We start from the raw sequence: 288,358 nt of genomic DNA on the forward strand, positions 1-288,358 counted from the left end.
ACGATTATTATTCCCTGAAGAAAGGTTCATATATTTGCCTATTCTACTATGCACACCACTTACACTACTACTATAGCAAGGTTCATGTACACTCCTGGAAATTGAAATAAGAACACCGTGAATTCATTGTCCCAGGAAGGGGAAACTTTATTGACACATTCCTGGGGTCAGATACATCACATGATCACACTGACAGAACCACAGGCACATAGACACAGGCAACAGAGCATGCACAATGTCGGCACTAGTACAGTGTATATCCACCTTTCGCAGCAATGCAGGCTGCTGTTCTCCCATGGAGACGATCGTAGAGATGCTGGATGTAGTCCTGTGGAACGGCTTGCCATGCCATTTCCACCTGGCGCCTCAGTTGGACCAGCGTTCGTGCTGGACGTGCAGACCGCGTGAGACGACGCTTCATCCAGTCCCAAACATGCTCAATGGGGGACAGATCCGGAGATCTTGCTGGCCACGGTAGTTGACTTACACCTTCTAGAGCACGTTGGGTGGCACGGGATACATGCGGACGTGCATTGTCCTGTTGGAACAGCAAGTTCCCTTGCCGGTCTAGGAATGGTAGAACGATGGGTTCGATGACGGTTTGGATGTACCGTGCACTATTCAGTGTCCCCTCGACGATCACCAGTGGTGTACGGCCAGTGTAGGAGATCGCTCCCCACACCATGATGCCTGGTGTTGGCCCTGTGTGCCTCGGTCGTATGCAGTCCTGATTGTGGCGCTCACCTGCACGGCGCCAAACACGCATACGACCATCATTGGCACCAAGGCAGAAGCGACTCTCATCGCTGAAGACGACACGTCTCCATTCGTCCCTCCATTCACGCCTGTCGCGACACCACTGGAGGCGGGCTGCACGATGTTGGGGCGTGAGCGGAAGACGGCCTAACGGTGTGCGGGACCGTAGCCCAGCTTCATGGAGACGGTTGCGAATGGTCCTCGCCGATACCCCAGGAGCAACAGTGTCCCTAATTTGATGGGAAGTGGCGGTGCGGTCCCCTACAGCACTGCGTAGGATCCTACGGTCTTGGCGTGCATCCGTGCGTCGCTGTGGTCCGGTCCCAGGTCGACGGGCACGTGCACCTTCCGCCGACCACTGGCGACAACATCGATGTACTGTGGAGACCTCACGCCCCACGTGTTGAGCAATTCGGCGGTACGTCCACCCGGCCTCCCGCATGCCCACTATACGCCCTCGCTCAAAGTCTGTCAACTGCACATACGGTTCACGTCCACGCTGTCGCGGCATGCTACCAGTGTTAAAGACTGCGATGGAGCTCCGTATGCCACGGCAAACTGGCTGACACTGACGGCGGCGGTGCACAAATGCTGCGCAGCTAGCGCCATTCGACGGCCAACACCGCGGTTCTTGGTGTGTCTGCTGTGCCGTGCGTGTGATCATTGCTTGTACAGCCCTCTCGCAGTGTCCGGAGCAAGTATGGTGGGTCTGACACACTGGTGTCAATGTGTTCTTTTATCCATTTCCAGGAGTGTATTTGCCCATTCTACTATGTACACCACTTACACTACTACTTATTCCATGAACTTCTTTGTATGAGAGATGTGGTGGAGTCCTATGGACTAGCGCCAATCCCTTGTCAGACTCCCCCTCCTCTGACGTGCATTAGGATTTGCAGGTCTAATTTCAATCTCCTGGTTCTCCCGTGGTCCTTGATTTCGCTCTTTCCAGTTACGGTCGCTTTGTCGTTCGTTATTCCTCCTGTCCCAGATTCCTTGTCTAGATTGATCCGGTTCCCTAACGTTCTCGTTTCCGTGTCTCTGGTTTCCATAATCTTGAATTGCGTAACCTTGATTTCCGTAACCCTGATTTCCTAACTGACGACCGCGATTATGCGATCTCTTGTCGTCTGCCCTTTCTGGCCCGTGGTATTTATTATTTTGCGCCTTCTTCCTGTCCTTTGCGTCTTGTTTATCGAAGACTACTTCGAGTTCGCGCAATAGACTCTTGAATGCTTCTATGTCAGATCCACACTTGCCGACAAGTGTCTGTTGATACCTAACAGGCAATTTGGAAAAACAAAATTTGATGATTTCTCCCTTGCTATATGGACTATCTAAAAATTGATTCTTCTTGAGTAAATCATCAAAAAATTTGGTTGCGCTCCTTTGCCCGGACACTTCCAGTTCAGGACAAAATATTATTTCCTCTTTAATCCTGTCTTGCGTTTCCTTTGACCAGTAGATCCCCAGGAACGCATCAACAAATTCCTGATAAGTCTGACACGTTGCTGCCACATCCCGCATCTTTTCCGCGGCTTGGCCTTCGATGTTTCCACACATGAATTCTAATTTTGCCAGGGTTGGCCATGATGACGGTAATGAGTTTGTAAACTGCATCACCCAGCTCTTGGGATGCATCGACCCTCCATTATCTCTGAACTTTTGGAATTTTAGTATCGACAGGAAGTGATTGTGATCAAAATCCTGTCCGATCCTCGCACGGGTGTTGTCACTCGTTTCCGATACTTGCACGTCTGCTGAGTGTCCTGATCTATCTTGCTGATAGCTGTGATGTGCTACCTCTGTATCATAGTGGCAGTGGCACTCAGAATTCACTCTCCTAAGTGGGCTACAATTATTGGAGCTATTACTAGGTGTTTCTGCGTGTGCATTGTTAGTTCCGCACTCTGTCACTGGGCTAGAGCACGGCGGGCTTTTCCTCGGAGACACAATTCTGTGTACTCCATCATTGGTATCCGAACGCGCAGTGCTCGTGTGCCCGTTTCGCTCTAGTTTCGCTATCCGACTCTCTACTTCTTTCATTAGTTTCGTGATGTTCGTAACCGCAATATTACCTTAGGTTTTTAAGAACGCTAGGGATTTTGAGTGGGCTTGTGTCGCACGTCGCAAGCGACCTACAATTTGAGAAGTTACTTTTGCGATTTTCATTGCCCCTGTTGCTGCCGTTTGGGCTAGGCCTGCTACTTTTTGTGCTACCATTGACAATTGTTTTGCTTCTCCACATTGTTTCTTTATTGTTAGTAATTCCCCACGAATTTCCCCTATATGCGAAATTATAGTCTGAGTGTCCTTCTTACGCTGTTTCTCATCTTCTTCTTTCATTGATCGTAGGAAGCTCAGTATTGGGTTAATGTCATCTTTTTGATCCTCGTCACACATGGGCGATGTAACTCTGGACACCTGGGCGCTAGAGCTCTGACGTGACCGAGCTGGCCCCTGTCTGCTCTCGTTCGTTTGCTTATAAGCTTCTGCTGCCGTCTCGACCTGTGTGCCTGTGTCAGTTTCATCCTCTACCTCGCTATCATAATCACGGTCGCGACGTTGCTCTAAGATCGCGTCCAAATCACCGTCCTCATCAATGACCCTGTCGTCCTGTCCTTCTAAAAATGTGCCCATCTCACCTCCGAACCTATCCCCGTCAGTAACGTGTCCCTTATCCATTATAGTATCCACTTTTGTTTTAGCTTCGCTCACTAATAGTCGTGAATTACTTCTAGTGATCATTCATGAGAAACAAAATTTATCTAAAATACACAGTAAAAATAATCTACTCCCCGTGTCTTTACACATAGACATAAAATTTCAACAACGCTGTTCCAACGCTGTAATTATAAACACAATTTGATGTGGTACAGAAACCGCACACAAATCCAACAAAGTGCGATGTGGTACGGACACCACATCAACGAAACACAAAAACAATGAACAAAAAAAATATATACACTGAAAACGAAAACTGTAATCCTGCGCCGCTACTTATTACTAATCACGGAACTACAAGAAAAACAAGTTGGGTATTAATCATTAAAAAAAAGTAGAGAAAAAAATTGAATGTTCCTACTAAGAATCCTGTTTGCTTATCAGAGATTCACAGGAAAGATCCGAGGCCAAGGGTCGCCATTTTATGCGAGGTGCCGGGGCTAGAAGCATATTTAACACTAAATTCTTCTAGAATCCACATATGTAAATGATGCTCTAAGCCCCCCCATCTCACCTCCGAACCTATCCCCGTCAGTAACGTGTCCCTTATCCATTATAGTATCCACTTCTGTTTTAGCTTCGCTCACTAATAGTCGTGAATTACTTCTCGTGATCATTCATGAGAAACAAAATTTATCTAAAATACACAGTAAAAATAATCTACTCTACCTCGCTATCATAATCACGGTCGCGACGTTGCTCTAAGATCGCATCCAAATCACCGTCCTCATCAATGACCCTGTTGACTATTCTAACTCCGACTTTTGCTGTTGCATAAGGATAAAAAAAATACGCGAACTGACTCTAATCAACCCTGCCAGTGGAGTAGAAGAGAGTTTGGCACCTGCAATAATTTAATTTGATAAATAAGTTAAATAAACGAAGGTTTCATTAACATAGTGAGGAATGAGAGGGTTGCTCTACCGATTAACAGAATGAAAGTTTTGTCCAAAATAACAATATGATTTATTAAGACTAAACACAAAATAATAAACAAAAACACTTGAAACCTTTACAATACATCAAATTGACTCAAATTGGATACTCAAACAAACGCTGTGAATGTGAAGTTGTCCCTAAACTAGATTGTGAGGATTATGACGAAGTGGTATGTGGAGCCAATTCCTTGCAAGTCAAATCTCAAGAGAAAACACACAGCCAACCCAACATTAATTGCTGCTACTCAAGACAGAACAAAGTTAGAAAAAGACGAACAGGCGCGCTCTGCTGAGCTCTGATTATCACCTAGGAAAATCCCTATCTGCCGGTGCTGCGGACATAAATTACCAAACTGTCTTCTTAACTGCAAGAACACGATCTGGCGTACCGCAGGCGATGACTGGTTGCTTCGACGTCCTCGACCGAAAGACGAGAGCCGACTACCCAGAGCACCCGTACAATGCCGAACACCGAACATTCCCGCCCCCACCACAGTGGCCGTGGTTAAAAGTTCCAATCAGCAACTCGAAAACCGGCGGAAAATTCCACTCCATTGCCGGAGCACTACCATTCCACCAATGGAGATTCTTGGCGCCAATTTCTGCGCTGATTTTGCTACGTCATGGAGCTATGCCGTGAGCAAGCCAATCACAGTTACTATTTTGCAGAAAGCGCGGGAATTTTCCCGCCACAACTGCCTGGGTACACAAGTCATTCCCACGCCTCGCTGGTAGCCCGCCAGAAAGTGTTTTCGCTAAGATTCTGCGAAGTAACGGAACCTCTAGCCCAGCCGCTACTTCAGACCCCTCCGGGCGTGTCTTTTGACAATGTCGGCGTCTGCAAAGCATTCACTCGACTTCCTCACACCTGTCGGCTTAGCAGAGCCCGCCTGTCACCGGACCACCCGGGTGACGAGAAACGCTGCGTGGGAAGTCCGCGTGTGAAGGAATAGCAACTTTTCACCGCATGCAATTAGAGAGGAGAATCGTAAGATAGAAATATGAGAGGGGGCTCATGCCACCTCTCAGTGTGACTGGATTCGTGATTTCCTCTCAGAGAGGTCACAGTTCGTAGTGATAGACAGTAAATCATCGAGTAGAACAGAAGTGATATCTGGCGTTCCGCAAGGTAGCGTCATAAGCCTTCTGCTGTTTCTGATTTACGTAAGTGATCTAAATGATAATCTGAACAGCCTCCTTAGATTGTTTGCAGATGACACTGTAATTTACCATCTAGTAAAATCATCAGACGATCAATTCCAGTTAAAAAATGATCTAGAGAGAATTTCTGTACGGTGTGAAAAGTGGCAATTGGCACTAAACAGAGAAAAGTGCGAGGTCATCCACGTGGTTACTAAAAGAAATCCGATAAATTTTGAGAATGCGATAAATCGCACAAATCTAAGGGCTGTCAAATCGACTAAATACCTTTGAATTACAATTGCGAGCAACTTAAATTGGAGAGACTACATAGATAATATTGTGGGGAAGGCGAAACAAAGACTGTACATTGTTGGCAGAACACTTAGAAGATGCGACAAACCCACTAAAGAGATAGCCTACATTACACTTGTCCATCCTCTGCTGGAATATTGCTGCGTGGTATGGGATCGTTACCAGGTAGGATTGACGAAGGACATCGAAAAAGCGCAAAGAAGGAAAGCTCGTTTCGTGTTGTCGCACAGTAGGGGTGAGAGTGTCGCTGATATGATACGCGAGTTGGGGTGGCCGTCACTGAAACAATGGCGGTTTTCTTGTGGCGAGATATGTTTACGAAATTTCAATCGCCAACTTTCTCTTCCGAATGCGAAAATATTTTGTTGACACCCACCTGCGTAGGGAGGAATGATCATCATAATAAAATAAGAGAAATCAGAGCTCGATCGGAAAGATTTAGGTGTTCTTTTTTCCCACACGCCATTCGAGAGTGGAATGGTAGAGAAGTAGTATGAAAACGGTTCGATGAAACCTCTGCCAGGAACTTAAGTGTGAATAGCGGAGTAACCATGTAGATGTAGATGTAGAGGATGATCGTAACCCGCTCACTATATTGTAAGTCGCAAGAGACGCACCCTGTTTCCCTGTCTCGTTGTTTGAAACACTATTTTTTTCTGCTCTAACACGCTTTGTACACTACCAAACATTTTGATTTTCTGTCATGAATTCGAGGTTGTATCCGGTTCTAAACTGACACTAAGACATTCTGATCTACTGCCTCTCGCAGACAACAAGGACATCACGACAAAGTACCATTATCCAAGACGTCGCACCGTGATGCGATGATGTCATTCAGCATAACTGCTGTGACGTCAGCTGATGACACGACCGACATCTTTCATTAAGACGTTCTGATCCATGGCTTCTCACAGACAACAAGGACATCACCCCAAAGTACAGTTTTGCAAGAGGTCGCCCTTGTTTCGAGTTCTCACGTAAGGGTCCTCACACATGGGATAAGTTTCTGGTTCTACATCTACATCTACATTTATACTCCGCAAGCCACCCAAAGGTGTGTGGCGGAGGGCATTTTACGTGCCACTGTCATTACCTCCCTTTCCTGTTCCAGTCGCGTATGGTTCGCGGGAAGAACGACTGTCTGAAAGCCTCCGTGCGCGCTCTAATCTCTCTAACTTTACATTCGTGATCTCCTCGGGAGGTATAAGTAGGGGGAAGCAATATATTCGATACCTCATCCAGAAACGCACCCTCACGAAACCTGGCGAGCAATCTACACCGCGATACAGAGCGCCTCTCTTGCAGAGTCTGCCACTTGAGTTTATTAAACATCTCCGTAACGCTATCACGGTTACCAAATAACCCTGTGACGAAACGCGCCGCTCTTCTTTGGATCTTCTCTATCTCCTCCGTCAAACCGATCTGGTACGGATCCCACACTGATGAGCAATACTGAAGTATAGGTCGACCGAGAGTTTTGTAAGCCACCTCCTTTGTTGATGGACTACATTTTCTAAGCACTCTCCCAATGAATCTCAACCTGGTACCCGCCTTACCAACAATTAATTTTATATGATCACTCCACTTCAAATCGTTCCGCACGCATACTCCCAGATATTTTACAGAAGTAACTGCTACCAGTGTTTGTTCCGCTATCATATAATCATACAATAAAGGATCCTTCTTTCTATGTATTCGCAATACATTACATTTGTCTATGTTAAGGGACAGTTGCCACTCCCTGCACCAAGTGCCTATCCGCTGCAGATCTTCCTGCATTTCGCTACAATTTTCTAATGCTGCAACTTCTCTGTATACTACAGCATCATCCGCGAAAAGCCGCATGGAACTTCCGACACTATCTACTAGGTCATTTATATATATTGTGAAAAGCAATGGTCCCATAACACTCCCCTGCGGCACGCCAGAGGTTACTTTAACGTCTGTAGAGGTCTCTCCATTGATAACAACATGCTGTGTTCTGTTTGCTAAAAACTCTTCAATTCAGCCACACAGCTGGTCTGATATTCCGTAGGCTCTTACTTTGTTTATCAGGCGACAGTGCGGAACTGTATCGAACGCCTTCCGGAAGTCAAGAAAAATAGCATCTACCTGGGAGCCTGTATCTAATATTTTCTGGGTCTCATGAACAAATAAAGTGAGTTGGGTCTCACACGATCGCTGTTTCCGGAATCCATGTTGATTCCTACATAGTAGATTCTGGGTTTCCAGAAACGACATGATACTCGAGCTAAAAACACGTTCTAAAATTCTACAACAGATCGACGTCAGAGATATAGGTCAATAGTTTTGCGCAACTGCTCGACGACCCTTCTTGAAGACTGGGACTACCTGTGCTCTTTTCCAATCATTTGGAAGCCTCCGTTCCTCTAGAGACTTGCGGTACACGGCTGTTAGAAGGGGGGCAAGTTCTTTCGCGTACTCTGTGTAGAATCGAATTGGTATCCCGTCAGATCCAGTGGACTTTCCTCTATTGAGTGATTCCAGTTGCTTTTCTATTCCTTGGACACTTATTTCGATGTCAGCCATTTTTTCGTTTGTGCGAGGATTTAGAGAAGGAATTGCAGTGCGGTTTTCCTCTGTGAAACAGCTTTGGAAAAAGGTGTTTAGTATTTCAGCTTTACGGATGTCATCCTCTGTTTCAATGCCATCATCATCCCGGAGTGTCTGGATATGCTGTTTCGAGCCACTTACTGATTTAACATAAGACCAGAACTTCTTAGGATTTTCTGTCAAGTCGGTACATAGAATTTTACTTTCGAATTCACTGAACGCTTCACGCATAGCCCTCCTTACGCTAACTTTGACATCGTTTAGCTTCTGTTTGTCTGAGAGGTTTTGGCTGCGTTTAAACTTGGAGTGAAGCTCTCTTTGCTTTCGCAGTAGTTTCCTAACTTTGTTGTTGTACCACAGTGGGTTTTTCCCGTCCCTCACAGTTTTACTCGGCACGTACCTGTCTAAAACGCATTTTACGATTGCCTTGAACTTTTTCCATAAACACTCAACATTGTCAGTGTCGGAACAGAAATTTTCGTTTTGATCTGTTAGGTAGTCTGAAATCTGCCTTCTATTACTCTTGCTAAACAGATAAACCTTCCTCTCTTTTTTTTATATTCCTATTAACTTCCATATTCAGGGATGCTGCAACGGCCTTATGATCACTGATTCCCTGTTCTGCACTTAAAGAGTCGAAAAATTCGGGTCTGTTTGTTATCAGTAGGTCCAAGATGTTATCTCCACGAGTCGGTTCTCTGTTTAATTGCTCGAGGTAATTTTCGGATAGTGCACTCAGTATAATGTCACTCCATGCTCTGTCCCTACCACCGATCCTAAACATCTGAGTGTCCCAGTCTATATCTGGTAAATTGAAATCTCCACCTAAGACTATAACATGCTGAGAAAATTTATGTGAAATGTATTCCAAATTTTCTCTCAGTTGTTCTGCCACTAATGCTGCTGAGTCGGGAGGTCGGTAAAAGGAGCCAATTATTAACCTATCTCGGTTGTTGAGTGTAGCCTCCACCCATAATAATTCACAGGAACTATCCACTTCTACTTCACTACAGGATAAACTACTACTAACAGCGACGAACACTCCACCACCGGTTGCATGCAATCTATCCTTTCTAAACACCGTCTGTACCTTTGTAAAAATTTCGGCAGAATTTATCTCTGGCTTAAGCCAGTTTTCTGTACCTATAACGATTTCAGCTTCGGTGCTTTCTATCAGCGCTTGAAGTTCTGGTACTTTACCAACGCAGCTTCGACAGTTGACAATTACAATTCCGATTGCTGCTTGGTCCCCGCATGTCCTGACTTTGCCCCGCACCCGTTGAGGTTGTTGCCGTTTCTGTACTTGCCCAAGGCCATCTAACCTAAAAAACCGCCCAGCCCACGCCACACAACCCCTGCTACCCGTGTAGCCGCTTGTTGCGTGTAGTGGACTCCTGACCTATCCAGTGGAACCCGAAACCCCACCACCCTATGGCGCAAGTCGAGGAATCTGCAGCCCACACGGTCGCAGAACCGTCTCAGCCTCTGATTCAGACCCTCCACTCGGCTCTGTACCAAAGGTCCGCAGTCAGTCCTGTCGACGATGCTGCAGATGGTGAGCTCTGCTTTCATCCCGCTAGCGAGACTGGCAGTCTTCACCAAATCAGATAGCCGCCGGAAGCCAGAGAGGATTTCCTCCGATCCATAGCGACACACATCATTGGTGCCGACATGAGCGACCACCTGCAGATGGGTGCACCCTGTACCCTTCATGGCATCCGGAAGGACCCTTTCCACATCTGGAATGACTCCCCCCCGGTATGCACAGGGAGTGCACATTGGTTTTCTTCCCCTCTCTTGCTGCCATTTCCCTAAGGGGCCCGATTACGCGCCTGACGTTGGAGCTCCCAACTAACAGTAAGCCCACCCTCTGCGACCGCCCAGATCTTGCAGACTGAGGGGCAACCTCTGGAACAGGACAAGCAGCCATGTCAGGCTGAAGATCAGTATCAGCCTGAGACAGAGCCTGAAACCGGTTCGTCAGACAAACTGGAGAGGCCTTCCGTTCAGCCCTCCGGAATGTCTTTCGCCCCCTGCCACACCTTGAGACGACCTCCCACTCTACCACAGGTGAGGGATCAGCCTCAATGCGGGCAGTATCCCGGGCAACCACAGTCGTAGTCCGATCGGGGGATGCGTGGGACGAGCTGGCCATCCCCGACAAACCCCCATCCGGACCCCCACAGTGATGCCCATTGGCAACAGTCTCAAGCTGTGTGACCGAAGCCAACACTGCCTGAAGCTGGGAGCGAAGGGATGCCAACTCAGCCTGCATCCGAACACAGCAGTTGCAGTCCCTATCCATTCTAAAAACTGTTTTGCAAAGAATGTCTGAACTAATCTACAGAGAGCGCAAACAAATCGACAAAATTTAAACGGTTATTAAAATACAAGATTGCCTAGTAAATGCAGCAATGCTGCTACTTGCGCACTACTGACACTGCTCGGCGGCGGAAGGAGACTACGCGAATTTACACTATTCAGGTACTAAAACGCGATGCTACAACTCTCAAATACTATAATACGCCCGAAATTTATGAATTAAACAATGCAAGTACCAAAAACACGCAAAGAAATTAAGAATTAAACTATGTAACAAATGAGTGAGCTAGGAGTATACGACTTGCTGCTGCAGCTGCTTATCCAACGGTGGCAGGGAGTACTCTATGGCTTATAGCACGCTCCACCTAGCTGGAGATTGGGGTTTGTAGAAGAATAATTTCCAGTCTATATCACATGAGTGGTACTGCTATGCAGGTGATATTGATATGTGTTTGATATCTACAAGTACCTCGAAAATGTTATGATATTCTAGCAAACCATGCGAAAATATATTTGTTCTTGTAATCCCATACTCTGGAGATGCGTGTAGAAAAAAGCAAGCAGGGAAGCAGGTCCGGACCAGAAACAGTAACGCGTTTGTGCCAAGGGGAAATGTTCCCGAATTTGTAGAACAGTTCTGAGAGTGACTTCAATCCACTGAGAGTGCTCTGGTCACCCATTGTGGATGGATGACTGCCGACCTCGCACGTAAATATCTAATGTTGCGAGGAATGTATACAGTGCTGTCTGTCTTCGCAGTGTATGTATGAATGATGTAAAAGGGGTGATTTTGTATGTTTATTACATCGAGACGGTACGTGGTGATATATTGCTCAGTTGGAGATTCGTTTCATGCTCCAATATTCAGATTCCTGTACTCAGAGGGAGTGCAGTGTAATTGAGTAATAGTCTTTTTGTATTTGAAGAAGATATGTAGTGCAGTTTGCAAGGTGAAATTGTCCTCAGAGGGAGCGCAGTGTAATTGAGTAATAGTCTTTTGGTATTTGAAGATATGTAGAGAAGTTTGCAAGGTGAAATTGTCGTTGCAACATGGCGATCTGTGTAAAATAGTTTTTTGCTGCTGAAAGTCTTGTCGGCAGAAAGAAGAATAAAGGCAGACGGTGCTTCCACACCAGCGGCATCAGTAATTCAGCGGGTAAATTCGATAAGAGCCAATTAAATGCTCGATTCATTCACAAGACATCCTTTGTGCCAGGATGTAGGAGTACCTAAAAACTGATTCGAACAAGATGGATGCAAGGTATGCACGGAATGTTCTGAGAAAGTGTTCAAAGACAAGTTGAGCCATACCATCCATCTCTGGCGGGGATGCCGTCACTTATCCGCCACTGTGGCATTATGTCATCTCTAGACCTGTAGCTGTAGGATACTGAAAATTCAGGACATTTTTTCTATTCTGTATGACAGTGATTCGAATTCTGTTTGCGTAATTGTTTTGAGTCACCCCGTCTGTGCTTAGACAGTGATCTATTTCCAAAGGAGAATGCTTTTATGATTATGGGTGTTTTCACAAGCCTGCACAGGCACAGCTGTGTGAACGTTTAACGTTTCTGAGAGTTATATTGACAGCAGAACGGACATTCCGCCATGAAGTGTGAGCCACGATGGGTAAGCAAGCATGGTTAGACACAGCTTGCATTTTCCATTAGGGACACAAGGAACAATGGACCCTGTGATATTTTGGAAACGATTCCTGCAGTGTCTGTGAGGGTGAGTTGCTAGGCAATTAGGTCTTTGCTGGACAGCAGGTAGAGAGAGGGTTCACACCAGCAATGGGGAACACAGGTGCGCATCGTCAGAGGATGATTTGGCGTTTATTTAGATAGACAGACATGTGGCATCAGAATAATACACGTTCCTACACTGGTTTGTGCTGGCTGGCCCTGATAGCTGCGGTTGATGATAGTTCGCAAGCGTTTTTTGCGTGCACTGAGTGTTTGTGCACTGGATTTTTTCCCCTGCTGTTTAAGCATTGTGAGCGTTAGACATAAAATATGGTTTGAGGATTTAGTAGTTGTTTTGTGTTTGTTGCAATATTTTGTGAACGGGTGTGTAGTGTAATATTTAGAAAGTTGATGATTGGCAAGTGTGTTTGGAGGGTCTTTTAGATGGAGTCAACACACGCTCGCCCTTGGAGCATCTGTGCTCTGCAAGTAAGTCCTCGCTCTCGTGAGGTCACATCAGCAGCAGTGCTGAGGAAATCACGTATTTCAAGAAGAATTTCTCAGGTGTCAGCTATGAAAGGGGTGTTGCCGCCTCATGCTTGTGGCACCTGTGCGTAATTTTGCAGAGGCTGCTGGTGCATCTCGACCTCTGGGAGCATATGCGGTCCAGTGGACAGGGGCGGCGGGTGGTGTTTGCATGTGTCTCTTGTATTGTTTTGCGAGCAGGTCTGTAGGCTGCACTATGCATCATTTGGACAGTTTAGGAGTACTGCGCGTGTCTATACATCTGTGTGCTGCATTATTTAGAAGCCGTTTGCAGGTCTGTGTGCTGTGTACTGAACTTTTCTGTAATTTATGAATTGTTTGTAGTGCATTATTTAGGAGTAGTTTACAGGTCTGTAGTGTGTGGCGTGACCCTAAGGATGTCAGAGCATGTGTTTTGTATCAGTGTGATAAATACACTATCTTTCAAAATCCCTCCCTAAATAAATTTGTCCAAAATAAATAGAGTACACTCCTTCCTCTTGCCAGCAGCCCAGTGCAGGATGAGTCATTTTCTGCTCCAGACAGTCACCTTGGCTTATGTCACGGAATGGATGACAGCATCCTCTGGTGAAAGTACTGTGTACTTGGTCCAGACCTTGTGGCGACCACACTGTTTCCCACCATTTTCCCCCACCGTCTTGCGTCCATCACGAAAGGGACAACAGTGCACTCTGGTGGCAGTACTGTGTTCTACCCTCGGACCTCGTGGCGAATACACTGCTTCCCGCTATATTGGATAACGGTACTTGCGTCATCAGCTGACATCATGGTAGCCATCATGGATGAGAGCACCATCTGGCGGTGGTACTGTGTACTAGGTCAGCTGGAGTCTGGACCCCTTGGGGGCCACACTGGATGGTGGAACTGCCTCTAATTGTTTAAATAAAGACTGGTGCATGCAAAAAAATAAAGACTTATGTCTAGCACAGGCCGAGTCATTTTCCTACCAGTCCCTAGGAAGAGGTGGCAGTCGGGTGACTTAGTTTAGTGGAGTTAGCCCAAGTGCCCTTTCTTTCCCGCCATTTTCTTAGGTTAGTAGAGATTGCCCAAGTGACCTTTCTTTACCGCGAAAATTCAAAAATCGCACCGATCCCTAGGAAGAGGCGGCGGTCAGATGACTTGGGTTAGTGGAGATAGCCCAATTGACCTATCTTCCCGCCAAAATTCAAACTTACCAAAAAAATCCGCCATATTGGACGACATCATGGCCGCCATCCAGGGTGATGTCATGCACTGTCTACACACTGCCATCTTGTATGTCGTCATCGCCGCCTTCTTGGATACACCTGGCAACAATGTAGAGTGACGCCAACTCCCTTTGCCCCACTACTTGTGGTGGCAAAAATGGCAAGGGTTGTCGCTCGGCCCTGTTCTGCAGACTCGCTAGATAACGCCTTTTGTTTAGAAACATGAAGTGCACAATTCCGAGAGGTCCTCTGGGCATTAAAACTGAGTCTTCAGTGGCACTCAGCCGGCCAAAGGGAAGCTGGAAAACTTTGCTAAATGACAATCATGATTCTTAGGAATGTGACGGCAGAGTAATTCAATACAGATAAAAATCTTATCTAGAGTCTTTGGATTTAAATGTTTGACTTTTGACTTGCACTCTTGTGGGAGAGGCACTCCAGGCCTAAGTGAGAAGCTGGAGCAGGGAGTTTGGGCATGTATCTGCTTCAAGCAGGAGTGCATTGGATTGGCTCTTCTGTGCTGGATACGCTGGTGCGAGTTAAATATTATTGTTAGTTCTTTTGATTGGGAGCTGTGTCTCGCGTCTGCCTCGCGACTGATCGTGGGGACGAGAAGGGCGCATTCTCCCAGCTCAGGTGGCGAGTTACAAGGTGAGGTATTTTCTTTCTGATTCCGATGGAGAACGAGTTCAATTGTGATTCCCTTATTCCATGGAGAGAAGTCTTGGACATTCTGATTCGGGGCTCCGATAAGTCTTTCATCCTGTAGCAGAAAGTGGAGTGAACTTTGACCATCAGCGCTGGCGCCTTGCGGAGGCCTACTGGGGTAGCAGCCTGCTACGCAGGAACAAAATGATGAGACGGTGTGACTTCCAGCAGCATCGCATCATCTGCATCCGTAATCACCGAACCAGCTGAGGTGACGACAGTGTGCAGTGCCAAGTTGTGTGTCAGCAACATTGGTTGCCTTACTCTTCCCACTTAGTGAAGACTAGAGCAATAGATCCTTGGTCACTTGCTCAGTTTCAGTCTACACAGGGCCTAAGATCGTTGTGGCCCAAAATTTGTATTATAATTTTATGATTTTTCCTTGCTATGCAAATGAAGTCAACTGCGAGGACTAGTTACGGTGTCTTGAGTAACGTTGATTATGATACTGAGCTGATGTTTCAAAATCTAAGGTGCATAGCATCAGTTATTGCTCAGTTACTTGCTGCGCTATTAGCATCAATTTATCGTAGGTCGCTGGAGCAACGAAAAGTACATAGCGCATAGAAAAAGTCGCGGGTCATTCCCGTTTTCAAGAAATGTCATTGGACAAATGCTCATAATTATAGACCTTTATCGATGACATCAATTTCTTGTAAAATTATGGGACATGTTTTAGTCTGACGTTTTATGACATTTTTGGAGAACGAAAATCTCCTCCATAAAAATCAACATGGATTCCGCAAACAGAGAGCTTGAGAAACTGAGCTGTCTCTGTTTCATCGAGAGATGCTCAGTGCTGTAGACATCAGCGCTCAGGTTCATGCTATGTTCTTTGACTTCAGGAAGGAATTTGACACCATTCCGCACTGCCATTTAGTGAAAAAAATCGAACTTAACCGAGTATTGGACCAGATTTGTGACTGGATTCAAGACAGCCTTGCAGAGAGAACTCAGCACGCCGCTCTTAATGGGACCAAATCGAGATGTAAAGGTAATTTAAGGAATACCTCAAGGAAATGTGGAAGGGCCGTTATTGTCTACAGTATATACATAAATGATGTAGTAGAAAATGTCGGAATCTCCATAAGGCTATTCACAGATGATGCATGCTGTTGTCTACAAGAAGACAGCAACGCCAGAAGACTGTAATGATTTGAAGAAGGATCTGCAGAGGATTGATGAATGGTGCAAGGAATGGCAGTTGCTTCCGAAAGTAAATAAATATAACATAGTACGCTTACATAGGAGAAGAAATCCACCACTGTAGAACTACACGATTGACGACAAATTTCTGGAAACAGTATCTATCTTTAAATGTGTAAGAGTGACCATTCGGAGCGATCTTAAGCGCAATGACCACATAAAACAAGCTGCAGGAAAAGCAGATGCCAGACTGAGATTCATAGGAAGAATCTTATGGAAACGTAACTCATCCAGAAACAAGTGATTTACAAAACACGTGATCGACCGATTCTTGAGTATTGCTCATCACTCTGTGACCTTACCGCGTAGGGCTAAAAGAAGAGACAGATAAAATGCAACCAATAGCAGTGCGTTTCGTCACAGGGTCGTTTGTACAGTCGGTGCGAAAAACTCTAGTAGCAGTCGCTCCTAGAGAGGTGCTATGAACCGCGGTGTGGTTTAGTATTCCGAAAATAATCGGGCAAGTATTACTTCCTCCCACATATGTCTCGCGAAATGACCACAACGAGAAAATCTGAGAAATTAGAGATGATACAGAGGTTTACCGACATTCATTGTTCCTACTGGCCATTCGCTATTGGAAGAGGGAGGGGTGGGGGGACCAGATAGTGGTAACAGAAATATTCTGTTCCTGGACTTTAACGTAGGACTCAAGTAGATACAGATGTACAAATATTGAAATAAAATTTTAATATACGTTACCTACCCATGTTACATGGAAGTAAAATACTATGAAGTTCCAAAATATTGTAGGAGCAGAGATGAGCAACTTGGATTGCTCATTCAGAATCCAGTAACTTCACTAAGACAAGTAGTGAAATTACTGGATCCTGAATAAACACTACTACATGTAAAAATACCAGTTATGGCTATTATATATGTGTGCACTGTTGGAAATATATGTTAACCTTTACAACGAAGGTATGGTTTGAGAATGGACAATATCGTCCGAAATTAACCACTGCAAATAAAAATGTATGGACGCAACTGAGACAGAAATCGAAAACAATTAAACTTAGTAAAATAATACGTTTCAAAAAATATGTAGGGACATGCTGCTTAGCAGGAGCCCCGCGTAATCTTAAACTGACGCCGGCGGGCGGAGAGACGGCCGCGGTTGCGGCCTTTGGACACGGACAGATGCTTGCCGTCGTTGGCACGGCGCCTCTAGCAGTGCACGCACACTCGCGCGCAGACCGGTTGCATAAACTTCCTCCTAGTTGCCAGCGCTGTTCTGCCTACCACAATAAAATTAGTTTCGTGTACACTAGCATCACCAATTGCCGCCTTCTCTTGAGCCACTAATTTGTATGCTGTAGATTTCAGGAGCCATTCTGCTGAAATAATGTGTGCGTAGCTGTGTTGATGCTGGACCGTCTAGTGGTTTACATCTGCATCACTATTCTGCAGTTCACATCCAAGTGCCTGGCAGAGGGATCACAGACACACTTTAAGACTATATCTCGATCATTCTATTCTCGAATGGCACGCGGGAAAAATGAACACCGAAATCTGTACGTGCGAGATCCGATTCCTCTCGTTTTACAGCGATGGTCATTTCTTCCCATGTAGATGGCAGTCAACAAAATTAGAGATTGATACTCAACGAAACGCTCTCGCCGCAACTAAAAACATCATTGTTTTAATAACTGCCACCCCTGCTCTCTTCTCTATTTCGCGATAATCTAAGCTGCCTTCAATAAGAAATGAGCCAGAGGCTGTAAAATGAAAACCGCCGAAAGGATCGTAATGCCATTGCCACGGAAAAAGGCGTGGTCCCTGTAAGAGCGTCGAGGCACCAAATTCGCCACTAGAGAGACGTGGGCGCGCATCCGCGTCCTGGCACAGCGAGTACGCGCACTCAGTTGTGATGAAAACAGTGAAATGAAGGTGTCAAAAGAAGAGCTAACGGATGTAGTGCGTTTCCTGACAGCGGCAGGAGTACAGGGAACAGAAATTCACCAGGAATGGCACAAGTGTGTTGTGGAAAAGCGACTGAAGAAATGACGGATTTCGTTGGCCAATGACAAATGCTCTGGAATGTAACACTACATTATCGATGCCATCGTTAGCAGTTGGATGTTCTCACTACTGAAGACCGACGAGTTACTACAACAGCCGGACTGCTATGGACATGCAATGCTCTCCGTACATTTGTGCCACTATTCGATGAATTTCCATTCACTGCACTCCTTCCACTGTAAAGGAGCGCGCTAAACCCATTTGTTCATCTTTTTATGTCCCATTTCTCGGGTTTAAGCACTTCTGAATGCAGTGGATGGTCGACGCCAGCACATGCTCACTCTATCGTCACCCGGGTATGCGCCCGTGTCCTTTTAGCGGTGAGTTGGAGCATCAGCGCTCTTATAGGGACCATTTCTTCTTCTATACCCAATGACTTTACCATCCTGTCAGCGGTTTTCATTGGACAGTCTCCAGGTCGTTTCTTTTTAAATGCATATAATGCAAAACGACATACACTTCTTACAAATTTTTCGATGTCCTGCCTCAATCCTATCTGTTGAGAATCACATACAGCACACAAATACTCTAGCAGATGGACAAGCTTAGTGCAGGCAGCCTCTTAAATAGATCTATTGCAGCTTCTAAGTGTTCTACCAATAAACTCCAATCTTTGGTTCGCTTTCTCCACATAGTTTTCTATGTGATGCTTCCAATTTGAGTGGGTTGTAATTGTAATCCCTAGGTATTCATTTGAAGTGACAACCTCAAAATTTGCGTTATTCATCATGTAACCGAAGATTAACGGATTCTTTTCAGTACTCATATCGAAGATCTCACGCTTTTAATTGTTCAGGGTCAGTTGGCACTTATTGCACCATTCGGATATCACAGGAAAGAACAGCTGGTTCTGGACAGATATTCGCTGATGTCAGCACATTTGGGTGTCAGTGTTCCAGTAACTGGTGATGTTAACACATTCCCGCTTCAGCGTTCTGTGCTGAGGCAGTTGGCCAGCCGTGGTGGTCTAGTGGTTCTAGGCGCGCAGTCCGGAACCGCGAGACTGCTACGGTCGCAGGTTCGAATCCTGCCTCGGGCATGGATGTGTGTGATGTCCTTAGGTTAGTTAGGTTTAAGTAGTTCTAAGTTGTAGGGGACTGATGACCACAGAAGTTAAGTCCCATAGTGCTCAGAGCCATTTTTTTTGCTGAGGCAGTTGTTATATTCAGGATTACTAACGTCCCTGCTCACCCCCGTTTTGCTCTTGTCCAACGTCGTCATGCTCTCAGCCAGCCACCTCTCTTCATCCTTCTGTGCACATTTACATTAAATATTCAGGTGCTGTGAATACATGTGATCTATATTGTAGCGGCACTACCATTTGGGATAGCAAAAGTTAGTTTTGGTGCAATATTTCTGAGCACCCAAGTTACAGCCAGGTGCGGGCCTGTTTACCTGTTTAGAGTGAGTTATGCTCATCAGCAGTTGCGAAGTAAAATAGAGGCCACAGAGCCGTAGAACTGCCAGGAAAAGTACACATAGTGATTTGCACGACGCAAGTCACTGACAGAAGGGGCCCACTGGCCAACCTAGGTATTATGAGTATGTGACGCAGAGCAGTGCGTTTAGCAAAACAGAGGCTCACAGCCACATATAAATAGGTGCCGATTCACTAACAAAGCCTTCAAGTGTGACAGCTCTGCTGGACGGCAGGGTGCATCACACCACAGGCTACACACAGCAGCAGATGGGGCACCAGCGTTCCAGTCCACGGTGGGTCGCTGGTTCGACCCTCTGAGGCCGACACGGGGTCCATAGCCAGCCAGTGGCGGGCCTCTCCACGGCCCGCTACTGTGGGCAGTCGTCTCGGCTCCAAACATGCACCGGAGACATCCAGGGCGAGGGCGGCAGATTCAGCTGCCAAATCGCGGGTGCTTGTTGTCGCCATGACCCAAGCCACGCCGGCGGGGACGTACGGCGCGGGTTGTCTTACAGCGGGCGGTGCTGAGGTGGCAGAACATAAGGCAGCTGAGTTGGCTGCTGGCGCATCCTGACACAGATGCAACTCTGTGGCCGTACAAGGCTGACACACAGCGAGGACAAATACAGGTCACTGAGGCAGCCATTCCGCGCCAAGCCGTTTTGCAGACAGCGAAGTGGTGTCCTCAGCATTGCAGGACCTGGTGACGCAGGCCAAGAGGAACAGGTAACTGTAGCTGTAAATAATAAATCACTTGGAAAGCTCTGACGAGTCTTAATATGGTACCTTCTACCTCCTCCCACAACATTTGGTGTTGCTATTACATTCAGTGTCAGAAGTTGCTACTACATTTGGTGTCAGAATAGTGGATGTCATCTGTACAGTACAACATCTGAGCCCACCACCTGCATTACAGTCACAAGATGTGGTGAGTTTTGACTAGTTTGCTTTTGAGTGCTGGACGTTTTCTTCGCTTTTTTTGTGTTTATGAGTATGGCTCATGGCAGGCCATTGTAAATGTTTTGCGTGGGCATAGTAGTTTTTGTAGTAGGAGTAAGTGTTACTGTCTTTGGGGCAGTAAGATTTTTTTTCGTGGCATGTAATTACTTTTATATTGGTTTGAGTATGATATTACTGAGTATGATTATACTGAGGTGTAGGGAGTCGGGTTATTTTTGTACTTAATTGTTTTGTTTCGGGATTAACAGGGAACAAAAGCAACACAATGGCAGAGTCAGGAACGTGAGGTGTGTCAGTACCAGAAGTCTTACGGATTTTGTTGGAAAAGGTAGCACAGTTGACAGCAGACAATACACAGTTAAGGAGTGAATTAACATCTAGATGTGAGCAGGAAACTGCATTGGATCATTCATTGTTGCCTAGGATGCTGCAGCATGAGGTTGATCCAGTTGCCACGATGTTGATTATTACATTTCCTGCAAGGCATCTGAGGATGTGCGTTCGTTTGTGGAGAACTTGGAAACTTCAGCTGTGATGAATGGACGGTCAGATGAACAGTTGTTACATGTAGCCAAGATTAGATTAATGGGTGAAGCAAAGATATATGTAAGGTGTCCTGAGACCTTAAGGAAGGCAGAACGGTTTAAACAGTTGAAGGAGGGGCTTTTTACAAAGGCACAAGAAACAGAATAGCGCTCAGTACATCAGGGAAAGGTTGATTACAATTTCGAAGAGACAGAGGGAGACAGTAGAGGAATTTGTGAGCAGAATAAGAGAAATTAACGAGTATACTTATGAGTTGGGTCAGAGCAATGAAGCGAACGGTGTTCTGTTGCAGGAGGTCGAGCAAAGGGCACTTGATGTATTTTTGAGGGGGTTACCGGCACATATGTCGCGGAAAGTGCATGAAGGACTCCGAAAGATTTGTATTCGGCCATTCAGTTGGCAATTCAACGTTAGGAAATAGACGTGGCAACGGGGGTATGTGATAGACAAGTAGTGTTTACAGTGGGTATAATATGTTATGAGTATGGTCGTTCGGGACATGTGCAGAGTCAGTGTACCCAGTCCTCGAGGAATAGAGGAAGGGGTGGAAATCAGCAGCGTGGGGGATGGAGAAGTGGAGTTAGTAGAGGTGGACAATCGTTAAACGGCAGAGGGGGACCAAGGGAAAGTCCAATTTTATGCATGCATAGAGGTAGTACCATGGGTAAGCGAGGGCTACGTCATGATCCTAGGATTTTATTTCTTGCATCAACATCATGCCAACATTGACCTTGGACAACGAACTGTGGAACTTGGTGGAATGTTATTTCAGCTAGGGGAAACTGTTGTCGATGCAGAGCTGTCACGAGGGGTGTTCAACATAATGAACAAACCAACTGAACCACGTAAATTAGCATTAAGGCTTAATTTGCACGAGTGCGTGTCTGGTGGCACTGGGAAGTCGCTTTGAGTAAGTGTGAAATCGACTTTACCCGTGGGTACAGTATTTGTTACGGAACCATTGGAGGATAACGAAGTTTTGGGTTGTTTTGTGAAACATAGTATTGTGCGCTTACAGGAGGGGAACGACGGGCGAGTAGTTCCCGCGAACGTGGATAATTTTAGCGCTGTAGACGCGAATTTGAGAAAAGGAGTTTTAGTAGCAAATTTGGATGTGTCAGATGACGAAGACTGGTGTTCGAGAGGTAGGCGAAGCGATCAACCACTAACGGCCGATATAACTGCATTGTGTGACAAAATTAAGCATTTGAAAGGAGGAGAAAGAGAGCATATGGAAGAATTATTGTGGGAATTTAAGGATTTGTTTTTCCCGCAAGGGCCGTTCCCATCAACTCCATTAGTTCAACACAGGATACCAACAGGGAATGAAGCACCCGTTTACCGTAAACCATACAGAATACCGAGGTATTTACAGCCGATTGTGGAGGATTTCATTGATCAACAGCTTGCGGACGGTATTATAGAGCATAGTAATAGTTGCTGGGGAGCGGGCATTGTCCTTGTGCCTAAAAATCTATGGATGGAACTAAGAAATACAGGTTCTGTTGTCACTACCGATACCTCGATAATAAGACATTAATGGGCCCCATTACAAACATATTGGAGACTCTGGATCACTTAGGACAGTGCCAGTACTTTTCTACGATGGATTTGACGAGTGGTTATCATCAGTTAGAGGTGGTTCCAGAGGATTGTCCAAAAACAGCGTTATCTACTCCTCGAGGCAATTACCACTACATCAGAATGCCATTCGGTTTGAAAAACGCTCCGGCAACGTTTCATAAGTTGTTAGACAGCGTGTTGAGGGGTTTGAAACCACGGCAGTGTCTTGTCTATTTCGATGACATTATAGTGTTTTCAAGTAGTATGGAGCACTCCTGGAAATGGAAAAAAGAACACATTGACACCGGTGTGTCAGACCCACCATACTTGCTCCGGACACTGCGAGAGGGCTGTACAAGCAATGATCACACGCACGGCACAGCGGACACACCAGGAACCGCGGTGTTGGCCGTCGAATGGCGCTAGCTGCGCAGCATTTGTGCACCGCCGCCGTCAGTGTCAGCCAGTTTGCCGTGGCATACGGAGCTCCATCGCAGTCTTTAACACTGGTAGCATGCCGCGACAGCGTGGACGTGAACCGTATGTGCAGTTGACGGACTTTGAGCGAGGGCGTATAGTGGGCATGCGGGAGGTCGGGTGGACGTACCGCCGAATTGCTCAACACGTGGGGCGTGAGGTCTCCACAGTACATCGATGTTGTCGCCAGTGGTCGGCGGAAGGTGCACGTGCTCGTCGACCTGGGACCGGACCGCAGCGACGCACGGATGCACGCCAAGACCGTAGGATCCTACGCAGTGCCGTAGGGGACCGCACCGCCACTTCCCAGCAAATTAGGGACACTGTTGCTCCTGGGGTATCGGCGAGGACCATTCGCAACCGTCTCCATGAAGCTGGGCTACGGTCCCGCACACCGTTAGGCCGTCTTCCGCTCACGCCCCAACATCGTGCAGCCCGCCTCCAGTGGTGTCGCGACAGGCGTGAATGGAGGGACGAATGGAGACGTGTCGTCTTCAGCGATGAGAGTCGCTTCTGCCTTGGTGCCAATGATGGTCGTATGCGTGTTTGGCGCCATGCAGGTGAGCGCCACAATCAGGACTGCATACGACCGAGGCACACAGGGCCAACACCCGGCATCATGGTGTGGGGAGCGATCTCCTACACTGGCCGTACACCACTAGTGATCGTCGAGGGGACACTGAATAGTGCACGGTACATCCAAACCGTCATCGAACCCATCGTTCTACCATTCCTAGACCGGCAAGGGAACTTGCTGTTCCAACAGGACAATGCACGTCCGCATGTATCCCGTGCCACCCAACGTGCTCTAGAAGGTGTAAGTCAACTACCCTGGCCAGCAAGATCTCCGGATCTGTCCCCCATTGAGCATGTTTGGGACTGGATGAAGCATCGTCTCACGCGGTCTGCACGTCCAGCACGAACGCTGGTCCAACTGAGGCGCCAGGTGGAAATGGCATGGCAAGCCGTTCCACAGGACTACATCCAGCATCTCTACGATCGTCTCCATGGGAGAATAGCAGCCTGCATTGCTGCGAAAGGTGGATATACACTGTACTAGTGCCGACATTGTGCATGCTCTGTTGCCTGTGTCTATGTGCCTGTGGGTCTGTCAGTGTGATCATATGATGTATCTGACCCCAGGAATGTGTCAATAAAGTTTCCCCTTCCTGGGACAATGAATTCACGGTGTTCTTATTTCAATTTCCAGGAGTGTATTAAAAGTAAGGGCGGAGTGCAAACAGATCCAAGGTTGGTACAGGCTGTACTGGCCAGAAGCTATTTTAGAGTTTTTGCCAAGGCAGAATATGACCTTGTTAAATCAAACTCTGGAGCCAGGTCTGTTGAGATGTGTAAACCAGTTCATTTTAAAGCAAGAGGGGAGCATGTCAGCAGAACAGCTTGTGCAACATGTCTCTCAGTATAGGGAAAGGCAACAGCAAATAACGATCATTTTGAGCACCTCTGTTTCAAGTATCTTCGCAGCCTTAACTTTGTTATGTGTTGTTTTCATTCTGATCAGGCACAGAGCCAATTCTAAGAGGGAACCAAGGATAGTCCAAGTCCCAGTGGATTGGATACTGAGAGTGTGAGGCGAGTAGGTAAGGGGTTGATCGAGCAGTGCTCATTTTGTTTCATGTCATCTGTTTTAAGGGGCACTAGACCACATTTCAGTTTTCTGAAAGTAAGGAAATATGTCATAGGTGCCGACCAAGACAAGTTAGGAGTTAGTTAAAGGTCGACGCGAGGACTGGGTCCTTCTGAAGGGGGCAATAATGTAGCGGCACTAACGTTTGGGATACGAAAAGTCAGTTTTGGTGCAATATTTCTGAGCACGCAAGTTACAGCCAGGTGCGGCATTGTTTACAATGAGTTACGCTCACCAGCTGTTGTGAAGTAAAATAGAGGCCACAGGGGCTGGTAAAAGTACACACAGCGATTTGCATGGCACAAGTCCCAGGCAGAAGGGGCCCACTGGCCAACCTAAGTGTTATGAGTATGTGACATGGAGCGGTGAGTTTAGCAAAACAGAGGCACACAGCCGCATATATATAGGTGCCTGTTCACTAACAAAGCATTCCAGTGTGACAGCTCTCCTGGAAAGTGGGGCGTGTCACACCACCGGCTACACACAGCAGCAGATGGGGCACCAGCGTTCCAGAGTTCGACCCTCTGAGGCCGACGCGGGGTCCATAGTCAACCAGTGGCGGGCCACTCCACGACTCGCTACCGGGGGCAGTCCTCTCGGCTGCCAACACACACCAGAGACAGTCAGGGCAAGGGTCGCAGATTCAACTGCCGGATCACTGGTGCTTGTTGTCTCCACGAACCAAGCCACACCGGCGGGGATACACGGCACGGGTCGCCTTGCAGCGGGCTGCGCTGAGGCGGCAGAGGCGAAGGCCGCTGAATCAGCTGCCAGCGCATCCTGACGTCGATGCAACTCCACGACCGTACAAGACCGACACACAGCGGGGCATAGCATGGGTCGCTGAGGCAGCCATTCCGCACCAAGCCGATTGCAAAGAGCAAAGTGGTGTCCTCAGCATTGCAGGACCCGGTGACGCAGACTGAGAGGAATAGGGGCACTGTTGCTGGAAGTAATAAATCACTTCGAAAGCTCAGGCGAGTCTTAATACAGTGCACATCTACCTCATCCCACTACATTTGGTGTTGTTACATTTGGTGTCAGAAGTTGCTACTACAATACTATGTGCTACCAATCATGACAATCGGACTGAACAATTGGCGTCTGTATGTTAAAGGTTCATGCTATGACTTAGTAGGAGTATTTGTATGGAGTACTGTCGATAAGGCAGCAGCATGTCTGAGCTTGCAGACCAAGCATTTTTGGAAGCTTCAGACAGTCCTGAGACAAGCACACATGGATTTCTGTTGAGTCACTGACATATGGCAGACTGTGAAGGTAGTGACTTACTAAGTAAGCACTGTCGCAAGTCCTAAATTTTTCGGAAATTTTGCAGATGGACTTTAAAATGAGAACCAGTCTACTGCCATGTATAAACCAGTAAATGTTGAGTGTGTCAATGCCATTACGCTAGCACACTGAATGCAACCAGTCAGCCAGCCAGAGCTTTCTGATAGAAAAAAAAGGATTAGGAAGAGATGTAGGTACAATTAACCTACCACAGTGTGATATTTAAATAAATAAACTCGTGCTACATACTAAATCTACACCAGCCGACATTGTTATTGTGTGTGTTGTTTGTTTGCGTGTGTGTGTGTGTGTGTGTGTGTGTGTGTGTGTGTGTGTATGTGTGTGTGTGTGTGTGTGTGTGTGAGTGCGCTACACAATATATTCTGCAAAACGGTGGTAAATTTGTCTAGTAAGGCGGAAGACTCCAATATTCGTTACAAAGCATGAGACTGTTTCTACATTTTGTGCTTGTGAGTTATTAGATGCTTTTACGTTGTAAATTCTACAAAATGGCTGATAATGTTCGTCCATCCACTCCTCTAGGGGAATTTTGTGTGCCTGTGGGCTATTCTATTTAAAAAATTGTACATCTTGCTTAGCCAATGGTCAATAGCATGTACAAATTTTAGAAAATGCATAACACTGTGCTGTCTGTAATGTTATTTTACTGGAATCAGTTCGGAATCATCATCAACGACAAGAAAATTATCACAGACGTATCACATGACATATATGCTTTGACATAAGTTGCCACAGAAAACCGTAATACCCAAGAAAAATTAAAAATTATGACAAGATTAAAACATGATGGCACATACAAGATTAAAACATTATTGCATATATGTGAAATTATTTTTAATCTTGTCACAGTTCCTGATATTTTTTGACTTTGTGTAATTAATTTAAAATCGTCATAAATGGATAGACTGCGACCTTTCCAACGCTGATCACTCCATCCCACACATTGCCCTATAAATGACAACTGCCATACTCTGGCGTAGCGTTACTCTACACATCAAAACAACTACACTACTGGCCATTAAAATTGCTACACCACGAAGATGACGAACTACAGACGCGAGATTTAACCGACAGGAAGAAGATGCTGTGATATCCAAATGATTAGCTTTTCAGAGCATTCTCACAAGGTTGGCGCCTCTGGCGACATCTACAACGTGCTGACATGAGGAAAGTTTCCAACCGATTTCTCATACACAAACAGCAGCTGACCGGTGTGCCTGGTGAAACGTTGTTTTGATGCCTTGTGTAAGGAGGAGAAATGCGTACCATCACGTTTCCGACTTTGATAAAGGTCGGAAAGTAGCTAATCGCGATTGCGGTTTATCGTATCGCGACATTGCTGCTCGCGTTGCTCGAGATCCAATGACTGTTAGCAGAATATGGAATCGGAGGGTTCAGGAGGGTAATACGGAACGCCGTGCTGGATCCCAATGGCCTCGTATAACCAGCAGTCGAGATGACAGGCGTCTTATCCGCATGGCTGTAACGGATCGTGCAGTCACGTCTCGATCCCTGAGTCAACAGATGGGGACGTTTGCAAGACAACAACCATCTGCACGAACAGTTTGACGACGTTTGCTGCAGCATGGACTATCAGCTCGGAGACCATGGCTGCGGTTACCCTTGACACTGCGCCACAGACAGGAGCGCCTGCGATGGTGTACTCAACGACGAACCTGGGTGCACGAATGGCAAAACGTCATTTTTTCGGATGAATCCAGGTTCTGTTTGCAGCATCATGATGGTCGCATCCGTGTTTGCCGACATCGCAGTGAACGCATATTGGAAGCTTGTACGTCATCGCCATACTGGCGTATCACTCGGCGTGATGGTGTGGGGTGCCGTTGGTTACACGTCTCGGTCACCTCTTGTTCGCATTGACGGCACTTTGAACAGTGGACGTTACATTTCAGATGTGTTACGACCCGTGGCTCTACCCTTCATTCGATCCCTGCGAAACCCTACATTTCAGCAGGATAATGCACGACCGCATGTTGCAGGTCCTGTACAGGCCTTTCTGGATACAGAAAATGTTCGACTGCTGCCCTGGCCAGCACATTCTTCAGATCTCTCACCAATTCAAAACGTCTGGTCAATGTTGGCCGAGCAACTGGCTCGTCACAATACGCCAGTCACTACTGTTTATGAGCTGTGGTATCGTGTTGAAGCTGCATGGGCAGCTGTACCTGTACACGTCATCCAAGCTCTGTTTGACTCAATGCCCAGGCGTAATAAGGCCGTAATTACAGCCAGAGATGGTCGTTCTGGGTACTGATTTCTCAAGACCTACGCACCCAAATTGCGTGAAAATGCAATCAAATGTCAGTTCTAGTATAATATATTTGTCCAATGAATACCAGTTTATCATATTGCATTTCTTCTTGGTGTAGCAATTTTAATGTCCAGTAGTGTACTTAGGAAGGAAACTTCAGTTATTACAGTTATTTACAGTAACTGGGGATATCTTGTATTCCCCCAACTGTATACAAATTTTTCCATATACGCTATTTAAAATAATTTTTAAGTCTTTTTGCAATTGTTTCACATTCATGTTAAAGTGTCTTATTGTTGCTTACAATAACATTACTGTCTCCCTGCAAAAATGGTTCTGAGAATTATGGGACTTAACTTCTCAGGTCATCAGTCCCCTAGAACTTAGAACTACTTAAACCTAACCAATTTAAGGACATCACACACATCCATGCTCGAGGCAGGATTCAAACCTGCGACCGTAGCGGCCACACGGTTCCAGACTGTAGCGCCCAGAACCGCTCGGCCACCCCGGCCGGCATCTCCCTGCACAAAAATGTTGTGGATCAATATTAAGTAATCACACATATCCATTTTGGTACTTGGTAATCTTATATTCTTATACATATTACAATTGCAAAAGTTTCTGAGTGTGTGTGTGTGTGTCATACACAGGGTGTTACAAAGAGGTACGGCCAAACTTTCAGGAAACAGTCCTCACACACAATTAAAGAAAAGATGTTAGGTGGACATGTGTCCGGAAACGCTTAATTTCCATGTTCGAGCTCATTTTAGTTTCGTCAGTATGTAATGTACTTCCTCGATTCACCGCCAGTTGGCCCAATTGAAGGAAGGTAATGTTGACCTCGGTGCTTATGTTGACATGCGACTCATTGCTCTACAGTACTAGCATCAAGCACATCAGTACGTAGCATCAACAGGTTAGTGTTCGTCACGAACGTGGTTTTGCAGTCAGTGCAATGTTTACAAATGCGGAATTGGCAGATGCCCATTTGGTGTATGGATTAGCACGGGGCAATAGCCGTGGCGCGGTACGTTTGTATCGAGACAAATTTCCAGAACGAAGGTGTCCCGACAGAAAGACGTTCGAAGCAATCGATCGGCGTCTTAGGGAGCACGGAACATTCCAGCCTATGACTCACGACTGGGGAAGACCTAGAACGACGAGGGCACCTGCAGTGGACGAGGCAATTCTTCGTGCAGTCGACGATAACCCTAATGTCAGCGTCAGAGAAGTTGCTGCTGTACAAGGTAACGTTGACCACGTCACTGTATGGAGAGTGCTATAGGAGAACCAGTTGTTTCTGTACCATGTACAGCGTGTGCAGGCACAATCACCAGCTGATTGGCCTCCATGGGTACACTTCTGCGAATGGTTCATCCAACAATGTGTCAATCCTCATTTCAGTGCAAATGTTCTCTTTACGGATGAGGCTTCATTCCAACGTGATCAAATTGTAAATTTTCACAATCAACATGTGTGGGCTGACGAGAATCCGCACGCAATTGTGCAATCACGTCATCAACACAGATTTTCTGTGAACGTTTGGGCAGGCATTGTTGGTGATGTATTGATTGGGCCCCATGTTCTTCCACCTACGCTCAATGGAGCACGTTATCGTGGTTTCGTATGGGATACTCTACCTGTGCTGCTAGAACGTGTGCCTGTACAAGTACGACACAACGTGTGGTTCATGCACGATGGAGCTCCTGCACATTTCAGTCGAAGTGTTCGTACGCTTCTCAACAACAGATTCGGTGACCGATGGATTGGTAGTGGTGGACCAATTCCATGGCCTGCACACTCTCCTGACCTCAACCCTCTTGACTTTCATTTATGGGTGCATTGAAAGCTCTTGTCTACGCAACCCCAGTACCAAAGTAGAGACTCTTCGTGCTCGTATTGTGGACAGCTGTGATACAATACGCCATAGTCCAGGGCTGCATCAGCTCATCAGGGATTCCATGCGATGGAGGTAGATGCATGTATCCTCGCTAACGGAGGACATTTTGAACATTTCGTGTAACAAAGTGTTTGGAGTCAAGCTGGTACGTTCTGTTGCTGTGTGTTTCCATTCCATGATTAATCTGATTTGAGGAGAAGTAATAAAATGAGCTCTAACATGGAAAGTAAGCGTTTCTGGACACATATCCACGTAACATATTTTCTTTCTTTGTGTATGAGGAATGTTTCCTGAAAGTTCGGCTGTACCTTTTTGTAACACCCTGTATATAGGCACACCTATCAAAAGGGTGCACGTGAAAAGTGAAAAAGAAGTGTCGTCAACGACATACGAATACCCATAAGAGCACTTAGTGACTTGCAACAAACTTCATGCATAATATCAAACCTTTATGAAGCTCTTTCTCGCTGACAATTCCCACAAAATTATGAAAGGAGAAAAATTTATCACTTACTACATTTTTGCTGTTAATGCAGTAAAACTGCCGCATGAAGCACGACGTTTTAATTTATTACTTCTTGACTGTTAACTGTATTCGTGAGATATTTTGCAAATAGTGTTCACATGTCCCACTGAATGTACAAGCAAAATTATATTGTGTGACATATGGTTCAGGAGGAATGAGGTCATAGACACCGAGATGCGTGGAAACTGCTGCATAATGTATGACGTTTAAATTTATTACTTCTTTGCTGCTAATTGCATTCATAACAATTTTCGTAGACATTATCCATATATGTCACTGGATGTACCTAGAAACATATTCCATTGTATGACATATAGATCACGATATATGAGATCGTAAACACTGAGATGCGTGAAAAACTGTCGCATCATGCGTGACGTTTTAATTTATTACTTCTTTACTACTAACTGTATCTGCAGAATGAAGTCACAGACTCCACTGGAGGTTCCTACAAAATTATATCGTTGTACTACATGTAGTTCAGAGATACAACGTCGTAAACACTGAGCTGCGTGAAAATGTAACTGTAGGGCGAAATTCACTAGAGCTACAGGTGAAATATATGTACAAATAAGTGCAAAATATGTTAAATATAAGTGAAATACTTCTGAGAGGTGTGTATGCGAGCAAAGCAACGGGTAAAGACCTCATCCTAAACCCCTGTAACGATTGCAACCAAATTTGGTATACATATCAGTTACGATCTCTAAAGAAATACATTGGCAGTAAGAAGCACCAGTCTCCTATAGGGGTTGGCACGATAGCGAGAAGAGAGGAAGGGGGAGAAAGAAATGGACGGACAGGGGCAGGAGGAGATGGACAGAGAGTGGAGGCTGGAGAAGGTGTACAGCGAGACGGGTAAGAAGGAGACAGACAGAGAAAGGGGGGAACTGGATGGAGAAAGGAGGGAGTAGGAGTAGAGCGAGAGAAGGGGGGGGGGGGGGTTGTTCAGGAGCTGAACAGATACAGGAGGTGGAAGAGATGGACAGAAAGGGGGGAAGAGGCAGATAGACAGAGAGGGGGCGAAGGCTGAGGTGGACTAATAGAAGTTTGGAATAAATACTCTACTGGCCGTTAAAATTGCTACACCACGAAGATGACGAACTATAGACGCGAAATTTAACCGACAGGAAGAAGATGCTGTGATATCCAAATGATTAGCTTTTCAGAGCATTCACACAAGGTTGGCGCCGGTGGCGACACCTACAACGTGCTGACATGAGGAAAGTTTCCAAGCGATTTCTCTTCCACAAACAGCAGCTGACTGGCGTTGCCTGGTGAAACGTTGTTATGATGCCTTGTGTAAGGAGGGGAAATGCGTACCATCACGTTTCCGACTTTGATAAAGGTCGGAAAGTAGCTAATCGCGATTGCGGTTTATCGTATCGCGACATTGCTGCTCGCGTTGCTCGAGATCCAATGACTGTTAGCAGAATATGGAATCGGAGGGTTCAGGAGGGTAATACGGAACGCCGTGCTGGATCCCAATGGCCTCGTATAACTAGCAATCAAGATGACAGGCGTCTTATCCGCATGGCTGTAACAGATCGTGCAGCCACGTCTCGATCCCTGAGTCAACAGATGGGGACGTTTGCAAGACAACAACCATCTGCACGAACAGTTCGACGAAGTTTGCAGCAGCATGGACTATCAGCTCGGAGACCACGGCTGCGGTTACCCTTGACACTGCATCACAGACAGGAGCGCCTGCGTTGGTGTACTCAACGACGAACCTGGGTGCACGAATGGCAAAACGTCATATTTTCGGATGAATCCAGGTTCTGTTTACAGCATCATGATCGTCGCATCAGTGTGTGGCAACATCGCGGTGAACGCACGTTGGAAGCGTGTATGGTATGGGGAGCCATTGTTTACACGTCTCGGTCACCTCTTGTTCGCATTGACGGCACTTTGAACAGTGGACGTTACATTTCAGATGTGTTACGACCCGTGGCTCTACCCTTCATTCGATCCCTGCGAAACCCTACATTTTGGCAGGATAATGCACGACCGCATGTTGCAGGTCCTGTACGGGCCTTTCTGGATACAGGAAATGTTCGACTGCTGCCCTGCCCAAGCCGGCCGCGGTGGCCGTGCGGTTCTAGGCACTTCAGTCCGGAACCGCGTGACTGCTACGGTCGCAGGTTCGAATCCTGCCTCGGGCATGGATGTGTGTGATGTCCTTAGGTTAGTTAGGTTTAAGTAGTTCTAAGTTCTAGGGGACTGATGACCTCAGATCTTGAGTCCCATAGTGCTCAGAGCCATTTGAACCATTTGCCCTGGCCAGCACATTCTCCAGGTCTCTCACCAATTCAAAACGTCTGGTCAATGGTGGGCGAGCAACTGGCTCGTCACAATACGCCAGTCACTACTCTTGATGAACTGTGGTATCGTGTTGAAGCTGCATCGGCAGCTGTACCTGACATGCCATCCAAGCTCTGTTTGACTCAATGTCCAGGCGTATCAAGGCCGTTATTACGGCCAGAGGTGGTTGTTCTGGGTACTGATTTCTCGGGATCTATGTACCCAAATTGCGTGAAAATGTAATCACATGTCAGTTCTAGTACAATATATTTGTCCAATGAATACCTGTTTATCATCTGCATTTCTTCTTGGTGTAGCAATTTTAATGGCCAGTAGTGTACATTCAGGGCAACGCCGGGTACTTAGCTGCCTACTACCTCCAACATTTTAGATACCTAGCGTCAGTAATATTCCATGGTCCCTTATACATGAAGTGAAATAACGAACTGCTGTTCTGCTTATTTCTTTGCCTCATTACTCCCGGAGAGAGCGAAAGTTGCATCTTCCTCTCAACTGCTTATTTTCTTGTCTGTGGTTTAGAATAAAGTGATGTACCAATACGATGCATGTGGAACTACTTTTGCTCTCACGGCAGTACCTTTTACGACCCCTGAATATTCTGGCGAAACTTTTTTGTTTTTTATCAATACTTTACTCAGTTCTCTTGCTTCATAATGCTCTTATCTTGCCGACCGCGGTGGTCTCGCGGTTCTAGGCGCGCAGTCCGGAACCGTGGGACTGTTACGGTCGCAGGTTCGAATCCTGCCTCGGGCATGGATGTGTGTGATGTCCTTAGGTTAGTTAGGCTTAAGTAGTTCTAAGTTCTAGGGGTCTGATGACCACAGCTGTTAAGTCCCATAGTGCTCAGAGCCATTTGAACCATTTTTGCTCTTATCTTGTGATATTAATTACAGTCCACTCTTTATAATTTGACACTCGGTAACTTGGAACTCTGAATAATTTGAAAAAATGTTCCCAGTCCCTTGAAAAATACTCGGTAGATTGAAAAAATCGATGTGTTTTGGTGCCCTCGGCATATTGAAGTTGCAGTGGTGACGGCATTTCCACAACACTATACAATTTAAAGTCAGGGCTTCCGCTCTCTCTATAATTTGAAGTCCCCTACTTCCGTGATTGCCATTGAAGTCCTATGTAATTAACAGTACAGGCTCAGACAACCTGTAGTCACCTTCAGTCTGCAATCTTCATTCCTACTGTGTTGCAGTCAGTCCGTGTTTCTCGAAATTGTGAAACGCTATGAGTGCTAGAACAAACAAGTGTCCTCCAGTTTACGGAAAAAACTTGCTATTGAAGCTATAGAGAGTGAAATTTCGAAAAAAATATGTGCGCTATTTTATCATCTACATCGCCAGTGATTAAAAAAAATAAAGATCAAGTCTGCAGAAGTGTCTCAGGCACAGGAAGAAAAAGGTCGCGCCAGGGCGAATTTCTCTGTCTCGAGGAGTGCTTGCCCACGTGGATAAATCAATGTAGAGGATAAGAGTTTAGCGTGAGTGGTTTCATTTTGAAGGAAATAGCCAGTCTTTTGCACAGTTTCCCGCGATTGAAGAATTCGCGGTAAAAGAGGGGTGGCTCTCAAATTTTGAAAAAATTAGATGCAGAAGCACCTAAAGTGCCGTCCACATTTACAAGTGTTTTGTATACGAGCAATCGTCGGCGACGACGATAACAACGTCTACGAACCATTGTAAGAAGCAGTGCCTCAGTGGCTATTCACTCACACAAGAGTGAATGCGCTAGACAGGACAGTGTGCTCCTTATATAGCATCAGTCCTGGCGCACGCAGCGAATGTGGACTGCTGGGCGCCCATTGATAAAGCGCCGGAAATGACTCTGCAAAAACTTGATTATAGCCCGCTGCGAGCCTAGTAATACTAGGGCTCGCAGCTCCATGCGCTCTCTCTCGCACACTCAAGGTCACGCGCAACTTGGTCCCTAGTTTCAAAGGATTCCAAACCAGCTCTCCCTGCACTATTACATGCAACGAAAGCAACTGTTATCCACCCATTACCAAGGCTGGAAGAGGTAGTACTTTTCATTAAAGAAAAATTAAACCTCGCGCCACAAAACAAAGTAGGCCCATTTAAAAGAACAAATTGAGCAGTTTTACCTACTCCCCTAACAACATTTTTACCCTTACCTGTAGATGCAGAAGCACCTAAAGTGCCGTCCACATTTACAAGTGTTTTGTATACGAGCAATCGTCGGCGACGACGATAACAACGTCTACGCAGCTCCATGCGCTCTCTCTCGCACACTCAAGGTCACGCGCAACTTGGTCACGTGACTCACTGTGCTGCCATCTATTGAGCACCCAGAGAACTCAGAGAGCATCCCAGGGTGCCCCAGAGAGCTACAACACCAAGAAGAATCGCTTCTCGGCTTTTGGCAAGATCAATGTGTAGTATTGTGGCCCTTAAAAGGGCCTTTTTTTGAGAACTGCTTTCAATGGTTATACAGAGTACAGTCACCCACAATGCGACAATCTTCCAAAGAGGATGAACCACTTGCCTTCACCCATAAGTGAATATTGCAATCAGAATTAATCTTAACACGTCTACGACAAGTCAAGGACAAACTCCCATGTGGCATAAGATAAGAACCCTCACCAGAGATAATAATCTCAGAAACAGGGATTGTACGGTAAGCCAAAATTTCACGGGTTTCAAAGGATTCCAAACCAGCTCTCCCTGCACTATTACATGCAACGAAAGCAACTGTTATCCACCCATTACCAAGGCTGGAAGAGGTAGTACTTTTCACTAAAGAAAAATTAAACCTCGCGCCACAAAACAAAGTAGGCCCATTTAAAAGAACAAATTGAGCAGTTTTACCTACTCCCCTAACAACATTTTTACCCTTACCTGTAGATGCAGAAGCACCTAAAGTGCCGTCCACATTTACAAGTGTTTTGTATACGAGCAATCGTCGGCGACGACGATAACAACGTGGTTCGTAGACGTTGTTATCGTCGTCGCCGACGATTGCTCGTATACAAAACACTTGTAAATGTGGACGGCACTTTAGGTGCTTCTGCATCTACAGGTAAGGGTAAAAATGTTGTTAGGGGAGTAGGTAAAACTGCTCAATTTGTTCTTTTAAATGGGCCTACTTTGTTTTGTGGCGCGAGGTTTAATTTTTCTTTAATGAAAAGTACTACTTCTTCCAGCCTTGGTAATGGTTGGATTACTGTTGCTTTCGTTGCATGTAATAGTGCAGGGAGAGCTGGTTTGGAATCCTTTGAAACTCGTGAAATTTTGGCTTACCGTACAATCCCTGTTTCTGAGATTATTATCTCTGGTGAGGGTTCTTATCTTATGCCACATGGGAGTTTGTCCTTGACTTGTCGTAGACGTGTTAAGATTAATTCTGATTGCAATATTCACTTATGGGTGAAGGCAAGTGGTTCATCCTCTTTGGAAGATTGTCGCATTGTGGGTGACTGTACTCTGTATAACCATTGAAAGCAGTTCTCAAAAAAAGGCCCTTTTAAGGGCCATAATACTACACATTGATCTTGCCAAAAGCCGAGAAGCGATTCTTCTTGGTGTTGTAGCTCTCTGGGGCACCCTGGGATGCTCTCTGAGTTCTCTGGGTGCTCAATAGATGGCAGCACAGTGAGTCACGTGACCAAGTTGCGCGTGACCTTGAGTGTGCGAGAGAGAGCGCATGGAGCTGCGCATTAAAGAAATCTGCGGAGAGAGTTGAAATGGTTGAAATGGCTCTGAGCACTATGGGACTTAACTTCTAAGGTCATCAGTCCTCTAGAACTTAGACCTACTTAAACCTAACTAACCTAATGACATCACACACATCCATGCCCGAGGCAGGATTCGAACCTGCGACCGTAGCGGTCACGCGGTTGCAGACTGTAGCGCCTAGAACCGCACGGCCACCCCAGCCGGCGCGGAGAGAGTGCCTGCGTGGTCAGTTCCTTTTGTATTGAATGGAATGAAGAACTAAAACAACTTTTGAATATTCAGCACAGACGCAACCTGGATTTTTTTTTTTTTTTTAATAAATGTCTTCCTGTTCGCACTCTAACATTTAAAGCAGAAAAGTATCATGGAGGAAAACCGAGCAAAGACAAAATTATTGTCATTCTAGCTTGTAACATGGACAGATCTGATTAAACCACGGTGTTCCAAGGGAATAAAAACGCTTTCCACAAATATCGTTTAAATAAAAAATCATTGATGCCGACAGAATTGTTTAATGATTGCTAACCTTGGTTAAATAGTGATATGAAAAAGGAGAAACGCAAAATTTTACTGTTTTTGGACAAGTGCACCGTACGGAACAACGCACCGCAATTAGGTCACGGGGAACTGATTTGTTCCCCACCCCATACGACACCAAGATTGCAACCATTGGACCAGGGCGTAACACAGAGTTATTAAACTCTCTGCTGCAGAGAAAATGTTTCACTTGTGCTGGATAGCATTGAAAAAGATGAGAAGACAAACATAACAGTTTTGACCGCCATAACCATGATTGATAAGGCCTGGAAAACTGTCAGCCCTATCATTCTTTATAACTGCTACCGAAAGTGCGGGTTTGTAATGCAAAGAGTAACTATGGAACAGCCATCGGAGTCGTTATAATTAGCGAATTCAATACCGCCAGACTCAGGGAGGGAACTTCTACCCAGTTGCAGTGACGTCACTTTTGAAGATTTCGTTCACGTTGACGATTACATTGGTGTCCATGGTGTTCTAACCGATGCTGAACTGTCAATGAGGACATAGAAGATAACGAAGAACAGCCACCTACTTCAGTCACACTGAGCGAGCCAACGTCATCTGTCCATACCTGCCCTCAGAACGGAAACGAGTGATGATTTCTGCTCAGCTCTCACCATCATCGAAAATTCGCTAATGAATGCTAGATTGAAGTCGCTCTCTCAAAAGCAAACCACTGAATGTTTTTCAAAATGACGTGTAAGATTATCATTTGTGTGTTTCTCATGTATTATATGTATGTACCATATGTATATTATTGCACAGTATTAAAATAAAGATTACCTACCGTATGTGCATATGTAATATGTATATATACAATTTACATTCAATCAAACTCTCGGTTATTTGAATATTTTTCTGCGTTCCTCTCGACTATTTGAACACCTATTATTTTGAGCTGTCGCTAATTTGAACATTTTCCCTGGTGATTTGAGTTTCAAATTATCGGGAGTTGACTGCATTTTGTAATTAAAGGTCTTCTCAGATGCTTCTTCGCCATTCTTCGCGGTTCTGCTGGTTCAGTAAAAACTTCCATCAAAACTTGTCATGTTAAGGGTTTCCCCCAACTCTCCAACAGCACCATCTATTTTCAAATCCACTAAATGATGAACTTGCATTGCGAATCCTTGTGTTCAGTACTACATTATACACTAATCTGTTTGGTGCTGCACTAACCCGACACTCCGGATGTACTAAGTTTTCGTCATTCCCCCACAAAGCTTAACTTCAATAATTTGAGTAACTACCACATTATTCTTTATTATATTTGCTCATTTGCTTCTTCTAATAAATCATTGTGTTCATCATTTAATTTCTCCTGTCCTAATTATGTAAACTGACTGCATGCTACCAACTGCTTATGAACCTGTAGATTTCATTCCAGAAACGAGCATGCATTTCGCACAGTCTCATTGCTGGCTGATTTGTGCCCACTCTCCTCTTCCACTCATCATCGCTCAGGTAGCACCCATTTCCTCCTCTACCTATCTTCTGTGCTTCACTGTGTCTGAAAGCATATTTGCCGCATTCCCAATTCCTTGCCCACTGATTACTGTCTCTTCAAAAAATGTTCAAATGTGTGTGAAATCTTATGGGACTTAACTGCTAAGTTCATCAGTCCGTAAGCTTACACGCTACTTAACATAAATATCCTAAGGACAAACACACACACCCATGCCCGAGGGAGGACTCGAACCTCCGCCGGGACCAGCCGCACAGTCCATGAATGCAGCTCGACCGCTTGGCTAATCCCGCGCGGCTACTGTGTGTTCCTCTGCGGTATTACAGGCCACTGTCGTGATTCTTGTCTGATTCGTGGCAGACTCTGTTGTTGTCCGCCTCTGTCGAAGTCCTTGTTTGGCGTGTCTAGCTATATATGCGTCTTTCCTGCGTTGCTGCTTTTTTTTTTTTTTTTCCTTGTTCCAACGTTTTGACATACTTTTCTATTAGGTGGCTGCGTAATTTGCATTTGATGTGTATATGTAGTATACATTCTTGTTTCACTGTTACCTTTACTGCGTTTGTTCGACAGTTGCATACTTCGATTAGGAGTCCCTGCACTACCAAGAACAATAGGTTTCTTGTCATTCTCTACGTCTAGAAACTGATTTCTTTCAAGTTCTCTTTCCAACAACACATTTTCTTTTTGGTAGAACTTTTTTAAATTTGCAGCTGTGTATGAATTCCACTTGAGGGTTGTTTCCAGCAATTATTGCAGTTTATTCTTCAACAGAAATTCCTTCCAGAGGTAATTTATTGTCCGACGTGTTTTTGCACCGTCTGTTGTACTGCCTGTACAACTTGGTTCACCGTGTCCACTTTTTGTTCTATTTGCGTTACATGTAAAGTTTTTCATCTCGCTTTTGTGTAGTGAACTGCATCTGTACTTCTACATTGCCTGTATCCTTCGATACCGGTTTTGACTGTTGTTCCCTGTTTTCCTTAATTCATTGGATTCCTGTTTCCATCTATGCTCCTATTTCTTCAATACTGCACACTTTCCTGTCAACTTTTTTTGTCTGTTTTCTTTGTGTTATCTTTGTGAATGTTGAACAATTGCGTTTATTATTAACTCTACTTCTGTCTTTGCGATTCAGCATACTCGAACTTGCTGTCTTCTTGTCTCGCCTCTACATTTTCCCACCTTACCGTTAGCTCAGTTGTCGCGTTTCCCATATTCCCTCCCGTCGCACTATCTGCTATCAGAAATTTTTTGTTTGTATTGCCTGTTTAATTCTCCTGCCAGTTTTACGCGTTCTCCTTTTGGCAAGTTCTCCTGTTTACTTTAATTTATGGGTATTAATGTCCCCAATTTACTGCTCCATCCTCAAAAAGGTACATAGTGACTGTTACTTCACATATATCGCTTTGGAATAATGATTAAAACTGGTAGCTTAAGATTATTTAATGTTCTGGAGGGAAATAGATCGTTAAGGCTTCTGATGTAACGTTAATTTCCCTTCTCGGAGGCAGGTCTGTGAAGCTATAATGACAGACGTGAGCGGTCCCAGCTCTGTAAATATGGGACGTCTTAAGCCATCCCCTGGTGAGCAACTTGTTCGCAGAGATGTGGCAATATGTTGGCTGATTTCCAGTGTCCACGAGGCGGCACGGTCTTGAAAGATAACTGGGCGACCGCAGGTCCCCTGAGCATTTTTAGTGTGATGAATCAGCATTTCCTGTCTGCGGTTGCAAATTTGCGACACCGATATTGTGCCGTGTTCATTGTGGAAAAATTCTAGACTCCAACTGTCTGGATGTCAGCCAATTCGGAAGGTCATCGGCACAGACACTGTATCGTAAATGTCTGAACCAATGAGTGGTAACACAGCATATTCACTGTTCCAACTTCTGAGCAGTTAATGGACATACTGTAAGCAATAGCTGAGAAGCTTTGGCAGGCTTTTCCAGGGTTTCAGTGTGTTGAGAGGAATTCTTGGTCATCACTGTGGCGAAAGTTGTAAATCTTCCCCTCCAAGCGGTAGTTTCCTGGGAGCGGAGAGGAACGTTAATTAGTCGTGGAGTCAGTGCGAGGACACGTGACCGAGAGGTCACGTCCATAGAGGTAAGCGCCTAGCCGCAACCTAGCAATTTACGCTGAATCGATCAGATGTCACCTTTGGAACACTAGTGTGACTTTTGCTCTGAACAATTCAGAATTTGCGCAGTGATTCCACAGTTTGTGTTGCTTTTTCACTGTCTTTACTTGATTCGATATTGGATCCGTTTTTATCTTGTGGTTGCAAGCTGCACAGAGTTTGGAAATCCAATTGCTGTTCCATAGCAATCTTCTCTTCAATTGGAGGTAACAGAACAGTCGATCGCAAGTGAGCTTTGCTCAAACGATCATTATTCTTATTCTGGGAACATAAACGGGCATTCCAATGTGGAAATCGATTTTGTTAGATTTTTGCTGGGACAATTCGTCTCCTAGTTACCAAGGAGCCCCTTCATTGTGAGGCCGCAAAACACAGATGATGTTTGCGGAATTCGATGCCCCACATATTGTTTACCATGCGACCACAATATTGGCTGCTAATGGCAACAGGAGGCGGGACTGGAGGTAGCCAATGGTGAGCACAGCATGAAGCTACGGAGCATAGTTGAACTGCTTAGTCGACGAGTAACTCACAACTGTGCTACAGTGCTGGTGGTGTTGATACAAAACAGAGCAATTACAATGATAAACAAAGCAAACATTGCTATACCTACAACAGTTGCCGAAGTTGAAATTTCTTCAAAGAGGAACCCAAGGAATTTCACAGTGTGAGAAAGAAGTGGCAGATGAAATATTAGCGTTTCTGCAAGATGAGTCAGTGGAATGTGTCGTGTCGTATACGCTTGATTGTGCGAAAAATGTACATGACGAGTACAATAATGTCGATAAGTTCTTAACAAGTGAAAGTGATATTGAAACGGGTGTTGAGCCATATAGTTCATCATTCTTATAACACAGGGAGCCACAAAATCCCGTCTCCACTTTAACTTAGTAAAGGGTAATCATTGTCCAAGGAGCAGGTACTAAACATAATTATGTACATAGAAGATCATCTGCGGCATAGTAAAAAAACAATTATGAACAGATGTCAAATAAGCCTGCTGCAATATGACCGTTAGTGCATAAGAAAAACTACGGATATTCAAGGTAGGATAAGGCGAACATGTTCCAAAAAATTGTGTTTGCGAGTTTGAAGATGCTCGATACAATTTATAGGATGCATATGATAGTGGCATACTACATTATGCACATCAAATTGCGAGCGACGTAGATTACAGTGTTTTCAAGGGAAGCAGTGGATGGTTGCATGACTTCAAACAGTGCTACAGAATTGGAAAATGTAAGATAATGAAATTTCAAACAAAGTGTCAAGTTGACAATGAACAGCAAACTGCGGAATCTGCCTTAAATTTTGTAGATGAAATAAACAACCTTATCCCACCGCTCAGTAAAGAATTTGTGTTCAGCTCCGGCCAATCGGCGTTTGAAGAGGAAATACGTATGAAAGGAACCCTGGAAATTAAAGGTACCAAGAGAGTTGTATCGAGATCAACCAACATCACTGCATTAACACATAAGTATACAGTTATGTCGACTGTTAATCTGGATGGTCAATTGGCTGCAATGTTATTTATTGTGTTGCGAGAAGTTGGAGGTGCTCTGGTCCCTACGATTCCGTCTCATGTGCATAATGGACGTAAGAGAACTGCAACTGTGGCATGAACACTGCTTTTGGCCTCTAGATGGTCAAAATAACTTGCTTTTGTTTCATTCCTGATCTGCGTATAAAAATCATACTCGTTTAGAGCAAACTATCCTTCCTGAAAAGCGTGTGACATTGTAATTCATACCCCCTGGAACCAATGGACAAATTCAGCCTCTGGATGTTTGTTTTTGCGTGCCTATAAAACATGTTATTGCACTATCTGGAGCTACGTCTTAACTCATTACCCTTTTACACCAACACGATTCTATATGTGTTCATTAAGAGTGGATACATAGCTGAATATCCTATACGTTTTGTAACTCCCACGGAGTTTGCCTTCGATCTTGGTGATGTGAACTTTTGTGAACACTGTGATGCACCATTTTTCATTTGGTGCTCATTGTGCAAGTTAATGGTTTGTTTTGAACATTAATTGAATGTCGATGATGTCTATTTTGTGGACTGTGACAAGTACGTCCCATAGAATGTTGATCTCTGCACCTCATGAACCCTCATTATCTGTCGCCCACTTGATGCGCATTGTGAGTCATTACCAGCTAATTGTCTTTTCCTGTCATAATTGTTAACACAGCGCTTTCAAATGAGCATTACTAAAGACTGAACTTCCGACCTCGCAATCAAGGGTTTCTTTGTGAACATTAAATAAGAATCTGTTCGTAGATTCTGCTTGGAAAGGAGAGAGTCGGGATTAGTGAAGGTAGTTGGAATTATTTTGGAGCTAACGACCGTTTTAAAACCTTTAAAGTGACATACGCTGTATATGTTGGCGGTATACATCTGAGCAAATTAGCTTACCATGCCTATTTTCATTCTCTGCTTTCCTATGGCATCATATTCTGGGGTAACTCATCATTGAGTAAAAGAGTGTTCATTGCACATTAGCGTGTAATCAGAATAATTGCTGGAGTTCATCCAAGATCATCCTGCAGACACTTATTTAAAGAGCTAGAGATCTTCACTGTAGCCTGACTATATATATATATATATATATATATATATATATATATATATATATATATATATTCACTTATGAAATTTGTTATTAACAATCCGAACGAATTCAAAAGTAATAGCAGTGTACATGGCTACAACACTAGGAGAAAGGATGATCTTCACTACTCAAGGTTAAATCTAACTTTGGCTCAGAAGGGGGTAAATTATGTTGCCACAAAAGTCTTCGGTCACTTACCTAATAGCATCAAAAGTTTGACAGATAGCCATATAGCATTTAAAAGGAAATTAAAAGAATTTCTTAATGGCAACTCCTTCTACTCATTAGATGAATTTTTGGATATAATAAGTGGGTAATTTCCCCAACCCCTACAAAAAAATTAATAATATTAAATGTCATGCAATATTTTGTGTAATGTAATATCTTGTATAGACACCTTTTATTAACCTGACACGTTCCACATCATTACGAAGTGTCGTATTCATGATCTATGGAACAAGTACTAATCTAATCTAATCTCTCTAATCTACAGTGCTCCTTGAGTGGAAAGCCACTGAACGATAGATTTACAAAACATTTATTAAACATTATTTAAGGAACTTACATTGGTAGTTACAGCATTCAACGGTATTATTTACATCGTGATTCCAAATCATGACTTGTTTTACTCAAAAAAAGGGCAGTTAACATTACTTGTTGGCGGTACTAAGCCACTTAGAAGATTCTTAACAAAACCAGCAAGTTTTCTTTAATTACATCGAGGCATTAGCCACACTTATAAAAAAACAAGGTAATAATAACATACAATGACATCTTGACCTACAGCCAATGGGTACATTGTCAGATTTGCAAAGTGGCCACCCGCTATATTATCTTCAGCCTAAGATAACACCAGCAGCCATTAGTGCATGCGAATAGATAATAAGTTCGCACTACAATGGTTACACAACGCCAAGCAGTAGCGCTTTTAAAATTTATTATATAACTGAGCAAAATCTGTGGACTACAAAACACGGGCCCTAGACCGTTCAGCAAAGCATAGGAAGTTTAAAGACAATTTGCTTACGACGAATAAAATTTTTACACCAAAAATGCATGAACACGGAGTCCTTGAAATTTAACGATCTGAAATTTAAATCTCAAATTGAGCAAGATTTCCAAAACGACCTGGGATCTAACCCTTCTAAAATACAAACACATGACCAATGCTGAACTAAGACAAATTAAAACACACATTTTTAGATTTGGACAGTAAATGACAAACTTCGGGCACTAGCCTTCCTTAAAATTTCCTCAAAGCAGTCCAAATTTGTGACACAATGTGGTTATTCAAGATCCAGCAACAGCCACTTTGAACTACAGGTTAATAGGCCAATTTTCCTTAAGCAGTATTACGTAAGTAACAAGAGTACAGATAATTTCAGTTTGAAATTAACAACCACATTGAACAACACAACAAATGTCGGTTAGCTTAAAATTTAACACTTAAATAGGTGCTTTTAGTGTTTGTCATTAAAGAGAATGATCTTTCAGTCTGAACTCAACAACCCAATTATGTAACATAACAACTGTTTGTTCCTTTTGAAATTTAACCACTTAAGTTCGAGCTTTATGTACCTGAAATGCAAAGGAATAACCCACATCTTTACACTTGGAAATGATGTAACAAGAATACGTGATCACTTGCAGTACTCTGAGCTGACAGCCACGTTTACAGCGCTCGGTAATTAAAATTATACAGGGTGATTCAAAAAGAATCCCACAACTTTAGGAATTTAAAACTCTGCAACGACAAAAGGCAGAGCTAAGCACTATCTGTCGGCGAATTAAGGGAGCTATAAAGTTTCATTTAGTTGTACATTTGTTCGCTTGAGGCGCTGTTGACTAGGCGTCAGCATCAGTTGATGCTAAGATGGCGACCGCTCAACAGAAAGCTTTTTGTGTTATTGAGTACGGCAGAAGTGAATCGACGACAGTTGTTCAGTGTGCATTTCGAACGAAGTATGGTGTTAAACCTCCTGATAGGTGGTGTATTAAACGTTGGTATAAACAGTTTACAGAGGATGGGTGTTTGTGCAAAGGGAAAAGTTCTGGACGGCCGAGAACGAGTGATGAAAATGTAGCACGCATCCAGCAAGCATTTGTTCGCAGCCCAGGAAAATCGACTCGCAGAGCTAGCAGAGGGCTGCAAATTTCACAATCAACTCTATGGAGAGTCCTACGAAAAAGGTTAGTTATGAAACCTTATCGTCTGAAATTGGTTCAAGCACTGTCTGCAGCTGATAAGATTAAAAGAATCGATTTCTGTGATTTTATCCTTGCTCAAATGGAAACAGATGAATCTTTCGTTTCAAAGATTGTGTTTAGTGATGAAGCAACTTTCCACACTAACGGGAAAGTCAACCGTCACAATGTCTGTATATGGGGCACTGAGAATCCGCGGGAAACAACTCAGTATGAACGTGACTCGCCTAAGGTGAACGTTTTCTGTGCCATTTCAGCCAATAAAGTTTTTGGTCCCTTTTTCTTCGAAGGTGCTACTGTAACTGGACTACAGTATCTGGAGATGTTAGAGAATTGGCTGTTCCCTCAGCTTGAACAAGAAGCACAACAATTCATATTTCAGCAGGATGGAGCGCCACCACATTGGCACTTATCTGTCCGTAACTACCTGAACATCAACTACCCGAGGCGATGGATCGGCCGCCAGGCAGCCCGTGACAGAGCACTTCATCACTGGCCTCCAAGAAGCCCTGATCTTACCCCCTGCGATTTTTTCTTATGGGGGTATGTTAAGGATATGGTGTTTCGGCCACCTCTCCCAGCCACCATTGATGATTTGAAACGAGAAATAACAGCAGCTATCCAAACTGTTACGCCTGATATGCTACAGAGAGTGTGGAACGAGTTGGAATATCGGGTTGATATTGCTCGAGTGTCTGGAGGGGGCCATATTGAACATCTCTGAACTTGTTTTTGAGTGAGAAAAAACCTTTTTAAATACTCTTTGTAATGATGTATAACAGAAGGTTATATTATGTTTCTTTCATTAAATACACATTTTTAAAGTTGTGGTATTCTTTTTGAATCACCCTGTATTACCCATTCCATTGCAGACGGTTTACCAGCGCGTTTTGTTGTCAGCATAGAAACCGGCCATCGGCAAGCACAAGCCACCAGATGATAACGTTAAACAAGCATCACACTCAGGACGTTTCGTTGCTTGCATATAAACCTTCCTGCTTCTAAAACAGATAACAGAAAGGAACGTTATCCCACGCTGGAACATGAAAGACAGCACCCGCCACATTTCTCAAAGCACAAGCAAACAAAATTTGCAGAATGCAGTTAATGTGCTCGACGGAAGTAGAAGACCGTAACAACTGAAACACTCGTGGTGCACTCCCAGTCGAACACAGGCACCTCAATGGCAAGCTTTCGCCACTCTCCGGCACATCAAAAAAACTGCCGACCATCGACTGCTGTGTCCACCGCACGTGATTCCGTCCAACCAGCTTACTGGAAACCTTTCCCGTTGACGGCCTACAGCTCACTGTTCAAGCACTTTTTTTTTCTTTATTGGCAGCAGCGTAATATGCCGCTCTGCAGCCTACAGAAGTTAAAAACTTAATGAGGAGATAATAAAAGAATAAAAAAACAGACGATAAAACGGTGACTGGTTAAAACTGTAACATGGCGAAACGTTGCGAAGTGAAAATAAAAAAGGAAATGGTCGGTGATGCTGATCAAAACACATAGTAATTAGATAGGCACAATTAAAAAACACAACGAGAGTCTGGTTTCTGTTCACAAGAGCTGAAAAACACACCTAGCGACAGTATGGTGTCTGTTTGCAACATTGAAAGGGGAGGCACAACACTGAACACTCAATCACTTAAAACTGCTCCATAGAGGAGACACGACAGAAGATGAGGGGGAGGAGGGGCCTGAGGACCCGGAACGATGAGGGGGAAAAGAGGGGGGGGGGGAGAAGAAAAGAAAAAACGGGGGAGCCGATGGAGGAGAGGACACATAAAAGGGTGCAGCCAGGCAGACGTGAGAAGAAGTGGGGAACGCAGTGGAGGGGAAAGCAAAAGGACTTGAGGGAGAGAAAGGAGTCAAAGAGAGGGTAGGCAGGGAAAAAAGAAACAGGTGGGAAGGGAGGGGGAGAGGGAACCTGGGAAATGACAGAGGGTGGGAGGGGGAGGTGAGGATCAGAGTTGATAGGAGGGATAAATGGAGGAAGAGAGGGCATCATCCAGGAGGGGAAGTTGACAGAAGCCACCTTGGGAAAGGAGACAAAGGGTGTAGAGGTGGAGGGTAGGAGCGACACAACCGTGAAGGCGCGGCAGTGGCCGGGGTTAGAGAGGAGAGGAGCAACCAGGGGATGGGGGAGCTCAAGCCGGCGGGAGGTGTAGAGGACTCAGATATGTTCGAGGAAAAGGAGCAGATGGGGTCATAGAGGATCCGCATGGGGGGCGGGAGGTGTATACGGAAGGCTAGGCAGAGTGGATGGCGCTCAAGGATCTGGAGGGACTTGTAGAATTTTGGGGGGGGGGGGGGCTTCAAGCACACAGATAGAGGGCTTTTTCTATGCTGGGAACAAGAACAACCTCTGACTTCAGTGCACTGATACAACTACATGAATGATTGAAAATGCCAATTGATACACACATATCAGATTCATTTTCGAGAAAGTATTCGATTTACTTGTGAACTAATTTAGGGAAAATAAATCCACTATTTAAAACAACTGATTCGTGTTTTTCCTTTTCTTTAGCTCTGCAACAAATCAGGTCAAGAGGCCCACAATAAATAAATATGACCGATTTCTTTTGCATAAATGAATTGTGCTTTTACTGGGAGGCTTCCCATGGAAAAAGTAGATGAGTAGAAGGGTACTGGGGCCATCACCCCAACATTAATGTCAAATTGATATCCAATTTATTTCAACTGACCAATTAATTAGCACCCGATCACACCCACCACCACTCCCAGATGATGTCAAGTGTTTTTGTCAGCCCACACGTGGGTCCCAGCCCCTCACCCCTCCCCAACTTACCCCACTGGTGGGAACTTCGAATTTTGGTGGCAATTTTCAATTTTGGCCGGTATTTCGAATTTTGGTGGGAATTTCTTTGTCATAGGGCTGTGCTGACCTCCCCCCCACCTCACACCCCTCCCTCCCCCCGGCCAGCAATTGGCAGGATATTAAAAGCGGCAGTGTCCTTTCTGGGAATTGAACACTGGTTTTCCTGGAAGGAAAGACTAAATGCACCCCCGTAACCCAATTATATCACCAGAGGAGCTTGGAATTCCCAAGAAATTAAAAATGGTGGTACCTTTTTGGGACTCGAACCATGATCCTTCTGGATGCAAACCACAAGTGCAACACTCAGAAAATGGAAACTGCAAAGATGCAGGAGAGAAAGGTGAGGTTAGTGTACTTTATTTATTTTTGTTGGGGAACTGAAGTAAAGATCGCTCCTAATTACGTAAATAATCATACTGGTCGGTCCTAATCACACAACTACACTCCTGGAAATTGAAATAAGAACACTGTGAATTCATTGTCCCAGGAAGAGGAAACTTTATTGACACATTCCTGGGGTCAGATACATCACATGATCACACTGACAGAACCACAGGCACATAGACACAGGCAACAGAGCATGCACAATGTCGGCACTAGTACAGTGTATATCCACCTTTCGCAGCAATGCAGGCTGCTATTCTCCCATGGAGACGATCGTAGAGATGCTGGATGTAGTCCTGTGGAACGGCTTGCCATGCCATTTCCACCTGGCGCCTTAGTTGTACCAGCGTTCGTGCTGGACGTGCAGACCGCGTGAGACGACGCTTCATCCAGTCCCAAACATGCTCAATGGGGGACAGATCCGGAGATCTTGCTGGCCAGGGTAGTTGACTTACACCTTCTAGAGCACGTTGGGTGGCACGGGATACATGCGGACGTGCATTGTCCTGTTGGAACAGCAAGTTCCCTTGCCGGTCTAGGAATGGTAGAACGATGGGATCGATGACGGTTTGGATGTACCGTGCACTATTCAGTGTCCCCTCGACGATCACCAGTGGTGTACGGCCAGTGTTGGAGATCGCTCCCCACACCATGATGCCGGGTGTTGGCCCTGTGTGCCTCGGTCGTATGCAGTCCTGATTGTGGCGCTCACCTGCACGGCGCCAAACACGCATACGACCATCATTGGCACCAAGGCAGAAGCGACTCTCATCGCTGAAGACGACACGTCTCCATTCGTCCCTCCATTCACGCCTGTCGCGACACCACTGGAGGCGGGCTGCACGATGTTGGGGCGTGAGCGGAAGACGGCCTAACGGTGTGCGGGACCGTAGCCCAGCTTCATGGAGACGGTTGCGAATGGTCCTCGCCGATACCCCAGGAGCAACAGTGTCCCTAATTTGCTGGGAAGTGGCGGTGCGGTCCCCTACGGCACTGCGTAGGATCCTACGGTCTTGGCGTGCATCCGTGCGTCGCTGCGGTCCGGTCCCAGGTCGACGGGCACGTGCACCTTCCGCCGACCACTGGCGACAACATCGATGTACTGTGGAGACCTCACGCCCCACGTGTTGAGCAATTCGGCGGTACGTCCACCCGGCCTCCCGCATGCCCACTATACGCCCTCGCTCAAAGTCCGTCAACTGCACATACGGTTCACGTCCACGCTGTCGCGGCATGCTACCAGTGTTAAAGACTGCGATGGAGCTCCGTATGCCACGGCAAACTGGCTGACACTGACGGCGGCGGTGCACAAATGCTGCGCAGCTAGCGCCATTCGACGGCCAACACCGCGGTTCCTGGTGTGTCCGCTGTGCCGTGCGTGTGATCATTGCTTGTACAGCCCTCTCGCAGTGTCCGGAGCAAGTATGGTGGGTCTGACACACCGGTGTCAATGCGTTCTTTTTTCCATTTCCAGGAGTGTATATGGGTAGCGCTAAACAAAGACTGCCTAAAATCGCAATACAGCTCAAAATTGACGATGCCATACAACTGCTCTTATCCTGATGGGAAACAATTTCAAAATACCACTCGAAACTAGTGGCAGGTGCACTGAAACTCTACTCTTCACCTGCAAGCTGGTGGGAAAAAGGTTGGGGTGTAAAGTAATATCATATTTTTTTGTGGGAAACATATTCAACTGACGATATGCTGGTGTCATACAGAGAGAAGTTTAATAAGTGTATCACCTGTAAACACACAGCTAAGGACAGAAGCTTTCGCCGGCCGTTGTGGCCGAGCGGTTCTAGGCGCTTCAGTCTGGAACCGCACTGTTGCTACGGTCGCAGGTTCGAATCCTGCCTCAGGTGTGGATGTGGTTCAAATGGCTCTGAGCACTATGGGACTCAACATCTTAGGTCATAAGTCCCCTAGAACATAGAACTACTTAAACCTACCTAACCTAAGGACATCACACACACCCATGCCCGAGGCAGGATTCGAACCTGCGACCGTAGCAGTCCCGCGGTTCCGGACTGCAGCGCCAGAACCGCACGGCCACCGCGGCCGGCGGTGGGATGTGTGTGATGTCCTTAGGTTAGCTAGATTTAAGTAGTTCCAAGTCTAGGGGACTGATGACCTCAGCAGCACAGGTAATCGAAGCCAACACACGCTACCATAACTGATGGAAAAAATGCATCACTGTTCTAACTGCATTTCGAAATTGTCATGAGAAAACCAGCACTCGTAATAAAAGGTTATAAAGCATCACATGTGCTTGAGAAAATCGTTATCCCATAAGACTGCAGTGGGGGCGCACAAGAAATAACCAACTTGAAGTTAGTCTTACCCCCTAACCACCCCTTATCCATACCTCCCTCCCTCCCTCCCTCCCTCCCTCCTCTCACCACTGCAGGTCGAGATAGGTGTCTGTTCTATCTTACTGCTCGTGGTACACAGAGAGATACTTCTGATGGCATTGATATACTGTCTCCAGTCTACGGAAATCAGTCACAGGTAGACAAAAGGCAAGAAGAAAAGAACACTTCCTGCCATCTGTTAAACATATTTCTTGGAAATACCAGAACCCTCTGGAACAACAATGAAATTTCAGAGAACATTCCAGATTGCTTTCCCATCAGTCAGCTGCTGCCGCCACACCATGCTTTGCAGCCTACTGTCCTTCCGGCTTGGCACTAGCTAACCACAGCCACTGTCCGCCTTGAGGCAATGACCCTTCACCAACACCGCAGCATGTATAGTCAAGTAAACAATAGGATATAAACAGGTGCAACTTGTTCATCTAAAATGTAGTGGCATAGCCCCCACACGCCGCTCCCCTTGCCGGAGCGTGGCTGTGTCAAACGACTGTCCAGAGCACACTAAAAAAGAATCGCACCTACCTGTGCAGTGAGGCTATGCCGACGTGCAAAATATCAGCGTACTACAGAGTTCTTTATACTATTCACTGAGTGAGGCCAAGATGTGCGAATGTAGTTGAGCAAGATGTTCAAATCTAGATCAGCGTCCACAGCCTGTGCAATTTTCTTATAGTTTAGCGGAAAAGACTGAAACATTTCAGAATCCTGAGCACCGATGTGACAACAAGATACAGCAGAAGCGTCAAAATCTGCACCAGGGCCAATCGGAAGACGTGAAAGTGCGTCCGGATTACCATGTTGAGCTGATGGACAATACATAATCTCGTACAGATACTGAGACAACAAGAAAACCCATCTTTGGAATTTTTGGTCAGTTCGTACAGGAACCGGTTTAGTCAGATGAAACAAGGACTTGTGATCCGTTACTAAGCAGAATTTTCCGCCATACAAATATTCGTAGAATTTGGTGACGCCATACACAATAGCCAAAGCCTCTTTTTCAATTAGTGAATAGTTACACTGAACTTTGGACAACACTTTGGATGCGAAATAAATAGGTCTGTCTTTATCACCAATTCTATGCGAAATCACTTGCCGGCCGGAGTGGCCGTGCGGTTCTAGGCGCTACAGTCTGGAACCGAGCGACCGCTACGGGCGCAGGTTCGAATCCTGCCTCGGGCATGGATGTGGGTGATGTCCTTAGATTAGTTAGGTTTAATTAGTTCTAAGTTCTAGGCGACAGATGACCTCAGAAGTTAAGTCGCATAGTGCTCAGAGCCATTTGAACCATTTTTTTTGTGTGCGAAATCACTGCACCGATTCCGTAAGAGGAAGCGTCAGTTTGCAATACAGCTGGTTTTTCAGGATCAAAGTGGACTAAGCATCGATCACTGAGCAATGCTTCTTTAACTTTTTGAAAAACTACTTGGCAGTCATCTGTCCAAACAAAGGGCACGTTCACTCGGAGTGGCGTTAGGATGTAACTTCTGAATAACACTGCACTTCCTACCGTGGATAATAGATAGGCAAGTTTCACAGTGCCTGAAAACATTGTTGGCGAGTAAATGTGCCTCCGACTGTTGTAACCACTTGAACCACTCTTCTTCTTGTTCACTAAATTGTCGAAAAGGTGGTATAGCAGCTGTAATAGGCGGTGCTCGTTCCGTCGAGGGGGCAGCGTTGGCAAGGAGCTGCTGCACCGTGTTGAGCAGAGTAGAAATCTGGTTCGTCTGAAACTGAAATAACTGCATTAGCTGTGTGGCATCTAACGCTTGTGGCTGTGGCGCCTGAGCAGGGGCGGGACACGATTGGTGGGCATGTTGGAAGACACAAATGCAAAAAATATACAAGGCAAGCAATGTGAAGAACGACAAAATCAAAGAAATGTTCGACAACGCCCACTTGAAAACACTGATTAGAAAAAGGACAAGAAACTTTTAAAGCAAAGCGATGGCCCCTGCAAAGTAAAGACAAGAAAGAATTAAGGCGCCTGCAAAAATATGGGCATGGCAGTTGGCAAGTAGTTCAATTGATGACTCGTGTGGGTTCTTGCCCACTCGTCGCTAATAGGGTGACAATCGGTTGCAGCGTTCTCAGAATACAACATTAGTAGTTTTATTTCTAGAAATCAATTGATAATACTTAACTTCGGAGATTTACAAATAGTAGTCGCAAACAAGGAGCAACAAACAATCTCATTTAGAGCCCTTGATATGTGAAATGTTCAGGCAAGTTGATACATGTCACTGATAACTAACATCTGCGATCCAATGCCAATGTGAGCCGAGGCCAGCAGGAGTGGTGCTTATATTCGCTTCTTCTAAGTGGCGCTCTTGGTGAGGTGCGGTTCAATTCCGCGCACCACTGGCTGGAGTTTCCTCACCGCCTTCTCTGCTCTTGCATTCCACATCTTCGTTCTGGCGCTCGTGGTTACGCCAGAGCACTCAAATAACGCACTATGATCGAAGTACTAGTGTAGGACGCTATCTGGTATACTTTGGTGTATATATATGTTCGGGATTAACTATGAATGGAGATACTGCACAGTCTTCTATTTACATTCGCTATCTTCTATATGGTACTCGCAAAATAGTGGAGGGGTGGTTTAGCGATGATACAGAACTAGGGAAGCATGCTGTCATCTCATTGGTCGGTGCTGAAATTACAGAAAAACTTGAAAAATTGCTAAAATTGATCATGCTTTTAGCAGAGGTGCTTATTACAGTAAATCGTCAACCTCTTTTCCATCCCATTTGTCCGATGGTACACCGTTGATTACCACATAATGATTGACTGACATCACTTGTTTGAGATGGAGAGAGAGTCTTAGTGAGAGCCTCACCCTCCGAGAATGCGCTGCATCAAAACACTGATTGTGTACAAGACACCAAGACAACTGCTAATACGTCACTGTGAAAGATGACTTTAAATGTAGAGGTCATCAATCACCCTCGCCCAGCTGTTTGGAATCGTCCCACAACGCAGCAAAACTTCACTAGTTTCCATATGTCGCGATGTCTTCCGAAATTTTTGGTTCAATAAGAAACACTGACTTTGTCTTATTTTAATCATCCTGTGTGTATTGTGGAAGCAGCTCCGGTCGCAGGTTCGAATCCTGCCTCGGGCATGGATGTGTGTGACGTCCTTAGGTTAGTTAGGTTTAAGCAGTTCTAAGTTATAGGCGTCTGATGACCTCGTAAGTTAGCCGCATAGTGCTCAGTGCCATTTGAACCATTTTTAGAGGGTGAGAGTGGGTAGGGGTGGAAGTAGAGGAGAGGGTAGAGAGTGGGGAGGGGTGGAAGGTGAGAAGAGGGCAGAGAATGGGGAGAGGTGGGAGGCAAGAACAGGGAGAGGTGGAATGAGAGGAGAGCAAGTAAATGAGGAGAAGTGGAAGGGCTTAAGGAAGCACAGGAGGTGGAAGGAGCAGAGAGGACACAATCAGTAAGACGACAAAATGTAGGGGTAGAGAAGATATAGAGTTGGCAACTGAGGGGTATGGGTAAAAAAAAGGCCAAAAGGTGTAAGCTAGCGGTGGGCAATTAGGTGGGTCAAGATTTGAGGTGTGAGAGGTGATGGAATGAGGTGGTGGGGTGAGAGATGAGGGCATGTTGGAGGGGCAGAAAGTGGAGGGATGAAAGACAGGTGGGGCAGAGTGTGGAAGGGCCAGAAAGGGGAGAGGATGGATGGCGAAAGAGGAAGGATGACAAAGGGGGGCAGATGGAAGAGTGGGAGAGAGGTGGAAGAGGCGAGAGGCACACAGGATGAGAGGCATGAGTGGTATAGGTGAGGGTGGGCGGGATGAGAGGCAAGGGTGCAATTGGCTACAGGTGGGGATGAGAGGCATGGGTGAGAGTGGTGAGAGGTGTGTGGCTGAGAGGTGGGGGCATGAGGCGGAGATGGGTGCAAGAGGTGGGGGAATGAGGCAGAGATGGGTGCAAGAGGTGGGGGCATGAGGTAGAGATGGGTGCAAGAGGTGGGGGCATGAGGTAGAGATGGGTGCAAGAGGTGGGGGCATGAGGTAGAGATGGGTGCAAGAGGTGGGGGCATGAGGTAGAGATGGGTGCAAGAGGTGGGGGCATGAGGCGGAGATGGGTACAAGAGGTGGGGGCATGAGGCGGAGATGGGTGCAAGAGGTGGAGATGGGTGCAAGAGGTGGGGGCATGAGGCAGAGATGAGTGCAAGAGGTGGGGGCATGAGGCAGAGATGAGTGCAAGAGGTGGGGGCATGAGGCGGAGATGGGTGCAAGAGGTGGGGGCATGAGGCGGAGATGGGTGCAAGAGGTGGGGGCATGAGGTGGAGATGGGTGCAAGAGGTGGGGGCATGAGGCGGAGATGGGTTCAAGAGTTGGGGGCATGAGGTGGAGATGGGTGCAAGAGGTGGGGGCATGAGGCGGAGATGGGTGCAAGAGGTGGGGGCATGAGGCGGAGATGGGTGCAAGAGGTGGGGGCATGAGGCGGAGATGGGTGCAAGAGGTGGGGGCATGAGGTGGAGACAGGTGCAAGAGGTGGGGGCATGAGGCGGAGATGGGGGCAAGAAGCAGAGGTGGGGGGGGGGGCCAAGAAGGGGGGTGCAAGAAGTGGAGGGGAGTGAGGTGGATGTGGAGGGCCAAAAAGTGGAGGGGAGTGAGGTGAACGTGGAGGGCCAAGAAGTGGAGGGGAGTGAGGTGGAGGCGGAGGAGCGTGAAGCAGAGGGCGGAGAGGTTGGGGTGGTGGGTGAGTGGCGGCAGTGGTCGTGGGAGATAGGGGTGGTGGTGAGAGACAGTGGAGGGCAGCAAGAGGTGGAGGTGGGGGCGAGAGGCGGAGGTGGGGATGAGTGTCGGAGGTGGGGGGCAGAGGCGGAGGTGGGGGGGGGAGGCGGAGGTGGGGGGCAGAGGCGGAGGTGGGGGGCAGAGGCGGAGGTGGAGGTGGGGGGCAGAGGCGGAGGTGGGGGGCAGAGCAGAACTCCTGGAAGAAAGGATACTTAGCCATAGCCTGGGGAATTGTTTCCAAAATTAATTTTCACTCTGTAGTCAATGCGCACCTATTTGAAATTTGCTGCCAGATTAAATATGTGTGCAGGATCTGGTCTCTAAACTAGGACTTTGCCTTTTGTGGCAAGAGCTCTACTGCCTGAGCTATACAAACATGACTCACAACCCACCCTTACAACTTTACTTCCCCCAGCACCTCATCTCGTACCTTCTAGACTTCACAGTTCTCTTGCATACCTAGTGGGCGAAGGTCCCAGGTTCAAGTCCCAGTGCAGCACACAATTTTAATCAGGCAGGAGGTTTTAAATTGTCACATATTCTACTGCACAGTGAAAATTTGGTCTGGTGAGTCTAGTTAGTTTTGCAATTAGTGACAAAATAATTTTTGGATATCATAACAATTGGCTTTCTGTATACTTGCTACTAATAAATACCTGTGTTGCATGTTTCATCTTTCTTCAAAGTGATACTGAATTGACACATGTGTCTCATTGGTGAAGTAGGCTGAGAGCTCCATTTGTAACGATGTCTTTTTCTAGATGAGTACAAATGCTCTCCTCCATCCCACGCTGGATACACCCTTGTATGCAGTGGTGGTGGTGGTGGTGGTGGTGGTGGTGGTGGTGGTAGTAGAGGAGGAAGAGGAGGAGGAGGAGGAGGTGGTTGAGTTGCATTTGCTGTGAGGCAGTCAATGAGAAAAGTTGTATTCTCCACCAGTAACAAGAGGGTTGGTGGGATGGAGGAGGGGGGAGGGATGTTGGTGTTCAGGGATGTAACATCCACAGTGACAAGTGAGGACATGAATTGTAGAGAGGTGGTGGAGGATGTAATTACAGAGTCCTGGCTGTAGGAGAGGAAACTGGAGAAAATTCATTCGAGATGCTGGTCACTGAAGGCAGAATCCAACTTGAAGAACACATCAAACCTTTATTTACTACAAATGGTTTCAGTATACAGTGTTACCATCATCTGATATCAATACGGGTTAATACACGTGGCCAATTTGAGCTATAAATGTACTCCACATCTTAATTGTCAGGACATTTGATGTAAGATGCATTGGCATGTCAAAGTTAAAACCAGTATATACAATATGTTCAGAGTTAAAACCAATATTTACAAAATGTTTCGCCAAGTACATCTGTCCCATATTACAAATGACAGAGTACATCACTCATGCAAGAGCATCACTGAACCGCTAACAGTTGACTGAGAAGTTGTCTTCCTTCAAGTTGAATCTCTACAGATCACCCTTATTACCCAGCCTGGGCAAGTGAAAAAAGGCAGTATCATTTATCTGCTTGATTCACTTGTAACACATGATTCCCTTTAATTGTAAACCACCAATCTCATCCAGAAATGCTATTTCTGTTTTAATAACTGAAACTTGTCACAAAATCAGCCACAGAATAAGCCCACTAGTTTTGTTTGTGACCAAACTATTTACAAGGCTGATGTAAAATTGAACATTATTTTAAGTGTAAAAAGTCAGTAATGAGAAATACAAATTTTAACTACATACATATGAAAGATACATTAGCACTGGTGATTGCAGGAAGTATGGTTTGGTACAAAATACGATGTCAGCAACTACACTCCTCAGAGACATTCACAAGGTAGAAGCAACCTGATGAGTTTTGAGGTGTAAGGCCAAGAAATTGGCAAATGCGCTAAGGAGGTGAAGATTAAATATGGAGAATCTTGTATATAACTGCAGCAGATTTTAGCACCACAGAAACTTGCAATGCAACACATACTGGCAACAAACTCTGACTACACCCTAAGGGAAGTTCAAGGGAATTAGCATGTAAACATTCAATGGAATTGCTATGCAATTACAAACTACCATGGATACTAAGTGTGTGAGCTGCAGTAGGTAAGTTAGTTCAGGAGTTTTGTGCAGCTGTTGTGACAGGTGGTTTCATTGGGGAAATTGTAGCAGGGTGGGAATTGGGGAAGCAAATGAGACTCTTCCATTCTTTTGCAGGGTTTGCTCAAGAGATAGGTTTATAGCTGAACAGGAGGAGAAAATAAGAGCCCTTCAGGCTGATTTGGGCAGAGTGAGGCAGGAACTGAAGAGGTTAAGGGAGGAGGAGGGTAAACAGCAGTGGGAAGTGGTAGCTGGGAACAGGGGCTACAGAAAGAGAACAGTGTCTGACAGTTTCCCAATTGGCACAACCAGTAGATTTGCCTTGATACAACAGGTAAGTAAGGAAGAGGCTCCAGCAGAAGTAGATGTAGTTAAGATGCAACAGAATCTCACTAGGAAACCAACTGTTTCAATAAAAAAAAAAGTAGAAAGTAAGAGGAAAGTTCTGTTGCTAGGTAGCAGCCATGGAAGAGGTGTGGGCCAGATTTTGCAGGAAAAATTAGGTGACAAGTACCAGGTCACAAACTTTTTCAGGCCACATGCATGTCTTAGCTAGGTGGTAGAGGATATAGGTTCCTTGTGCAAGGGTTTCTCAAAGCAGGATCATGTGATGATAGTGGGTGGAGTGGGAAACAGTATTGATAGGGATCAGGGCTACAGTATTGAGTGTGACCTGATGAAAATAGCCTCTGCAATGACCCATACCAATGTTGGGCTGGTGCCTGCTTTCGTGTGGCATGATCAGCCACAGTTGAACCGCTCTGTCAGGAGGGTAAATATGGAGATGGATCAGTTGCGTAGGGTGGCCACTCTGTCAGACATTGGATTGGTTCCTGTTGAGGCTATTGATAGGGGGGATTTCACAAGGCATGGCCTACATCTCAATAGGAAAGGGAAGGGTAAACTGGCAGAGTTGTTAGTGAAATCCATAAGGGGGGACACTAGTACTCATGGATGTACCTCTTTTTTTAGACTAATATCAGTGTCCAATGAGAAGTTCAGGCACGCAGGTGCTAAAGAGGTCCAAAACTCACAAGATCCTCACAACAGTAAAGTAAATAATAATGTTACCATATTTAACCAAAATATTGGTGGATTAAAGAAAAAAGCAGATTCTCACAAAAGTAAAGAAAAAAATAAGTTACCTTTTTTCACCAAAATACTCCGAGATTGAAGAATGAAGTATATGAGCTTCTGGTTTGTTTAGATGACATTGAATCTGATAATGTAATAGTTACACTATGCCTGTATGAGCATCACATTGTGTCTGATTTGGAAAAGGTAAATATCAGTGGTTATAAACTAGCTCCACTTATGAGTAGAGAGAGTAAGGTGAGAGGAGGAGTTGCCATATATGTCAAAAGTTATCACTGTGTAAAAAGTTTAGATACAAAATAGTTTTGTCTAGAGCAACATATGGAAGCATGTGCCTGTCAACTTAAACTGAAGGAGGGCTCTTTTATAATTGTAACAGTATACTTGTCCCCTTCAGGAAACTTTCATTTTTTCCTGGAAAACTTGGATGCCTTGTTGTGCTATCTGTCAGATAGGGGAAAGCAAATTATTATTTGTGGGAACTTCAATGCTGATTCACTGAAAGAGTGTAATAGGAAGAATGACCTGGAAGTCTTCCTTGGTTCTTTCAATTTGACATCTATCATTATGTCATTGATTTTCCTACTCGGGTAGTAAAGGACAGCAGCACATTGATAGATGACACTTTTATAGAGCAAGATAAGTTTAAAAACATAAATTTCCTGTTGAGAATGACCTTTCTGATCATGGTGCTCAGCTAGTTACAGTATATGACATAGCTCCATTCAGTAATTCAAAACTACCCTCCAAAGTTGTGCGTTCAATTAATGACTCAACAATTAGAAATTTCAGGGAAAATCTTCAGCAGTTAGACTGGGATGAGGTGTACAAGGAACCCAATGCTAATTTAAAATATAACTTATTTCATGATACACTTGTAAGAGAATTTGAAAACTGTTTCCTCAAGAAAGTAGTTAAATATAATTATAAGAAACCATGCAAAAAACCTTTGGTTAACAAAGGAATAAAAATATCTAGTAACCACAAAAGGGAACTGTATCTAACAACAAGAAAGAGTAATGACCCAGAAACAGCCAAATATTATAAAAACTGCTGTGCTACCGGTACATTAAGAAAGGTTATTAAAAAGTCCAGAACCATGTGCATCATGTCTGAGATTAATACCTCTGATAACAAATCCAAGAGTACAGGATGATGGCATTACCATCAAAGCGAATGGAAACTTGACAAACAACAAGCTGGAAGTCGAAAACAATTTGAATAATCATTTTTTAATTTTCTAGAGAAAATAGGATCTAAATGTTCATTAGAAGAAGCAAGGCAGTTAATGGAAGAGGCCGTACCCACACAATTTGATACAACTGAAATTCCACCAACCTCTCCTTCTGAAATTAGGAAGATAATAAACTGTCTCAAGAATAAAAGCTCAAGTGGAATTGATGGCATTTCCAGCAGGGTAATAAAAGCTTGTTCCCAAGAGATAAGTGGGATTCTTAGCCACATATGTAATAGTTCTCTGAAGCAGGGTATTTTCCCTGATAGACTGAAGTATTCTATTGTTAAACCACTGGATAAAAAAAGGGGATATGTCTGATGTCAACAACTACCGCCCAATCTCTCTTCTGACTGCCTTATCGAAATACTTGAAAAAGTAATGTATCGTACAGTAGCTTCACACCTTTGTGAAAATAAAGTTTTAACAAAATGTCAGTTTGGGTTCCAGAAAGGTTTTTCAACTCAAAATTCTATAGATACTTTCACTAATGAAATATTAAATACTCTGAGTAACCGGAAGTCACCCATTAGGATTTTTTATGATCTCTCAAATGCTTTTGATTGTGTAAATCATGGAATACTTCTAGATAAGCTTAAGTACTGTGGTATGAATGGGACAGTGCTGAAATGGTTTAAATCATACCTAACTGGAAGAGTGCGGAAAGTTGAAAGAAGCAGTTCACATAATATGCAAAAATCTGGTGATTTCTCAAACTGGGGAACAATCAAGAATGGGGTGCTGCAAGGTTCAATCTCGGGCCCTCTGCTGCTCTTAATATATATTAGTGACTTGCCATTCTATATTCATGAAGATGCAAAGTTGGTACTTTTTGCCGATGATAAAAGTATAGCTATCACACCCAACAGACAAGAATTAACTGATGAAATTTTAAACGATCTTTTTCAGAAAATCATTGAGTGGTTCTCTGCAAATGGGCTCTCAAACTTTGACAAAACACAGTATACAGGGTGTTACAAAAAGGTACGGCCAAACTTTCAGGAAACATTCCTCACACACAAAGAAAGAAAATATGTTATGTGGACATTTGTCTGGAAACGCTTACTTTCCATGTTAGAGCTCATTTTATTACTTCTCTTCAAATCACATTAATCATGGAATGGAAACACACAGCAACAGAACGTAGCAGCGTGACTTCAAACACTTTGTTACAGGAAATGTTCAAAATGTCCTCCGTTAGCGAGGATACATGCATCCACCCTTCGTCGCATGGAATTCCTGATGCAGCCCTGGACTATGGCATATTGTATCACAGCCATCCACAATATGAGCACGAAGAGTCTCTACATTTGGTACTGGGGTTGCGTAGACAAGAGCTTTCAAATGCCCCATAAATGAAAGTCAAGAGGGTTGAGGTCAGGAGAGCGTGGAGGCCATGGAATTGGTCCGCCTCTACCAATCCATCGGTCACCGAATCTGTTGTTGAGAAGCGTACGAACACTTCTACTGAAATGTGCAGGAGCTCCATCATGCATGAACCACATGTTGTGTTGTACATGTTCTAGCAGCACAGGTAGAGTATCCCATACGAAAACATGATAACGTGCTCCATTGAGTGTAGGTGGAAGAAGATGTGGCCCAATCAAGACATCACCAACAATGCCTGCCCAAACGTTCACAGAAAATCTGTGTTGATGAAGTGATTGCACAATTGCGTGCGGATTCTCGTCAGCCCACACATGTTGATTGTGAAAATTTACAATTTGATCACATTGGAATGAAGCCTCATCCGTAAAGAGAACATTTGCACTGAAATGAGGATTGACACACTGTTGGATGAACCATTCACAGAAGTGTACCCGTGGAGGCCAATCAGCTGCTGATAGTGCCTGCACACGCTGTACGTAGTACGGAAACAACCGGTTCTCCCGTAGCACTCTCCATACAGTGACATGGTCAACGTTACCTTGTACAGCAGCAACTTCTCTGACGCTGACATTAGGGTTATCGTCAACTGCACGAAGAATTGCCTCGTCCATTGCAGGTGTCCTCATCGTTCTAGGTCTTCCCCAGTCATGAGTCATAGGCTGGAATGGTCCGTGCTCCCTAAGATGCCGATGAACTGATTCGAACGTCTTCCTGTCGGGACACCTTCGTTCTGGAAATCTGTCTTGATACAAACGTACCGCGCCATGGGTATTGCCCCGTGCTAATCCATACATCAAATGGGCATCTGCCAACTCCGCATTTGTAAACATTGCACTGACTGCAAAACCACGTTCATGATGAACACTAACCTGTTGATGCTACGTACTGATGTGCTTGATGCTAGTACTGTAGAGCAATGAGTCGCATGTCAACACAAGCACCAAAGTCAACATTACCGTCCTTCGATTTGGTCAACTGGCGGTGAATCGAGGAAGTACAGTACATACTGACGAAACTAAAATGAGCTCTAACATGGAAATTAAGCATTTCCGGACACATGTCCACCTAACATCTTTTCTTTATTTGTGTGTGAGGAATGTTTCCTGAAAGTTTGGCCATACCTTTTTGTAACACCCTGTATACAGTTCCACACAGTAAATGGAACGACACCATTAATAAATATAGACTTCAATCAGAAATCGGTAGCTTGGTGTATGCATTGATGAGGGGTTGAACTGGAAAAAACACACTGAAGATCTGCTGAAACGTTTGAGTTCAGCTGCTTATGCTGTTCGGGTCATTGCAAATTTTGGCGATTTACATCTCAGTAAATTAGCTTACCATGGCTATTTTCATTCTCTGCTTTAGTATGGCATCATATTCTGGGGTAACTCATCATTGAGTAAAAGGGTGTTCATTGCACAAAAAGCGTGTAATCAGAATAACTGCTGGAGCTCATCCAAGATCATCCTGCAGACACTTATTTGAAGAGCTAGGGATCTTCACTGTAGCCTCACCATGGGCGTACCCAGCGAGGGGCAGGGGGGGGGGGCAGCTGCCCTCCCCCCCCCCCCCCCCCCCAGAAGATATTCGCACTTTTTCATTAGTTTACTGTTTTATTTAATAAGAAATGCTGCATGTTTTCTCGGATTGTACAAGTGCATTCTTGTATTTAAAATGTTTATTAAAAGCAGTTTTTCACTGGTTTACTGTTTTATTTAATGACAAGTGCTGTATGTTGTCTCGACTCCTTGTTTCCTGAGACTAGTATGACCTGTCCCCCCCCCAGTTCAGATCCTGGATACGCCCTTAAGCCTCACTGTGTGTGTGTGTGTGTGTGTGTGTGTGTGTGTGTGTGTGTGTGTGCGCGCGCGCGCGCGCGGGTGTGTGTGTGTGTGTGTGTGTGTGTGTGTGTGTGTGTGTGTGTGTGTGTGTGTGTGTGTGTGTGTTTGTGTGTGTGTGAAAGAATTTCTGAATGGCAACTCCTTCTACTCATTAGATGAATTTTTGGATATAGTAGGTGGGTAATTTCCCCACCCCCACCCAAAAAAAAGTGTCATGTAATATTTTTTGTAATGTAATATCTTGTACAGACACCTTTTATTAACCCGACACATTCCACATCATTACGAAGTGTCGTATTCATGATCTATGGAACAAGTACTAATCAAATCTAATCTAACAGTAGTCTTGGCTCTGAGTGTTGTATCAGTCAGGTTGTGCTGCGACACCAGGAACCTACTGCTTGAATGATGATAAAAACTCTGAAATGTAAGAGCACCAAGTGATTGTTCTTAAAAGCCTGCTAGACTTTTATGAGCTGATGAAGATAATTTCTTAAGGTACATAGTTATGACTAAGTGAGTGCAGGCTGCATTAATTTCAACCAGGCGAATCAAATGAGTATGCAACAGTGATACTGATTTTTATTGAAAATCAAGTAGTTCAGTATAGCTTTTCCTCTGGAAAGGAGATGCTTGTACTCTTTTGGGATAACAAAGATGTAACCATGCTACATTACATAACCAAAGAACGTATGGTAAACATCTGAGTCATATTGTGATTTGCCTGATAACATTTTCAAGTCAGTAATTGGATTCAAATACCACAGTAGCATACAATTGCAGTATTAATGTGTGTCCCAGACAGCCCAATTAACAACACAAAAATATAGGGATGTTTGTTTTTCGAATATTAGGTGATTTCATTTCAAATCATACAGGTCAAGAGTGAATGTGTCACATTATTATTTCAAAGTTTTCTGAAAAAAAAAAAAGGTTGAATTTCTACAAGATACATATCAAAAACTACAATATTTTGATTTCTGATGATTTAATAAAATGTTATAGACCTCTCTGAATGACAGTATTTGTGAAAATATTATAACGAAAGGGAAAATTTGAAAAAAAGTAAATAAAAATTACAAGCGATAAAGAGTTGAAATTATTTTTAATAAAAACCTTCCTCACAATGCTATTAAACATGGTTAACACATACGCACTTCATAGCTTTATCCACCTTTAATTTGGAAAAATAAGCTATGAAAATTTGTAACTGTCACCAAACTTCAAAATTATGTTTTGAAAGTATGAACATTCATGGAACATTAACTGCCTTGAGAAGTGATAAAGTGGAAAGACTGATAACTGTCAGTTATGACATTAATGCCTCAAATTCTTAAACTATACACTGATCAGCCAGAACATTATGACCACCTACCTAATAGCCGGTATGTCCACCTTTGACATGTATAACAGTGGTGAAGTGTCATGGCATGGAAGCAACGAGGCCTTGGTATGTTGGTTGAGGCAGTTGGCACTACTTCTGCACATGCAAGTCACATAATTCCATAAATTTGCAGAAGGAGGCAATGAGCTCTGATGCCACATTCAATCACATCCCAGATATGTTCAGTCAGGTTCAGACTTGGTGTGTTGGGGGACCAGCACATCAACTGGAACTCGCCACCATGGTTTTTGAACCATGCCACCACACTCCTGGGCTTATGACATGGCACATTATCTTATTGAAAAATGTCAATACCATTGGGAAACACAATTGTCATGAAGGGGTGCATGTGGTCTGCAACCACTGCACGATACTCCTTGGCCATCATGGTGCCAGGCACGAGCTACAATGGACCTACGGATGCCAACATGAACAGAGCATAATGGAACTGCCACCGGCTTGTCTTCATCCTGCAGTACAGTTGTGAAGAAGCTGTTCCCTTGGAAGATAATGGATTTGTGCCCTCCATCGGCATGATGAAGAAGGTATTGGAATTCATCAGGCCACGCAACTCTCGGACATTGCACCATCATCCAGGACCAATGGTAATGTGCCGATTTTAGTCATACTTGCCGAAGTCGTCGTGTTAATACTGGCACATGCAAGGGTCATCAGCTGCAGAAGCTCATCGTTAGGAGTGTTCAGTGCACTGCGTGTTCAGGCTCGCTTGTACTCTGCCCAGCATTGAAGTCTGATGTTACTTCTGCCACAGTTCGCCGCCTGACCTGTTTTACCAGTCTGCCCAGCCTACGATGTCTGACATTCATAATGAGGGGTGGCCCCTCAATCCCAAGACGTCTGGATGAAGTTTCACCTTTGTTTCACCATGTGCTGAAGACACTTAGCACAGCACTCCTCGGACACCTGATGAGTCATGCAGTTTCTGTGAAATGCTTGCGCTGAGCCTCTGGGACATCACAATATGCACACTGTCAAACTCAGATAGGTTGCGCAACTTCCCCATTTTACGCACAGACAGCACGCTCACTGATACTGCATGCTCCATGCGTGTATCTGAGTAACAGCCATTCCTCATCAGGTGATGCTGCTATCACCTGGACAGGTTTATATCAATAGTAGGTGAGTGGTAATAATGTTCTGGCTGATCAGTGTAAAAATATTTCTATATAAAGATGAAACTAAAATTTTTTGATTTTTTAAATTATTCTCTCTAAAACCCCCAACCTGAACATTCTAAAATTTACATGATACATTAGTTGGTAATTGTACTTATGGAATGTACAATCAGACTGGGCAATATTTTGCGGCGTAAAATCTGAGAAATTTTTATATTAGACCTTGCTACTCTAAAGGTCATAAAATACTGGGCACTTAAAAATTTAAATTAATTGCTGATATTGAGTAAATTTAATGCAAAACTGGTATACATTAGTCAAAATAATTATTTTACAGCCTTATGAATGAGTGAGAAAACAACTGTTCATTTTATTCAAGTGTTTTACAAAGAAATTAGAGATAGAAAATAGCTTTGTGTGTGTGTGTGTGTGTGTACATTTCTGTTTCTGATATTACTCAAATTTTTTATTGTGTCTCCTGTCACGATTTTAATTCTTTACAGTCAACACTGCACTGTTGGAGAGATCGCGCGCGCGTCTGTCTGTCTGTGTGTGTGTGTGTGTGTGTGTGTGTGTGTGTGTGTGTGTATTTTATCTTTTGCTCCTCATTGAACTTCTATAGCCGAGCTGAATTTGCAACTGGACAAGGCTGATTCAACAAGAGCAGTACTTGGGAAGTGGGAACTGATGATTATGATGATGATGATGATGATGATGATGAAAGAATTTGTGGGATGATGAGGTGTCATAAAGAAGATGGTTACATCATGCAGCTCATGAGAGAGACTAATTATTTGGCCCACCTACCACTGATTGTCACACACACATGAAATGAAATTGCTCACAACAAAGTCTTCTGAAGCGTACTGAGGTCTCTGCATTTCACACACAGTAACAGACTGCATTTCTGAGACAACTGTTCTTGCACTGTATATGCCACTGTGGGGAGGGGTAGATTAATGTTGAACATCCCGTCGACATTGAGGTCATTAGATACGAAGCACAACCTCTGATTAGCGAAGGACGGGAAAAGGAAATCAACCACGATCTTTCAAAGGAACCATCCCAGCATTTGAATCAAGCAATTTAGGGAAATCAGAGAAAACCTAAATCTGGGTGGCCAGATGGGGGTTTGAACCATCATTCTACCGAACGCGAGTCCAGTGTGCTAAGCACTGCGCTACCTCACTCGGTGCTACTCCCGGGTGTAGCCCAGAAGTGATGTGATGCAGTTTCTACTACTGGCTTCATAGCAAACCACTTGTATCTTTTTAAAACATAACTCCCCTAATGTACTTTCATTTAGAAGTAAGATTGGTTGGTTGGTTGGTTTGGAGAAGGAGACCAGACAGCGTGGTCATCGGTCTCATCGGATTAGGGAAGGATTGGGAAGGATGCCGGCCGTGCCCTTTCAGAGGAACCATCCCGGCATTTGCGTGGAGTGATTTAGGGAAATCACGGAAAACCTAAATCAGGATGGCCGGACGCGGGATTGAACCGTCGTCCTCCCGAATGCGAGTCCAGTGTCTAACCACTGCGCCACCCCGCTCGGTAGAAGTAAGAGTTTCATGTTTCATCGTAAGTTTGATATGCTCTGCACAAATCCAATATCATCTCTTGTAGTATCAACAGCTTCATGCTGGATATTAAATCGTGTTGCCAGATGTTTACAGAAATCTTCTACCCCATCATTGCACTTTTTCCCTGACCAGCTAGCTGCGGTAGCTGAGCAGATCTAGGCGCTTCAGTCCGGAAGCGTGTGACTGCTACGGTCGCAGGTTCGAATATTGCCTCGGGCATGGATGTGTGTGATGTCCTTAGGTTAGTTAGGTTTAAGTAGTTCTAAGTTCTAGGGGACTGATGACCTCAGATGTTAAGTCCCATAGTACTCAAAGCCATCTGAACCATTTTTCCCTAGCCCATTGCTGAAAATTTCCATTTTTTTGTCTTAATTCCTGTACAGTTTTTTCCAAGCTTAAAAAGCTGAAAGCAGTTTTTAAAATGGGATGCTGCACCATCAGCCACACACAGATGTTAAAAAAAAAAACTATGGCCCCTAGATGCTACGTCATCAATTATCATGCTGACAGCATAGCATGCATGTGCACTGTCATGAATGAGATCATCACTGACAAAAGCAAAACAGTGTGATGCTCCAAGGAAGTGAGCAACATATGTGAATTTGACACTTGTGATGTGTGCCAATAGTAGCTTTGTTTCATTCTCCAAAAGCAAGAGACCAGTTCTCAGCAACGTAGAAATGAAGAACCAATGTGTCAGTATTCTGGCATGTGGCTGATTTTACTTCTGCTATGGCTTGTCTCTGAAACCTGTGGATATGATGGTGAGCTACTCATGACCCAATACCCAACCTCTGTAACAAACTTCCCTAGCTCCACTGTCTTCTTCATCAACTCCCCCCCTCCCCACAATGCATGGGTTACGCCACTGTCAGTATCCCGAAGCAGTAACGCTTCAATAGCCATCCCTTCAGCATCAGGAGACACCACACACTCTGCCAACCAACATTTATTTTGTGGCTCTTGACACTGAATGTGTCATATATCTTATTACCTTTTTAACTTTTTCACAATTTTCTCTAAGAGATAACATCAGCGTGATTAGGACTTTGCCTGCTGCAATATTTGTCATCATTTAGGTAATATTCCAGAGCAACATTAGGCGCAAAATTTTGCAATGGATGCCAACAGTTGGAATCTGGGTATGCCCAAATACCTTTTTCATTCTTTATTTTATGAGCTTTTGAGATTATATAATGTACACATCACACTGGGAGCACATCTCTATCTTCAGGTTCTGCAGCAAGTGCATCTACATTATACATGTCACTAAGTTCTGAAGATGTTGCTTGTGTACAACACATTGAAGGTTCTTCCACTTTTCACTGTACATACCATTTTCTTCTTGTGCTTCTTATCTTGCCTGGGCATTTAAGGGGGGATATATTGGGGGCTATAACAGAAATGCTAACAATGAACACACAAACAACTTTACACCCAGGAATATAAACACCTGCACTGTTTTCTTCACTTTCATATTCCAGTGATGGTGATCGTTCAGGTGGGTTAGCACTAAATTTCTTGTTGTATTGAGTATAGTGATTCCTGCACAGCGGATGTGATGGTAACACAGTTACTTTAGAACCAAGATATTTCTGTAATACCTCTGACAGATTCCCAACAATTGTGACCTATTTTTCACTTTTCTTAAACATTACCTTCTTGTGCCTTTTTTCATAGTCCATACACCTCACCCTTTCACTGCTGTATTTCCTCACTGACACTGTATCTAACAAAAAGCTCAGACCAAACACAAAACTCTATGCAGAATGATTCACGTGAAAGTTCTCACTTATTTGTTATAAACAGAAGAGAGCTGGAAATAGTGTTGCCATCACACATATTTTACACCAGAAATTCAATGATGTGAAATAAGCAGAATGTTGAAAAATTTCTAACACTTTACACAGAAAAATATTGCCCTCTTTGATTACAGTTACTGCTAACACATTAACAAAACAATATATTGTGCAATTTTCATATGTTTTGTGATGAAAGTTTCTGAGTAATTTATTTGTAAAAAATTTTAAAATGTGATTTTGTAAATTTTTAATAGTAAATATTTACATAAAACAGATAGCTAGAGCAGAGAATATTTTTTAATATCAGTTGTGTCTGATAATATAACAAGAAAGTTAGCAGTCTGTGACTTTCCAAACTAGAAAAAAAAAATTTAAATATAAAAAAATCAAACTTTTTGTATTTTCTTATTGAATTTGTAAAGTTAGGAAGCCCATTTGTGTGTGTGTGTGTGTGTGTGTGTGTGTGTGTGTAAGAAAATGAAGCAGAAGTTCTGGGCCTTCAGAGGAGCTTAACTTGTGTACCGTCTCATATTCATTTCCAGTAGAAATCAGTGGTGAATCACATATTTGTAAACAGCAACATGACTGTCAATTCACAGAGACACCTTTTTGGTTATTTTATTTGACCAAATAATAATCACATTTCTCAGCCAAATAAAGAGCAGATTAGAGTGTAAGCTTTCGACAATCTCTGCACCCAAGATACTAAAAGGTGCTTTACCCTGCAACCTATACATGAATGACAACATTTTAACCACAGATTGTACTTTATTCGTATTACTTTTACTCTGTTGTACACTGGCGTATTTCTATTTGTACCATAATTAGAGTTGACAAAGCAATATACGTTCATGCCTCTTTAATGCTTCCAGTTGTGTTGGCAAATGCTGATTCTCAGCATCTGACCACTTGAAAATTACTACCGCAAAAATTACAATAATAGAATTTAAATGATAAATTAATGGCAAAAAGCTGTCATTAAAAAAATCAACACTTATATGATGTACAGACATCTGTAGATAACAATCAAAACTGATCACTGTAAGAGTACAGTGATTGTTAGTTGGATAAATAAATGAAAAAAAAAATATCACAGAGCTGAAACGCTTATCCTGCAATATTGTCAATCCCCAACCACACTGGTGTCAAGAAGAATGGGGTTGTGTGGCTGAAATGTTTCTTGAGCAGTCTGAATTTCTTGAAATGTTAAACACAGAATGCATTGCACAATAATCAAGATATTAGGTACAGTTGTGTGCAGAGCTGGTGGAGCACAAAATCACAAAACTTATACCCAGCAAGTTTCTTTCCTATTTCTGCAAGTAATTTAAGAGGCTAAAGTGAAGTTAGGGATAAAGTTTAGATGCAATGACAGCAACATATTCCATAAATTTAGAGCAGGAGGTATACCAAGCTGAACTTCCTACGTAGCACTCTGTAGATAGCATCCTCCATTACATTCCATGAGCAGCAAAATTATGAAGATAACCTTATTAATGATAAAAGGCTTCTAGGTTCTGGCATTATCTGATAAAATAAATGAACACATAAAATATAAATACTTCCCCATTTACAAGGCTATACACAACTGATTGCATGAATCAGAGACTGCGATGAGCTTTGAACAAACAATAATCTATACTACTGAACTGCTATCCCACAAGCCAGCACCAGTCGCAGGTTCCATATCTAACAGCTTCCAAGGGCAACAAAAATTTGATTTTCAGTATTTTGCGTGATTGTTAGCCAAATTTAAAAATTTTAAATGATGTCATAATCTACTCATTAACAGGTATAATATCTCAATCAGACAAGTATTGCACTCAGATACTGTGCATTTGTATTCAGGCAGCGTAACTTATTTTGCACAAATACCTGGACATTATTCATCCACTATTTGAGAATGAGAGCAATTTACAACATACTTTACATTCAATTTCAAATCTTTGTTAAACTGTATCTCACTGACACAGCCCAAAAAGTTATGAAACATTGCTTACTACATTTTCGCTGTTCATGCAGTCAAACTTCAAAATCAGGCATGGCATTTTAATTTATTTATAATTAACTACTGACTCTATTCACAACACAGTTTGCAGACAGTATCTATATACATCACTGAATGTACTTGCAAAATGAACATTGAACATTGAGATGGAAGAAAAACTAGCTTTTGGTTGAAATTGAATGCAAATTAGCCAGACTATATCCATCCACCATTTCATAATAAAAGCATTTAGTAACTTATAACAAACTTTAAGCATAATTACAAACCTTTTGTAAACTTTTTCTTGCTTGCATGCTCAAAGTCAAATATTTAACACTCCTTTTTTAAAGTAATCTGACATCTAGAGCTGTTTTATACATGGGTGTTTGATTCTTTAAAGAAATGGGGGTTCACTTGTTAAGTAATATTAAAATTTTATGGCGAAGGAAATGAGTATGTAACCAAATATTCTGCCTGGATGTATGCTCTTACTGACTGCTTAGTGCAGAAAGAGTATTAATCAGTCTAGTACTGGCATATTAATAGTGACACAAACTGGCGATTTTCATCAGTAACAGGAACCAAACTCTACTACATGAATGAACCCCGTGCTGGGTAACTGACACCTAAACATAAAATACAGCAATAATGCCACTTACCTTGGAAGGCATCATAAATTAAGAACCATTATCAAGGAAAGTATATTTACATGCTCAAATTTGTTGCCAGTGGTGAAAATGTTTCAGAATGATTTTGAAGGTACTCCTTTTCTAACTTTTGAGGATGTGTGTGTAACTTCAAAACACTGAATCACCTTGAATACCAAAGTGAAGAAATTCCCCCACAATGATAGACAGTGCAAGAGAATATGTTACTGGAGCATTTCTGTTTGCTGTACATGTCAAGTGAGTATAAAATATATGCCTTTATGTTGAGGAAACAAGTAAAAAGTTATTACTCATCCCACCACAGAGAAATTGTAGCCTTCTGCGTAGTTTCCTGGAAGTAAAGTCTAATTCAATCTGTGGTTCAGAGTTGATCTGTAATTTCGAATAAATACAAGAAACATGTACAATTTTCTCCAAACATGTAAACAATCCCATAAAATACTGGACTTCACAACAACAATATAAGTATAATATGGGTATTGCAATTATGCACTTTCCAACAAAAAGTTAAACACTGCACAACAAAACATTTCTGGATGTTTAATTATACACATAGTAGGTACGAAGAGCCCTAGCTATCAATTGTCACATGGAGAGGAGGCTGCTGATGTAATATTTAGCACATATTTTGTACAAACAGACTAAGTTTTAAAGAATGTATATTAAAAAGTAGCAAGTCTGTAAGGCACCTGTTAGTTACATATGGTTTAAGTTCTTTCTGTTATTGTTTTTTTTCTATTCCATTATACTTAAACAGATAAGGACAAATTTCCAAACTTGTGCTAAGTACAACCATAACCATACTTTGTGTCGTCAGTAATATAGTTTATTTACATCAATAAGTGACTACCAGATATCTGTAAAGTGTTTATTAACATTATTGTTATAATTTCATCATTATTACTTCTGCTAGTTTATGCTTTGTACAAACCCCAAGTGGGCGCAGTCTTGAAATATTTGAAACATACATCTATATTTTGTCATCACGTACAAAATTTTCCAAAAAAATAAGGCATCCAAACTTCATTTATTTACATATTTCTAACCTCCATATTAGCATTGCACTGCAAGATCTATATTTCAATGCCTATCTTAGGATAAAGAACTACTGTACATTGATAAAATGTGTAACAAATAACAACAGAGAATGACTCTACTTTTGAAGTGCAGTATGCATCTATAATTAAAAAGAAAGAAAGTAAAGTAGCTAACCTCTCCAGGAATGCCCAATGATGGCAAGAATTTTAAAACAAAAAAATCAGGAGCAAAAGGTTGATAATGAAGGCAATGAAGTACATGTGAGCTTCTTGTCTGTATGGTAAATAGCAATGGACTAGACTGGTGATACATATTTATAGGTTGCTACAAAGTGGGCAAAAGGTCATTCAATTAAAAATAAAAAGAAACCAAACAGAAGTAAGAATAATTAAACAAAAATAAAAGTATTCAAAAAAATTAAAAGAGTAGAATTATGAAAGGAGAAAAGTGAGGAGGCTAGAACAGAACAAAATTAGGGCAACGAGGAGTAAATAAAACAGAGAACAAACAAAAGCACCAAAGATAACAAAGAAGACAATGGAAAACTGTTGTACAAGCAACATAAAAATAGAAACTACAACTTTACTTCATGGCATGAAAATTTAAAAAGTGACAGACAAAACAGAAGTGAAACTAAAAGTGAGAATCTGGTAGATACAAAATTTCTAACAAAATAACTTAGTACTTAAATGCGCTTTGCATCCACCTAGTCAGTGGAGTTTACATTACATTGAAAATACTGCAGAAAAGCAATAAAACTGCAAACTGTAGATTACAAAACCATGGCAGTCTGTTTGTAAAGAGAACAGGTGTGAATAATACAGTACCACTTTCAAACACATACAGTCCAAAAACAGTACCTTGTCACTGTTATGTGTAAGCAAATGAAATTAAAAACAATACCAGATCACTAAGCTTCATGAATTACAAATACTTTATAATTACAGAAACTTTGCATGAAAGCAGCCTGGAAGTAAAACACGCATTAACTAAATTTTGTTAGCAGAAGTTGGGTGCAGAATGAAATAATAGTTTTGGAGAGGACTAAAAAATAGCTAACAGTGCTGATATAATTAAGTACACTACACGAAATAGTATGGGTGTATTTCCACCCCATAAAATCTCTGTGGGGTGACTTTTCTCTAGCAACATTATAATTTAGTGTACCCTTCTGTTGATGAGTTAGCCAAAATTATAAGTTGTGTGTGTGTGTTATACAAATTTTGAAGTGTCTTTTACTGTTAATATTTCTTTCTTACTTTCCACTCTCAACTTTTTTCCTACACAATTTGAGGATGACACATCATCTTGTACTGTTCTGAAACTACTTTTTGTTACATAACATTCAGTCACTCTTTCTATGGTTTAAATTATGATTTTGTTTGTTTGTTTGTTTAATGCACTCCTTTGTTTTATAAATGTTTCTGTTCATTTACTATTCACACAAGTATTTTCACATTGCTTTTTACTTCATCTGACCAACCCTATATCTTCCTCTACATCTCAAATATACTCAATTTTAAAATTCTTGCCACTGAGGAAACCAAACACATTCTCAGCTGAGAATGATTAATACAACAGCAACAGATTCTCCTTCAAGCACAACACAAGATATTACTCACCACCACCCACTCCAAAAGATAAAGCTACAATTTAAATACTATTTACAAGTAACTCATATTATCTGTTTCTTTTCTTCTATTTTTCCCTTTCAAGAGTTATTCTATATTTGATATTGTCTGTCTGCATCACATGACTTTTCACAACAGCCGATTTCACTAGATCACTGAAATTTGCTGAACTCAACTAAATGCACTTCTATACCATCATCTCAAAAGTTTGAAACAAAGTGAACCAAATTTAACCAAAAAATTCAGAGCACCATGCCAGTTCATGACATTCTTGATCAGATGAATGTCTTTTTCTTAAATACTAATGAAACAGCCACAATGCTATAAATGCAGGATGTTCAAATATTTGTTATCAGAATATAACTGTTCCACAAGTAGCTTAAACAAATACAATATTATAGCCGGTGCATATTGTTTAGATCTCCTGTATATCGAGTCCTTTGCGGTAATTTGTCATTTCGGTGGAAAAGTTCATTGTAAATTAATCTAAAAACAAAAATATGAAATGTTGTTATTCCTAATGCTATGAACACCCAAAACATTGTTGAGAATCCAAGATGATGTCCATGCTTATGCAGTGAAATTATATGGCTATGCAGTGGAGGAGCTGCAACAAAAAAGTAATATATATACATATATATATATCTGAGAAATGTTAATTCAATTCAGTTCATATCATAAACCAACACTGCTCATTTCAAATTTGAAATCTTAGAAGCATTTCGACTACTGTTTCAAACAATATTAAAATATCTTACCTTCTTCTACGTTTTTCACATGTATTGCATGCCTGAGATCTTCCATGTGTTGCTTGTCATATGTAATATACAGTATTGCTGTTAATGGCTCAGTCAGCTTGACCTGGAACTTTGTCTTCTCTGATCTGCAAAAGTGAGTACTGTGTTACATTGTAAGAAGTGGTGGTGGTGGTGGTGGTGGTGGTGGTGGTGGTGGTGGTGGTTGTTGTGGAGAATGATGCATACAACATAAGAGTTATCAAGTTGAATACTCAGATCATTTGTTTTTTAATAATTATTTCTTAATCACTAAACATTTCCACACATTATATTCCAGTCTCTGTTCCATCCTCTTGTTCTATCACCTGACACTGACCCATACATTAAACTCAGTAGTGTATTGCTAATACTTAGTCTTGGTGAAATTTGGAAGAAGCTTCCATGGAGCATTGTGTTAGCTACCGCTGGTCGGTATGCACAGTCCACACTGTGACATGTAGGTTAGAGCAACACGTACACAAAAGGATTGTACGATGGGCTAGCTGTGCTCTGCGAAACGTGCACCGTGCAGCAGTAACAGATGGAGAGGAAAGGATTGGGTTACCACACCATGGCTAGAATTATGTTATGAGTAACATGACAAGGAGCCGAGGCAATGCAACAAATCACCCCAGAGCAGTGAAAATAACTGTGAATTTTGAGACAGAGGGACTTAGTATCACAGCACAGAAGACCTGCCATCTACACCAGCCACCAGCAGATTCCTGTCAAGAGGCAGCAGGTCACACCCCATGCAAGGCAGTCATCCCTCGTCACTGTGGAAGATGCAAGCCACGCCTGGTCACATAGGGATGGGCATTCAATATCAGAGGGCCATGCAGCAAGAAGAAGGAGCGGGCTGCTGACAACATAGCCTTGGCCTACTGATGGGCCACTGGCTCACCTCCGTGGTATGACATCACTGCAGGATGCCAACGCAAGTACCATCCATCTGGAGTGTTGACCGTCACTGGCATGCTACAATGGATTAGACCATGTCCACCTCTCTGTGATGACAGAGGAATGTTGCGATTAACAGCAATAAAGTGTCTTTTCAACGACTAGTCTGTCACTGTGCCTCACTGGCCCACCACTCAGTCCTACCCCTGGACAGTTGGACCCGTGCGTGCGTGCATATATATGTGTGTGTGTGTGTGTGTGTGTGTGTGTGTGTGTGTGTGTGTGTGTGGTTTTTTAACTCAAGGGCACTCAGTGTCAAGGTTATCAGTGTCCTTATACATATTACAACAATTGAATGTGTATAAAATGACTGACATTCTAGTCACACAATGAGGAGGAATCATATAAAATTATACTCATTCACTTACTCCCACCTCACTCACATTGACCCACACAGTCTCTCTATCTGAAAGGTCTTAATACAACGGAGAAGTGTGAAAGGTGCTAGACACAGGACTGAATCAGAAGTAAAGCCACAGAAGAACTAAAATAAAGCCAAAGGGAGATGTGACTGGTTGACCACTTACAAAAAACATGGGTGAGCCAGTCACCCCAAAATTTGTGTAAACAAGTTGGAAAGATCAAAACACCTTAAAACTCTGATCACATTCATTTAAGTGTAACTTAAAGTAGATGGCAGATCTGCCAGAAAATCTGCCACCGCCCTCTCGTCCGAAAATAAAACACAGTCTAGTAAAATATGGTGCACAGTGATCTCTACACCACAAGCACCACACATTGGAGGTTTGTCTCATCGAAGCAAGAAGCTACATGTCAGAGGACTGTGTGTGATCCACGCAAAGATGGGTACGCAGGTTCTCATTCCATATTCAAGGCTGGAAGGATGTATGCAACAATAGTTGGCTTTACTAAACGCAGCTTACCATTTGACACTTCCAGCCACTTGTCTTCCCATCGACGCATGACTCTGTACTGCAACAGTGAGGATACAGCATATATGGGGATGGCACACTGAAATAACTGAGGATCATGACACTCTTCCTTGGCTGCTACATCCACCATTTTGTTCCCATCAATGCCCATGTGCCCCAGTACTCAGCTGAAAGACACCTCCCTCCCCATCCATTGTAGTTGGAGGAGGGCATTCTGGATATTCTGGATTACTTTATCTGTTGGGTACAAGTGTTGAAGACAGTGAAGGTCACTCAGAGAATTGGAGCACACAAGGAATTTAGCCCTTAAAGCAGACCTAGTTATCCCAGTCCTCACTGCACCAATGACCACAGCAGCAAAATGTAAAGAGCATTAATGAAGAAGGAGAAATTAGATTAATAGATGTAATACTGCATAAACGAAATTATGAACCAATCACATAGAAAATTTTTCTCTTCATTCTAGCTCACTTACAGCCTGCCATAATTTAGTATTTTCATGATACTTCTATATCAAGTCATCTGAGATTTGTTAAGATGCTTGATATAATCAGGAACTGGTTTCATTGGACAGATATGTATGTAGAGACCTCCCAAACATTGTATAAGCCACTGAAGGGAAAGCCAAAGACAAAATCCATGCCATGTCATGTCTCAGTTAGCCTCACAACATTTTGTACCAATCTCTCCTGCAGTGCTCTCCTTTAGCAAATTGGAATTGACCTCTTGGATATGTTTCCTAAGTCGACAAATGGGAATAAGGGACAGAAGTACACACTGACTATCTCATGCACTACACAGTCAGGAAGGCTGTATTGGCTACAGAAATCATCAAATGTCTTGTAGAACACAATTTCAAAACAGGGGGCACAACTTTTATTGATTTCTGATTGTACAAAAGTGTTTTATTCAAGACTGTTCAAATGGTTCTGAGCACTATTGGACTTAACATATGAGGTCATCAATCCCCTAGAACTTAGAACTACTTAAACCTAACTAACCGAAGGACATCACACACATCCATGCCTGAGACAGGATTCAAACCTGCGACCGGAGCGGTCGCACGGTTACAGACTGAAGCGCATAGAACCACTCGGCCACACTGGCCAGCTTTAAGACTGTTATCAGAGTTAATTTCATGATAGAACTGCCTATCAGTTGCAGGCAAACAGTCTCTAAGAATATTTTAATAAGACTTTCCAGATAAGCCTTCAATGTATCATGACACTGAACAGAGAAACTGGAATAAGATACTGCCAACCATGAAATTCGAATACAACATAAGAAAGCAAGGCACTACAGGCTTCACGTAGTTCTTCCTAATCCATAGCTGAGAAGCTGAAACAATGATGGCTACTTTGTTTCAGTTTCAACATGATGATGCTCAGGATGCTTACATCAAATAGCTCATCAAGAGACTAGAGCGCAATGATATTATCTATATCCTTTACATGAAGCATGCAAATCAAGACTAGAGGTTTCCAATACAAAGAATATTAAAACCTGCTCAACTGTCATGATGGCTTGATTTAAACAACTCCAACTGATTGCAGTGAGCATGAGGATGTGACAACATGACCAAAATGCAACTCTCCACAAACTTTGGGGTACAAAGAACCACTGCCTAGATCCAGATCTGGGAAGCTTTAGACCACTCCGAAACAGCGAGTACCTATTTTAAAAAGAAGGGGAGCAATGCCACATACTGTGGATAACAGGGCATAGTGCATTCATTATGTCAAATGCTAGTGATGGGTGGGTCACTAGTTTGACTCCCACCTCCTGTGATTACGTGGTTTTTAATCCAACTTATTCCATTATGTTGTCATTGTTATTACTTCTTCATTTAACTTTTTTGTATGATACAAAAAATGAACAGTACACACTGTTTTAATTTTAATAACTCTGAGCTTAGAGACCTTAATTTCTGATACATAGGGCAAAGATTTTTAAGAGATTTACTTGACTTCTAGTAGTTGGTCATTAGTCAAAATTAATAGGCATTTCATTATGCATCTGCGATCTAATACTGCTACAGGTTGTACATTGTTCATTGGTGGTGTGTGGATCACCGGTTTGATTTCCAACACTTGCAATTATTTATCATTTAACATTTATTATGCCTGAAAGTTTCTAGGCTTCAATCATTTATTAAATATTTCTACAATTTTCTAAATTCTATAACTGTATAAACAGAGGCACTTTCTGCTAGGGTAGGCATCTCATTCCATTTGTAGTTTCACACGCACTCAATAAATACACTTTCAATGTGAAGATTTATTTCTTGTTGGTGATCCTGTCCACACTATCTGACCTTTACATCCCACAGTGGTTTGGCCATCGACTCATGGATTCATCTTCCAGTACAAGAGCCTGCCTGTATGCACTCGACACATAACTTATAGTGAAACATATTTTACCTTATTATATGTTATACACTGAAAGAAGAGAGACCTTTAGTTTAAACAGGGATTTGCTCATAATAATTTTAGGTAACAATACAATGAGTGTAGTACCTATTATACACATCTGTGAATTATCCCTAGGATGATAATGTTTGCTTTGTGGGGTGCTCAACTGCGCAGTTATCAGCGCCCATACAAATTCCCAACCTTTGCTCAGTTCAAACTCGCCACTTTCATGAAAGATGATGAAATGATGAGGACAACACAAACACACAGTCGTCTCGAGGCAAGTGAAAATCCCTGACCCCGTCAGGAATTGAACCCGGACCCCGTGCTCAGGAAGCGAGAATGCGACCATGATACCATGAACTGCGGACATAAGGTAGGAGATTTTAATGTTTTGCAGTAGCTGGTTCACCCTATATGTTACATGATCAACCAGCCACATTCATCTACGTACTTAATTCTACTTGGTATGTGGAATGCTGAGTATCGTGTGTATGAACACTGATAATCTTGATGTGGTGCATCCTACACCCAAACGACAATGACAACATTTGGTCTCCAGCACATTTGGAAAAACCTTTCAAGCCATGGCACAAAATAAGTGTTCCAGATTTGCAGGCAGTGTGTTGCACATCCCATAAATGTAGTACAAGGCTTTTACTGTGTTATTACCTCATGATAATTCACACCTGTATTTTAGGCAGTATTATGCTTTAAGACTATTGCAATTTTTTCCTCTCCCCTAGTGAAACGTACCAAGGCTGGCCACCCTGAAGCATTGCACCAGTCCCTAAAGTGTATTCACAGTTGGTTTTCGTTATTTTATTAACAACAGGACATAAATTTTAGTAATCTTTCTTCAAGTCAGCTCATCGTCATCTTCGTTTCCCCTTGCAGTTGGAACACAATGGTGTGGTTCCTGTTGATTCTCCCCATAGGTGGGATTATACTAGGTATAACCATCACCTGAACAGGAAAGGGAAGGATAAACTGGCTGGGAAAATAGCAGGAAAGTTAAACGGGGGAGGCACTGTCATGAGTGATAAAATACAAGTGGTCATAGGTTTCAGAAAAGACCCTTCTTTAGGGTAGGGAGGGCAGAAAGAAACCAAGTTTTAAGAGAGGTTAGGATTGAGACAAACCTTCAGTTTGAGAAAGAAACAAAAAACATTATTCTACCTTATTACATCAGCATAAACAGCTATAGGTTAAGAATTTTCAACAATCAGCAGAAATTTCAACTCTACCCAATTTTAACTCAGTCAATGTGAAATGTCAGCTATCTTTATACCATCAAAATATTCGAGGACTGAGAAATAAAATTAATGAATAAATTATCTGCATAGATGAATTAGAGTCCTCCAACCCAGCTGACATAATCTGCCTCTCTGAACATCATGTGACCACTGGTATAGAACTTTTAAGTGTTACAGCAGTTAGGTTAGCACCTCAATTTTGTACAGCAGAAATGGAGAAAGGAAGAGTTGCCACATTCATCAGGAGCTGTCATAATTCTAAGAACACAGACATTCATAAATTTTGCGTAGGACAGCATATGGAAGGATGTGCAACAGAAGTAGAATTTCACAAAAAATCCTTCATAATATTAAATGTATATCGTGCACCTGCAGGTAACTTTAATCTGTTCATAAACCACCTTGAAGCTGTACTGGCCCATTTAACAACCAAAAACAAAGAAATAGTGGTTGCTGGTAACTTCAATGTAGATTTCCTTAAAGACTCTCCCAATAAGAACTTATTTGAGTTTGTAACACTATCATTCAACTTAATTCCCACTGTAAAGTTCCCCACTAGGGTAGCCAATTGCTCACAAACAGCCATTGATAATATCTTTAAGAAAAGTCCAATGAACAAAACTATATTACAAAACCAATAGTCAATGGCCTCTCAGACCATGACGTGCAATTCCTTCTGTTAAATGTTTTTATTTATTTATTTATTTATTTATCCTTTGACAAAGTACATTGTATCGATCAAGATATATTTTCATTTCATGCACTGACAAATACATAGTATTTACTGTCAACTGTTTAACAAAAAATATAATTTATTACAAAATTATTCTAGGGCTATTTCATATTAAATTAGGTTTTGTATAATTTTGTACAATAATGGTACTGCAATTGTTTTGAACTGTAGTGCACATAAATTCATTTACACCGTAATAACAGTTTTCCATTAGAAAACTTTTGAGACATTTTTTGAAGATATTTTTATTGTTTATTTCTCTCATGACCCCCCCCCCCACCACCACCCCACCCCCCCAATGAACCATGGACCTTGCCGTTGGTGGGGAGGCTTGCGTGCCTCAGCGATACAGATAGCCGTACCGTAGGTACAACCACAATGGAGGGGTATCTGCTGAGAGGCCAGACAGGCAGCAGCCTTTTCAGTAGTTGCAGTGGCCAAAGTCTGGATGATTGACTGATCTGACCTTGTAACAATAACCAAAACGGCCTTGCTGTGTTGGTACTGCGAACGGCGGAAAGCAAGGGGAAACTACAGCCGTAATTTTTCCCGAGGGCATGCCGCTTTACTGTATGATTAAATGACGATGGCGTCCTCTTGGGTAAAATATTCCGGAGGTAAAATAGTCCCCCATTCGGATCTCCGGGCGGGGACTACTCAAGAGGATGTCGTTATCAGGAGAAAGAAAACTGGCGTTCTACGGATCGGAGCGTGGAATGTCAGATCCCTTAATCGGGCAGGTAGGTTAGAAAATTTAAAAAGGGAAATGGATAGGTTAAAGTTAGATATAGTGGGAATTAGTGAAGTTTGGTGGCAGGAGGAACAAGACTTCTGGTCAGGTGACTACAGGGTTATCAACACAAAATCAAATAGGGGTAATGCAGGAGTAGGTTTAATAATGAACAGGAAAATAGGAATGCGGGTAAGCTACTACAAACAGCACAGCGAACGCATTGTTGTGGCCAAGATAGATACGAAGCCCACACCTACTACAGTAGTACAAGTTTATATGCCAACTAGCTCTGCAGATGACGAAGAAATTGAAGAAATGTATGATGAAATAAAAGAAATTATTCAGATAGTGAAGGGAGACGAAAATTTAATAGTCATGGGTGACTGGAATTCGAGTGTAGGAAAAGGGAGAGAAGGAAACGTAGTAGGTGAATATGGATTGGGGCTAAGAAATGAAAGAGGAAGCCGCCTGGTAGAATTTTGCACAGAGCACAGCATAATCATAGCTAACACTTGGTTTAAGAATCATGAAAGAAGGTTGTATACATGGAAGAACCCTGGAGATACTAAAAGGTATCAGATAGATTATATAATGGTAAGACAGAGATTTAGGAACCAGGTTTTAAATTGTAAGACATTTCCAGGGGCAGATGTGGACTCTGACCACAATCTATTGGTTATGACCTGTAGATTAAAACTGAAGAAACTGCAAAAAGGTGGGAATTTAAGGAGATGGGACCTGGATAAATTGAAAGAACCAAAGGTTCTACAGAGTTTCAGGGAGAGCATAAGGGAACAATTGACAGGAATGGGGGAAAGAAATACAGTAGAAGAAGAATGGGTAGCTTTGAGGGATGAAGTAGTGAAGGCAGTAGAGGATCAAGTAGGTAAAAAGACGAGGGCTAGTAGAAATCCTTGGGTAACAGAAGAAATATTGAATTTAATTGATGAAAGGAGAAAATATAAAAATGCAGTAAATGAAGCAGGCAAAAAGGACTACAAACGTCTCAAAAATGAGATCGACAGGAAGTGCAAAATGGCTAAGCAGGGATGGCTAGAGGACAAATGTAAGGATGTAGAGGCTTATCTCACTAGGGGTAAGATAGATACTGCCTACAGGAAAATTAAAGAGACCTTTGGAGATAAGAGAACCACTTGTATGAATATCAAGAGCTCAGATGGAAACCCTGTTCTAAGCAAAGAAGGGAAAGCAGAAAGGTGGAAGGAGTATATAGAGGGTCTATACAAGGGCGATGTAGTTGAGGACAATATTATGGAAATGGGAGAGGATGTAGATGAAGATGAAATGGGAGATATCCCTGGGAGTAGACAACATTCCATTGGAACTACTGATGGCCTTGGGAGAGCCAGTCCTGTCAAAACTCTACCATCTGGTGAGCAAGATGTATGAAACAGGCGAAATACCCTCAGACTTCAAGAAGAATATAATAATTCCAATCCCAAAGAAAGCAGGTGTTGACAGATGTGAAAATTACCAAACAATCAGTTTAATAAGCCACAGCTGCAAAATACTAACACGAATTCTTTACAGACGAATGGAAAAACTAGTAGAAGCCGACCTCGGGGAAGATCAGTTTGGATTCCGTAGAAACACTGGAACACGTGAGGCAATACTGACCTCACGACTTATCTTAGAAGAAAGATTAAGGAAAGGCAAACCTACGTTTCTAGCATTTGTGGACTTAGAGAAAGCTTTTGACAATGTTGACTGGAATACTCTCTTTCAAATTCTAAAGGTGGCAGGGGTAAAATACAGGGAGCAAAAGGCTATTTACAATTTGTACAGAAAACAGATGGCAGTTATAAGAGTCGAGGGACATGAAAGGGAAGCAGTGGTTGGGAAGGGAGTAAGACAGGGTTGTAGCCTCTCCCCGATGTTATTCAATCTGTATATTGAGCAAGTAGTAAAGGAAACAAAAGAAAAATTTGGAGTAGGTATTAAAATCCAGGGAGAAGAAATAAAAACTTTGAGGTTCGCCGATGACATTGTAATTCTGTCAGAGACAGCAAAGGACTTGGAAGAGCAGTTGAATGGAATGGACAGTGTCTTGAAAGGAGGATATAAGATGAACATCAACAAAAGAAAAATGAGGATAATGGAATGTAGTCGAATTAAGTCGGGTGATGATGAGGGAATCAGATTAGGAAATGAGACACTTAAAGTAGTAGATGAGTTTTGCTATTTGGGGAGCAAAATAACTGATGATGGTCGAAGTAGAGAGGATATAAAATGTAGACTGGCAATGGCAAGGAAAGCGTTTCTGAAGAAGAGAAATTTGTTAACATCGAGTATAGATTTAAGTGTTGGGAAGTCATTTGTGAAAGTATTTGTATGGAGTGTAGCCATGTATGGAAGTGAAACATGGACGATAAATAGTTTGGACAAGAAGAGAATAGAAGCTTTCGAAATGTGGTGCTACAGAAGAATGCTGAAGATTAGATGGGTAGATCACATAACTAATGAGGAAGTATTGAATAGGATTGGGGAGAAGAGAAGTTTGTGGCACAACTTGACCAGTAGAAGGGATCAGTTGGTAGGACATATTCTGAGGCATCAAGGGATCACCAATTTAGTATTGGAGGGCAGCGTGGAGGGTAAAATTAGTAGAGGGAGACCAAGAGATGAATACACTAAGCAGATTCGGAAGGATGTAGGTTGCAGTAGGTACTGGGATATGAAGAAGCTTGCACAGGATAGAGTAGCATGGAGAGCTGCATCAAACCAGTCTCAGGACTGAAGACCACAACAACAACAACAACATCTCTCAAGAATGAAGGGAGTTTTTCAAGGGCTTTTGGTCTAGCATATGATGGCTTTTTTTGTATTTTGTGGTGTTGTGTGTAGGCTCATGAAAGAGGTTCCATTTTCTTGTGTCATGGTTGTTTTGTGTGTTGTTATCTCTAGTATCAGGAGAATATTTGAATTTTGTCCAACAGAGCAGTTCGTATTGGTATATTCTGTGTAATGTTAGTATTTTGAGATATTCGGTGTTCTCTGCTATGTACTCATCTATATATTCATTGATATCTTCACTGCGAGAGTTTTGAAGTCTGAAGTTTACACAAAGTGTTTTAGTAATATTGTTGTGCAGGTTTAATTCAGTAAATCTTTGGGTGGCATTATTTAATACTATATTGGTTTTTATTTCTAGCTTTTGTGTGTCTTTATCCATGAACAGTAGAGTTCTGTCATCTGCATAGGTAACTAAACTACCATACCTAATCATATTGTGATTTGTGTACGGAATGAAAAGTATTGGGCTAAGAATGGAGCCTTGTGGCATAGGGAAGTGTAAAATTCATGGTTAAGATTTCAGTATATTCCCTCCTGTTTGTCAGGTATGAGAGAATACAGTCTCCTGCATTTCCTCTTATGCCATATACTCCTAATATTTCTACTAAAGTTTTGTGGTCTACACAGTTGAACGCCTTTGTTAGATCCATAAATACTCCTACACATTTATTTTTAGAGTCCAAATTTGGTATGACATTTTCAATGAGATCTATAACTGCACCTATGTTGCATTTATCTTTCTGGAAGCCAAACTGATTCTTGTTGATTATTTCATATTTTATCAGAAAAGCAAAGAGTCTCTGTGGATAAGCTCGTTCAAATATTTTTGATATGATTGGTAAAAGAGCTATAGGCCTATAATTTTCTGGATTGTATTCATTCCCCTTTTTATGTACTGGTTTTATCAATGCTGTCTTTAAGCACTTTGGAAAAGTTCCTTCCAGGAATGATAAATAGATTAGTTGTGTAAGAGGTTTCTTAAGTTCCTGCATACAGTGTTTAATTTCTATACTTGATATTCCATCAATTCCACATGACTTTGTTTGTTTTAGGTTTTTTATTATCTTTAATGTTTCTTCTTCTATCACTGGGAAAATTGCCATTGTTTTTCTCTGGGCATTAATAAATGTTTCCAGGTGTTTTTGTGTTTTATTATTATTATTTGTTTTTTTTTTGTTTTAATTTTTGGCCTACTGTGGCAAAATAGTCATTGAAGAGCTTTATGATTTTATTCTGTTCCGCTAAAGTTTTTTTTTTTTTTGCTGATCATGAACTGTATTTTGCTGTGTTCCTGTGAATTGGAAGGTTTGCAATTTGTATTTATAATAGACCAGCAAGCCTTGCTTTTATTAGCAGCACTACTTATGTACTTTTTTGCTTCTAGTCGTTTGGCTGCTTGCAGTACTTCAGCATACATTCTTTTATATTTTCTGTAGTACTCTTTAAAGTTTTCATCAATGCTAGTTTTATATATTCTGTGCATCATTTTTATCTTGTTCCTAGAGACCAAAATGCTTTTTGTTATCCATTTTTTGTTTTTATTTGTGGTTTTGACATTAGTTTTTATTACTGGGCATGTAATATTGAGGTGAGAGGAAAGTGTGTCAATAAAATGAGTCACTTTACAATCCACTGATGGAGAGTCTTTTTCCAGTATTTCCCATCCTTCTTTTTCAAGTTTTATCCTAAGGGCTGTTAAGTTTTGTTCATTTAAGCTTCTTTTTTCCCATGTTTTTTGTGTCTTTTCATTTGTGGTGATATTATTCGGACATATTTTTATAGTATCATGGTCTGACAAGGCTGTTTCTACAACCTCACTTTTGTACTGAATGTCCCTTAAATATGTGAAGATGTGATCTACTTGAGTACAGGAGTTTGCAGTTATACGTGTTAGAGTAGCTATTGCATTGTACAAGCCATATGTTTTCATTGTGTTTAGGAGCTCCCTACAGTCATTTATGTCTTGCAATGTGTTTATGTTTAGTCACCTAGTAGTACAAGTGCACAGTTCTAGCTTAGGATGATATGTAAGAGCTCTCCTATGTTTTCAAAGAACGTTTCCATGCACCCATTTGGTGGGCTGTAGATGTTTAAGATGTACAGTGAGGAACTACTTAGAACTATTTTTTGGCCTGTTATTTCGACTACATTTTCAATGTTTAATTTTTTGCATAAGTCAAGGCTGTTTATATGATTTGTGCTTCCAGTGTTATGGGTTAGTATAGCAGCTCCAACTCCCTTACTATACCTCCTGCATGAACTAGCTGTTACATTGTAATTTGCAACAGTAAAATTTAGAATTTCATGTTCATTTAGACCATGTTCTGTCAGAGCTAGAATGTCAGGAGTTTCTTCATTTAGCATTATTTCTAATTGAGTTACCTTATTTTTTAAGAATTGTATATTCTGGTGCATTATTTTTATAACTGAATATCCTAATTTTATGTTTGTTTTTGTCCTATATTCTTTTTGTTATCACCGTTTTTTGTGGATATCAGATTTCCTGATTTTTCACCCGCACTATACAATGTTAGTTACCTTTGTTTCTAATGATTTTACAAACTTCTGCATACATTCTGCTGAGTGTTACCGAACCTAATCTATTTAAATGTGTGCCATCCTTTCCCAGACAATTTCCACGCAGGAATTTGTTTGGGTCTATGAAGATAGCACCAAGACAATCATGCTCTTGTTTGATGGCACTGTTTATTTTGGATATGTATTTGTCACTCACTGACCTCCTTTTTACGATTCCACTAAGTATGAGCCTGGATCCTTCATAAACACTTGTTGCTGCACGAATCATGTTTCTTGTTTCATTCACTAATTCATCTTCGCTGTTGCTTTTACGCAAGTTTGTTCCAACATATATATAAACACCTTTGTAATTTCGTTTGTGTTTCGTGTCCTGTTCTGTAGACGCTTGCTTTGCAATATTTTTGAAAAGTTTGCCAAGTTGTTGCACACTTATCCCAGGTCACATGTCGATTTCGCAGACGTTAATACTGAACAGGATAAAAAATCTGTTAAAATCAGAGCTCAAGAGGGTAATCAATAAGCCAAAAATTTATTATTTTAGAACACTCCCCGAGACATTCACTGGAGTGATGTTTACAGTGCTCATGGCATGAATAAAATATATAACACTTTTGCTAATAATGTGCTTACCTTATTTGAGCACTGTTTTCCCCCAAAACTAACCAAGCTTAGTACAAAGTCTACAAAGAAGCCATGGATTACTCAAGGAATAGGGGCATTTTGTAAAACAAAAAGAAAACTGTATCTGTCAATCCGGAACAGTTCTGAGGTTGATGCTACAGCAAATTACAAGAAATGCTGCAAGATATTAATGATAGTAATATGGACATCAAAGCAAATATATTACATGGAAAAGATAGTTGTATCAGATAACAAAATAAAGACAATAAGGGATATAGTGTAGGAGGAGACTGGTAGAACCAGATATGAAGAGGGACAAATAGCATTAAGAGTAAATGATACATTGGTGACAGATGTGTATAGTGTTGCAGAACTTTTTAACAACATTTTATAACTGTCACTGAAAAGATGGATCTGTCAGGTTCTATAGATGCTACTATGGAATACCTCAGATCAGACATTTCAAGTACCTTCCATAATATGAATTTGACCCTCATTACCCCAGCAGAAGTAATGTCCATCATAAAATCTTTCAAATCAAAAACATCTAGTGGGTATGATGAAATATCAACAAAGTTAATTAAAGAATGTGATTCTGAGTTAAGTAACATATTAAGCTATCTGTGTAACCAGTCATTTATCAGTGGAATATTTCCTGAATGGTTGAAATATGCTGACGTTAAGCCACTGTTTAAGAAGGGAGATAAAGAAATAACATCTAATTTCCGTCCAATTTCACTTTTGCCTGCATTCTCAAAATTTTAGAAAAGGTAATGTACAATGGGCTTTATGACCATCTTATCACAACTAACATACTGTCAAAATTGACTTGGGATTTTTAAAGGGTTCTGATACTGAGAAGGCTATCTACACTTACAGTGAAAATGTACTTAAATCATTAGACAGAAAATTGGAGGCAACTGGTATATTTTGTGATCTGTCAAAGGCATATGACTGTGTAAATCACAATATCCTATTAAGTAAATTAGAATATAATGGTGTAACAGGAAATGCTGCAACATGGTTAAAATCTTATATCTCTGGCAGGAAACAAAGGGTGTTACTAGGAAAGAGACATGTATTAAGCTATCAGGCATCATCCAACTGGGAACTAATTACATGTGGGGTCCCTCAAGGTTCCATCTTAGGGACCTTACTTTTTCTTGCGTATATCAATGACCTTTCATCAATAACATTACCAGATGCTAAGTTTGTTTTGTTTTCTGATGATACAAACATTCAAACATTGCAATAAATAGCAAATCAAGTGTAGTCTTAGAAAGATCAGCTACTAAAATATCTGTGGACATTAATCACTGGTTCCTAGCCAATTCTTTGTCACTAAACTTTGAAAAAACACACTAAATGCAGTTCAGAACTTGTAAGGGGTGTCCCACAACCATATGCCCAACATACGACAACAAGCAGATAGAAGAAGTGGACAGTGTTAAATTCTTGGGATTACAGCTTGATAATAAATTCAACTGGGAGGAGCACATCACAGAAATGCTCAAGCGTCTTAACAAATCTCTATTTGCAATGCGAATTGTGTCAGACATAGGGGATATAAAAATGAAAAAGCTGGCATACTATGCTTACTTTCATTCCATAATGTCATATGAGATTATTTTTTGGGGTAATTTATCACGACAAGGTAAAGTTTTCCGGGCACAAAAACGTGCAATAAGAGTTATATGTGGTGTGAACTCAATAACATCCTGCAGAAGCCTGTTTAGGGAACTAGGGATACTAACTACTGCTCCCTTAATGAAATTCGTCATTAAAAATATATCACTTTTTCAAACCAACAGCTCAATTCATGGAATCATTGCTAGAAATAAGAATAATCTTCACAAGAATTTAAAGTCACTTACTCTTGTACAAAAAGGTGTGCATCATTCAAGAACACACATTTTCAATAACTTGTCAGCAACCATAAAAAGCTTAACAACCATCGAAATTCATTTTAAGAGAAGACTAAAGGATTTATTGGTGGCCAACTCCTTCTACTCCATTGATGAATTACTCAGTAGAACCAACATTTTGTGTGTGTGTGTGTGTGTTTGTGTGTCTATAAGTAAAATCTAACATCTGCACCATTTCAGTGCAGTAATGTGATAATGGTAAATAATTATTGTAGTAGTTCTATTATATGTTTATTACCCCATAAATTAAAAAAAAACCTTTTTTTTTAATTTTAAATTCAGTGCATTGATGTGATCTTAGTAAATGAGTGTTTGTAAAATGATCCTTTCATATAGTGTTAAAAAAAAAAAAAAGACGATCATTCCACTTGGGACCTGTGGAAGGTACATTAGCTTATTTGTTTCAGTTGTAATTGTCATGTATTATTGTTTTTTTGACATGTTCTACATCCTGGAGGACCTCCTCACTATGGATCAATTGGAATGAAAGTAAATCTAATCTAATCTACTCTTTATTCCACTCTGGGTCGGGCTGGAACATTTGTGGTACTTCTCTACTTTCCTCTGTCTTTCCACCATTCTTCTTCTGCAATTGTTTCGTTCCAATCCAGACTACTACTTCTCAGATTCATCTGTACTGAGTCAATCCATTTTTCTCTGTCTCCCTCTTGCCTCCACACTTGTCCTCCATCATTTGTTCTGGTATTCTTCTGTCTACCATTCTCTTTATATGTCCAAACCATTTTAACCTATTCTCCTCGATTCTCTCATTCAACTGTTCTACTCCAGTTTTGTTCCTGACATCTTAATTTCTCATGCCCTCTCTCCTCATTTTCCCTAACACACTTCTTAGAAATTTCATTTCATTGGTCTGGTTTCTACTCTCCTCTCTTCTTGTCACTGACCAGGTCTCTGATGCGACTGTCAGTATGGGTGTTAAGTACGTCTTGTACAGTATTTACTTACACTTCACTGGTGCCTCCTTTCCCCAGACTAAGCCACACACACACACACACACACACACACACACACACACTGGTAAAATGCAATGCTCTGTTGTACCCTTTTGCTAACTTCTGCCCCCATTCTTGCATTTTCCATTATTGTACTTCCTGGATATTTAAAGTAATCCACAATTTCAATATGCTGTCCTTTAATACAAATTTCCCCCTTGCCTTCTCTGTCTCATCTCATTAGTATTGTAGTCTTTTTTTTCTCCACACTGCATTTCATTCCATATATCTTGATTTTTTTCATTTAAAATGTCTATTTGTTCTGGTACCTCCTTACCGTTGGTTCCCCATGCCACAATATCACCAGCAAACGACAGTAAGTCCTTCCTCTATGAGCTTCTTTTGTCTTTTTCACAATTTCATCCATCATCATTATAAATAATAATGGTGACACCACACTTTCTTGTCTCAACCCCATAACATTTCTAATCCATTCAGTTCTTCCATCTTGAGTCTGGAAACAGCTAAAGCTTTTGTCACACATAGATTGAATGATTTCAACTGTTTGTTTTCCAACTCCCTTTTCCCCACAGTTTCCTATAGATCTTGTACTATAGTAAGACTTCACTACATCAAGAAATGCCATCACCAGATTTTTCCCCTACTCGCAATGCCTTTCCATCAACGCTCTCGTACTAAAGATTGGGTTCACTATTGATCTACCATGCCAAAAGCCATCCTGCTACTCTTCTAACTGACCTTCCACTTTTCCCCCAGTATTCTTTCCAGTATCCTCTACAGTATTTTTTCTACTTGTGATAAAAGTGTGATCCTCTGTAGTTATGATATATTTTTCCATATTTCTTCTTGAACTAAAGGTATCATTGTTAACAATACTAAAATTAAAATCACAGCCTACAAATACACATCAACCATTAAGAACAGAGATAGAGGCAACTCCTTTCTGTTCTTCAGGTACACACTTCTGACTCCATATACATGTTAGCAATCTATGCAACCACTGTAGCCTAGTAGATCCTGGAGCCAAACATTTTATTGCCATTGAACATAATCACACATGTGCAAGAATGATAGCATATTTATGTACTTTAGTTACCGTAAATGGCCTCGGTGAGACCGAATGTTTATATCATTATTCCATTAGCTATTGTTATAATTTATTAGTTTACCATGATAATAGTGGTTAAGTTGAGTCAAATCAAGTCTGCAGAACACAAGAATGATGTACTTTTGATGGGGATGGCCTTCAGACAATGAAAATTAGGTAGTGGCAGAAAAACTACTAGAGTTAAGTGAAGACAGGCACTTTTTGAGCAGTGCACTCAAGGGAGTGATTCAGAACACCTTTATGTCAAGATCTGGCTGGAGGCCATTATGTGACGTAATGTGTGATATTAGGCAGTGTAAGTGATAGATTCTGGGCAGTGAATGGCCACTAAAATACCTTAACTTTCAAAGGGAATTACTTTTGTGAAGTCTGATTGTGCTCTAGCTCAGAACTTTAATTTTCTCTGCTTAGAATTAAAACTTGACAAAGCATGAGTTCATACTTTTTATCTTTGAAGTGTTGATGTGTATATCATCAAGCTGGATGCTGAATTATTTTGGACTGGTGAATATTTTGTTTATTGTGATCACAAAATGTACTTCTTTTCTCACACGTCTTGGATGACTATTTAGCTTGGGAATTCTGCTACCATTCTTGTAACACATATATGCAATTTCATATTTCTGGTTGTTGTATAAATGGTAATTGTATGAGCACTTTCCATTAATTGGAGATTACTCACTTGAATAAAAATGTTTCATCCTAATTCTCTGGTGTTGTCTACATCAATTTCAGACATTAGAATAAAACCCTTCTATTAATTATTCATTCATCTTTGACTTAATATTTGTGATTATTTTATTAATTCATAATTCTAGCCAACACACACACTATTTGACTGCAGGATCTCAGGTAGATGTTATTATTTGCACCAAGTTTAGCTGCAGGATACAAAAGCAGATGTGTACGGCTAGATCCTATGACTTTATGAAGCCTTCCTTTTTAAACAGAGCTGTGCATAGTCCAATTACCTAGATATATATCAATACGGAGATATAGTTCCACCTTTCACCAGCTTTGTGTAAGTGATTTCCTTTCTCATACTCCTTGTAATTCCATACAGCATTCTTTTACCTGCAATAACATCCTTTTCCAACTAATGTGTGCTTTTCCAAGTAACGTGAATTCCTCCCGGCTTTTCCCCTTTCCTTCCACTACCACTTTCTTAAACCTCTTTTTACTTTCCTTGTATTCCTTTCTACTTTTTTCCTTTTTAGCTCTGTTCCATTTATGCCATGTATGCTTCATTTCACTTTCTTCACCTGCTCATTCCACCTTGGTGTCTTCTTATCCTTTTCTCTTTCAGACATTTTGCCCCAGGTGTTCCCCGCAGAGTTTACAAATGCCTCTTTGACCTTACCCTATTCCTTTTCCACACTTCCACATTCAGTGCCTGGGATTTCATGCTTAAATAACTTACTGAAATTTTCTTGTACCTTACTATCTTTTGGTTGACAAACTGCCTATTGGCTTCTGTCTCGTGTTCTTCAGCCGACGTTCATCTAATGATTTTTCTGACGTTTCGCCAGCACGAGTGGCTGGCATTGTCAAAGCTTCACCCTCCATTGCCGGTGGTGAACTGGAGTCGAGCTCGCGGGCGCAGACTATATGTACCTGGCGCACCAACGTCTGAGGGCTTCTCCGCGGTCATTTCCGGTGTGGTTCTCCTCTTGCTACCTGCGACGGTCGTTCGCTGCAGTACGGGAAGCCAGGATCCATTTACCTTAAGGCTTTCCTCTTTCTTGTTCAAACTGTTTGCGTGTTTTTGTATTTCTACAGTTTCTCTGAACAAGCACGAGTGATAGTGGTTCTCTACAGCCAGAACTTCCGTGTCGGCGAATTTTATTACGTGGTCGGTCTCATTCAGTGCGTGCTCTGCCACGGCCGATTTCACCACCTGCCCAAACCTGCAATGTCGCTTATGCTCTTTGATCCTGGTGTTAATGGATCGTCCAGTCATTCCAACATAAACTTTTCCGCATGTGCATGGTATGCGGTATATTCCCGACATTGCAAGTGGGTCTCTTTTCTCCTTCGCCGATCTAAGACATTCTTTGATCTTCCTTGTCGGTTTGAAAATCGTCTTTACGCCATGTTTGCGCAATATACGGCCGATTCTGTCCGTCTCTCTGGGAATGTATGGCAGAAAGGCCGTACCCGACATTTCTTTTTCTGGTTCCTTACTTCGCTGAGTGTTTGGCTCTGTTACACTTCTAATATAATTTGTGGAGTACCCATTGCTCCTAAGGACAGTTTCCAGGTGTTGAATGCTGAAGCAGTAGCAGCCAAGGTCTGTCAATCAGTTAAGGAATTTGAAGCTTCATTTTTCCACTAGTATTGGCTAAATGAACGCCAGCAGGTACATTCAAACACTAGCTGGTACAATGACGTTGTTGTCCTGTAAGGGGGTACAATTTGCTTCTATGGTATTTCAGAAGTGCTTGCAAAGAGATAACATATGTTTATAGATTTCAAAGTATTTTCTGTAATGTAACAAGACTGAAGACACAATGAAGGAATTAAACTTTTTACTTAACACACATAGTTCCAAGCAGCATTCAGCTTGGGCTATTTATACTCCTGTCCCTGAGAAAATTATTTATAGCTTGTGTCATGAAGTCACAGGATGATGATGATGATGATGTTTGGTTTGTAGGGCGCTCAACGGCGCGGTTATCAGCGCCCGAAGTCACAGGATTTGTGACAAAAGCATAGTTTTGATTGCAAAGGTTTTTATTTTCAAATTTATTGAAATCTAAAAATAAAAATCTCCACAACAAAGGCTATTTTTATGTCAAATCTTACACTGGCTGGCATATCAACTGCGACGATGGAATGGAAGAAATTCACAGGATTTTTCCCCATGTTAATTTACGTTAAATGAAAAATTGAGTACTTTTATGGAGGAGGTACAATTTTCAGTGATTGTGGACTGGCCTTGCAAAGGAAAGGATTAGTTAAGGAAAGGTTGAAAAGGAAAGTCTGTGGGAGAAAAAGGAGACACGATGAGGTCAAGCTCGTCAGTTTGGAAGTAAGAGACTTAGTTTTGGTAAACAGCAAAAAGAAATCCAACTGAATATCTACATCTACATCTACATCCATACTCCGCAAGCCACCTGACGGTGTGTGGCGGAGGGTACCTTGAGTACCTCTATCGGTTCTCCCTTCTATTCCAGTCTCGTATTGTTCGTGGAAAGAAGGATTGTCGGTATGCCTCTGTGTGGGCTCTAATCTCTCTGATTTTATCCTCATGGTCTCTTCACGAGATATACATGGGAGGGAGCAATATACTGCTTGACTCCTCAGAGAAGGTATGTTCTCGAAACTTTGACAAAAGCCCGTACCGAGCTACTGAGCGTCTCTCCTGCAGAGTCTTCCACTGGAGTTTATCTATCATCTCCGTAACGCTTTCGCGATTACTAAATGATCCTGTAACGAAGCGCGCTGCTCTCCGTTGGATCTTCTCTATATCTTCTATCAACACTATCTGGTATGGATCCCACACTGCTGAGCAGTATTCAAGCAGTGGGCGAACAAGCGTACTGTAACCTACTTTCTTTGTTTTCGGATTGCATTTCCTTAGGATTCTTCCAATGAATCTCAGTCTGGCATCTGCTTTACCGACGATCAACATTACATGATCATTCCATTTTAAATCACTCCTAATGCGTACTCCCAGATAATTTATGGTATTAATTGCTTCCAGTTGCTGACCTGCTATTTTGTAGCTAAATGATAAAGGATCTATCTTTCTGTGTATTCGCAGCACATTACACTTGTCTACATTGAGATTCAATTGCCATTCCCTGCACCATGCGTCAATTCGCTGCAGATCCTCCTGCATTTCAGTACAATTTTCCATTGTTACAACCTCTCGATACACCACAGCATCATCTGGAAAAAGCCTCAGTGAACTTCCGATGTCATCCACCAGGTCATTTCTGTATATTGTGAATAGCAACGGTCCTACGACACTCCCCTGCGGCACACCTGAAATCACTCTTACTTCGGAAGACTTCTCTCCATCGAGAATGACATGCTGCGTCCTGTTATCTAGGAACTCCTCAATCCAATCACACAATTGGTCTGATAGTCCATATGCTCTTACTTTGTTCATTAAACAACTGTGGGGAACTGTATCGAACGCCTTGTGGAAGTCAAGAAACACGGCATCCACCTGTGAACCCATGTCTATGGCCCTCTGAGTCTCGTGGACGAATAGCGTGAGCTGGGTTTCACATGACCGTCTTTTTCAAAACCCATGCTGATTCCTACAGAGTAGATTTCTAGTCTCCAGAAAAGTCATTATACTCGAACACAATACGTGTTCCAAAATTCTACAACTGATCGACGTTAGAGATATAGGTCTATAGTTCTGCACATCTGTTCGACGTCCCTTCTTGAAAACGGGAATGACCTGTGCCCTTTTCCAATCCTGGATGCTGGAATATAAAAATTCTGGGTGATTCACCATGGTCTGTAAAAGGAAGCAAGTAAATCATATGCAAATGTTTATATGTTGACATTTCCCAGATCACGTAAAGAATGTCTCAGAAAAATAACAGATGTGAATGTGTTGAGCACTTGAGATAGAACGATTAGCAACCCTAGCTTTTGCTACTTCTTGCAAAAACACACACACACACACACACACACACACACACACACACACACACACACACACCGAACTTTTCATCTCGTCCTCTGAACAGCTGATTTGCCCATAGAACAGGTGGCTGGTGGGTAACTTTCCAAGTCACACAAAATATTAACTTTCTAATTAAGGGGATAATATCTCGAAAGGACTGCAGTGGAAGTTACAAGACTTTCTATGTCCATAAACAGCATACATTGCACCTCACAGTACCCATCTGCACACGCATTCCTCCAGGATTCTAGAATTATGTTAAGGAAATTGAAATGAGGAAAATTGTGTAAATAAAATGTCATTATCTGTGCAGGATCCTGTACACAGAGAAGATATCATAACAAATTTGCTAGACTATCCAGGAATAAGGCTGCTTGCTTTACTACAGAACTTGCTATGGTGATTGCTTTCTTGACATCAAACTGTGTTATTACGCTGCCCCACAAGTTTCATCAAAATCTTTTAATTTAATGCCCCTGCACTCCATAGGATGCTAAATGTGGTGGCGTACCAATGCAGCCTCACAGAAAACAATAGGCTGAAAGGTTTTGACTAATGGAAGGAATGAATGCATTGGTGTGTGGATTCAAATGGTTACTACTTGGTGCACACAACTGACTTACCAAATTTGTAGGATTTTCATTTGTGTCAGACATTGTACACAGTGTTTCTAACATAGTCCATGAAAAGGTCTGTACTGTACTGTACTGTACTGTCTACCCACTGCTATTGAGTTACCCTGATGATGATGATGAAACTGGCCACAGTACACAATTAAGGGGGAAAACATGTTATGCACTACACATCATTATACATGGTTCCCTAACAATCAAAGCAATCTTGCTTCTTTCATGTTGAGATAGTGCATACGACAACTGTATTGTCCAGAAATGCACAGTTTGACATGTGATGGCTACCTAACATTAACATTGTCTGCAACAACATATTCTTAGTTTTAATACCAAATTTTTGTTGTAATGCATAAGCTATAGTACATCAGAACTAAATATAATTAAAATCTGTGGAATGAAATTTTATAATTAGAAAAAAAAGTTTCATACCATACCTTAGCAAAACTGGAGGGTCCAGGCAACCGGCATCACATCCATAATAATATTTATCACTTCGATCAAGTGCTACATACAGCACAGGTTTGTTGTCCTGAATTTCCACACTTATGTTCACATGAGTTAGGTTTCCATAGCTGATCCGCCTGAGAAAAGAAGATACACTCTAATACGTTCAGTTACAGAATGACAGAACATGTAACCAAACCTAGATGGGGTGGGGGCTAAGAAAGATGAAATACGGACACACACACACACACACACACACACACACACACACACACACACAACTTGGATTCTGAAGTCTTAAGTTTCTGTCCCTGCCATCATTCAAAAGCACTAAAAATAATAAGTGAAACAGCATTTTCTGAAACAAGGACAAAGATCCACACAGTTATGTGAAACAACACGTCCTATAATGTAATACTTGGTATCGCTGGTGTAAATTGCTGGTGATCACTTTTTCTGTTAAAACCTTCATGACTTTTCATTGCAATATAAAGATTAGGGCCATCCAGCTCCTCCTACATCTAACCACACTTCTTCAATGAGTAAACAATATGATTTGTATAGTACATGAGCAATACATAATAATAATAATAATAATAATGGAAATATTTATAGTAATGAATACATGGAATTTAAGAATTGTCGGTCTTATTAACATTAAATAATATTCTCATTACGTTCTTGTCAAATGTGGGTAGTCAGATCTAACAGAAAAGTATGACAACAGTACAGATGTATTCAGTATTCAGTTTATTTACCATTGACCACTTACAGCGGAATAGGTCTGAACATTAAATATACAATTAACAATAACTTTACAGTAAAGTTTTTACAATTTGATTCAACTTCTTTTAGGAATATTCTTATATACTAATTTCAATGATTATTTCAAAATATTCTGTTATCTTATAAAATGGGTGTTTGAGTAACCAGTCATAAATCTTACATTTGAAAATATTACTGGTCAGTGACTGAGCAGATGCTGGAAGTTTTAAACTCATTATTTTGTGTGAGTTTGCAGTCTTTGTGAGTCTGTGTTTTGGTATGTTGAAGTCCAGTTTGCCTCTGGTGTTGTGGGGATGTATGTTCTCTCTGGTCTCAAACTCATTTAAGTTGCTTTTGACATAAAGCAGTGCTGTGTAGATGTATAGATTGACAACAGTTAATATCATGTGCTTGATAAAGAGGGTGCGGCAGTGTTCCTTGGGCTTAACTTTGCTCATTATTCTGATTACCTTTTTTGAATTTTCAGAATTTCACTGAGAAAGCAAGAATGTCCCCATAACAATAGGCTGTAGGAAATGTGTGATTGAAACAGGCCAAAATATACCACCTTTAGATACTCATCAGTGACTACATCTGTCAGTCTCCAGATGAGATAACACACTCTTGCTATTCTCTTGCAGATATGGCTAATATGTTCCTCCCGGTTTAATTCTCAATCAATGTGGAATCCTAACAATTTTACTGATTTGCTTGCAACAGCTGTAGTTAAACCCAGAATAAGTTCTTGTGTTTTATCGGGATTACATAGGAGTTCATTAGAAGAAAACCAATTCATTACTAGTTCTAGTTTTTCCTGTGTTGCCTGATGCAGTTGTGTTGTGTCATGGTGTGTATTGAGCAGTGTTGTGTCATCTGCATAACACACAATTGAATTTGCTCCTACATGGTAAGGTAAGTCATTAATTGCAATAATGAACAGAAAAGGACCAAGCCCTGAGGCACTCCAGTCTGAACTTCCTTCAGCGGGGAGCATCTATTTTTAATTGATACAAACTGTCTCCTATTACTTAAGTATGATTCGATTACATCTAAAGATGGTTTGTGTATGCCATAAAATTCCAGTTTTGCAAGTAGGGTGTTAAATGGTATGCAGTCGAAGGTTTTGCTAAGATCACAAAGTACAACTGATACTAGATCCTTGTTTTTGAATGCAGTTAACATCTGGTTAACAACTTCAGTGACAGCAGTGGTGGTATTTTTACCATGTTGATATGCAAACTGTCTGTTGGAGAGGAGATCATGCTTTTCAAAATAGTTATTTAGTTGACTGTACATTAGATATTCAAAAACTTTAGAGAAAATTGGAACAATAGAAACTGGTCGATAGTTTTGGGGCAGATGCTTATCTCTCTTTTTAAAGACTGGTATCACTTTAGCAGTTTTGAGTGCATCTGGGAAAACTCCAGATTCTAAACACATATTAAAAATTAAAGAAAGAGGTTGACAGATAAAGTGTATTATTTTTTTCATTACATACTTAGAGAACCAATAACAGTCCATATTTTGGGAGTTGGTGAACTTTGCCACAGGTTTTACTATATCCTCTGGGGTGACAACATTCCAGTGGAAAGTATATCTGCTATGGGGCACAGCACCAAGATGATCTAGTGCAAAAGTGCCATTTTGCTCGATTTTGTTTTTCAGCTCACTCACTGAGGTTAGGAAGTAATTATTTACTTCTTCTGGGACCAGCATTGCATCTTGTGTGTGGGTTTGTGAATTATTTTGGTTGATGATGTCCCATGCTGCTTTACATTTGTTGGGAGCACTTTCAATGTAATGTTCACATGTCTCTTTTTTGGCCAAGGACAGTTTGTCTTTGTAGATTTTTTTACATTTCAGATAAGCTCTATAAGAAGTATTATATAGCTAAGGTCCTTTTTTACAAGAATTTTTATATATTCTGTACAGTCTGAGCATCTCCTCGCTAGTGAGAGCTAGCTCATCTGTACACCATTTTAGCTGTTCATTTTTCTGTTTATGCTTAGGGCTACTTTTGATTAATGGTGAGCAGGAGTACCATAAATCTCCGAGTATTTTCAGGAAGTTGTTAAACACCATTTCACCAGCACCCTTCTCCAGTTGTGTGTTGTATACAAAGTCCCAGTTAACATCAGATAATCTGTCAATAAATAAATTAATATATTCATCTTTCTGTCCTCTTATCCATGTGGCATTAAACTTGATTCTGACTGATATGTCTGATTTAGGCAACTGATCACAGCAGAATGTTAAAATCAACGATTCACAATCAGCTAGGGCTCCACTGGCAAGTCTGACGTCATACGTATCTCTAGAAAAATTTACTATAATATTATCGAAGCACGCATTATCCCCCCGTGTTAGTGTGTAATTTGTACATTGTAAATTTAGTGATCTTAAGATATTAAAAAATGTTCTGGTAACATGTTCATCACTGTTGGCCATTTCAATGTTGAAATCGCCACAGATAATTAGTTTTATTTTAGATTTTAGTATTTTCCTCATAAGCAGCTCAAATCTTTCGAAAAATGTATTTACATCTCCACCAGGTGATCTATATAAGCTAACAATTATAGTATTCTCTGCGTTTAGTCTTATACATCTAAATTCTCCACCTAGTTCTGCACAGTAAGAGCTAACATCTATTTTGGTAAACATTATAGTATCTTTAACAAATATTAGAACACCTCCATTCTTTCTTTCACTTCTACACATAATGTCTCCAACAGCATACCCTTGAGGAACAAAATATTGTACTTGATCTTCTGTCAGCCAATGTTCTAAAATACAAACAATGTTTTCAATACTGCAAAAATGTTCTAATTGTAATAATTTGTTCCTAATGCAGCGAATGTTCGTTTGCATCAAAGTAACAGATTTATGTTTATCGTCTGTGAACACTCTCTCATTCGAATGCTGCTTTTAGCACCTAGTTCAAGTACAGGAGCTTTATTACCCACCGATTCACTGACTTTTATACTAAAAAATGATGAACATTCCAGGTATTATTCAAACGACTACATTTGTAGATTGTTTTTTTCCGTGTGAGTCTTTCTTTAATTATTTCGTTGACACATTCGCACACAAACTTTTTCCCTTCATACTTTAGGTGGTGCCCATGTCTGGTGTGAAGGTTATGCTGCAGTTTACTTATATCGACCACAGCACAAATTTGCGTATTCAGAGAACAGTTTCTTCATTTTAACATTTATTCTTCGAATTTCTTTATTAACGCACAAACTATAGATTAGATCATGCCTATGAAGCACTGTAGCAACAACTATATTCCTTGATTTATTTTTTTCTAGAAAGTTCTGAAGCACCTTTATGCAAACATCTGCTTCATTTATCGCATCATCATTTGATCCTGTTATGCATATGACAAAGTCATTTTCTTGCATGGATTTTGTTTGAATGCAAGTGTCTAAAACGTGCTTAGTTCCCGCTCCAGGTTTGACAACACTGCTCACTGCTATGTCCCGATTTACTTCTCGAAACATACTAAATATATTCCTGCCATGGCTGTCTGTTAGAAAAAGCACACTGTTCTTTTTACCTAATGTTCCCCGTTTATCATCATTTTTCTCAGAGTGATATTCGTTTTCAGCGCATTGTCATTTGAAAGGTCTGGATCATTTACACTATCTTTAACACCGTCACTGGACTGCAGAACACCGTATTTGTTTTTATCTGTAAATGTAACTGCTGTTGCAAAGTTTGTTGTTATTTTTCCAGCTAAAGTCCTACCTTTGTGTCTCACTTCTTTCCACTCGGACGATTTGTACCTTTCGTCAGGTGCCACTTGACTTGATTTGTTCTTCGACCGTAGTTCCCGATTTTCTAAGAATTGTAGACCTGAAACTTGTTCTCTTAAATTTGTTATTTCGACATTACAATTCTCGCAAACTCCCTTTTCTAGCACATAACTGTAACTTTTTCTCATATTAGAGTTACAAACTTCTACACTCGTGGCCATCTTGATATAAACAGTAGGCACAATCAAGCTACAATAGCTCATTACAGTGGAGAAAACATTGACTGGTCAGAGGAAGACTGAGAAATGATAGGGTAAGATTAGCAGATAAGATGGAAAGAAGAAAATAGAAAGGAATGAGAACAGCAAAGAGAGGGAAGATACACAGATGAAAAAAGTTAAAACTTTAATATCTTGAATGAAGAGTAGTTTTGGATAAGACAAAAGCTGCAGGATAATTTTTTTCACAAGCGTGTAGCTGAAAAGGAAAAAAACAAAAATATGGAGAAAGATCTAATGGTGTGCACAGGTACAGTCAAGATGTTGGATATATCTGATTTGGTATTGTTGTTGTGGAATGGTGATATGTATCTAATATGTGAGGAGAGATATGTGAGGACACCAGTGACTAAGAAACAGATGGAGCGACCAGAGTTTGTGAAAATCATGTGTGTCTGGTTGCATCCAACCAAACTGAGATAGGAAGAACTAATATGATTAAACAACCAAATGTTGCACACATATCTTATGCAAGTGCTCACTGATAGTTTAAGTCATCTGGAGTTCACACTATTCGTGCCATCTCGAGCTACAGCACAGAAGTAAAGATTTGGCAGTATTAAAGACTGGACTAATTTTTGTTTGGCTTGTTGTGGAAATATTAATCTAAATGTTTGGACTGCATACAGGCTGGAGAGAGATTTCCTATAAGCTGCACCTGTTCAATCTTCCTAATTTAGGTGCTCATCCAAGGTTAAGCCAAGGCCTTTTATTGCTTTCCGAAATGCTAACTGGATACAATTGAGAGGTATTGGAATGGCAGTTTCAAGAAAATGTTCACTGATCAACTTTCAGTGAGATATGAGGATGACCAAGGACAAAACCCTGGGGGACTCCAGAGAACACATTTTTCCACGACGATTTCTCCGACCAGCAGATGATTCACTGACATGTGTTTTTGAGGTAGCAGCACTGCACTTCAGTTGTTTCATTTTAATAAATAATAAACTGAAATAAAATGTATTAAAAACATTAGTGTACTCAAGCAGTGTTAATTTGTCAGTTCACATCTGTCCATAGCATGTCTAACGTTTTCAGTCACTTTGTTAAATTCAGTTACCTTTTACATAGAACACTCTTAACTTTTGCTCTTTATCTTACCTCCCCACTGTTCCCATTTCTCTCTTTCTCCTATCATTTCATTTGTACATGTACCCTGTGATTTTTTCAGCATTCATCTCTTATTTGACTGTGTGAAGCTCATATCAGTATTCTGAAATTTTAAGTCAGTCTCCTGTTAACATTAACTTCTTCCCTGAATTTCATGTGGCACTCAAATACATTTCTCGTTTGGCATCTGACACTTTTTCAGAAAGGAACGACTATTAAATTCTTGAAGTCCTAGAGTTTGCATCACTCTTGATCAACTTGTTTCATTTTTAGCAATTAGTATGTAAGTTCTCCTGTTCAAACAAACTCTGAATACAAATATGTTATTAAGTCACTTGTGTGAACAAGTTCACCATCTGTCACCTATCTCTGTCAGTGGAGCATACACCTGCATGATAAACAGCATATCAAAATATCATATAAAATGTTCCAGCCAATCACTGAAAAACCTCAGCCACAGTTCCACAAATCCATGTCACTAAATAAATTACACATTAAAAGGAACATTAATGGGAGACCTGAAAGGCAATATTAGATACATAATTCTGTCTGTCTGATTAAGATACAACAGAGATAAGCAGAGTTTTTCTTCACCAGAAATCCCATATATTTGTCACTACACAAAGCTATACAAAGTGTATGTTTCAGAACTCCTGACTTATCTGGAAGATGTCATGCTGATACAAAAACTACAACCACGCTTTTATATCACAGATTAATTTCCTAATTGGCACATACTGAAAGTTCAGTCATTCAAGTAGAATAAACTTATAAAAATGCTATGTTCTACAAAGTAACACTTTAAGGTTATTTCATCCCATCTGGGTTGTTGTAGGGGGAACATCATGTCACATTTACCAGTCACAGTTTACTGTTCCTCTCTTCTAAACATCAATTCTTTCAGTAATGTACAGCTTACTTTTAAATGGTGATGTACTGAAGTTGATACATCAATAAAGTGGCACACAGCCTTGGATTTCATACGTTACAGAATTCAATGTCATCTTGTCCTGAACTTTTCAGTTTAGTTAACATTTAGGATGAATTTACCTGATGGAGGCATGAAGCATTTTCAAAAAGTAAGGACTATTCAGCTGGGAAAGAGAGAGAGAGAGAGAGAGAGAGAGAGAGAGAGAGAGAGAGAGAGAGAGAGAGAGAGAGAGAATTCCCTAGAAAAAATTTCAGTGGTGTTATTAAGTTGATACAAACCTACTTCTCAATTCCACATCATCACTGTTTATTTCAAAGCACTTTTCACAACACTGCAGTAACTTCTTCAAGACTTCTGCATAAAAGTTCTCCAACCTGCGAATTAACTGGTTGACAACGACAGTCTTGTGTTCTTTTTCATCTTCAAACCATTGTGCATCAGGTCACTGTCTCAAGTGCAACTTGAGATAATATTTGCTGGATGCACTTTCAGGGCTGTAGAGTGGATAGTCAAAAAATTCCCAATAGAAATGCTGATTGTGCCACTTGATACAGGCAGGGATTTCCCCTCCTCGATACAGTCAGGGGTTGTCAATGTGTGTTGTCATTGATGACGATTACTCTCCTCCTCCTCCCCTCCCTCATGCACACAATTTTTCCATGAAAACCATATAAATAGTGGTGGAGCCAACATGAAAAAATTCAGCCAGAGCATCAATAATCAACTGATGAAATTGCAGTTTTATTCCCCTTGAAGCACAATTTCATTGGTTCTCACAACTGGTCTGCCACCCTCTGCTATTCGTCATCATGCATATTTGTATAGCCACTTTTAAAGTCTCAACACCATTGTTGAACCTTTCTTTTACTCATTTCTGTAAGCCATAAACTGGGCACAGGTCCTGAAAAATACCTGCAGCTGTACACCCTTTTGCACATAAAATTCTAAGCACTGTACCCACTTTGTACTATTTTTCAAAGTGTTGTTATTTATTTTCATTTACAACCTACTGAATCAAAATGGTGAGTTCTATAGTTTCATAAACAATCATTGGATTGCACTGCATTCAGGAAACTTTGTCCTCAGTTTTCACAATTTAAATACAAACAAATTGCCCTTATTTTTGCATATGCCTCGTACATGAGCAACTACCTGGAAGATAGGCAGTTGAGAAACTTTCCACCATAATGCATCTCATCTGTTGTGATTTACATAGGATTGGTAAACTTGCTCTGAATGCTAGTCCAAAAGACCAACCACCTCTGTAACTGTTGTGTTCATCTCCAAAGATTTCATGTTCTCTGTTTATGCTAATGCAGCATCAGAACACTCATTTACTATATTTACAAACCTTAAGTTATACTGTGTCAGTATGTTCATTAAGATTCTCAATCAGCTTGTACTAATTGTGATTCATCACCTTTGTGAACCATGTCAGTTCGAATACAAAAGAAACAAAGAAAGGTGTAACATTGTTAATATCTGTAATTTGACAAAGCTTAGGTTAGTAACAAGCAGCTCAACAACCTTAGGTTGGCTAAGTTTGTTATGTACGAAGCTAGTTCAGTATGCTTTAGTGGTCAGTGCCACTGCAATGTGCCTGCCACCCTCTACACACTCCCTTCTATTTACCGTATTTACTCGAATCCAAGCCGCACTTTTTTTCCGGTTTTTGTAATCCAAGAAACCGCCTGTGGCTTAGAATCAAGTGCAAAGTAAGTAGAAGTTCTGAAAAATGTTGGTAGGTGCCGCTACAACTAACTTCTGCCATCGAATATACAACTAACTTCTGCCATCGAATATATGTAGCACTACACAGGAATGCTTTGCAGGCAAAAAGATAAATACTGGCGCCAAAACCTCAGCATCAGTAAATAAATTAAAAGAAAACGTAGAAGAATGTAAACATTATGCCATGTATTCTTTCGTGTTTGCTGCTATCTTGTTTAAATCCTGTCTGCCTAATAACTACAAAACTAGAGTGAGACAACAGCAAACACACAAGAATACACATATCATATCATGTTTATATTCGTATTATTGTTATGCTGAATAGTGATACAGTCAGAAATGAAGCACAGCAGCTGACTGGATTTTTAAATCTAAGATGAATCTAATTTCTGTGCAGAATTTAATGTACTAAAGAGGCGTCTGAAAAGATTTTCAAACGGAGAAAAATTTTTGCTAAACTCTCGTTCAGAACATCTTCTATCAAATGCAGTCTATTATTCGGTTCTTGTTGATCATTATCAAAGAAAGCAGCAGTGTAAGTAACAACAAATAGCAGTCTCTTGCCATTGTTTCGCTTATAAGACAATTCCTCTTTTTTTTTTCTTTTTCTTTTTTTTTTTTCTTAATTGTAAGCCACAGTAGTGCACACAAAAGCAAGCCATGCCGCAAGTGGTGACAGGTCGTAAACACTTATTATCAGAATGCAACAAACAAAGCATGACACAGTACAATAATGCATTTTCAGCTTAGAGTGATGTAAACACCTATAACAAAGAGAACGGCACTGATCAGATCAGATCAAAATAAGCAACTAATTCAAACCAGATGAAGCACATGAAAAAGAAAGGGTAGCCGTATAAATACGGATGGAGCACCTGACACATAGCAATGGTGACTTGGTATAACTGAACTGTTAAGCTTACGACTTGAACCAAACTACTGTAGTTGAATCTTCACCCGTTCGACCTCAATTGTGTCTCATGTTACAACGGACCAACTTTGTTTCGATTTGGAGGTGCGGTCTAAAAATTTTCTCTCCCCTTGAATTTCGAGTCTCAAATTTCAGGTGCGGGTTAGATTCAGAAAATTTTTTTTCCTTGATTTCAAGTCTCATTTTTCAGGTGTAGCTTAGATTCGAGTGCGACTTAAATTTGAGTAAATACGGTAGTCCAGTATATAGTGCAGTACTGTGCCTTAATTTGTAGTTCTCAACTGAGTTGTCTCCAGTGTTCAGGGAATTGGGTTTTTATTAATAATTGTTATTAAATTTCAACACCCATCTGTTTGCATTACAAAGTTGACTGCTAACTTATATTTTGGTATGAACAGTGAGATTTGCTTTATCACGTGATACAGCATAAATGGTTTTAGCTCAAATGGATCCCATACCATCAGCCGGTGGGATAGAACAACACAGTAAGTGTAAAGAATTACAAGTATCACTAATAAAGAATAATTGAGGATGTTGGAATAATCAGATTTTGATGTCAATGGTCCAGCATTTAATGAGTTTTCTATTGAAGATGACATGTTTGTGGATGAAACTGATAACATAGGCAACGACAATGACAATGACTGTGTTGGTAATTTTGATGGCAATGGACTGCAAGTGATCTACACCAAGTAGAACTCTAACGAGCACAAACCATGACCAAGTCGAAACTGATAACACCCTAACAACCCAAGACTGAATTTACAGGCTACATTCATCCACAGTATATGTTTCATTGACAATATGCACGTGACTGTGATTGTATTACAAACACACCTTCGAAAGTTATACTGTAATAAACAGAGAGGAGCTTGGAGCTGGTGGTAGGCACAAGGTGTGTGGCATCAGGCTCTGCTGTGTCCACTGGGGGGCTTTGTAGCAGTCACGTGTTAATTCCCTAATAGTGTGTAGTGCTTATGTTTTCTGATAGGAAGAAATCATTGATACATTTATAGTTCTATAAGTAAGCCAGTATTTCAAAACTTTCTCTGGAAACCGCAGCAGGTTTCATCAGTCCAACAACAAAATCATCTGGCTCCACAGCAATTTGTACAGAATCTGTTTTTTTGGCCTGTGATCTCTTTTATTGTCACCTCGAAAAAGAGCCAGCTACAGATAGTGGCATCATGTTTAACTTCATTGTGAAATTAGAATAATGAAATGTTTGTATGGTATTAAAGGCTGGGAGACTCCACATGGAATGCTCAGCCACATGGTGCAAGTATTTTTATTTGACACCATTACTTACACACAGGTGCGTGCACACACACACACACACACACACACACACACACACACACACACACACACACACCACTAGACACCCATTCAAAAACATAAAAGAAATTTTTAAGATACTCCACCATTTCCAGAAGTCATATAAAATGGGTTTAATGGAAAAGCTGAAAATTTTTGCACACCACTAAAAGCAGGGGAAAACAACTCTAAATGACAAACTAGATAGTGAATCAGTTAATTTTTTCAAATGTTTCTCCTGTATATAATAGCAGCAGTAAATTACATAAATATGTTCAGTTCTTCATTGACTCTTCTCAACATTTGCAATAAAACAGAATATAAAGCATAATCGATAATGTAAAAAGTCAGTAATGGTAAAATAAATTTATAGTTGACAACTATAAACACACATCCATAGAAAATGCAACACCTCTGACTGTATCTGCATTCTTTGTGAAATCATACTCTCATACTTCGATGGGGTGTTGAAAAGTAATGTCCCCCAGTTTTTTGTTCTGTTCTTAATATCAGTTGAGATGTTACATGTCACGCATATTACTCGGTTGGCTTTTCCACTTTGTTGACAAAAGTTGCAACCCTCTGCCACCACAGGGCTCTAAATTGTAGTGTGTAAGGTGTTGGTGTTTAAAATAACTATGTTGGTGTGTCAGACACCTTGAGAGAACTGAAAGCACAAATTCAAAGAGTTTGTCCACACATGGAGCACCCTCTACTTCAGCATGACAATGGCAGACCACACATGAGCACTGCAACAATATGATGCCTTGGGTTCACTGCCTCATCTGATTTTCATCTGTTTGCAAAACATAAAGAACACCTTCAAGGACTTCATTTGATGGTGATGCAGCACTGCAAGCAGAGGTGAAGTTGTGGCTCTGTCAAAAAAGTCAAACATTCTACAGTGACAGTATCAACAAACCAGTCTCTCATTGGGAGCAATGTGTTCATCACCAGGGTGATCATGCTGAGAAATAAATAAGAAAGGTGTGGAATGTTAATAATGTTTGTTATGTTTAAAAAGCTTTAAGAGTTTCTACATAAGAAACTCAGAGGCATTACTTTTCAGCATGTCCTTGTATCTCTGTAACATATTTCAATTTAAAAAGCAAATTGTGTGAGTGATGGTTTGCATGTGAGTGGTATTCTGCACAATGTAGAAGACATGGTTTCTTTTGACCTCAAGACAATGACTATAGTGGAAAAGAAACAGAAAATTCACATGCAAACATCTCATCTCAGAAAATACTTATGTAAACAAATTCACTTGACACTGAGAATAAATTGTCGAAACACATCATGCTAAGCACGAAAAAATATGTAACTGGTGCAGTGTCTCATTATTTAAATCATAACAGTTTACACTGCAATTTAAAGATATTAAAAATATGATGATAATCTGAGATAAAACAGAGCACTAAATGATTCAGTTTCAATCAAATTATGTGTCTTTATAGTTTCAGATGTTTAATAGTGTTATACAAGGTTTACAATACCTACATAGAACTCATAGAAAATTCAGAATGAAAAAAGATAACAACACGAGAGCAGATCACCAGGAAGGAATAAAAATAATTGCATGGCAAGAAAACAGCTCATCAAATACCTATATACATGGAATTCAGTTATTTGAAGATTCTAACAGAATCAAAGCAACTGAAAAAAATTGTTGTGATGTTTCACACAAAGGACATGAAACACAGTTGTATAAAACATGTTGGCTAAAAAACATATCCATCATATCCCGGTAATGGATGTGTTACAGTTACACAACAATGTGTAATTATTGTTTTATGTAAATCAACAGTACACTTCTCTAATAACCGTTTTTGAGATAATTAAGTATGAGAAGAAGCAGTATCAAATCAAACTAATGCTACTACTAGGCCATTTTAAAAGGCTGTGCCTATTACTAAAGAGTAACACCAAAACCCTTCTCTTGCATATCACTGGGATGAAAAAGGATCTGCAACACTATAAAAGGAGGAAAGAAGTAGCACTGTGTATCATGTATCATGAATTAGAACATACTTCAACTCATAAGATAGTGAAAAAAAAGGGGGGGGGGGGGGGAGTGCTTTTTTATGACGTAATACAAAACTGTATCACAACTGGGATACATATCTCCATTGCTCGTAAAATACGAGAAAGCTCTTTGAATAAATGTCTGATATAAAAGGAATTGTTCACTCCTGGGAATATCTGGAGGCATTCTTGCCTATACACAAGAGAGTAAATAACGACACGGCAAAAAGCGAAATGTACAACAAAAGATTCTTAAATTTTGATACTATTAACCTCTGCGTATCCAACATGTAACTACTTTTAGCAGGTGCATATTATCTTTCATGTTCGTAGTGTAGTCCAGTAAGTATCTGCACACTGATAACTAATCACCCTTATGCATACAGAACATGATAGAGTGAAATTTCTTTATCCTAAGAGTAATTACTTGCAATCTGTCACTTGCATTTGTGGCCAACAACTTTTTGCAAATAGACAGTTTTATAAGTGCAGTGCAATTTACTTACCCCAAAGCATACATAACAACAGGGAACTTTCATTTCAGTAACATGTTGTCAGCAAAAAGTCAAATGATTAGATGAAAAATTATAAAATAACTGTACTTATAAATTGTATTTATGCAATAATCACCTGAAGACATATTCTCTATGAATGTCACTTGGATGCATGTTCAATTCTAAATGCTGGTTGCTAAAGCGAAGGCCTCCAATACTCAAAACCATTGCTTGCATTACACCAGGAGCTCCTGCTTTGAGTAAGTTATGGCAGCCCTAAAACAGGGAACAATAAACAGTGATGGCAGCAAACAGTGAGCTTCACTTGGATGTGGTGCGCATACGAATCTGTAAAGCATATATTTTGTAAACAAATTCTTTAGTAACATTTTACATTTACACAACAATTATCATCATTCATATCAAAATTCTGTAAATCAACACTATCACAATGTATTGCAGCACTAAATTTCAGCTGTCTTTCACATATATTACCAGTTAGAAATTATAACATCCTTGAAACAATTCAACTACATGCAATAACAAAAGATGATATTGTGTCAATGCATGAGGCGATAGTGATTCATGGGGTGGGGTGGGGGGGGGGGAGGGGGGCACAAGACAAGCTCAAGAATTGATGTTCTAATGGAATCTTCTGGATTTTTAAGCACAGAGGTGAGTGACAAATTTCTAACATATTGGTGACTGTTCAGGGACCTGCGGACTTGCAAACACAAAAGGAAATAGGATCTGTTTCCACCTTCAATCAAGATGTTAGAAACAAAAAATGAACAAATGCATGGCTGACATTTTCTTAACACTGTGTTATAACCCTATTTTATAATTACAAAACATGGAAAAAAGAGAACTGTGCAGCAGTGCATCTCAAGCTGAGAAAATTCAGACCGTTGAGTAAAAGCACAAGGAAAGCTAATGCTATGGAAATTATCTTTAAACCTATACTCCACATATCACTACCATTTGTATGGCAGAGCATGTTTTATAAGGTATCATGCGTTAAGGTTTTCTTCTGTCCCTTTCAAAGGTGAAAGGTGATACAAACAATTGCATAGCAGCAGTAGTGTCAGTTGTTTTCAGTCAATTTTATCTTCATGATCCCCCACAGGAATGGTACAGTATGTAGGGAAGGGGCAGGAGGACAATCTTAAATTCTTCTCTAAATACCTGTTTTTGGATGTTTTAATGAGATATTAGGTATCATTCTTCAAGTGAGATTTTTCTGCATTTCTGTTTCTGTTTTCCATGAGACAAATAAGCCAGCAACTATTTTTTGTACATGCAGGTTAACCCATGTCATTTCACCCTGATATGGGTCCCACACACTTGATCAATGTCTCAATATAGGACACACAATCTGTGACATGTAAGTGTATTTCCATTCTATCACTGTCTCCTGTTATTCTCAGTACACTGTCATTGATAAATATGCTTTTCTTCCTTCTGAATATGAATGGTCCACAATGTCCAATAATATTATTTATTTATAGCTCTGATGATTTAGAGCAGTCTACAGAACCTTTCTACCTTTCTACATGTAATTCAATTTTTGATGTGTTCAACAATCACTCTTCATCTGGCATAATAGTTACATGAACACAGATTCAGTTTTCATTTTTTGTATTATACTGAGGATTAATCATTTCGCAAACACAAGTTTACAATCTGCATTACAAATGATTTAATTTAATATATATATCAGCCTAAACTTCATTAATCATACAGGCTTCAGGCTCCCAGTACCATGCAAATCTGTGTTCTCAGTGAACAACTTGTGTGACTGTTCAACTTCACATCCTCATGCTTTCTCACTGAATATTATTGAAATTTTTACAAGATAACACTTCCTCACAGACAAATGTGTCATCTGAAACATGTCTGAGGTAGTAACTAATGTTATACTGTACGCAATTAACGTATTAACATTAAAAATATCAGACTCATAACATTTTTCAGGGGAATGTCTGAAGTTTACATTATGTGCATAGATAAGGCTCCCCTCAGGGTGTGGTGCATTCTGTCAGCCAGTTCTTGACTCAGTTACAAACCTAACTACATATCTCACATATTTCCTTTAGTAGACACTAGTGTGGCACTAAATTTTTAAAGTCCAGTAAAACTGACTCTGAGTAGTCCCAGCCATGGGTTTTACAATATAATTCACAAAGTGCACAAGTTGGATTTCACACAATTAGTGTTTTTGAATCAATGTTGGTACTCAAAGAGAGGGTAATTTTATTCCATGTTGGTCATTTTGTTTAAACTCAGAATATGTTATAGACTTCTGTATGATATATATGTGACTGATACAGCATGGTGGTCTTGCAGATCAGTTCTTCTGAGTCTCTCTCTCTGCCCCCCCCCCCCCCCCCCTCTCTCTCTCTCTCTCTCTCTCTCTCTCTCTCTCTCTCTCTCTCTCTCTCTCTCTCTCCCCCTCCCTCCCTCCCTCCCTCACTACCCGAGCCTGGCCACCTCTTGTAAGATGGCATGAGACCAGTCTTCCTTACCAATAAATGTAAACAATTCTCTAATCCATGGACCTGTGCTAAAATGTGAAACTTTTCATGTCTAAACTCCATAACGAACAGGAGGCGGCATCCATTAGGACCCAGGTGTTTGTTCCCATTAGTAATTTAGGTGCTTTGTAATAGCACTTTTGCTGATCTCTATATAACCCAGCATTGCAGTAGTATTGCAGTTAAGTGGTAGTGATTTCTCTCTGTGAAGGAACACTTAAAGACAAAATTAAATGTTTCAGATTTTTCGACAGCTACTGTGTTTTAATCTGAGCCACTAATAAGTGTCTGGACATGAAATTGTTTACCACTTACAGAGTTAACACAGATTAATAATTTCCTAGAATTCTGGGAGAAGTCTTGCAACAGGACAATGCTGCAATACTTAAAGTCTTTCCACACAGGCTTCTGGCAGCGTAAGGGTATTTCAACTGAGATCTGCATATCTTTGCCATCTTTAGCATTCTTTATTCTGTATGCATTAGGTAATTAGGTCTGAAATTGGTATAATTTGAGGTTGCTATTGAACAGGACTATGAAACTAAGAAATAATGTAGGAACTCATTTGTTGGAGCATTAAAGTGAGAAATTTGAGAATAACATGGGATTACATATTTATTTTAGGAGAATGAATAAAAGAAAAAACGAAACTTGCAGATGATTATGTTACATTTAATTTGGCTGAATAAACAATACTTGCTCATGGGTTATAAAACAGTGAAACACATAAATAACTGTTTTACATTTTAGAACTACTCTTATGAATCAAATGTAGTTTACTTTTGAACAACGTACAAAAAGACAGATTGCTACTTGTTGTAAAGAAGACATGGTAAGTTGTGGACAGGCACAATTTAAAAAAAAAAGACATTCACATAAAGCTTTCGGCCACAGCCTCCATCAGCAAAAGAGACACACACACACACACCATCATACATGCAAGCAAGCACATCTCATGCACACATGACCACGGGTAGCAGCATCTCGGAGAGGAATGCCTGGCTCGAGATGCTAGAATTGGCAGTCAAGCATGCAAGAGGTGTGTTTGCTTGTGTGTGCGTGTGTGTGTGTGTGTGTGTGTGTGTGTGTGTGTGTGTGTGTGTGTGTGTGTGTGTTTTACTGAGGGAAGTTGTGGCTGAAAACATTACATAAGTGTCTTTTAATTGTGCCTTTAACTTAATGTGCCTCCTTTATGGTAAGTAGCAATCTGTCTTTTCCTACATTGATGATATTCCTACCTGGAGTTTCCATTGTTTGATAGTTAACTTTTGCACAGGAATCTCAGAAACACTGTTCTACACAAATGCTGATATTGTTTTCCTTACACCACCATCTGCTTCACTCTACATATTGAAGCCTTTCTTCCTTCAGTCTTAATATGCTTTACACTACTAAGTTGCATTTACTTTGTTTTTAGTAACTGGAACATCTTCTGGAAACAGATACACAAATGTTCCATTATACTGAAGACATATTGTCTATTTCTCCCCCACTGCCTTCACACAGCCAACCAAGGATTAGATTTTTGCAAATTTTTCTTCAAGCAAAATAAATTATTAAAAGAAGGTGATAAATAACTGGATGAACAAAGTTTCTGCCATCACTTTACAGTCTTATGGGCGAATGGATAATTGCTGCCAATATCAATTTTGTTGGTGTTATAATGAAAGAGTTAATCTGGATCAATAGTTTCTGTTGTGGAACAGAGGTAGCTTATTGTTTAGTGGAAAGGGAACAGACTTCTTGTTGGGACCTCCAAATCAGTCAAGACATGCTCTTTTCTAAGGAATATCATTTCACTTTTTTTCTTTCAGTCTTGAGTTTTTAACAAAAGGGGCAAGCCTTAGTCCCTAAACAATTTTTATCTACTTTATGATAAAATCTAGAAGTTTTGTCAATATATATGAATATTATAGGGTCTATATTCTGAGTTAAAAGAATAAAAAAACATGCCACGATCTGACAACAGAATTTAGTGTCAAAAGGATTTTTAAAAAATTGAAAAGCACAATGAATCTATGTTGCAGAGAAAGTAAAGTATTATTAATAAAATGTTTCCATTACGAACAATCAATTATTGGGAACACACACTGACATAAAACAAAGAACATTATCAACTTCAGTAAAAATTTACAATTTTTATAAAGAGATTTAAGAATAAAATTCAAAATACAGTTTGGACAAAACTGTTATGGAAGGTATAGTAGCAGACTAGTTTGTTAGGAACACATGCATGAATATTAAATGGAGTTCAAGCAGGCATTTTTTAGTGATACAATTTCTTCTTTGATCTGAGAAACCTCTTTCTCATCACTTTCCTTGACGTTTGCTTTCTGATTCTGCAGTTCTCTTAAATTTTCTCTAATTTATTACCCCTTTCTCTCATTTTCTTTCGATGACTTCACAGCTGCTCATTTTTTTGCTTTTACTTCACTGTACCTACTATGTGTGATTTCACAAGCTGTGTAATAACTGCTTTGTGATGGGTATATATCTAACACCCCCATCAACCTTGATAACATCGTGAATAGTACAAAGGGCTATAAGAGAGGCTTCAGTCAAATTTTCAAAAATAATGGAGGAGTTGTACGATAAATCTCTTTTAAGGCTATCACTGTCATGGAAGCAAATGCAAGCAAGCATGAAAAATCTCTTCAAATTTTCATGTCCACTCTTACCTTGAATGATGATTAACCAAAACTGATTAAAGCGATCATGATCCCCATCAAATTTGTTGACAATTTCCTTTAATGACATGATCTCTAGAAGATTTTGGAACTCACGTGAAATGACATCAGCCTCATGAGCACCACAGTGATTTAAGGTAGAGAGATGTGTCAATGTTATGCCTAACCACGTCTTGACACAGTCTAAACACATGATGCCCTTCATAATGGAATATGCACTCATTTCAAAACACCAAGATATCCTTCTCTGCTGTACCACATTGAACAAGAAAGTTTTTGGTTCCATACTCGGTGTCCAATTCTAAGGTGCAATAGATTTACGTTGTCTCCCAGGTCTATTTCAGAGGTAGTCTGTTTCTCAAAAATTTCTGGTTTGACAAATTTTCTCAACTCTCTGGTCATAGATTGGAAGAAAGTATGGAGTAAAGAAGATGGGGACATCTGGCTGAAATTTAGTCTGAAACTGATCAGTTTGAGCAGCCACAGTCTTTTACCTCATTCTGTTCCTTCTTTATCCTTTCTGCTTCCATCAGGTGCTTTTCAAAAGCCATTAATACAGTATTTGCTGAGCCCTGATTGTCATCATTTTATTTTCAATCCACCAAACAGCGCAAAACTTTTGTTGGAAGATATAACTGCCTATAATTTGTTGAAATCAGCTCTGCAGGAGGGAACTTTTTAAATAGATTATATCAAGTTCTCATAGACTGAACAAAGTTCCAACCAGAGCTAGCACAACCCGTCTGAAAGGCACCATCTACTTTATTTAAGCGACATGTCCCAAAGCCCAAATGCACGTGGTCCTCTGGATTACTCTCCACTTTAAGCTTGCCTTTCAGTTGTCTGAGCAATGCCTTATTAACAATGGGTTATCCATGGACACCTGGCTAACTTGCCTTTTCAGAGTTGCCTTAGTCTGAGATGCACCTGCCTCAAATCCTTCAACTAAATCTTTTCTATCACTTTCTCCAAAAAACACTAAAGGGAGGTACCTGGCCCAAACATACTACCCCACAAACATACAAACAGTTAAATCTGATGGTTTTGGCTAATGTTATTCATACTTCCATCAAACCCAAGTGTGATCGTATCACAGGCAACAACTGTTGTTGAGTGAAAAAAATTCCAGTTCAGAAAAAATGCTATAATTTACTCTTTAATTTTGAAGCTGCACTTTGGAGGCAATGTCACTGTCTGGAAACGTATCTGGTAATAGATTAACAAGGCTGTCACTGTCCTGAGAAGATTGGTGTGTCACAGCAGTCAAAAGACATAAACAATCTCTGCCTTCATCATGGCAACCCTCTTGCATAATCTAGCATTTTCGGCCTTCGTCTAAAAGTTCCTGCAGTAGGTGACTGATGTAATCGCCACAGGAAAGGAGCTAGCTGTTGAGACATTATGACTATGTGATGCACGTCCAGCCTGCATTTCATAAGACTAAAAGCACACACAGATTAATTATAAATACAACTTTTCTCATTGAAATTTGCAAATTTATTTTCCAGTGCACTTATTATGTCGAGGTCACCATCAGGATTGTCCTTTTGATCAATGTAACTGATGATTGGTTGAGTACATCCAGCAGTGACTGGCAGCACTGCAGGGGCTAAGGTCTGATACAGTAGCATCAACCTGGACTACTTTCTTGCCGATGAGTAACCTCCGCATCATCCATTCAACTACATCCCTCCCTGAAGGCAATAATATCTTCCTTCTGTGCAGGTAGCTGAAGGAAGATTATGGTCACTAAGACCTACAGCAGCATCAGGAACATTAGCCAGTGAGGAAAGAAATGACATGAAGGGTCCACCCTGTTGCCCCACATTTTTCCTTTTCCTCTTTCTCTTTCTCCTCCTCCTCCTCCTAGAGTCTCCACTACCCTATGGCCACATATGTTGCAGCACTAAGCTCAATGCCAACTCAACCAACCACAGCATGCGGACAGTCTGCATGCTTGTTGTTGTGTTCTAATGACACTATTTTTGTGCCTACCAAATGGTTCAAATGGCTCTGAGCACTATGGGACTTAAATTCTGAGGTCATCAGTCCCCTAGAACTTAAAACTACTTAAACCTAACTAACCTAAGGACATCACACACATCCACGCCTGAGGCAGGATTTGAACCTGCGACCGTAGCGGTCTCGCGGTTCCAGACTGTAGTGCCTATAACCGCTCGGCCATGTGCCTACCACTAAAGCTCTATGATCAGTCTTATTTGCAGTGCTTAGCAAGGATATAGGCACTATCACCTTCTTAGTACTCTGAAGCTCAGTGTGCTCCTTCCCCTTGCATGACTGGAGAAGGCCTACTTGCCTAATTACCAAGGAAGATGTTCATTTTACAGAGCATGCACCAAACACTGAATTTTTCAGACAGGTGCTCTGCTACCCCCCAAAGTTTGGGTCCACTAAAGGTTGAACTCACACTTCCCATTCTTCAAGTGAATCCTGAATTAATATATGCATTACACTGGGTCACTCCTAAGCAATATGGGAATATGGTTCATGAAGACAGGAAGTGACTAAACAAAATCTCATGACCTGGACTACTTTCTTGCCGATGAGTAACCTCCGCATCATCCATTCAACTACATCCCTCCCTGAAGGCAATAATATCTTCCTTCTGTGCAGGTAGCTGAAGGAAGATTATGGTCACTAAGACCTACAGCAGCATCAGGAACATTAGCCAGTGAGGAAAGAAATGACATGAAGGGTCCCCCCTGTTGCCCCACATTTTTCCTCTTTCTCTTTCTCCTCCTTCTCCTCCTAGAGTCTCCACTACCCTATGGCCACATATGTTGCAGCACTAAGCTCAATGCCAACTCAACCAACCACAGCATGCGGACAGTCTGCATGCTTGTTGTTGTGTTCTAATGACACTATTTTTGTGCCTACCAAATGGTTCAAATGGCTCTGAGCACTATGGGACTTAAATTCTGAGGTCATCAGTCCCCTAGAACTTAAAACTACTTAAACCTAACTAACCTAAGGACATCACACACATCCATGCCTGAGGCAGGATTTGAACCTGCGACCGTAGCGGTCTCGCGGTTCCAGACTGTAGTGCCTATAACCGCTCGGCCATGTGCCTACCACTAAAGCTCTATGATCAGTCTTATTCATACATGACAACAATCAGGTTAATAGCTGTTGGTATCTACAACAGTAATTTTTCAGTATACATACAAAACAAACCTATGGTATGCAAACCTATCACACTCTAGTATCCCTTATCCAAAATAAATGGATTCGAATAGGTCGCTAACTCCCCTACAAAGAACATGTCTTTGTCATCAAATTGTGTTAGTAAACAACATTTGAACAGAGGTAAATGTAAACCATGCCATATACTCTTCGCAGCTCTTTTCTAGTCACATCACATCACAAACGCACAAAACCATGGCTCAACAAAACATCAGGGAAGTACGACCACGCTGCAGTGACAGGTGTGCAAGCTGTTCCATGTCAACAAGCCACACAACTTTCCACAGATTGGTTTAGCACAGCATGGCTGTTGTTTTGGACCAAGCGAGGGAAAAGACTGGGAGATACTGAAACACCACTGGCGGGTGAGCATGCAGCACTGAGCCAAAGGTGAATGGAAAGTGTGGCACTGCACTGAATTGAGCAGAAGGCAAGCAAATGCCTCTGCTCAAAAGCAAACGGGGTATCATGCCTTTTCTAGGGTTTTTAGACAAATATTCGTAAGTTCTGTACGGTTTCTAGAACAAAAAATTCCTTGAGTTTTTTGGAACAAAAAAATTCCCAAAGTTTTCCCAGTTTTCCAGGACACCAACCTGACTCTGGGCCCTGCTTCCATGTGCTGCGTAATTGGAATCTAGAGTCTTGGGTCATTAAACTGCCAGTCATGCAAATTTCCACAAACTGTTTTACAATGTAGTCCCTATAAATTGCTACCCAAGTAAGAAATTTTGTTCTACTATAATTAATTGCACACCTTTTTGTGACACACTGTTTCATTACAGCAGAATTGCAAGGTTATATCATGATGAAATTCTTTGTGTCACTTTTCAATTGTTTGGAAAATGGACAGCATAGCACATTTGCATGGAATGTGGCAAACATATGACCACTGAAGCCCAAGATAATTTATGACTGGTCATAGCAAGGCATCTGTGTTGGATTGAGAACAAAACAATACACTAACAGTATGTTTCTTGGTTCCCCGTAACTTTAACAGACGCTGAAGGGGTTATGCATCTTGTGCTCCAAAGCTGCTGAGTAATTAAATTAATTCTTATTTCTCCATCAGAGTTGCTAAATAAGAGTTTTGTTCTAACAGTGGTTATGATCACAAGATCATCTTTAGGTGATATGTGTATCTCTTAAAATTAAATGTCATTAAAAGTAAATGTTAAATTTGTACATAATATTTGCAATGGTGTTATGAGGGTTTCATTATACTAGTACAGTAATTGCATTGAACTATAATGATGACTGGGGAATATATTCTTGTGTAAAACATGAAGCATAAGACAAGGACAAACACATTCCCCCGACGTGAGCAGTTTGTCGATACAATCACTGTAGAGTGTTTGACTTTTTTGACAGAGCCCCAACCTCACCTCTGCTTGCACCACTTCAACACTATCAGAGTGAAGTCCTTGAAGGTGTTCTGTAAGTTCTGGAAATAGATGCGAATCAGATGGGGCCAAGTTGGGACTGTATGGAAAATGATCAATGACAGTGAACCCAAGGTGGCAGGTTGTCACAAATGTTGCAGCACTCATGTGTGGCCATGCATTGTCATGCTGTAGGAGAGGGTTCTCCATGTGTGGACAAACTCTTTGAATTCAAAACATGATTATGGTAAGCTGTTCCTCACACATCGACACAGTTATGGTACATACCATCAAGTTAGACGCTACAATTCAGAGCCCTCTTATGGCAGAACACTGCAAATATGTAAACATTTCTTTTACTTAAAAAGCTTTAAGAGTTTTCACATACAAAATTCAGAAGCATTTCTTTTCAGCATGCCCTCTTACATCTGTAGCCTACAGCTGCTTCATGTATGACATTCCCCTACAAAATGCAGATGATACCTACATCAACAGAAGCAAAAAAAAGTGTACATTGTTACCACAGAAGATTTATCATAACTCATAATTTCCAACAGTGACTTCACAGTCAGCTCAGACAACTACTCTTGGCTTCATTCAAGCCATTAAATGGTATAGCTGAATGATATATCTAAACATTAAAGGTGCAGATGGCAAAAATTTTACAAGAGATGAACTGTGATGCAGAACTCCCAATCTTCTTGAGTACTTTCGGCACAACACTCATTAACAGTACGGATCAGCTGAGATACCCTACATAAACAGCAGCCAGGAATAGCATTCTACCTTATTTACCCACAGGGCCATCAACTGTCCCCTGGGGTGCAAGATGCTTCTCTTCTGGCTACAGGACACAGTGCTCATCTGTGGATGCAGCCACCAATCCAGATGGAAGAAGTCACTTTCTTCAAACTCCAGAGGACTCAAAGATCAACATATTGATATCCATCATTATGTCCCTAAAGATTATCTTCTGGATACAACTGAAAAACCTTACACTTTTAAAAATGCAAGTAAAGATCTACAGCATTTGTTAAATGAATAAAACAATTCCATAACAAATCCTTTTCAAAATATTTTCTAATCTGTTATGATGTCTCTTCTCCCTGTTTCTTGCCCTTTTCCTTTCCTACAGTTCTTTCTAATGCCAGCTCACACTTGTGTAATAGTAGCTCAATTCAACAGTTGTTTCAATCAGGCTGTTTTGTGGATACTTGTAACTATCTACCAGTTCACTACTTACGGGCTGCACCTTCAAGTAGGTGTCATCTGTTCTTATTTGTGTGTATCTTACCTACACCAGCAAGTACAGTATTTTTAATCTCACATTTGAGATTTATGTGTTACCAACTACTATTACATACTTAATTGTAGCTTTCCGTTATAACAATCAAACCACAGAGCACATTCCTTGGCCTGTTCAGTTGAGAAGCTGCAATGTAATGGATTCAAGTGCATGGAGTGGTGTATAGATTTTAGTTTGATTTTTAATTTAGTTTCCTCATATTTCACTATGCTCCTTTTCCCTGCTTTTAAACAAAACATGTTAATTATGACTTCCTAAGATACTGAAACTGTTCTTGTGTGTGATCTGAGGCTGTGAAATGCAATAAAAGTATTTAAACACATAATTATCACTGTGTTCCCCTCAATAAGTATGCCTTGTCTGTGTAAGCCAAAACACGATTACCCGTACACTACGAAAACAGTGATAGGTTGCAAACATGGTATCGATATCAACTGCCAGTAGCCTGCTGTTGAAATGAGATTCTGCTGCACTAGTGTCTATCTGTAATGAGAATTAATAGCTGGCAATACTGAGACTGAATTAGATGTGCCTATCTCGGGGTATATCCACAGACTGTAGCACTTGCAATGTAATTTGTTGCATCTGTAATACGGTGGTGGTGAAAGGACTAGTCATGCTGTTACTATCACACACACACACACACACACACACACACACACACACACACACACACTCTGTGTGTTAAGCACAGCAACAGGCAGTACAAGGGGCATAACAATGGGGACATTCTGTCCTGTTGGTTTGCTTGTTGAGCCACCAAGAGCTTCTGACACAGTTAATCATAAAATATTCCTCATAAAAATTTAACAGGACTGGCAAACAAATGGATTGTACTGTTCCTCAGCAGGTCAGTATGATGTACACAGACAAGCAACTCAGTTTCGTTACTGAAATTCTATATGAAAGTACATCATCAAGCAATGTGTGTCTCAGGGTTCAGTATCTGGACAAGACATCATAATTCTAGAATGAAATTTTCACTCTGCAGTGGAGTGTGCACTGATATGAAACTTCCTGGCAGATTAATACCATGTGCCGGACCGAGACTCAAACTCGGGACCTGAGTTTGTCTCGGTCCGGCACATAGTTTTAATCTGCCAAGAAGTTTCATATCATAATTCTGTTTTCAAATAAATGAATTTTGAAAAAGTCTTCACTAAATAGAGGTATTAGTATCAACTTTACTTTATCAGTGGAACTGCAGTATTTGCTGCTGCTAGTATCATAGTTCCAAAAGAGATGAATTCAACAGCATTTCCTTCAACAAAATCCAATTAGAGCTTTGGAGAAATTACAATGTTAAGAACATACGATTTATCATTTTTTAACAATGAAACCAGTTACTGTCTTATGTGGATGTCTGTGTTGCTATATGCGACTGTCTCACCAGGCTGATGGGACGTTCCAGCTTGATGCACTACTTACAAAAGTGGAATAGCACAGAAAACTTTGATTTAAGACTAAAACTAACCAGATTTGGCTACATGTGATTGGTCTGACACACCAACTGGAAGGCAATGGATATGGCATCAAAGGATGGCTCACCAGTTAATTGTAATAACAGTTCTGCTCTTGTTTCTGCCAGAAATTTGCACGTCAAAAAATGAATGAATTTATAAGCAAGGCATTCAGAATTCAGTATAAAGATTGTTAAATAATAACTTTACATCATGGGATTAATCTCGAGATACGTACTCGCAATAAAAATTACATTAGCAACAGAATCAAAAATGAAATTACAAAATGTGGTTATAAATTAAGTGTTTGAAATGCCCAACGTCCACACCAATACATGTTTGCAGTCACTGGTGCAAGGACTTCTGGATAAACTGAACAGATTCTCAAAATACCACTGCACGTACTGCAACAACACATTGTTTTAAATTCTACTGCATCATCAGAACTTGTGCATAGACTTCATCTCTGAATTTACACCAGAGAAAAAAAGTTAAGTGGTATCAAATCAAGTGCACATGCAGGTCAACTGATAAAGCCTTCATGTCCTATCAAATGACCAGGAAAGAGGTGGATGAGTACCTTCCTAGCCTCAAGTGAGTTGTGAGGAAGGCACCCATTGTGCTTGTACCACGAACATTTGCATATTTCAAGCGGTACTTCCTTTAAGAGAGCTGGCAGCATTTCAGTAAGAAGTTGTGCCTTCCATTTAAGCTGTTAAGGTTGCTTTGATGATGTAAGCACCAATCACATAGTTTGAAATAATCCCACACCGAACATTCACTGCCTTTGATGTTGAAACTGCCTCAGCCACTCCAGATTCTCAGCAGGCTAATAATGCAATATCTTAAATTCAGCTTTCCATGATTCATGAAGGTAGCTCCATCAATAAAGAGAATTCTTTGAAGAAAAGGAACCTATTGTCCTGATGTCTTATCAGAACCGAGTGACAGAATGTCATGCATGTTCTACAATTCTGCTGGTTAATCTGCTGGTGAAGCGACGCATCATATGGATGGAAAATGTTTGCACTTTACACGCAAACAACAGTATGTTGACTTATTCCATTGGCACTCACAGTTTCTCTGGAGATGACAAGTAGATTATGAGCAATAGCTGCCACAATGTTTATTTTGTTTGCTCTGATCACTGAAGGTTGCTCCTTGCCTTCTGTAGAGTATTTCCATCCCATCCAACACCAATTTTTTGCACATGCACCGAACTGTCATTACTGTTGGACATCAACTGTCACAAAACCTTTGTGGATACAATTCAACTGTTCTATTCATGTTGCTCCTGCATTCACTGTAAAGAAGTGTTTCCCAGTAGTGCAACACACTGTTTCCTCCTTACCTGATATGACATATTTACTTATTTAGGTATGAAATAACACACTTTTGCATAAGAATGCAATCAGTTTCAATTTCAAGACAGATAAATCCTAAGTTCTAACCACTGTAACTACTCAGAAACTAGTAATCGGATTTTGAAGAATGAAATGTTAATGAATTTGTCTCTTTTGGAACTTCAATACTAGCAGCAGAAATTACTCTAGTTCCATAGAGAAAGTGAAGTTGATACAGATATCTCTGTAACTAATATAGTCACATAAGAGCTATGAGCACTTGTTCAGTAGGAAAGAGGTGTCTATCAATAGCAAAGATGAACAAGTGCTCATAGTTCTTAAGGTATTCACTTTAGATCCCATGTTTACTGGACCTTTTTTCCCCCTCTTCTTTGGGTCCATACTACTAGCTCTCAAAGTATGGCAAGCAAAGTGCCTGCAGTAGAAGGGATTTGTTTCATGGTATCAAAGATAAAGAACTGCTCATAGTTCATAAGGTATCCATTTTATCAGACTTATTACAGCTGGTGACTAACTAGAGCAACCTATTCTTTCCTAAGCGATTAGCTGCTGCTGACTAACTAGAGCAACTTCTTTCTGAATGACTGGAAGTGTGCTCAGTAAGGGTGGGTGGTTGCTTAAATGTGCTGTTGCTTCTAGTCGTTGCTTCTAGTCACTCTTTTTGCTATTGTTTCATGACCATATTCCTCAACAGTAAGGACCTACATCTACATATACACTCATTAAGGCACTGTAGAGTGCAAAGTGAAGAATACTTTCTATCAACATCAACCCTTTTTCCATTCACATATGGAACAAGGGAACCATGCTTCAGTATGTGTTCAAATCTCTATTAACTTTCCTTTCATGATTCCTACAGCATACACACAATGGAGGCAGCAGAATTTTCTCTCAGTCTTCAACAAATCCTGGCTCTTTAAATTAACCTAATAGAATTTTGCTAGAACAATGTCACTTCTCCTCCAAAGATTCCCATTTAAGTTCCCTGATCATCTCTGTTACACTTTCATATGAGTTACATCAACCTGTTGCCATCCTAGAGTTGCATCTATGAATTTCTTTGATTTTAGCTGTCATGCCTGTCTGTTAAGAACTCCAAATGCTAGCACCAAAAAACATTCAGCGTCACCTTGCCCGATGATGGTTGAGTCTTTCACCTTTTTTGGCAATTGCGAATTCAGATGTTTCCACTGTATGCTTTGTTCCCTTGCCTTGAGTCATCATGATACATCAAGTACGTGTTCATGGTGGCTAAAATTCATCTCGTTTCACCTGACATGGCTGCCACATTTCCACTGCTGCCTCAGTTTGATGGTGTTTCAGAACCCAGCAAGTGGTGAAATTCAAAATGTCATGAAGGATGTTGAAAAGTGCTCCATGACTGATTTTTATGTTTTTTCACTATACCTCAATTGTGACCTGCTGGTCTTTGAGCACCAGAGCCTCCTCTTCTCTTATGATTCCTAATTCTTCACAGAGGGATAGTCTGTCACTGTGTTCTTTGTCATCTGTCTGACTACACAGTAAGCATCTATGCCACCCACTGTCATATGATGGCACATTATTGCAATACATTTCCATTATATCAGCATGGACTGTTGCAGCATTGTTCCCTTTCAAATGCAGAAATGAATTACTGCACAATACTCCACTTTATCAATGGACTGTACCACTTTATTTTAGTTCCTCTAGTGGCATGCTACGGTACTACAGTGAGGGGATTTCAAAGTGTACCAGGATTGCAGACATTTACCTGCAAACAAACAAAATATTAATTACGTAACTTTATTTATTTATTTATTTTTGAGGTGATAACAAAAGCTTAAGTACTACCCCTGGTACTTCAACATTCTACCTATAGTTCTTAATATTGTGTGAGCGAAGCTGCTTTCTTGGAGAAGACAAGTCCTGGGACTTTCCCATCAATACTAGCAGATTACAACTACTATTTTGATATTTCCAATCTCTATATCAGACATTGTCTGGTTTAGACACTCCACTCAGTTCCAGATAAGATGACCCCAAATAGTCCTACAAATCAGCAAAGGGTCTGAGACGACACAAGTGAGGCTAACTGTCTTCACTATATCCACCAATCACCATAAAGTACTGAGAATGGTCTCCTATTCCACATGATAGACATTGTCAGTAGCTACAACAGCAACATTGCAGCTGTTTGTAATTGCTGCTTTCAATTGGTTCCAGGGCGAAATCTTCCACACGGTATGCAATTACTCCTGCAATCCATATCGAGATCCCACTGCACTGATGTCCTCTTGTGTTGCTATTTCCCTAAGACAGGGCAACATCCACCTAGAGTTAAAACTGCCTACAACTAGTGCCTCATTTTTCCCCCTCAGTGGTTTTCTGTGGATACTGAAGTAAAAACCACAGCAGAAGCAATGAGCTCTAGCTCTGCCTATTTATTGGCAAAAGACAATGCCTCAAATCTATTTGCTATTTGCCACATACGACTTTTCCATGGAGTAGCTCAAGATCTGGGCACAACCCCTGTCCAATATTAAGTGACTATTTGGTGCCAGATTTGGGTTCACTGTGGCATTAGGAGAAATTGTGATGATCCATGGTACATTTGCAACTATATGATACTAGCCTGTCATTCCACCAATGGAGCAACCTGCAGAGGAGCAACCTGCAGAGGCCCCATCAACCCTGTCACAGATGCCAAACCAGTTTCTAGCTGTATATGGACAGCAGTCAACTTGCCCATCAAGTTCCTGTGACAATAACCACACCTACCATTTCTTCAGGCTGTTCAAGGAGTCCCCATACCCCTTCCTGACTTTGTATAATTGGAGAAATAAATAGTTGTTCTACTGGTATCTCTGTATTGATGACGATGTAAAGCACCGTTTGTGAAACCATAGATGATGTGGGCAAACATAGTTACACAGTTGAGGAACAATTGGGGCATGTGTGTGAGTGCATGACTATCCACAGACAGAGCAAGCAATGACAAACATAATGAGGATGTTTAGAGATGGCCTGCTTCATTGGGAGAAACACACATTTCTATTAGGCAATGTTAAAGACAGACCATGTAGTGGAGATAAGACAATGAAAGAAGAAACATGTGCTGCTTTTGCTCAATCAGTTGTGCAATCTCCAATGACATATATTCACAAATGAGGAGCTGAACATCAAGTACCACAATCAACAATGCTTGACCATGTTACAGATATCTGAGAATGAAAGTATTTTGACTGATGTTTGGGAATCAGTTATCTGACAATGACATGAAGCAGTGAGTTGCAGTCTGCTGTGCTTTGTTGGTACAATTTCTAACTGCTGTTTCAGACTCAAGAGTATTATTTTAAAGAATGTACCATACATCACAATTCACATGGGAAAAATGTGGTTTTCTGATATAAGAAAAATTCCCCATTATGTGCAAGAAAGTAAAAGGGCCGTGCTTCACATTATAGTGTGGGCCGAACTGTTACCATAACGTGTGAACCATATTTCTTGAAGGGTATATGAATGTAAATTCTTATTTGGACCTGTTGCAAACATGATTAATACATCATCTTGAAAACAAGGAAATTGTGGATCACATGTGCTTGCAGGTGGCTGGAGCTCCAGTAACTTTACTATTCAGGTGTGTGCGTACCTTGACAACCAATTTCAAGGTTACCAGATTGGGCATGGCTTAGCAACATCTCTAGCCCCATTGAAACGGCCACTATCAAGCACAGATTTTACCACCAGACAACACATTATGGGGGATAATCAAGTCCCATGTGGACTTGTCAGAACAAAACCAATAAAGAATGGCGCAAAAGTGTTAAGGAAGTCTTTGAAAGCACAGCTCCTTGGATGCTCTGAAAGATGTCAAGGCACAAAAGTGTAAGGCACAAAAGTGCAAATACAGATCTACTGCTCCAATCTACAATATATGATTATGAGTACTTTTTTCCAAATATATTTATTTTATTTTTCTTCTTTTTTAATTTATTTTCTACTTTATGAGATTCTGTCCTCCCCTACAGAACTTCTAGGGAACACTGTAATTGTTAAGAGGAAGATGGGAGCTTAGCTGTTGCATGTACAGACAAGTAAATAAATTAAACACGTTACAGGAAACAGTCAAAACACAAACTTGTACTCAGTTCCAACAGAGGCTCATAATACAGTCAGCTACGAACAAGTAAAAAATCAGGTACAGGGGCTACTTTTATGTATCTCTGCTAGTAAATTACTGCCTACAAATCGAATGAAGTTGTAGCACAACTGTTTTTATTCACTGGTCACAAGTTCACATTGGGCTGCCTTCAGGAGCCTCTACATCTTAACAGTTATTAGTAGCAGGTATAAAGAATAGACCAAAATTTTCAGTGATTTAGAGATTTTAATTATTAATGAATAATTTAAAAGCTAGCAATGTAACTAAAAATTACTGATGCTTGTGACACATTCTTTCTTGAAGGTGGGTTACTTACATTAAAATGTAGAATTAAAGACACAATCAGTAGAGTAATGACTAGGATAATAGATAAAGAGAGAACAAGATGAAAAATGGGAAAGTGTACAATTCACTATGGCTACCACTATTATGAAAAAAATGTATGTAGACACAATGGAAAAATATTATAAATAAAATTTCCTACCTGTTTTTCAAGTGTAAGTAACCAATAAGATACTGCTGTGTTCACTTCTTCTATAGACGAAAGGCCTTGCCATAGGTTGTTCGCTTGCCTAAAACAGTTATTATTGTGCACTTACCTAACTATTACACTGACATAAATACTGCACTCTTTGAAACTAAAGGTAGGAAAAGAAATAGAAAAAGAAAGAAAGGAAGACTTGTTGTAATGTTACAAATTTATTGATGTTCAATAACAGTGAGTAGTTGCTTTATTGCGAGATAATTTGAGAAAAGCAGGATTCCTAACATATCTGGAGCGAAAGACAGAGAAGCAAAGGTATTGCATGCAAGATCACAGGTTTCTAACACATTACAATCATCATAATTATTCAAACACTGATGCCAAATTGTAATGCCTTCAAATGATATTAACACCCTCCCCCCCCCCCCCCGCCCCCCCCCCCCCCCCCAAACACACACACAAATATTCCAATGACAATACAATATTTTTACTGTAAACATTTGAAACAATTAGTACCTGGTCAAATTCCACAGGGAAACTGAAGTTTAATGGTATCGAATTTGAAAGTGATCACAAAATTTTAACTAATACATCTCAGTAAGATATTATTCAAATGTGTCCACTCAATATGTCTTTTTACTGTAGACTTTCCTGACATTTTCACACTAACTGACTAGTTCTCTTAAGATAAATTTTCTCCAATAAATGACAAGTTAAATTATTTGACATTTTCCAAAGCTGAGTCAGCAAGAAATAACCACACAATATGAGACACCACCTTTGAGATAAAAACCATCATATGCAAAAAAGAACAGTTACATCTAGTTTTACTTCCAGTCTTTCTCTCCTTTATTTCTTAATTTGTTGACTGGCTTCTATGCAACTTCTAACTTCTCTGTTTTTCAAATTTAGTCTTTTGATGCATGTGAAATCAAGAGACACTAGTTCCACTCTGCTGCAGCTCTTGAAATGGTCAGTTTTGGATGTCCTGTTACCAAGGGAAGTGACAAAAAACCTGACCACATGTGTCTGTGTGCTGACCTAGTTCAATTTCATTTCTTGTTATACAGACTGCCCATTTATACATCAACTTCTGTTGTGTACCAGTTTCACTACGCTCTACTACCAGGTTGTGTTCCGTGTTAGTGAGAAATCATGCTCTTTTCTGGATTCATGTATGGTTATTCTTTCTAGTCTTGACCACAGTAATTTGTGTTGTTCAATATACACTATATCCTGACAGTTAAATGGTGAAGATGATATATTCATGAATTATATGAAACAGGAAGGTATTTAGCAATAAAAGAACTCTTTCAGTAACAGGGAAATTCCAGCAGCTTCTTAACATTAACTTTTGATGAAACTGGTGATCTATTCTGACCATACTATTGAAAGAAAAGCCATGTAATTGCAACCAGCTTTGAATTTCACCTGAAGCAGAAGAAACCAAGACAGTTATAAGACATACATCACCAATCTAATCTAACAAATACCACTTTAACATATTCCAATTAATGGTCCTTTATGTAAGAGGTCCTTGTTCATTTTGCTTCAGATTTGTAAGTTTCTCGTGAAGGAAGGAAGGAAGGAAAGAAGGAAGGAAGGCAGGAGAAGGATGGGGAAGGAAATTGGCCATGCCTGGAGCAATTTAGGGAAATCATGGAAAAAATAAATCTGGGTGGCCGTTGTCATCCTAATGAAAGCAACTCCAATGCACTAACCACTGCACCATCTTGCTCAGTGTTTCTCGTGAAGCACTAAAACTGTAGTATTTGAGTACCATGGGCAGGAAATTAAAAATTCAAGAATATATCAGAGGTAGCAGCTGCAGCATGATCAATTTCTCTGCAGTACACACATTCAGTACCAATTCCATCTACAATTTTCTGCGCTGACCTTGGTCATCATAATTTTCAGCAATGGTCTCTAACTCTGACTGTTCCATGTTGACATGCAGGGGGTACAATCACAGCTTACTACTTTGTCCACATTGCTTCGAAATGCATGAGAGAAGTTATTGCTGTATCAACATACTTCATTTGCATAATATTGTAATAAAGAAAGACATATGGCTCTAGTTTGTAACAGCAGGGGCAATCAATCAGCTGCAGACATGGAAGATAGTCACAAGGACATGAACAATGCGTCAACTAGACCTAATTGGAAAATCTTACACACAGAATGTTCTATATTATACTGCACAAACAACAGCTACCAATGTACCTCTAAGTAAACACAGATTAATCAGTAGCTCTTGTAATGGTAAAACTTTAAAAGTCTTCTGGTTTCTCCACCAAGGTTTCTGGCATGTAGTCCCTTACTTACATATAATAACTAACTGATTCCAATTAGTACACTATTGAATTAAAAAGGAATCCACAAGCAAATCGCTCTGTCACATCATTTGTTGTAAATAATTCTACTTCTCAAATCTGTATTTGATCCCAATGAGCTCATGCCTTTTGGTACAGTAGTGAAGGTTGTTATTACTATCGTACAAAATGCAATTCTGTTCAAAGTATTGGATGACCTCTGTCAAAGCTTTTGTAACATATTCTTAAATTTTTTGAACTTAAAACAATTTTAGTTCTTATTCTAATAATATTGATATTTGGGCCATTTCCTTCCTAAACAGGGCACAAACCTATAAAATAACATCTCACTTCCATAGATAACCCACCAAACTCCAGCAATTTAAAAGAACTGCAATGCTTTTTAAGGAAAGTAATTTTTCTTGTAAATTTATTTCTTAGATTATAGACATACTTTATCTCTTAAACAGGCCCTAACAGAGGTGTGTTGGTTTTCAAAGGATATCATAATGTGACAAAGTGATCAACCAGCTAAAAAATCCACTGAGGTAATTCCCGCTCCTAGTGACTTACATAACTGGGAATCAATTAGTGCTTGCAACAGATGCCTCACAGTATGGTGTGAAAGCAGTGATAGCTCATTGAAACTTTGACAAGTTCAAGCTGCCAATCAATTTTGTCTCCAAAATGTTGATGTCCTCCCAAAAGCACCATTTCCAAATCAGAAAAGAAACCTTAATTACAATCTATGCCATCAAAATGTTGCACATATACCTATATAAAAATAAATTCCACCTGCCCATGAACCACAAACATTTATTTCTGGGTCTCATTCATGGTTCTCAGAGAAGAACACTCACAGTCTCCAACAATGGGCTATGTTTGTATGCAACCACAGCATCCATACTCACAACCACTGTTGCTTTGATCATCCTACAGCAGGGTCTATCCATGCAGTGTTACCTCTGCAATCCAACACCCCGATGCTTTTGGGTTCCTCTTCACACAGTGCAATCACACCACAGGTGCCATCCACAATGGCACATCCACACTTCGAGCATCCATTGGGCCCATATGATACAGAAGTGCTTATGGCATACAGTCCCGGGCCATTGTACTTGTCTCCTTACATCAAATGCAACACTGTTCTGATGCCACCAAAGCATCTAAAACCAACACAGTGCCTCTGCCTGAAACCAGTTCTTATGGTCACAGAGGCTCCACTGTCGATAGGCGAAGAGCTCACGTTCAACCCAGAAAAAGTGACAGAACAATGAAGTCAACTGAGTCAGTGAAGACTGGCTAGATACATACAGTGAAAAAAAAATTGGAAAGAAAAGACCATGTGAACGTACCTAATGACAGCTGCTATGACTTAAGTTTTCGAAAGCTGCCAGTACATGCAGTCACTGACACAACCTCCAGTTGGAGCCATCAGTGGGGAGACCAACTGCACAAATGACCCAATACCTCTGACCTAGTTTCCCAAATGGGGTAAGCACATGGCAGCATAAGATACACACTGTCAACACTGTTTCGGAATTAGAACTCACCATACCTCATCTTGAGAGAGCATGTTCAGCATCAAGCAGTGACACATCAGCTCCACAGCGGCCAGAAGCACGGCCAACTTTGGCCACCAGCACTTGGTATGCTCTTTTCCAGAGTGAAGGTGTACTCATCTGAAACTACCTGGTCAATTAAAACTGAATGCCAGACTGGGACTCAAACCCGTAACCTTTGCCTATTGTGGACAAATGTTCTACTGCCTGAGCTGACCAGGCAGAACTTACAACCTGTCCCCACAGATTTGCTTGCACCAGTACTCTTTTCTACTTTCCAAAATTCACAGAGCGTATCTTGCATACCTCACAGGAATAAAAACCCTGGAAAAATGGATATTGTGAAGGAATGGCTTAGTCACAGCCCAGAGGATTGTTTCCAGAGTGAATATTAACTCTACAGTACAGCATGTGCTGACATTTGGAAATTAAGAAATAAGTACTGGCAGAAGTAAAACTCTCAGGACAGGTTGAGTCGTGTCTCGAGAGTTCAGTTGGTAGAGTATGTGTCTGTGAAAAGCAAACATTCCACGTTTGAGTCCTGGTCTGTCACAAAGTTTTCATCTGCCCGGAAGTTTCAAACCAGCCCACATTATGCAGTAGAAAAAAGTAAGTCACTCTGGAACCAACCTCCTAAGCTGTGGCTCAGCCACTTGTCCGCAACATTTGTTCTTCCATGAGTGCTAGTCTCATATGATATGCAAGGCAACTACTGTGAAGTTTGAAAAGTAGGAGAGAGGTACTGGTGAAAGTAAACCAGTAAGGGCGGGTCATGAGTTGTGTCTTGATAGTGCAGTCGGTAGAGCATTTACCTGCAAAAGGCAAAGGTTCCATACTCAGTATGTTCCTTATCCACCAAACTTGACCAAGGGACTGGCCTCGTGTGGATTTGTCTAACTTGTTTGTCATTCATTCTCTGGTGTGTTATAATGATTGTCCATGAATATGCCAACTTTAATTTCGTACCTGTTTGCCCCTTATGACAATTTGTGGGCCACAACATTGGTGAAATCTACGTATTCTCTGGGTTTACTCATAGATGTTCCTCAACATTTTAAACATTTTATTCTTTGTTCACTATAAATCTTTCCAACAACGCTGCCATCATTTTGTAAATTTCCCACTGTCAGTCATCAACCTTGTCATATTCTACTGTACTCTTCTGTACTCAGAAGTACACTGTATACAGGATGCTTCGCTTTTCATAACACTGTACAAAGGAAACAACTGGTCAGAATGATGTCAGATTTGAATGGAATACTATCAAGGAAGGAAACAACACTATGGGAGGGGCGGAATGGAAATTTTACCACTAGATGGTGCTGTAAGCATCATAATGTAAATGGGTTCAGCTACAAATGGCAGATGAATCGCAATATCACACCAATTGTACTGTGCAATGTGCATGAACAAACGAGTTTGGCATTCAACACTTGTCGCACTGTTAGTTAGGTAAGCCCATCCATCATGGTGAGGTCGTACCACATCTGATGGGAAAAACTAGTTTTTAATTCTCCTGGAGGCAAAAACTGCATATAAAGCAACAATGACATTAGCTTTTAATTGTTTTGAGGCCAAAAGCTGCATAAAGAGCAATAATGAAATATGTTTTTAATTGACCTGAGGCCAAAAACTATGTAAAAACCAACCATGAAATCTATGTTTAATTGGCGCAATATGTGTTCAATATGCGGTCCACTGTTTTCTACCCCAAGTTGAAATTGAGAAACAGCATGCTCCACAGCAGACTGGTGTATCTCAGGGCTCATACTCAGCATGTGTTACGCAATGTATGCCTTCAATTCAAATACGTTTGTAATAAGAGCACTGAACACAGTATCTTCCAGATAACCTCACAGCCATGTCATAAGGATTAAAAGCAGGTGAACTGGATGGCCAGGCTGTAGGGAAATGATGGCAGATAATTCTAGCATTTCCAAAGTGTCTCTGCAGCAGCTGCTTCACCAGCTGTGCAATGTGCGGAGGAGTGTCATCTTCCATGAAAATGAACCTACCCACACATTCAAGCTGTGGAATGGTTTGAAATGGTGTGCAGAAGTCTCTCATAGCATTTACCAATGACAGCACACATAACAGAACCCACGGGACTCACCTCCTCAAAAATGGCCCTAAGATATACGATGCTGTTAATCTGTACCACACAGTTACCTTTGCAGAATGAAGTGGTACTGGCTGAAGTGCATGTGAATTTTGCATTGCCCATATTCTGCAATTCTGTATATTGACATTACTTTGGAGAGGGAAATGGGCTTTGTCTGTCCATAAAATATTCCATGGTCATTCATTGTCCACTTCCATGTGAACAAGAAATTCTAGGGCAAATTACACAGCTCAAAGCAACTCCTGACCATGGATAATTTTGTATGGATAGCAATGCAGGATGTTTCATAAAATTTTATGCACCATGCTCACAGACATGTTCACAGTTTGGGCAATTCCCCGTGCACTATATGTTTACACACCACCACTTGATCCTTCCTGCAATGCTGTGGTCACATCTTCTACGTATGTTGGCTCAGTTGTTTTCCTCCCTCTGCCACATTACACTGCAAAAGAACCTGTCTTTTTAAATTTCATATAATAATTTTCTCTAGACCCTTGGCAGACATCAAATCAATGCCTATTTTCATACCCCTGAGTGTCCAGAACTTCTGCAGAGCAACAAGTGTGCAGTTACTATTCTTGTAAGAGAGCTTTATCAGCACCACACGATTCTGTATTGAGACAGTCACACCATGGGCTTCAGATGCACAGTAAAAGCCATGTATCCAGTGTCTTTTGTTTCTGCTACTTTCTGTACCATTCCGGGGTAAAATTTTAATCAAATTTTTAATGCCATTCAAATTTGACATCATTCTGAGAAGTTCTTTTTTACAGCATTTTGAAACTGGAACTTTAATTATAATCACCTTGTACAACTGTCAGTAAACCTGTACTTGTTAATACTTATTTTTAGTGCTTCCATACAATGAAAGAGAATTAGTTACATCAAACAGTAATCTAAAAAGAGTCCAGGGCGATTTTTAGCACAGGAAAAAAAAGTTCCAAGGAACTGAGTACATAAAAATACAAAAAGGTCAGCTCCAAACAGAAAGAATACATAAAACATAATTACAATGTGTGATGACCACCAAAACATCCTTCTGCATAAAACAAACTGTTCATCAGTTCAGCTTTCTTTTCCTTTGAAGTTCCATCTTCATGATATGGTGATGCAACATGAGATAGAACATAATAGAATGTTGCATTAATTTTGTCTCCATTAATTGCTTGTGTGTGCTTTGACTGACTTATTGTGACACCAGTGCTCCATAACTGTTTCCACACATTAACATGATCATCTTTCAAATCTGGCTTTACCACAGCTCTTTCCATTATCTGAAAATTTTAGTCAGAGAATACAAGTCTTAATGGAATAACACAAGAAATATAATATATCTCTAGTTATAATCATACAGGACTTACATTTAATGCTTCCTTCTCAAGAATATCTTTCCTTGTTGCATATTCCACTTTTGTTATAGCCTCAGAATACTTTATTACTGTGAGACACTGAATGGTCTTCGTGCTTCGTGCTTTCATCTGAATAAAATTATTTCACATAATAAACTGAATATAAAAAACACTAAATCTACTATTCCTACGTACCACAATTTTATAATTTCTAATATTTTCAAGAGATGAAAAACAGTTTTACACAAAAAATTAAGATCCAGACATTGGCAATGAAACAAAAGTCTGTGAGAACAGGAAAATGACAAAAATTACTTACACTCCATTTCTTATCTTAATTTATGTCAATACAAAATGATGCAAGATTACCTTAGAACACATTTTCTTATTTTATTACTGTACAGAGAAAGCACTTTTTTATTTTGTTTATAAACTAGTGTTAATCTAGTTACATGAGGAGTGTTCCACTATGGTGACTGTTGGACTCAGTGAATCACTGCATCCTCTGCTGCACCACACTATTCTGCCACTGACAAGTCTTTTGACCTGGTTTGCAGCACTCTTGAAAAATTGTTATTGCTCTTGATTTGGAACATCACCATCACAGTGCAATGTGCATGTGCCATCGATACTGGCTAAAAGATCTGACTTCTCAAAATCCCTGTCAGATCCTATTTGGACAATTTGAACTACACTACTCTGTGCAACTGTCACAATACACCACTGCACCACACATCAGGTATCAAATGCCCTAGGGCCAAAGAAGACATCAACAGATGGTACTGCTGGTCACTGGTGGTTCTACCTGAACTGATACACAATGATTATACCTCTTAATACATTCAAGTAATGCCAGTTCCACTTTATTAAAAGAGAGTGAAACTCAAAGTCTTCAACGACAAAGTAATTCAAGGCAGAAGAGAAGATTGGTCCACAACAGGGGATGAAGCTGGCTATGCCCTTCCCAAAAGAACAATCCAATCACTCACTTCATTCAGTTTAAGGAAACCACAGAAAAGCTACATTTGGATGACTGGTCTATTGACTCCTCCCAAATGTAAGACCAGTGCCTTAACCACAGTGCCATCTCACTCAGCATGTCAAGCCAAGTCATCTTGTTTGAAACAGTTTGTGAGAGCCAAGAATGTTATGGAAACTATAAACTGTAATTTCACCATATAGTAAGAGTTTAAACCAAAGTAAATACAAAATAGGAATATGCTGTAAATTTGATTAAATGTGATGTTGGTACATCTTGAGTAGCTGGTGAAAATGTAAATTAAAACTGGCATACAGATTCTGGAATAGGATCTTTTAATCTGTTTCAACTGTGAAGGACATAAGGGGAAAGGAACAAAATGTAAGAGTTTCACCAACAAGTCTAATATTTACTTTAGTTGTCACATGAGAACATTGGTGCCGCCACCCCTGTCCCCCTCCCTTCCCATTCCCCCGTCTCTGAAGGCATGGATGAGTCTCACAAATATCATAAACTATCATGTTCTGCAATTCAACACTGAACACCAAAGGGATCTGAACATGTCAGTGATGTCATCTTTTTAACGCATCTTATCTGCTACAATACCTCCATGGCCACATGCAGTGAATTTGCAACACTAATTGGGCATTAGAGAAAGTATACTGGACTAGAAAGAAAATAAAGGAGGACAAGATTCAGCACACCAATACAGAAACGAATAAATCACATGATAAATTACTAGTTTTGGTTTGCAGCCAATTGGTCATTTCATTTACACATTATTTCTACAGCTTCCCTAATTGTCTTGGGGTGATTTCCTTGCTTGCTGTTTGTAGCCTGAACAGCAAGCAATGAAATCTATGCTCAACACTTGAAGGAGGAAACCAGGAAAGCTGCCAAAATAATACATTAAGGTAATGACCAACTTGACTAAATTCTGCCACAGTTCACAGTTACAAGTAATCTATCAGCTGAATGTTCAAATCAATCAGTATTTTCTTTCACACTGTACATTTTCTACATAAACATCTTATTCTGCTAGGTTGTAAGAACTGGACCTACATTAAATATCCATTTCCCTTAACATGGAAAACTCTTCTTGAGGCAAATTCTGTCACATAGTCCAGCTAATAATGAACTGAGACTTTATGCAGAAAGAATAATGATCATTATGTCAGCAACAAAAATTCCATGACATGTGAAATAGCATATTCACCTTTTTCTCATACACTGATCATGACTGTAAATACCAAACATTCTTTTGACAAATTTAATAAGCAATTGTCTATAAAATTATTACTATACAAGGAATATTTTTTTCAAGGTCTGATCAGTCATAAAATTAAATGTGCAGTGAAACTCTGATGAAGCTTTAGCATATGTCACACTTTTCAGTTCTGAATGCATAGTGAGCACCTAAAGGTGCCTAGAACAATACTCCCACCCACCAAGTGTGAAGTGTGTGCTGTCATTTGCTTTCTTCATCCTGGAGGATTTTGCCTGATTACTTGCAGTCCACATAACCTAACTGTCATGCGTGACAACAATGTGTGGCAATGGTGCAGGAACTTCACAGCAGGATGTACACATGTTCATGATGCAAGCAGCAGGGAAGCAAGTGAGTATCAACCAATGATATTGTTCAGCAAGTGGATCAAGCGATTCAAGAAAATCGTCTGCGAGGGGCAATTCTGAGCAAGCTAAGAGGAATGCAGGCATCAGGCATTGTCCTTCTTCATTACACTGTTTGGCCAAACACTGCAGTTGCAATAAAGATGCTTGTGCAGTGTATTTAGTGGGAAGTATCCAATCACTCACCAAGAGCCCGGACTTGTCAACCTCTGATATTCATCTTGCTGCCCACATGCACCACTGGCTATCATTTTGGCACAGACTATGAGCTGCAGACTAGTGTAGAGAAATGGTAAAAACCACAGGCAGCTACTTTCTATAATGAGGATATTGATAAGTTGGTACAACACAATGACAAATGTCTAAGTTGGAGTGGTGACTATGTAGAAAAGTAGCTGGAAGGTATAGTTAAATCTTGCAAATAAAAAATTTTTGATCTTCACTGTAGTTTCCATTTCACAGCAGATCATTCCTTGAAAAAATAAAAAAGATAGCCTTTGTGTTTCATCAAAAAAGTTAAACTACAAGGAGGAGGAAAAACAATAGTATGATAATACCTCAACAGTCTGTGGGATTGACTTTGATACAATTGAAACACCCATTACATTAGCAGTTTTGGAAGATAATTCGACCATTCCAGTTACAACTTGAAATCTGAAGTTTTCTTTTCCATTTGAAAATCTGAAAGAGAGAACAAACAGTTACTTTCACAGTTCAACTAGTTAACAAAAATTGCCAAGTGACATAACTCACTGCATAAAATGATTTTGCAAGATTACATTTTTTATTGATTGATAGAAATGGGATTTACATTAGCTGAAAGATAACAATCTATCTTATTACGACACAATGATATGAAAATGTTATAGACAAAAGATGTAGCTCTTGTTAAATAAATCAATGATGGACATGTCTAATATTAAAAACTGAATTAATCTCTATATCTATAATTACTAAGCAACCATCCCAGGACCTGACGAAAGGAGAAAAGTTCATTGCTTACTACATTTTCACTGTCATTTACCATCCAGTAAAGTCATCAGAAATTCAATACCAATTACAAAATACCTAGACACAATACCTCTATGGTGGGGAAAGTGGCAACTCTCTCTGAATAAGTGAAAGTGTGAGGTCATCTACATGAGTATGAATAGAAATCCGTTAAATTTCGCTTACACAATACATCACACAAATATAAATGCTGTCAACTAAATACCTAGGAATTACTATTATGAACAACTTAAATTGGAATGACCACATAGTGTTGTGGGTAAGGTAAACTAAAGACAATGTTTTATTGGCAGAATGCTTAGAAGATGCAAAAGGTGTACTAAAGAGACTGCCTACACTACACTTGTTCATCCTCTGCCAGATCCTTACAAGATAGGATTGATGGAGGACTTCGAAAAAGTCCAAAGAAGGGCAGAAAAATAGGAAAGAGAGTGTCACAGATATACCACATGAGCTGGGGTGTTAATCATTAAAACAAAGGCGTATTTCATTGTAGCAAGATCTCTTCACAAAATTTCAGTCAGTACCTCCCTCTTCTCAATGTGAAAATACTTCACTGTCACCAACCTAGATAGGGATAAAAGATCATTGCAACAAAATAAGATTTAAGTGTTCATTTTTCCCATGCACTGTTAGGGTGTGGAACAGTAGGGAAATAGTCTGAAGGTGGTTCAAAGGACCTCCTTTCAGGCACTTCAGCACTAGATGTGACATTTTAATTTATTATTTCTTTACCATTGACTCTATTCGCAACAGTTTGCAGACAGTATCCACATATACCACAGAATGTATCTGCAATATTATATCACTGCACAACAAATAGTTCAGGCGATATGACATAGTAAACATTGAGATGAGTGAAAAAAAACACTTGCTTTTTGCTTAACATGGAGTGCAAATTTCCCAGACTACATTCATCTAGTGTTTCATAATGAGAGCACTTAGCAACTACTAACAAACTGTAAGCATAATTTCAAACCTTTTCTAAACTTTTTCTTGCTTATATGCTTAATGTCGAATATTTAACACATTAACTCATTTGTAAAGTAATCAGATGTTTGAAGCTGTTTTATACATGGGAGTTTGATTCTTTAAAGAATTAAGGGTTTACTGGCACTGGAGCCAAGACATTTCACTGATAAATAAAAAAAGATAGACAAGCATGTAGATGGTACAGGATCATAAGCATAAGGGAAAAAAACCACTCACAACTCTAAATCAAAAGAGAGGTACACAGAATCACAACTGACATCTTATAATGATAAATGTGGTGGATGATTTAGGCAGGCACAACAGGATCCATATAACTGATAAGAAGAAAGGAGGGTTTAAACAGGAATATGTATACATATTGTGCATATGGTAGAAGTTACAATCCAGAGGATTTTATGAGCCAAGTATTTACTAATAAATGAATTCCTGTATGGGAGCTTCTGAAGAATTGGTGTTGCAAAAACACAATGAATGATGTGAGAGATGAATTTATTAGTAACTGAGCTGATGCATAATATGTTCTGTGAGGAGATATTGTCTGTCAGTGAGTTTGTGGGGTGACTTGGTGGTCAAAGCACTGAACTAGAAGTCAGGAGGAGCAGTGTTCAAATATACATCTGGCCATTTAGGATTCAGTTATATGTAGTTCCCTTAAATCGCTTAAGGTAAATCCTGGAATGCTGCTCTTGAAAAAGACACAGCCAAGACCCTCCACATTCTGTCTAAGTGAGCTTGTGCTACATGCGCTACATATTTCATGATCTTCTCATAAATAGAACGTTAAACCTTAATCTTCTTTCCTTTTTATCTACTTACATTCATTCATCATCAGTGAATGCTTTTCTGGAGTCAGACTCAGGCTTTAAAAAATGGTGGCTTGTGTTTATACTAATTGATATGTATGGCATGAGTTTTTTCATGATTAGCTTCTCCTTCTTGCTGGCAACAAGCCTGTATTAGATAAATTTATGACGGTACAGAAAGCAAATTTGGGGAAGAGATACTCGCAGGAGTGAGAACTGCACAGTTCACTAACACATATTGGGTGTATAGACAATGTAGGCAGTGTAAACCTACTTTGTATGGGTTAGGATGTCATTAAATTGAAGATCATTAAAGAAGTCAATGTTGGCTGTGAAATATTTTAACAAACCCATGTCACAACAGTACAGAGGTATACACGGATATGGCGAGACAAGTAACAACACATTCAATGCCAGAACAGGTTTTCTATTACAAATACGATAAACAGATGGGGTGGTAATTACTGAAATATACATACTGCTGCACAGCAATCATTGTAACAGATTTGAGAAAGTGTAATGAGTACTAGCCAATGTCTCCACTTCTCTTCTGGAGAGATGTGCACATTCACTGGAGTGTCCTGCAAGAGCTGCACAAACTGCAATATCATATTCTCTGCTGAGATTACAGGTGGAAGGCATTCACTTGGCTGAGTTATGAGAGCCAAACAGCAGAGAAAATTTGGACAGTATTATCAAGGAGGAAATGCATTTGGTACATGTATCTAGTAAGGGTAAAGTCGCGGCCAAACAACAGGACAAAAATTAAATGTCAACATTTACTAGTGGTGCGGGCATTAAGTAACAAGCGCAATGAACGGTGGAAGACTTATCACTCTTGTGCAAAATTATAAAAAATTGTGTGATCATCTTAATAAGCTTCCAGAGCACTGGAATCATCAATCAATAGAGAGACAATATCCGTGGAGATATACGAACAATAATGAAGCAACTACATAAGCTTTTAAAGTTTTCTAATGTTTTTAGATAGTGTGAAGAATGACATTCTGTTACCTACACAAAAAAATCATACCAGTAATTGCATGACTTAAGATATTTTTCTTTATATATATTACTGCTGGCAAGATGCTAATTTGCTGAGACAGCTGGCAAATTACCATATTCATGAAATGTTCTCTCACTTTAAATGTTTCAAATAATACATTACCTCCAATTCTCATAAAATTTACAAGCAGCAAAGAGTTGACACATCCAAAAATTTATTACTACCACACCAAAATACTAAATTCATTTTCAGAAACGTTTCAAGCTCCACTCAGAAGGAAGTCAGATACCTTTTTGTGGTTCTTGCCATGAGTTTGATCATACAGATATGGTCTAAACAAATGAGATCCAAAGGGAAACACTCTGTCTCCGACAGTGAGGCGAACTACATTTTTATGTACCCACTTAAATAAGTTAGAAATCAGCATCTTCCAAAGACACAAAAACAATACAAAAATTTGGTATAAAAATATATTAGAACCAGTTTGGGAGACACTACAAACTGAATGTGTTTCCTACTGACAGCACCAATGAAATGAGGAACATTCCATTTAATACAAAATTTGTTTTCACTCATTTCAGAATTTTTTTTACTGGGCACTAGATGCACATGTAATGTAAACTTCTCCAAATGACATCACAGGTAGTATATCTTGAAAAATACTATATATTGTCATTTTGAAGCGGCTGCAGTTGAAAAATGATACTTTTTATTTCTTTATACCTGATGACAATCACTTGCTGTATTTATAAAATGAATGACTGTTGTATAGTAAAAGAAAAAAATACATTATTTCTTTCACTGTTTGCGGCCCTATGCTTTAGTTAAATAACAAAGACCAAAGAAATTCCCAGGTACCAAGTATTTAAATACATAATTACAATATTAAGAGAAGGATAAAGATTTAACTTACAGTTATGAAATGAAGTAAATTAAATATGGTGTATGTAATATTTCAGATAAGAAGTGTTGAGAAATCATTTGCACAAGACAGTTCCAAACTGAAGACAGAAATTAAAGCACTTGTGTATGATGACAAGTCTAAAAATACTTTCCCTCCTTCAAGCTGCAATACTTCAGGGCATAGAAAAGTGTTCACCTTGAAAAAGCTATGTAACTAACAACAGTCAACAGTTACTGTTAATCAATAATATTCAGAGAGTAAGAAGGATTTTACAGAAACAGCCAAAATGTTCACATTCTGAGACCAATTTGAAATCATAACAAAGATACCACATTTCACTACAACAGAAATGAGAATTGCTACAGAATCATCAGAACCCATTTTTCTGGAAGTGAAGCTGGAGGGAACAACCACAAGACTTTAGAAACGGAAATATTTCCTGTAGCAACATCCATATAGAAAGCTGCATCTCACTAATTTCACTTGCAGTGAATCACTTTTGTTTAAAGTGATTCCAACTGCACTTGTAATACTGTCATGTCACAGCCACACCCAAGAACTGAAAGAATGTTCACTACAAATACCAATGCACAGGCAGAAAGAATCAAACTTGTGGGTGGACCTGCTGCTATTTATACAAACATCCAATATTCTAGAATGATGCTATTTAAACACACATTGAATATTACAGAATAAACAAACATAAGGTGTTTCACAAATTTTCCAGAAAAAATAAATACTAAACAACAAATAATTGCCAACAGTCAGGATTGAACTGACGACCCACATCATGCCGGCCAATGGTGTTAAGTGCTATGCTACAATGCATCCACCACAGGTCACAGTATCGGGCCATTTCCTGCTGAAACAGTGACCAGTTGTTTCGTAAGTTCTCACTGGAGTCTACAACACCACCTTGGATCTTGATGGAAACATGAACAAGTGTATCCACTGTCATTTCAGCCACACGACTATGGAGCAGAAAGAATGGGGTCAGGACTGTAGTATCTTGCGTCACTGTGTTGTATGCAAATGTCACAAAGGGGAGTTTGTAACCCAATCTCTCTGTTCAACATCAATGTACATCGAGAGCATACCTGCAAATGTCTTATTAAAGTGTTCTGTGAGCTCTTTCATTTGTGGGTGGTAGGCAGTTGTCATCCTATCCGTGATATCACAATGTGAAATTATCTGTGATATTACAGAAAAACTTGACAGAAAAACTTTTCCCTTTAGAGACCATCACACATGGTACTCATCACTTCAAAAGATGTTGTATACCAGGAACTTTGCAGTTTCTGGAGCTTTGGAAGTTGGCACAGCTTTTTGTGACATCGCAGCTGGTGAGGTAGTCAGCGCAGACTATTGTCCATAAATTCCAGAACCTTCCCAAGAGGTCGAGTCCAATGTAGTAGAATGACACTGCTGCAGGCAGGATTTGTACCAGAAGCCCCAGAGATATTTTCCCTCACTGGAATTCATTACAGCGGTTCACACAGTGTCTAATGGATTGGTAGAGACCTGAGCAGTGATTCTTGAATCTGACTTGGTCTAGAGTCTTCATGAATCCCAGGTGACCAAATGTTGGAGTGCTGAGGAAATACTTTAGGACTGCTGGCCACAGATGAGCTGAGATGATGAGCAATCATTTCCGCCCCCATTCATAATTCCTTTTCACAATGTTCCATTTATTAACTGGAATACTCCTTTGGTTGGTTCTTCATTCTTCAAGGCTTCTATGGTTTTCAGCAATGTTGGATCTTCCATCTGTTCAGCAGCAATGTCATTTAATGCAACCATGGCTTAGATTTTATCCATGTTGCTGTGTACCACCATAGGATTCCTTGAAAGGCAGTCAGTGTCCTTGTGTTGGCATCCATTTTTGTATATCATTGTGACATTGTATTTCTGAAGCCTCAGTGCCCATCTTGCTAGTCAACAAAATGGGTCCTTCAAGCTAGTTAGCCAGCACAGAGAATAATGGTCCACCACAACACTGAATTGTTTGCCAAATAAATGAGCCAGAACTTGTTGAGGGCCCATACAACTGCAAGGCACTGTTTCTCAGTTATAGAGTACTTCCTCTCGGACTTGGAGTGTAATCTACCACCTTTTCAGCACCTTCCTGAATATGCGCTAAAACTGCCCCTATCCCAAAACCATGCCAGTGTAAAGTTCTGTCTTCACATTCTTGTCGTACTAAGCTAGAACTGGAGAAGATGTTACAAGGCAAGATCTTTCTAGCACTTCATTCCAGGAATGCAAGGTCTGTTCAGAAAGTTCTAGAACATTCGTAATTTCACACCAATGGTGAGTTGCAGTGAAATGCAGTTAGCATCCCTGCACATGCCACATGCCACATGCCTCCATTGGTACAACCAACTCCTCCACCACAGAAGAGCAAACTTTTTGAAGGACATAGGACAACATGCCAGTCTCTTTTCACTGTGGACGCCCTGGACATATTGTGCACTACTACAGAGAAATAATACAAGTGTTTCACAACTATTGGGCCACAAGGCATTATCCATCAAAAAAATCCTATTCACCCTACTCAACTGCAGAACATTCATGGTTGACATGTGTGCCAACGTCACTATCGTACCCTGGACAAGGTCCCTCCCCAACATTCCACAGCCATTCACCAGTGCCAAAGTGGTGCCAGCTGCTCGCCAAGCTGTTGAATTTAGGAAAGCTAAGCAAGGAGGTGAGGAGTATCACAGATGAAAATCATTGACAGATGACAGCTAACAAAACGACAGGAAATTTCAATGATGTCATCCGTCAGTCCAGGTACTAGTCAACTTAGGGGGATTCCTTTCTTCTTTCCTTTTAATGTTAAATGCTTATCATCACCAGCTAAAGAAGAGGATCATCCATGATACAAAAATGATTGTGCTGAAGGTTGCAAATGTGAAATACAGCCACCCAACAGGAACATGTATTTAAAGAATAACTATCAATAACAGAACACAGCCCTAAAAATTTGTCATTTTAATAGAATGTAGTCATGATAGTAATCTCGGGTGGGACTTCTTGCAGGCATCATAATCAATAAAGAGTTCCAAACTGATAATGCAATTCCAACAAGAACTGAAACAAAGATTGCTGTGGGTGATTATTTATCGATGAAAACATTGTTGTCCTGCCTTCATCAATTAGATATTTGCCCTGATAACTGAGTGGTCAGCACGACGAACTGCCATCCTACTGGCCCGGGTTCGATTCCTGACTGGACCGGAGATTTTCTCCACTCAGGGACTGGGTGTTGTGTTGTCTTCATCATCATTTCATCCCCATCCGGCACGCAGGTCGCCCAATGTGGTGTCGAATGTAATAAGACCTGCACCACGGCAGCCGGACCTGCCCCGCAAGGGGCCTCCCGGCCAATGACGCCAAACGCTCATTTCCATTAATGAGATGACTTTCAGTTGTCAATTGAGATGCTCAGGTAAACTAGAAGCTTTTGCCAATTGCAGAAAGCTACTCAGGTTCACAAAAGAAATGACCATTAGCATTGTAGACAAAGAGCAGAACTTGCAATCACTAATTATCATGACCAGCCACAGCTCATCCCTAAATGTATGCACACAGGGACAGTCGAACCAGTCCAGAAAGAGCTGCTTACAAGGAGGCCAAGCAGCAACTGGATTTCTGTATTTTTTTTTATACACCGATCAGCCAGAACATTAGGACCACATCCCTAATGGCCATATGTCCACCTTTGGCATGGATAACAGCGACGACTCATCATGGCAAGGAAGCAATGAGGCCTTGGTAAGTCACTGGAGAGAGTTGGCACCACATCTACACACAAAAGTCACATAATTCCCATAAATTTCAGGGAGGGCGCGATGAGCTCAGACACCACATTCAATCACATCCCAGATGTGTCCAATTGGGTTCAGACCTGGTGAGTTGGTGGACCAGCACATAAATCAGAATTCGCTTTGAACCACTCCATTATACTCCAGGCCTTGTGACATGGTGCATTATATTGTTGAAAAATGCCACTGACATTGGAAAACATGATCGTCCTGAAGGGGCGTACATGGTCTGCAACCAGTGTACAATACTCCTTAGCCATGATGGATCCTTGGATGCCTACATGAATGTTCCCCAGAGCATAATGGAGCTGCTGCCAGCTTGTCTCCATCCTGTGGTACTGGTATCAAGGAGATGTTATCTTGGAAGACGAAGGATCTGCACTCCCCCGCTGGCATGATGAAGAAGGTACCAGGATTCATCAGATCTTGCAATGCTCTGCCACTGCACCAACATCCAGTGCCTATGGACACATGCCCAGTTCACTCGTAGTTGCCGATCTCATGGTGTTAACAATGACACATGCATGGGTCATCGGCTTTGGAAGTCCATCATCAGGAGTGTTCAGTGCACTTTGTGTTCAGACACACTTGTACCCTGCCCAGCATTAAAGTCTTATGTTGGTTCCACCACAGTTCACTGGCTGTCGTGTTTTATCAGCCTGTCTGTTTTTTTAAGGCACTTGAACTTAATACAATGTTGACTCAGAAAAGAAGGCCATCATACCTAACTTTACAGGGCACAATGCTCCACATGCAAAATTCAAGGCTGTAAAATCTTATTTTGCTGTTGTAGCCAAGACAGTCTCAAATGAGTGCATGCGAGGACGTTATATCATGCTTGACATGCTTAGTGATGTATCCTTGTACTGAGGAGTGATCAAAGGCACTTTGAAAGAATAACTGTTTATTAACAAAACAAAACTCAATTATAATGTCCTTGGATGAATATCCACAAACTACAAATAAAAGAAATGACGCTGTCCATGATGTGGCTACACGACGAACCCCAGAGTCATAGTAAGTGGTGGTGTGAAGACCTATGATGTTACTGGGCTGTAGCCACTGGCATATGACAGCTGACATGATGAACTGGTTCGGATCTGCTGGTGTGGTGCGCTGGGACAAAACTGCTGGTACTGCTGATTTGAGGTGTAGGGCATAACTGACTTAACACAGTTTGGCAGTGGCTTAAATAGTCAGATGCAGATGGAATCTGCGTGGTACTGCGAGGGCATGTGACCTGGTGTAGCAAAACAGTGGCTTGCTGACAGTGCTCTCTGCTACAAAAGGAATGCTGCCTGCTGGCAAGGTTGGAGCCCTCAGATACTATGGAGGCAATGTGTAACTCCACGGTAAACAGCCCAGGCTGTACACGGAATAATATTTCAATGCTGATGACAGCCACTCATGCAGATTCTCCTGAGGCAGTTGCCTGCGTGGCCTGCCTGGTGTGTGGAGGAATCGACTACCAGATGAATACAACATTTTGCATTTACAAAACACGAAATTGAGATTCAAACTGACATTGTTGCTTACTCTGCTTATATATGCTACTGCCTAGGATTTCCAATGTTGTTGACAGCAAAAATTGTCCAGTATGTTACATATATCAATGTACTATAATCTAAAGGGCAATCAATGCTTGAAGCATCACATCAAAATTTTAGATGGTCATTACACTTCCTTGTACTCAACAATGGAACAGATATTCAGATTAAAGACCTTCATGACATTTAGGTTTTCTGCTTACAGCTCTGTCCACTTAACATTAGATGACACTTCTTTATAGGTGACTGCCATCTAATGTGGAACTAGGCACTTTAATGAACACACCAAATGAGGCACCGTCTATATTTTTCCCAGGTTGACACATTCCATTTGCCCTAAACGATGCCATTAAAACCAAGTCTGATAGATTACAAGCTTAAGGAGTATTTCATTCAATTCCAGCTAGTCAGTTGTACTGAGCAAAGTAATGTAGTGTTACAGCATTATACTCACTAAAATCAAGATGGTTTGTTTGAAAATGACATGGTGTATTTTCTTCCCAATCCTTTCCTAATCTGAATTTGTGTGCCATCTGTAATGGCCTCACTGTTGATGGGAAACTAAACCTCAATCTTCCTTCCTTATTCAGTGTGCAAAACCAATAGCCATGAGGAAGGTGGTTGTCATGTTACACATGTATGGCAATTTTACCTTAAATTCAGAAGCAAAGCAATAATAAGACACACACACACACACACACACACACACACACACACACACACACACACACACACACACACACACACACACTTCATACAGAACTCTGAAGAGCTCAGGTATCCTGCAAGAGTGATTTTTTTTAATAAACTTTAGGCGATTCTTATCTTCAAGTGCTACTATATGCAGTCTCAGCAGTTCACAGTAATTAACAAAATTGCCATACCCTTAAAGCCACGTTCACAAGGGTTGAGAAAAACAATGTGGGCATGAAACATGGTGGTATGTGATGTCATAATATGGACTTTATATGCTGTACAGCATATTTGAGTGTGAACAGTAGGCTCATAAATAGCAAATTTTCCAAACAGGAAGAGGAAGATGAACTAACAAGCTGCAAGAGCATTTGAAACACCACAGGCAGGGCTGAGCATGCCATGTATGATTAAATTTACTGGAGCTTAAATGTCATAACATTGGTTTATGCACTGTAATCTGAATGCTATGAAAGTATACTGTTTCATGGCACTTGTGCATCGAAGATACTCAAAAATGGCAAGGTACTGGTATAATTTGTTACAATAAAATGTTGAGTAAAGGCATATCAGACGTTAAAAGGTATACCATTTATTTAAATGCAAAAGTACAGATGAGAATACACACTTATCCATTTTTACCCACCCAATGGCAGTGTATATATTCCCTGGTTGCATAAAAATGAAATTTTGAACTTTGCAAAAAGTTTCAACAAAATCAATCAAGTTTATGGCATGGTTGAGCAGTTTACCACAAACGTATTCTTCAGCTGTGATGACATATTTTGTGTAATAAATATGATGCAAAATAATTACATAACTGAGACTGACAATATAAATTTGTTTACTTCCCAAACGAATTTTATTAGTGGTTACTACACTTAAAGTAGGACCCCCTGAGTCCAAAAATACCTACATTAATTCCTTTCACGATTCAAAATATTTCTACATGTCATTCTCCACGAGACTGTGCAGGACATCGACCATTTTTGCCTTGGAACAAAGTGCAAGAACATGTTTGCAGCAAACACTCCATCCACTGCAAGCTTGGATTGATTTTAATGAACCTGGCACACAACTGAAAGGTTATCCACTGTCACGGTCACTATCTTGGTCCACTTCAATGAAACGTGTAATGTGTACAACATAACTGAAACTCAACTCAAATAATTCCTCAGCAATGTGAGCAGTTTCATTTCTTCTGTGCTGAGTTAATAGTTTTATAGTTCACTTTTAAGCATGATTTTCAATGAATTTACTTATATCTCCACAATATTCTTCAGAATTTGCTCTTCTTATCACTGACAGCTGGTAATAAGTAGAGACTGGATTTTATGTAATTACATATTCTGTTCCTTTATAAGTAGTTACAAGAAAAACTAAAATCTCAACAAATTACACTGAAAGGATCCTTATTTCAATGTTTTAAATTTCATATTTTTTACATATTTTGAGATATAATACATATTTCACACTATACTATATAGTTTTACATATTTTAATACTACTGTGCAATTATCACACATTTTTGTAAATCCCATACATTAACATTATAAATCAAGGAAGGAAAAAAAAAGTTTAAGTTTTCTCATTCTGTTCTCAACCTTGTTGCACTCGAAGCTAAATTACACAAATTTGATGCACACAGTGACGACTCATTTTAAATGCTTTCCTTTCTTGTTCTCAAATGCTTCACAATGTGTAACACAGTTGCATCCATGTTAACCATGTGTCTTCATTGTCATCAAAGTTGAAAACATGGATTTCTATTGACAGTGCTTTAACCACTGATGGTAAAACAGTCCTATGCCAAACTTGTGCTAAATGTATAGGATGTGCAGTGAAATCTTAATTGAACAACATGTGCAAAGCTTCTACATATTGGGAATAAACAGCAGGTTTCTTCAAAGAAGCAGGTTCTACTTACCCAGATGCAGGGACAACCTACATCATCTACTAGTGAATTTTTCAAATAACTGTGCTTTATATATATTATAAAAATATAGTATAAAAATAAAGCATAGTTTTATATTGGTTGTCAGGAACATATTCTGGACACAACTTTTTTCAAATAACTTTGTTTTGTATTGGTTGCCAGGAACATACCCTAGAACAAATTTCAGGTATGTGAATTTAAACATTTCTTGCATAAATACTGCAATCACAACACTTCAATGAATCCAGTCTCAGGAGGAATTACCTGGATTCTTGCTATATTGACATAGTAGAAAAAAATCAGTGCTGACATTGGAAAATCACCTACACAGATTCCTGCTGATGAGATGACGGATGCTGTATGCCATATCACCGCTAATCGTGGGCAAGTTGGTCTCTTATACTGCATGTAAAACCTATTCAATTTATTGTAAGCTTTTCAAGGCAACAAGTAGTTCAACAGTTGCTAGATTCATTAGTGAGGGATTTAAGATACTATGGTCAAATGGTGTAAAAGAAGAGAGAGTCCTATGGATGTACACAGATGCAGCACCATACATGGTAAAAGTGGGGAAATCGCTTAACGTATTTTATCTAAACTTAGTGCATGTAACATGTATGGCTCATGCATTGCAACAAGTGGCAGAGAGAGTTAGATATTAGTTCCCAGAAGTAAATACAATGATACCAGCAATGAAGAATGTTTTCTTCAAATGTCCTTATCAGGTGCAACACTACAAAGAGTAGCTACCTGATGTACCTCTGCCTCTGGAGCCAGTGTTAACAAGGTGGGTAACATGACTTGAATCTGTGATTTTCTAAAGTAAACACTTTGAAGGTGTGAAGTCAGTGATGGAGAACTTTTCTTCTTATCCTGCAGTATCTGTGTGAGTGGATCCTCGACAGCAGTCAACAATTCTGAACTGCTCAGTTCAGTTTCATACATTGCAAGTCACTTCAGCTGACTTCCTGACAGTGTCAAGAAACTGGAGACTTCAAGTATGCTCTCCAAGAGGCTGTGAGAATAATGGAAGATGCAGTTCAGAAGGTCAGTGTTGTACCAGGTGAAGCGGGTGGTGTAGATGCAGGTGAACTTCAATCTGTACAAAATGAGAAGCATGGATACCCAAATTATGTTATTTTGTCTTGCTTATTTAATGGTGCCACTGTAAAATCCCATGAGAATTTATTACCTAGCACAACCTCTCTGTATAAATATGCACCACTGACTTCTTGCAATGTTAAGCAATCTTTCTCTTTTTATAGAAACATATTGTCAGACAGAAGACTGTGGATGGCAACATAACATTTGGAAAAGTAAATTATAATTAATTGTGCATCCTGTTCCAGTGTGACTTAAATGATTCAATACAAAGACACTTGTACTTCAGTACTTTGTAGCATAAGTTAACTAATTTTGACTAGCTTGCCTGTGAACTTACATTTTCTAGCAAAAATTAAATTTTTTATTTTATATATAATTGCTTCATTACTTATTTATTTACATATTCCACCAATTTTGGTTCCATATTTATGAACATATTTCTTGATCTGATACTACATAAAATATGGGCTCCACTACTAAGGCTAACATGGTTATTTCACAGATTTCTTGGAACATAAAATTTGTTCGCAATCTCAAGCTTTTAATGACTCCCTCTGTCATCATCATCATCATCATCATCATAAGTTAGTCCTCATACTAATTCTGTTGAGAAAAACTAAGTTCTCATGGCTATTTCACATATCTTTTTCAAGAACTTACAGCCTAATGTGGTTTACTCATCAAATGTTGCCAACAACAGCTGTTAGAGGGCACCACAATCATAGAACAAAACAAGTTGATGTACACAGACCGCATAAATCAACTGATCATTTCCAAGCATACACCAAATATATATTGAAACCATATCAAAGAAATGCACACTGAAGACCCAAATTCTGCGTGAAAAGCAGTCAAGGAACTACAACTTTTATGGTGAAAATGAACACTCATGCAAAGTTGATTCCAAAAGCTGTGGTAGTATCACACTCAGCTGTGTGACAGAGGGGGTCCTAAATACTAATGACCAGTCTGTAAACAAATTTTAAAATACTGTTACACTTTACACATTGTTTTGCAAATCATTCAACAGAGGAATCAGCCACCGATGTTTGTCAATATGGCACTCCAGTCTTATTGTACAATAATTATGACAGCACAGATCAACCCTTGCTTCTATTTCAATTCAAATTGTGTATCAGGTTAAATAAACAAATAAATATATTTAGATTGTCTGTTCAATGGTGTTATTAACACCTGGTCAGTTCTATACTGTCAGTTCTGTAAGTTCTGAGATTGAATTTTTGCACGAGAAACAACTTGTGCTACTATCCAAACAAATTGAGCTATGTAGAATGAATTTTTCCTTACTAACAGTTTTTTAGCAGTTGGTAATAACCTGCTTCCAGTACATGATGATGCATGTTTACTCTTTGCTGCTGTTTTCTAGCCGACAGTAGTGTTCCTGGGCCTCACGGATAACAGCCGTGGTGTCCTTCCCCATATTCATCTAATTTTACCCCAGGAGCCTTCATGCCCTTTCCCAAATTCAAATATGTCTTAATGGGGTGCATTTTGAAAATGTTGAATTGACTCACTAGAATATGATAGCAATTCTAAACAACGTTCATGTCAAAGTTTTGCCAGAACCTTTACAACTGGTGCTGGAAATGTACATTGAAAACTAACTCAACAATAGTATACTTTAAGATCATTTTGTATTTAGAATTTATGGAACCTACAGCATATGTTTGTTTTTGTCACAGTAAGGTACTACTATACCCAAGAGACTGAAATTCTATTATGTCTTGATTTTACTTGTTAAGGTAAATCCTGACTTTTCGTGCAACAGTTCAAATATGTCCTGATTATACTTGGAATTCTCTGCCATCAGTTCAGAACAAATAAACCTTGGAGAGGATACATGACAGACTGTGCTAGGTTATTTCTGCACAAACCTTGTGGCTGATAGTTTTCCATGCACTCCTAAACTAACAATACATAGTAGGCAAGCACAGCACAACAAATGAAGACATAGTCCATTTAGGCAAAACATTGGTGATATGAGGACTGCCAACTATCAATGCTCCTGACCATTCCAGGAGTTGTGCAATAGGAATGGTATCACTCACCTGTCATTTCAACATTAAACCCACAACTGAATGTCAAGGTGGAACAACTGGTAACAACATTCAAACATTAGTTACCTGAAGTCCTAGCCAACAGTACTACAGAGGCAGCACAAACACTCATTAGACACATAGAGGATCTCACATGTAAATAGTCTCAGTCCTATGGATGTGCTGCATAGAATGCAACCTCAGATGCTACTATATTTGTTGCAGCAAACATAACAGGCAGTCACTGAGTTTCATCTGGCAATTTACCATCAAGGAAAGTACATCCGGGAATATACACTATGCGATCAAAAGTATTCGGACACCCCCAAAAACATATGTTTTTCATATTTGGTGCATTGTGCTGCCACTACTGCCAGGAACTCCATAGCAGCAATCTCAATAGCCATTAGACATTGTGAGAGAGCTGAATGGGGTGCTCCGTGGAACTCACGGACTACGAAGTGGTCAGGTGATTGGGTGTCACTTGTGTCATAAGTCTGCACACAAGATTTCCACACTCCTAAACATCCCTAGGTCCACTGTTTCTGATGTGATAGCAAAGTGGAAACGTGAAGGGACACGTACAGTACAAAAGCGTACAGGCTGACCTCATCTGTTGACTGCCAGAGGGCCATAATGTGTAATAGGCAGACATCTATCCAAACCATCACACATCTATCCAAACCATCACACAGGAATTCCAAACTGCATCAGGAGCCACTACAAGTATTATGAGAGTAAGGCGAGAGGTGAGAAAACTTGGATTTCATGGTCAAGTGGCTGCTCATACTCCACACATCACGCCGGTAAATGCCAAACGATGCCTTGCTCGGTGTAAGGAGTGTAAATGGACGATTGAACAGTGGAAAAACGTTGTGTGGAGTGATGAATCATTGTACACAATGTGGCGATCCGATGGCAGGGTGTTGGTATGGAAAATGCCCGGTGAATGTCATCTGCCAGTGTGTGTAGTGTCAACAGTAAAATTCGGAGGCAGTGGTGCTATGTTGTGGTTGTGTTTTTCATGTAGGGGGCTTGCATCTCTTGTTGTTTTACATGGCACTATCACAGCACAGGCCTACATTGATGTTTTAAGCACCTTCTTGCTTCCCACTGTTGAAAAGCATTTCAGAGATGGCGATTGCATCTTTCAACATGATTGAGCACCTGTTCATAATGCACGCCTGTGGCGGAGTGGTTATATGACAATGACATACCTGTAATGAACTAGCCTGCACAGATTCCTGACCTGAATCCTATAGAACACCTTTGGGGTGTTTTGGAACGCCGACGTCATGCCAGGCCTCACTGACCGATATCGATACCTCTCCTCAGTGCAGCACTCAATGAAGAATGGGCTGCCATTCCTCAAGAAACCTTCCAGCACCTGATTGAACGTATGCCTCTGAGAGTGGAAGCTGTCATTAAGGCTAAGGGCGGGCCAACACCATACTGAAGTCCAGCATTACTGATGGAGGGTGCCACGAACTTGTAAGTCATTTTCAGTCAGGTGTCCGGATACTTTTGATCACATAGTTTATATTCAGGCACAATCCTAAGTGGGCTTCAGGCACTATGGTTTCCTTCCTGAGGAGGTGAGAATCTACATCTATGGTGGCATCACAGCACCAAGCAGTCTAAAGCAACATGAAAAGCAGACATGCTCTCACCATCCAAAAATGTAAACAGTGTGTCACCCCAAGTTACAGTGATGTGCACATAAGAAGACAGCAGGGCAATAAAAACCTGCACAGAGAGAGAGAGACAGAGACTACCTAGCGGCAGTGCTACGGTGCCCTCTGCCTCCGTCCAATACCTCAAACTCCAGTCATTGTATACCCTCACAACTGGTAACACAGGCATGAGCACTACACCCAGCCACTGTTTCTGTTTCTGACTCTGCCTAGCAGAATTTATATGCTCTGGAAACTATTTTCATCACTAATTAATATAATACTTGCTGGATTTGCTTCATTTCATTCATAATGAACACTATAGTGGCTAAGGAACCTCATCATACATAAAATAACATGAAAATCAATGCTAAATGTTCTGCAAGCACTCTAATGTGTGTGCTATGGACAGTCATGGCAGAATGACACTATTCGCTGGATCATCACGTGGTACACTGCTCCTTGTAACTGCACACTGCCTCACCACCTGTCTTCTTATGCACACCACTATAACTTTGCTGTCACTGTCAATGCCATATGACACCAACTGACAACCTGCATCAGGGCTGTAAATCTCACCACATGGGTTGGCAACGATGACTGAGTCTGGTACCACTGACACTGCCCAGGGTGCTACAGCTGATTTCATCATTGCCAGAAGGTAATGGAAATGTCTTCATTGATCCAGCCATCAGTGAGCAAGCAGAAGTCATAAACCTATGAGTGGCTTTGTCCATCACTGATGTCGGCACCTCACTTTTTGTTTTCTGTTTTCTACATAAAGATACAAACTTTAAAAATGACCTTCATAAACAGGTACTAAGAAGGATTAGTCAAAGTAGGTTCTTCCAATCTGAGGTTAATAAACAGAATGATATTACAAAACGGCTACAGAAACTGATTGCAGTTACCTTCAATTGAAAGGTCAGTCTGAATGCCATAGTATCTTACCACGTGGGATCTCACTGGAGATGATACACCCTTACCTAGTGAACCTCCTCACCCAGCCATTATGGACTGACTTACAATTTACTATGAAATTCAAACAGCATTTCCATTTACCAAATTTCATGTGGACAGAGTATTGCAAGAACTGAAAGTCACAAGTCCAATAGTAAATATAAAGAGATACCAGCTTGAAGTCCAGACTTTCGGTTTAGTAATCTGACAGACAGTCACAACCCACAAAAGTCAAAACTGCTGTGTATTACAGAAAGTATTTGACAAAGAGCAGATAAGTTAATCTACTAATGACAACAGGTTTCAAATTAAAAGCAATTATATGATAGCCACCATATTTCTTTCACTAAATTATACATGTTTTGAGAATTTATACTACACAGTTTACTAGTATGAGCTGTGTCAGAGTGATTTAAGTTATTACCAGTTTTTTAGATGATAGCTGCACTAATGAAAGGGGACAGTAATAATGTTCAGCTGAGATACAATAAAAATACGATAAATGTTATTTACTTAAAAAAATGCCATAGATTACAATATACAACTGAAATATTTCAATCAGTTGCCTTTATTTACGGTGTTTCCAATGGCCTTGCCATGTTGGATACACTGGCCCGCCTGATCACTGAAGTTAAGCAACATGTGGACCATTTAGTACTTAGATGGGTGACTGTCTAGGAGCACAGGGTGCCACTGGCTCAGGGACACACAAGTCATCAAAGTGGCATCCAAGTAAAAGACTTGCACCAGGCCATGTACCATATGACAGTAATAGTGTTAGTATTATTTTAATTACCATATGTCATTGATTTCAAAGTTATGTAACTCTTTCCTCTAATGTCCATATGAATATTTCAACTGAACAACATAAATAAAGACAGAACATATATTAGAAGTAACTGCAGATAAACACTCAAAAATTCCATTTGGCTGAAAGGACCAGGAAAACACTGAAGATGTTGCAGAAATTGGTACTCAGCAAGAATAAGGATGCACTGGTGTTTGTACTACAGACACTTCTAAGCTGTAGCACATATCAAAACACAATCCCTAAAAATTAAAATTCTATAAACTGATTATTACTGAATTGACTTACGGTTCAACATGTGACACTGCAGTAGGCCAATTAAGGTATGTCCCCTGGCGTAGACTGAATGACTGTATGTCATTCGTTGGATTGTTTATTGTTATTTCTTGAATGAAGACGTTCGGCAATGTCCTATGTGCATAATACTGATGAGACACACTAGTTCCTCGGGGCAAACACTGAATTCTGTGAACAATGCCTGTGGTATAGTGAACAACAGTAGCTTCATATGCTGCTTCTGCTTGTGATGTAACTGACACTATAGGAAACCAGTATGCAGGTAAAGATAATGTACGTCCGCTCTTGATATAGACGGGACTTGCTGGATCTACAGTCAAGCCAAAAACACCATTTCCCACAAAAGCTAAGTAAGGTTTCTCATCATCTTTGGTTGGATAATGTCTGATATTAGCACTGAATTCTTCTGAATCCGCAGAGAACTGAGCAAGACTATTTGATAAGCACTGTTCATCTTCACCTGAAAATTGGAATATACAGTAAGAAATCAGTGGAAGTCCATAAAATGAGATATTCATGTTATCTATTCATTTAAAAATCTTGAATTCATTATCACACAATTAGAAAAGCTAACCAAATGTGTGAATTATTCGTAACAGTCCACATTTACCTCGAGGTACTTTTGAGCCATAAAGACATGTTAGTGAGCAAATTAATCAGTAGAACTTTCTGTACAGGTGACCACTATTTATATTCTATTGGTATGTAGGATCAGGCTTAGTGTTACTAAAATGAAGGCTTCGGTGGATATAATGACATGCAAATCTAACAGTAAGTTCATGAACAAGATAATAATACGCTGCATATATTGCCAACATATTTTTCAGCCTGTCATTTATTTTATTTATTTATTTATTTACTTACCTGTTTCTTTATGGTAGCCTTCAAGCTTGGCCTCCTTTGTGTCTCAGGCAAGTCGTATAGTACATCAGTACATTGACAATTCTCTACATAATAGGATACACTTTTTAAAACTCTAATTAAGATACTAAATTATACAATAAAACTTGCTAAGTATATATAAAGAAACCATAAGTAGTTAGGAAGGAAGTAAAATGAAGGTAAGTAATGAAACAAAAGTAAGAGAGATAAATGTTTTATATTATATCTTATGTAAATTTCTCTAGCTATCTCAGTACATCGAGTGTTGCCTGCCTGGAGTAGGAAACTGCCTACACTTCTTTAACTAATTATCCTGTTGTTTACTGAACTGGTAGAAATATAGAGTGATCACAGTTATTATTACTAATTTATTTACATTAAAACTAAATTACAGTTGCCACCCAACACTTCACTGCTATGCAGTGAGTCTCTTCCTCACCATCAGCACTACTGCCATCCTTTCAAACCGCCTCATAATTTACATATTCCTTCTCATTCATCCTCTCCCTTCTGTTGATGTCTCTCATACATGTATTTATGTTTCTAATAGATGTTGTGAACTTGTTTAGTTCACTCCTAGATATGTTGTTCATGCCTATGTTAAGTAATTGGAAGTGTCAGCATTCCTAATTAGGTATGTAATTTCACCAGTAGGGGTGGGGGGTCAAATACCGTAGCTTCCACTTGGCAGTGGGCAAGTATAACACCACATTCTCAGGAAATCCTAAATCACTACAGTCACACAACGTTGATGGCCTCTTTCCTATGTTATGTTCATATTGTAGGTAAGGGTTGTGTCCTGTCATAAAGTGATCCATACCTCTGTTGGGGACAATATGATTCATTTGTAGTCTCTCTATCTGATGTTCAGAAGGAGACTCTATAGTGGCATCCTGTATTTCCAATTTTCCAATCCCACTACCATTCATGAAGTGTCTAGTCTTGAAGATCTAACTTATTAGTTACTCTGGAATCCATAATTTCTCGTACTTCATGTTATCCCGCCGCAACCAATATGCTGTTCAAGATATCGTACTGTGATGTCAGTGGGACATATTCCCAGAATAATGAGCAGAACCTCTTCTGGTTAGTATTGTATACTCCCTTCATCCTTCGGAGAACACCTCACGGATACCTATGTCTTAGTGTGACTGTACTATCAGGTGGAGCAGGTGGGCCCCAGTACTTGTTACAAAGTCCACAATGACAATAAGTATTTCATTGTGGTACAGTTTTATGAGCCTCAAAGGTTAAAAGCCTCCAAGAATATGTTGCAGTGCCAGTGATGGCAATTTTGTGCATGATTTTGGAAGTCTTCAGGCAGACCATATCTGCATGAGCTGAGAAGTTTCTTCTGTTGTTGGGAAAACTCCTAAATAACTGCATACAGTGCTTCTCAAAAATGGGCTGTTATCTGATCTAAAAGTTGAATTCCTATTTAGGATGGGTTTGTCCTTAAGCAGCACATATAAAGATTTATTTTTAGCTACTGGTAATTTGTTGCTCCTGCACCACTCCTGCATCTTTCAGAGCAGATGATTTGATTTTCTTCAAGCTTGCATTTGGGATCTCCAGACACCACCACCAAGATATCATCAGCATCAGCCACAATTCCATTTGCTTCATCAGTCCCATCCAACTGTTCCAACAATGGCTCAATTGTGAGTTCCCAACATATTGGTCCACATATCGAGCCCTGTGGACAGACCATCATAATCTTTTTTTATTATCTTATGCCGCCCAGTGCTGAGTCGATGGGCATGGAAAGGAAGCAGTGGTTGGGAAGGGAGTGAGACAGGGTTGTAGCCTCTCCCCGATGTTATTCAATCTGTATATTGAGCAAGCAATAAAGGAAACAAAAGAAAAATTATGAGTAGGAATTAAAATACATGAAGAAGAAATACAAACTTTGAGATTCGCCAATGACATTGTAATTATAACAGATACAGCAAAGGACCTGGAAGAGCAGTTGAATGGAATGGACAGAGTCTTGAAAGGAGGATATAAGATGAACATCACCAAAAGCAAAACAAGGATAATGGAATGTAGTCGAATTAAGTTGGTTGATGCTGAGGGAATTAGATTAGGAAATGAACACTTACATTAGTAGATGAGTTTTGCTATTTTGGGAGTAAAATAACTAAATATGGAGAGGATATAAAATGTAGACCGGCAATGGCATGGAAAGTGTTTCTGAAGAAGAGAAATTTGTTAACATCGAGTATAGATGTAAGGGTCAGGAAGTAATTTCTTAAAATATTTGTATGGAGTGTAGCCATGTATGGAAGTGAAACATGGATGATAAATAGTTTGGACAAGAAGAGAATAGAAGCTTTCAAAATGTGGTGCTATAGAAAAATGCTGAAGATTAGATGGGTTGATCACACAACTAATGAGGAGGTATTGAATAGAATTACGTAGAAGAGAAATTTGTGGCACAACTTGACTAGAAGAAGGGATCGGTTGGTAGGACATGTTCTGAGGCATCAAGGGATCACCAATTTAGTATTGGAGGGCAGCATAGAGGGAGACCAAGAGATGAAGACACTAAGCAGATTCAGAAGCATGTAGGTTGCAGTAGGTACTGTGAGATGAAGAAGCTTGCTCAGGATAGAGTAGCATGGAGAGCTGCATCAAACTAGTCTCTGGACTGAAGACAACAACAACAACATGTTGCCCAGCAAACCATTCAACTGTGCGACCCTTACAGTAGTCCATGAAACTTATATAAAGGCAATTTAGCATCTGAATACTTCTTACATGACTGAACGTCGTAGACTACCATAAATTATTATTGAATGCAATTGCAATGTTGATCATAATTGAGGGCCATTTTAACAAAACTTGCTTTATGCAAAAAACATATTTTTGCAGGAGACGCATTTATTTAATCAACAAGCAACTTTAGTTTCTTTTTTACAATTAACAAATTTGGTACACTTCTGAATATATTTTAAGACAGTCTTTGCACATGCATAAAATTTTTGATAGTTTATCAACTGCTGAAAGCAGAAAAACAGCTTTCTTTTTCAAACTAGATCAGTGATACTTGAACATTAAATGCCTGATTTATAGATTAAAGTTTTAAAATAATATTTCTTTTTTCTCTTCTCCACAACTTCAGAGGACTCTTCATAAATTCTCCATGAGCTGTCATGATCTTCATATTCCTCATCACTTGCAGAGAGTATGTCATTGTAGAAACTTCCAGAATGAGATTTTCACTCAGCAGCGGAGTGGGAAACTTGCTGCATTCTTAGGAATGGTAAGGAAACACATTAGCTTCATTATATCCTCCTGCTTTTCTGCAATCATATCATTTATCTTCGAAATAAATCCAGCACATTTCATGGCTTTGAATGAAGGAATGTTGTTTTTCAAAACATCACAACATACTTGTGATACAAAGAAATGCATTGTTTTAACAGCACACTGAATCTTACCATTGGTTTGTCTGTAAATTATTGCTCATAAATTCACCATTTTACAACGCACGGTGAACTTTAATATTTCTTTAGAAATCCATTTGAAGTTGTAGGAAAAGCCGTCTTCTCCCCACACCAGCACCTTCCCAAACTTCACTAGAATATTCCTGAATCGACAAAGTGATATGTTCTCTTATTTCTTCTGATATCCCTTCTCAACTCTACTGAATACATGATCCAGTGGAATGAAACTATGTCCATGAATAAGAAAATAGTGGTTAAGTTCATAGAACACTGTACTGTGTTCCATAAAATGTGTCAGCATACATTGCGTTATATAATTCTTGTTCTGGCTGGTACACATGTCTGGAAAAAGCTCAAGTTTCAATCCTCTCTTACCAACATCTCTAGTCCTCTCTTCCTAATAATGTAGGAGAAAATGTTACCTGTGCAGATGTGATTTCATTTGCACCTCTTCCAGTTTCTGTTTCACACCAAGTAAATAATATCAGTACCTTGTTTTGGTTCATGTATCACCACTATCAGGTTATAGAACAATACCTGTGATGTGTAGAAGATGTCTACAATATGAAGGTGAGGCAGAGGTTGATTTTGTTGCATTTCAAAGACAAGCTTTCCAGTGCCTTCAGAGTATTTGTTCAGGATGCTGTTGAACTTGGTAGTTTTACACACTTCCTGTCATTCTTCGGTTTCTGCGACCATTATTTTCAGTCAAATCCCCTTGCATGTCGAACATATATCACTATGAGATTAACCAAAGCCAAGATTAAAATTCTTATAAAACATTGTCTTAAATTTTGACATGGAACAGTTTGTATTACCTGTTTGTCTTTATTCTTTCCAAAAATTTTCCCTCATATTTACATTTAAACTTGGGGGCAAATATGTCTTCTCATTTTACCTCCACTACAACAACTCTCTCTATACTTATACTTCAGAATGTGCTCTTTCACTTGTAGGGTCATAACTATGTCGGCTTGAGTTGCTCTTGAGCCATCTCTTCATTCATTTAGTGTTGTCCCATGTTCTTGACAGTGCCAAACAATCCGGGTTAAGCGATCCTGCGATAACCCCCCCCCCTTTTTTTTTTTTTAATGTAGCAGCATACATTGGTACTTGGGATCTACCTCAAAGTTTTATCTTATACTTGACAGGCATTGATTTAGAAGCCTTAGCTTCAGTGGGATCTACAACATACCTAGCTGGTGATGAAATATCCATGTATGACAGAAACAATGCATCTTGCTTGCTGTTACCTCCTGAAAAATATAATACATTGAAATATGATAAGTCAGCAAAAGAGATAGTCTTTTCTTCCACAGCTGCTTGCCTTATGCCTTTCAGCATACCAGCAGTCAATATCAGGCACTGAAATTTTCTTTGAATGTTGAGATGATTTTGCTTTGGAGATGTTTTGTTTCTCTTCTTTCATGCTCACCATGTGTTTCACTCACATGAATATTATATTCACCATCACCTTCCATCACTTACTTTCATGAAATGGAGATAACTGGCAACCAGCTCACATAACAGTTATCAACAACAAAAGCAGATTAATGCTACCCGTGCAAACTAAATAGTCACCGGGTGCAGTGGCTAATGGGAGCTCCCATCAGCCATTGTGCCAACTGTCAGCTTATTTGGCATGCACAGTAATACAGCCTGCCATCTACCCCCAAGCAAACCAGTTGTTCCAGGAGTGCCATAAAACAGTCAGAAAAGTACTTTTTTCTGACAGCTACTGCACATTAAACAAATTACAAGAAAACTCAGCAATATGTCTAATGTCTTTTGCAAACTACATAGCATAAAGTGCGTTTTGAAAAGACCCCGATGTACGCATGAGGCAAGTTTTGCAAAGATGGGCCGTATTCTCTGTTCTATCAGTATAGAATAAAGGCAGTTTTGCTAAAGCCGGCTGCAAAGACTTTTAGAGGAAGTTGAACAATATGTGTTAAGAAAAAGAAGTTATTTAAAAAAATGCACAAAGTGAGGCTTGCGGAAACGATTCTCAGTTGCAGCACAATATTTACTGTTTGCTCTGTCTACAATTTGAAGAGCCTGATTAATATTGTCATGTAACAATTTATTATTTGTGGAAGTCAAACTGACATGCAGAGATGCTGGAGCTCTCTGTGCTCTTGAAGATGCTGGCAGAGTAGATGCTCGTGAACTTTTGCTAATGTATTAATTAAACATACAGGTCTACAGCTCTTTGGGTCTGCGGGATCTTTATGATCACCACACATACAGATTTCCAAGTCTCTGGTACCCTGTCCTGTCCCAATGCTTCATTCAACAGATGTGTTAAGGATGGCATTATGACTGGAGCTAATTTCTGTATCACTTCTGAGCAGGTACCATCTGGACCCAGTGCCTAGCTACAATTATGCATGGTTATCGCTACTACTACTTCTTCCTGAGCAAATGGGAGTAGGACAACACTGTTACTATATTCAGAACTCATCTGGTCAAGTAGCACTGATTGATGGTTGTTGTCTGTATCTGCAGAATCATATGGCGAAAAGAGTGTTTGATAAATATCTGGTGGAATTCCTTCAGTAAACTGTCATTGTTCCATTGGTCTTGCAAAGGGTGGACAGGATGGTGGGTGCCTTGCACTGAGGTGACAAAATTCATGGGATACCTTGGAATATCATGTTGGACCTCCTTTTGCCTGGCATAATGCTAGGTTCAACAAGTCGTTGGAAGTGCCCTGCAGAAATAACTGAGTCATGCTGCCTCTATAGCTGTCCATAACTGTGTTGCCAGTGAAGGATTTTGTGCATGAACTGACCTCTTCATTATGTAATATAAATGTTTCATGGGATTCACAATAAATGATATGGGTGACCAAATCATTTGCTGGAATGGTCCAGAATGTTCTTGAACCAACTGCAAACAAATGCAGCCTGGTGATATGACACACTGTCATCCACAAAAATTTGATTGTTGTTTGGGATCATGAAGTCCACAAATGGTTGCAAATGATCTCCAAGTAGCCGAAAATAACCATTTCCAGTTAATGATCAGTTCACTTGGACCAGAGGACCACTCCATTCCATATCAACACAGCCCACACTGTTATGGCGTCCCCACCAGCTTGCACAGTGCCTTGTTGTCAAATGGGTCCATGGCCTCATGAGGTCTGTACACACTCAAGCCCTTACCAACTGAAATCAGGACTGATCTGAGCAGTCCTTGGTTTTCCAGTCGTATAGGGTCCAACCTATATGGTCACGAGCCAAAGAGATGTGCTACAGGTGATGTCCTGTTAATAAAAGCACTCACATCAGTTGTCTGCTGCCACAGACCATTAACATCAAATTTTCTTGCACTGTCCCAATGGATACATTTGTTGTATGTCCCACACTGGTTTTGGGTGATTATTTCAAGCAGTACTGCTTGTCTGTTAACACTGACAACTCCATGCAAACACCGGTGCTCCTAACACTGTGTCCTAATGGATACATTTGTTGTACATCCCACACTGATTCTGGCAATTATTTCAAGCAGTACTGCTTGTTTGTTAGCACTGACAACTATATGCAAACATCGCTGCTTTCAGTCATTAAGTGAAGGCCATTCGCCACTGTGTTGTCCGTGGAGAGAGGTAATTCCTGATATTTGGTATTCTTGGCACACTCTTGACACTGTGGTTCTCAGAATATTGATTTCCCTAATGATTTTAGAAATAGAATGTCCTATGTATCTAGGTTCAACTAAAATTTCGCATTCAACTTCTATCAATCCCCGTCATGTAGCCATAATCATGTCAGCAACCTTTTCACATGACTCACCTGAGTACAAATGACAGCTCCACCAATGCACTGCCATTTTATACATGTAATTTTGTCATTTAGAAGTTTGTATGGTTGACTCCACAGACTCTATATGTTTGTTTCAGATGCTGGTATATATTTAGCTTTCTATCTCTTTGGTTCCTCCCTCATGAGCACTGGTAACTACTCCTTGTGTTACGGACTTTTCTGCACAACTCTAACTGTTCCCTACTCCAAAGTGTCGTAGGAATAGCTCAATATCACCGCTTTGGGATGTGATTTGCCTGCATCTGCTGCAATAACACAGTAAAGGCATGCATCCAGAGATCTATGTTTTCAGGTAAATAGTCTCAGTTTAAAGAAGCTATTTCACCAACAAATGCATTCCAATTTCCTCTCTTCAAATCCCAGCTTTCTGGTTACCTACCATTGCTAGTATTTCTAGAGCTTACAGTCACTGCTCTGATACAGAAGGTTATGACACTATTTTCATTAGTGGTCATATGTTGTTCAACCTCCCAGGATATAAACTTACTAGCCACATCCACATTTGCCAGGATAATGTCTATACTTGTCTCTGCAATGGTACTATCTGTGAATTTGCTAGGCTGCCCTTCTTTATTGATCACAGTCATGTCCCATTCTTGGATCATGTCTGTCAGCATTACACCACATTCTTCTGTCTTTCGTCTATGTCCACACCAGCCCCTATTACATGATGTGCATCATGACTGCACAATGCTGCAGCTCTTAATTTGTCAGGGTATGACTCAATCATATGGGAGCACTACATGTATATGTAGGTAATAATACACTTGCATTGAGCAGTACACATCTCCACTATTACAGCAAGCTCACTGCATAATTGTGTTATTTTAGTGACAAGGTATCTCTGATTAAGAATGATGATTGCTGCCTTGGCATTCTGGTGCCCAACTACTGAGAGCACATATGTCAGCAAGGCACATGTATGGTTGCTGGACTAGCACATCAACATCCAGTTCCTCTATGATCTTCCACAGTTCACTCATTGGCAATGCAGGGAGTATAGTGTTGATCTGCTGGAATCTAATGCTGCTACTAGACATATACTGTATGGAAATATCTTATCTGAAGCTAGGGTGTGGTCAAAACAGACTTGTAGATGGGCCTTCACAAAATCTTCATACATCTGTTCACAATCGAAGACTTCATTCCAGCATGTAAAGACTTGTCTGAGAAAATTGCAGAGGTCTTTAATATCTGAAGGGAGTTTATTGTACTCAAAATGTGACCAACTGCTGGTGGCATTGAAAAAGCAATTGTCTTTCTTTTTGGGTTGCAACACATGTTACAAATCTCATGGCTGCTCGAAGAATTATAGTAGCCTCCCGTCGACTTAGCCTGACACTGCCTTCTACATCATATATCTGGTTCAGGTCTGTTGACATCACAAAAGCAGTTTTGTCAATATTTTGTGTTTGCAAGGAGTAGAGTGCATAACATCTCTCATTGTGTGCCAAAGGTTCATCTGTTGTGGGCTCTAACATGTTCTCCATTGTTTGGAGGTTCTGAGCATTAGAGGCTCCTGGTACTTCCAATCCAGTGACCTGGTTACTAGCTCCTGAGTCCAGAAGTGAAGAGCTGGAAGTGTGACATTTTTCCGCAAGTTGATGTATGCTATTGTCATGAACAATGCTCCATGAAGCTGGTATTTAAAATGAAACAGATGTTATCATGTCACTGCTCTATATGCCAGTGGCAGAATTTGTCCCAGTAGGCTTGTAATCTCTGAGAGTACCACCATGTACGAAGTTAACTTTGCAATATCACAGTACCAATTATGATATTACTGGGTCTTGGGCTGGGAGGTTTTGCTTTCAATGTGTATCAAAATCTGACTCTGATTTGTGGCAGCCATTGAAGCTCTTGAATTCCAATAAGTTACTCTCAGTTTCTTTTATCCTAAATAGATGGTGAACCTGGAAACTGGCCCATTTCAAAGATTTCTTCTTAAGCTCCCAAGCTGCCTGTTGTAGGTTTTGTTGTTCCACAGCCCATCTATGCAGTAAATTATTTTGTTGCAAAGGTATTCAACTAAGTACTTAGAGCAGGTGACATCATGTGATATACATTAGATTCTAGAATGAAATATTCACTCTACAGCAGAGTGTGCGCTGATATGAAACTTCCTGGCAGATTAAAACTGTGTGCCGGACTGAGAATCGAACTCGGGACCTTTGCCTTTCGCGGGCAAATGCTCTACCGACTGAGCTACCCAAGCACGACACACGGCCCGTCCTCACAGCTTTACTTCTGCCAGTACCTCGTCTCCTACCTTCCAAACTTTACAGAAGCTCTCCTGCGAACCTTGCAGAACTAGCACTCCTGAAAGAAAGGATATTGCGGAGACATGGCTTAGCCACAGCCTGGGAGATGTTTCTAGAATGAAATTTTCACTCTACAGCGGAGTGTGTGTTGATATGAAACTTCCTGGCAGATTAAAACTGTGTGCCGGACCGAGACTCGAACTCGGAACCTTTGCCTTTCGCGGGCAAGTGCTCTACTGACTGAGCTACCCAAGCACGACTCACGGCCCGTCCTCACAGCTTTACTTCTGCCAGTACCTCGTCTCCTACCTTCCAAACTTTACAGAAGCTCTCCTGCGAACCTTGCAGTACTAGCACTCCTGAAAGAAAGGATATTGCGGAGACATGGCTTAGCCACAGCCTGGGGGATGTTTCTAGAATGAAATTTTCACTCTACAGCGGAGTGTGTGTTGATATGAAACTTCCTGGCAGATTAAAACTGTGTGCCGGACCGAGACTCGAACTCAGGACCTTTGCCTTTCGCGGGCAAGTGCTCTACTGACTGAGCTACCCAAGCACGACTCACGGCCCGTCCTCACAGCTTTACTTCTGCCAGTACCTCGTCTCCTACCTTCCAAACTTTACAGAAGCTCTCCTGCGAACCTTGCAGAACTAGCACTCCTGAAAGAAAGGATATTGCGGAGACATGGCTTAGCCACAGCCTGGGGGATGTTTCTAGAATGAAATTTTCACTCTACAGCGGAGTGTGCGCTGATATCGGGCCGTGAGACGTGCTTGGGTAGCTCAGTCGGTAGAGCACTTGCCCACGAAAGGCAAAGGTCTCGAGTTCGAGTCTCGGTCCGGCACAAGGATTTAAAGTCACTTAGTCTTGTACAAAAAGGTGTGCATTATTCAGGAACACACATTTTCAATAACTTGCCAGCAGCCATAAAAAGCTTATCAACCAATGAAATTCAGTTTGTGAGAAGCCTAAAGGATTTATTGGTGGCCAACTCCTTCTACTCCATTGATGAATTTCTTAGTAAAACCAACTGATTTGTATATAAGTACAACATAACTTCTGCACAATTTCAGTGCAGTAATGTGTTCATTGAAAATTTGTGTGTGTGTGTGTGTGTGTGTGTGTGTGTGTGTGTGTGTGTGTGTGTGTGTGTAAGTATAATCTAACTTCTGCACCATTTCAGTGCAGTAATGTGTTCATTGTAAATAAGTATTACAGTAGCTGTATTACATGTTTATTACCTTATAAATAAATAAAAAACTTTTTTATTTTAAATTCAGTGCATTAGTATTTGTAAAATGACTCTTAGTGTTCATTAAAAAATGACGATCATTCCACTTGGGACCTTTGGAATGGTACATTAGCTTATTTGTTTTAGTTGTAAATATTTGTCATGTATTGTTGTTTTTCTGACATGTTCCACATCCTGGAGGACCTCCTCACTACGGATCAATTGGAATGAAAGTAAATCTAATCTAATCTAATCTAGTGTAGGTAGTCTCCTTAGTAGATCTGTTACATTTTCTAAGTGTCCCGCCAATAAAACGCAGTCTTTCGTTAGCCTTCTCCACAACATTTTCTATTTGTTCCTTCCAATTTAAGTTGTACATAATTGTAATTCCTAGGTATTTATTTGAATTTACGGCTTTTATATTTGACTGATTTATCGTGTAGCCAAAGTTTAACAGATTCCTTTTTTTGTTATTTAGGGTCAACTGCCAATTTTCGCACCATTCCGATATCTTTTCTAAATTGTTTTGCAGTTTATTTTGATCTTCTGATTACATTCTGTTGATAGTGTCTTGCAACATTTTGCTGGACATGTATGGTACGTCACACAATTAGGCATGGCCATCCTTTTTGAGGGAGTTCACACTTAATGTGTGGAACTTTGTTGGATTTTTCTTGCAGCCTCTCACAGTCTTTCTGTGATTTGGCTTCTATTATAGCACCACTGGCTGCCCTTATAGACTCATTTTGAAGTCTATTTGTCTTAGGATTAATGGTATGTGTTAAAGGCTTTAGACAATTGCCAATTTCTAAAAACTTCCATCATTGTGTGATGACTGCAAAAACAGTGGCACAAGATACATAAATTAGATTTAGATATTGATTATGAGTAGCCACTACATAAGACAGTGTTAGGTGACTGAAGTAAGCATGATAATTGATATTTGCCTGGAAATGTACATCAATTTTGAAACCTGCCAGGAACTGATATTTTCAAACTATTTAGTTACAATAAAAGTTTACCACAAATGCAGGAACTCGACTACTACCTTGTGTCCTTGAGTATATCTCATCACATAACATGTGTAGCTGCTGAAAATATGTTTTGTTGTTACAGTTATCATATGAAAGTTTAATAATGTGAATAACTTGGAAATTTCTGGCAGACACTGTAACTCGTTATCTATTCACATCAGCTTACATAATGCTTGCAAGTTCACAGATACTTCTTCACATAACAGTATGGTTGTCTATTTGTACACTAGTGTACTTGTGGTATAAGTACACCAATTTTTGAGTAGATGGGTACTGGGACGTGCTTGTGAAATGTGCTTCATAAGACTTGGGATGTCCAAAAGGACCTTAGCAAGGTTTTCTCTCAGTATTGCAGAGTGTGCAGCAGGAAAAAATTACATCAGAAACCGAAAGAGACGATACAAAGACCACAAAAGAATTTACATATATAAGAAAAGGGAAGAGAAGGGGTTGTAAAGTGGTACCTGGTAGTAATTCTGGTAGAATAAGAGGATAATTAGACAGTTTATTGTTGCATGCAAAACTAGGTTCTACCAGATGTCTACTGAGAAGAGAACAGAGCCCTCAGGGAAATGAAGGTCTAGGTTGGTGCAGTAGACTTTGAAAACAGCATAGTTGCTGTGCATATGGTGTAGGGATAGAATTAGATAAAAAAAAATAATTGATAAAAAAATCATCAGTTCATGTTTATATTAAAATCTTAATGTGAGTTCAGCCAGGTAACAGAAGATGTGCAACGATTTTTAGAGGAAGGCAGGAAGGAAGATTTATTTATCTTGTGAAAAGTTATGGTCATATAACATGGATATAGAAACAAAGTTCCATGTGCCAATGATGTCCAAAGTGGGCACAATGTCTGCCTATGAAGAATAACAGACAAACAGTTCCACAACAACTCCAAGCCAAATAACATAAGAAGCAAGTGTTAACCACAACAGTTGCTCGGAAGCAAATGGAAGATAGTGCATTCATAGAAAACCTCCGTTTGGCTTGGCAGCATTGAAACTGAACTGCTGCTGATTGGTAACTGATGGCCTTCTCTGATGTCTGATGTTTTCTACTTCTGGTGAGACAAGTCACAGAAGAAACTAAATGCTTCCACCAATGTTTGGAAAGTATTGTGGGCAGCATTATGGTCTGTATGACACTTCTGTTGTATTCTTTTAGACAATTAACTTCCATGGAAAGTACTCATGACTAATTTGATTATATATTCAACCTCAGGAATGACATTCAGATGTATATAATGAGTGTCTTTGCACAGAAGCATGGTATCTTTAAGCAAAAATTAGCCTTGTCAAATTGCTAGAATTTTATGAAAACTGTCAGAAGTGCATGATTAAATTACTTCCCAGGATCTTAACCAAACTGATCATTTGTGCGATCATCAAAAGTTTCTTGTGTTCAAGTAGAGTATCATCCAGCATGCATCATACAACAGCTATGGGAAGCACTGTAAATGCCATGGCTCAGAATAAATGTGGAACTGAATAAGCAACTGAAACTTCCTGGCAGATTAAATCTGTGTGTCGGACTGAGACTTGAACACACAACCTCCTCCTCCTCCTCCTCCTCCTCCTACCCCCTCCCCCCCCCCCCCATTCATTCACTCACTCACTCTCTCTCTCTCTCTCTCTCTCTCTCTCTCTCTCTCTCTCTCTCTTCAGTACTTCAAAGCAAAGCAGAAGCCCTTGTGCAATGTGGAACTGACCAGGAGATACCACTAGAGGTGGACTAGCCAGTATAAAAGGGGGCTTAGAGTATTGTGTTGTCAGTAGAGAAGCAGTAACAGCAGAATGAGTCGGTCAGGAGAGTTTAATGACTTCAAATGTAAACTAGTCATACAAGGTCAATGAGGGACATTTCAACCTTTCTATAGCTGACAATGTCAACTGTTGATGATGTGACTGTGAAGTGGAAATTTGAAGGAAAAAACCACAGCTGGAGCAAGACCATCAAAACCTCACATACTTACAGACAGGCTTCGATGAGCATTGTGGACATTGATTGCAAAAAAAATTACACAAAATCTGTGGAAAGAATCACTCATGAGTTCTGAAGAGGTACCAGCTATCCACCTAGCACAATAACTGTGCACTGGGAGTTACAAAGAACGGATACAATGGTCAAGCAGCTATTCCTAAGCCAAATATTTCTGTAGTCAATGTCAAGTTACATTTGATGTGGTGTAAAGAGCAATGTCACTGAACATCAGTTGACTGGAAACAAGTGATTTGGGGTGATGAATCATTCTATACACTGTGGCAATCAAATGGAAGGGTTTTGGGTTTGGCGAATGCCTGGAGATGTTACATGCTGTCAGGTGCAGTGCCAACAGAGAAGTATGGAGGAGGTAGTGATACAATATAGGTGTGTTTTTCATGGGTAAGGCATGGCCCCTTATTGCACTTACGAAAATGCTAAATGCAGAAGAATATAAACACATTTTGCAGTATTGTGTACTACGTACAGTAGAGGAACATTTCGGAGATGAGGACTGTTCATATCAGCATGACATTGTAACCAGTCATAACACAGCATCAGAAAGGTAACGGTCTGTAGACATCAACAATCCTTAAATGGACTGGTCTAACCTAAACTGAATGGAGCCCGTGCACCGATACAGCAGGACTGTAAATTCTTTTGCACATTGGTGCCTGGACTGTCAACTTGTCTATGAACTATGGAACTTTGTTTTCTGGACTTTGTCCAGTAAGCAGCATGTGTTTTTTCATTCTTCCCAGTCACCATGGACAAATCACCTTTGCAGCTGTGCTGCAGCAGCTGATGGCTCAACAGGTGGACAGTCAAAAACAGATTTACGAGCTCCAGTCCAGGGTACTGATTCAGAAACAAACAGCCAATCCTTCACTGTATCCCACTGTCACTTTTTCATTTTCTCTGTTTCCTCTTCACCAACATGGACACCACAACTTCCAATGTTTCAGGTTTTCAATGAAACTTTGGAGCCATGTTTGGCCTTCCTACGTCAGCTCAAATGATCTTTCATGGGCCCTCACCATCAATGTGGACTATCGCAAATGACCTCTTCTCCTTGCCTGGCCTGGCACTTTGACCTATCATCTTCTTCTATCCCTTAATCATGGAGTCGACATTTCTTCCCTCTTCTACGATCACTTGCAGGACAAGCTCAAGGCTCATTACATGCTCCCCACTGTCTCTCAAGCTTCAGCATTCACTTACTCTTTCAGCATTCACTTACTCTTCTGGGACATCTTCCTGTCCTGTCAGGTATCCCAAGGGCCTTTGTTCCAAGTTCCGCCACCTGTTGGCACTGGCTCCTTCGAGGTCGGCTCTATTGCCACTCGGTTGTTGCATCAGGCTCCTGCAGAGACACCTTTCCCTCCACCACCCCCAACACTTCCAGCTGGTTTTAATGAGCCCTGCAGTTCTGACACAGCCCGCTCTATAGTTAACATCAGCACAGCCTCCGTCCATGTTGGCCCCAACACTGCCATCCCTCCCATATCTGCTCCCCTTCTTCAGGCTTCCATTTCTCCTTCATTCTGTCTTTGTTTTCAGTTTCTCGCTTCCCTCTCCCTTCTGCGCTCTCTGCTCCCACACACCTCCATGTTCCCAAGTGCATTCCCATGCACCTCGGCACATCTTTGGGTCCCACCACAGCTGAACGTGCCTGCAGTTAGTCTCCTTTACTTGCTCCTTGCACCTTAGGTTTTCCATTCCTTTCCAGGAAGCCTTCTCTCTCTGCATCCAGACCCCTTACTCCTTCAGCTGCCATCTTCATTCTTTCACGTTCCTTTTGCACATCCCACAATCTGCATCTTCCTTCGCCATCTCTGCCATCACACCTGCCACAGCGGCCACTGCCGACACCACCAGGACAGCCTGTGTTGCAACCAGCTCTCCTGCTGTTGTTGGTCAGGCTGACTCTGGCTCTGTCACTGCCAATGCCAGCCCTGTCAAAAGTGGCGTGGCACTAATTGCCAGCCCAGTTGTTCCTGCCGCTGCCATTTCCACTGCCACTGCAACTGGCCCTGTCGCTGGACTCCACAACCATCACGCACTTAACACGCTCTCCTGCATGCCAGTGCACAACTCCTCACATTCCATCGTACCTTGTCATGCACTTGAGCCCCCAGGGTTCTCGCTGTTTTTCATGTGTTCTCTAGTTTCCACCCCATGCCTCATAGTCTGTCTTTTCTGCAGCTCTCTGGCATGCACACACCATGCCTTCTGCAGGTCCTTGCCCTATGCTGGGCTGACACAGCCTCCAAGATGGCCACCCACAGCTGGAGCCCGCTGTTTCTTCCAGCACTTTCAGTGCAGCGCTCATAGAAGTTTTGTTGCAAGCCCTCTCCACAAGGCCCGACTGTTCTGTCATTATGACAAAGCATCGAATCCACCCACCACACCCACCCTCATGCTACCAGCCTCCTTCCTGTCAGTGTCTCATTTTTTACGGGATGGGAGGAGTGTTGTATATGCAGGGCTGAGCCCCTGTGTATTTGAACATGCCTATTCTGACATGACACCTGCATCCTGTGGGTTGCTGGCCCTTGGCCTGCAGGTGCTCCTCCTTCAGAAACTGTTCATGTGCCTAGTCGGTATATCAAGGGTTTGGATTGGTGCTGATTACAAATATTATGTTTACAGGCTTAATGCTAACAGATGCCACCAGGAACCACCACATCGCCCATATGCAGTGCGTGCAGCAGCAACAATAGCAGCACTGCTATCATGGACTACCTTGCATCTGCGAGTCACGAGGTCATCAAGGGCCCATGGACATTCTCCACTGCGGAGTACTTAACCCACAGTGCAACCTCCAGCGGCCGTTTATTTAGATTTTGGGTTATATCTGCCTCCGATTGAAGATGCTCAATTGTGTTATTATTGTCTTATGGGAGACTTTACTTTCTGAGGTGATGCTATAATAAAATTAATGTACATTGTGGGACTATCTGTGGAATCACCATTCTTCATTGCCATCATACCAGGTCACACCCGAGATTTGGATATGATATGCTCTTTGGACTTCGCTCTTGTTTGTGTTGCCGATTGATATGCTAAACTGGGCTAGAATATTGCTGTTGGTGTGGTATCACCTCTAGCTGTTGCTTCCATGTTATTGTATTCTGTGTAGTCTTGTGTTTGGCTCCATAAACAAGTAGCTGGTCAGCATTTTTCTGTATTGTGTGCTGCAATAAAAACATTTAATTTTTGGGACTCTCTTTGATATTGTGCTCAGGAGTTGCTGTTTTGCATGTATGGCATATGTGATGCTGCAAGTGGTGAAACAACAAAGCAGTACTCACACATGCATTTACATAAAACTGTCTGAGTTAAGTTTTAATTGTGTCCTTGAACCAATACTCTGAAACACAGGTGATATCATTAAAATTTATACCTGGGACACTCTTTTATGGGCAGCCTGTATTTTGATAAACTTTATTTTCGTAAGTTCTTGAATGTTACCAATCACACATGTTCTTTTCAAATTCTAAACAAAATAATTTTAAAGAACAAAGGGAACTTTACATACAGCTGTTTAAAATACTGCTCTTTCATTTCGAATTGTCATTCATTTGCTTTAAAATGAAAATGTCCAATAGAACCAGGAGGATCCATAGGAAATGGTGGTGGAGCAAAAATAATATATTGATTTTGAAGGTGGGATTTTAAAGAAGAAAAGTAAAAAATATGATAGACATGGGAAAAAACAATAGTGCAGAAAGTGTGAAACTGAGAAAATACTACATAGAATGTCTAGGTAAATGTGACTTTGCATGGGTAAAAATTGCTGATTCCTTTAGTTAAGTCATGATACAACCTCACAAATGTAAACATACAGTAAACAGAAATTATCACCATAGCTCAGATATGGGAAGTGCTAGCATATTAGAAAAGACACTGTATACTATAACAAGCAACAGAATTGCACACAACTACGTAATGGTGATGGTGGTGGTGGTGGTGGTGGTGGTGGTGGTGGTGGTAACAGTACCGGTGGTAGTAGTAGTAGTAGTAGTAGTAGTAGTAGTAGTTGTTGTTGTTGTTGTTGTTGTTGTTGAGCAGTGAACTGGTGAGTTGTGTACTACACTAGGGTGATTCAAAAAGAAGTGAGCGAGAGGCAGTGAAATGAAACTAGTGGAAGGGAACTTAATGCCATTTCCTACAGAAGATGGTGTAGTCCCTATAAGAGCGCTGAGAATGCAACCTCACTGCTAGGACACAGTCTCACACTCACTAGATGACACAGAGAAAACACCCATATGTTGACTGTCCACTGCACTCTGTAGTGCTGAAAGCAGAAGTGGTGGCTTCAAAAGTAGAGCACAGGGCTGTAGGGTGTTTCCTTACAGTGGAGAGATGCAAGAAAGAAAACTCATTGAAGAATGGCACAAGTTTATGGAGAGCACTGAATGTCAATTGCTATTCTGACACTCAATCTTACATCTGGAACAGTGGCTGCCATTGTAACTCACTGGTATTCAATAATGAGAGCAACCACATGCTGTTGATGGTATTGGTAATGCCATGTGGCATTCCACACAGTGCATCATCATCCAATGACATCTGCCCCCTTGCAATGTATATGCAGTGTTCTTCACTCACTTGTGCCATACTTTGATGACTTTCCATTCTCTGCACTCCTTCCACAGTCAGGAAACCCACTATACAACCCTGTGCTCCCCTTTTGAAGCCTCTATTTCTCTGTTTCCTGCAAGACTGAATGCAGTGGACAATGTGTGCACGTACTCACATTCTGTCATCATGTGGGTGGGTGCCCATGTCTTTCTAACAGTGAATTTAGGACCACATTGCTCTTATAGGGACCACACCTTCTTCCTTATGTAATGGCATTATGATCCCCTCAGTTCTTTTCATTTATCTGCCTCCAGCTTGTTTCTTTTTGAATTACCCTTATAGAAACTACAACAGTTGACAGCAACCACTGTCATTACATGTTGCTAACGGTAACTGATTTTCAGTATGACAGTCTTCTCTAGATTGAGGAACACACAGCAGACTCTTGACATGAACAGCCCAGTGCCAGCACAACCTTGTAGATGAAGTATACCACTGTTCAAGACCCACTATTATATGCCTGTCCTACCCACAACTGTCATGTTGGTGGTCAATACGAGGTATGACAACATCTGTCACACGTCACAATGAAGAATTTTATTCCCCGTGGGGAAGGGTGCTCCCTCTCGAACACAACAATTACCTCTAATACAACTGCTCACAAGTGGAATTATCAATCCACAATGAATTATGCCTGGTGGCATGCAGTGATTTAAAAAGGAAGACTGAAGAAGTAAACAAATGTAAAATAAATAATATGAGTGGTCTGCACATAGGCTGTGAGGGAGAACATGTAGAACTTAAGAAACAAGTTTTCCAATCAGTTGCCAGCTTTGTTACTATATAATTACAAGAGGCACTTCGTATTCACTTGATTTTACATTTTAACTCACCTTCATTACTAGGCTTTGAACCAGATATCCACTGAGTCATGCTTGGCCCAAAATACCGAAGAAATAAGAAAATCAATATAAACACAATGGCATACCGGCGGTATCTGAAATTGAACATCTTTAAAATATAGCTTTGATACAAAGATAATCAGCAAAAAACTTAAAAAATTTTAGTGCCATTGAAGCATAATAATACATACGTCAAATTCACATGAGCCAATGACCACAGCTTTCGGAACCAGTCAAATGGGTTCATTATGGTTATTTTCCAGTTGACTGTTGCATTCCAAATGGCTTTCACTATGTCCTTAAAAAAAAAAAAAACAAAAAAACAAAGGAATCTTTTTACAATCAATAAGGTGAAGCATACAATACATCAGATCCATGCAAGAAGGATTTGATGTTCTCCGATTTTAATTTTTCACATTTGAAATATCATTAACTTAGATATACTGACTATTCTTGGCATTATGGCCAAATTCAATATCAACTCTGTGCAAACTGTCATGACGTTCATAAAAAGAACATCCTTGGTACTCATGGGATTAAGAAGTCAACGATGAATCTAACACCACTGTGATTTGCTTCTACTGCAGATAATGAGACGCAACAAAAACATGTATGGCACGTAACTAGTTGCTACAGGGTGCATGTCTAAGCAGTGTGATTAATTCATTATTAATCACTTCATTTCTCCTCAAAGGGTAACCATTAGAGCTGGGATTTCCATGCAAATGAATACTTTGGCCATCTCGAAAGTACATGCATATTTTGATGATTTTTTCGATGTAATAGCATGAATTTAGATATTTATAATGCATATTATATCAATTTTTCTGACTTCAGTGCATATATTACAATAACTTGGATGATAGCATTTTATTGATGTTTTTATATGAATTATGCCAAAAATGCAGAACATGACTAATTTTGTGAATTTTTGTTGCTGTCTGTACACTTCATAGCAAGTTCAAACACCTTACCTCAGCTCAGTAAAAGTCAATAAACTTCATGCCTCCTCTCACTTCTGCCAATATTTGCTATCTAGGGTGAGGGATAAGAACTACTTTATTTGAGCAACTTGGATTGAAAAGTATGTTGCCAGCACTGCACAAGCTACTTCCCTCAGCACTGCCACTCACCCCGTGCACCATATCTTCTCAGCTCAATCGCCACTGAGGTGAGTTCAGTGTGATATTTACAGACTGTATCCCAATTATTATATTATAAGTAAAAAATTTAAACAATTATGAGCGGGACATTGCTTCGTAGAACTATTGTTAAAATACCGCAACAACACGTCAGTAAAACATTTCCAAGACACGTCTGTATTACGTAGTGGACCGACAATAGAACATGTTTTACTGCTGCTGACAAGCAAAACACGAATGCACAATAGAACCACCCCAGCACCCAAGCCGCCGCCACCACCACCACCACCACCTCTGACAAGGCAAGGTAACAACACCGTCAGGACGCAGGTCTTCGCCTCAACCTCATGCTCACAAACATTTGTCGGTGATCAACCAAAAAGTTCACCCCCACCACCACCTGATTGTAACCAGGTCTCCCTAATTGTACAAAGCCCTAGAGAAGTCCACCCTCCCTGTCCACCACAGACCAGTCACGAGAGACAGCAGAGTCTGTTACAATACAACTCACGTCATCCATCCGAGTGCTACAGGCCCAGATGACCCAGCTAGTAAACATTCTCGCGACAATGACTCAGCTCCCTGCCAACCTCAGATCGGCAGCACAGCAGTCGCCTATAGCAGCGACATCTTCAGAAAACTCCATCCCCACCATGGACCTAACATTCAGAGTCTCAAAATATGTGCATTTAATGCAGATAACCTTACTCACCAACCCATGAAGTTCAGATAATTCATGCAGGACGAAGACATTGACTTACGCCTAGTGGGTGAACCATTCCTAAAGCCAGGAATAAGAGTTTCTGTACCAAACTACAATTGCTGCAGGAATGATCAACCCACCCACGGGGACGGGGTCACGGAATATGTCAAAATGGGAATCAAGCACCACCAAATGTCCCCCCTCCCCCCCCCCCCCCCAAATCCGCTCCCTGATACAGCAGAAATAGAAACTGCAGCAATAGAAGTAGCTACTGTAACTGGCCCCCTAACAGTTGTTGCTGTGTATCAACGCTGCCCCCCCACCCCCACCCCCCACCCCCACCCCCCAGGTTTCCAAAGGCTAGAAGAGGATGACGTAGCTGCATTAAGCCAGTTTAGAGGGAAACTACTAATTGCTGGGGACCTGAACGCCAAACACGCTGATCGGACCCCAAGCTTCGAGACATCGAAATCAAGCTGGTCAATAACTGTAACAGCTGGCACGCACACCAGTAACAGGTATGGAGCACAGAGGAACCGACACACTTCCCAAAGAATGGAGGAAGACCGGACGTCCTCGACATCGCCATAACAAAGAATCTGGTAGCTTTGTTAAACAGAATGTCGTCGGACCCTGTGATTTGACATGGGAGAATTGCGCTCTACCTCATAGTGCGAAGCGACGTACAGGCACATTAATAGTGAGCAGTTCAGCAACGCAGTAGCTGCTGAACTTGCCCAGACCCCGCCTCCAACTGAAACCACAGAACATGCGCTAGACGGCTTCACAAAGGTGATCCTATGAGCTGCTGAGAAAGCCACACTGTCTCCTCCTCTCCCCTTCCCCGCTCCAGGTAACTCCCTCGGCACTTGCTTGTGCAAATACAGCACAAAAACAGGATTGCCAAAGAGTGGAAGCTCACCAGAAACAGAGGCACACTGAGGCTGCTCAATAGACTACAGAGAGAGCTTAAAGCAGATATCAATGAGTATCGCAAGCAGCAATGGTCTGCAGGGCTTTCAGCTCTCCATCTAGAAGACAACAGTTTATGGCAAGCAGCCAAGTAGTTCACGAAAAGATGCGCGAAAATTCCACTGCTGCATGGCGAACATGGACTGCAGTTCAGCGCTATTGACAAAGCCAACGCACTAGCGGACTTGTCCATAAAGCAATTCAAACCAGCTGAAGCACAGGACAGAGAACACGTTGCAACTGTCGGCCTACAACTGGCCGCGTATCTCGAAGCGGATGACGAAGATGACTATACACCACTATTCAGTTCTGAGGACGTGGGGCGCTGCATCAAGTTTCTGCCGAACAGGAAGGTGCCAGAACATGACCAGGTCACCAACGAACTACTAAAACTCCTCCCGCTTCTGGCCATCACCCACTTGACCAACATATTTAATGAACTGAAGCGATTGCAAAAATTCCCGAAACAGTGGAAACACACAGAAGTTATTGCGATCATGAGCGTCTCCTATTCACCCCTATACAGGACCATATCAGAAGAGAGCAGATACTGCCGAAATTCCAATTCAGCTTCCAGAAAAGTTACTCCGCTCCCCAGCAAATTATGGGGATTGGTTGAAGCAGCCACAGGTGGCTTCAATCAAAAGGGCTACTGCGGGCTTGTATTATTAGACGTAGCAAAAGACTGGCACATCAAGTTACTACACAAGATGTACTCCCTAGGTTTCCCCGGAAAGATCGACCAAATCGTAAAAAACTATATCCCCGGAAGGACTTTCTCAGTCAAGATCGATGGATCCCTGTCGACCAGGACTGTGCAGGCATGCCCCAAAGTTCGATCCTGGGGCCCGTCCTCTACAATGTGTACAATGGTGATATTCCCACGATGCAGCATGTACACACTGCGCAATACGCAGATGACACAGCATTCTTCTCCTGTTCGAAAAACAGGAACGTGGTTACCAGATGTCTGCAAACCACCCTAAATAGGATGGAAACCTGGGCTATGCAATGGTGCATAACCGTCAACTCTTGACAAGATGCAAACCATGCTGCTCACCAGTCGCTACGGCAACGCTGCCCACCAAGACAACCCTACCAACTGCTGTGACTGCAGAGCCAAAACTAGCCAAGGAGAAACTCAGTGAAGTACCTCACTGTCACACTAGACAGGCACATAACATGGAAATGTCACATAGAGGAGCTTCGCAGATAACCTCATGCCAGGATGCAGGTTCTCTACCCTGTCTTGAATAGGAGCAGTTCCCTTGATCCCGGAACAGGTTCAGTGGTCTACCAAAGTCTCATTAGGCCGATAATGGAATACGCATGCCTGTACAGGGTTACGCAGCCAGATTGAGGGTAGATAGTCTACAAAATGTCCAAAACAGAGCGCTAAGACGGGCTCTCCATGTCGCCACGTGATTCCCGATGGCAGACCTACAGGAAGCTGCAGGTATTGAAAGGTTAACAAAGCATTTCCGCACCTTGGCAGAAGCCTTCTATCCCATGGCGCGGAATTTGCAGAACGAGCTGATTAATGCCCTTGGCAGTATGACTAAGACAGAGATAAATACAGATGACTAAAATCACTACGGTACTTCTGCAGTAGCAGAATAGATAAGATAAACTCTCACAAAGAAAAGGTACGAATGAAAAGAACAGCCCATCAAACACCAAACACAACAGAGAGGGAAATGTCCAAGAGCGACAACACCATTCACAAGCACAACCTCTTGAGGAAGAGGATAAAAAGAGAGAAGAGAGAGAGACAAAGGAAAGAGGTTGGATTCTGTACCGCCCAGAATGTAATGGGCATTGACAACTGATACATTTGTACTGAATTACACAAGGCGATCCAAAAGTTTCCATTCAAAGGCCGTACAATCCAGAATCGGTATGCCATCACGCAAAATCGATGTTAGCATTGAGGCAATCATTCTACAGACAGACCAGGTTGAAGGTACTCATAGTATTGGGGAAAGGCGATTTCTACCACAAAGTACCATTATCCTAGAAGGCGGCGGTGACGTCATCCAAGATGGCACCCATGACGTCATCTGAAGACGTCATCCAAGATGGAGGATTTTGGCGGGAAGTTTAAATTTCAGTGGGAAGATAGGTCTAGCTCCACGAACCTAACACTCTCCCCCCAGAAAATGGCGGGAAGTTCAAATTCCCTCAGGATAATGCAGCCTCCACTAACCTAACAAAATGGCGGGAAAGAAAACATAACAAAATGGCGGGAAAGAAAGAGCAGTTAGGGTCAGCGATTCCTGTCAGACGAGGATGTGCAGCAGGCAGTTATGTACTTCTTCAAGCAACAGGACACTGTGTTTTACCAAATGGGTAGTATTAGGGCAAGGCGGTTCTACTCCAAAGTACCATTATCCAAGATGGAGGCGATGACGTCATCCAAAATGGTGGCCGTGACATCATCTGATAACGCTGTGATGTCATCTGATAACGTCATTCAAGATGGCTGATTTTGATGGGAGGATAGGTCAATTGGGCTACCTCCACTGACCTAACCCCCTCCCCCACAAAATGGTGGGAAGTTCAAATTCCATCAGGATAATGCAACATCTACTAACCAAAGAAATGGTGGGAAAGAAAGGGCAGTTAGGCTATCCCCATTCACCCAAGTCATCCAACCACCACCTCTTCCTAGGGCCTGGCATGAAGTTTGAATTTTGGTGGTAAAGAAAGGTCACTTGGGCTATCTCTACTAACCTAAGAAAATGGCTGGAAAGAAAGGGCACTTGGACTACCTCCACTAACCTAAGTCACCCGACTGCCACCTCTTCCTAGGGATTGGCAGGGAGAGGACTCAACCTGTGCTCGACATAAGTCTTTATTATTTTGTATGCACTATTTTATTTAAGCAATTAGAGGTACTACCACCATCCAGTGTTGTCGCCAAGGGGTCCTCACTCCAACTGACCTAGTACACAGTACCAAAACCAGAGAGGGTGCTGTAATCCCTCCTATGATGTAAACCAAGATGGTGGGGGGAAATGGCCGGAAACAGTGTGATCGCCATGGGGTTCGGACTCCAACTGACATAGTACACAGTACCACCACCAGAGGGCGCTCTCATCTGTGATGTACTCCAAGATGGCTGCCATGATGTCAGCTGATGACGCAAGTACCGTTATCCAAGATGGTGGGAAACAGCGTGTTCGTCACAAGGTCCAATTGGCCTAGTACACAGTAACACCATCAGAGAACGCTGTCGTCTGTTCTGTGACGTAACCCAAGATAATGGGGGAAAATGGCGGGAAAAGGCCTCTGACTGTGCCGGTCATAAGTCTTTATTTTGCAGGCAGTGTCTCCACCAAGAGATCTTGAGTCCAACTGACCTAGTAAACAATACTTACACCAGAGAGTGCTCTTGTCTGTGAAATAACCGAAGATCACTTTCTGGAGAGGAAAATGACTCAGCCTGTGCTGGGCTCCTGTAGAGAGTAAGGAAGGAGTGTACTTTATTTATTTTGGAACATTTATTTAGGGACGGATTTTGAGAGATAGTATATTTATCACACTGAAACAAAACACTCGCCCTGATGTGCTTGAGGTCAAAATCCACAGTCTGCACACCTGAAAATTACTCATAAATAACGCAACATACACGATTGATAATTGTAAACTGTCAAAATAATGCATTCTACAGCCTACACACATGTGTGGACATGCTCAGTATTCATAAACAGTCCACATAATGCATAGCACAGCCTACAGACCTGTAAACTAACGCTCTGCAGACACGCAAACAACTCCTAAATTACCCAAGTAATTTCAGTACAGACCTGCAAGCTGCTCCTAAATAATGCAGTACACCAATGCGCAGACACGAAATCAACTCCTAAACTGTCCAAATAACGCATAGCACAGCTTACAGACCTGCTAGTAAAATAATGCAACAGTCACGTAATCGATGCACGCAGGCACCGCCCGCCGGCCCTGACCATTGGACCGCACAGGAGGCTACCAGCAGCCCCCGCAAAGTGATGCAGCCGTCACTCAGCTGTCAAACCACGCACAGGTCCCACAAGCATGAGGCGGCGACATCCCTTTCATAATTGACACCTGAGAAATTCCTCTCGAAATACGTGTTCACCTAGGCACCATTGCCGACACGACCGGTCGGGAGCGAAGATCTATTTCCCAAGTGTACTGATGCCGCTGTGAACCACCGCCAGACGCAAGCCAGTGCGAGCCACCACACTCACGCCACTGCTGCTCTGGTGACCTGTCAGGGGTGCTTGACCACTGACCTCGCTGGGAAATATCTCGTGCTGCGAGGGGTAGATACGATGCTGTCTGTCTTCGTGGTATATGTACAAATGATGTAAAAGGGATGATTTTGTATGGTGCAGTATAGGAATTATACGTTTACTACATCGACATGGTACGTGGTGATATATTGCTAGGTTGGAGATCAGATTCACGCACTAATATTCAAGCTCCTGTCCTCAGTTGGAGAGCAGTGTGATTGAGTAATAGTTTTTCCGTATTTGACGATAAGTAGGGGCACTTAACAGGGCTTAATTGTTTGTACAATATGGCGATCTGAGTGAAATAGTTTTTTTCCCGCTGAAAGTCTCTTCTGCAGAAAGAAAGAAAAGGTGGACAGTGCTTCCACACCAGAGAGATCAATAATTTGCAGGGTAAATTCGATAAGAGCCAATCATAATGCTCGATTCATTCACAGGACATATTCATGCTGGGATATAGGAGTCTCTTCATAGCAGTGAGAACGTTTGTGTATGTTGAAAGCAGGAAGGGTAATGTGATGGACGGGATGCAACATTAGGATCTTCAGGAAGAATGCATTTGAGATTATTCTGCACTATTATAGTAAACAGGTTCTGGTAGGGCAAGAATTTCCGTTAATACAAGCTGAGACATCAAGAAAGCGAGCGTTAACTATTTCTGGGACTCTATACAATTTCTGACTTCGTGGCATTGCGTGAGTCACGCTGGACAGTTAAGTATGGTTAGACGTGTCTCGCATGTCACGCCAGGAACAATGCACCCTGTTCTATTCGGTGACATCAGTATCCCCAGGTATCGCATCAGCAAGGGTACAACACACGTGCTGCCCAGAGATGTCTCTCATATGGGACTGGTGTGAGTGTGTGCTGGAGTTCTTTGACGTCAATATAACACATGGAGAACTCTAACTGTACACCCAAAAATAGAAGCAACTTTCACCTGCTCACTCCAGGTAGCATCGGCATGACAGTGGTGGCTCACATTGGCTTGCGTTCAGTGGTGGTTCACGGCAGCGTCAGCGGACTCTGCAAATAGGTCTTCGCTCCCGTTCAGTCACGTGCATGTGTTTAGGCTGTGGAATGCATTATTTCGACAGTTTACAATTATCAAGCGTGTCTTTTGCATTATTTATGAGTAATTTGCAGGGATGCAGGCTGTGTATTTTGACCTCAAGCACATCAGAGCGAGTGTTTTGTGTTAGTGTGATAAATATACTATCTCTCAAAATCTGTCCCTAAATAAATTGTTCCAAAATAAATGAAGTACACTCCTTCCTTACTCTCTACAGCAGCCCAGCACAGGCTGAGTCATTTTCCCCTCCAGACACTGATCTTCGGTAATTTCACAGACGAGAGCACTCTCTGGTGTAAGTATTGTTTACTAGGTCAGTTGGACTCAAGGTCTCGTGGTGGAGACACTGCCTCCAAAATAAAGACTTATGACCGGCACAGGCAGATTCCTTTTACTGCCATTTTCCCCCACTGTCTTGGGTTACATCACAGAATGGATGACAGTGCTCTCTGGTGGTGTTACTGTGTACTAGGCCATTTGGACCTTGTGGCGAACACGCTGTTTCCCACCATCTTGAATAACAGTACTTGTGCCATCAGCTGATGTCATGGCAGCCATCTTGGATTACGTCACAGATGAGAATTGCCCTCTGGTGGTGGTACTGTGTACTATATCAGTTGGAGTTCGGACCCCATGGTGACCACACTGTTTCCGGCAATTCCCCTCCACCATCTTGGATTACATCATAAGAGGGATGACAGCACCCTCTGATTTTGGTACTGTGTACTAGTTCAGTTGGAGTGAGGACCCCTTGGCGACAACACTGGATAGTGGTAGTACAAAATAATAAAGACTTACGTCGAGCACAGGCTGAGTCCTCTCGCCGCCAATCCCTAGGAAGAGGTGGCAGTCGGGTGACTTAGGTTAGTGGAGGTAGTCCAAGTATCCTTTCTTTCCAGCCATTTTCTTAGGTTAGTAGAGATAGCCCAAGTGAAATTTCTTTTCCGCCAGAATTCAAACTTCGCGCCAATCCCTAGGAAGATGTGGCGGTTGGATGACTTAGGTTCGTGGAGGTAGCCTAACTGCCCTTTCTTTCCCATCATTTTCTTCCCGCCAAAATCCGCCATCTTGAATGACGTCATCAGATGACATAACGGCCTCCATCTTGAGTCTTCGAGGCCTTTTATAAGGCACCGAAGGCATGACAATCGCATGGGGAGAGATGAGAACTACAGGGTGGGTGCTCTAGTATCACCCACTTGAGTAAGCGTAACTCTGCGTTACGACATTTGGAGTATGGGGACATGCTTTAAGCACGGAATTGCTGCCCCGTACAGATTCTTCATTCTGCGATGGACGTTACTGGCCAATACAAGAATAACAGAACGTTGGTCCTGTTGGAACGAATTTGCTAATAACATCGTCATACAAGTAGTTCACGTTTCCGCATGCACCGCACGCACGTCGCAAAGACACGAATGCCACACTAATCGCCTGCCTACGTGTCAGTGCTTACATACCTGCATCGGAGTTCCGCTACGTTGCATATACGCCACAGCAACGCCCTCCGACAGAAACTTTTTGATCGCCTCCAAATAGGAATGCAAGAAGAGACCTTGTGTCATAATGCAGGGCGGTGCTGCCGTTTACTGTGACTGTTGCAATCAGGATGTACGCAGATGTGTATTTAGTCTATTATTATCAGGCCATCGCATATCTATATTACTAATACTATGCGATTTTCCTGGAACCCAGGACCCAATAACAGTGACAGGTTGCGTAACTAATAGATCCCAGCGACAAAAATTTGATTTTCAGCATTTCGCATGATTATTGACCGAATTAAAAAATTGTAAATACTATCATAATCTACTCGTTAAGAGATATAATCTTACGTTAAAAGTATTACAGTTACATACTCTGTGTTTGTCTTGACGCACCATACTAGACGGCGCGCAAATACCCGGACTTCACTGCCCCAGCATCTGAGAATGAGAGAACTTCGCTACTTCCAACAAACTTTACGCATAATTTTACGAAACGTTTTCTCGATGACAGCCCCCAAAAAATAATGAAAGGAACAAAGTTCGTCCCTTACTACATTTTCGCCGTTGATACAGCAAAACTTCACCATCAGACACAACATTTTAATTTATCACTTATTATTACCAACTCTATTCACAACACAGTTTGCAGACAGAACCCACATATACTACTGGAAAATAGATGTAGAATTGTATCATTGTACAAGTCATAGTTCAGAAAATGAGATAACACAGAAATTTAGATGCGTGAAAAACTAGCTTCAGCTTAAAATGGCGCGCACACATACACACACACACACACACACACACACACACACACACACACACACACACGGCTCTGAGCACTATGGGACTTAACTTCTGAGGTCATCAGTCCCCTAGAACTTAGAACTACTTAAACCTAACTAACCTAAGGACATCACACACATCCATACCCGAGGCAGTATTCGAACCTGCGACCTTAGCGGTCGCGCGGTTCCAGACTGTAGCGCCTAAAACCGGTCGGTCACCCTGGCCGGCTAAATGGCGCACAGTGAAAATTCAACATCAGGCATGTTTTAATTTGTTACTTCTTTACTATAACTCTATTCGCAACACTCTTTCCACACAGAATCTATACTACACCTATCACTGGATGTACCTGCAAAATTATATTACTGTATGACACACAGTTCAAGAGATATGACGTCATAAACACTGACATTGCTTAAAATGGAGCGCAAATTAGTCATATTATATAAATTCAGTGTTCCATAATGAGAGCATTTAGCGACTTCCAGTAAACTCTGTGCATGATTTCAAATCTTTTCCAAACTTTTTCTCGCTTACATGCTTAACGTCAAATATGTAACACATCATCTCATCTGTCAAGTAATCAGACCGTTTGAAACTGTTTTACACAGGGGAGTTAGATTCTTTAAAGAACTGAAGGGTTACTGGTTTTAAAGAATATACGACTATTTTTGTACATTTGTACAAAAAAATCAAGCCTAGGGTTGCTATATGTCCCAACTGATATGGAATATTCCGATTTTGCACTCTTTGTCCCGGTGTTCCAAAAAGGCTCAGTCGGGACGCTAAATGTCCCGATTTTCAAGTAAGCAAATCGAAGATTTATTTCTAGTAGTAGTTCAATATAGTTATATGTATTATTATATCCAATATAAACAACAACCAGCGGCTTACTCTCATACTATGTATAGTTTATTTGATTGTAGTTGGTTCAAATGGTTCAAATGGCTCTGAGCACTATGGGACTTAACATCTATGGTCATCAGTCCCCTAGAACTTAGAACTACTTAAACCTAACTAACCTAAGGACAGCACACAACACCCAGCCATCACGAGGCAGAGAAAATCCCTGACCCCGCCGGGAATCGAACCCGGGAACCCGGGCGTGGGAAGCGAGAACGCTACCGCACGACCACGAGATGCGGGCTGATTGTAGTTGGCAACGCTGTGTAACAACCATTATTCATATTATGTAAATTGAAGGTGGAGGAAGGAGAAAGGAACTATTGATGTCAGCTACATTGGGACTTCATGCGGAATCAGAGGCGACGAGCGAAAATGTGTGCAAGATCAGGATTCGAACCTGAGATCTCCTGTTCACTGGGAGGTTGCGTTAACCACAAGCGCCACCCGGACACATTGTTTATCGCTGATCCACACTCCTACCTATCGGCACCTATCCGCTGTCTCCGTGCATGTTCTCCATGTTCGCTGCTTTGAGATTCCTGCAGGAGGTCGAACGTATTGTGTGTCCGCAATGAAGGTGGTGGATAACTGCCCACCAATTATATGAATGCGTGTTTTATGTTCTTTTGGATATGTCTGAAAGCTCATTTGCTATGCATTCATCTAACCATTATTCACTTGTTCATATTTTTGATTAACTTGAGTTCCGTGAATCCGTTTACTGTTGCAGTGCTTGTGTGTCAGTTCTCATTGTTTTGTGATGCCAAAAGTGAAACGTAAGTGCTCTTCCATTGACGGATACACAGAAATATGGCCTTTCATTAAAAAAAGAGGCAAGCGAGATAGGGAAGCATTCCGCAAACTTTATTCCTGTTATTTTTCAATCGAGCACGGTGGGAAATCTGATTCGAGATCCACAAGCACTAAGAAGTACTCAAGGAAGAGGCCTCCAGTCCACGACACATTTTTTTTTTTTAACCCGATACAAGAGAGGAAATGCTCATATTATGCTGAACTGACAACAGGAAATGAACTGTAAAACATTACCTTTCACTCAAATCACCTGATTACACGACGAAATTGTGTTCAGTTATGTATGCCGAGTCTGTAAGAGCTAAAAATCAAAGTGCTGCAAGAACAAAAGCCACTGCAATAATCAAACATATACTTGCTCCTCATTTTGTATCAATTTGCACTTTGAACTTGAGAAACCCTTCGTTTTACGGACTAGCAACTGAAGGCGGCAATCACAACGCACTGAAATTGTTTCCAATAGTTGTTCAGTATTTTGATGCAGATGAAGGGTTAAAACTAAACTAATTATGGTGGATTCTGTACAAAATGAAACATTGGACACTACATCCGACTTATTGATTTAAGAACTCAAAGATCTTAAAATTAATTTAAAAGATTGTGTAGCATTTTGCGGCGAAAACTGCAACACCAGTTTCGGGTGTGGGGCGGGTGGAACCGAAGAGGTGATAACAATATAGTCAGTCGTTTAAAAAGGAAACTTGGGAAGAACTTGGAAGGAGTAGGCTGTCCACCACACATTTTACATAACACTGTTTCAACTGTTGCAGACATTTTATTTATTGACATCGAGTTAATTGTCTTGAAACTTTTTAACTATTTTTCCATCTACACAATGAGAACTTCAAAAACTTGCTGACTTCTTTGAATTTGTGGATATCTGTTATTGAGAACTTTAGTCACACTCACCGAGCGAGGTGGCGCAGTGGTTAGCAGACTGGACTCGCATTCGGGAGGACGACGGTTCAATCCCGTCTCCGGCCATCCTGATTTAGATTTTCCGTGATTTCCCTAAATCGTTTCAGGCAAATGCCGGGATGGTTCCTTTGAGAGGGCACGGCCGATTTCCTTCCCAATCCTTCCCTAACCCGAGCTTGCGCTCCGTCTCTAATGACCTCGTTGTCGACGGGACGTTAAACACTAACAACCACCACCACCTTTAGTCACACTCTAAAACTAGATGGCTGTCTTTAATGTCTGCATTCGAGAGAATGTTACAACTGTGGAAAGTTCTGAAAACTGTCTTCCTGACAGAAGAAGAACCACCGCAGATCTTGGTAGAATTTTTGTCTGCTCTTTTAAGTAAGACTTACTTTTGATTTATTCACCATCAGCTGAGATTGTTTAGTAATCAAATAAAGAAATTTGATAGTAGTAACATATCTGTGATTGAAGTGAAGGTCATTATTGAGTATAAAATAATTTCACAACAAGATAAATAAAACTGTTGTTATCTGACTATGAAAACTAAACAAATTTTTGAAAAATGTAGATCATTGGCTCTGAAGTAACCACCGAAAAATTTCACAGTGACGTAAAAGAGTTTTATGAAACTGCCGTCATTTTTGAGTGGATGTGTATGACTAAATTAGTGGAATGGGAAAATATACAAAGGATATTGGTTTATTTAAAAGGAAAACAAGTGGATATTTGTGAGTCAGTAATGTTTAATCAGTATGTGAATCTGAGGAATTTTCTGGCTTCAAAAGTTTCAGATAATAATTGGAAGGCAGTATTACCAGCCCCGAACAACTATTTGGAATTTTTCAGAACTGACGAGACCTGCATTCAGACGTCAGAATTGGTAAAGATATGACAATATATGTTTTCAATAGTAGCACGTAACTGTATTGTTGAGAGAATTTTTAAATTAATGAGAACTCAGTAGACCGAGTAACAGAATGGTTTGGATGTATCAACAATTGAGAGCATCTTACAGTTTACTTATAACTTTCAAATGAGCTGTGGAGAGTTTTATAATTATGCAAGTAAACAAACTGATCTTCTGTCAAATAGTCTGAGACGTATGACTGGCCCATAAAACAATTTGTGTAAATAACTTATGTTATATGATAATTAATTGAAAACCTCACTGCCGACAGGTGTTGTTGATATGCTTCAACGGGGACAGCTGAAAATGTGTGCCCCGACCGGGACTCGAACCCAGGATCTCCTGCTTGCACGGTAGACGCTCTATCCATGTGAGCTACCGAGGACACAGATGAATAGCGCGACGGCGGGGACTTATCCCTTGCACGCTTCCCGTGAGACCCACATTCTCAACTGTCCACAATCTACACTACTGGCCATTAAAATTGCTACACCAAGAAGAAATGCAGATGATAAACAGGTATTCATTGGACAAATATATTACACTAGAACTGACACATGATTACATTTTCACATAATTTGGGTGCATAGATCCTGAGAAATCAGTACCCAGAACAACCACCTCTGGCCGTAATAACGGCCTTGATACGCCTGGACATTAAGTCAAACAGAGCTTGGATGGCGTGTACAGGTACAGCTGCCCATGCAGTTTCAACACAATACCACAGTTCATCAAGAGTAGTGACTGGCGTATTGTGACGAGCCAGTTGCTCGGCCACCATTGACCAGACGTTTTCAGTTGGTGAGAGATCTGAAGAATGTGCTGGCCAGGGCAGCAGTCGAACATTTTCTGTATCCCGAAAGGCCTGTACAGGACCTGTAACATGCGGTCGTGCATTATCCTGCTGAAATGTAGGGTTTCGCAAGGATCGAATGGTGGGTAGAGCCACGGGTCGTAACACATCTGAAATGTAACGTCCACTTTTCAAAGTGCCGTCAATGCGAACACACGCTTCCGAAGTGCGTTCACCGCGAGGTTGCCAAACACGGATTCGACCATCATGATGCTGTAAACAGAACCTGGATTCATCCGAAAAAATGACGTTTTGCCATTCGTGCACTCAGGTTCGTCGTTGAGTACACCATCGCAGGCGTTCCTGTCTGTGATGCAGCGTCAAGGGTAACCGCAGCCATGGTCTCCGAGCTGATAGTCCATGCTGCTGCAAACGTCGTCGAACTGTTCGTGCAGATGGTTGTTGTCTTGCAAATGTCCCCATCTGTTCACTCAGGGATCGAGACATTACAACCATGCGGATAAAATGCCTTTCATCTCGACTGCTAGTGATACCAGACCTTTGGGATTCAGCACGACGTTCCGTATTACCCTCCTGAACCCACCGATTCCATATTTTGCTAACAGTCATTGGATCTCGACCAACGCGAGCACCAATGTCGCGATACGATAAATCGCAATCGTGATAGGCCACAATCCGACCTTTATCAAAGTCGGAAACGTGATGGCGCGCATTTCTCCTCCTTACACGAGGCATCACAACAACGTTTCACCAGGCAGTAGATCCCGGGTTCGAGTCACGATCAGGGCACACATTTTCAGCTGTCCCCATCGAGGTATATCAACAACACCTGTCGGCAGCTGAGGGTTTCAATTAATCATCATTTATTCTAGAGAAGGGCAACGGCCTTGCCACAGCGGATACACCGGTTCCCGTGAGATCACCGAAGTTAAGCGCTGTCGGGCGTGGCTGGCACTTGGATGGGTGACCATCCGGACTGCCATGCGCTGCTGCCATTTTTCGGGGTGCACTCAGCCTCGTGATGCCAACTGAGGAGCTACTCCACGGAATAGTAACAGCTCCGGTCAAAGAAAACCACCATAACGACCGGGAGAGCGGTGTGCTGACCACACGCCCCTCCTATCCGCATCCTCACTGAGGATGACACGGCGGTCGGATGGTCCCGATGGGCCACTCATGGCCTGAAGACAGAGTGCTTTATTCTAGAGAAGCTGCACGGTCATCAATGGTATCTGTTCTTTCGACAACAGTTACTATCTTCATACTTATGTTATACTGTGTTCTTCTCAAATATATTTATACTTGTATTATACTCAGTAGTGACGCATAGGTTAATTTTTCCAGCCGCTTGAAATCCATCCTCGTCCACATCTAATGACTGGATTTCTGTTGATTTCGTCCCAATTTTTGTACCACCATTTATGGCAACCATAATCAAGCCACTTTCTTTAAACCGTACGAAGTCTAGAAAATGCATGCGTAAAAAAAGTATTGTTAATACAGGCTCAAAAAGGCTTCAGGCAGATTAGCATGTAATTTCTGCATGTCATACTGCAAAGATGAAACTAAGGACAGATACAATACCAACAATTAGCTGATATCTTCCACAAAAAAGGTAAACAGACACATAAAATACAAATGTCTGATAATTCTGACAACACTAATTAAATCCAATGCCGACTTTTTTTCCTAGTAAAGGTATTCTGGAAAGCACTTTCCCGTGTCATCAAACTGTGTGATAAACTACCAGATTTAGCTTCGCCATTGTCCTATTTTAACCAGATGCGGTACCTGCTGGATAAATTCTCTCATCTTACTGTTAACATCTATTTGGTCCATTCTATTGAGAAGCCTTAAGTTACTACCCCCATCCCAAAAATGATTTTGTTGTCGTTGTATTTGTTTTAGGTCGTAGACACTCTTGAAACACTTTTGAAACCACGGATGCAGCTTCTATTAAAGACACGCAAGTTGCATTCCAGAAAACAGACTTGAAGCAAGACCTGATCCCCATCATATAACATTTTGCCCATTTTCCTGCAGCAATAACCGAATTGGAAGCCACAGATCTACCACTGACGGAATCTTTGACAATTATTGACATATAACATTTTGCCCATTTTCCTGCAGCAATAACCGAGTTGGAAGCCACAGATCTACCACTGACGGAATCTTTGACAATTATTGAAAAAGTTGAAAAATCTTTGCAACCATCCCATGGAGAAATGGGTGTTGGAGCAAAAGATAAGCTAAACAAAGTTGTTGGATCAAATCCTGATTTTGAATTTGTGACGTTCTAGCAAAGGATACAACGCCAGACAGAAGTCTGTCAAAGATTCTGATCATCAAATCCTGACCAACGATAGCGAAATCACTGAAAGACGGAAGGTGTACTTCAACCAGTTTCTCGACTATGATGGTTCGATTTTCAGTCGCTAACCACAGTTAACCCAGATTCTCCCCGCCCTCCATCACACTCAAATCAAATGGCTTCAGAAGAATAAGAGGCCAGGTGAAGACGGAATACAGGCCGAGATTTGTTAATATCAAGTATAGATTTAAGTGTCAGGAAGTCGTCTCTGAAAGTATTTGTACGGAGTGTGGCCAGGTATTGAAGTGAAACGTGGACGATAAATAGTTTGGACAAGAAGAGAATAGAAGCTTTCGAAATGTGGTGCTACAGAAGAATGTTGAAGATTAGGTGGGTAGATCACGTAACTAATGAGGAGGTATTGAATAGGATTGGGGAGAAGAGAAGTTTGTGGCACAACTTGACTAGAAGAAGGGATCGGTTGGTAGGACATGTTCTGAGGCATCAAGGGATCACAAATTTAGTATTGGAGGGCGGCGTGGAGGGTAAAAATAGTACAGGGAGACCAAGAGATGAATACACTAAGCAGATTCAGAAGGATGTAGGTTGCAGTAGGTACTGGGAGATGAAGAAGCTTGCACAGGATAGAGTAGCATAGAGAGCTGCAGCAAACCAGTCTCTGGACTGAAGACCACAACAACAACAACAACTACTACAACAACAACAGCATGACGTACACCAGGCAGTTATACACTGCTTCACGCAGCAGGGCATGTGAAACATGAACGGTTACAACATCAGTATGAGAGTGAGCATTATCTTGTTGGAAAACACCATCTGGAATGCTATTCATGAATAGCAACACAAGTCGAATCACCAGATTGACGTATAATTTTGCAGTCAGGGTGTGTGGGATAACCATGAGAGCGTTCCTGCTGTCAGACGAAATCGCACCCCTAGACCATAACGATTGGAAACTTCGCCACTATGATTTGCAACGTCATGTTGGGTGATACGAATCACCTACTAGCACAACATCGTATGCTTTCGTTTGTTAAACATCAACACTGGCTGCGGCCAGTGGCGACATTTTTCTTCTGTACGATGATTATCGGGAAATAATTCTCATTATCTAGTGCGCTCTTCCTGTACTATGGCCCTTAAGAGTGATGTTTACGATTTGCGAGCTGCTGCATAATTATGGTGACTTTAATGTCAATATGGGTATCTATATAATCACCAATGTAGTTTTTCCTATAAATACGGGTGAATATGTTTATAATATTTACTTACGGTTATTATACCTCTGCCTAGAATACCAATGTAGTTTTTCCTATAAATACGGGTGAATATGTTTATAATATTTACTTACGGTTATTATACCTCTGCCTAGAATGAATGACATTTCGCGTGTTTCACGTTAGCAAGTGTTGTCTTATGTATTTCTCAAAAACATACATTTATACAGGCAGGCGGTGTTTAGAGAAATATAAAACAACGGAAGAGGTAAACAAACATTTTAAGACGTGATTCGGAGGCTTACTTATCGTTCCTTTTGAGGTGACTTCCAGTTATGTAGCCTAGGTTTTTGTGTGTGTGTGAGTGTGTGTGTGTGTGTGTGTGTGTGTGTGTGTGTGTGTGTGTGCGCGCGCGCGCGCGTGTGTGTGTGACTTTGGCAGTTCTAACAGAAGATAAGACTTTAATGTTTTATGCCATTTTGCATTGGATTTTTGTTTCTAAAAGGGCAGTTACCAGAACTCCTAAGATGAATACATTTAGGTAACTGGCTGCATTATTTAACATTCTACAAGACACTAAAAGTGTGATGTCAACCATCTGCTGTCACTGTTCAAATGCGAATGTTACTGTGTAACATGAAAACCATTTTTCTTTCTTTTTACAGCGGCAGGCTTTCATGGACCATTTCATTAAAGACAAAACAAAACTAAATCATATTAGTTTACGTTGTGCAATGAATTAAAAAATAAATATCTAAATCTCTATTGGTATTCTAATGTTTCTTTTGTACAGCAAATAAGAATAAAAACTAATAAAGTAATGGTACAGAGTAATGGACAAGTTTAATAAAGAATCTTCTGCGATTCTCCAACTTCTCTCAGCGTACTTTATGACTAAATAGTTCATGGGTGAACGGCCGCGGGTCAGTGTCCAACGGGCACTATATTTTGGCAAGCAACCACGCTGCCATCATCAAGTGTATTGATGAACTGACTGGTTAGGGTGTCGCTGGGACTAGCAACCCTATTTGCGCTTGAGATCGGGAAGGTTAAATATTCCGATACTATTCCTGCATGTATCCTCTTTTTGATGTTAAGTGGACCTGGCTCAGGGTGAAGGGTTGATGTCCTCCTCTGGTTGCCGTGGAAGTGTGTTACTCCCACAGTAGGTCTGGTCAACAGGTTGTCAGAAGGTGGTGCACCTGTTGGCACAGGCCTTGAATGAGCAGATTAGTCGACTGCAATTACTTGGTGTGGAACAGTCACGCAGACTGGCGGGAATTACCCCGCAGGAGGAGGATGCCGGTGCCTTCGTGTAGTTATGTTATCGAGTACTCTTTCAGAAGATGTATAGCGAGCTTTACAGCCCGATTCTGCACCCTCTGCAGCGCTCCAATGTGTGAAGCAGTGGCATTTCCCCCACACCACAGCAGCGATTTCTAGTACTAGTCTGACCAGAACAAGATAGAGCACGATGCTGTGATGTGGGGCCAGTGTCAGCTTCGGGTTGAGGAGTGGGTAGAGAGCATGGATGCACCACACTGCCCTGCTCTTGACTCCTCTGATGTGTGGGAGACAGGTTAAGTGATGGTCAAACCTAGATTTTTCCTGTCCCAGGATGGTGACAGGTGGCCGGTTATGAGGCAGCTTCTTCCTTGAGAAGATGACTGCTTTCCTCTTTATGGCATTACATTTCAGCCGCCATTTTGTTGACAAGGCGCCCAGGGCATCACAGCCGAGCTGGTGACGGCGATGTATCATCACAGTGTGCATGCTAGGGGCGAATAGCACGGTGTCATCCACATACTGGGCCACAAGCCTGGGCGAACCTTTACAACATAGGATGCGTACAGGAAGTACAGAAGGGGCCGAGCCCCAACCCCTGTGACACACTGGCAAGCATCAGCTGCACTGTCAATGTCCCATCGTTGGCGCAAACGTGGAATGTCCTCCCTGACAGGTAAGAGCTGAGTACGATCCCATGCGACAACAGTACCCCAAACACAATGAGACTGTACATGAGGCCATTGCGCCACACAGAGTTGAATGTCTTGGAGATATATAGGAATACTGGCCCAGGGTACTCACAAATCTCCAGGGCTCACATCACCTGCTCCACCAGCCGCAGCCACCAACATGTCATGGAACGGCCCCTCCGGAACCCAAACTGCTCATGTGGGTGAGATGACCTGTAGTGATGTGCTGGAGTAGTCATTTGGTGTACAGCCTCTTGAAGGCTTTCAAGAGGAAGCAGGAAAACTGACTGATTGACTGATATTTCTGCACAAGCCGTAGGTTCTTGCCAGACTTTGGCATCGCCACTACTTCTGCATGTTTTCTTGTGGATGGGTAGATTCCAGTGCACAGGCATGGCTAGAGGACAAATGTAAGGATGTAGAGGCTTATCTCACTAGGGGTAAGATAGATACAGCCTACAGGAAAATTAAAGAGACCTTTGGAGAAAAGAGAGCCACTTGTATGAATATCAAGAGCTCAGATGGAAACTCAGTTCTAAGCAAAGAGGGGAAAGCAGAAAGGTGGAAGGAGTATATACAGGTTCTATACAAGGGCGACGTACTTGAGGACAATATTATGGGAATGGAAGAGGACGTAGATGAAATGGGAGATACAATACTGCGTGAAGAGTTTGATAGAGCACTGAAAGACCTGAGTCGAAACAAGATAACATTCCATTAGAACTACTGACGGCCTTGGGAGAGGCAGTCCTGACAAAACTCTACCATCTGGTGAGCAAGATGTATGAGACAGGCGAAATACCCTCAGACTTCGAGAAGAATATAATAATTTCAATCCCAAAGAAAGCAGGGGTTGACAGATGTGAAAATTACCGAACTATCAGTTTAATAAGTCACAGCTGCAAAATACTAACGCGAATTCTTTACAGACGAATGTAAAAACTGGTAGAAGCCGACCTCGGGGAAGATCAGTTTGGATTCCGTAGAAATGTTGGAACACGTGAGGCAATACTGACCTTACGACTTATCTTAGAAGAAAGATTAAAGAAAGGCAAACCTACGTTTCTAGCATTTGCAGACTTAGAGAAAGCTTTTGACAATGTTGACTGGAGTACTCTCTTTCAAATTCTAAAGGTGGCAGGGGTAAAATACAGGGAGCGAAAGGCTATTTGTACAGAAACCAGATGGCAGTTATAAGAGTCGCGGGGCATGAAAGGGAAGCAGTGGTTGGGAAGGGAGTGAGACAGGGTTGTAGCCTCTCCCCGATGTTATTCAATCTGTATATTGAGCAAGCAGTAAAGGAAACAAAAGAAAAATTCGGAGTAGGTATTAAAGTCCATGGAGAAGAAATACAAACGTTGAGGTTCGCCGATGACATTGTAATTCTGTCAGAGACAGCAAAGGACTTGGAAGAGCAGTTGAACGGAATGGACAGTGTCTTGAAAGGAGGATATAAGATGAACATCAACAAAAGCAAAATGAGGATAATGGAATGTAGTCGAATTAAGTTGCGTGATGCTAAGGGAATTAGATTAGGAAATGAGACACTTAAAGTAGTAAAGTAGTTTTGCTATTTGGGGAGCAAAATAACTGATGATGGTGGAAGTAGAGAGGATATAAAATGTAGACTGGCAATGGCAAGGAAAGCGTTTCTGAAGAAGAGAAATTTGTTAACATCGAGTATAGATTCAAGTGTTGGGAAGTCATTTGTGAAAGTATTTGTATGGAGTGTAGCCATGTATGGAAGTGAAACATGGACAATAAATAGTTTGGACAAGAAGAGAATAGAAGCTTTCGAAATGTGGTGCTACAGAAGAATGTTGAAGATTAGGTGGGTAGATCACGTAACTAATGAGGAGGTATTGAATAGGATTGGAGAGAAGAGAAGTTTGTGGCACAACTTGACTAGAAGAAGGGATCGGTTGGTAGGACATGTCCTGAGGCATCAGGGGATCACAAATTTAGCATTGGAGGGCAGCGTGGAAGGTAAAAATCGTAGAGGGAGACCACGCTAAGCAGATTCAGATGGATGTAGGTTGCAGTAGGTACTGGGAGATGAAGGAGCTTGCACAGGATACATTAGCATGGAGAGCTGCATCAAACCAGTCTCAGAACTGAAGACCACAACGACAACAAACAGTATGTTGTTGAAAATGGCAAGTGACTGTGGAAATCAGCTGGCAGGTAGTGCAGCAGGATGTTGTCGTGCCCACTGCTTCCTCTCACTCTCCTAGTGTTGAGCCTCACTAGTTGCAGCTCCATCTCCTCTTCTGTGATTGGTTTTATAACATCTTCTTTTGCCCTGACCAGCAGGAACATGGGCAGTCACTCCTCAACCAGGTGGATGTGTGCATTGTTGACAGGTTTGACCACAGGAGTGAAGTTTGCTACAATCTTATCCATTAGGACGCTGGACTAAACATAAGGCTCACAGATTAAGGTCTATAAAATCTGCAACAGCAGAATCCATTGCCAACGATGGAGGAACTGTTTGGTCATGTGCAAGACACTGCCATACTTGGGACTGAGCGACGCCACCAGGCCAGCCCAGTCACATTTGTGATGTTCTTCCACTGCAGCCTTTATGTCGTAATACATCAGGTAGATAGGCTTCTTTGTTACCAGCTGTCGAGTGAGCTGCCAAAGTGAATTGCTGCGAGACGTTTTGTGGCCCACGAGGACATCTGAGCAAGGTTGCATACGCCTCTCTCAGTGCCTGCTGCATGAAGTGAGCCCTCATGACGTCTGCGTCTGGAGCATTGTTTTGCAAGTGGAGCAACTGAGTCTCAAAGCACTCTCCATCAACACCACAGAAGTTGCAGCAATCAGGAAGTTATGCTGCACTGTTAACATCCACGTCGAACACCACTGGCAGGTGGTCGAACGTCAGGGCACAGTGCATCTTTGCAGAAGTGAATTGAGCGATATCTTTCAGAATGGTGGCATCCAGGGCATCTGTCTGGCCACTGCTGGACTATATCATGTGGTCGTACAGATCCAGGCTGATTTCACCATTCCTCAGTACAGTGCACAGGAGATGCTGGTCGCATAGAAACCACCCACAAGAAGTTTCCCTCCACTGCCAGCAGGACATTGGCTTCCTCCGGGTCCCTATGGATGGGCAGTATACCACGATTAAAGTGATCTGTCTGCATGAGTGTTGACTGCAACCACCATGGCCTCCACAGTGGTTAAATCTGACAATTGTACTTGGTAGTGCTGCAGCAACTTCTTGATGTATAATACAACAGTGACACCACCTACTCTCAGCCTACTGCAACAGCAGCAGTAGTTAGCTGCCAGTATGCTGAATTCAGATTTGTAGTGCATCTCACCAACAAGACAGTGGTCTACGGCCTCATCCTTCAGGGACTGGATAAATTCACCCTCCTGGGGACAGAGGTTGTTTCCAATAGAGGCACCTGGACAGGCGCCATGTTTGTGGTGGTTAACAGCGACAAGAGTTGTAGGATAAGCTTCTTGAGTGGCCACAAAAAGGATCGGAGGCCATCTGTGTCACTGCTGCTCAAGGTTCCATCATCACGCTGGCCGCAAGTGGCACTGGGGGAGGGGGGGAGGGAGGTGGGGGGGTACCACTGATGCTGGAAATGTAGGCTGCAGTTGCTGGAAAGCATGTTCGGTGTGCCCTGGTGGTGGAGGGGTCGCAGGACACTACATCATATGTCCACACTTGCATCTGTCTCTTGTGAAGCTGTTGGTGGGGCTGGCCCACCAGTGTCCACTGCTTCTGTGCATTGTCTCACTCCTGACTGCTGGGCTGGTTCAGGGTGGGGACGGCAGGTGGCTGCCTTTCCCTGCACGATGCCAGCAAAGCTTGTTCCAGACTACAAATGCCTGGATTGGGCCACCTTGCAATGTTGCTTGGCGTTCTTCTGGCTGAAGACATGCTGCATTCCTAGTAACTTGGAGCAGGCCTTGGAGACCCTACTTGTATAATGTGGCAAGGATATGATGTCACCAGGTCTTGTCATATGCTTTTCGTAAATAAAAAAAGACAGCAACCAGGTGTGGGCGACTGGAAAAGGCTGTTCGGATGGCAAACTCAAGGGACCCAAGATTATCGGTGGTAGAGTGACCCTGGCGGAAGCCACCCTGACATGAAGGCAGTAGGCCACGTGACTCCGCGACCCAACCCAACTGCTGACACACCATACGTTCCAACAGCTTAAAAAGAATGTTGGTGAGGCTGATGGGCCAATAGCTATCCACATCAAGCGGGTTTTTACCAGGTTTAAGCACCAGAATGATGGTGCTCTCCAGCCAATGCGATGGAAAGATGCTGTCGCACCAGATCCAGTTGAAGATGATGAGGAGATGTTGCTTGTAGTCAGATGAGAGATGTTTAATCATCTGACCGTGGATCCAATCTGGCCCAGGAGCTGTGTCGGGGCAATGTGCAAGGGCACTCAGGGGCTCCAACTGTGTAAATGTGGTGTTATAGGGCTCACTGTGGCGTGTACCGAGCGAGTGGACTTTCCATCCGCTGTTTGAGGGTGCGAAAGGCTGGGGGGTAGTTCTCTGACATAGAGGCTCAAGCTCGATTATATTCGCTACGGTTCCTGTAATATCCCTTATAGCTGTGGAGGGCAGGGATCCGCATTGCCGGGAACCAGGTTTCCTGGAGGGCAATGCAGAAAGCAGGTGTAGAGCTTAACAGTTGCCGTAGCTCAGCCATGTGGTGGAAAAAACCACAGCAATTCCACTGGAGGAATGCGTCATTGCGAGACTGGGGAGGCATGGAACATTCAATGAAGCAGTTTACGCCTCAGGGTCACCTGCTGCCACCGACTTATTGCCTGAGCAGTCTATATCCACTGTGTCTGAGGGTCCGGCAAGATCTAGGTCCTCAGCGGATACCAGAATCTCCACCTTATCCCCAGATGTAGAACTTGTAGGTAGCAGTGATGTGGGTGCCCGTGCAATTTCCTTGGTCTTAGGGGTCTTCTTTTTGGACTTTTCTTGCTGCTCCTTCGGTTTCTCTGGGAAGGCTTCACTGATTCAGTCTCCAGGACTGAGGATGATCGTGAAGCCATACGGCCAGCTGCTTTTGGGCACTTCAGCCACTGGCGGGCATCATCTTTCCCATTAGTAGAAACCTGGGAAGGGAGTGACCCAAGCGACCCCTTTCTGGTGAGAGGAGCCGAAGACGACTTACACTTCTCCGGCTGTGAAGTGGGAATTGGTGTCCCCGATGGTTGGGGGGGCAGTGCTCCTGAGGTAGGTGGTGTGGGAACAACAGGGGTGGAAGCGCCCCCACCATCAAGGGGGCACGTGTAGCCTTCTGGCTCTGAGAGCCAACTGGAATTAGCGTAACTGATGGGGCTACAACTGCTCTCGTAGCGGCGGTGTATGGGGAGGTCATAGCCACAGGATATAGGCGCTCATATTTTCTCTTAGCCTGCCTCTGTGTAGGTCAATCAGTCCAGGATCTTGCATTCCATGATTTTCCTCTTCTTCTGTAAAATTGTGCAGTCTGGCGAGCAAGGTGATAGATGCTCTCTGCAGCTGACACAGGTGAGAGGCGGGGCACATGGATTATTGGGATGTGATGGATGTCCACAATCTCGACATGTGACGCTGGAAGTACAGCGGGAAGACACATGGCCAAACTTCCAGCAATTAAAGCACCGCATCGGGGGAGGGATATATGGCTTGATATCACAGCGGTAGACCATCACCTTGACCTTCTCGGCTAAGGTGTCACCCTCGAAAGCCAAGATGAGGGCAACAGTGGCAACCTGATTATCCCTCGGACCCCGATGGACGCGCCACATGAAATGACCACCTTACCACTCTAAATTGGAGTGCAGCTCATCGTCAGAATGCAAAAGAAGGTCCCTGTGGAAGATAATACCCTAGATCATAATTAAGCTCTTATGTGGGATGATGGTAACAGAAACATCCCCCAACTTGTTACAAGCGAGTAAAATGTGTGACTGGGCAGAGGATGCTGTTTTTATCAAGACTGACCCAGATCGTATTTTGGACAAGCCCTCCACCTCCCCAAAATTGTCCTCTAAATGTTCTACAAAAAAAAATGTGGCTTCATCAAAACAAAGGAGTCCCCAATCAGTTCTCGTACATATGAGGTACCGGGGTGAATAAGGTTCGCTGCCATCCTTAGCCTGGCATTCCTCCCACGGAGCCATGGTGTGGCCATGGAGGGGAATGATTTAGGGTAGTACTTTCTTGCGCTGTACTGAGATTTGGAATGCTTAGAGACTGCTGGTCTCCCCATGGGCACCAACCAGCCACAGCAAAGGCCACCTGGCAGGGTGGCCATTGCTAGGAGTCCCGATTCCCCAGGGTGATGGGCATCTACTCCTTGGCATATGTGCGGAGTTAACAGCACAGTAATCAGCAGAGCGATCCCTGTGTTGTCAGGGGCCTACAACCAACAGGGTACATGGTGGCCCCACCACAACAGACTGGCTACCGTGCTGGATATGAGGTGCAAAGAAATCCATGTCACCGTCGGCACAAAAAGCGACACTGCATAGTGCATGGTGGAAAACGCACCCAGGAAGGCGTGTTCGCCCAAGAGATGGAGAATGAGGTGGATTGCTGGACTGCAGTGTGACAATGAGAAAGTGGGCTAAAGATCTCTAGGCACAATGGACATGATGCACCATGTAAGGCGCCCTTCTTCAATTGGCTCGCTCTTTAGGAAGATTTTGAAAAATGGAGGTCAAACCCTACAGGGGACCATCACACAAAGGCCAAAACGTGTGAGATTCCTTTTATTCGCCTCTTGTGACAGGCAGGAATACATCAGGCCTATTCTAATGCCCGGACTCATAGGGGATAATAAGGTAGCATTCTTCATTAAAATCATTAGAGATGTAGCATGCAAAACACATGATAAGGTGGGGTTAGGCCAACCCACCAGCCAGGGACAGCCAGATGCTGTCCAGGACAGACTACAGCATGAGGTGACTCACCACCATACAGGATACTGTATGGCTTTCAAGCACGATTATACAGGCCACATGGTTCGATAAAGTGTAAATCTAGGAACACTGCTTCGATGTCATCAGCTGAAATTGAGAGTGATGAGTCAGTTACCCTCAAGTATTTGTCTTATTGCAATAAAAGTAGCATACTCTATTAAAATGTGTGCCATGGATAAAGGTTCAGCACAACTCCAGAAAGTGTTAGTGACTTGCTTAACAAGGTCTTCAAGGACAGTCTAGTGTCATTGATGCAGAGTTGCCAAAGAATTGTAGTCTTGACAGGATGTCATCTTTTATGATGTATAGCTTGTTGGTGTTTGCTTCAGCATATCACTCCCTACAGCATGATGCTAGAATATGTTGGTATATAGTGTCTTCCATAGGTCAGAGCCAAGTATCGAAAACTTCTTACGTAACAGAACCCAGTACACTGTTCTTGACGGCGAGTGTTCATCACAGACAAAGACAAGGGAATCATCAGGAGTGCCCCAGGCGAGTGTGACAGAACTGCTGTTGTTTTTTATACACATAAATGATCTGGTGGGCAGGGTGAGAAGCAATCTTGAAGCTGTTTACTGATGATGCTGTAATGTACAGGAAGGTGGTGGTGTTGAGTGATTGTAGAAGGATACAAGACGACTTACACAAAATTTCTAGTTGGTGTAATGAATGGCAGCTAGCTGTAAATGTAGAAAAACGTAAGTTAATGCAGATGAGTAGGAAAAACAAACCTGTAATGTTCAAATACAGCATTATTAATGTGCTGCTTGACAGAGTAATGTTGATTAAATATCTAAGCATAACACTGCAAAGCATTATGAAATAGAAAGAGCATGTAAGGATTGTAGTAGGGCAGGAAAATGGTCGACTCCTGTTTATTGGGAGAATTTTAGGATAGTGGAGTTCATCTGTAAAAGAGACCACATACAGGGCACTAGTATGACTAATACTTGTGTACTGTTGAAGTGTTTGGGATCCACATCAGGTCGGATTAAAGGAAGACATCGAAGCGATTCAGAGACTTGAGGAGCACTACTGAGACAATTAAGAGAAGCGGGATTTGAAGCTGACTGCAAAATGATTCTACTGCCCCTACCGTGCACTACACATAAGAACCATGAAGATAAGATACGAGAAATTACGGCCCGTATGGATGCATATAGACAGTCATTTTTCCCTCACTATATTTGTGAGTGGAACTATTAGTGGTAGAGGGTACCCTTCACCACATAGTGTGCAGTGGCTTGCAGATTATGTAGATATCTTTAATACCAGGGTGTCCTTTTTTGGTTAACTCCCTTGAATAAATGATCTGCGAGTTCATTTCCTGGGATTTGGGCATGACAAGGGCCAGAAAAATACAACCAGCCTTCCATTGTTTTTGGATCCCAGAGAGAAGGTCTTTAACGGACAATAGGGGTGGGTGTCAGGGGTAGCAATGTTTTGCAGATGTTATATCTTTTATCTGGGAAGAGAATATGGTTGTTTCATAGAAATCATAGTTCAATAATAGTTTGAGCTGTCACATACCTTAAGGGGGTATTCCTGCCTCCATCAGTATGCCATCTATGGGGCTATACTGAAAGGTGCTGGTTTTAAGTCTGATCCCATTGGATCTAAATGGTCTTGCACAGATGGAGCTGTCAATTCACAGACCAGGCTTCTGTAGTCCAAATGGGACAGTTGTAAAAGGATGGAGTGACTGGCATCCCAAGAAGTGTTGCTAAGGCAGCATAGAGCATAAAGTACTATCAGGAAATTCTCTTTCAGCTTGTGTATATAAGGCAGCCAAGTCAGCTCAACAAAAAATAGTCCTAGAAAGTGGTATGTTTCTACTGCCTTAAGTAACTCTACAGACATGAATCCAACACCCACTACAGTAGATCAGGTTTATATGAAAAGTATGCAGACAATGAAGAGCCAGAAAGAATGTATGACAAGATAAAAGAAATTATTCAAGCAGTTAAGGGAGATGAAAATTTAACTTTGATGGGGGACTGAATGCAATAGCAGAAAAAGGATTAGAAGTAAAAATAGCAGGAGAACATGGACTGGGAGAGAGGAATGAAAGGGAAAGCTGTCTGGCGCCATTTAATTATTGCTAACATTTGATTTAGAAATAACGAAAGAAGGTTGTAAACATAGCAGAGACCTGGAGACACTAGAAAGTTTAAAATATATTACATAATGGTCAGAGAGAGACTTCAAAATCAGATTTTAAAATGCTAAACATTTCCAGGGGCACATGTAGACTCTGGCCATTATTTGCTAGTTATGAACTGCAGACTAAAACTGAAGAAATTACAGAAACATAGAAACTTGTGGAGTTGAGACCAGGATATGTTGAAAGAAACAGAAGTTGTTGACATTTTCACAGGGAGCATTAGGCAAAAATTGACTGAAATTGGTGCAAGGAACATAACAGAAGACAAAAGGGGTAGCCTTGACAGATGAAATCAGATAAGCAAAAACACAAGTATCAATAAAAATCCTTGGATAATGCACAAGATATTGAATTTAACTGATGAAAGTAGAAAATAAAGCAAATGAAGGAAACAAAAAGGAATATATGTATCTAAAAAATGAGATGGACAGGAAATGCAAGTATACATCTGGTCTAAAGTATTCAGATACCTATTAGTGGGGATTGATATGCCACCCTTCACCTCTATGATGCCTTGAACTATAGTGGGGACACTGTCACTGAGTTGTCTGAATGTATATTGAGGAATGGCAGCCCATTCTCCTCAATAGCCAAAACCAGGGACGGTAGAAATTTTTTATTTTGGGGGTCTTAAGCTAAGTTAACAGTCTAACTTATCCCAAAGGTGTTCCACTGGGTTCAGGCTAGGGCTCACGATAGACTAGTCTATTTCAGAAACGTCACTGTCCGCAAAACACTGCCTCACAGATGCGGCTTTATGACAGGGTGCAATGCCACGCTGATCAAACAATCATCATCTCTGAAATGTACCTCTACTGTATGCAGCACACAATGCTGTAAAATGCATTCATATCCTTCCACATTTAGCATTTTCTTAAGTGCAATAAGGGGACCACAACCTAACCTCAAAATTTAGCCCCATACCATACCACCACTACGTCCTCCGTACTTCACTTTTGACACCAAACAAGGTGGCACAGTAGTTTGAACACTGGACGCTCATTCAGGAGGGCAGCAGTTCAAACCCACCTCCAGCCATCCAGATTTATGTTTTGCGTGATTTCCCTAAATCAGTACAGGCAAATGCCAGGGTGGTTCCTTTGAAAGGGCACAGCTGGTTTCATTTTTTATACTTAATAAAAACATTCCGAACTTGTGCTCCTTCTCTAACAATCTATATCGATGGGATGTTTAGTCCTAATCTTCCTTCAGTGTTGGCATTACACATGATGTCAGGTAATGTTCTCCAGGTATTGGTCAAATCCAAACACCTCCATCAGATTGCCACAGCGTATAACTCACTTCCTATTGCTCTTTATGTCATCTCATGTGTCACTTAGCACTGACACAGAAGTTTATGGCTAGTGAGGAGCTGCTAAACCACTGCATCTCATTCTTTTTAACTGCTAACTGGACTGCTGGTAGCACTTTGAAACTCATGTATCATTCTTTTTGTCCCTCCTTTTATTTACAAACACTGTTTGCAATGCTCAAAGGTTCCTGTCTGTCAGTACGTGAGGCATGCATGGTCCTGGTTTAGCTGTGGTTGTTCCTTCACATTTCCACTTCACAAACAGTTGACACTGCAGCTTTAGAAGGGCTAAAATGTCCATGGTGGATCTATTACTTAGGTCACATCCAATACATCCAATGACTAGTCCTCGTTCAAAGTCACTAGCCTCTCCTAAATGGCCCATTCTGCTAAGACTGCTTCTCTACTGACAACAAAATACTCTTTCTCTCCCTTTATACTGGCGAGTCCACCTCTCGTGACATCTTGTTGTCAATTCATATTTATACAGAGATGCCCATATACTTTTGATCAGATACAGTACATGTAGGGGAAATATGGAAGTCACCTAGAGTAAAATTAAAGAAACCTTTAGAAAAAAGATAAATACCAGTGAGAATATCACAAGTTCAGATGCAATCCAGTACTACACAAAGAAAAGAAAGCTATGTATACAGTACAGAAGGGATATACAAGGGAAACAAACTTGAAGACAATATTAAACAATGAGAAGAAATAGTAAATGAAGATGAGATGGGATATATAACACTACAAGAAGAATTTGACACAGTTATGACACACCTAAGTCAAAACAAGTTTCCTGGAGTAGACGACATTCCATCAGAATTATTTGGATCCTTGGGTGAGCCAGCCATGGCAAAACTATTCCACTTGAATTCAAGAGATATGAGGCAAGCTGAACACCCTCATATTTGAAAAAAGACTATAACAATTCCTAGTACAAAGAAGGTTGGTGCTAACCTGCGTCAATATTACCAAACTATTGGTTTAATACATCATGGCTGCCAAATACTGATATGAATTATTTACAGGACAATGGAAAAATTTATACAAGCCAACTTTGGGGAAAACTGGTTTGGTTTCTTATCTTATAAGACTAACTGAAGGAAGGAAAACCTGCATTTATATTATTTGTAGACTTTGAGAAAGAGTCTGCCATTGTTGACTGGGATACACACTTTGAAATTCTGAAGAAAGCAGGTGTAAAATACTGGAGGGAAAAGTTATATATAACTTGTACAGAAACCAGACTGCAGTTGTAAGGGGCAAAGAGCATGATAAGGAAGAAGTAGCTGAGAAGGGAGTGCAACACAGCTGTAGCCTCACCCGATGTTATTCAGTTTGTACACTGAGCAAGCAGTAAAGGAATCCAAGGAGAAATTTGGAGTAGAAATTAAAGTTCAGGGAGCGGAAAAAAACACTGAGGTTTGTCAATGAAATTATAGTTCTGTCAGAGACAGTAAAGGACTTGGCTGATCATTTGAACAGGTTGGATATTGTCTAAAAAAAGAGATTATAAAACGAATATCAACAAAAGTTAACAAGGATAACAGACTGCAGTCAAATTAAATTGTGTGATGCTGAGTGAATTAGATTAGGAAATGAGGCACTAAAACCTGTCAGTAAGTTTTGTTATTTCGGCAACAAAATGACTGATGATGGCCAAAGTAGAAAGGTTAGAAAATGTAGACCAACAACAGCAAGAAAAGTGTTTCTGAAAGAGAGAAATCAAATATACATTTACATGTTAGGAAATCTTTTCTGAAGGTATTTTATGGACTGTAGTCTCATAAAGAAGTGAAACATTGATGATAAGAAGAGGACAAGAAGAGAATAGAAGCTACTGAAATTTGGTTGGTACTGAATCAAATTAGGTGCAGCCGGACTAAAAGAAGGGGTCAGTTGACAGGACACATTCTGAGGCATCAAGAAATAGTCAGTTTAGCAATGGAAGAAAGTGTGAGAGGTAAAAACTGCTGGGGGAAAGGCTTGAATACACTAAGCAGGTTCACATGGATGTAGATTCGATAGATACGCAGAGATGAAAAGGCTTGCTCAGGGCAGAAAAGGGTGGTGAGCTGCATCAAATCAGTTTTCAAACTGAAGACCACAACAAGAACAAGTAACTTATTATGAAAATATATTTGTGAGTAGGTGGACAGTTCAGCAATGGCAAAACTGCATTAGACATGTTTTGAAATAGTGAACTGCATGCCGCTGGTGAGGGCCAGTAGCTGGTATTGTGCAATACTTGCATTTGAAGATTTGTAGATGCAGAAGCCATCAACATACAGGAAATATGAGACTGTACGGCCTATGGCCTCTATAAATCTGTTAACTGCTATTAGGAAAAGAGTTCTGCTTAGAACATAGCTTTGTGGAACTCTGTTGTTCTGTCTTTGGGGAAGATAGAACATAGCTTTGTAGAACTCTGTTGTCCTGTCTGTGGGAAAGATTGTGAAAAAGTGCCTACTTGAACATGGAAGGATTAATGAGAGAAAAAAAACTACAGATAAAAATTTGGAAGGTACCTCTGAAGTCCACTCCATGTAGTGTAGTAAGAATACAACAGCAGATTCCTGTGAGCAGTGGCTACTTGAAAATGGAAGGACCAACAATACAAAAAAATCCAGCTAAAAATGAGAAAGGCATCTTCATGTAGAGTACTGTAGTAAGAATACAGTGCTGTCGTGTGATGTCATAGGCTTTTCATTGCTCGGTAAAGAGAGAGAGAGAGAGAGAGAGAGAGAGGGGGGGGGGGGCGGTTGTAGAAATCCCTTACTCTCAAGAGTCCAAATGTGTCATATAGTCACCATCTGTTCAAACTGCTTGCATAAAACATTTTAACAAAAACAGAGTGATAGATGTCCACTTCATCAGAGCTCTTTCCAAAATGGTTTCAAACTCTCTTTCCAAAATGGTTTCAAACTTGGGTAACTACGCTTTCTATCCACTGGCAGGAAATTCATCCCCATGGCAGATGTGATTACAATGTGCAAAAATATTATGTTTATGATCTAGGTGAAAATGATGTAGCATCTAGTTATGTGTCTGATCAGTGTCTGGGGCTGTGTCAAGACTTTTTGCCACTGTACTGATGAGTTTCCATTTATTGTATGGATAATTTTATGTTTCTGAAGATGGGGAATGGAAGATAGGTAAATACTCTCTGTGCATCTTTTATAACATTCAGATGATGAGGCTTGGGCAAAGTCTGTTGTTAGTTATTCAGCAAGGATAGTGGTGGCAATACTGGATGATGACTGGTGGCCATAAATGAAGCATAGTTTATATCAAATCTGAGAGGAAAAAGTATGGGACCAAGTAGTGGTTACACATCTTTCCCAACAGCAGTTCTTGTATTTTTCAATTAGGTAGGGATTCCAGAGTCGAAGCCTTTTGAAGGTGGTAAGTGTACTCCTCAATGGATGTCATTCATGTAGCTGTAATGCATGGTATGTCACTTACTCCTAGGGAGGGGAGTTCAGGAATGAAAGAAATGTGAAACTATGACAATTGGCATGGTAGGTGATGGATATCACTGCAGGAAAGAAAGACTGGCCAGAAAGTAGTCACTGTCACATAATTCATCATGCACTTGTCAGTAAATGGACGGGAGAAAGCTGAGGCTACAAACTGATAGATCGTTAGCTTTGAAGGTACCATATGAGTAGGCTAGAGTGAGTGGGAGACCCGGAGTTTAAAACATAATGATTAAAACTTTAAAATATCTGTTCTAGTATACTACATTGCTGAGAGATTTTGGAACTGAATAACTAAGGACTGTGGGCATTAAAATCCCCTGAGATGAACAGAGGTGAAGATAGTCACAAAATCAAATCGTTGGTCAGCTGGTGTGTGACCTCTCAATCTGGAGGTACATAACTGTTACAGAGTTTAAGATCACTATGTGTCCATATACATACAACTATCACTTCCAACGAACTATTAACTAAAAGCTGTTTACTAAATTTGGTCTCAGAGATAGATGTACAAAAACACCTGACACTCTCCCAGGGTCAGCTCAATTTTTGTAATATGCTTTGTAATGGGTGAGATTAGAATAGTCTGCAGCAAACTGGGTTTTCTGTATGGCAATACAAGCTACTGGGTAAAGTGTTATTAGTTGCTTAAGCTCATAAGGTGGTGGCTGTAGACATCCCAGTTCCTTTGGATAATAACTGTGTGGACCTTTGAAGGAGAGGGGAGTGAAAGCAATGAAAATTTATGTTGCAACTCAATTTGGGTCGATACCACCTACTGTGTGGAATCAATTTCAATTTACATAGTTTCTGTAAGTGGATTTTGGGGGACCCAGGATCTTTGAGGTTACTAGATCCATCCTTTCCTTCAGGTTTTTCTTTTTTTGAGGGGGGTGGGGGTGGAAATTTTAGTCCCAGTTGGGAAATATCTGTGTGGTTTTCTGGAAAAAAGAAGAATGAGCCAACCTATAGCCCATTTCCCACACCTCCTTCAGCCAACGGCTGTCATAAGGGTGAGGTGAAGGTGCAAGCTAAGGAAGTGTATCGTAAATACAGTCACTTTCTACTACTGTGGATAAATGATTGAAATGCCAATAAAATTTTCTTGTGTTACTAACTACATCAATTCAAAGGATGCTTTAGGAAGTATATTCTCTTCTCCCACTTCATCTGTCTTCTGACAAAGTGAGAGAACAAACACCATATAGATTCACATAGTTAGTAACATGAGAAGATTTTATTGTACTGACATGACATTAAAAGCTTTATGTATACAACTGAAATATCAGACTAAGTGATCAGTGATGATGACTGGGAACATGTTTATAATTGTGACTGAAAGAGAGAAATAGTTCCTAAATGCTAAAAGCATTTGACACCCTTGTGCATGAAAGGAAATATTGGGATGCTAAATACATTAAGCAAGAACTTAGAAGCCGTTTGTCAACAGCAGTTCAGTTATATGCCATGTAAAAACATGTGTTCCTGTATGCATCATGTGATGTGATGCAAATTCTTGGGGTTTTTTTTGGGGGGGGGGGGATGATGGGGGCAGGGGACGTGCACGCGTGCTAAAAGGGTTTCAGCATTCAGAAATTATCCCACACACGAAGAAACTAATAGAAATGAGAGGATTTCTGTTTTGTACTGGATCATTGTATACACATGTCCAGCAATGGAAATGAAGTCCAGAGATCAGCTCGAAACAGAAAGAGAGGAGGAGGAGGAGATTAGTGTTTAACGTCCCGTCGACAACGAGGTCATTAGAGACGGAGCGCAAGCTCGGGTGAGGGAAGGATGGGGAAGGAAATCGGCCGTGCCCTTTCGAAGGAACCATCCCGGCATTTGCCTGAAGCGATTTAGGGAAATCACGGAAAACCTAAATCAGGATGGCCGGAGACGGGATTGAACCGTCGTCCTCCCGAATGCGAGTCCAGTGTGCTAACCACTGCGCCACCTCGCTCGGTACAGAAAGAGAAAGATTACTGGGTAATGTCCTATGAATAATGACGTCATTAGAGATGGAGCACAAGCTCGGAGTAGGGGAAAAAAATGGGGAAGGTGACTGGCCATGACCTTTCAAAAGAACTGTCCTGGCATTCCCTTAAGCAATTTATGAAAATCATGGAAAACCAAATCTGAATGACTGGGTGCAGAATTTGAATTGACATCCTCCCAAATACGGGTCCAGTGTACTGGGCCACCTTAATGAGTATCTCAAATTAGAGTATGAGTAATATCAAACAAATAAAATACAAGTTATTTATGAAATTAACAAGAACACAAAGAAAACATATCATGGTGTAATTAGACTCCATAAAAGCTACAAAATAAAATAGATTTATTGGTGAATGTTCTTATAAAAATCTAGTTACATATAAAGACTGAATGAAAAGATTCAGCTCAAGCTGAAACTGAAAGCAATGTGGAGGCTTCCCACTAAGTCCCACTATCATTTTAAACAAATATAATTTGCGTACTATCAGAGATAGGTAAGTTTAGTTTGTTGTAAAACATTTAGCAGGTCTAAAAGTTTGATTTCTCCTTTGTTGCAGATATGACTTGGAGTGCATCAAAATGGCAACAGACCAAGCGGAAAGTGGTGTCTGGCACGCAGAACCAAAATCTGTGACCGTGGTACAGTGTAACTGTTGCTCCCAGTATGTGAGGACACCACTGGGGAAAATAAGCATCATGGGTGGTCTAAAAACTTTGAAGAGACAAGCAGTGTCAAAGACCTTCCTCAAAGTTGATGTCCCTTTAAGTCACTAGCATGTATTGACAGAGAGCAAGCTGCATTTCATTGCAGCCCCTAGAAGTCAATTTCTTGTGCATCATGTGCACTGGAGGAAGCAAAATCAATTGCCCAACTTTCCTGAGAGGTGGACAGATCATGATAGTCTCATCTCATGGTCCTCCTGCTCTCACAATGTCACACCATTTTACTACTTCTTGTGGGGTGACATCAAGGATTGTGTGTGTGTATAACATAGTCAATGATACTGGTAACCTTTGCACACAAAACAATAAAGCAATCAGAATGGTCGAACCTGCAATGCTAATCCTTACATGGGCAGCACTCGAATATCACCTCGATGTTCTACTTATGATGAGTGGGGTGTAACAGAAGAAAACTTTCAGAGCTCCTACACATTTTACAGCAAATCACAATGCTTTATCTCTAATAGTTTCAGAGTTAAGATTTTCTGAAAGAATAATGGGACTTCATGGACACCCCATATTTTAAAAGGAAGGATATACAGGGATAGAAGTTAGATGTGTGTTTGCTCAATATATGTTGTAGTAGCTGACAAATTCAAATACTAAAACATTCCAATACAATAGGCTAAAATCTCTCTTCAGTTTTAACTGAAAGTTTACTTAAGCTTCTTACAAACACTAGAGCAGCATAAAGTTTATCACTTCCCCAGACTGCAAAAAGTGAAAGGATTCATTACTACATATTCTATAGTACACAAATGACATGTCGCTCTCAATAGAAAAAAGAGTAAATGTAATTATAGTACCAAACTAGATCAAATTAAAAACAAAAATGTCAGGACAGCAAAAATCCAATAATTACTTCAGCAGAAAAAACCCTCTTTATAAAGGGCACTAAAACAATGTACAAGATGATCATATAAAATTAATCTCTAGGTAGGAAACTAGATTCTAAGAGAAATAGACATTTACAAAGCCTATCTATCATCCAAATACAGTACTAGAAGATCCTGGGGGCAAAACAAACTTTGACATCCAAGCATTTTACTTTTCCAGATTTTTTAATAGTGCACGTGCTTTTTGCTCTAGATTCTAAGAGAAATAGACATTTACAAAGCCTATCTATCATCCAAATACAGTACTAGAAGATCCTGGGGGCAAAACAAACTTTGACATCCAAGCATTTTACTTTTCCAGATTTTTTAATAGTGCACGTGCTTTTTGCTCTTTTGATGATAAATGTTAGGATTTAACAGTATTGTTTGTAATGCAGTCTAATTATTGATTACAGCTAGTGTTCTGCAATTAGGCATCTACAATCTCCTCAGTACACATCCCAACTAATGACCACCGTTTACCCCCAGTTTTGTGTGAATAACATATATTTATAAATATTAGAAGCGAAGCACCTATTTTGAAAAATACCCCTGTTTTTTCCATTTCAAATCACATACAAAATAGTGAGCTCACTGCTCACACAGAAACTGGCCTCTCCTTCAGATCTCATACAGGAAATACAAAGCATTTCATAAAGTGAAGCAGATGTACAGTAAGGGCCAGATACAATTTGTACTAAATGACATACATCTTTAAATGTAATTCTTCTCTTTCAAGTTACTATTTTGAATCTATTGCAAGAAACAGAATAATCTTTTGAGAGAATACAAGTAGTGTAAATACAAAGTTATTACTCCAAACAACTATTATTAGAAATATGTGTAATATTAAGCTAGAGTGTCATGCTGACGTTTATTCAGGGATCTAAAAATTTTAACTATTCCATGTATTTATTTTTATGGACTATTTGTCTTTATCCGTAACAATGTTGAATTATTTATAGGAAACAATTTTCAACATATGTATGACACAAGAAACAAACATAATTTCATGTTGCCAGTTCATAGACTAAAACTCTACTCCCAGACTCCTCAATACATGGCTATGAAAATTTATAATACAACAAAAATGAAAAACTTTCACAGTAGGGAACTGGCTTTACTGAAGATAAAATTACCTGCAATTCTAGTGCAAAAACATTATTGTTCACTCATAGCATTTTTAAACCATGACAATACATCATACGTATCTCTGTTACATTACTTATACTGACAATTCTCCTGCACTTTAAATCAATGATTTGTGTATGTATATCATGAGACAATACAATTCTGATTCTGCACGAAGACTTCACACGTGAACAATATTTCTCAGTACCAGAGACAGTGAATGTATTGTATTGCATCTTTATTGATCAACCCAATTATTCAATGTACAGAAGTGAACAACATAATATAAGACAAGCCAAACAGATGATATGAGAATATATATAGACACAATATTGTTTCATATAGCATCACACTGAAGATGTGTTACATATGGATAATTCCACATCGGTTCAATACAGAAAAGAAACATTTTCAACCTGATAATCTGAGATATCTTTCAAATTTGGTGCATTCAATGCTCCAGATAAGAGATGGAAAACTAACAATTTGCAGAGGTATATGACAATTGTGAAGAAAGTTACAGGCCTGCAAAGTTTAGAAATCGTATGAAATTTACATGTGCCTGTCTCAACACAAATAACTATAATTCTGGTTCTAATCCAGATACAGCAATGAAACTAGTATCACTGAAAAGCTAATGAGTAGAGCTTTACAATGATTTGCAATCATAATTAGGATTTTATTGGCTCATGACATACATACACAATTGATTTGCAGTGCAAGAAACTCCTCAATATAAATAATGTACAAAGATACATACAATGTGTCAAATAAAAACCAGTCTTAATTTTAAAAAATCATTACACTTTTGTTTCATCACTCTGGGATGAAATCTTCTTCTTTATGTAAAAATTCCATGAGTGAACACTGATGTTTTTGCATTAGGACGGCACATAATTTTATCTTCGGTAAACTTAGTTCCATATCGTGTAAGTTTTTCAGATTTAATTTGTTATAAATTTTCATGGCCCTGTATTGAGAAGTACTGAAGTAGAGTTTTAGTCTATGAGATTGTAACATGAAATTATCTTTGTTTCTTGTGTCACAAATGTGTTGAAAATGGTTTTCTATAAATATTTCTGGCTTGGTACAGATAATGACAAACACTTCATAAATGTAAATATGTGGAATAGTTAAAATTTTCAGATACCTGAATAAAGGTTGGCATGACACACTATGCCCAATACTACACACATCTCAAATAATAATTTTTTGAAGTAATAAGTATTTTCACTACCTGCATTCCCCCCAATAGATTGTTCTGTAATTTACAATAGATTCAAAACAGCTGTGATAAACAACTGTCCTAATGTCCATGTCACTTGTGTAAGACAATATTGCCATTGCAAATGCAAGACTGTTTGGCTTGTCTGCCGAGTAGCTTACATAAGAAGACCAAGATAAACATTTTTTCTGTAAATATCCCCAGATATTTGACAGATTCTGCTTCCCCAAGTTTCTGATTTTTATGGGTAATTTGGAAGTCACTTGATTTTGATTGTTTGGTTTTACACTATGTAAGTGGGTTTTTTACAAGTTTAATTTTAATCCATTTATATCAAACCACTGTTCTAAACTATGTAGAATGTCAATAACGGTTTGAGGAATTTGTTGTGTGGTCTCACTTCCAATGAGTACAGATGTGTCTTCTGAAAAATAAAACTGAGTGGGATGTTATAAAATAAAAACAAGATTGGGCCAAAGATGGAACCTTGTGTGACTTCCTGTAAAATAATTTTCCATTCTGAGAAACAATTTCCTGTAACTGATGTTACACCAACCCCTTTGCTTTCTATCAGCTAAAATATGATTTGGACCATTCCAAAGCACTACCACTTATTCCACATACTTCTAATTTATGTAACAATTGGGGATGGTTTACACAGTGACAAGCTTTTGTAATGTCACAGAAAATTCCTGTGACTTTTTGGAATTTGTCCAGAGATAAGCAAATTTTCTGTACAAACTTGATGATGGCACACATTGTACTCTTTCCTTTCTGGAAGCAGAGCTGATTTAATGTGATAATATTAGATTTTGCCATGAAATTTTGGACCTGTATTGCAACAACTTTTTAAAATACCTTTGAAAATATTGGGAGAAGACTTATTGGTTGACAGTTTTCTACATCTTCCTTTCTTTGAGCACTTCTTCAGTAATGGCTTTGCTATTGTGTATTTTAGAGCATATGGGAATCACCCTTCTTCAAAAGACTGGTTTATTATTTCAGGCAGGGGTGGTGATATCATACTAGAAACTGTTTGAATTACTCTAGTGGGTATTTCATCACACCCAGTCAAATTTTTATTTTTGGGGGAGATTACTACCTTTTCTACACCTTTCACTGTAATTCATTGAAATGTAGTTAGAACTTGCCTGTTATCCTGGTTGAAATTGATGGGTTGGACATTACCTAGGTAACCACTTACATTAACATCTGATTTGGATTTGCCATCTATCTTAATTACGAAAACCTGTGGACTGTCATCTATTACACCAAGTTCAGAGTTTACGACTGACAATACTGCCTTTGATTTATTTGTATGGTGCAGAATGAATATTTTGTGTACCATTTGTCTTGTTGCCTTTACCACCCCTCCAAATACAGTTTTATACCTTTTTACACAGTTTACAATATCTAAATTTGTATTACTTTTTAGTTCAGTATGTAATTCTCTTTTTCTGGCACTTGACACTTTTATACCAGCAATTATCTATTTCAATTTGCTTGTCAATTTTTTATGGCAGACTGTAGGGGAAATATTTCACTAAAACATACAAAAAGCTCTCAAGAAATCTGTTATAATTTACTTTTTCAAGCCTATAACAGGGTGTTTTTCTAAGAATTTCCACATTCAAGATAATTGCCCTTGACCTTTGCCCTTCAATGTCTCAAAAAACACCACAGTAATTTTTTAAAAAATATATATATTGTGTAGCTCCAATATGCTACTATAAACATTGTAAATATCAAGACGGCACACCAAAGCCATCATGCCCAAAAATTTTATTTTCTTCAGCATCAGAACACTTTCGAAATGCAGAAGGTAGCACATAAAATTGAACACGAATTATTTTTAAGAAAATCATAAGTAATATTGTACAAAAATATGGTTTATATTACTGTAACTGTATTACGAACCATTTATCGTGTACCTTCAATGAAAAGGTAACAAAATGAGGTTACATCTTGTTTCACAAGCTGCCAATTAAATTTTTAATGTTCACCAGATCTGTTGCAAGTACAGAGTATGTCCTTCCAGTTTGTATCACTGGATCTACTCTTGTGAGAATGTCACATCTTCTGATAACAGAAGTATCCGGTATGGCAGGAAACACAAATGATGGAGATGGTCTATAAGAATGCTAGAAGCTGGCCTGTACCTCATCTGTTAAATTTGTAAGACATACACAACTAACCAATGACTGTCCTACAATTAGTCAGTTTCATGTCCCATGGATCATTTTGCATGATAGACCGTAATGATGTGGAATGAGTCATTTTACATTTAAATTGCAAATTAATTTGTACATACACTGATGAGCCAAAACATTATGACCTGCTTAATAGCTTGTCAGTCAATCTTTGGAATGAAATACATAACTGATTCTGCATATCGGGGATCCGACAGTTTGTTGGTAGGTTTGTGGAGGTATGTGGCATTAGATACCTATGCAAGGGTCACACAATTCATGTAAATGGTGGCCCACTGATTTGAGTATGCACTTATGGCACCCAATAGCGACCCAGATGGGTTTCATAGGATTTACATCACATGAATTTGGTCACCGAAACATCAATATGAGTTTATTATAATGCGCCTCAAACCACTGTAGCATTGTTCTGGCTGAGACGCACAGACAATTATACTGCTGTAAGATGACATCACCATCAGGGAAGACAACAAGCATGAAGGGATGCAAGTGATTCACAGCTATACAGCTATTAGCGTGTCTTTGATTGCTACCACAAGTCCCATGCAAGCAGAAGAGAATGTCTCCCACAGCACACTACTGCTCCCACCAGCCTTCATACATGGCACACTGCACGTTTTGAGCTGTCATTCACCTCGATGACAGAGTTTGTGGTGACAACCATTGACCTAGTGTAGCAAAAATGTGACTCACCCAAAGAGCCAACACATTTCCATTGATTGATGGTCAAATCCCGATTGTCCCATGCCCACTGGAATTGTAACTGACAGTGTCGTTCAACATGTGGACACGTATGGGTGGTCTGCTGCGGAGCTCCATGTTTAACAATGAACAATGACCAGTGTGCTTTTTTTTTTTTAAAAAAAAACTTGTGCATGCACCAGTATTGTGCTCTTTCAGCAGAGATGCCACAGATCACCAACCACCCTACTTTACAGAGCAGACAAGCCTCCGAAACCCATGTTGTAAGAAGAGTCGTGGACGTCCAACCATTTCGCGCCTAGAGGTAGTTTTTCTGTCCTTCTACCTCTTTCTGTAGATGCTCACAACAGTAGCATGTGAACTTTTGACCAGCTTCACCATTTTCAAGATACTCATTCACAGGCTCTACATAATAATAATCTGCCCTTTGTCAAAGTAGCTTATCTCAGTGGATTTCCCATACCTTTGCTAGGGTGATCTCCCATCTGCGTCTGCTCCACTTACATACTTTTTCTACTGTGTCATATACTCACAATGCCACCAAGTGGCATCCAATGCCACAGTGGGCAGTGGTCATAATGTTTTGGCTTATCAGTGTATGGTTACATTCTCTATGTTTCTAAGGTTCTTTCCTCAATAAGAAAAAATATATACTGATGTTGTGAGCTAGTAAGTCCTACTCACCATCTTCTGCACATTACAGTAATAGAAATTCTTCTACAGAATAGAAGAAGTTGTCAAGGAGAAACTTTCTCAGTTTTCAAGTTTTACTCTGCTGTCTGCCAGACATTTTATATCACTGGATAAGTGATCAAAATTTTTGTTGCAGCATTGAGCACCCCTTTTTGTGCTAAAGACAACCTTAACATGAAGTGATGAATTTTAATTTTCCTTGTGGTATTTTAATTATGTACATCACTGTTCTCTTTCAACTGAAGTGGATTATTTACACACAAAAAACAACACTTCATGAGGAAATAAATATACTGTAAAGCAGTAGTCATAAGCCCTAACTCAAACAGATGTCTACAAGATGATCGGGGTGAGCACCACATTATATTCTTGCAGCACACTTTTGCGCAATAAAGATTTTCTTTCTTAAAGATGAGTTACTCCAGAACCTTATTCCATATGACATTACAGACTGAAAATATGCAAAATATGTCAACTTACTGATATGTCTCTCCCCACAATTTGCAATGATTCTAAGTGAAAATGTGGCTGCAACAAATGCATCTGTCTGTTACCAGCATTTCTTTCCACATAGCAATCTCTTGTCTGCTCACTAAATACGCACACTATATCTTTGCTTTTACGACACCCTTGTTAATATGTATTACACAATGAAGCTTATGGGTACCTGGAATCATGCTTTTATTCTTGAAATGTTGCTTCAGCTGGGCAATGTCTTAATTGTGATGAGAAACTGACACATACTCAAAGACATATAGAGGAATATTATCTTTGCACCACTGAAACAACTGTCATGGTGTCAAAACAGTTCCGTAAGGTCGTTTGAGGCTGGCCAGTACGACTAATCTCTTTACAGCCTCTGCAACCTCATGAAAAGTTCCTCTGCCATGTGCTGTAGCAAAAAAATGCCATTCAAACTCTTCCTTATGAATGGACAGAACTCATGAAATTCTTTCTGTTTTTCTATTGGGCAACACATCCATCCAAAATGTAGTAAATGTGTTTTGGAGTTTGAAAGTGACATTTTAAGAAATTGTGCTGAAAGAACACACACGCAAACACACTGTATCATGCTGAAGGCAATCAGATGTTTCCACATACGACACATGAAGTATTTCACTAGTATCTGCATCTCTGCAGTAAGCTACAAATGGGTGATTTGTAACCTGCGAATTATACCAGTGAAATCCCTGTACTTCACCCTGAATGTTGAAGGAGTAATTCTCTACAAAATAACAAACAACACGATATTTATTTACTCTAAGTTCCTCTTTAGTGATTTTAAAGATCTGTGGTTGCTGCTGAGTGATACGTATGTGTGGCAGTAAGAGGTCAATGGAAGCATCCGATTCCATAACTCTGCTTTGACCTGTGATGTATTGTGGTGTGTAACATCACTATGGTACTGAATTTTTGAGTTGGTTGTGTTTCTGGATGTCGTGTTGTTATATGTGACAGTGCCCTCTGATGGTGGATGTGTACATGTTGAGTTTAACAAATGGTATTGAGTTCAGTTGAGTTTTCGTTGTCACCGTGAAAACGTGGTTTTGAGTTTAGGTAGTTGATGTGATAACATGTGTTGCAGATGAGTTTTCAGTGAACTATTAACTTTTTTATTTTGTTTACATGTTTGGCATTTTCATTAGGTCTGATTAGTTTGGAGTTTGTTGCGCGGAAAGAAATCTTTTTTTTTTTTTTTTTTTTTCCAGGTATGGACATGACAGTGAAGTTCACAAAAGTATCACTGCATTTACAGATGGGTGATGATATGACGGTATTGTAGGAGGTTTTTGTTGGCAAGTAATTTTTGTTTTGGTTTTATTCAACAGTAATTGTGATGTTTTGTGTATTGTATATTTATGGTAGGTTGGTTGTGTTTTAACTGGTGTAGTGAATATGGGGTATTTGGGTTTTTGAGTTGGTTTTTTGGTATCGATAGCTGCAGTTTAGCTGTATATGACAAGGGAAATGTCCAATTCCCCTTTTTGGGGTAATACACATTGTTTTTTTTGTATTGATATGTACAGTTGAGCTATATAGGTCAAGGGAACTGTCCAATTGCTGTGGTTCTGTTAGTGCATCAGAGTTCTCTAATTTAAATTTTTTTGATATTATTTGTTTTGGGATGTTGGGGTACTTTTTCATTTTGTATAATTAGTTTGTCCCCGGCCTAACCCCCAATTTTCCATGATTGCCTTGTTAGTTTCATTTTTTATTTTTATTCAGGTTTGTCGGCGTATGTATGTAGTGACATCACCATCATCATTTTATATACGCTGGAAGCAGCCATTTCCGCTATATTGATGATGTCATGGGTCAAAGCAGATAGGTGGAATCGGACACTGCTGTAATGCCATAGTAACTGCTGTAAACTTGATGCCAACCGCTCAATGAAATAGTCTACTGATTTTGTTATCATCTCCAGAATTACCCTGCCTACTGTTAACCAACACTTGTATGTAATTTTGTCAATGCAGTTGGTACCAAACAGCTCAAAAGATAAGTCACTCTTGTAAAACTTGGACGACAGGGATATGCACCTAAGAAACATGCTGGAAATACAGGACTGCACATAACAAATGCTACACAGCACTTTAATGATGGTGATGTGTGTTCTTCACATATAGTTAGTTCTTTCAATTCATATCCTTCATCCTTTAACTTAAAATTCTGGTGTGACCCACAAAAAAACAGTATGGATTGGATACCACTGGCAAAGGCACTGCTTTTGTCACAACTCAAAAAATCTTGAAATTCAGCATTTACATTTGGGTATATACCTTTGAAATATGCATACAATTCCTTAAGAATTCACTGTTTCTGCTTATATACTCTAATTCCATTTTCTTTCACAGACACACAGTCTTTTCTTCCTGGCATCACATAGATCACAGCAAAAATCAGGTACAAACTGAACTTTTTTTCACAACACGTCTTATCTGGCTTTGGATCTGATGTCACTAGTATGCCATGTTGTGCTTCTATCTGTTTTATTCTTCAAATCATGTAATGTGAAATGGAAAATTATTTCATGGTTTTCCTTATTCAGCGGTTCTTGGGAAGTAATGTCAAAATTTGTGTCTTGCCACACTTACAGTCTTTATTGGGCTTTTCACACTCCTCTTTTTCCAGCTGTGCCACAAAGATATGCTCCAACACCGAGACAACCATTTCAGTTTTTGCTTTGTGTACTTCTTCTCACACTGCACCCTCTTTTTCTTCACAAGTGGTTTGTCTAAAAACTGGATGTTAATATTTAAAGAATCCAGTGCCAGAGCCAAGGTTATTTCATCTTCACCTAACATCCTCTCTAGAAGTAATAAGCACAGCTGCATTTTGGGATATTTACGTCCTAGACTTGCTGCAAATTTTACCATCTAGCAATACATTAGGACACTCCTGAATTTTTTCAAATTCTTTTGTACTCTTGCATGACCTCCTCCTTGAAATCGATAGTAACAGTACAATTTTGACCTGCAAAAACTACTTCACAACACATGTACACTGTAGTTTGAGTAAACAAGCCACATCCATGAGACATGCTAATGGTGGCTGGTTGAAAAAAATAAAGTCTCCCTGATTGGCTGTTCACAGCAAGGAAGCAAAAAGTTTCTTCATATGGATTACGTGATTTAAGGAAGTTTTCCACTTCCACTTCATCGAACTGAGGTGAAATTACATTAGGTGTTCCACAGGGTTTGATCATGGGTCCCCTTCTGTTCTTGATGTATGTGAATGACCTCCCTTCTTATCTGAGACAAGAAGCTAAACTGACACAGTGTGCTGATGATACAAGCATCATTATTAATCCAGTATAAGAAACTCCAATTGAAAATGATGCAAATAATGTCTTAGAAAAAGTTACTGAACTTTGAAAAAACACAGTATGTTCAATTTTCTACTATGAGGAGTACAGTTCCTCCAATAACTGTAACACATCAACAGAAGTCAGTAGCCAGGGTAGAGCACATTAATTTTATGGGTGTACATATAGATGAGAATCTTTATTGGAAAATTCATATTTTGGATCCCCTAAAATGACTAGGTTCAGTAACTTTTGCAATCAGAATAATTGCTAATTTTGAGGATATAGAAATTAGCAAGCTAACATACTTTGCATACTTTCACTCTTTGATGTCATACGGAATACGATGTTGGGGTAACTCAACACTTAGCCAGAAAGTATTCACTGCTCAAAAGAAGGCAGTTAAAATAATGTCTGGGGCTCACAGCCGCACATCCTGTAGGTATCTGCTTAAGGTTAGGAGTTCTCGCAACATCCTCACAGTACATTTACTTAGTAATGAAATTTGTTCTCAACAACATGGACCAGTTTATACACAAAAGTGACATTCATGATTATAATACCAGAGAAAAGAAAGACTTACACTATCCTCTACTTATGCTATCTTTGCCACAGAACGTGATAAAATATGCTGATGTAAAACTTTGCAACAAACTACAATATGAAATAAAATATCTGACACGCAGCAGTAGTAGTTTCAAAAATAAACTGAAATCATATCTCCTTTACAACTGCTTCTATACCATTGATGAACTGTTGAAGAGGAATAAATAAATGACACACACACACACACTGCTGATTATTGCATTAGTTAATGTAATGACACAGAAAAAAATTGGGCCATGATGCCTTTGGTGTCCATCTTGATATTTAGCATACTTATAGTTGCATATATAATTGAGGATGATATATTTTGAGTTATTCAAGGTCAAAGGTTAAGGTCAATGACCTTGAATGTGGAAATTCTTAGAAACCTGCCACATTGCATATCAATGTAAAGCTCTTCTCAATTAGCTTTTTAGTAATAAAAGTTTCATTGGTGTATTTGGATTACAACCAGAATTATAGTCATTTATGCTGAGACAGATGCACATAAATTTCACACAATTTCCAAACTTTACAGATCTGTAACTTTCTTCACAACTGTCATACACCTCTGCAAACTGCTGGTTTTTCTTCTCTTATCTGGGTCACTGAATGCACCAAATCTGTATGGGTTGAGTGCTGCATTGAATTGACATGGAGTTACCCATGTGTGTTCATAATAATGTAATAGTAACCTTGAATAACAATGCTGGTCAGTTAAAGTTCATTAATGGGCAATAGGTTATACTTATAACAAAAAAGTTTAGTTTTGAAAGATAATCAAAATGTATAATTTATGACAGATCACGTTCCAGAAAGTCTTGTGTGTTGTAGAAGCAATGCTTTGCTAGAAGTGCTCTTTAAGTTTTTTTCAAATTTTGTTGGCTTTTGACTATTTTTTCAACTTATTTTGGGAGACAATTGTACACTTCAATTCTCACATATTAAACACTATTGCTATACAGTTTAAAGAAGTGAGCACTAATCTTATCAACTTTTTACCATTGTGTCATGGTGGTGACTGTCTACATTCCTCTACAGTCTATTGATGTTTGTTAAATTGACTAGGGAGAAGCATTATGTTTACATTTTTAAAAGTGGTTTACAGGTTTCTCATTTTTATTTGTGCAGGATTGTTCCAAATGATTTTTTTTTTCAGTTTAAATAATATCACTGTTTCAATACTATGATCCCCCCTCCCCCCAAAATGATCCATAGCATAATAATGAACAGAAAAGAGCATAATACATATATGTCAACATGCTGGCATTTAACTCATCCCTCACTGAGTGGAGTGCAGGAGACTTTGCTTAGCCTGGAATTAATCATGTCCATGTGGTTTTTCTGTGTGAATATGTCAGTGTTATGGATGCGTCACTTAGTGCTATTGTTGGAACCCGGGGAGTTCTGTTCTCAACAGTGGGAAGGTTGAGCATAGGGTCATTCCATGTCAGTTCAACCAGTGGCTCCAGCTCATAGCCTCAGATTTGACTGAAATCCAGTACACTAATTCTAGCATGTGTGGGACACTTGTGTACAAAGTATTAGTTTCCCCTGCCAATTAGTTCCAGAATTATGACTTGTGAAAGAAGGTGGCATGACCCGGAAATTGCAACCCGCATATGGCAATCTATCTTCAGACCCAACTTCAGGTCTTAATAACTTTGGAACTTCCACATAGTCCAGTGAAATTTTTACAACCCAGTAACATCCATTTAGAGAACACACTCCATGAATCAAAACACCAACAACATATTTCTGAGGGAAAATAAAAAATTCCAAAATGTGATTAAAAAAAGTGTAATATGTTAAAAGGTACATATTGTAGGTGCCCTCTATGCCAAATATAATTCACTCAAAAAGGGTATAAATTTTTTGTGGTCAGCTTAATGTGGCCTAAACACACACAGAACTCATCATGCCCATATCAGTCACAAAAAACTGAGTTACATGCACACGAAAATATAAAAATTTGGAAAATTACCTGAAAAACATGGATTTTCTAAGTGTGGTAGCACAAAAAATATTTATACCCTTTTTAAGTGAATTATATTTGGCATAAAGGGCACCTACAATATGTACCTTTTAACGTAGTACACTTTTTTTAATCACATTTTGGAATTTTTTATTTTCCCTCAGAAATATGTTGTTGGTGTTTTGATTCATAGAGTGTGTTCTCTAAGTGGATGTTACTGGGTTGTAAAAATTTCACTACACTGTGTGGAATAATTCCAAAGTTATTAAGACCTGAAGTTGGGTCTGAAGATAGATTGCCAGATGTGGGTTGCAATTTCCAGGTCACACCACGTTCTTTCACAAGTCATAATTCTGGAACTAATTGGCAGGGGAACTTAAAATTTTGTACATGAGTGTTCCACACTTGGTAGCATTGGTGTGCTAAATTTCTGCCAAATCTGAGACTATCAGCTGGAACATTTTCTCAAATTGGTTGAATTGACAGGGAATGACCCCATACTGTCTTTTTTGCATTCAGGAGCAGTCTGTTTGATGCAAGTCATGGGTCTAGTTGGGCTGTATTTCTATTAACTGCTGACTGGAGAGATTCATCTGCATCTGAGTAAAGGCATCAGTATCATCAGAAAACAGAAATGCCTTACTAGTGGCAGAGTGGAGGGGATGTCATTTATATAAAGTAAAAATAACAAGGGAACTAAAACTGAGACCTGTGGCACTTGTACAGATGAGAACACAACATTTAGGATTCCTTCCTGATTTACAAGAAGATATCGTGCTTGGTCTTTGAGATAACTTCTGTGTCAGCCATGGGCAGTTCCCCATATCTCATATTAATCAAACTTTTGCAAGATTGAATATGTTGTGGTATATTACATCAAAGATCTCTCTGAGGCCAAGAAAGACACCTACAGGTAGGCATTTGTTGTTGGCAGGATGTAGAGTAGTATCAAGGAATTCATATATGGCATCAGCACCAGTTTCATTTTCTTGGAAACCATACTGAGCAGAAAAAAAGAATGTTATATTTTTCTAAGAAATTAATTTAGTCAGGCAGCCATGCATATACAAATATTTTACTGAATACAGATAGTATGCAACTGGAGAGTAGTGCTAGGACCATCTTTAGATCCCTTTTTATGTATGAGTATGACTTTTGCTATTCTCTTGGGAATATTGTATCTTAAAATGAAGTATTTATTATATTACACAGTGGTTTACTAATAACTTTGCTTCATCTGTGGAGAAGGAAACAGGACATTTTATCTCCTCCGGCTAACGATTTCTTTATTTTATCTTGTTACACAGCTAATAATAAAATAACACTGCTCACTGTTGTTTTCTTATTGTGTCCAACATTCGGTGCGTCTTGTGATGTTTAAAAATTAGATAACAGTACCAGGCTAACCATTGTGAAGGTGAGTACTCATTCCTTGCATGTTTTTGAGGGTATAGAATGGAATTATGGGAAAGTAACCTCCGCTCGTCTTTTGTGATGGTGGATGGTAAGTTTCAGATGCTGAGGCTTGGGGACAGTTTAATGGCATTTGTTCAGCAACGATGGTGGTGGCAGATCGAATAGTACCATTCGGACAGATGCCAAGGTTACAAAATGATGACTGCTGCCCGTAAATGAAGTACCGTTTATCCCATACTACAGATGGCGTACAGGTCCCAAAAGAACTACAAATATGATGTAACTCAAATGATAAATGTGATAAAGTACGTGATTGTGTAATGTGAAGCTCCGAGAATACGGTGTTCCCAACTTTATACTGATAACAGGATATAAAACGAACAGAAACAATAGTTGTAAATGCTTAGCTATTGCAAAGGTTCACTGTAATTTATATCATCAGTACCGGGTTATCGCTGTGGCAGTGCTGCTACTATCACAAAATATTTTTGTTCGCTCCACACATCTTACAACCTCATTCTGCCGGTTTTATTCAGTAAACGAGCGTCAGACAGTTTCACTACGCTGTAACTCAGAAGAAGAGTTTACTAGCATACCTTGCCAAATGTCTTCCTGACGACGACGTTATGTTTACATTTGTTGCATAGGTATACAGGCTTCACCCACACACGTCAAACGTAAGTTTTGTCACACCGCTAATGTTTCAAAACAAACTTGCAATTCCAAAGATATTCCTACTAGAATTAAAGTACTTGTAAGGCATCTCTGACACATCAACGCAAAACAGGCGGCAGTTTCCACGCAGCTATGTAGCTTCGCAGATTCCTGTGCAGATGTCGGTACATGCAATACATCGCCGCAAAAATCGCTCGTCCACTCGACACAGGTTCATTCTACTGTTGGTTCGTCTTCTGTCCGTCTAGGAAAGAAATTTCAGCTGTAAGTAGCTTCCCCGTCGTGAGGATATTTCAGTTAAGGACACTAGCTCACAACGCAAAAGACTCTACTGCGGTCTATGTTCGCAACTACATAGTGGCTCCTTAAACGCCAGCAGTTTCCATATTTTCATTTAAATCACGAGTTACAGTACGAACCCAACGCAGTTACTTGCGAACGTACATGGAGACAGATAAATATCTGTTTACGTCCGTAACTGTTCCCTTTATTTCATAGGGTTAACTGCCGGTTTCCTCTGTTAAAGAATAATAAGCAGCCTCTTTATTATCTCAATCACTCTAATCCTTGGTCTTAACTTTCCACAAACGTTCGTGACTCCCAAATATTTCAATAAATCCAACAATGATCTCCCTAAAGCACTCAGCCATATCAACCATTTTAGATTTGACTGCGTACACAAAGACAAAAAATACTATACTGATCAGTTCAGGTAACGATAGCTGTAGGAAACCCAGAAGTATCAGCATAAAATAAAAAGACATGTCCCTCACTGTTGAGAGTATTAAACTCCTAATGGTTAACTGGCGAGGCATTTACAATAAAATATCTAAACAGAAGTGAAGCTTATATTTGTATTTTGTATCTGTATTTTTTTCGTCTCATAACATACTTTTTACACATCATCGATGGAATTGTGCAAAAGACATGTCGATTTATGGCTTATGATATACATAGTTACACAATTTTTAATGCTACTTTTATCAGCAGAGGTTTATATTGAACACAATAATATTATTATATTGTTTTTCTCATGATGTACCTGTATTTAGTGTCTACATTTTCCATGCTTTCTTTTATACATACAGTATTATACCCAGCACTAAGATATTAAATACACTCCTGGAAATTGAAATAAGAACACCGTGAATTCATTGTCCCAGGAAGGGGAAACTTTATTGACACATTCCTGGGGTCAGATAAATCACATGATCACACTGACAGAACTACAGGCACATAGACACAGGCAACAGAGCATGCACAATGTCGGCACTAGTACAGTGTATATCCACCTTTCGCAGCAATGCAGGCTGCTATTCTCCCATGGAGACGATCGTAGAGATGCTGGATGTAGTCCTGTGGAACGGCTTGCCATACCATTTCCACCTGGCGCCTCAGTTGGACCAGCGTTCGTGCTGGACGTGCAGACCGCGTGAGACGACGCTTCATCCAGTCCCAAACATGCTCAATGGGGGACAGATCCGGAGATCTTGCTGGCCAGGGTAGTTGACTTACACCTTCTAGAGCACGTTGGGTGGCACGGGATACATGCGGACGTGCATTGTCCTTTTGGAACAGCAAGTTCCCTTGCCGGTCTAGGAATGGTAGAACGATGGGTTCGATGACGGTTTGGATGTACCGTGCACTATCCAGTGTCCCCTCGACGATCACCAGTGGTGTATGGCCAGTGTAGGAGATCGCTCCCCACACCATGATGCCGGGTGTTGGCCCTGTGTGCCTCGGTCGTATGCAGTCCTGATTGTGACGCTCACCTGCACGGCGCCAAACACGCATACGACCATCATTGGCACCAAGGCAGAAGCGACTCTCATCGCTGAAGACGACACGTCTCCATTCGTCCCTCCATTCACGCCTGTCGCGACACCACTGGAGGCGGGCTTCACGATGTTGGGGCATGAGCGGAAGACGGCCTAACGGTGTGCGGGACCGTAGCCCAGCTTCATGGAGACGGTTGCGAATGGTCCTCGCCGATACCCCAGGAGCAACAGTGTCCCTAATTTGCTGGGAAGTGGCGGTGCGTTTCCCTACGGCACTGCGTAGGATCCTACGGTCTTGGCGTGCATCCGTGCGTCGCTGCGGTCCGGTCCCAGGTCGACGGGCACGTGCACCTTCCGCCGACCACTGGCGACAACATCGATGTACTGTGGAGACCTCACGCCTCACGTGTTGAGCAATTCGGCGGTACGTCCACCCGGCCTCCCGCATGCCCACTATACACCCTCGCTCAAAGTCCGTCAACTGCACATACGGTTCACGTCCACGCTGTCGCGGCATGCTACCATTGTTAAAGACTGCGATGGAGCTCCGTATGCCACGGCAAACTGGCTGACACTGACGGCGGCGGTGCACAAATGCTGCGCAGCTAGCGCCATTCGACGGCCAACACCGCGGTTCCTGGTGTGTCCGCTGTGCCGTGCGTGTGATCATTGCTTGTACAGCCCTCTCGCAGTGTCCGGAGCAAGTATGGTGGGTCTGACACACCGGTGTCAATGTGTTCTTTTCTCCGTTTCCAGGAGTGTAGTTAGACTGTTCACATCTCTACCGTTGAATTTCTTGTAGACTTTCACTCCTATGTACTTGGGTGTACTTTTAACAGATGTGTTGTAAGCAGGAAATTTTCTTTATTTCTTGTGTTGTACATAGATTTGAAATGGTATTCTCAAGTTAGCTCAGGATTACTGTGTAAAAAGATGATAATGTCAAATATGTACAATGCAGTGATAGGTGATTATTTAGGATCTTTGATAGCGAGCGATAGGATGTTCTTTTTTGAAATATCAAGTCTCTTGACAATGTCTTCAATCCCCCTCCCCAAAAAAATTAACCATATATAATTATGTATTCAAAGTAACTGTGGTACACCACTTTCCTGCTATTTATACCTGTTACACCAGATAGCATACCTATTGCAATAGCATGGCTGTTCACTTTAGCAGCTAAGTAATGTGTATATGCTTGCCAGCTTAGATTTTTCTCCATGTTTAGTCTCAAGAACTTGGCGGACTGAGTTTCTTCCATAACTTGATTTTTATGTGTGATACTGATTTCACTCATTTTTGATTAGATTAGATTAGATTAATACTAGTTCCATGGATCATGAATATGATATTTCGTGATGATGTGGAACGAGTCGAATTTTCCAATACATGACATAATTAGGTTAATTTAACAACATACTTAAGTTAATATAACAATTTTATTTTTTGTGTTTTTTTGGTTTTTCTTTATTTTTTATTTTATTTTATTTTTTTATTTTTTTTCTTAATTTATATCTAAAAATTCCTCTATGGAGTAGAAGGAGTTGTCATTCAGAAATTCTTTTAATTTCTTCTTAAATACTTGTTGGTTATCTGTCAGACTTTTGATACTATTTGGTAAGTGACCAAAGACTTTAGTGCCAGTATAATTCACCCCTTTCTGTGCCAAAGTTAGATTTAATCTTGAATAGTGAAGATCGTCCTTTCTCCTAGTATTGTAGTTATGCACACTGCTATTACTTTTGAATTGGGTTTGGTTGTTAATAACAAATTTCATAAGAGAGTATATATACTGAGAAGCTACTGTGAATATCCCTAGATCCTTAAATAAATGTCTGCAGGATGATCTTGGGAGGACTCCAGCTATTATTCTGATTACACGCTTTTGTGCAATAAATACTTTATTCCTCAGTGATGAATTACCCCAAAATATGATGCCATATGAAAGCAATGAGTGAAAATAGGTGTAGTAAGCTAATTTACTAACATGTTTATCACCAAAATTTGCAATGACCCTTATTGCATAAGTAGCTGAACTCAAACGTTTCAGCAGATCATCAATGTGTTTCTTCCAATTTAATCTCTCATCAATGGACATACCTAAAAATTTGGAATATTCTACCTTAGCTATATGCTTCTGATTAAGGTCTATATTTATTAATGACGTCATACCATTCACTGTATGGAACTGTATGTACTGTGTCTTATCAAAATTCAGTGAGAGTCCGTTTACAAGGAACCACTTAGTAATTTTCTGAAAGACAGTATTGACAATTTCATCAGTTAATTCTTGTTTCTCAGGTGTGATTACTATACTTGTATCATCAGCGAAGAGAACTAACTTTGCCTCTTCATGAATATAGAATGGCAAGTCATTAATATATAATAAGAACAACAAAGGACCCAAGACTGACCCTTGTGGAACCCCATTCTTGATAGTTCCCCAGTTTGAGGAATGTGCTGATCTTTGCATGTTACGAGAACTACTTATTTCAACTTTCTGCACTCTTACAGTTAGGTACGAATTAAACCATTTGTGCACTGTCCCACTCATGCCACAATACTTTAGCTTGTCTAGCAGAATTTCATGATTTACACAATCAAAAGCCTTTGAGAGATCACAAAAAATCCCAATGGGTGGTGTTCGGTTATTCAGATCATTCAAAATTTGACTGGTGAAAGCATATATGGCATTTTCTGTTGAAAAACCTTTCTGGAAACCAAACTGACATTTTGTTAGTACTTCATTTTTACAGATATGTGAAGCTACTCTTAAATACATTACTTTCTCAAAAATTTTGGATAAAGCTGTTAGAAGGGAGATTGGACGGTAATTGTTGACATCAGATCTATCCCCCTTTTTATGCAAAGGTATAACAATAGCATATTTCAGTCTATCAGGGAAAATGCCCTGTTCCAGAGAGCTATTACACAGGTGGCTGAGAATCTTACTTATCTGTTGAGAACAAGCTTTTAGTATTTTGCTGGAAATGCCATCAATTCCATGTGAGTTTTTGCTTTTAAGTAAGTTTATTATTTTCCTAATTTCAGAGGGAGAAGTGGGTGAGATTTCAATTGTATCAAATTGCATAGGTATGGCCTCTTCCATTAACAGCCTAGCATCTTCTAATGAACACCTGGATCCTACTATATCCACAACATTTAGAAAATGATTATTAAAAATATTTTCAACTTCTGACTTTTTGTTCATAACGTTTTCATTCAATTTGATGGTAATACTGTCTTCCTCTGCTCTTGGTTGACCTGTTTCTCTTTTAATAATATTCCAAATTGTTTTAATTTTATTATCAGAGTTGCTGATTTCACACATGATACACATACTCCTGGATTTTTTAATAACTTTTCTTAATATAACACAGTAGTTTTTATAATTTTTGATAGTTTCTGGTTCACTACTCTTTCTTGCTGTCAGATACATTTCCCTTTTCCGGTTACAAGATATTTTTATACCCTTAGTAAGCCATGGTTTGTTACAAGGTTTCTTATGAGTATATTTAACTATTTTCTTGGGGAAGCAGTTTTCAAATGCATTTACAAAAATGTCATGAAATAAATTATATTTTAAATTGGCATCAGGTTCACGGTACACCTCATCCCAGTCTAACTGCTGTAGGCTGTCCCTGAAATTTGCAATTGTTAAATCGTTGACTGAACGTACTACTTTGGAGGACTGTTTAGTATTGCTGAATGGAGCTATGTCATATATTGTAACTAGCTGTGCACCATGATCAGAAAGACCATTCTCAACAGGCTGATCATTTATCTGGTTAAACTTATCTTGGTCTATAAAGAAGTTATCATTCAGTGAGCTGCTATCCTTTACCACCCGAGTAGGAAAATCAATAACGGGTGTCAAATTGAAAGAACCGAGTAATACTTGAAGGTCATTTTTCCTATTACCCTCTTTCAGAGAATCTACATTGAAGTCCCCACAAATAATAATTTGCTTCCCCCTGTCTGACAGATAGCACAACAAGGAGTCCAAATTTTTCAGAAATAGATGAAAATTTCCTGATGGGGACCTATATACAGTTACAATTATAAATGTGCCTTTATTTAATTTAAGCTCACAGGCACATGCTTCTATATGTTTCTCTACACAAAACTTTTTTGTTTCTATACTTTTTGCACAATGATAACTTTTGACATATATGGCAACTCCTCCTTTCTCCATATTTTCTCTCATTACATGTGCAGAGAGCTTATAACCACTTACATTTACCTTATCCATATCAGTAACAATGTGATGCTCAGACAGGCATAGTATATGTATTTCATTCTCAGCTTCTAAATCTTCTAAACAAACCAGAAGCTCATCTACTTTATTCTTTAAACTCCCAATATTTTGATGAAATATACTTACATTATTTTTAATTATACTTTTATGAGAACCTTTCCTTATTCTAACATTTGCAGTACTCTCCTGTCTGAGTTTCTCATTGTTTGGTTTCAAACTGACTAAACATGGTCTTTGAAACATTAAGTTTAAAATCATTTTGTTTTTATTACAGGATCCAGAATTTCCTCACATTTTCTTTTTCGATAAGTACTGATGTTTCATCAGCAAACATGACTGGTTGGGCACTGATATTAAGAGGTGAATCACTTACGTAGAAGAGAACAAGATTGGCCATAAGATTCAGCCTTGGGGGACTCCTTGTGAAATTGTATTCCACTGAAGTGCATAATTTATGGGATTAGATGTTATGATTACTCTTTGCTTCCCGGTTCTCTGATAAGACCTGAGTCACTGTAGAGCATTTTATCTGATGCCATACCTGTCTAGCTTATGAAGCAGCAAGAAGTGATTCATTGAATAGAACGCCTTTGTAAGTTCACAGAAGATACCTGCCATATTACTGCTTTTGTCCAATGAGCATCTGATTTTTTAATGGTCTCCTTAATTGCATTCAGGGTGCTTTTCCCTTTTCCAAACCCATATTGGTTTTTGAGAAAAACATCATCTTTCATGATAAAATTTGTTATGTGCAGTGCAATTATTTTTTTCAAATAATTAATCACATCAACATTAGATTCTAACATGTTTATAAAAAACTTGTTAAAGCACCGAGATATCTGAACAGGGTTCAAAACAGTGTTGTTGTTTTGCTTAATTTTTGATATTTCCTGGTACTTAACTACTATAGCTAATTCGGATTTAATAACACACCACACTGCGTTAGATTTATTGTTATGGCTTAAAATGACTTGACATCGAAACTTCCAGGCAGATTTAAACTGTGTGCCAGACCGAGACTCGAACTCGGGACCTTTGCCTTTCGCGGGCAAGTGTTCTACCAACTGAGCTACCCAAGCATGACTCACGGCCCGTACTCACAGCTTTACTTCTGCTGGTACCTCGTCTCCGACCTTCCAAACTTTACAGAAGCTCTCCTGCGAACCTTGCAGAACTAGCACTCCTGAAAGAAAGGATATTGCGGAGACATGGCTTAGCCACAGCCTGGGGGATGTTTCCAGGATGAGATTTGCACTCTGCAGCCAGGAAGTTTTAATCTGCCAGGATGTTTCATATCAGCGCACACTATGCTGCAGAGTGAAAATCTCATTCTGATGACTTGACATTCTCTTGGCAGTTTTGACAACATCTTTAAATTCAACTTTTAGCATCTCACATAGTTACTAAAGTCAGCTCTTTATTTAGCTCACATTTTCTCACATTAGATATTTTTAAGCCCAGACTAATCGATTTTTCTTTACTTGTGGCTTTTTGGTGCCATATCCTTGGTCTAAATGATTCATCGAATACATCTAGAAAACTTCTCAGAAATTTATCAAAGTTCTCAGTACTTGACACACTATTATCTATGCACCATTTTGCTGCATTTATCTCTTCTTAATACAGGTTCAAGTTATTATTACAAAAGTTTATTTTCATAAAACCTTTCTTACATTTGATTTAGTTATTACTGGCAGCTGAATAAACAATGAAGAATGGTCAGAAATTCCTAAGTCTAAACAGAATTTGTTTTCACTGTCAAAAATGTAATTTGTCCACATATAGTCTATACAAGTAGCTGAATGAATATTTTCTCTAGTGAATTCACAAAATATTAGTTTTAAACCAGAGTTCTGAATTAAGTCAATAAACTGGCTGGAGCTTTAGTCATGACTTATCATAGTTACATCTAAATGAGTTGCTATGATAACATTTTTCTTCCTTTCTTTCTGAAGTTTATCAAGAAGATACTGCAGTTGGGGTAAGTAAGTTTTAGTTCTTGCACTTCCTGCAGTTCTGTATAATAATATGACTACCATGTTCATCTCTTTTAGTTCAACACAGCAATTTGCAAAAGAGCACTCCTCATTTAAGTAATCAATACCTGTCTATATTTCGTATGTTAAGCAGGTATCAAGAAGTATGCATGACCCTCCGTGGATTCTCTCTCTTGTGCAAAAACTGCTTGCTACATTGAAATATTCCAGTTTATTTAAAACTTTTATAGAGTCAATAGTTAACCAATGCTCATTTAAGCAAACAACTTTCATAATTTTGCTTTCATTGGGGGATAATTTGCAGTTCTTCAATTTTGGTACTACCTGCCATCCAACCATTTATATTCCAGTGCATTAAGTAACTTTTGTCACTTTTTTTTCTCTCTATGGACAACTTCTCCTAGATTTCTTACCTCAGTGTTTTCTTCATAGCAGTTTCCACTAGAAAAGCTTTCAGGTGGCATGGTGGCGAAACTGTTCTCTTGTTAATGGGACACGTGGCTCCTATTACTTCTGCCATTGTTGATATTGCATTTTCCGTTGTTGCTGTTGCTTCTTCTCTTGTTGCCTGTGTTTCTGATGATAATTCTGATTCTGGGGATGCTGCTGCCACTGGCAACTGTGACTCTGCTGCTGTCACCAATGGTGGTTGTGGTTCTGCAGTTGGCTGGGATGATGAAGTTGCTTTATCTGTTGTTGCTGCTGTTCCCGATGATAATAGATTTGTTTCAGTGGATACTGGTTTCTCTGCCATTCGTGATGGTTCTACTGAAGTAGCTGATAGTGGTGGTTCTGCTGTACTATTGTTTGTGGTTGGTATGTTGCAGGTTGTTCTGCTGTTTTGGACACTTTTCTCACTCTTCTACTAACTGTCATCAACATTTCTAAAATTTTATAGCTGGGAAGTATCTCGCCCTTCATATTTAGGTTCAGTCTATGCCTTGTGAAACTGTCTCTCTGTGGACAGCCAAGAGGTAAAAGCTGTATGTTTTCATACATTCTGCAGATCTATTCAAACTGGTTGTTGGGCTTAATAAATTCTTTATGTACACACGAGTCATTTATATGGTTGCATCCATGTGGTATTCCAATGACCACCATACTTTTGCTTTTATTAGAGTAGAATAGTACCTTCAAGTTTTGGACAGCACTAGACAAGTCATTTCTCTAAACATCGTTGGAGTCCCCCCTATTACTGTATATTCATTTGCATTTGATGAAATTCCCGCTTTTATGTCTGTTGCAGTTTCGAACATAGGTGCTCCTGGTTTCACATAACTACACACATTAATACCGTAATCTTCATGTAAGGTTTTTGATAGTCTACATCCATGACAATCAGCATGTATGTTTTTATTGGAAGATTTCTTCCCTATCTTTCTTGTCATATTTGTAAATGCACTTGTGTTTCTAATTTAGTTTGTACACGTTTCTTCTGCACTCCTGACTGTCTCTAGAACACTAAAACGGGTTTTTGATGGGACTTGGAACATATTTTCGCTGCATTTTCCGCGAGTAAACTGTTTAGGTTTACAGCTGAGTTCACACACACAACAAAAGTGTTGCCACAGCTATTGGTATACTGCAGTTGCATGTGTAAACTCCCAGTTTTTAGTGGCGCAACTTAATAAAAGCATCTTTTGTCAAACCACACAAAGTTCAACTTGGTTGTACTTTGTTGCACCACTTTCCTTCGACCACTGCTCTCTGTTGGCAGTGTTTCGAAACACGAGCATTCTGTTGCAGTTATCGAGGAGTAATTGCTTCTGTACTACATTTGATTTCAGTGTGTTTTCATTTTATTACTGAAAAAAGTAAAAACATTGATCGGCAGGTACATTGTGACAGTTTCTGGAACTACAAGAACAGCAACATATGTTTGATTCTGCAGCAGTGCTTGTGAGTGTGAGAAGTGGGGGAGGGGACAAAATTTGCTAACCAATGAAATTTTTGGATGAATAAATGAATCAACTTAGTATATGTAACCGAAACAGCGATTCATATAAAGTTTGTGGTTTATAAGACCATGCATTGTATAAACTGTGGATTATACGCAGGAAATAGCTCCTGAATGTTATGTGAAAGCTACTAAACTAAAAATTAGGTAGATTCTAAAACCTTGGAAGAGTGGCGTGTCTGCAGAAGATATTTAAACGCCAACCGCCGGTTAGCTTGCCCTTGCAGACAGCATTTTCGTCTCCGAGTGTTATTTCTTTTATAAATGTGTTTGTGTTCCCTGGTTTATCTCTGTGTGAAATCTGATTTCAGCTTCAACATTTGTGTTTCGTCTTCCTTGTATTTAACTGTTCCCACAGCTGTAATATCATAACCTGCACTATAACATCCATATTTGCCCATATGATTTCAGTTCATGCCATGTTGAAAGTTCTTCAACTATCTAGAATTTGTGGCGTCCTGTGTGAACAGTAGCTCACGATGCCACTACAGAAAGCTACAACCTGTGGCATCACATTCGTTGCATGTATGAATCCAGTTTAATATACTCGACATAACTTTTGCTTGGCATAATTTGCAATGTATTTGCATTGTTATATGACTGCAGATGCTTCATATTCTATTGAAGCTTCATCATATTGTTTTATTTAGCAGCTATTTCAAAAAGTGTTTCATCCTTATTTTGCTGCAAAGATACGTATTTAAACGTGGATGTACTTGCACTTTTCTTCCCGTGTTTTCTTATTAAAATATGACACAGCACCCACATATTATCATACACTGCACTGTATTTCCAGCACAAAGAACACTTACACAGATGTTTTTTTTTCATTATATGCTATTTAAAACCTGAAGCTGACAACACTGAGATTTTCGGGGAAAATACCCAAAGGATAGACTAACAGAAAATGGAGGTAGTGTATTTGCCACAAGAGACAAGAAACGCAAACCAACTAAGACAGAAATTGTAGCTGCATACCAAATTTTTAGGGCAAGACTCAAATGAAGGACTGGCATAAAACTGTAATTGGAACTTTGTATGAAACCATGAGACTCACCTCCTGACATAACTGAAAATTTGAGAGGGCAGCTCAGTTCACTTGTATGTAAGTTCTCTCATCATCAGAGGAGATTTTTACTATCAAACCACCAATTGGGATAATTACATTTATTTTAGCAGAAGGAATGACAAGATGTCCTTAGAATCATAACTTAATGCCTGATCTGAAAACAACCTAGAACAGTAGCTTGGAACTCCACTCATGATGGAAATATATTAGATCTAATGGCAATAAATAGACCAGAGCTCTTTGAGGACGTTTACACCGAAACTGGTATCAATGATCAAGAGGCAGTTATGATACCAAAGTACAAATGGCAAAGAAAACAAGTAGAGAGATCTATACATTCAGAAAACGAGACAAAGAATCTGTAGCATCATATTTCAATAAATAACTTGAAATTTTTATCTTATGATAAGATTATGTGAACGAAATATGGCTCAAGTTCAAAAGAATAGTCGATCATGCATTTGTTGGATATGTACCCTTTAAAAAAGTTCATGATGGGAGGGACACTCCGGGGTAGATACTCTCTGTAAAGAAATTTCCAAAGAAACTGAGGCCATTGCATAATAAGAATAAAACAAAAAATAGTGCCATAAGTAGAGAGATGCTGAATTAAAAGCATTTGACTGTCAACAAACCAATGCACGAAACCTTCAATGACCATCAGAGGAGAATACTGCCAGGAGATCTTTCACAAAACCCAAATAAATTCTGGTGTAACATAAAGGCTGTTAGTGCCACCAAAGTTAGTGTGCAGTCATTCACAGATGAGATGGGAACTGAAATTGAGAATAGCAAAGCAAAGGCAGAATTACTTAACTTTGTTTTCGATTGTTCTTTGCAAAGGTGAACCCAGAGGTTGGTGCCCAAATTTAATTCTCGCACCGCTGAAAAGATGAAATAGATTCAGTGTCAGTGACATTGAGAAACAGCTGCAATCGCTGAAGTGAAGAAAGCCTCAGAGCCTGATGGAATCCCTATCAGATTCCATACCCAATTTGCGGATGAGCTGTCCCCTCTGTTAATTGTAATTTATCATAGATCCTTCAAACGCCTAATCACGCCCAGTAGTTGGAAGAAAGCACACCCATACATAAGAAGGGCAGAAAAAGCGATCCACAAAACTACTGGCCAATATCCTTGACATCAATTTGTTGTAGAATCTTAGAACATATTCTGAGCTCATTAAACCCAAGTCGCACTTTTCTCACATGATTACTGAAAGTCTAGGATCAAGGTAGTCGGACAGATGCAATATTTCTCGATTTCCGAATAGCATTTGCCCCAGTGCCATACCTACGCTTATTATCAAAGGTATGTTCATATGGGATATCAAGCAAAATTTGTGACAGGCTTGAGGATTTTTTGGTAGGGTGTACACAACAAGTTATCTTGGATGGAGAGTCACTGACACATGTGTGCCCCAGGGAAGTTTTGTCGGTCCCTTGCTGTTGTATATTAATGACCTTGCTGACAATATTAATAGCAACCTCAGATTTTCGCATATGATGCAGTCATCTATAACAAAGTACAGTCTTGAAGAAATTCCACAGATATTCAGTCAGCTCCTGGTGAGATTTAGAAGTGGTGCAATTATTAGAAACTTGCTTTAAATGTTCAGAAATGTAAAATTTCGCACCTGACAAAACGAAAAAATGTAATATCCTATGACTATAACAACAATGAGTCACACTTGGTATCGGTCAACTTATGCAAATACCTGGGTGTAACACTTTGTAGGGAAATGATATGGAACGATCACATAGGCTCAGTCGTGGGTAAAACAGGTAGCAGGCTTCAGTTTATTGGTAGAGTACTATAGTAAATGCAATCAGTCTACAATAGAGATTGCTTACAAACCATGCATGTAACATATGGTAGAAAATTTCCAAATTTGTGGGATCTGGGTCAAATAGGACTCATGGGTGATATTGAATGTATACAGAAATGGGCCACACGAATGATCACAGGTTTCTTTGACCCATCAGATTAAATCGATCAATTACGTACCGCCTCCCCCTCCTGAGGAATCCCAAGCCCTCCACCTCCCCATCCCAGAGGAACATTTGTGGGAAAATCGCTCTGTCTGTGCAGAGCATTTGGTGTGGAAGATGCAAATCTTACTCTGTCCAGCAACCACACGCCCTAATTACGTAATTACACTGCTACGGGTTGGAGGCGTTGTCTAGTTGGAAAATGTTTGCTGTGTGTTCACATCGATGTGCAGGGAACGACTGAGGTAGTGCACAATGCTGCCACCAGAGGACATGCCATCCATCGACCCCTCACTCCCCACCCCTCCCAGAAAAAACTGTCGGGAAAAATCTCTGAGCTGCTGGACTCGAAGAATCCCATGACAGGAAATTCAATTACTTAGCAAAAGATACACTGCTTATAAAGTTTGTGGCGATCGGACCTCTCTTTTAGTTGGCGGGAAAAGCTCATTGCTCTCTGCTGTTTTGGAAGATGCAGGTCTTTAATGCACAGAAAACAGAAGCAATTAAACAGATCGCTTTTTTCCGATCGCGCAAGGAATACCATCATGAAACACTCACTACACGTAATTGCACTGTCGCAGATTGTGCTAAACATCTGGTGTAAAAAGCTATTGATCACATCATTGCCGGCCGGTGTGGCCGTGCGGTTCTAAGCGCGTCACTTTGGAACCGTGTGACCGCTACGGTCGCAGGTTCGAATCCTGCCTCGGGCATGGATGTGTGTGATGTCCTTAGGTTAGTTAGGTTTAAGTAGTTCCAAGTTCTAGGGGACTTATGACCTCAGTAGTTAAGTCCCATAGTGCTAAGAGCCATTTGAACCATTTTTGATCACATCATTGACTACTGGGTCAATTGCACCGCACCACGTACGACACCAGTCAGGGACTGCTGCAGCTGCTGGACTGTGTTAATCTTGTGCAAAGAAAGCATCAGGTAGAGGCATACCTTTGAAATTTCATAACAGACTCACTTCCTGCCTCTCCCTCCCCCCCCCTCTCTCTCTCTCCCACCCTCTCTCTGCCTCAAGTGGTTACTTCCTGTATGTGTGAACCAACATATGGAAACATACACAGACCAAGATGTCCTCCCTACCCCTCCTCCCTTCCATCCCCCTCCCCTGTCCCCTCGTCACTCATGCAGACCTGGCGCTGGTAGTCAGCGCATTGCTTTGCTCTCACATTTCCACTGCTCTGGAAACCTGTAGCAGATGGACACTAACCCTCCTTTGTAGTGAACAAAGAATTGGATACCTGGTAAAACCCCAGCTGCGGATGTCTTAGAAATATTCCCGCAGTTTATCAGGTTGATTGACTGATTAATTAAATCGATACCCACTGTGTGGGACAGTTTCTTCTTGTATCCTGTTGGTAGATACTATAACAGATATACAGGGTGTTACAAAAAGGCATGCCCAAACTTTCAGGAAACATTCCTCACACACAAAGAAAGAAAATATGTTACGTGAACATGTGTCCGGAAACGCTTACTTTCCATGTTAGAGCTCATTTTATTACTTCTCTTCAAATCACATTAATCATGGAATGGAAACACACAGCAACAGAACGTACCAGCGTGACTTCAAACACTTTGTTACAGGAAATGTTCAAAATGTCCTCCGTTAGCGAGGATACATGCATCCACCCTCCGTCGCATGGAATCCCTGATACGCTGATGCAGCCCTGGAGAATGGCGTATTGTATCACAGCCGTCCACAATACGAGCATGAAGAGTCTCTACATTTGGTACCGGGGTTGCGTAGACAAGAGCTTTCAAATGCCCCCATAAATGGAAGTCAAGAAGGTTGAGGTCAGGAGAGCGTGGAGGCCATGGGATTGGTCCCCCTCTACCAATCCATCAGTCACCGAATCTGTTGTTGAGAAGCGTATGAACACTTCGACTGAAATGTGCAGGAGCTCCATCGTGCATGAACCACATGTTGTGTCGCACTTGTAAAGGCACATGTTCTAGCAGCACAGGTAGAGTATCCCGTATGAAATCATGATAACGTGTTCCATTGAGCGTAGGTGGAAGAACATGGTGTCCAATCAAGACATCACCAACAATGCCTGCCCAAACGTTCACAGAAAATCTGTGTTGATGACGTGATTGCACAGTTGCGTGCGGATTCTCGTCAGCCCACACATGTTGATTGTGAAAATTTACAATTTGATCACGTTGGAATGAAGCCTCATCCGTAAAGAGAACATTTGCACTGAAATAAGGATTGACACATTGTTGAATGAACCATTCGCAGAAGTTTAACCGTGGATACCAATCAGCTGCTGATGGGGCCTGCACACGCTGTAAATGGTACGGAAACAACTGGTTCTCCCGTAGCACTCTCCATACAGGACGTGGTCAACGTTACCTTGTACAGCAGCAACTTCTTTGACGCTGACATTAGGGTTATCGTCAACTGCACGAAGAATTGTCTCGTCCATTGCAGGTGTCCTCGTCGTTCTAGGTCTTCCCCAGTAGCGAGTCATAGCCTGGAATGTTCCGTGCTCCCTAAGACGCCGATCAGTTGCTTCGAACGTCTTCCTGTCGGGACACCTTCGTTCTGGAAATCTGTCTCGATACAAACGTACCGCGCCACGGCTATTGCCCCGTGCTAATCCATACATCAAATGGGCATCTGCCAACTCCGCATTTGTAAACATTGCACTGACTGCAGAACCACGTTCGTGATGAACACTAACCTGTTGATGCTACTTACTGATGAGCTTGATGCTAGTACTGTAGAGCAATGAGTCGCATGTCAACACAAGCACCGAAGCCAACATTACCTTCCTTCGATTTGGCCAGCTGGCGGTGAATCGAGGAAGTACATTACATACTGACGAAACTAAAATGAGCTCTAACATGGAAATTAAGCGTTTCCGGACACATGTCCACATAACATCTTTTTATTTGTGTGTGAGGAGTGTTTCCTGAAAGTTTGGCCGCACCTTTTTGTAACATCCTGTATTTGGCGTGATTCGATCCTGCAACCATCTGGTTTCCAAACTCTTCGTGATTTTTCCTCCTTGCCTCCTATTGCTGGACACTGGCACAGTTACATCATTTGGTAGGAAATCCATTACGTTGAAGGTAGCCGCGCGGGATTAGCTGAGCGATCTAAGGCGCTGCAGTCATGGACTGTGCGGCTGGTCCCGGCGGAGGTTTGAGTCCTCTCTCGGGCATGGGTGTGTGTGTTTAACCTTAAGATAATTTGGGTCAAGTAGTGTGTAAGCTTAGGGACAGATGACCTTAGCAGTTAAGTCCCATAAGATTTCACACGCATTTGAGCATTTTTGAAGGTGGCTCAGTTGCATGTTACGTCCCTAAAAAATCTGCAGAGGGGTTGGATTGATGTGTGTGTTCGCAGTACCACTATTCGAAACAATAAACTGACCACTCAGGTAACTAACATTTCGATTGGAAGCGGCACTGTATAAAATGATAGTTGGAATTTCAAATTTCGTCGTTATACCTCATGCTTTTGGAATTCCCGAGAACTACCAGTCTGCTAAGTGTATTTTATAAACCAATGTATAACCATAACTTGGTTCTCTCAACTACACCAGGAGGAAGAATGAGTAGGATGAAGAGGAAGGGTATAACATGTTGTAGGTTAACAACAACAACTAATACCACTTCCTCCTTTCCGCTGCAGGACAGAGTGAAGTGGACTGTATTGAGAAGCAGTAAATACCATGCACTTAAAGAACTTTCCATTCTGTAGTAGCAGTTGTCACGATTAGATGTAGGAGATCACTGAAACACTCATATACCTCCCGATGTCGACACGTACTGCCGCAGGCCAGAGAGTCACGCAGCGCTAGTTGCCGCCTTGTCCGAGCGTCTAAGCAATCGCACCAGGTCAGCAGTCGGACGCGGCTCACCAGGGAGGACCCAGCTGTGGGGGTGTCCAGGATGATCGGAGTGGTAGGAATCTGGACGTTATCAATACGTGCAGCGCCAATACTTCTCAGTGATCGATATTGAATCTTCTCAAATATCCACCTAAAAATCGGAGAATACTAACAACACACGCTTCGTGAACGCTGCGGAACACGTAATGAGTATTAGTTCGTTATTTACCAGTGCAGAGGGCGACACGGTTGTACTCCGCCTAACTGGTTCGTGGAGGCTTAGCGGAAGCTAGCACCTGAAGACGGAAATGTCCAATAGTTTCGGTCACCGGCTATCTCCACCATGCACCCAGACAACAGACAGAGTCGTCTTAGGAAACCAACTACAGACAGGGTGTAAACGGTATAAGGCGCCAAAATTATACGGATGGTACATCTCGGTGTGCTTGACAAAAAAGTCTAATGACATCTTCTTGTATCATGTACCTTATTTTTGTATTATTAAAACCTAGTGTTCGTAGGATAGGTAGTATACGCATTTCTGTTTACGTAGTCAACCGACAGTACACGGAGTACCGAGCTTATTGCCTACAATGACGCGGCGGCCAGAGAAAGGCAACGAGCCGACCAGAGGATTGAAATCGTTAGACGTGTACAAAGACGTGGTGTGATAATCAGGTGGTACCGAAAAAAAGGAATGTAAACGGTTTTTGGGTTGTCAAGAATGTGTAATTCGCTTTACGTGAATTGAATACAACCATATGAAACTTCCTGGCAGATTAAAACTGTGTGCCCGACCGAGACTCGAACTCGGGACCCTTGCCTTTCGCGGGCAAGTGCTCTACCAAGAAGCAGGCAGAAGTAAAGCTGTGAGTGCCGGGCGTGAGTCGTGCTTCGGTGGCTCAGTTGGTAGAGCACTTGCCCGCGAAAGGCAAGGGTCCCGAGTTCGAGTCTCGGTCGGGCACACAGTTTTAATCTGCCAGGAAGTTTCATATCAGCGCACACTCCGCTGCAGAGTGAAAATCTCATTCTGAATACAACCAATCTGTTTCTCAACAAGTCGATAACGAAGGTCGTAGTAGTAATGACAAGCTAATATCAAACACAATGTATTTCCATTAGTACAAATTCAATCAATCACCAAGTAGATAGTTGTAATTAATTACAATCAACTGTTTCACCTTTTTACGGCAATGCCATAACGAATACTAAATTCACATTATTTTCCTTCTGTACAACAACATCGTAACGAAAAGAAAGCGGAAACTCCTCGTAGGGACCACTGTCATCTTATTGGGAAGTTCCATGGTGAAGCTCACTATACGTGCAATTTGGAGTACCAGTTACCCAGGCACATACCAGTTTTCTTCTATAATATAAGAAGGTATGACGCTCAATTCCTTGTTGAGTACTTGGCTGATTTTGGAATGAAGAAAGATCAGGTTAGAGCGTCGAGAATTAAATTTCATTGTCCAAACAAATGACGCCAAGAATTATGCTCCCCTTTCTTGACTCGCTACGTTTTATGTAGGTACCACTCTTGTTTCAACTTGTAACTAGGAAGGGGGTTTTCCCATATGAGTATCTGGATAATACAGCAAAGCTTAACGAAATCAGGCTATCTGAGATAACTGCATTTTATAGCAACCTCACTGGCGATGCCATAACAGATACAGAGTATGAGTGTGCTGTGAATGTCTGGCAGGAATTCGACAGCTCAACTTTAGGAGCTTACACACTTCTCTACATTGACACAGACGTGTGCTTGGTTGTGAACATTTTCGAGAAATTCCGGAGTCTGTGCATGACTACATATTCTCTGGATCCCGCCTTTTATTTCACAGCACCTGGGTTATCTCAGGATGCTATGCTCAATATAATGAAAAGCACCATGGAATTATTGACCAATGGCGAATGCTTCTTTTCCTCGAGTGAGGGATCATGGGGGACTTTGCCAGTGTGTCCATTGGCACAGCAAGGTAAATAACTTACAGATGGGTGACAGGTTCAATGTATCCCTTGATTCGAGTTACATCATGTATCTTGATGTAAATGACGTATACAGGTATGCCATGCAACAGTCACTACTGATTGGTGAGTTTCGATGGGTGCTCGAAGATGAATCCAAGGGATTAGGTGGAAAACTCAAGGGGGGGGGGGGATGTATGGTGGCTGAATTTGACATGGTGTATTTGATGGAGGCAGGACTCACACACCCTATTCGTTTGTACGATGCTCACGCCATTTTGCCACTGTGCCTGGAGCAACTAGTTCCACAGGGAGGCTCCGCCCCAAAACTGATGACAACGCTGGGGTATAAGTGGAGATACATCATTCATTATCAGAATCTCCAGCAGTGTCTCAGCTTGGGGCTGGAGCTGGTTGAATCACCCAGCTGTCTCCTCCAAGCAGTCCCCCTGGCTGAAGGATCCTTTTCAGAGTACTAGAAGCATCGCCCGCCACGTGGGTATATCGCACACTGTCGTTCATCGCATTTTGAAAGAGGAGCGTCTGCAGTCTTACCACATTCAACGCGTACAAGCACTGGAAGAACAAGATTTCCCTCCACGACGTGAATTCTCAGAGTGGTTTTTGTTACACAGTGCGCAGCATGATTTTGCCAACAAAATACTCATCACAGATGAAGCGTGTTTCACTCGCGACGGAATAACTAATTTCCATAACATGCACACGTGGAAAAATGGTTCAAATGGCTCTGAGCACTATGGGACTTAACATCTGAGGTCATCAGTCCCCTAGAAATTAGAACTACGTAAACCTAACTAACCTTAGGACATCACACACATCCACGCCCGAGGCAGGATTCGAACCTGCGACAGTAACGGTCGCGCGGTTCCAGACTGAAGCGCCTAGAACCGCTCGGCCACACCGGCCGGAGCACACGTGGAGTATACACAATCCTCGCCACGTAGTGGCAACACATTTTCAGCGACGATTTTCCGTAAATGTGTGGGCGGCTATGCTCGATAATTACATTATTGGGCCCTATGTTTTACCTGCACGTTTGACTGGTAACTATTACCGAACGTTTCTAGAGGAAACATTGTTACCAACGTTGTTAGAAGACATTCCGTTAGGCATACGTCATAACATATGGTTCCTCCACGATGATGCTCCACCCCACATTGGTCACAGAGTACGCAGATATTTGGATAGTCGATTTCCAGGACGACGGATCGGGCGTTCGGGTCAACGTCGATGGCCAGCACGCAGCCCTGATTTAAATCCACTGGATTTTTACTTTTGGGGTCATATGAAGGAACTTGTTTATGCTGTGCCAGTAAATAATGTGGACGAATTGACGCAGAAGATTTTAGATGCTGCCAATACCATAAAGGCCAATGTGCATGTGTGTGAACGAGTGCGACGAAACTGGGTTCGCCTTAATGAAGAATGTGTAGAAGCGAATGGTGGTCATTTCGAACATTTATTGTAGTATTGGTGTAAGAGGAAACGAAGGGTTATCCCCGACGTCGTAAAACGATACAGTTTGGTACACTGCTGCATATAGTATTTGTTTTACTGTAAAGGTAGTATGTGAGGCTCCAGGGCCGCCATCACAGGGGCGAAGAGGCATTCAAAGTCGGTTCACATCACAAATGGGCATTGCTCCAGATGGTAAGCATTCTTAAACTTTATGAATTTGTTTTCCCCAGTTGGCATAATAACATGTACCAGGTCTATGAAGTGCAATCTACTAGACGTGCTGCTAATAATTTGTCTGAGGAAAAATAATTCAGGCACCTTAAGCAAGTATGCTTTAACGATGATTGGTTGATAATTGTGAGGAAAGGAGTGGGGACATGTCTTTGATCCAAACATAACAATAATTGCCTTTCTCCTTACTTTTCTCATCACAGAATAAGAGAATGTTTACATGCATCTTACACTCACTGGCAAATTTTGGGAAATGGAGGGGGCCGACAACTATATGCTCATTCTGCGCATCGGACTTATGTTTCTCCAGGCCTTAGACATGAACCAATATACCAGTACTCTGTGCCTCAATTTAGTTATGTCCTAGAGCTTAAGGGGGAATTTGATACCATCATAGTTATAACACTTACGAACGTCAAAGTATCAAGATGCATGCTGCGGTTTTTTCATGTAATTTCTTTCATAAGTTGGGATTGGCCATGCAAAACAAGTGTTATCCTTGTCATTTTTGAGATTAGTGCATACTTTCTTATCTGCTACATCTTTAGGCAGCTCTATTTAGCTAGACCCTCCGTTTACTGGATCACAGACATGTGTACGACCGTCCAGGTGTGGTATTCGGCTGAGTGCTTTAGCTGAGCCCCTAACTTCCATCTCAGAAAATCGGGCCCGTTTGTCTCTCACGGGGGACTCACGAAACCACTCGTTGATTGATGTGCTCCGCATTACGACGCCATTCCCTCCCCCCTCCCGCCCCCCCCCCCCCCCCCCACCCGTAGATAATGAAGACTAGTCTCTTCAAAGCCAGAGGCAACTTCGAGGGCGTGCATCAGTTCAGTGCACAGCACTGCACCGCATTTAATGGCGGGATACCGCAGAGCATTAACAACCCTGAGGAGCTCTGTTTCCACGATAGGAAGGCACGCTCTTAGAAATGCAACAGGGTCGCGGCACCCTCCTGCCGGATTCTTGATCCTAGAGAACGAGATTTACTCCTAAAACGCGTCCGCAATCACCGAGTGTTTTACTGTGGCATGGTGTCACTGACCTGATGTCCTTCACTAAAAGGACAGGATTTGGAACTTCCACTAACCACAGAATCGTTGCTATTACTAATGCTATGACTACAAGTAGTTGACGACGATGTCGAAGCTGCTTTCGGGTGAAGTGTTGAGGGGTATGTGTCATACTTTGTGAGATTGGTGATGATGAGAAGGTGGAGGAGGAGGAGACACTGCAGTACTGGGGCAGTGCGAGCAACCTGGCTGCAGATGCTGCTGCTGTAGCCCTGACCCGTTTGCCGGACAGAGGGTGGCCCATGGAGGCTATCGACGCCAGAGCGGTGCTGGGGCTGCAGCAACAGGGGAGCGGAAGCGCGGGCGGCAGCGGCGGTGGTCACAGTTTCCCGTGTGGCAACGAGGTCCGCCTTACATGGCGGAGGGTGCCTCACTGGATCCCGCTTTGGTGAAGCAGCTTTGTCTCCCCTGGTACCCACGCAACAGTGTATTGCAGGAATTATTCCCCTGACCCAGCTGCTGTAGAAGAAAAAGAGAATAACGAAAATTATGTGCAATGTTCCAGACGTCGCCAGCTGCTGTTCTACATCCACATCTACATCCATACTCCGCAAGCCACCTGAAGGTGTGTGGCGGAGGATACTTTGAGTACCTCTATCGGTTCTCCCTTCTATTCCAGTCTCGTATTGTTCGTGGAAAGAAAGATTGTCGTTATGCCTCTGTGTGGGCTCTAATCCCTCTGATTTTTTCCTCATGGTCTCTTCGCGAGATATACGTAGGAGGAAGCAATATACTGCTTGGCTCCTCGGTGAAGGTATGTTCTCGAAACTTCAACAAAATCCCGTACCGAGCGACTGAGCGTCTCTCTTGCAGAGTATTCCACTGGAGTTTATCTATCATCTCCGTAACGCTTTCGCGATTACTAAATGATCCTGTAACGAAGCGCGCTGCTCTCCGTTGGATCTTCTCTATCTCTTCTATCAACCCTATCTCGTACGGATCCCACACCGGTGGGCAGTATTCAAGCAGTGGGCGAACAAGTGTACTGTAACCCACTTCCTTTGTTTTCGGACTGCATTTCGTTAGGATTCTTCCAATGAATCTCAGTCTGGCATCTGCTTCACCGAAGATTAATTTTATATGGTCATTCCATTTTAAATCACTCCTAATGCCTACTCCCAGATAATTTATGGAATTAACTGCTTCCAGTTGCTGACCTGCTATATTGTAGCTAAATGATGAAGGATCTCTCTTTCTGTGTATTCGCAGCACATTGCACTTGTCTACATTGAGATTCAATTGCCATTCCCTGCATCATGCGTCAATTCGTTGCAGATCCCCCTTCATTTCAGTACAATTTTCCATTGTTACGACCTCTCGATATACCACAGCATCATCCGCAAAAAGCCTCAGTGAATTTCCGATGTTATCCACAAGGTCATATATGTATGTTGTGAATAGCAACGCAACGGTCCTACGACACTCCCCTGCGGCACACCTGAAATGACTCTTTCTTCGGAAGACTTCTCTCCATTCAGAATGACATGCTGCGTTCTGTAATCCAGGAACTCTTCAATTCAATCACACACTTGGTCTGATAGTCCATATGCTCTTACTTTGTTCATTAAACGACTGTGGGGAACTGTATCAAACGCCTTGCGGAAATCGAGAAACACGGCATCTACCTGGGAACCCCTCTGAGTCTCGTGGCCGAATAGCGCGAGCTGGGTTTCACACGAACGTCTTTTTCGAAACCCATGCTGATTCCTACAGAGTAGATTTCTAATCTCCAGAAAAGTCATTATACTCGAACATAATACGTGTTCCAAAATTCTACAACTGATCGACGTTAGAGATATAGGTCTATAGTTCTGCACATCTGCTCGACGTCCCTTCTTGAAAACGGGTATGACCTGTGCCCTTTTCCAATCCTTTGGAACGCTACGCTCTTCTACAGACCTACGGTACACCGCTGCAAGAAGGGGGGCAAGTTCCTTCGCGTACTCTGTGTAAAATCGAACTGGTATCCCATCAGGTCAAGCGGCGTTTCCTCTTTTGAGAGATTTTAATTGTTTTTCTATCCCTCTGTCATCTATTTCTACCATTTTGTCATCTGTGCGACAATCTAGAGAAGGAACTACAGTGCAATCTTCCTCCGTGAAACAGCTTTGGAAAAAGACATTTAGTATTTCGGCCTTTAGTCTGTCGTCCTCTGTTTCAGTACCATTTTGGTCACTGAGTGTCTGGACATTTTGTTTTGATCCACTTACCGCTTTGACATAAGACCAAAATTTCTTAGGATTTTCTGCCAAGTCAGTATATAGAACTTTACTTTCGAATTCATTGAACGCCTCTCGCATAGCCCTCCTCACAGTACATTTCGCTTCGTGTAATTTTTGCTTGTCTGCAAGGCTTTGGCTATGTTTATGTTTGTTGTGAAGTTCCCTTTGCTTCCGTAGCAGGTTTCTAACTTGGTTGTTGTACCACGGTGGCTCTTTTCCATCTCTTACGATCTTGCTTGGCACATACTTACCTAATGTACGTATATTGTACGATGGTTTTGAACTTTGTCCACTGATCCTCAACACCATCTGTACTTGAGACAAAACTTTTGTGTTGAGCCGTCAAGTACTCTGAATTCTGCTTTTTGTCACTTTTGCTAAAGAGAAAAATCTTCCTACCTTTTTTGATATTTCTATTTACCGCTGAAATCATCGATGCAGTAACCGCTTTATGATCGCTGATTCCCTGTTCTGCGTTAACTGTCTCAAGTAGTTCGGGTCTGTTTGTCACCAGAAGGTCTAATATGTTATCGTCACGAGTCGGTTCTCTGTTTAACTGCTCAAGGTAGTTTTCATATAATGCACTTTAAAAAAATTTCACTGGGTTCTGGGTCCTGCCACCCGTCATAAACGTTTGAGTCTCCCAGTCTATATCTGGCAAATTAAAGTCTCCACCCAGAACTATAACATGGTTGCTACAAGGAAACAGAGGGCACTAACTATTATTATTTGTAAGCGAAGTGAGTATGTGTTATCTATTTCGCTCTGGCTCATTGGCATTTCCCTCAGGTCATCCAACACCTCCTCAGCCGACGAAGGTCTCTCTCCGTCTCCTCCAACCACTGTGGCATTTGATCCTCCCCTGAACTGGGGAAGAGCCATCTGTCCATCTCACTAATATCAACTGAAACCACATGTTAATTTTTTAAATAATAAAACATATACACACGCAAAAAAGTACGAAAAAATTTTTTTTTTAAGTACACATTTACAGGAGATCTACGATGGCTCTTGTCTATCCTGGGCACATACTCCTCCCTACACCTCTACTTCTACCAGGCAATCGTATACAACTACAACAAAGAATATGCACCGTATTACATATACAATGAAATTTTTGTCGAACAGCAATATATTATTTATACACAGTACTGTATATACTACTTAAAATGCAGTTGCTGCTGCTGTTGCTGCTTCTCAGCATCCAGCTGGTCAATTATCTGGTGGAGAAGTACTGAAACAATAAGACGATATGTATTCAGTACTATTACGAAATCACTATATGTAAATTGAAGGGGGATCACTGCTATCAGCGGCAATGGGACATTAGGCGGATTCAGCGGGCACGAACGAAAATGTGTATCGGACCAAGATTCGAGCCCGGGATCTCCTGCTTACAAGGCAGGTGCAGTAACTACTATGCCATCCGGGCCCCAGCGTTATTGCAACTGCACGGACTGTCATCAGGTTACCTTCCATTACGAACGTGGGTGCACTCAACAACTGTGATATGACTTTCAAATGATAGAGCACAGCAATTATTCATTCTTTTCTTGCATGTTTTATTCGGCAAATCTATATTTCGACTAGTGCTTAGCCATAATCAATGCACTACTTCATCGTATCAATGCATGTTCTAGTACGTCAGTCCCCTGTTGTTAGGGCTACTGTCACAGTTCTTTCAAGACTACTGTACAATATAGTATTATGTATTACTACTGTATTATACAGCCAAGACTCAAGAGGACAGACAAGCGTAGTGTAGGCAGTCTGTTTAGTAAGTCTGTTACATTTTCTAAGTGTCCTGCCAATAAAACGTAGTCTTTGGTTTGCCTTCCCCACAATATTTTCTATGTATTCCTTCCAATTTAAGCTGTTCATAATTGTAATTCCTAGGTATTTAGTTGGATTTGTGGCCTTTTTAATTTGATTTATTTATCGTGTAACCGAAGTTTAACGGAGTCCTTTTAGTACTCATGTGGATGACCTCACACATTTCGTTATTTAGGGGCAGTTGCAAATTTTTGCATCATACAGATATATTTTCTAAATCGTTTTGCAATTGTTTCTGATGACTTCACTAGTCGATAAACGACTGCGCAATCTGCAAACAACCTAAGACGGCTGCTCAGATTGTCTCCCAAATCGTTTATAAAAATAAGGAACAGCAAAGTCCTATAACAATACCTTGGGGAACGCCAGATATCACTTCTGTTTTACTCGATGACTTTCTGTCAGTTACTACGAACTGTGACCTCTCTGACGGGAAATCACGAATCCAGTCACATAACTTGGACGATATTCCGTAAGCATGCAATTTCACTCCAAGCCGCTTGCGTGGTACAGACTCAAGAGCCCTCCAGAAATCCAGAAATACGGAATCCATTTGAAATCCTTTGTCACTAGCACTCAACACTTTTTGCGAGTAAAGAGCTAGTTGTGTTTCACAAGAACGATGTTTTCTAAATCTGTGTGGACTGTATTTTAATAGACCGTTCTCTTCGAGGTAATTAATATCGACGTTAATGATATGGGTCTGTAATTTAGTGGATTACTAACTACTATCTTTCTTGAATATTGGTGTGACACACAAGAAAACTACTTTCAATAGCCGTGTGATCACAAAGTGATAGCACAACTATTCAGTTACTGAACTGAAGGTCCTAGCAGTCGTTTCGGGATTTCAGAAATTCTGTTATTTTCTCTATGGGAGAAAAACCAGGGTCTACACCAACTGCAAGGCATTAGAACTCTTAATGACCACAAAACACGCGACTGGGAGACTGGGGCGTTACTTCCTATACTCCAGGAGTAAGATTTTATTTCAGTTTACGCCCCAGGCCGGACAAATGTTACTGCATGTGCTGTCTCAGTCACCTACTGGAGGCACAAATCAAAGGGTCAAAATCACTGAAGATAAGCCTTTCTCGATTTATTACATCAAGAAGGTGACATTCGAAAACTTCATCAAGGCATTAAAGAAGAACAAACGTGTGGAACAGGATACAGACCCACATCTCCTTACAATAAAGACAGAGTACAAAGATAAGACTCAGGCACAAATCAGACAGCACTGTTTGTTATGTGAAGGTGTAGTCTTCCCCAGGTGCAAGGTCGACATCGCCTTCTGTTCGATAGTGCACACTTCGGTGCCAAGAAGTACTTTCTTTACCTAAAAAGTCAGTGTCATTTTAATAATATGGAGAGATAATGACAGAAGGTACTGGCAAAATGTAAATATTGCCAGAAGGCCAAAACCATAACAGTCCGAATGCAGGCACCAATACATCCATTCTGCCTTCCAAATTAAAGGAAACAGCAGAATGTGGTCTCATGTGCCTGCGTACCTCGCACGTCACATGGGGTTATATACATTATGGCGGTAGCTGAACTGACATCAAAATAGGTGATGCGATCACCAGTCGTTAAGGTGATTGGTTGTCCCATAAACAAGGCCTTGTGCAAGGACTTCCTTAGGCAACTGGGATGTGTAGATCGTATTCTGTCTCACAATGGTCCACAATATTACACACAAAAGCTGCAGGAGACACTGAGGAAACATAATATAAAGTGTGTATACATCAGTAGGTACCACGCAAGTTGCAACCCTTGCGAATACATTGTGAAGGGTTTAGGAAACCTTTGTAGGATATTTGTAGGATATAATGCTACAAGGAGTATGCAACTTGGGATGTGTACCTGTGATATTTTCAGGATACCATAAATGTGCTGCCCCATAGCATCACTCTTTTCCCACCGTTGAATTTCAGTGGACTTCTCTCCGAGGTCACGAAGACGATATGCTGAAATCGTGAATGAGGCACTCCACAACATAATGACAGCGGGGCAAAAACAGAAGGAATGAGCAGATAAGATAGCGATGATGAGACAATTTGGTATAGGCCAGAAAGTCCTGGTAAAATCACTCTGTTTACCGAACCGGCAAAAGAGAGTATGCCAAAAATTCTTTGCTGCTTACTATGGTCCAGTCCGGCTGCGACACATAGCCCATGCCAACTCAATGGAGTTAGAAAGTATCGTATCGAGAAAGTCCTTAGGGGTTCACCATTTTAGCCACTGAAGGCATTTGTAGAATAATGTGGGTTGAGGTACGAAATTGTAAACATAGTGCAGGGTTTGTAAATGTTAGAATAGAGTAGAAGATAAGAAAAATGTATTTTGCAAAAACCACAAAGAAGCAAGGATAGGAAAGAGTAGTGTCAAAGTAATTGTTCAACCAATCTTTCTCAAGATAGCGTTTCAATGAGCGAAGTGTTAGTTTGTAGCCAAACACACCTGAGAACAAAGCTCAAATGTCATGTACAAGAACTGCAAACAGTCCCTGAAACTAGCAAGTGGTCATTTTTCCATTATCATGATCATCATGCTCATAACTTACACTGCCAACAGATCGTTTGATGGACTAACCGGGGCAATGTATGAACAATTGGACATACAATAGAGTGGTGTATGTATAACAGCACCACATGTCTAAGAGAAAGATCCATAATAAAACTTTGATAAAAAAATGTATTCTACCACTACTAATCTGTTTGTCCAACGGGCAAATACCATCAAATTTACAAAAGTAAAATGCAAAAAAGTTACAGAGGTACAAAGCAAAAAGGAGTAATAGTGGAAAAAAGATGATGGCGACAGCTGATTGGACACAGAGTGCAGCAACGTCCTCGAGATGGGCGACAGACGCCAATAAATGGGAATTAGATAATGTATCATAGTAATTTCAACTAAATGTAGCGGTATGGGTAGTAGAATGTGTACCATACCAAACTAGTAAAACTCATATTTACTATACACTTGCATGCTTACTGACATAGTAACAAAAACACTAAACCACACCAACGCTAACCTGCGTGAAAGTCATGCTGCAAAACAATATTTAGTCTAAGATTTTTAGGAATTGTGACTGAAACGTTTTAAGAATATTAATGTTACTTCGTTTTTATTATTGCAAAGGATTTTTAGTTCACGCTGATAAAAGAGAAATAATATTTAATGTCAAAATTTATTACTGAAAAGGATTCCTAATTGAAATTGGTAAACCAGAAACAATATTCGTGTCAATATTTAGGTCATTTCTCGTTATTACAACGAATTTTACTTTTAATTCAAAATTCATCTACATCTACATCTACATGATTATTCTGCAATTCACATTTAAGTGCTTGGCAGACGATTTATCGACCCACAATCATACTGTCTCTCTACCATTCCACTCCCGAACAGCGCGCGGTAAAAACGAACACCTAAACCTTTCTGTTCGAGCTCTGATTTCTCTTATTTTATTTTGATGATCATTCCTACCTATGTAGGTTGGGCTCAACACAATATTTTCGCATTCGGAAGAGAAAGTTGGTGACTGAAATTTCGTAAATAGATCTCGCCGCGACGAAAAACGTCTTGCTTTAATGACTTCCATCCCAATTCGCGTATCATATCCGCCACACTCTCTCCCCTATTACGTGATAATACAAAACGAGCTGCCCTTTTTTGCACCCTTTCGATGTCCTCCGTCAATCCCACCTGGTAAGGATCCCACACCGCGCAGCAATATTCTAACAGAGGACGAACGAGTGTAGTGTAAGCTGTCTCTTTAGTGGACTTGTTGCATCTTTTAAGTGTCCTGCCAATGAAACGCAACCTTTGGCTCGCCTTCCCCACAATATTATCAATGTGGTCTTTCCAACTGAAGTTGTTCGTAATTTTAACACCCAGGTACTTAGTTGAATTGACAGCCTTGAGAATTGTACTATTTATCGAGTAATCGAATTCCAACGGATTTCTTTTGGAATTCATGTGGATCACCTCACACTTTTCGTTATTTAGCGTCAATTGCCACCTGTCACACCATACAGCAATCTTATCTAAATCGCTTTGCAACTGATACTGGTCTTCGGATGACCTTACTAGACGGTAAATTACAGCATCATCTGCGAACAACCTAAGAGAACTGCTCAGATTGTCACCCAGGTCATTTATAAAGATCAGGAACAGCAGAGGTCCCAGGACGCTTCCCTGGGGAACACCTGATAGCACTTCAGTTTTACTCGATGATTTGCCGTCTATTACTACGAACTGGAGACCTTCCTGACAGGAAATCACGAACCCAGTCGCACAACTGAGACGATACCCCATAGGCCCGCAGCTTGATTAGAAGTCGCTTTTGAAGAACGGTGTCAAAAGCTTACCTGAAATCTAGAAATACGGAATCAACTTGAGATCCCCTTTCGATAGCGGCCAGTACTTCGTGCGAATAAAGAGCCAGCTGCGTTGCACAAGAACGATGTTTTCTGAATTTGTTTTTCAATTATAAATATCATTTATGTAAATGCAAAGAAGATGTAACATTAGTCATAAACTGCAGATTAAGACTTTATGTACAGTTTGTGCAAATAAATGTTGAGCGAATGCCTAGCGCTGACAGGGCACGGAAGAGTAGCAAAGGGTTCGCCACATGGAAGACTTGGGGAGAGGCAGTGGCGTGGGCCGATGGCTTACCAACACTATCAAGAAGCTGAGCTAGTAGCTGCCCCAGGCTCAAACGAAAGCAGGGATGGGGGAGGCGACCGAGGAGCACCATTCGAGAGGTCCCGTGGCACTGGGTGGCTGGTTGCAGCGCAACGTGCACCACAGGCCAGGGGTGAAGAACCAGGCACCCATTGGAGGTCATCAAACTGGCCAGTAACGATGCCTCGCCGCGTGGATGACCAACCCTAGGGACTGTAGAGTGTGAGTTGTGCCACAAGAAGAGGTAATCTGCAAGTAACATGGTGTCTCAGATTATCAAGTCTTACTTCTGCTCCCAATAAACTACCCTAGGCGGCTACTGGCTTGTCGTCCACACCAGCCACAACTGCAAAAAGTGGGGTTGAGGATCCAGTGCAGTTGCACCACTCAGTGCACCAGCTCAACATGCGACTGTGAAACCACCACACTCACACCAGTCAAAACAGCAAGCAGTAGCTTTGAGTGTCCTGTGTACTTGCACCACACAGTGCACCAGTTCCACATGTGAGTGAGCAACCGCCACATCCTCGCTGGCCACGATCACATGCCATAGCGTTGAGCATCTGGTGTACTTGCGCCATGCTGTACATCAGTTCGTCTTCCAGTTCATCAACCGACACATCTGCACTACTGCAAAGCAGCACACTCTCTTCCAATAGTCATTAGACCTTCACAGAGTTGGGCGAATGCACAGACTTGTACCACAGAGTGAGCAGTACTACGCCTCCCCTGTTCAAAATACAGTGCCTCCCCTGTTCAAAATACAGTGCGTCCCCTGTTCGAAATACAGTGCGTCCACTGTTCAAATATGGTACTCTCCCAGTGAAACCTAGTTTTCCCCTGTAAAAAATTAACGTCATTAAACAGTCAAACACCGTCTGAACACGCCTTGAAGGCCCAATGATACCAAACAGTGGCTGTGTCATCCTCATCCCTTAGCCGTTGTCGGTTTTCATGACCCTTGCTGCTATTTCTCAGTCAAGTAGCTCCTCAATTGGCCTCACAAGGGCTGAGTGCACCCTGCTTACCAGCAGTACTAGGTAGACCTGGGCGGTGATCAGGCCAAGTTCTAGCCAAGTCTGATAGCTCTTAACTTCGAAAAAAGTAACATCAGTTCTTTTAAAATAGCTGTTGTGTGCACAAACAAAAAAAAGAACTTCTGTACAACTTTTAATAACTTTTTGCATTTTCAATATATTTTAAGTTCATGCTTTTCTGTTTATGTAATAGTTCAAACTTCTGCACAACTTTTAGTGACATTTTGCGTTTTCAGAAGTCTCATGTTCATATTTTTGTATTAATGTAATATTTATAATTTCTGCTCAACTTTTAACGAATTTTTGCAGTTTTAATATATTTTATATTCGTACTTTCATACTCATGTAACATTTCTTGTTTTTATCATCAAATGGTGTCTCTGTTTGTCAAAGCCACTGGACATAATTTCTTTGTATGTCCTGTAATATTTTGAACTTTTACATAATTTCTGTTTCCATATAAAATATTTACACATATATATCTGATTTGCTTAGTTAATTGAATTTCCATCATTAATGACGTCCACCTTAAATTAAAGACCGCTGCTGCAGACCACACATAATTTATAATATACGTTTCTTTGTTACATTATGTTTGCGATCCTGGCTGACATGCAGTCCTCAGTCTTAAATTAACGTAAAAAGAATACAGATCACTCGTTGTTAAGTTCTATGTAAAAATTTATTCACAATTGTGATTCTCCTTGATTCTTGTTTTATCTTAAATGTAAATTAGTGTAAAAAAATAAATGCAGATCACAATAATTCCAGGTGTATTACCAGATTCAGGATGTGGTCATGCCAGTTTTTGCAGCTGAAAAATCATTTCTCTGATAAAGTGTTTTATATGTACATTGCACAGTCTTTCCATTGTGTGCCAGCCTAGTCCGCTGTAACTAGCTCTGACGTCATAAATGTTGCGCAATACTTTAAAAATCAAGTAAATAACCTGAAACGTTTCTAGCATGTCAGGAGTAATACTAAATCAATATGTGTTGAATGTCAGTTCAATAACTTTAACCATTTTCGAAATTTGGATATTTTTCTGTAAAAATCATTGGCGCAACAGAAAAGAGCTAGAAACTTAAAAAATTATATTTAGATTCCTTTTTCATAATAATTTAGTAGAAACAGTATTCTGGATCTCACAAATCAAAATTTTTGTTGAAATTCATGATTTTCTGGTTTTTGTCTTAAAAATTAAGGAAGCAAGATAGATTAAGTAGGCGAATAAATAAGGCTAGGATGTTTAAATTTAAGTAGAAGGGAGATCCGCTATAATCATAAAGATATGAGAAGTTTCAACTGAATAACTATAAGACTATAGCGATAGCGTATCTCCAAAAGGGAAGTTCAGAGCTCGTCTACTGCATGTAGCGTAATTAAATTAATTCTCTCGCCCAAAATATTTGACTTAGCCACGTCAGACTTTTATTATGATTACTTACCTGTGTGCTGATTGCACATTTAAATTGAGAGCTTCATCGGCCATCAGCAAAGGAAGCAATGATTTATTCAATAACTTAAAGTCGTGCATTACTAGCCAGCGGCTAGTCGGGAGAGCGGAATTGATCAGGCGTTCCCTTAGCCATCCGCACCGCGGCTTTATATACAAGAACGCTGCGCGAGAGAGAAAGGCCCCAGTTCTCTCCAGACGCTGATTAGCACACCACCTGTGCCGGGAGTCGAGTCGAGTCGAGTCGCGTCGCGTCGGTATCATTGCTATAAACAGCCTCGAATGCCGTAATAAGTTACTCGGGATACGCGTAACCATGAAATCGTTTTCGAGTGAAGTGTTGATTCTGGGATGACTTTAATGATCTATCTTCAGTTTGCGTATGTCGTATTTTCACGTGCCGCCGCGGGACAGACATTCTACCATTATTTAGCGTGGCGTTTGATGAACATTATCATCAAATTATGGCGAGCATTCACTTAAAAATTTAATTTGAACAGTTATAGTTGTATCAGCGCATTAGACTCTGAACTGCTCTGTTAGTTGGATTGTGTGGATTCTTTTTGGTCTGTGACTTTCAGAATATTGTGAACATTTTTACAGAATCGTTTTTGATTATGAATCCCAGACAATCTCCTAATTCCTCAGAGCTATAAGCTGTAGCTATAAGTGTATTTCTCAGATTAAGTGGGCACTAGGAATTCTAATTACAGACTTCACGTTTTGCTAATCACCTTCTGGTTGCCAACATTGTAGTTAGTGAGCCACTGTTGAGAACGGCAAAAGACTGCATAAATAATAGGAACATTTAACAAGAATTAATTCCACCCGCCACCCCACATATGGATAATCGGCTGGGAAATGCATCTTTTCTACATTACACAAAACATTATTATTAACAAATAATTCCACCCGCCGCCCCACATATGGTGCATTGGCTGGGAAAACAAACAAAACATATATTCTCAAAAATTCCACCTGCCGCCCCACAAGTTGTAAAGCCTCTGAAATGCTGTTCCAGTTTAGTGGAATACAAAGTGAACAGAGGCATGGATGGAGTGTTGCAAAGCCACTGTGCCAGGTTGGCGTAGTGGTTAGTGCAACTACTTAGTGAGCAGGAGATGTGGGGTAGAATCACAGTGTTGGTACAAATTTCAATTTTTGGGTTCAGTCTGCTTACATACATCATGTCTATAAGTGTAAAAGAAAACTACATGCCAGTTATTTTAGGAGATATATTTTCTAATCAATAACATCCTACAGCATGCAGCAAAAAGTACAACTTTAGATGTCCTCAAAGAAGTGGAGGTTCTTGCTCATTGTAAAAAAGAATCTGAGAGAATGGTAAATGAAAACCACAATGATTGCTCTTCCACTGACTTAGTGTTGACTAAATGGCATGTAATTCAAATGCCATATATTTAGTTCCTAGCTATCTTATTCATATCAGTACTGTTGTAAATGTTGGTTAATATTATTGGGCAACACCAGTTATGTCTTATAACAATTGTGGCTATGAACAGCATGCTTCTACTTTTTGAACGCTACTGCAGCCAAGCAGTAGCTTGAGCAAGAAATCTTATCGTTTTATTTGAGTACTTTTATGCTGCTCTAACAGTGTGTTCTGTTTTTTAATAATTTACGCTCAATTTTTAATGTTTGATTTTTATGCTTTTATTGTTTTAGACTTTGTTTACCCATTAAGTGGGGAAGAACAAAATGGTTCAAATGGCTCTGAGCACTATGGGACTTAACATCTATGGTCATCAGTCCCCTAGAACTTAGAACTACTTAAACCTAACTAACCTAAGGACAGCACACAACACCCAGCCATCACGGGGGAAGAACAACGGGAATTTCATAAGTGCTACTGTACCAGTGGTTAGAGGCATGTTGCATCTATTGGTTATTCAAAACATGTACAAGGTATATTACCATATACAACGGTTTTCAGGTTAGATAAAGTTTTTGTTAATTTTTTACATAGCATTATACATGTCTAATTCTTCTTTTATACTCGATGTATCAACGTTTTTTAAGCAATAAGCATATTTTTTGGCATAGTTAAATACTGAGTTTGGACCTATGAATGGAGATTTTCAAGGCCTTGCTATGCTGCATTGACAATTCATGTTGCTTAACCCATAAATATTATTGCTCAGGGATTTAGTTTCAGCTATGTGCAACAGTGGATGTGTATGTCGGTCCATATGGTAATCAACTGATGTTGCTTCCATAGGTTTGTGCTGCCACTTTTGGGTTTTTCGTATTGTAACACTAATGTTCAGCAATTAGTTTTGCTAGTAGGTACAATATGAGGGATGTGAGAATTGGGACAACCTGCGTTTCAGTACCGTTATCCAAGATGGAGGCGATGACGTCATCCAAGATGGCGGAGATGAAGTCAACGAAGATGGCGGATTTTTGCGGGAAGTTTGAATTTTGGCGAGTAAGTGCCCCCCCCCCCCCCCCCACTCAGAAAAACGGCGCGAAGTTCAAATTCCAACATGATAATGCGTCACACGTAAGAAAATGACGGGAAAAGGACTTGTCTTTATTACTTAAGCAATTTCAAGCAGATGTGTTCGCTGCTGGGTCTGGACTGCAACTGCCTTAGTTTATATCTGTGCCAGCAGAGGTCGCCACCGCGAAGTCGGGTGATGACATAAGTACTGGTATTCTAGATAACTGTATACAGTGTGTTCACCACGAGCTCCAGATCTTAATTGACTTAGTTCATATCGTGGCCACCAGAGGGCGCCACATGACATAGCCTGCGTCCTACTCATATACAGCTACGTGTTCTGTACGTGTTTTAAAGCATTGGCTACTTGCGATCATTAACGGTAAACCTGTCGGTCATCAGAGGACTTCCATCTCATGTGTGACGAAACTTGACACACTCCTCTAAACGAGCTTTGATTTATGCGATCGGACCTATAGCATATAGTGTGTAAAATCGAAACTTCAGCGACATAACTAAGTTAGTGGTATGAGTCTGTGACGCGCTATAATCCCCGTGTACACATTTGCCCGACATATGTTGTGTTTACAGAGTTAGTGGCGGAATGACTTGTAATTTTCACATGTCGGACACTGCTGCTGTTGCCTTGTAGGACGTATCCCCCGCTACCAACTATCATTTTATATAGGCCTGATACAGGCATAGTATAATTTCTGAACTGTGATCAGATGTGATCAGTGGACACTATACGTCTCCGCAAAGCTATATTTGGCTCGTATGATGCAAAGTAAATGTTTTATGGAAGTAGTTTTTTTTGTTTTACTATTGGGTAAGATAGTTCAGCGCAGAGATACTGTGAAGAAGGATGAATGTCTGATAGGCTGGAAGGGTATTCGATTTAGTATTATAGCCCGTTTTTAAGTGCAGAACGTTGCAGTGTTAGGGGTGCGTGTGTTTATGTTCTCTGTCTTACCAATACCTTCCGGGTACAGATCCTAGACTCTAGAACAATAATTTAAAGTTGATAGCTTCGTTGATTTATGTAAAAATGTGTCCAACTCAGTTGGTCTCGAACTCCATCACGTATAAAAATAAGTCTTTTCTTGTTCTTCTTAACTGCATGATATTACATTACGGCACACTGAAATCTGTTACTATACATCGATAAGGGGTGCTAAGCTCGTCGACATGGTCACATTTCGAGAAATCTCCTGCACTTGGATGGGTTAGGACTTGGAAATCTCTATTCTTTCATGAGACGTGGAGTATAGCAGTATTCTTCTGATCGGTTGCAGATTAATTCTCTTACGGTGTTGCAGGGCGCGTTGGTCAATGACTGTGTGAGGATGATCTTTTACCCTAAGACGGGGAGAATGCTCGGTGACTCCCATACGCAGAGAGGTGGATCGTAAATTAAGTACTATGTTCGAGGTCTTAGAAATGTGTAGAGCACTGTCTGGTATACTTTTATGATTTAAGTGTTCGAGAATTAACTGTGAATGGGCGTACTGAGTAGTCATCTATCCATGTGCGCAATGATACTCGCAAAGTAGAGAAGGGCTGGTTTAGCTGTGATACTGAAATTGAGGAAACATGCTGTCACGTGATTGGCCCGTGTTGAAGTTAGTGTAAAATTATTCGCGCTATCAAGTTTCATGTTTATTATTAGAGTACATGGATGGTGTCTTTTCCATCCCATCCCTGCATTAGTTATCAGATTATCACTGACTCATATGGCTTGTTTAAGTTGGGGAAAATTTTTTCGTGGATGGACGGCTACTTCTGGGGGTTACTAGCATCGAAACAGTGATCGCGTATATGAGTGCAATATGAGGAATGAGTCGCATGGGGTCGCATAGTCGTCAGCTATTCCGTCTGTGTGAGAGACGAATCTAAATGTACAGGACGTCATTCGTTTTCGGACATCAGTTTGGAGACCTACGCCAACGCCAAAAAGTCTTCTACGTTCGTTATGTTGTAAGTGGGTTTTTATTTAAAATAAGCAGATGTGTAGCGTGTTATGGTAGTTGAAGTAATAAAACGATTTACACCGTGCGATGTCTAGTTTTCTGTTAGAGGCTGAGTATCAAATGGCTCAAATGGCTCTGAGCACTATGGGACTTAACATCTATGGTCATCAGTCCCCTAGAACTTATATCTACTTAAACCTAACTAACCTAAGGACATCACACAACACCCAGTCATCACGAGGCAGAGAAAATCCCTGACTCCGCCGGGAATCGAACCCGGGAACCCGGGCGCGGGAAGCGAGAACGCTACCGCACGACCACGAGCTGCGGACGGCTGTGTATCAGGGCGTCTTATTTTTAGCAGGACCAGAGGGAGCGTGTCATACGATAATTCGCGTAGAGTATAAGTGATCAAACTTTAAACTGGCCTCGGCGGTGTTTGTACATTTAATAGAATCGTGTCATACATACAGCAGCAGTGGGAGTAGCAGTTTGAGGTGAGAGCCGGTGAGGAAGGGGCTATACTGCTAGGAATGCTTGGATGGCTGCACACTACACTATGGTGGGAAGTATTGTGAAATGTGTTTCTCCGTGCTGGAGGCCGACCGCAGCTATGTGCAATTGCGCCTGCATCAGTGCCTTGGTGACTTCTAATTCGTATGAGCTTTTATAATTCGTAATTTTTATCTGTTGGGCTGATTGATTTGAATGGACGTGGATCTATAGTACTTGTGTCTAGTCTGGGGACATACAAAATTACGTGCCTTTCCACCGAATGGTCAAAACACGGTCCTGTTGCAGTAATTCAAAAATGGCTCTGAGCACTATGGGACTTAACTGCTGAGGCTATCAGTCCCCTAGAACTTAGAACTACTTAAACCTAACTAACTTAATGACATCACACACATCCATGCCCGAGGCAGGATTCGAACCTGCGACCACAGCGGTCGCGCAGCTCCAGACTGTAGCGCCTAGAACCGCTCGGCCACTCCGGCCGGCGCAGTAATTCAGGTCGTTCTGTTTCTACAGAGGTTGCTCAAGGTGGTGGATATGTCTTCCTCCGACTTGTCCTCAGTTCAGACTTAAATTGGACCGATCACATGCACGAAGCTGTAGAAATGGGATCAATTGCACGACGTGTAGGCGGTGATGAAAACCACGTTGGTATTTTACTGTGGAAGCTAGGTTCGTGAAAGGTGACTCGTTTCGAGATATGAGAGTGCGTGAAATATGATTGACTTGTGGGTGTGATCCTATGGAAGTATGTGTTTGAATGGACGTAATTTCTAACATATAACATAACAGTATAAATCTGAGAAGTTGGTGTATATTTTCCTCCTTATGACCTCAATCGGCACATCATCTACTACTACTACTGTCTGTCATCACCTATAACTCACCGAGCGAGGTGGCGCAGTGGTTAGCACACTGGACTCGCATTCGGGAGGACGACGGTTCAATCCCGTCTCCGGCCATCCTGATTTAGGTTTTCCGTGATTTCCCTAAATCGTTTCAGGCAAATGCCAGGATGGTTCCTTTGAAAGGGCACGGCCGATTTCCTTCCCAATCCTTCCCTCACCCGAGCTTGCGCTCCGTCTCTAATGACCTCGTTGTCGACGGGACGTTAAACATTAACCACCACCACCACCACCTATAACTCAGTGGATATATCGTGGAACCTCTGATATGGTCTCGAGACAGAATGCGTTGCAGAAACTAATGATCTATCTAGTTGGATGTGGGGCGATAGTGTCGCAAATACCGCGTACATACCACGTTCCTTAGCCAAATCACTTTCAAAGTTCAGTGATTTTATCCTGAAGTTGCATCATTGACTGTTAATACACACATTTCTACTATCACCGTCATGGTATTTGTCTGGAAAACACCACCTCATTCAGAGGAAATGTCGTGCCTCGATTCGTAAAGTAGGTTTTAACATGGATACTTGGGTGCATCTGTAGAACCAAGAGCGCTTGTGAGAGGAACATGCAGTAGTTGTTGGGATCGGGATGTTTTCTTTAACATCGGCTCGATTACATCTATGACAGGGTGGTAGGACTCGAAAGAAGAACTTCAGAGACATGCACACTCATCGTTGATTTTAGATCAATATTATTTGGTATCGTATGCATCCAGTTATTGACGAGGTAATATACTTTGTGCTGGGTGTGATATGTTCGCATTTGAGGATCAGGTTTATAAAGTATATGTGTTTGTGGAAAGGAAATGTCTATGTGCTGTTGTAGGGAGGGTATGGATTTTGATGTGTTGGCAAATGTGCCAACACCTTGTAGATAGAGGAGGCCGAAATGCACGCTATCTAACGCAGACGGGCGTGAATTCTGGAACAGGATAAGTAGTGAATGCTAATAAGAAAAGTATGCAGCTCCTATTACTTAACTTTTAATCCTTGTTGTATACATCGTTCTTGATGAGACATTTCATACGATAACTATCAAACTATGTAAGGCTAATGGCGCCCTGCTAGGTCGTAGCCATGGACTTAGCTGAAGGCTATTCTGACTGTCTCTCGGCAAATGAGAGAAAGGCTTCGTCAGTGTAGTCGCTAGCAAAGTCGTCGTACAACTGGGGCGAGTGCTAGTCCGTATCTCGAGACCTGCCTTGTGGTGGCGCTCGGTCTGCAATCACACAGTGGCGACACGCGGGTCCGACATGTACTAAATGGACCGCAGCCGATTTAAGCTACCACCTAGCAAGTGTGGTGTCTGGCGGTGACACCACATTCCTCCCCCGCAAATCGGCGAACGGTCGTGTGATAAGGCTTCCGCCCGCCGTGGGGAGGACCCCATGTTGACGTATGCGATGAGGTGGGGAGCCTAACAACAGGCGAGGCTGTGCCACCCGCACCCGGCCATTCGGTCCGAGGGGATCTAGGAAACCCCTGAAAACCTAGTCCAGGGTGCACGTCAACATGCGGTGTATGCGCCCGTAAAGAGACAGGAGGGGCCGAAGGGTCGACCTCCATTGCGTCGGGGTATCCGACGCGCGATGACGTCATGTGGTCCGGAGCGGGCAAGAGTTCCATGGCGGAGGACAGCTGGTCACGGGAAGCGATCGGCGGCGCGTGACCCAGGGAGGCGCTTGGCGGCTGCAGCGAAGCGTCGAATGCGGGCGGCGCCGGCTGGAGGACAGGCGGTGGCGACGGAGGCGGAGGTGGCAGCGGCGGCGGCGGCTGCGGCGGCCGAGGCAGCGAAGAATGCGCCCTGCGAGCCAACTCCGTGAACCGCGATAGTTGCGATAGAATACAACGTCGCCTGGAGCAAAAGCAGAAGTCTGCCGCTGCACAGGAACCTGATGTGGCGGATGCAGCAAAGACATCAAGGTTCGATGAGGACGACCGTGGAGCAACTCAGCCGGCGAGCGACCATCTCGGGGCTGAGAGCGATACGATGACAAAAGAGCAACAACGCGGCCTCCCGAGAATGCGACTCTTTCAACTTCAACATCTGTGACTTGAAAGTCCGGACCAATCGTTTGACTGAGGAGAAAACGGCGCGGATGTCAGATGTTGAATACCATTGGCCTGGCAGAAGGACTGAAATTCTGTGGACATGAATTGTGGGCCATTGTCGGAAACTATTGTCTGCGGAAGACCTTCAATGCAAAAGATAGCAGACAACGCTTGGATGGTGGCGGAGGACGTCGTGGAAGACATCCGGACAACAAAAGGAAAATTACTGAAGGCATCTACCAGAACCAACCATCGAGCATTCCTGAATGGACCAGCAAAATCGATGTGCAAGCGTTGCCAAGGGGAAGTGGCTTTTGGCCATGCAAAGACTTTCCGCGGCGGCGCGGATTGTTGTTCGGCACACGCCATGCAAGAAGAACACATATTCGTAATCGCAGCATCGATTCCGAACCAAGTACAGTACTGACGAGCAAATTGTTTCGTCACTATACCCCAATGCCCTTGGTGAAGCAGCCGTAAAACAGAGGACTGTAACGAACGTGGGACCACGACTCTGGACTGATCATTATCAGAACGCAACAACATAACACTACATCGTACAAAAAGTCTCTCCTTGTGAGCAAAAAATCGGCGAACCAAACGATCCTCTATCCGAGACTTTGACAAAGGCCATTGCGTAGCATCAAAACGCAAAACGGTAGCAAGGACCGGGTCAGCAGCTGTGGCTGTAGCTACACGACGAAAATCAATCGGAAACGATTTGACCACTTGATCGGTTTCCGAATCAATGAACATGCAAGCAAGTTCGGAAGAATCGAATGCTTTATCCTCAGCAAAAGGCAAACGGGACAACGCATCGGCGTTTCCGTGCTTAGCAGTGGACCGATACAAGATATCGTAGCGGTACTGCGAGAGGAAAATAGACCAGCGAATGAATTTCTGCGCTGTACGCGGAGGTACAGGCTTGTGCGGATGAAAAAGCGACGTCAAAGGTTTGTGGTCTGTGATGATGGTAAAGTGACGACCATACAAGAAATCATGGAACTTAGTAACACCAAATACGAGAGCCAAAGCTTATTTCTCTATCTGGGAATAATTTCGTTGCAGGGACGAGAGCAATTTGGACGCAAAGGCAATAGAGCGATCATGCGAGCCAACTTTGTGCGCAAGCACAGCACCGATCCCGAAATCCGATGCATCTACCATCAACAAAAGGGGTTTCTGGGGATCGAATGGCGTAAGGCAAGTATTAGAAAGCAACGCCGATTTCAACTGGCGAACAGCGCGTTCGCATTCCGTCGTTCAGAGAAACGGAACCTCTGTATGGCGTAAGCGATGAAGCAGAGCTGAAATGGAAGAGGCATTGCGCACATTCACTCACACCTTGTGATGCTAAATCGTTTAATGTTCTTGCGACCTCATCACGCAATGCGTGGGGAACATTGCGCGCTCGGAAAAATTTCGGTTGCTCGTTTACTTTCAGTTCCAAATGTACTTCATAGTTTTTAGCGCAACCTAAGCCCGGTGCAAAAATGTCTGCAAATTCTTCACATAGACGAGAAACACTGTCTGAAGGCACAGTCTGATTCACTGATAGGACCTGATTTACTACAGACAAGTTAAACAATTGAAATAAATCTAAACCAAACAAGTTCACTGCAGTAGAAGAACGAAGAACGTAAAATGACACAAGTTTTGTTTGTCCCTTGTATGTTGCAAGAAGGCTGCACTGTCCTAACACAGGGATCTGCTGTCCTGAATATGTAGTGAGCGTAACAGTTGCAGCACGCAATGGAGGTTTGCCCAGTTGTTTGTACGTGTCGTGATTGAGCAATGAAACTGCAGCTCCGGTATCGAGCTGGAACGGGATGACCTTGCCATTAAAGTCCAAATCTACAAAAAGTTTATTGTCCTGTTGACGACAAGAGCGACTGTCTCGTGCAATTTGAACTGATACAGGTACAGCATCACTTGCTAATTGACGTGATTTCCGGCGACGTCGACGCACACTTTTTGCGGGACGAACACAGTCACTGTGAGAGAAAGTGGCACTGGACGAAGTGGAATAAACTACATGAATGTCCATGGGCGAAGGTCCACGAGACTGAGTGTCCTTGGTTCGATTCCGGCGCGAAGCAAAGGGCCTGGCATGGTTGTGATTGTCTGATCTGAGCTTTTTCTGGCAAACACTTTGAACATGTCCTTTCTTATTACAAAAAAATCAAATAGCTTGGCGTGACGGGCAATTTTCACGCGAATGTCTAGTAGCACACCGCGGGCTTGATTTCACCGCATTTGTGTGCTGGCGCGGCACACCTGGTTTAGAGCGCGGCGGCAGCTGCGCGGACGTGTGCGAGGGCAGTTTACCGGGCCGCGCAGCGTGCCCGGCGGGCCGGTTAATGTGACACACGGCCGGCGAAGTTTCAAATGAGTCCTGAGCACAGTCAAGCGTGTCTTGTCTATACAATATGTCTATCACTTGTTGAAGGGAGGGATTAACTAGTTTCAAAATTTGCTCCCTATACGAACATCAGAAACGTTCTGTGCAATTGCACCACGTACCATTGTATCTGAATAAGGGAGTCCACATTCACACTCAAAAGCACAATCCCTTGTAAGGCCTTGCAATGTTGCAACCCACTCCCTATTAGTTTGACCGGCCGTACGTTTTGTACGAAAGAAAGTATACCTTTTTGCAACTACATTAACTGTTTCTTTGAAATAGGCGTCCAATGCCGACAAAATTTCTTCGTAGGACAGAGTTGCTACGTCGCGTCGGGGAAACAATTTCACTATCACACGGTACGTTTGCACGCCGACACAAGACAATAAGTGAGGCTGCCGCTCGTTACCTTGAATTCTGTAGGCGGCGAGATGAAATCCAAACTGGCGTGACCACTCAGTCCAGGTCTCTTGCTCTGCATCAAAATTGCGAAACGGCGGTGCAACTGCATGTTGTGGCTGCGGTAGCGGTGAAGCGGCGGCGGCCGCATCGGTTTGAATGGCACGTTGACCCTGGACGAGCTGTCCAAGGGCATCCAATAACGCCTGCGTCTGCTCATTCTGCAAGCGATAAAATTCGGACAGTACATCTGGCGAAGCCATGACACAAGTAAATGTAAGCAATTAGAAAGAACACGTTTTCCTCGTCGCCAATGTTGTGTTGGCAAATGTGCCAACACCTTGTAGATAGAGGAGGCCGAAATGCACGCTATCTAACGCAGACGGGCGTGAATTCTGGAACAGGATAAGTAGTGAATGCTAATAAGAAAAGTATGCAGCTCCTATTACTTAACTTTTAATCCTTGTTGTATACATCGTTCTTGATGAGACATTTCATACGATAACTATCAAACTATGTAAGGCTAATGGCGCCTTGCTAGGTCGTAGCCATGGACTTAGCTGAAGGCTATTCTGACTGTCTCTCGGCAAATGAGAGAAAGGCTTCGTCAGTGTAGTCGCTAGCAAAGTCGTCGTACAACTGGGGCGAGTGCTAGTCCGTATCTCGAGACCTGCCTTGTGGTGGCGCTCGGTCTGCGATCACACAGTGGCGACACGCGGGTCCGACATGTACTAAATGGACCGCGGCCGATTTAAGCTACCACCTAGCAAGTGTGGTGTCTGGCGGTGACACCACAGATTTGAGTTGGAGTACTGTGATAGTGAAGGGAAGAGTATGTCTAGTCGTAAGCAAGGTACAGATATTTCAATTTCTAGAGCCACCGTCTTTGGTAGTGTGTATTTACGATACTTCGCTCATTGAGTTTTTTCTTTAACATCTGCTCGAATCTATGATACTGTGCCAGGACTCACAAGAAGAATCTAAGGAACATGCAAACCCATCGTTGATTTTTCGTCAGTATTATTTAGTATCGTAGGCAATGATTCATTGATGAACTTTTATACTTAGTAGTAGCAGTGGGTGCGTGATATGTATGAATTTGAGAATTAGGTTTATAAAGTATGTGTCTGTGGAAAGGGGATGACTATGCGCTGTTGTAGGGAAGGTGTGGATTTGACTTGGAGTACTGTGATAGCAAAGGGAATAGTATGTCCAGTCGTAAGGAAGGCACAGATATTTCAATTTCCAGAGCAACCACCTTCGGTAGAGCCGGCCGGAGTGGCCGTGCGGTTCTAGGCGCTACAGTCTGGTCGCAGGTTCGAATCCTGCCTCGGGCATGGATGTGTGTGATGTCCTTAGGTTAGTTAGGTTCAATTAGTTCTAAGTTCTAGGCGACTGATGCCCTCAGAAGTTAAGTCGCATAGTGCTCAGAGCCATTTGAACCATTTTTGAACCTTCGGTAGAGTGTATTTACGATACTTCGCTCATTGTCGAATGACGTTCAATTCAGGTCGCGATCGTAAGATGGGGGGCTTTCGTGATCACGTGGAAATTTGGGAACATTGTGTATGGAGGTGGGTTTGCACTGGACCATTATTCCCTCCCATGTTAATTGTTCGGTTGACTGATTCTGAACATTTAGCGCGTTTATTTAGTTGAGACAAAATCGAATGTGTTGTGTGGAAGATACATTCGTCTGTTCTCTAGACATGGGAAAGACCTTAGCTGGCTTGTAAATTATAGGGATCATTTGGAATTTGTTAGATGAGCGAGATCGGTATTCGCGGGTGGAGATATAATTTCTGATGTGTTTGTTTCTAGTTACTCAGTGGTATAGAGCACGCTCGACCTATCTATATGCAAAGAGTGTTTATGGATTGAATTTTTTTCCTGCACGTGCTGTTTAAGGGTTGTGACCGTTAGAGATGAAATATGGGTTGACGATTTAGTAATAGTTTTGGTTGTTACTGCATTCAGAACTGTAATATTGAAGCTCATGTCCTCGGTGGGAACGCAGTGTAAATGAGTAAGAGTGTTTAAGTATTTGACGATATGTATGGCAATTGGCTATGTTTAGTTGCTGGTGCAATATAGCGATCAGTGTAAAATAGTTGTTTGCTGTTGAAAGTCAGGTGTGCAGAAAGAAACAAAAGGCAAACCTTGCTTCCACATCATATGTGTGAGTAATTAGATAACAGCAAATGATAATGCTTGATTGTTGCTCTGTGTTCGGATATACGAGTAGGAGTCTCTAAACGGCGGCGCGAACGAATGCGTATGATGGAAGCATGAAATGTAATGCATGATGGAAACAGTGCCGCACTGGAACATCGACGACGAGCGAATTCGCGTTTTCCTTGTTGTTTTATCGGTGTGATGATGCTTACAGTACACAAGCGCACGTCTACATCTACATCTACATCCATCCATACCTTGAGTACCTCTATCGGTTCTCCCTTCTATTCCATTCTCGTATTGTTCGTGGAAAGAAGGATTGTCGGTATGCCTCTGTGTGGGCTCTAATCTCTCTGATTTTATCCTCATGGTCTCTTCGCGAGATATACGTAGGAGGGAGCAATATACTGCTTGACTCTTCGGTGAAGGTATGTTCTCGAAACTTCGACAAAAGCCCGTACCGAGCTACTGAGCGTCTCTCCTGCAGAGTCTTCCACTGGAGTTTATCTATCATCTCCGTAACGCTTTCGCGATTACTAAATGATCCTGTAACGAAGCGCGCTGCTCTTCGTTGGATCTTCTCTATATCTTCTATCAACCCTACCTGGTACGGATCCCACACTGCTGAGCAGTATTCAAGCAATAGGCGAACAAGCATACTGTAACCTACTTCCTTTGTTTTCGGATTGCATTTCCTTAGGATTCTTCCAATGAATCTCAGTCTGGCATTTGCTTTACCGACGATCAACATTATATGATCATTCCATTTTAAATCACTCCTAATGCGTACTCCCAGATAATTTATGGTATTAACTGCTTCCAGTTGCTGACCTGCTATTTTGTAGCTAAATGATAAAGGATCTATCTTTCTGTGTATTCGCATACATTACACTTGTCTACATTGAGATTCAATTGCCATTCCCTGCATCATGCGTCAATTCGCTGCAGATCCTCCTGCATTTCAGTACAATTTTCCATTGTTACAACCTCTCGATACACCACAGCATCATCCGCAAAAAGCCTCAGTGAACTTCCGATGTCATCCACAAGGTCATTTATGTATATTGTGAATAGCAACGGTCCTATGACACTCCCCTGCGGCACACCTGAAATCACTCTTACTTCGGAAGACTTCTCTCCATTGAGAATGACATGCTGCGTCCTGTTATCTAGGAACTCCTCAATCCAATCACACAATTGGTCTGATAGACCATATGCTCTTACTTTGTTCATTAAACGACTGTGGGGAACTGTATCGAACGCCTTGCGGAAGTCAAGAAACACGACATCTACCTGTGAACCCGTATCTATGGCCCTCTGAGTCTCGTGGACGAATAGCGCTAGCTGGGTTTCACATGACCGTCTTTTTCGAAACCCATGCTGATTCCTACAGAGTAGATTTCTAGTCTCCAGAAAAGTCATTATACTCGAACACAATACGTGTTCCAAAATTCTACAACTGATTGACGTTAGAGATATAGGTCTATAGTTCTGCACATCTGCTCGACGTCCCTTCTTGAAAACGGGGATGACCTGTGCCCTTTTCCAATCCTTTGGAACGCTACGCTCTTCTAGAGACCTACGGTACACCGCTGCAAGAAGGGGGCAAGTTCCTTCGCGTACTCTGTGTAAAATTGAACTGGCATCCCATCAGGTCCAGAGGCCTTTCCTCTTTTGAGCGATTTTAATTGTTTCTCTATCCCTCTGCCGTCTATTTCGATATCTACCATTTTGTCATCTGTGCGACAATCTAGAGAAGGAACTACAGTGCAATCTTCCTCTGTGAAACAACTTTGGAAAAAGACATTTAGTATTTCGGCCTTTAGTCTGTCATCCTCTGTTTCAGTACCATTTTGGTCACAGAGTGTCTGGACATTTTGTTTTGATCCACGTCGGTGATGTCTTCCCAAGCATTACATCTGCTGGTCGGGTATTCATTATCACGGATAGCACTTGACACGTGTGCATGATAAGACTTGTTTGGCTTATGTTGTATAATGACTAGAGAAGATGTGTGTGTGTGCTATAGTGAGGGATGTATAGATTCAGCACATAGATAAAGGCGTGAGATTTTTTGTGTGGAAAATTATGGGCTCTATAGATAGTGATATTCGACCACAAATGACAACAGTCAAGGGCAGAAATTACGTGTAAATCGACCACTATCAGAGTGTTGTGGCAATGGTAATAATATTTAATTGTAGTTGGAAGTGGTAAATATGGTCGTTCGTGGCTAACAATATTCTTGTGAGTGTGGTATGTATTTGATGATCTGCATAAAAGTTTGCGGGTTTAACTGTCACTGGGATTTAGCGATCTGTGTATAAATAATTTTACCGCTGGAAGTCAGAGAAAGAAAAGGTGAATGGTGCTTGGATAGAGGCGGTATTTATAATTCGTTGTGCAAATTCGATAAGAACGAATGGGAATGCTAGATTGATTGAATGGCATGGTTTGTGGTGGGATATATGAGCGTCAAGATAGGGTTGAGGACGTTTGCGTATGTTGAGAGTAGGAAGGGTATCAGGTTAGATGAGGTGGGACGAGTGAATTGGATCTTATTTTGGTAAAGAGGTTGTGTTGTGAGAAGAAAGTAAAATGGTTCAAATGGCTCTGAGCACTATGGGACTTAACTTCTGAGGTCATCAGTCCCCTAGAACTTAGAACTAATTAAACCTAACTAACCTAAGGACATCACACACATCCATGCCCGAAGCAGGATTCGAACCTGCGACCGTAGCGGTCGCGCGGCTCCAGACTGAAGCGCCTAGAACCGCTCGGCCATTCCGGCCGGCGTTCTGAGAAGAATTTCCGTTCATAAAAGTGAGAGATTAAGAAAGCGAGCGTTAACTATTTCTGAAGACTATAGAATTAGGTGGAGGTAGCGTTGTGAAATAAGAATAATATTGAGAACGTTTTAGATGGCGAGTCGCGACGCGTAAGTTTCGCGACGAGGCGAGAGTTGTGTCATAGGCGGTAAAGACAACTGCTGCTAGGAGGTGTCTCGCATATGGGGGCTGCGCCTTGGAATTCTGCGACGTCGGTATAACCATGACTGTATAGAGGGATGCAACTTTCACTGGTGTTCGACGACGCCGGCTCCGGGACTGTGACGGACTGCGCGGGACCCGGGCGGGTGTCTGTGCGTGGTTTGACAGCTGACGGCCGCGTCGACCGCAACTGCGCGCGAACGAGATTCTAGCGTTTGCGCTCTACTGGACATGGGTTGGGGGAGGGTGCTTGCGGGCGTTGATTGAATTATTTTGTGAGCAGGTGTGTAGGTTGTGCTATGAGCTTTTGGATAGTTTACGAGTACTGAGCGTGTCTAGACATACGTGTGCTGAATTATTTAGGAGTATGAATGCCTGAAATTAAATTATTTGCGTAAATTAGGAGTTGTTTGCGTGTCTGCAGACTATGTTTTGTGAGCGCAAGCATAAGATGGAGAGTGTGATAAATATATTCGACCTCTAAATAAAGTGCTCGAAAGTAAATAGAGTGGACTCCTTCCTTACTCTCCCCAGCAGCCTAGCGCAGCCTGAGTAATTTTAGCATAATTATCGCTCCTACAGACCACCATCTGGGATTAGGTCATAGGAGGAATGACAGTATGATCTGATGGCAGAAATGTGTACTACGTCAGTTGGACTGTAAACCTCGTGGTGGAGACACCGCCTGCAAAATAAAGACTTGTGTTCAGATCTGTTTTCCCGTCATTTCGCCCCACCATCTTGGATGACGTCATGCGCTGTGCACGCACGTTAGTACAGGTTAGTGCATGTTAGCCCGCCAACATGGGTTGGTAAGGGGGCGTGGTGCTGGTTTCAGGATCGTGGTTGAGAATTTTAATATTTGATTCCAAGTCCAGGTGGGTGTGGCATTGGTGAAAATTGATTCCAAGTCCTAGATTCTTTGAAGTCGAATCACGTGACTAATGCAGTAGCCAATAAGGAGTGCAACATTCTAGGGATTGGGTGGGTGCTAGGTCATGAATGAACACAGCGCTGATAGTGGGAAAATGTGGAACTTCTCATTTGATCATTGAATATTGAAATTGTAAATTGACTTATTGAATATGATTAAAATTGAAATGGAATTAAGTACTTCGTTAATTGGTATGTTAGATGAGCGATGTGGGTGTTCCTTTAGTTGGCATACTTATAGAAGACTATGTCCAGCGTGAGTATAAAGGTGTGGGCTTAAGGCTTTGATGTAAGCGGTCTCTCGCAGGCTGCTGACGCGGCGCGTGTCCGGTTATAACGCACGCGCGCGAGAGAGCAGCGATCTTGTGTTATCACGTGACTTCACGGTAGTGCTCTCTGGTGGCCACGACATGATCTAAGTCAGTTGGGCTCTGAAGCTAGCAGAAAACACACTGTATAGGGTCATCTAGAATACCGGTACTTGCGTCATCACCCAACGTCGCAGTGACGACCTCTGGTGGCACCGATATGAAATGAGCCAGGTGGGCTCTGGAGCTCACGATGAACACACTGTATATGGTCATCTAAAATACTGGTACCTGCATCATCACCCGATATCGCGGTGGCGCTGTCTGCTGACACAGATATGAACTAAGTCAGTTGCAGTCCAGACCCAGTGGCGAACACATCTGCTTGAAATTGCTTAAATAATAAAGACAAGTCGTTTTTTCCCGCCATTTTCTTAGGCGTGACGCATTATCATGTTGGAATTAGAACTTCACGTCATTTTTCTGGACGAGGGGGGCGTGGCACGTTCCCACCAAATTCAAACTTCCCGCCAGAATCCGCCATCTTGATTGACGTCATCATCGCCATCTTGGATGACGTCATCGTCGCCATCTTGGATGATGTCATCACCACCATCTTGGATAATGGTAACTTGCCCTCAAACACAGGTTGTCCCAATACTGATGTGTATGTCGCATCAGATTACATACATTGCGTCGATAAGTACACGCTACCACATAACCCTATGTAGAATGTTGCATATGATAATCAGCTTTCCATCTGTGATTTGAGCATGAGACATTTATAATACATTCAGGCTGTTTTGAAATTGCATGCATTATATATCAGAAGTGGTATGTAGATAAATAGTAACTACTGTGTTACAATGTCTGGGACATTTTCCAAAAGTCGCCTCACGTGGTTTATTCACGACTTTGGCAGTTTATTACAGCACATAACCTCTACAGAAGTATTTTACTATAGATTTTGGACAACAGCTACAGCCATAGTGATAGTGTGATTTATTACCATTTATAATGAATGCTGTCATCAACTATAAAAACATTATGTCCTACTGTGTGGAGAAATCTTAACTGCCTACTGTACATCCTCGTCCGACAGGAATCGTCGATACTTCTAGGCGTTTTCTAAGGTACCAAAGGCGCGATAATCCTATGGGGAAAGAACAGGACTATAGGGTGGGCGCTGGAGTGTCTCTCGCTTGAGCTGGAGTAACTTCTGCGTTACGACATTTGCGAAATTGGGGACGTCGAGATGCGGCCAGCACGGAACTTGGTCTATCACCCGACAACGGTGATTTTCGACAGTCGTGCTGCCGGATACACATGCTTTATTTTCCTACGGATCTCTGCGAGTATTTGTCCTTCGGCATCCAAAAAAAGAATAACAGAACAGTTGTCCTGTTGGGATGCAGTTGTTAATAACATCGCCACTGTTCACGTTTCCACATTTACTGGACGCACGTCACAAAGAAACGAATACCACACTAATCCATTGCCTACATGTCCGCACTTATGCATCCGCATCAGTCACAATACTTTGCATATACGCTGTAGCAATGCCCTCAAACGGATACATTTTGATGGTCCCCTACACTTATATATTAACTTAGTGTAATTGTTACACACGATCTTCTGCTTTGAAAGTCATAAAAAAGGATCCTTGTATCCTTTTCCTGTTATCGTAATAAAATTTCGTTTCTCCTCCTCTTGTATAACAACGTTCAGGTTTTGATGTTTTTTAAGGAGTGTATTTTGAAATCTTATAGTCAGTGTTGATACATATTGTGCACGTCGTGACGCACATAAGCGCTCACCTAAGGAAAAAATAGTAATAATGTGAGTCTCATTAAGAAAGGTCTATAAATTGTCGTACAGGGTGCCTACACAGAAATGACGTTTTTAAGGCGGTTTAAAAAGGGGAAAAATCTTTCTTTGTTTCAGGTCTGCCTTGTCCGTTATGTGTAGAAGCACCTAAAATTGCTGCCTATCATTTGTAAACGTTTGGCGCGTTTTCGTTATTTCACTGTTGTTCGTTCAAGCGAAAATAGCGTCAGTCCAGGAAAAGCCACACACTTTGCTTTGGTACACTGAGTTTAAATCCACCTTTACGGTGCAAAGGCAGTTAGTTCTGGTTTACTAGAAAGTAGCAGCATACTGCAAGTGGGTAAAAGCATGATATAAGCAATTTCTGGACACCAGAAACGTTCTGAAGCAGCATGTAGATGGTCGGCGTTTCTCTGAAACTTAGCGTATTGTTCTGTTAAGTGGTTTTCCATGTCACCTCCATTTCCTTTTAATTGGCAGCCATTTATTCTATTATCCACCCGTCCCCTCCCCTCCCCAAGCCCCCTTCCCCCCCCCCCCCCTCGCTGCTACAGGTACACTTTCAGGTCTGAGTTATTGGAATAGCTCCTCTCATGCTTATCAATTTGATTGACTACTTAATTAAATTGATCAATAAATTAACCTCTCACCCACTGGTAACCCTGCCCCCAGAAAATGGTGCTAAGTTGAAATTCCATCAGGACAATGCAACACACCACAGCTACCTCCACTAACCTAAGAAAATGGCGGGGAAAAAAGGGCACTTTGGCTACCTCCACTAACATAAGTCATTCGACCGCCACCTCTTCCTAGGGATTGGCGGGAAACAGACTCTGCCTGTGCTGGACATAAGTCTTTGTTTTCAGTCTTTATTTAAACAACTGGAGGCAGTACCACTATCAAATGTGTTCACCCCCAGGTGCAGAGTCCAACTGACCTAGTACACAGTACTGCCACCAGAGGGTGCTTTTGTCCCTTCCATAGCCCGCATCTCGTGGTCGTGCGGTAGCGTTCTCACTTCCCACGCCCGGGTTCCCGGGTTCGATTCCTGGTGGGGTCAGGGATTTTCTCTGCCTCGTGATGGCTGGGTGTTGTGTGATGTCCTTAGGTTAGTTAGGTTTAAGTAGTTCTAAGTTCTAGGGGACTGATGACCATAGATGTTAAGTGCTCAGAGCCATTTGAACCATTTTTTTGTCCCTTCCATGATGTAATCCAAGATAGCAGTCTGGTGTGGTGGAGAGGAAGGATCTCATAACAGGAAATCCAAAGGTATATTGTTCATTTATAAAATAATCAGTTTGTGGGGTTGGATTTTTCTTGGTCATAATTATCTGCTGTTTGGAAACATATAGGTCTTGTAAGAAGCAATTAAATTTGGCAAACATGTTGCATAACCTAATGTTCAGCACTGTACTCTGGGTGTCTTAACCTAATGTTTGGGCCTTTGTCGGCACTTAACCTATTGTTCTGTTAAGTGGTTTTCAATGTCATCCCCATTTCCTTAAACTATTGTACTGCCATTGATTCCAAGTTAAGTAATTAGTTATGTCCTCCCCCTATTCTCTGGTACATTTTTCGAATTTCACATGCTTTTGAACGCCATTTCTGGCGCATTCTTCTTTCTCACCCATCCCCTTAAACTGTTGTACTCCGTTTTACATAAAAATTATTCAAATTAACCTAATGTTCTGCCCTTAACCAGCTGTTCTACTCCACATGACCAGTTCACAGACACCCTCCCCTTAACTATTGTATCACTAACACCACGGAGATACAAAAAATGTATGCAAATTAATTAAATCTATATTCTTCACGTGTATGGGGTAGTTTTTCTTAATTCACAGCATCCTATTGGTTGGAAAAAAGGATGGAATATAGTTTAAACAAAAGATCGCTAATAAAAAACACATATCACCACCCAACATCGACGCTGGGCCCCGCAAAGTGGCGATGTGGCCATCAGTTGCCCAGTGACGCACAGGTGTCCATTTGGGACCAGCAAGCATGAGGTGGCGGCATCCCTTTCATACCTGACACCTGAGAAATTCCTGTCAAATTACATGTTTACCTATGCACCATTGCTGGTGCAATGACACATAGCTGAGATGCGAGTCTAGCACTGAGAGATGTTGCAATGCTTCCCAGAGTAGCACAGGGTGCATTGTTCCTAGCAATCCTAATAGAACAGCCCATCCATCACTGAATTGAATCATCAAACTGCTGCTGCTGCTGCTGGTGTGGGAGCACTGTCTCCCCTTTTTTTTCTGCAGACGAGACATTCAGTGGAAAAAAACTATTTTCTATACATTGCCATATTGTGCTGAGAGTTAAACCCGGCAAAAGTTGTCTACAGATCATCAAATACATACAAGACTCACAAGGATATTGGGAGCCAGGAACATATTTACCACTTTCACTACAATTAAATATTACGACTGTTGAAACATTCTGACACCGATCAATTTACAGGTAACGTCTCCTCTTGACAGCTGTGGTTCTGGAGCGATCTGTGTAAAATAGCTTTTTGCTGCTGAAAGTCTTGACTGCAGAAATAAAAATGGTGGACGGTGCTTTCACACTGGTGGCATCAGTATTTCGGTTGGTAAATTCGGTAAGAGACAATCATAATCATTCATTCACAAGACACCCTTTGCACTGGGATATAGGAGTCTCTACATAGTGGTGAGAACGTTATCGGCACCCCTAAGCGAAACCTCACATTTTCCTTCTTGTTCTATTGATAGTGATGTTGATTTCAGTATACCAACCCACGTCGGTGACGTCATACCAAGCATTACGCCTGCGGGTGCGGTATTCATTATCAAACATAGTGCTGGACGCCTGTCCTTCATAACACTTGTTTGAAAGAATCTTGGCAGGATGTAGAACCCTCCAGAGGCGCCAATTTGAAGACTTTGTCAGATACTTTCCTAGGATTGAGCAGAATCGAGACATAGCTGGTGTGAGTGTAGGCATACCATAATTTTTTGGGGCGCTGTACAGATATAAAAAACATAACTGCACTGTTTGACTGAAATGAGTATATGTTGCAGTGCAAAGTTACTGTGGCTTATGTCATGGCATAATCAGAGAAAATGAGTGTGTGTCCTATCGTGAGGGGAGCATCACAAAAACTGTGAAGGTATGAGAGAGATTTTTACATGGAAAATTATGTGAGCTATAGATACTGGGATTCATTCCAGAACCACATCTGTCAAGAGGAGACATTATCTGTAAATCGATCGGTGTCAGAATGTTGCAACAATCGTAACATTTAATTGTGGTTAAAGTGGTCAATATGTTCCTGGCTCCCAATATCGTTGTGAGTCTTGTATGTATTTGATGATCTGTAGACAACTTTTGCCAGGTTTAACTCTCAGTGCAAGATGACAATTTGTAGAAAATAGTATTTTGCCACTGAATGTCTCGTCTGCAGAAAAAAAGGGCAGACAGTGCTCACACACCAGCAGCAGCAGCAGTTTGATGGGTAAATTCAGTGACGGACAGGCAGTTCTGTTAGGATTGCTAGGGACAATGCACCCTGTGCTATTCTGGGAAGCATTGCAATATCACTCAGCACTGGACTCGCATGTCAGCTATGCATCATTGCACCAGCAACAGTGCCTAGGTAAACACGTATTTCCACAGGAATTTCTTGGGTGTCAAGTACGAAAGGGATGCCACCACCTCATGCTTGCTGGTCCCAAATGGACACCTGTGCATCACTGGGCAGCTGATGGCCACATCAGCACTTCACAGGACTCGCCGATGCACCCAGTCTCTGACGTCGGACACGGGTGGAAGTGTTTTTTATTAGTAATCTTTTGTTTAAACTACATTCCATCGAATTCGCCAGGCAATAGGATGCTGTGAATTAATAAAAACTGCCCCATACATGTGAAGAATACCGATTTAATTAATTTGCATACATTTTTTATACCAACATGGTGTTAGCGGTGTTATAGTTAAGGGGAGAGTGTGTGTGAATGGGTGACACAGAGTAGAACAGCTGGTTAAGGGCAGAACAATAGGTTAATTTGCATAATTTTTATGCAAAACGGACTACAACAGTTTAAGGGGATGGGTGAAAAAGAAGAATGCGCCAGAAATGGCGTTCAAAAGCATGTGAAATTCGAAAAGTGTACCAGAAAATGGTG

The 288,358-nt window shown here is 41.3% G+C and overlaps 1 protein-coding gene and 1 pseudogene across 2 annotated transcripts; one reads left to right on the forward strand and one right to left on the reverse strand.

The window, feature by feature from the left end:
- Positions 1–73,102: 73,102 nt before the first annotated feature.
- On the reverse strand, positions 73,103–232,408 carry LOC126470027 (uncharacterized protein KIAA2013 homolog). 2 transcript variants are annotated; one of them, XM_050097513.1, is made up of 12 exons: positions 232,274–232,408; positions 180,268–180,374; positions 180,068–180,171; positions 159,911–160,379; positions 140,858–140,981; positions 137,702–137,818; positions 137,352–137,614; positions 130,342–130,429; positions 111,913–112,052; positions 98,427–98,573; positions 75,729–75,853; positions 73,103–75,577 (listed from the first exon to the last, which is right to left on the reverse strand). In XM_050097513.1, exons 2-12 carry the CDS (start codon positions 180,321–180,323, stop codon positions 75,366–75,368), a joined length of 1,845 nt encoding a protein of 614 aa, XP_049953470.1. In that variant the 5' UTR covers positions 180,324–180,374; positions 232,274–232,408; the 3' UTR covers positions 73,103–75,365. The 2 variants fall into 2 exon arrangements, with proteins under 2 accessions (XP_049953470.1, XP_049953471.1); XM_050097514.1 differs by having other exon boundaries at positions 232,279–232,394.
- Positions 195,760–195,877, forward strand: LOC126471853 (5S ribosomal RNA; annotated as a pseudogene).
- Positions 232,409–288,358: the final 55,950 nt, after the last annotated feature.

The sequence above is a fragment of the Schistocerca serialis genome, chromosome 3, assembly GCF_023864345.2.
Source record: "Schistocerca serialis cubense isolate TAMUIC-IGC-003099 chromosome 3, iqSchSeri2.2, whole genome shotgun sequence".
In the NCBI taxonomy this organism is placed as follows: domain Eukaryota; kingdom Metazoa; phylum Arthropoda; class Insecta; order Orthoptera; family Acrididae; genus Schistocerca; species Schistocerca serialis.

What these genes read in the sequence shown, in the direction of transcription:
- LOC126470027 (XM_050097513.1), bottom strand. Translation starts at nt 180,323, where the DNA reads ATGAACCCATTTGACTGGTTCCGAAAGCTGTGGTCATTGGCTCATGTG. An exon ending in CAATCCCACAGACTGTTGAG is followed by an intron (nt 137,819 to 140,857) that starts GTATTATCATAC and finishes AATTTTATTCAG; the next exon opens with ATGAAAGCACGAAGCACGAA. An exon ending in CATAGAGAATATGTCTTCAG is followed by an intron (nt 98,574 to 111,912) that starts GTGATTATTGCA and finishes TTCTTTTCTCAG; the next exon opens with GCGGATCAGCTATGGAAACC.